Source organism: Rattus rattus, chromosome 2 (genome assembly GCF_011064425.1).
Source record: "Rattus rattus isolate New Zealand chromosome 2, Rrattus_CSIRO_v1, whole genome shotgun sequence".
Classification (NCBI taxonomy): domain Eukaryota; kingdom Metazoa; phylum Chordata; class Mammalia; order Rodentia; family Muridae; genus Rattus; species Rattus rattus.
In genome coordinates, this window is record NC_046155.1 from 100,097,888 (window position 1) to 100,379,127 (window position 281,240).

At 46.1% G+C, this 281,240-nt stretch overlaps 13 protein-coding genes and 1 pseudogene across 34 annotated transcripts in view; 5 read left to right on the forward strand and 9 right to left on the reverse strand.

Annotated features, from left to right (window-relative positions):
* Positions 1–15,010: 15,010 nt before the first annotated feature.
* Phox2a (paired like homeobox 2A) lies at positions 15,011–19,379 on the forward strand. Its single transcript, XM_032893090.1, has 3 exons — positions 15,011–15,423; positions 17,490–17,677; positions 18,377–19,379. The coding sequence occupies exons 1-3, from the start codon at positions 15,207–15,209 to the stop codon at positions 18,815–18,817; spliced, it is 846 nt and encodes a 281-aa protein (XP_032748981.1). The 5' UTR covers positions 15,011–15,206; the 3' UTR covers positions 18,818–19,379.
* Positions 19,284–33,699, reverse strand: Inppl1 (inositol polyphosphate phosphatase like 1). Its single transcript, XM_032893091.1, has 29 exons — positions 33,532–33,699; positions 32,427–32,813; positions 29,868–29,931; positions 29,629–29,779; positions 29,007–29,127; positions 28,656–28,796; positions 28,416–28,509; positions 28,223–28,312; positions 28,007–28,105; positions 27,753–27,903; positions 27,555–27,661; positions 27,170–27,272; positions 26,874–27,070; positions 26,251–26,368; positions 25,743–25,839; positions 25,290–25,428; positions 25,085–25,184; positions 24,914–25,002; positions 24,556–24,637; positions 24,346–24,435; positions 23,833–23,946; positions 23,644–23,732; positions 23,175–23,262; positions 22,927–23,082; positions 22,602–22,680; positions 22,386–22,526; positions 20,651–21,317; positions 20,268–20,401; positions 19,284–20,157 (listed from the first exon to the last, which is right to left on the reverse strand). Exons 2-29 carry the CDS (start codon positions 32,606–32,608, stop codon positions 20,067–20,069), a joined length of 3,774 nt encoding a protein of 1,257 aa, XP_032748982.1. The 5' UTR covers positions 32,609–32,813; positions 33,532–33,699; the 3' UTR covers positions 19,284–20,066.
* Positions 33,700–36,301: 2,602 nt separating this feature from the next.
* Positions 36,302–42,009, reverse strand: Folr2 (folate receptor beta). 2 transcript variants are annotated; one of them, XM_032893093.1, is made up of 5 exons: positions 41,896–42,009; positions 40,423–40,575; positions 37,120–37,308; positions 36,897–37,032; positions 36,302–36,768 (listed from the first exon to the last, which is right to left on the reverse strand). In XM_032893093.1, exons 2-5 carry the CDS (start codon positions 40,567–40,569, stop codon positions 36,482–36,484), a joined length of 759 nt encoding a protein of 252 aa, XP_032748984.1. In that variant the 5' UTR covers positions 40,570–40,575; positions 41,896–42,009; the 3' UTR covers positions 36,302–36,481. The 2 variants fall into 2 exon arrangements, with proteins under 2 accessions (XP_032748984.1, XP_032748985.1); XM_032893094.1 differs by lacking the exon at positions 41,896–42,009 and having other exon boundaries at positions 37,120–37,303; positions 40,423–40,496.
* Positions 39,153–39,494, reverse strand: LOC116891770 (40S ribosomal protein S27). The gene has a single exon (XM_032893095.1). It carries the CDS (start codon positions 39,464–39,466, stop codon positions 39,212–39,214), a length of 255 nt encoding a protein of 84 aa, XP_032748986.1. The 5' UTR covers positions 39,467–39,494; the 3' UTR covers positions 39,153–39,211.
* A 13,664-nt stretch (positions 42,010–55,673) lies between the features above and the next one.
* On the reverse strand, positions 55,674–66,690 carry LOC116893970 (folate receptor alpha). The gene is made up of 7 exons (XM_032895688.1): positions 66,595–66,690; positions 65,177–65,302; positions 64,427–64,574; positions 60,529–60,698; positions 56,493–56,681; positions 56,216–56,351; positions 55,674–56,068 (listed from the first exon to the last, which is right to left on the reverse strand). The coding sequence occupies exons 4-7, from the start codon at positions 60,688–60,690 to the stop codon at positions 55,788–55,790; spliced, it is 768 nt and encodes a 255-aa protein (XP_032751579.1). The 5' UTR covers positions 60,691–60,698; positions 64,427–64,574; positions 65,177–65,302; positions 66,595–66,690; the 3' UTR covers positions 55,674–55,787.
* Positions 66,691–68,799: 2,109 nt separating this feature from the next.
* Anapc15 (anaphase promoting complex subunit 15) lies at positions 68,800–96,162 on the forward strand. Of its 12 annotated transcripts, none has more exons than XM_032893109.1 (6): positions 68,800–68,818; positions 93,912–93,996; positions 94,120–94,249; positions 95,153–95,212; positions 95,510–95,647; positions 95,806–96,162. In XM_032893109.1, exons 2-6 carry the CDS (start codon positions 93,974–93,976, stop codon positions 95,851–95,853), a joined length of 399 nt encoding a protein of 132 aa, XP_032749000.1. In that variant the 5' UTR covers positions 68,800–68,818; positions 93,912–93,973; the 3' UTR covers positions 95,854–96,162. The 12 variants fall into 12 exon arrangements, with proteins under 12 accessions (XP_032749000.1, XP_032749004.1, XP_032748995.1 ...); XM_032893113.1 differs by lacking the exon at positions 68,800–68,818 and adding an exon at positions 92,537–92,638 and having other exon boundaries at positions 93,912–93,966; XM_032893104.1 differs by lacking the exon at positions 68,800–68,818 and adding an exon at positions 92,538–92,638.
* Positions 96,163–96,573: 411 nt separating this feature from the next.
* LOC116891776 (transmembrane O-methyltransferase homolog) lies at positions 96,574–98,981 on the reverse strand. The gene is made up of 3 exons (XM_032893117.1): positions 98,708–98,981; positions 97,697–97,893; positions 96,574–97,216 (listed from the first exon to the last, which is right to left on the reverse strand). Exons 1-3 carry the CDS (start codon positions 98,964–98,966, stop codon positions 96,896–96,898), a joined length of 777 nt encoding a protein of 258 aa, XP_032749008.1. The 5' UTR covers positions 98,967–98,981; the 3' UTR covers positions 96,574–96,895.
* Positions 98,982–102,371: 3,390 nt separating this feature from the next.
* Lamtor1 (late endosomal/lysosomal adaptor, MAPK and MTOR activator 1) lies at positions 102,372–108,074 on the forward strand. The gene is made up of 5 exons (XM_032893103.1): positions 102,372–102,498; positions 105,993–106,138; positions 106,359–106,436; positions 106,747–106,873; positions 107,350–108,074. Exons 1-5 carry the CDS (start codon positions 102,457–102,459, stop codon positions 107,440–107,442), a joined length of 486 nt encoding a protein of 161 aa, XP_032748994.1. The 5' UTR covers positions 102,372–102,456; the 3' UTR covers positions 107,443–108,074.
* An 826-nt stretch (positions 108,075–108,900) lies between these two features.
* On the reverse strand, positions 108,901–127,963 carry LOC116891771 (leucine-rich repeat-containing protein 51). Of its 7 annotated transcripts, none has more exons than XM_032893098.1 (6): positions 127,878–127,958; positions 117,377–117,439; positions 116,535–116,672; positions 111,622–111,827; positions 109,399–109,547; positions 108,901–109,125 (listed from the first exon to the last, which is right to left on the reverse strand). In XM_032893098.1, the coding sequence occupies exons 3-6, from the start codon at positions 116,614–116,616 to the stop codon at positions 108,984–108,986; spliced, it is 579 nt and encodes a 192-aa protein (XP_032748989.1). In that variant the 5' UTR covers positions 116,617–116,672; positions 117,377–117,439; positions 127,878–127,958; the 3' UTR covers positions 108,901–108,983. The 7 variants fall into 7 exon arrangements, with proteins under 7 accessions (XP_032748989.1, XP_032748987.1, XP_032748988.1 ...); XM_032893096.1 differs by having other exon boundaries at positions 127,818–127,950; XM_032893097.1 differs by having other exon boundaries at positions 117,377–117,459; positions 127,878–127,893.
* A 28,724-nt stretch (positions 127,964–156,687) lies between these two features.
* Positions 156,688–201,379, forward strand: Numa1 (nuclear mitotic apparatus protein 1). The gene is made up of 26 exons (XM_032893119.1): positions 156,688–156,876; positions 162,604–162,677; positions 170,237–170,322; positions 176,727–176,806; positions 177,806–177,888; positions 178,773–178,853; positions 179,392–179,479; positions 180,842–180,959; positions 181,319–181,476; positions 181,746–181,863; positions 181,950–182,067; positions 182,363–182,503; positions 183,822–183,944; positions 184,041–187,394; positions 188,257–188,298; positions 194,163–194,231; positions 195,716–195,835; positions 195,924–196,142; positions 196,248–196,405; positions 197,445–197,691; positions 198,507–198,735; positions 199,322–199,458; positions 199,617–199,793; positions 199,996–200,112; positions 200,206–200,409; positions 200,676–201,379. The coding sequence occupies exons 2-26, from the start codon at positions 162,636–162,638 to the stop codon at positions 200,685–200,687; spliced, it is 6,321 nt and encodes a 2,106-aa protein (XP_032749010.1). The 5' UTR covers positions 156,688–156,876; positions 162,604–162,635; the 3' UTR covers positions 200,688–201,379.
* Positions 201,380–202,014: 635 nt separating this feature from the next.
* On the reverse strand, positions 202,015–204,036 carry Il18bp (interleukin 18 binding protein). Its single transcript, XM_032893118.1, has 5 exons — positions 203,888–204,036; positions 203,583–203,659; positions 203,142–203,336; positions 202,679–202,802; positions 202,015–202,590 (listed from the first exon to the last, which is right to left on the reverse strand). The coding sequence occupies exons 2-5, from the start codon at positions 203,611–203,613 to the stop codon at positions 202,341–202,343; spliced, it is 600 nt and encodes a 199-aa protein (XP_032749009.1). The 5' UTR covers positions 203,614–203,659; positions 203,888–204,036; the 3' UTR covers positions 202,015–202,340.
* A 2,363-nt stretch (positions 204,037–206,399) lies between these two features.
* On the reverse strand, positions 206,400–262,254 carry Rnf121 (ring finger protein 121). The gene is made up of 9 exons (XM_032893121.1): positions 262,156–262,254; positions 240,805–240,842; positions 237,996–238,137; positions 222,757–222,911; positions 219,101–219,208; positions 215,123–215,243; positions 209,498–209,631; positions 208,836–208,937; positions 206,400–206,758 (listed from the first exon to the last, which is right to left on the reverse strand). The coding sequence occupies exons 1-9, from the start codon at positions 262,216–262,218 to the stop codon at positions 206,638–206,640; spliced, it is 984 nt and encodes a 327-aa protein (XP_032749012.1). The 5' UTR covers positions 262,219–262,254; the 3' UTR covers positions 206,400–206,637.
* A 285-nt stretch (positions 262,255–262,539) lies between these two features.
* Positions 262,540–281,240, forward strand: part of LOC116891781 (short transient receptor potential channel 2) — a 19,841-nt gene continuing 1,140 nt past the window's right edge. Inside the window, exons 1-10 of one of the 4 annotated variants that reach the window (XM_032893123.1) lie at positions 262,540–263,025; positions 267,776–267,950; positions 269,802–269,943; positions 272,672–272,827; positions 274,644–274,822; positions 276,754–276,839; positions 277,059–277,231; positions 278,860–278,935; positions 280,030–280,160; positions 280,691–281,240. The exon at positions 280,691–281,240 is cut by the window's right edge and continues 1,140 nt beyond it. In XM_032893123.1, coding sequence (XP_032749014.1) covers positions 267,906–267,950; positions 269,802–269,943; positions 272,672–272,827; positions 274,644–274,822; positions 276,754–276,839; positions 277,059–277,231; positions 278,860–278,935; positions 280,030–280,160; positions 280,691–280,926 — 1,224 coding nt within the window. In that variant the 5' untranslated portion in view covers positions 262,540–263,025; positions 267,776–267,905 and the 3' untranslated portion in view covers positions 280,927–281,240. Of the gene's footprint in view, positions 263,026–267,775; positions 267,951–269,801; positions 269,944–272,671; positions 272,828–274,643; positions 274,823–276,753; positions 276,840–277,058; positions 277,232–278,859; positions 278,936–280,029; positions 280,161–280,690 lie in introns of those variants that run through there. The other 3 variants (XM_032893124.1, XM_032893125.1, XM_032893126.1) reach the window with 3 other exon arrangements.
* Positions 265,848–266,632, reverse strand: LOC116891782 (annotated as a pseudogene).

Consider the following 281,240-nt stretch of genomic DNA (forward strand, 5'->3'; position numbering starts at 1 on the left):
AGTGCAGGCGTTCAAACGAAAACTTCTACATGACTTAGAACATCAGGTCTTAGAAACAATCCACAAGCTTATTAACTGACCAAAGTACAGAGTGTAGCATATCTGTGTCATGAGTACTATGCACACATAGTGGACACATGCTACAACTCATGCTGGGTGAAAGAAAGCGGACACAGAAGAGGGCATATTCCAGGATTCCATTTGTATAAAACACCCAGAAGAGACACAGAGGGTGGGTTAGTGGTTGCCAGGTGCCAGCAAATGGGAAGAATGAGAAGCAGTAGCTAACGGATGTAGGAACTTCTGGATCTATGTAGAAATATTGTCCTGCCACACGGTGAACGCAGGAAATAATTTTAAGTAATGGTGGTGCTTTGAACAAAAACAGCCCCATGGGGAGTGACTTTTAGGGGGTGTGGCCTTGTAGAAGGAAGTGTGTCATGGAGGGGCTGGGCTTTGAGGTCTCAGATGCTTAAGCCAGACCTAGTGTTTTAGTCTCATCCAGATGCAGCACTCTCAACTACCTCTCCATCGCCATGAGTGCCTGGACACTGCCAAGCTTCCCCTCCATGGCTGTGATGGACTAAACCTCTCAAGCTGTAAGCCAGTTGCAATTAAATGTTTTCCATTGTAAGAGTTAACATGGTCATGGGGTCTCTTCACAGCAATAGAAACCAGGGGCCAGGGGCCTGGCCTTTCAACTCAGAGAGCACTGCCGCCTCTGCTGCCCAGGTGCTACGATTAAAGGTTTGTGCCACCACCAATGGCCAGTGGGATACATTTTAGAGTGGCCTAAACGGCAAGTGCTTGTGTTTGTATGTATATGTATGTGAACCATAATTGTTGAAAGATGTAGTTTTCATGACCTTAGACTAGGCCAGCGATGTCTTAGATATGAATATCAAAAGCATGGAGGCAGGTTCTCCCACCAGCCACACGATCCTGCTGAGTCTTCTCCTCCTCTTCTGTCTCCCTCTTTCTCTCTCTGATCGTGACTAGAGCTAAGCATGTGTTTCTGGAACTTTGGACCACCTTGCTCCTTTCCTAAAGTCCCCCTCCCTCGCACAGGCTGCCCAGTCACCCGTGGCTGACTCCATGCCAGCTTGACTCCATTGCTGTAGCATTTATGTCTCTTCCCCATTCTCCTCCTACAGGCAGCCCTGAGATTTACACTTTGCCTACCCTGGGGCTTATCTTTTAAATGCTAATAAAATTGTCTCAAGCTTTGGAGTAAAATGAAAGGAGGAGGAAGAGGAGAAGGAAGAGGAGGAAGAGGAGGGGAAGGGGGAGAATGGAGGGGCTGGAGAGATGGCTCAGTGGTTAAGAGCACTGACTGCTCTTCCAGAGGTCCTGAGTTCAAATCCCACCAACCACATGGTGGCTCACAACCATCTGTAATGGGATCTGATGCCCTCTTCTGGTGTGTCTGAGGACACTAGAGTGTATTCATATACATAAAATAAATTAATCTTTAAAAAAGAAGGAGGAGGAGGGAGAGGAGGAAGAGGAGATGTCAAGGATATGTGGTGTAGCTCGTTGGTAGAGTGATTTTGCACAAAGCCTGGGTTTGATATAAATGGGCACAGGGGTGCTTTCCTGTGATCACAGCACTGAGGCGGAGGGAAGAGGATCAGAAGTTCAAGGTCATCCTCTAAACAGTGGTCCTCAGCCTTCCTGACACCGCAACCCTTTCATACAGTCCCTTATGTTGTGGTGACCCCAACCACAAACTTATTTTGTTACTACTTCATAACTATAATTTTGCTGCTGTTAGTAAATGTCTGACATGCAGAATATCTGATTTGTCAGCCCTGTGAAAGGATTATTCGACCACCACAAAGGACTCCCCAAAGTCTTGACCCACAGTTTGAGAACTGATACTCTTCAACACAGTGAGGCCAAACAGCCTGTGCTACAAGAAAATATAAACACACACACACACACACACACACACACACACACACACACACACACACTTTTTTTTTAAGGAAAGAAATTAGATTTCATCAAAATTTAAAAATTTGGACCACAGAGAATAGTCACCAATTAAGAGTGGGGGGGGGGCTGGAGAGATGGTTCAGTGGTTAATAGCACTGGCTGTTCTTCCAGAGGTCCTGAGTTCAAATCCCAGCAACCACATACATGGTGGCTCACAACCATCTGCAATGGGATCTGATGCCCTCTTCTGGTGTGTCTGAAGACAGTGACAATGTACTCATATACACAAAATAAATAAATCTTAAAAAAAAAAATAAAAGAAGGGTTGGGGATTTAGCTCAGTGGTAGGCGCCCTGGGTTGGTCCTCAGCTCCGAAAAAAAAGAAAAAAAAAAAAAAAAAAAAAAAAAAAGGGGGGGGGCGCTGGAGAGATGGCTCAGTGGTTAAGAGCACTGACTGCTCTTCCAGAGGTCCTGAGTTCAAATCCCAGCAACCACATGGTGGCTCACAACCATCTGTAATGGGATCTGATGCCCTTTTTGGTTGTGTCTGAAGACAGCGACACTGTACTCATTTAAAGTAAATAAATCTTTAAAAAATAAAAAATAAATAAAGTGGTGGCTGCTCTTCAGTTCAATTCCTAGCAACATCAGGTGGCTCATAAACACCTGTAAACACCAGTTCCAGGGGATCTGACGCCCTCTTCTGGACTCTTTAAATACCTGAACACACATGTCATAAATCTATACACACACATACAAATACACATACTCATTTGTAAAGAATTCTCTCCAAGACAGTAGGAGTGTAGTTCAGTTGGCAGAGTGCCTGCCTTGTCTAGGCAGCATAAGACCATTTCTCAAAATATTAAATAAAAGACAGCCTTATGAAGAAAGTGAGCCTGTATAACAAAGACACGCGCTCCACTATGTTCATCGCAGCCTTATTTATAATAACCAGAAGCTGGAAAGAACCCAGATGCCCTTCAACAGAGGAATGGATACAGAAAATGTGGTACATCTATACAATGGAATACTACTCAGCTATCAAAAACAGTGTCTTCATCAAATTCATAGATAAATGGATGGAACTGGAAAATATCATCCTGAGTGAGGTAACCCAATCACAGAAAAACACACATGGTATGCACTCATTGATAAGTGGCTATTAGCCCAAATGCTCGAATTACCCTAGATGCACAGAACACATGAAACTCAAGAAGGATGACCAAAATGCAAATGCTTCACTCCTTCTTTAAAAGGGGAACAAAAATATCCATAGGAGATAGGGAGGCAAAGTTTAGAGCAGAGACTGAAGGAACAGCCATTCAGAGCCTGCCCCACATGTGGCCCATATATGTACAACCACCAAAACTAGATAAGATGGATGAAGCTAAGAAGTGTAGGCTGACAGGAACCGGATATAGCTCTCCTGAGAGACACAGCCAGAACATGTCAAATACAGAGGCAAATGCTAGCAGCAAACCACTGAACTGAGAACGGGACCCCCATTGAAGGAATCAGAGAAAGGACTGAAAGAGCTTGAAGGGGCTGGAGATCCCATATGAACAACAATGCCAACCAATCAGAGTTTCCAGGGACTAAGCCACTACCCAAAGATGATATATGGACTGACCCTAGGCTCCAACTGCATAGGTAGCAGAGGATGGCCTTGTTGGGACACCAGTGGTTCTGCCAAGGTTGGACCCCCAGTGTAGGGGATTGTTAGGGGGAAGTGGTAATGGGGGGTGGATGGGGTGGGAAACACTCTTATAGAATGGGAGGGGAGGGGTTAGGGGGCTGATGGACAGGAAACCAGGAAAGGAAATGACATTTGAAATGTAAATAAAAATACCCAATTTTTTTAAATGGGAAAATTAATTAATTAATTAATTAATTAATTAAAAAGAAAGTGAATCAGGCTTAGAGGCACCTATCTCTAATTCCAGCATTCGAATAGCAGGGCAGAAGGATCTTTTTGAGTTTGAGGCCAGCCTGGTCTACCTAGTGAATTCCAGGACAGCCAGAGCTACATAGTGAGACCCTGTCTCAAAAACAAAAACAAAAACAAAAAAAAAGTGATAATCAGCCATTGAAAGAAATATCTAAAATAGCATATTTACTGAAAGAAATTATGACTCAACAATAAAAGCACAACCAGACTTTTAAAACGAACAAACAAAGGGTCTGAATACACTTTATCTGAAGAAGATAAGTGACAATAAACGCAGGAAATGTGTTTAAGGTTTAGCCTAAGGGAACTGCAATTTGAAACCACAGCGAGAAGACAGACATAGTGTTCCATGCCTGTAAGTCCAGCATTCGGAAGGCGGAAGCAGGTGGATCAGAAGCTGAAAACTGGAGAGAGGAAGGCTCAGCAGTTAAGAGCACTGGCTGCTCTTCCAGGGGTCCTGAGTTCAATCCCCAGCACTCATCATTGTCTGTAACTATATAGTCCCATGAGACCCAGTGCCCTCTTCTGGTGTGTCTACATGCAGACAAAACACCCATATGCATAAAATACATAAACAAATAAGTCTCTTATAAAAAAAGATTTCTTTAGCAGTGTCCTTGACTACACAGTGAGTTCAAGGCCAGCCTGGAATACTTGAGAACCTGTCTTAGTCATCAACAGCAAATCACAGTGAGATGTTGTAATGGCTAATCTTGCTTGTCAATTTGATTGGAATGAAAAGGACCTAGGAGATTTCTAAAGCTCACCTCTGTGTATGTCAGCCCAGAGAGAGGAAAAATGATAGAAAGGGAGGGAGGGTTAGGGAGGGAGGGAAGGAGGGAGAGAAGGAGGGAGGGAGGGAGGGAAAAAGGGAGGGAAGGAGAGAGGAAGGTAGGGTTGAGGAGGGAGGGAGGATTAGGGAGAGAGAGAAGGAGGGTTAGGGAGAAAGAGGGAGGGAAGATTAGGGAGAGAGGGGGGAGGGTTAGAGATGGAGAGAGGGAGGGTTACGGAGCATTAGGGAGGGGAGGGGAAGATACTACGATGCTGGAATTTGGTGTGTTTGATGAAGTTTGCCAACTGGATGGAGTGAGTCAATGATTTGACAGACTAACTGTATCAAGCTGCAATCTTTTTTGAAATAAAATATTTTTAATAATTCTTTGGGAATTTTATGCAATGTGTTTTGATCATATTCACCCTTAGTCCCTTCCAGACCCACCCTCCCATTTTATCTTCTCTTTTTCCCTTTTAGTTAATAATCCACGGACTCCAGTATGTGCCGTCCACATGTGGGGTCATCCATTGGAGTGTGACTGGTCTCTCAGCAGCCATACCCTCCCTCGGAAGCCATCGAGTGCTCCTCAGTTAGGGATGGGGACTCAGACCTCCCATCTCATTTCATGCTACCACATTTACTGGCTTGATCTTGTGCAGATCTAGTTCAGGCAATCATGGCCACTGTGAGTTCATGAGTGTCCCCGCCCTGTGGTACCGGAAGACAAGCTTTGTTCTAGTCCATCCCAATCTTACAGTCCTGCTTCCTTTGCACCCCAGACAGTCCCTGAGCCTTGGGAGGATGAAGCCACGATAGTTTTACTGAATCAATTAAAATATTAAAAAGGTTAAAAAAAATCAAGGAGCAGGGAGTTGACAGAGTGCCTGCCGCCTGCGATTATTGCTAGAACGGACACATGGAGTCTCGCTCTCCAGTTACTGTAGCTACATCCATAGAGTCGGTCTCACTCCACTTGCTCGAGGAAATCACTATATATCCCTGCCTGGCCTGAATTTGCTATGTAGACCTGACTGGCCTTGAACTCAAAGAGATCTGCCCACTGCTGCTAGAGTTAAGAGCATGTGTCACAGGCTGGAGAGGGGCTAAGTGTTAAAGAGCACTCGTTAAAGGACCTGGGTTCAATTCCCAGAAGCCACACGGCAACTCACAACCATCCATAACCCCAGTTCCAGAGGATCCAATGCCCTCTGCTGACCTCCTTGGGCACCAAACACACGGATGGTCCACATACTTACACATAAAATAATAAAATAAATCTTTGAAAAAGCGTGTGTCATCATGCCTGCAAAGTTCTGACTCTGTCATCCACAGGTTCCTTAGCTTACTCGGTGCACGGACGGCTAACACAAGATCAGCCGTCAGCTCCACTTCTGAGGCAAGTCCAGAAAGCAAGTTCCCGGTTCCTGAGACAAGAATGTTCCCTAACTTAGAAGTGGCCTCAAATGCCAGCAAAGAGTAACTGTTGGGGCTGGAAAGGTGGCTCGGTGGCTAAGAGCACGTGCGGAGGACCAGGGTTTGGTTCACAGCACCAGCATGGCAGCCCACAACTGACTATTGCTATTGGGCCCGGGGACAAATGCCCTCTTCTGGCCTCTTTTGGCTCCTGCATACACATGGTGCACAGAAACACAGGCAAATGCACACACATATTAAAGAAGTCTTTCTTTTTTAAAAGAGGAATAATAAATGTCAACTCTTCCATTCCCTTGGGCCAGAGCTCTCAGGTACTGAGAGGTCACCTTCCCTCATTCCTCCAGATTGTCTCGGACATCTCCATTTCACCTGCCAGGCTGTCTTCAGTTCCTAACCCACGCTTCACTCTAGCATGGGGCAAGGGATTTGAGTCTAGCTAATCTATAAAACACGTGACTCTGTGACTCGTGTGACTCTGGATCATTCTCCTGAAGCAACCTCAGATTTCAGCCCAGGAGAGAGTTCCTTACCAAAACCACACATGGTCCTGTTGTTTTCCCTGCCCCCCCTTCTTTTTCCCCTCCCCACTGTGTCTTGCTACACACCCCAAGATGGCCTTAAGCCCATGTTGTAGTCACTGTTCTATTGCCGTGAAGACACATCGTGGCCATGGCAGCTCTTATAAAGGCATCTAACGGTCTGGCTCACAGTTCAGAGGTTGGTCTATTACCGTCACAGCAGGGAGCATGGCGGCATGAAGAGAGACATGGTGCTGGGGAAGTAGCTGAGAGGTCTCCATCCTGGTCTGTAGGCAGAACAGACTCTGGACCTGGCATGAGCATCTGAAACCCCAAAGCCCACCCCAGTGACATGCTTCCTCCAACAAGCCACACCTCCTAATCCTTCTAATCCTTTCAAACAGTTCCACTCCCTGGTGACTAAACATTCAAATATATGAGCCTATGGGGCCCATACACTACAGCACATGAACCTTCTGCTTCCCTCAACCTCACAGTGCCAGTTTGCTTCTCCTTCTCTTCAAGGACTCTTCTTAGGTTTCCACAAAGTACACTCAAATATTTTGCCATTTTCTACTTTAATCCTTGAAGTTGCCCAAATGACAGCCCACAGTACTGTCCTAGCTGCTGCTTTGTCTCCTGACAGGGATGGCTCATTTCCTAGCTCTGATGGAGGGACCTCACTGCATCCCATCCACAACATCAACGGAGTCAGTTCCATGTTTCGGGTTCTGCCATTTGCTTCCCTGTACGACACAGCAACTCTTTATTTGAATTTGTTGGTTTGGAAGTGACAGAAATCCAACTTGAACTAGATTAAGCATAGATAAGAATGTGTAAGGTAATAAAAGCCAATAAATGGCTAGACAACTAATTGGAAGAGTAAAAATGTCTGAGGAAGGGCCAGTGAGACTGCTTTAGTGAGTAAGGGTGCTTACAGCCACCAGGCCTGATGACTGAATTTGATCCACAGGACTTGAATTGTAGAAGAATATCTTCTGAACTACACATACACACATGTACACACACACGTACACACACATACACACAAGTATACACATATATACATGTACACATAGCACACACGTGTACATATATACATACATATATACATATACATGCATGTACACACACACACACACACACACACATATATACCCACAGATACACATAAATGTATGTGGCTGAGCGTGGTGTCATTCGTACACCTTTAATCCCAGTAGTCAGGAGGCAGAGTCAGTTGATCTTTGTTTGAGGTCAGGCTGGACTGTATATGAACTCTGAGGGTTCCAGAGCTATATAATGAGAACCCATCTCAAAATAAATAAATAATATTTTATTTTTTAAATTCATATAACAATAAATGGTAAGAGAGAACTTTCTTGATCTACCTTTGCCAAGACCCACACTCGGACCAATTCTGAGGACAGAATTATATAAGCACAATGGCTAACCATGTGGGGAGAGGGGACTGTTCCTAATTTCCAAGAGGAAGAGTTGTGCTGGGATGGCTGCTTTCTCGTTGTCCACTGTGGAAGAGCTTAGATAGGTCTCTTTCTTCAAACTACAGCCCAGGGAAGTTCATCAGTCTGTGGTGTGCTGCGGGTCCTGGAAACCTGAGGAGGTGCGTCTGGTCAGAGGGAGGGGATCGCTGGGGCATGACTTTGAAGGCTTCACCGGGTCCGGTCTTCACTGTTTACAGCCTACCTTAAGGTAAACAGCTATCTCTTCTACACTACTGCCTTGATGTTCTGCCTCAACACGAGCCCAGACTCACTGCAGTCAAGGTCTCTGGGCTGAAATTTCTGAATTCATGAATTAAATTCTTTTGCCCTTAAGTGTCTGTCTGGTCACAGACAACAATAAAGAAAAAGAAAAAAGTCTTTGTGGTAGTTCACACCTTAAATCCTGGCACTTGGAGGCAGAAACAGGAGGATCTCTGTGAGTTTGAGGCTAGCCTGGTCTACAGAGCAAGTTCCAGGACAGCCAGGGCTACACGATGAGACAGAAGGAGGAAGAGGAGGAGGAGGAACACAACGGAATAAAAACCTTTGTGGTTTTTTTTTTTTTTTCTACAACCCCTTTCTAAAAATCTCTAGAGCTTATCTGTCATAGTCTAGACTGGTGTCTTAGTGTTCTATTGCTCTGAAGAGACACCATGACCACATCAACTCTTACAAAAGAAACAATGTAACTGGGGCTGGCTTACAGTTTAAGAGGTTTAATCCATTATTATCATGCTGAAGACGTAGCTGAGAGTTCTACAACCAGATCTTCAGGCAGCAGGAAGAGAGAGACTCTGGGCTTGGAATGAACGTTTGAAACCTCAAAACCCACCCCCAGTGACACACTTCCTCCAACAAGGCCACTCCTCCTAGTCCTTTCAAATAGTGACACTCCCTGGTAACCAAGTATTTGGATCTATGACCCTGTTTGGGAGGGTGGGGAGGGTGTATTCTCATTCAAGCCACAACTGGGATGTTGCCCATCCAAATTCTAACTAGGCCTGAGCATGCTTAGCCTCTGAGATCAGGCATGTTCATGGTGGTATGGCATAGACTAGACAGAGATACCTGACTCCACTGAGCTTCTAATTATACTTGGATACTGAAGATACTGAGATCATTGCCTCAAAATAGAGAAGATGCATTGCAGTAGCAGAAAGGATCCCTGTGGAGGTGATACTCAGCCCAGGAGATCTTGCCTGAGAGGATTGAGAGTGAAGATCAGTCTCCTCTCTGAAAATGGGGCAGCTGGCCAGGCTGTAGTGGCACACGCCTTTAATCCCAGCACGCAGGAGGCAGAGGCAAGTGGATCTCTGTGAGTTTAAGACCAGCCTGTAATACAGAGCTAGTTCCAGGACAGCCAAGGCTGTACAAAAATAACCCTGCATAAACAAATAAACAAACAAACAATGGGGTGACCAAGACAGTACCTCCTGGGAATCCCCCCCATGCTGGGCAGAGGCCTCCCCAGGAGTTTTTCTCCTGACTCTCCTGCTGGCTAGCGTCAGTGGATATATTAGTGTAGAAGAGAGTACATGGTGGAGTTCACAGTGTGCACTCTGCAAGGCTCCTCCCAACATCCTGTTCTCTCTGGATCCTCCCACCCTGCCACAGTCCCATTATCTTCTTTTGAATTCCTCCCACAGACTTCTCCCCTAAGCTTAGTCTCTTCACCTGCAGGGGTCACACTGGGTAATTCTTCAGGACCCTGATAATGTTGTGCTAGAAGCTAATTTAATTAATGTTTACACATCCAACACTATTTGTGATGGCAATTATTGGTTGTCAACTTGACTACATCAGGAATTGACCAAAACTCAAGCAGCTGGATACACCTTGAGGGATTTTTCTTCAACTGTTTGAGGTGGGAAGACCCAGCTTTAATCTGACTCACACTTTCTGGTGGCAGCCTACAGAAAGGACACAAAAGAAGGAAGCCTTTTCATTCAGGAAGAACATCTCTGAACAAAAAGGTTCGTGTGTGTATGAAGCTATGAAGAAAAGCAAGATAAAAGGGGGTATGTTGAACCACTGGCACCCAGGACACTGTGGGTCAGAGTGAGGACTTGAGTTTGATCATGGAAAGCCATGGAAGGGCCTAAGAGAGTACTGATTCTATCACATTGTAACTCCTTGGCCCCTCAGATACAAATATGTGTCCAAGTGAGAGTGCACAAAGCAAACCAGAGGAAAACTTGTCAAGCAGTTGAACCATCAGGTCTCAATCGTTACAATCTAAAAAGTAAGGAGAAATATAGAAAACAAGTGTTTGTGAGGATGGGGAGAAACTGGAGCCCTCAGGAACTGATGGTTTGGATGTTGTGTTAGTCAGAGTTTCTATTCCTGCACAAACATCATGGCCAAGAAGCAAGTTGGGGGGAAAGGGTTTATTCAGCTCACACTCCCACATCACCAAAGGAAGTCAGGGTTGGAACTCAAGCAGGTCAGGAAGCAGGAGCTGATGCAGAGGCCATGGAGAGATATTACTTACTGACTTGCTTCCCCTGGCTTGTTCAGCTTGCTCTCTTATAGAACTCAAGACCACCAGCCCAGGAATGGTACCACCCACAAGGGGCCCTCCCCTCTTGATCAGTAGTTGAAAAAATGACTTACAGTTGGGTCTCATAGAGGCATTTCCTCAACTGAGGCTCCTTTCTCTGTGATAACTCTTGTGTCATGTTGATACACAAAACCAGCCAGTACAGGTGTAAATGGCACAGCAATTCTTAAAAAGTGGTAACACTGTAGGAGCTGCAGAGAGGCTCAGTGGTTATGAGCACTTATCGCTCTTACAAGGAATCCAGTTTGGTTCTCAGACCCACATGGTAGTTAACTCCAGTTCTAGGGGATCTGATGCCCTCTTCTGGTATCCAAGGGCACCAACCATCTACGTGTTGCACAAACATCCAGGAAAAATACTCATACCCATAAAAAAAATAAATAAATAAACCTATAAAAAAAATTAAGTAAGGCCAGGCCAAGCAACACAACACCTTTAATCCAAGCACTCAGAAGCAGAGGCAGGCAGATGTCTGTGTCTTCGAGGCCAGCCTGGTCTGCAGGGAAAGTTCTAGGACAGCCAGGGATACACAGAGAAACCTTGTCTCAGGAAAAAGAAAAGAGGGCTGGAGAGATGGCTTAGCAGTTAAAGAGCACTGACTGCTCTTCCAGAGGTACTGAGTTCAATCCCCAGCAACCACATGGTGGCTCACAACCATCTGTAATGGGATCTGATGTCCCCTCCTGATGTGTCTGAAGACAGCTACAGTGTACTCATATACATAATAAGATAAATAATTTTTTTTAAAAAAAGAAAAAATTTTAAGTAAAAACCCTGTGAAATTGCCATGTGAAAATACCAAGTGTAATTCTACCTCTGGGTATACACCACAAAACAGCTGGGCATGGTGGTTCACAACTGTAATCCCAGCACATAGGCTGAGGCAGGGGGATTGCTGTGAATTTCAGGCAAGCCTGTGTTCAAGTATCCCACCATTTGAGAGACACAAAAACAGGGATAAAAGAGAGTACTGGTACTAAAGAGTGCAGATTACTCTTGTAGAGAACCTGTTCCCAGCACAGATAATCTGGCAGTTCATAGCATGAAACTCCATCACAGAAGGATCCAGTGCTCCCTTCTGGACTCCACAGACACCTGTACTCATATATGCACCTTCCCACACAGACATGTATGTAATGTGCATAAACTCACACAGACAGACACATAAAGTAATACATATTTTAAGTAGATAGATAGATAGATAAATAGATAGATAGATAGATGATAGATGATAGATAGATAGATGATAGAGAGATAGATAGATAGATAGATAGATAGATAGATAGATAGATAGATAGACAGACAGATAGATAGATGATAGCAGAGCCTCTAATCCTAGCACTTGGGAAGCAGAGGCAGGGAGCCTGAGTTCAAGGCCAGCCAGCACAACACAGTGAGACTCTGATTTAAATGGGGAAAAATGTGATCTGGAGAGAAGGCTTGGTGGTTAAGAGAACATGTTGTGGCTCAGCGGTTAAGAGCACCCGACTGCTCTTCCAGAGGTCATGAGTTCAATTCCCAGCAACCACATGGTGACTCACAACCATCTGTAATGGGATCTGATGCCCTCTTCTGGTGTATCTGAAGACAGCTACAGTGTACTTATATATAATGATAAATAAATAAATCTTTAAAAAAAAAAAAAAGTTGTTCTTACAAAGAACCTGAGCTTTGCTCCTAGCACCCACATGGTAGTTCACAGCCCACTCCAGCAAATCTAATGTCGTCTTCTGTCCTCCTTCTGTCCTGCGCACCAGGCACAGATGCAATTACACATAAAAGCACACATCTATGTGTCCACATTCACAGCATCTAAAACATGAATCTATGCATCCACAAATGGATAAATGAAAAAAATGAGGACATTACATACAATAGAATACCGGTCAGGGGGTTGGGGATTTAGCTCAGTGGTAGAGCGCTTGCCTAGCAACCACAATGCCCTGGGTTCAGTCCCCAGCTCCAGAAAAAAAAAAAAAAAATACCAGTCAGCCTTAAAGGAAACAAATTCTGACATATGCCACACATAGGCAACCTTGAGAACATTATGCTCAGTGAAATAAGCCAGTCACAATCAGGTAAATAATGTATGGCTCCATTTGATATATTTAGAGTATTCAAAATTACAGAGACGGTGGGCGCTTAGCTCAGGGGCAAAGTGCTAGCCTAGCACACATAAAACCCTGGATTAGCCCCCCCAGAACCTCTATAGAACTGAGTGTGGGTGTGTGCACCTGGTACAGAGCAAGGGTCAGGAGAATCAGGCACTCAAGGTCATTCTTAGCTACACAGGGAGGTCAAGGCCACCTGGGATACATTCGACCCTGTGTCAAAAAAATTGCATAGATAGATAGATAGATAGACAGACAGACAGACAGATAAATATCAGAAGGGTGGCTGGCAGAAGGTGGGGGAGATGGTTAGAGACTTATTGCCTCATATGTGGAGTTTGGATTATACAGGATGGAGAATTACAGAAATAAATAAGACAGTAATGCTGTGTTGTCCAACACGACGAATGAACTAGCAACACTGAACCATACGATTAAAACAGTTATGGTAGTAAGATTTGTGTTTATGCATATCACAACAAACAAGGGCAAATGGCTTGAAATCGCGTACACACACACACACACACACACACACACACACACACACACACACCCCTTCAGTACTCCTGATATAGAATACTTACAGAAACCGAGGCGCATGTCAAGCAAAGAGTGATTAGCCTGGAAAGGGTGGCCTGAGGCTTGTGGTCTCCACTGTGCTGGCAGACATGAGGGAAGAGGAACTCCAGGACTGTTTCTCCTAATCTCAGAGGATTTTGTTTGGTGACAAGGATATGGCCCTCTTCAGACATCCCAACAGCAGGACTTAGTGTAGAAACCTGGGGACTTGGGACTGGGGACTAGGGAGAAGAGTCTCCATTCTTCAGGAGAGTTAAAGAGGCAGCCGGGGGTTTGTACTCCTCCTCCAGGTAAAGATGTTAAATGTGTCCCATTCACCCCACAGCCTGGAGAGCTGGCGGGAACCATGAACGGTCAATAACCTGGCTTTCCAGAAGAAATGGGCTCAAAAGGGAAGAGGAGAGACTCTGAAGGAGAGAAAGGGGGTCCTTACCATATTCCTAAGGCTTAGCATTCAACACACATACACACACACACACACACACACACACACAGACACAAACAGACACACGCACAGATGGGGACACACGCACAGGGGTCCAGAGGTCACAAGCTATTGGGGAGGACAACAGAGCCGAGAAACCAGGAAGGAGGGAGTGGCCTGGACCCAGCAGGTGCAGGCTCCTGTGGCCCTCAAGACAAGAGACTTCTCAGGGCGAGACTTCTACCCTGCAGCCTCCTCCTCTTATGCCCCAGCCCCCTCTTACACACAGACCCCCAACAGCCTCTCCACCACAACGTGTCTTGGCTGCCTTCTGCGTTCTGGTTACAAATCCCAGCTCTCGGGAGGTCCTTTCTCTCCACTCATCAGCCTCTGTTCCGCTGGTCTGTTTCTGGCCTTGTTACCCTAAGACCATCCTGTGTGTGGCCTCACTATGATTGTCTCTGCTGTGTTTCAGCCTTCTCCGCAGCTCCATCACAGTCCTGGTTGCAGTCCCCGTCCATGTTCATCCGTGTCCCTCTGTCTTCATGCCTGTCTTTCTCCATCCTGCTGCCCTCTTCTCTCTGCGAGTCTCCATCTCCACCCCTGCCTTTCTCTTCTACGGGCTTCATGCTTGTCTTCGTTTGTATATCCCTCTTCCCTGACTTCTATCTTGAAGTCTGTCCCCTTTTCTCTAGTCTCTCCATGCCCACGTCCCCTCCCTGTCCCTGTCCCAGTCTCCTGCCTCTTTCTCATCCTTGTCTCCATCCCCCTCACTCCAGGGCAGCCTCAGCTGTCCTCGCAGGGATAGGACCTAGCTGGGGGGCGGGGCTGAAGGGCCAGATCGGAATAATTCGGTTATCTGGGAGAATTGAATTAACTTCTTCACACCAGCACCGCGGGGCCTGCCTCCCTAGCTTCCACGGGGCCGCAGGTGGGAGGCCCAAGAACGAGGTCGGGACCCTCCTGCTGGGCCTGTTGTGTAGGGATCGAAGGTCTAGGCCGGATTGGGACAGGATAAGGGACTCTCGGGATGGGGTCCCAAGATGCCCCGCCTGCACCTCGGGAGCCCTAACAGGGAGGCCCTTTGGGGTTGGGGGCCGGGGTGGCCAGGGGCGGGGTCTGGGCCGCTCAGGCCCCGCCCCGCGGAGCTCGCCCCGCCTCGCCCCCTCCGCGGGGTCCTGCGCGTTAAAAGGCGCGCGGGCTGGCTGTACTGCACTTGCGTTGCACCGGGGCAGAGTGCGGGCCGCGACGGGGCGGGCGGACTCTCGGGCACTCAGAGCGGGTCTCAGGTCTTCTGCGCCTGGAGCTCGAATCTCCGTCCCGAACTCCACCCAGCCCGGGACCCCGACCCGGACCCTGACCCCGATCAGACCCGGCCCGGCCCGGCCCCCGCCCCCGCCCCCTCGGGCCGATGGACTACTCCTACCTCAATTCGTACGATTCGTGCGTGGCGGCCATGGAGGCGTCCGCCTACGGTGACTTCGGCGCCTGCAGCCAGCCTGGAGGCTTCCAATACAGTCCCCTGCGGCCTGCCTTTCCCGCCGCGGGGCCACCGTGCCCCGCGCTCGGCTCCTCCAACTGTGCGCTTGGCGCCCTACGCGACCACCAACCCGCACCCTACTCGGCAGGTGAGCGCAGTCCCGTCCCAACCCTACCTCCAAACCCCACGGAACCCCAAGTTTCTTTCCTACTATGCAAGCGATTGTGACTGAACCCACAAGCCACCCCTACCCATGCATCTGACTAGACCCATCCAATGTACTTTGAGAGCCCCCGGTAATAGGACTTTCTTCTTGGCAGGGATGAGCCGCACCCTCTTGTTCCTCCAGTTCTTTTTTCAATGCCAAACCCCTATCCTGTGCCTTTCGTATCAAAGAAACAGGTCCAGTCCTGGGCCTCTCACTAGGCCTTCTCCTCCCCACGTACAAAGGTGGCCACCAAACCTCTCATCCCCAGAATCCTGGGAATGGGCTTCAGCACAGTCCAGTCAACTCTCATTCTTACCACCTGTGTCCTGGATGATGCCACCCTCAGTAAAGATCCCTGCTGCCACTGAGCTGCCCAGATGGGAACCTTTCTAGATCCTTAACATCACCTTTCTGGCCTCACCTTACCCTGTCTTAGACCTATTCTGCCTGGGCCCAAACCTTACTGCACCCCAAAAACGGTTCCCATAGCCACAGAAAAGGAGCCTGTATCATTTGGACCACTTTTATTTCCACATTCCCTCCATCCCGGATTACAGCCCTGCAAAACCCAGGAGCAGATCCTCTCTCCTCATTTGACCCAAGCAAGTCCCGGTCCAAACCTTCAACATCACCTAGCCTTTAAGGCATCCCTATGCCCTCTGTTACTGTCCCAGCATGCCCCACCCGGCTTCCTCCTTTCTTAGTTCTTGCCCTCCCCCCAGAAGCTCACTGGAACCCGGGAACCTGAAAGGAGGACTGGGGTTTGCTGGGGAGATAAATACCTTAATTTAGGGAAATAAGAACCATTAAGATGAGGCCATAGGCCGAAACGGGGTTGGGAAGACTGGTGGTGCTGGACCAGGCTAGGGTGGCGGTTCCATAAATGGGAACAGGAAATTAGGGAGATAGACTCTTGAGAAAAGGGTCTGTGAGACTGTGGGTGGGATAAGGTATGGAGAGATGGGAGCACATGGAGACCCTGAGAGAAATGGGTATACAGTGTTGGAAGGCAGAGATAAGAACCAGACGGTGGGAACACAAATTGCGGAAGACGGACACCAAAAGAGCTTGAAAGCAAATAATTGAAAGGGAAATAAAGGTGGAGTGCTGCAGGAAGAATTTGGGAAGATGGGACAAAGACGGTGACTGGGGGACTCCAAGAAAAAACGTGGAGATTTAAGCCAGACTCAGATACAGGGATTCGGAGATGCTGTCCGCATGGGGTGTAGGAAGATGGTGAGGGAGGGGCTGGGGTAGGACTTAGGGGAGATGGGACACAGAGGTGACTGAGTGGGAGAAAGAGGACAAAGAAAAGAAAAAAACTTGAGTAAGAAGGAATAAGAGCGGTCTTACATGGGCACAAAGAACGGTGGATGCAGAAAGGGAAAGTTGAAGAGAGAATCGATTCAGGTGGAGGAAGGGAAGCAGAAATACCTGGAGAAGAATACTACCAGGGTGAAGAGGCAGGACTGAGGAAATAAAGCTTGGGAAAGAGAGAGGTGGGCTGAGGAGATGGGGTGAGGAGAAAGGGAACGCCATCAGCACACAGAGTCTAAAGTAGACCTGCCTGGAGAATCGCAATGCCAGAGCCGAGGCCCGAGGCTGGCTAGTGGGAGACTGATGCTGATGAGATCTGGCAGACATACCCTGCTCCTGTGATCAGAGAACAGGACCTAGAGTTCCCCAGGAAGGGTGCCTGAGGAAAAGACCACCGTGAGGGTAGGAAGCCTGGAGAGGCCAATGGAGTGAGTGGTAGGGGTTCAAAGAAGGTGGGGAAAATATGGACGAACCCTTAATTGGAGCTTCTGATTTGTTTCTGGAAACTCTTAAGCCCCTTGATGATTCAGGCTTAGGAACACTTGACAGGAAGCTATTGAGGACCAAATCGAGGGGAGGGAGGGGTTATATGCGATTTTCTCTAGGGCGGGACACAGGGGTGTAAGGACTGAGATCAGCTCTCACGCTCTCCACTTTCATTACCCCTGCCCTCCCGCACGCTCCCGCAGTTCCCTACAAGTTCTTCCCGGAGCCGTCCGGCCTGCATGAGAAGCGCAAGCAGCGGCGCATCCGCACCACGTTCACGAGTGCTCAGCTCAAGGAGTTGGAGCGCGTCTTCGCCGAGACCCACTACCCGGACATTTACACTCGCGAGGAACTGGCGCTCAAGATCGACCTCACTGAGGCTCGCGTGCAGGTGCGTGGATACACGTGCTGTGCACGCGCTTGCTAGAGGAGGGTGCTGGAGCCTGCAAGCCAAGACAGTTCGGGTGTGGCAAAGCAGCCAGGGGAGGCAGCGGGGCTGGGACCTGGGTTCTCAGAAGACCCGAGCAGGGTAACTTCAATTTACCTCCGACTCCAGAGTTCTTACATTTCCCCTCGCTAAGTCGGAGGTTTATGAAGGTAGGAAGCAAGGCGGCTGGGTTGACCAGGCCATTCAGGACTTCCAGAGGATGCACCTGAGTCAGAGTCAGGAAAGTTTAAGTTTGGGGCAGCTGCAGGTCGGACGAGAGAGACCTGGGTATACAAATCCGGCTGGCCCGTTTTGACAGGATCCCCCTAGCACCCGACCCAGGTCCTAGGATGCCCCAGGTGGAATGCCCCCAGCTTCCTAAATAGGGCTAGGGTGATAAAACGGATTAGTGACCCCCTTCAAGAGACCAAAACGCAGGGGAGCCACGGGATCTACGGGTGAGCAGATCCTAAGGACAAAACCAAGGGCCTGTTGGATGGGTCACAAAAGACGGGAAGAATGGACGTAGCGCCGAGTGGAAAGGTGGAGGGTGGAAGTCTGTAGATCTCTGACTAGTAATAATCCGAGACCGGTCCCAACGGCCTGGAGCTTAAGTGTCCCGTGCGACCGTCCTCTGGGCTAAACTGGTCCCTGTGCCCACAGGTCTGGTTCCAGAACCGCCGGGCTAAGTTCCGCAAACAGGAGCGCGCAGCCAGCGCCAAAGGCGCGGCGGGAGCGACGGGCGCCAAAAAGGGCGAGGCGCGTTGCTCGTCCGAGGACGACGACTCCAAGGAGTCCACGTGCAGCCCCACGCCCGACAGCACCGCGTCGCTGCCGCCGCCGCCGCCCGCACCCAGCCTGGCCAGCCCGCGCCTGAGCCCCAGCCCTCTGCCCGCCGCGCTGGGTTCCGGGCCCGGGCCCCAGCCACTCAAGGGCGCGTTGTGGGCAGGGGTGGCGGGCGGTGGGGGTGGCGGGCCCGGCGCGGGCGCAGCAGAGCTGCTTAAGGCCTGGCAGCCGGCGGAACCCGGACCAGGTCCCTTCTCCGGAGTTCTGTCCTCCTTTCACCGGAAGCCCGGTCCCGCCCTGAAGACAAACCTCTTCTAGCCGCGGGCGTCTGTAGGCAACCAGCCTGCCCCGAGAGACACCCCCACCCTACTGGACCTGACATTATCCCTCCCTATCCCGGCAGCCTGCCTGGAAGCTCCCCGTCGCCCCCACTACCCAGTGTCTGATCCCTAGACCAGGTCCCCCTTCGTTGTAAAACAAGCCAGGGCCACTCTCGTCTGGAGTACTAATCACCAGGACCCCCCTCCAGGGCAGTCGGAAGCCCTTTCTTGCTAGGCTTCCTTAGGAGCAGGGATCAAATTGCACCTGTCCCTAACTCAGAGCCCAGTCATAGAGGCTCTAAGAAGCCGAGCCAACAGCTCCTACGACTTTTCAGCTAGCTGGGCCAAGCAACCTGAAGAGTCCCACCGCTAATCCCACCCTAACGAGTCACCTCCCTTCCCTAGCCAGTATGTCGCAGAGGTTAGACACTAGAGGGGAAGAGCTGTCGGGGAACGGAACAAAGTGGTTTCCTTTTCCTTTATTTTTTTTTCTTTGAAAAACGTGTAATTTATTAAGGTGATTTTGCTCAATCCAAATAAAACTTAATTTATTGAAGACATCAAGCCGACAACCTTTCTGAGTGCCCAAGATGGGATAAACTGCAAAAGCACTGTCCTCTGGTGCGGTGGCAACCCGAGAGGCTGCCCCCCCCCGTCCCCCATCCGCCGGCCGCCACGCATTCCCTGGGCAAGAGCGCTTCTTCGAACCAGAGGAACAGCCAGAACTAGGCAAACTGGCATTTTAAGGCCGAGGTCCTGCCCCACCCCAATAAAATTAACGTGCCCTCCCTTCCCAAAACCCACACAGAAAAACTTAAATAAATCCAGCCCGGTCCTGGGCTCTTCCTTCATTTCCGGACGGACAGACGGACGTTCCCAGAGTAGGAGCTGCGAGGAACTCTTCCCCTGGAGTTCAGACCCGAGGGAGGGAGGTGGAAACATCAGTGGAAGTGAGGACCCAGATGTGCCCAACCATACCCCACGCACAACCGAGGCAGGGAGGTGTCTGCACTGGAGTAACCACCGTGCTTCACAATTACCACAGGCTACTATACCCCTGACCCTGGGCCTAAAAGCTAGGTGGGGAGCACGATGTTCTAACTAGAACGCCCCAAACAATTGGGCAGTAGGGAACTCTGATCCCCAATAAATAGACAGAGATGCACTGCCACACCCCTCAGAACTTTCACCCCTGGTTGCATGTGCCCTTCCAGCTCTGCTTTGGCAGCTCGGCGGCATCTCTGCTATCACTTGCTGAGCTGCAGCGTGTCCAGAAGAAGGCGCTTGTGAGCAGGATCCTGCACCCCAGCTTCCTCTAGGTCTTCCTCAGTGATGTCACTGCAGGAATAAGAGAGGCTGGGAGATGAGCTAGGAGGTCCTACAGGGCCCGAAACCCCACCCTTGAGGCCAGAAAACCCCGCCCTACCCACCTCCAGCCCCGCCCCCACCTGAGAAACTCCAGGTCGTCCCAGCCATTGTGCACCAGGCCCTCCTCATAGCGCTCCAAGCCGATGGCCCGCAGCCAGGCACCCATGCCCGCCTCTCCCAGCCCGCTGGCCCGCCCGCCCTGCGGGCACGGAGCCTAAGGGAATAGGGCATGTTAGGGGGGAAAACTAAAAAGGATGGCTCTTCACAAAAACACATGCAAACAGCCACATTCTACCCATGCTCTGAGGGAAATGAGAAAGGAATGGAGCTGATTCATGTATCCCCAAAAGGCCCATTGTCCCGCTACAAGCAAAGGGGGCTGTAGACACCAGTGAGTTCTGAGTGGAAGAATGAAGAAACACACATCAGGTACACATAGCCAGCTAGCTCTGGTCTAACACACCTCCTCTGCCAAGTCTTCTTGGATGCTCTCCCGGATGCGGGGTGGAGGGAAGCTGAGGGGCCGTCCGTAGTCCGAGGGCCCTCGGGGAAGCTGCAATTCCAAGGGGTTGGGGAGGAGTGCTGAGCGTCCAGGCCCAGGCGCATAATCTACCTCACTGAGTGTCTTGGCCATCTGCAGTACTGAGCAAGACCGGTCATCCGCACTTGCAACCTCTTCCAAAAAAGTACTGGCAGGTGAGGTGCCCGGCGGTAGTGGTGGTCTTGGATGGGCCTTGGGAGGTGGTGGGCCACGGGCCTCACCCACACTTCGGCCCCTGACCACTGGCATTGATAAAGGATCCAGGTTAGGGGGCAGGAAGATGGCTGAGTCTGGCAGTGGTGGAGGTGGGAAGTCTGGAGGAGGCAGTGTGCCCCCAGAGTCCTCATCCGACGAGCTTCCCTCCCCCACACGAGGGGTCCGGTGGCGCCCAAGCTGAGGAGCAGGCACTGTGATGGCCACTTTGTTCTTGGTGGTAGGTGGGATAGGGGCCCTGGCAAATGAGGTTGGCTCCAGGGGCAGCAGCTGATGTGGGACCCCTTCAAGGACGTAGTAGGCAGGGTTATTGAAGCTGTTCTTGGGTGGAGGGGCTGCTACTCCTTCCTGCTCAGGTGTCCCCTCTGACTTCAACCTGGTTGGGGAGCAGGGAAACCAAGGTAAAGGATCCAAGGGAAAGGCAGTGGGTGCAGGGGAGGGAGCTGGGGGAGAAGAGACAAGGGTCCTGCCCTGGTCCTAGACTTGCACGTGACCTTGCTGTCTCCAAGCCCTTGAGGGGAGGAAGTGTTGAAGGTCAAACCCTACCTCCTGTTCCCACTTGCACACATTCTCTGCTCTTTAATGATTTCATAATGGAAACCTGACCTCAAACCGGTGAAGCAAAGCGGTGACAGCAGGCTGAGAAGTGTGACTAGAGATGAGAAAAGCCTCCAGGGGAGAGTCCTCAGCAGAGCTGTACTCAGGCTCCCGTTAGACAGGCCCTCCCCATTTAGCTCAGACTAACCTCAAACTCTCATTCCTCTTACCTGAGTCTTGCCTTAGTCTTAGTGTTGGGAAAGTGGTGTTTGTCAGGATACTCAGCCCCAGGACACTGCTTTATGGGAGAAAGTTTCCTGGCCCGTTACTTTTTGGGAAACATAAGAAACAAACTTTTAAATTTCTCTCTTGCCCACACTCTTGGAACCTTTGCAAATTCCTATGTATACAATGCATAATTGTGGGCATCTACAAAGAAGAACCTACAGCACGGGTCCAGGACATCCGGGGCTATTACAGACAAACGCTGTCTTGGAAAGAAAAAGGAGAATCTAGCAAGAAGCAGCTCTCAAATTTTGGGCCACGAATCCGTTTCCACCAGGGCCTTTTGTTAGGTACAGGCTCCTAAGAGGGACCCTGAGAAATCCCAGGGTGAGCCAGGGACACCTTCAAATAACCTCAAGCTCTGTCCATTTTTGTTTGTGTTTTTTGTTTGTTGTTTTGGTTGTAGCTAAGTGACTGTGAGCATCTACTCCTCCTGCCCCATCTCTGGGATTTACAGGCCTTGGCACCTTGCCCTAGTCCTATCCACATCCATTTTTTTTAAAAGGCAGAGTTGAGAGAAAAGACTAATTGGCTTCCCTTTGACTCAGAAGTCAGAGCACTCGGCCCTGACAGGGAGGCATAGTAATGGAAACCCAGGGGGATAACAGGTCTCTACTTTTACCTGGGGTTCAAGGACTCCTCCCTAGGAACTGCCCGTGGTGGGGCTGGGGGCCTGCCAGTCGGTGGTGGCTTTTCAGGCTCTTCAAACAACTTGGACAGTGGACAGGAGGCCTCTGTGGAAGTTGGCTTGCGGCTCCCAGATCTGCAAGAAAGACGATGTGAGGCAAATCAGGGGCTCCCAAATGTCCCCTTCTGTGAGAACACAAGCCTAGCTCACCTGTGCTCCTGGCTGCCCCGCAACACTGAAGGAGCCTTGCTTTTGGCTCCTGTGTCATCCTTATCAATGCTAATCCATTCTGGGGAAACAGAGAGAAGGGAAACAGAGGACTTGGGGTTGTGAAGCCTGGCAATCTTAATGGGTACTGGGAATATCTAGTCCCTTCCTAGCTACTCCTCAGGGGATACCCACTCAGTCAAGGTTGCAGAACTTTCCAGTACCACAGGAGTCCAACACACGGCCACCCCGGGTCTGCTCCTCCTATACCTCCCCCACACCACCACATCACACACCCCACCCACACGATGCCCAATGGAACCCCTACCATAGAGCCGCTCACGGGTGCCCAGGCGTTCTGTGGGCACCCGCACCTTCATGGAGCCACGAATGTTGCCTGTCTCCTCTCCACGGTGGGACAAGAAGGTCAGGAACTGCTGGGCCGTGCTGCCAATCATGGATTTGAGTGCAACCACACACTCCCCTAAGAAGTAGATGCAACAGGCCAGCAAACTGTCAGACCTTTCTGGGGAGCTACCTGGTTTCTCGTTCCCCCGGGCACTTCCTGTCCCTCACCATATGATTCGTAGCCATCCATGGACTTGACTGTGAGCAGGAGATGCTGATCCTGCAGGTACTCGATGTCAGCCAGAATTGGCTTGAGCTGAGGAACAGAGAGGCCCGGTGAGGAACCATTCCCTAGATGTCCCATGGCAGTCCCAGCCCCACTCATTCCTTGCCCTAACACAGCTCTGCATGGCCTTTCAAAGCATTTAACATCACTACGATTAATTTTCTGTGCCCTCAGTGGGCAATACTAGACATTTACCAAAGGCTCTGAAAGCATTTATTAAACAAATGAATAAACAAACTAAAACCTGGCTCCACAGCTCCCAAAGATACAATTTTCTCTATCCTTGTGTGCAGAAGCAAACACAGGCATCCCCTCCAGCCTCCCATCCTCCCAGGGAGCCCCTGGGTGTGCTCTGTCTCTTGTTCTTTGTAATGCCTTCATCTACAGTGTGGGCCCAGGCTCTAGCCTCACCGTGGGCAGCTGGCGCGAGGACCACTGCACCTTGAGGAAATTGATGTTGTCACTGCTCTGAGCGTCATTCTCGAAGCTCTTCTTGTACTCTGGGGTGAAGCGGGAGGACACGGCTAAGGCTGACTGCTCTGGGCAGCCTTTGATATCCCATTCTCTTGTGGCCCACAGCCAGCAACGGCCCCCACTGACCTTCCAAGCAGGTAGAATAGAACTCAATGAAGAACTTGGTGCGGCTGGCCGTCTTCACGATGGCCTCGATGCTCTCAAACTCAATGTAGGCCTGGTCTGAGGTCTTAGAGAGACCTAAGGATTGTAGGCAAAAGAGTCAGGATGCTGACACTTAGGGCAGAAAAAATGAGGGGGTCCTAGCAGATCCTAAGACCTACAAATCCAAACAGAAAGACATGCCAAGCATGGCAGGGTCGTGTCAGAGGACATGGGGACCCGAGTGTCTCTAGGCTTGTCTCTGCCAACACCATGCCTCATCTGCGGGCACACTCAAGGCACATGTGTGACAGATACAAACACACCAGTGTGTCATTCCTCCAGTGATGACCGAGACTCAAACAATCTCACATTATCGACAGGTTCAAAAACACCCCTGTGTTCTTAGGAGCACACACATACACCTATGTGTGGTCGGTCAAACCCCTCATGCCACTGGCTATGCCCTCCCACACATCTCTATATCAGAATAGGTACCTTTCTTGGAGATGAACTGGGAAGTCACTCCAACCTCAAATGTCCCAAACACAGGAGAATGGTCACTGGTAACAATGTCATCAGTACAACCTATTTAGGGGGACACAAATAAGAAGAGATCTCTGCTCTCTGTCCCTACTTCCCAAAGAAAGGCTGAGGCAGAACAGTCACCACCCAGTGTCTCCCATCATCCTGTTACAAGACACTGACCATAGGAATTGCAGATGATGTGGGTTTCAGGATAGGATTTCCATAGAATCCGGTCACACCATGAAGGCACATTGGTCCGGACCTGTGGCAGAAACAGCAATGTGGTCAGCCCTGTCAGCTGGGGATCTTGACATGGGTCCCACCCAGAACTGACAAAACTGTACTCTTCTCTTCTGTTACTGGACCCAGCACCTGTCTCTTCCTTGGACTCCCAAAACACCCAACAACATCACCTTCAAAGGCTTCGAGGAAGCCGTATGAGCTTGAGTAGTGAATACAGAAATAAGATCCTTGATGTTCCACTGTTAACTTCCTAAAACCTGAGGGAGGGTTCCCTGAGTCTGTGTTTTTCACTCACCCCAGTTGGCTTCTGCTTGTGCCAAGCATATGTGTCTCGGGAACCCCGCTCGTAGCGGTAGGTGGGTGGGAAAGATATCTCCTCCTCACCTAGAAAGCAGAGGGTATGTGAAGTCCACAGCTCCAAAGACCCAGGCATCCTCCATGCCCCAGGACCACAGGGAACACTCACTAAATCGAAGGAAGACCTTATGCTTCTCCCGCTCCAGGTTGAGCTGGTCCACCCTGAGCAGGGGCTCAAACTCTCTCCTACTAATGTAGTTCAGGATCTCCTGGAGTGCAGAGACAAACGCCAGAGGCTTGTCTTTTGAGAAAGGCCATACAAACCTCCCTCCCAATGCCCTCCTTTATAACCATCCACCAGACCCTGCTGGCACCTGGATATCCATGTCTAAGCGGTAGTTAAGGTCCCCAAACCAGAAGAGATGAGTGAACCGCAAAGAGATGTCAAAGGCACTGAGCTGCCGATCACCCAACGAGAGGAGACGCAGGATGTCCAGATAATTCTGGTTCCGCCTACAGTGGAGGAGCCAGGGCAGATCTCCAGAGTCAGGAAGGAGGGACAGCACAAAGGTAAGGCTTTGGGGTCAAGGATAGGGCAGGGATGAGGGGCCCTACAGGGGCCCACCTGCCCTGCTCACCCAGGGTATTGGCGATGGAAGAAGCAGGTAGGCACAAGGCCATGGTCAGGCATAGGCAAGAGGAGTCCTGAGACAATGGGGGGCTCTGGGGATAGGGATGTAGGAAGTCAAGCCCTAAGCTATGGGGAAAGGAATGGGTCCCAGGAGGATGGAGGGTAGGTAAGGAGACAGGAAAATGGTGCCTCTCACCGAGTAGTCTTCTCATTCCCTGAGGTGAGATGGCAATTCACGAAGCCAAACGAAGTGCCATTGAACATGAAGGAAACACCCACAGCTCCCTTGTTCCCTGCCAGGGCAAAAAAGAGCAAGGCTAAAGAGGGGTCACCTAAAAAGGGATTCTGGCTGTCCTCTATCCCTCAAAGCGGCAGTCAGCATCCTTCCTTCCTCCAGAACACACACGCACTCACACACACATGCACGCGCGCGCACACACACACACACACACACACACACACACAAATACAGACACAGACACACAGACACACACAGACACATGAACACACACACACACACACACACACACCCCTTCCCCAATGATCTTCCTCAGGACTGGAAGAGATTTAGAATGAGAACATACAAAGTTCAAAGTACCCTGTATATGAGAAAACTGAACCACACACGATAGGGGGACCCCGGAGAGAAGGCAGGGGCATGAATAGAAGCGCTTCACCCTCAGGGGCCCACCTGCCCTGCTCACCCAGGGTATTGGCGATACCAGTCTTCACACTGGACGTACTAACATGGCTGATGCGGTTCTCATGTTCTGGCTTGACCAGCACGGCCACCTTGATGTTCCACAGTGACTGCATAGCAATCTATGGAAAGAGTGTGGGGGTCATCCCAGGCCAAGGTCCCTGCCTACATTTCCCCATGCCTAGCAACTACACTGTCTTGTCAGTCATGGGCTAGGAAGGCTTGCTACCCCTTTCTAGAGTAAACAAGAAAAGCATCCTTTCCTGTGACATGAATAACTCATGAAATCCAAGTTCAGTCTCCCAAAGGAATCATCAGGGCTTAGAGGAAAGGCCATGAGAACAATACATCCCAGGGGCAGTCATGAAGTCAAGCAGAAAACATAAGGTCTGTGACAACAAGGGATCAGACGGGCTGGAGAGATGGCTTAGAGGTCAAGAGCGCTGGCTGTAATTCCAGAGGTCCTAAGTTCAATTCCCAGCAACCACATGGTGACTCACACCCATCTATGATGAGATCTGGTGCCCTCTTCTGGCCTTCAGACATACATCTAGGCAGAACACTATACACCTAATAAATAAATCTTTAAAAAAAAGGGGGGGGGGACAGGCAAGATAACTCCCTCACCGGACGGTAATCCAGATCTGTAAGCTCCTTGAGGCCCCCACGCAGCAGATCCAGCCACTCTCTGTCACCCACTGAGTTCTCCTGAGTCCCAAAGACATAGATATCGTGGGGTATAGTCACTGTGACCTCATCCAGGGCTTTCCCCAGTCCCTTTGATGTGAACCAAGATGTCACGTTTTTTGGTGGTGGTACACTTCCTGAAGGTGGAGGGGAGGCAGCAGGAATCAGAGGTGTGGGTCATGCCCCTATCCCAGGGCTAGCCTCCTCTCCCACCATAACTCCAGCCTGGGCCTGACCCATGTTCCAGGTGCCTATGAAGACGGAGATCATGTCAGGTTCATCCTGCTTGGAATGCTTGTTCTTCATGAGCTGCAGAAGCTGGCAGAAGGCTTCTCGCTTCTAGTGGGGGGGGGGCACACAGTAGCCAGTCAGGGCCAGCAGGCATCCAGCAATCCCACCCTTCCATAGGGATACCCTGCTTTGTGGCAGGCATCATGAAAGAAGGGTAGGGTCTTCCCTGAGGTTCCCCACTGCACACATAGTATGAAAGCACTAATAAGTGCTTCCTACCCTCAATACACTCCTTGTCAAGATTAACAGGTCTGCACCTCATATTCCACTAGGAAATATCCTAAGGAGACTCCAGTAGCCCCCGACACCCCAGCACAGGCAGCAACTCACCCGGGCACTGACAAAGATGAAGTCCTTGCGCTGGGTCCGATCTTTCTCCTTTTCAAACACAACACCCAGCTTGTTCTGCACACGCTGGGATTTAATGAGCTGCCGGACTAGGGGAAGGAAAGAGGAGTCACCCAAACCTGTGCCATGGGACTGAGGGACTTGGCCTGCCCACTTCCTCCCACTCTGGCCCTGGCTCACTCCGGTCGTGTGTGAAGGTCGTCCAGTCCTCCTGGGAGTCACGCTGTCTCCTCAGCAGCACCAGCCTCCCGCCCTCCACATCCACGCTCAGTGTGAACTTCTGGGACTTCCCGATCTTGGTCAGGTCACCCAGTGTCACATCCAGCTTCACCTATAAAGCCAGGAGGGGAAAGGCTGCTGACAAGACCTTAGACGGGCAGAACCCTTTTACCTCCGGCCACCTTTTGCCCCGGGAGGCCCCACCTGTCATGTACCTCAAAGGCTTGCACAGGGATGGTCTTGGCCTTTCGTATGGAGGGCTGCAATGGAGCTGGAGGTGCTGTGGAGCTCATGTCCTGCAGTGCCTTTAGGGCCTAGATAGAGTAGGGAAAAGGTGAGGTAAAGGGACTGGCTGAGGGAATGTGACAGGGAGGGGCACCTGGGATGTTGGGATAAGTGACTGCAGGGCATATAAGGGCAGGTTCGTCCACCTTCTTCTGGATGCCTGACAGGAAGTCCTTTAGCACAGATAGCTTCAGCACAAGGCTCTCCAGCTCTTGCTCTCCAGTCTGTGGTAAGCTCTGCTGGAGAAAAATAAGAGTGGTACACAAGGTTCCTAAGCAGAATCCCCACACACAGCTCCAAGGTATGTCCCACCTCCTGAAGGCCTCCCTACAGTCCTACCTGCTGCTGCAAAAGGCGGGTCACCATGGGTGAGCTCTGCTGGTCAAACACCTTCGACAGGATCTCTAGGCCTGACAGGACCTTGTCCACCTCGCTAGGGGAGACAGTGGGTTCAGATGGCACTGCCACCTTCAGCATATAGGAACAGGGTACGGTGGAGGAAGTCAGGACACAGTGGATGGCTTCCTGTTCAAGGTCTGAAACCTGAACGTGGCCCATGGGCTCAGCCGTCCCTAGTACCTGTGTAGCCTACGGCATGAGGTGACAAGGGTTCGGGTGAGATGGGGCAAGTTGCTGGCTCCGCCTCGGACAGCCTCCAGGTCCAGCCCGTAGCTGCCCTTCAGATACTCATGTGACACAGTGCTGAGTCCATTAGGAGTGCTTCCAGGAGAGATGAAGAATCAGGGGAGGCCCTGTTGATTCTACTCTATCCAGTACATTAAGTACTGGAGATAAGTAGAGTAGAATATGCCAGAGTATCTCTCCCCGGGCCCGATTCAGGATGGGGTCCCTGGGAGGGGGGCTTAGATGACTGATTCTCAGAGAAGGAACTTCCTGCCCAGCAGAAAGAGGAGGCTCGGAGGGTCTCACCTCTCAGCTGCTGGAGTTGTGGGAGTCTCAGGGGCTGGCAGGGGGCTGCTAGGCCCCGCAGGGACAGAAATGCTGGTAGAGCCAGAGCGCGGGGGTAGTGGGGGCTTCTCGTCCTCCACATCTGTGGAGAGGGAACAGTGGGACAGCAGTTTGAACTCAGTGTTATATGACGGGTATATGCCACAGCCATCAGAGACTTCCCAGCAAAAGGTACAGAGTGGGGCATCATGCTTAGGAGAAAATGGAACTTCAGGGCAGGTAGGCCTGGGAAAAGGGGATGGGAAGAAAAACAAAGTCGAGGGACTGGCAAGGAAGGGATTTTCTTCCCCTCTTTGTTACATGCTGATGTTATGTGTATGTGTTATGCATGTGTGAATACTTTAGCATGGCTGTGTCTAGGCTGGAGACTGATAACTTGCTTCCTCCACCATACTTTTCCTGACTTATATATTGAGGGGTTCCCTGCTCCAGGCCACCACACCTACCCAGCTTTTAGGTGGGTTCTGAGGATCTGAACTCCACTGGTCCTGGTGCTCGATGCAAGTAGGTGCCCTACCCACTGATCCATCTTCCCAGCCCAACCAAGGAAGGGATTTTTTTCATGCTGTAAAATGAGCAGTACCTGAGGCATCTCGGTCATCCGGTGGATCTGGCTCTCTCTCCCCCTCTATAGGCAGCAGCAGAGCACAGACAAGACCCTGGTTGGGCTGGGCATACAGGCCTATAAGCTCACCCAGGGTCTGGAAGCGGCGCACAGGAACGCCCTGTGAGGTCTGAACCAACAAGGATTGGAGAGTCAGCCAGCAGGTCGCCAAGCCTGAGGCTAGACCAAAATTAGAGGTAACAGGTCTGAGCTCCTACCTGCACAGCCAGGAAATCCTCTCCATCTGGCAGAATGCGGTAGGTGTGCACGTGCTTTTGATACCTAGTGGCAAAGAAGGGACCAGAACCTGTCACCCTCTAGGCTGGAGTCTGAATACCAACACTTTCTTCTTCCTTAGTCCTGCTGCCAGGTTTGGCCACAGGCCTCTCATCTTGGAGTCTCTAAAGCCACTTGTCCAGGCTGCACAGGGTTAATGGTGGGGCCAGTCAACTTCCACCCTCTTCGTATTGCCAACAGGAACAGAAATAACCAGATCCCCTTCCCAGTCCCAGACCTACAGAGACTCTACACCCACCCACAACAGGGCTTCAGAAGCAACAGGCAGCTCTTTTGTGGCCTCTACAGCTGTCTAAACAGCCCCTCTGGGCTGTGGTACCAGTCTGGGCCCCCCGCCAGAGTAAAAGTCCTCAGAAGCCTGCTCAGCCTCTATTTGCATGCATGGTCAATGTGCTAACACACGCATGAGACTCTGTCTGTGTTTATGCTGGTGTCTCGCTCCACTGGAGTTGGGTGTGTCAGGGGCATTTTTACAGGGGACCATAGGGGGCTTTGCTTTCTCTCCTCAAGCATCAGGAAACTGGAATGACCCAAAGGGGATCCCTATGGGAGACTCAGCCTCTCGGAACCCCAAGCCAAGAGGGGTGCTGACAGATGGCAGCAGCAGCTGAGCAGGTGACAGCTGAGCCAGCCACATACTAAGTGGGGGATGGAAGGCTCCCTTGGCCTCCATACCTCAAATAGGCATTGTGGTCTCTGTCTATGCTGGGCAGAAGTGGGCGTTGGCCCCAGAGAGGACCAAACACCACAAGGTCTTTTTCTCCCTAAAGCTAGCCCTATCTTACTCAGGGTACATTACTTTGTGGTATTTGGGTCTGTATTTATGACAACAAGAACATCCCAGTAACCAAACCCTGTGTTATGCTTATATTCACACTGGATAGTATATACAATAATATTTCCATTCTCCAGATGAGAAAACTGGGGGTCAGAAAGGAAAAAAATGATTTGTCCAAGGTCACAGAACAATTAAAAGGTAGGGCTGGCTGGTATCTAATACCAGAGGAGAAGCCAGCTTGTCTGTCAGGGCAGGGGTGTGTCTTAAATGTTCTTTGTGTACATGTAATGTGTAGATAGGTAAGCATGTGTTTGGGAAACCTAAAAAACCACCTACTTCTGATCCCTTCTGCCAGGCTCCTAAGAGCTGAAATCTGCCTCCCTATAAATACAGAAAGACACACACACACACACACACACACACACACACACACACACACACACACACACACCCCACGCTCCTGACAATGGAACCAGGATCTCTTCACTGGGACAATAGTTCCTTACCCGGAGGAGGCCTCAGCTGTCCCCCTCCCACGCAGACAGCTGATCCAGCACCTGCCCCTGTCCCCTCCCTAATTAAGGGATCTGTTTAGAGGTAGCTAGGAGGCAGGAGTCTTGGAATTTTCATGGACATAAGATGTCTGGCTTTAGTCTCTCCACACTAGGTGGGTCTTGGACTTGTTGCAGAAGCTGAGGTTTACAGGATCCCTCCCTCAGCAGGTCAACTGTCTAGGCCAGAGTTCTCAATGTCTACCCTCCTAGCCTTTGGAACCCCCAATTCCTTTGTCGTCTTAGGTACCGTCAAATCTGTAGCAGTAGCTTTGGCTTCTATCCACCAAATGCCCACAGCCCTATCCCAAGAGTGACAATCAAAATTGTTCCCTGTAGGCTGGGCCAGTGCATGCCCGAAGGTGTCAGAAGAAAGGAGGAGGAAAGACGGGACAGAGGAAATGGGTCATTTGAGAGTGTTTTCACTAAATCTAAACACAGAAGCCCCTGATGCTTCCCACGCCCCCCCCCCACACTGTTGAACTGTGGGGCAGGGGGCAGAGGTCAGAAAGAACACTACAAAACAGAAAGTACCCCACTACCACACACAGCTGCCAGGTACAGCCACGGGATCAGGCCCACTCAGAAATCGGCCAAGTCTACCTTGAGGCTCAGCCTTGGCCAGATAAGCAGAGCTCAATCCAGAGCCAAGAGAGACTTGCTCATTGATTCATGAAGGTTCTGTCCCACATAGCTTCTCCCTGTTGCCTCCCCCAAGTCTTCCTCTCAACACACACAGTTCCACTCCACCCTACAATCATAGCCGCAGAATTGCCCCGGCATCCAAACACTGGTCCCTTTGCTCCCTACTGCCTACCACTCAGTGCTTTAAAACGAACTGCATTCACATGGAGCATGTATCCTTTTCTCCCTGTGCATCTGGGACACTGGGGGAGTCTACGCTGGTATGCCACCGTCTGCCTTAATGTCTTCCTATACACCCACCCTGGGCTTCAGAACTCTGGCCTCAGGCCTCAGAAAGTGCTCCAGACACAGCAGGAAGTGCTCCCCTGTATCCTTCCTCCACCCAGCGATAAAGTCAAGGTCTCCACTCACGGTGGAGACGGCTGCAGCCCCACAGCTACAGTCAACCCACTACTAGGATTACCACCACAACCAAGGAACACTCTGAGTGTGCCTGCCCTACTCACAGGACGCAGAGTGCGAAGGCCCCCGCCACGCTCTCGCTGTCTCGCACCAGGAAGCTGCCATCGCGGCCCGCCCGAGCTAGCAGCTCCTCCGCAGCCGCGCGGCTCAGGTCACGGTGATACCAGGCAGGGGCCTGGCTGCCTAGCGCGCCCCCGGGACTCGGTGTCCCACACACTGAGGCCATGGCCCGCGTAGGGCTCAGCGCCGCCGATGCCTGCCGCTCCGCGCCATCCGCCCGGGGAAGCTTGGAGTGGAGGCTGGGCCTGGGCCCGGGTTCCGGGCCTGAGGATCCACCAGCCTGAGAGAGCCCAGTATCCGGGGTCCACGCTTGGCCGCGCCGGCCGCCTCGATCTCCGCGCAGCCGCCGCCGCCAGCAGCGCCGGCCTCAACTTGAAGAGAAAGAAAAGTTTGTTCAGAGGCGGCGGGGGAGGGGCGGGAACGGAGCAAGGAGCTGGCCGGTCCCCTCCCCCTCGACTCGGCCCAGAGCCCGGGCCGCCCCTGCCCCCAGCCTCTCGCCAAGGACGAAACTCCCACAGCCCTCCAGGACCCGAACCTCCCATGTTCCACATTATCTTGTCCCCCACCTCAATTAGATCCAGTTCCCCAGTACCCGCTACGGGACAACTTGTGAGTCCGAGTTCTCCCTGGTGAATTCAACCCTTCCAAACGATTCTCAAGGAGATGACCCCTAATCCCTATGCAAGTCTGATTCTACTACACATCTCTGCTACTCGGCACCCCCACAGACTTGCGGGATCGCAGTTCGCAAAAGAAGGCTCCAGGATAGACATCCACAACTACTACCCCCATCATCCAAGAGAACAAGTTCTCCCAACTCCCGTAAGGTCAGAGCCCTTTCAGACCTGAACCCCCAAAACCGATCCCTGACACATCCCACAAGATCCCTTCCAAAAAGATCGGATACCCCACCCCACACATACGCGCGCGCACGAGGTCCAGTATCTTCAAGCCTTTCACGCACCGATCCCCGCAGGCCCTCCAGCCTGGCAGAACCCTTCCCCCATCTCCTCCAAGTTGCCTGGCACCACACCCACACCCGCAGGCCCAGGTTTTGCAGTCCCAGACTAGGAGGACCCCCTAGACTACCTAGAAAAAAAGTTCCCTCAAGTCCCAGCGCCTCAGCGGCCGAGTGCAGGCCCCACCTCTGGGGCGACTCTGGTGACTCCTAGCCCGGGGAAGCCTCCCTGGACTCCCCGCGGCCACTTAAGATGGCCATCCGCCGCCACCGCGCACCCCGCGCCTTCCGCCCCGCCTGCGCCCCGCCCCCCGGAGCCGGGGTTGCCCTGCGCCCCGCCTCGTCTGCCCGCGTCCGGGTCTCCGCCGCACGCCCGCAGAGTGACCTCGGGCCAATCTTGGCTCTTCGGTTCGCCTGAGCTTCTCGCTTTCGATAACTGGGGTAACGTTACGAGGGCGGGCTCCTTGGGGCTCTGCCTGTAAAGCTCCAGGCCTGGCACGCAGCGTGCGCTCCGGGACGGCGGCTATTTTTATTATTAATTAAGGAGTAACGAAGGTGACAGCTGTGTAAACTGTAAAGCGCGACTGGGGACTGAACTGGTATTATTAGCACCGCCCCCGCTCTGGCTACTCCCTCCAATTCAACAAACTTGCGCCTTCGGTGGGCCAGGTGCGAGCAGGGAGCTCCCGACACCCAGGCTGCTAGGACCTCCCATCCACCTACCCCTGGGGCGGAAAAAGGGACCCGGCGGGAGAAGACGGGGCGGATCCCAAGCCAGCTCTGGCCCGCCCCATTTCCCCCCTAAAAAAAGACCTGGATGGTGTTGGCGTCTCCAAGGATTTCTCTTCCTGCCCCGCCCCTCTGCCCCCTGGCTCCTTAAAGGCGCAGGCCTCTAGCCGCTTTCTTACAACAAGCAACTACTAGAGTCTTGTTAGGAGCATCCCTTTAACCTGGGAGAGAACTTTCGCTTTGGTAAATTGAACCTGTTGACCGAGCCTGGGGTCAGCCCTGAGGAGTTTTCTTCCAACGTTTGAAGGATAAGCCAATTTGCATTGACTTAACCCAGCTAGAACAAAGCCTGGACGTGATGAGTCTACGGGACCTTCCAGACCTGATAAATACAAAAACAGAGATCCTCGACCCGCCTACCTGTTTCTCCAGGTCCTGCCAGGGCTTAAATAAAATAACAATCTGTACCCAGCTCCTCCCGCGGGGAATAGAGGACACAGGAAACCCAGAAATCACCCCAGATCCCGGGAGTGCGCAATGGGGGTCTTACTTGTCCATGCCTGTATTTGGGACCCTCAGGAGGCAGAAGCAAGTGAAACTACCTAGTTGTAAGCCAGCTTTCTTGGTCTTGTTCTAGAATTTCAGACCGTCCAAGGCTACTACATAAGAGATCTGGAGGGGTTGGGGATTTGGCTCAGGGGTAGAGCGCTTGCCTAGCAAGCGCAAGGCCCTGGGTTCAGTACCCAGCTCCGAAAAAAAAAAGAATATTTAAAAAAAAAGAGAGAGAGAGAGAGAGATCTGGAGAGAGAGAGAGAGAGGTGGGGGAGGGAGGGAGAGAGGGAGGGAGAGACGAGGAGAAAAGCTGTCACAACCCTCCAAAATCAATATATTTAGAGTTTCCTGAGAGAACAGAGATGCTAAAGAATGTACCACTGGGGTGAGATGGCTTACCGGTCGTGCTTTTGCCAAGTCTGAAGCCTGAGTGGAACCCCAGGGACCCACATAGTGAAAGAAGAGAGCTCCTGCATGTTGTCCTCTGACTTCCACACCTGTGCCAAGTCATCCTTGCAGCCCACACACACCCATGCACACACTCAGAATAAACACAAATGCAGTTTAACCAAAGGACAGAGAGAGGATGCTTCTGCCTCTGGGAAGCCTCTAATGGTTTGTAACTTTGGGTCTCATCAGCAGAATACAGCACTGGCTTGAATATAAGCTTTGGTTTCTTCTGTATCCTCCAGATTGTCTTCCTAATGGACTATCTTCCTCATCCAATAAACCCAAGCCCAGCAATCTATATCATGGTAGGCAGTGTGAAGTTTTACATCTTTCTCCAGAACCTTGCTGGACTCCCATTTCCAGATTTCCTTTTGTAAGCTGAGAACAGAGCTAAGCAGACACGTGATGGGGAACAGGGGATTTTTAACAATTAAGTAAGTAATTAATTAATTTTATGTAGGGGTTGGGGATTTAGCTCAGCGGTAGAGCGCTTGCCTAGCAAGCGCAAGGCCCTGGGTTCGGTCCCCAGCTCCGAAAAAAAAGAAAAAAAAAAAAGGAATTTTATGTATATGAGGACACTGTAGCTGTCTTCATGCACACCAGAAGAGGGCATTGGATCCCATTACAGATGGTTGTGAGCCACCATGTGGTTTCTGGGAATTGAGCTCAGGACCTCTGGAAGAGCAGTCAGTGCTCTTAATCTCTGGACCATCCCTCCAGCCCCCGGGGATGTGTCTTTATTTTCTTTGGAGACAGTGTCTCTTATATCCCATCTTGGACTCAAACTCTCCAAGTAGCCAAGGCTGACACTGAATTCTTCTCCTGCCTCCTCCTTCCAAGGGCTGGGATTACAAGCCTGTGCCATCTCCTAGGGCTTCTTGAATACTGGACAAGCACTCTTCCAACTGGGTTACATTCTCAGCCCATGATGTGGTAATGTTTGAGGATGACATAAATAAGAAATCCTGGATTTTCCTGTGATTTAAGGCCCCAGAAACAACTAGATTCCTACAGATTACTGAAGCGCAGACACGGTTCATCCACCTTCTAGGAGGAGGGAACTTACAATGAACATTTATATAGTGACGGTGGGGGTGGGGATTCAAACACTATTTGCTCTGATCGGAAAGTATCTGTCCCCACCCACTCACAAGCTCACAGTGATGATAATTCATTAGGCTGAGATGTGTCATAGATTTATTGAAAATGACTGTTGTAGAAACCCCAAGCCCCAACCTGGATCAGGAACTGGATGGCAGAGGAGAGGGGTGGAAGCAGGCTCAAGACTTCCTTATTCTTTGAAGAGTTGAACCAACCGAGACCAAGGGTAGCTGGAGGAGAAGACTGGCCTCAGTCAGGGAGCCATAATGACAGCACTGGGGCCAGGCTGGGCACAAGAAGTACCGCTGCATGGGACACAGTCCCAGATGTCATAAAGGAAGCATAGAATTTCACCACTTCCTCATTGGGATTGCCCTGGGTTGAGTCAAACCACATCTGGATGCACTGGCCACTCCCTCTGCTATAGTTGCTGACCTTGTAGGAGTGACTCCAGAGACCCTCACAAAGGCTGGCTGGTGTCGGGAAATAGTACTGAAATGTGCGGCAGGGTGCTGTGTCTGGGCACTTGTTAATGCCTGCAGGCAGAATCACAGTGGGCGCAGACATTTAGGCCTAGGGTCAAAACTCACTCTGGTCACCCCAGAACTCTTTAATCTCCCCTTTTCCAAACCCTACCTCCATCTCGATACCCTGAGGTCCTTACCTGAGGTCCAGTCCCAGCCTTTATGCCAGTCTCTCTTGCAGGTAAAGGAGGTACGGCAGGCTTTCCACCACTCCTGACAGTCCTCTTTGCATAAGGGCACATCCAGGAAGCGCTCTTTGCGCCAGCTCTGGTCTGCCTAGGTAAGGGGATGTTGGCAGCTATAGCTATAAAGACACTGAGCCCAAGGGTGGCCTTCTGAAGGGTGTGAGGGAAGCACCTATACCTGCTGAATCCAAGGCCCAAGATTGGGGGAACACTCATACAGGCAGGCGTCTTGGATGAAGTGACGCTTACAGGCGGGCGTCATCTCGCCACAGTGATCCCAATTGAAATTGTACAGACGGGAGTTGTCCTTGTGTAGCTCCTGGCTGGTGTTGACTGAGCAGCAGGCATTTCTCTTCCATGGACTACACTAGTTGGGAAAGACACAGGGCTGAGTCCCTCTACCCTACTCTGTCCCTCGTGTCACCTTCCAGCCTTGCTTCACCTGGTCCTCACTTCCTTGTGCCAGACAAGCTGTTCCATGAACACTTACCACAAAGGCCTCTCTATCCTAGACCCCCGGCGGGTACCATCTCTAGAGAGAAATAATTACCACAGTATAAGAAAGAAGCTAGAGGAGCCTTGTCTTGGGGATAATAGCTCATTTATGAAGCATCTCACCCTTTATAAAAACTCTCTTCAGCTGTTTGGCAACACGCCTGTAATCCCAGCATTCAGGAGACTGAGGATGGAGGGGAATCATGAATCCAAGACCAGCCCAGACAACATGGATGAGACTCTATCTCAAAAACAAATAAAACATACCCCATCGTGGTGGCACATGCTTACAAAACCAGCACTGGGAAAAAAGTAGAGGCAAGAGAATGAGGAGTTCAAGTCACCCTCAGTTGAATCCTGAATTCAGCTTGGGCTATGTAAGACCCTATCTCAAAAAAACAAAGAAACAAAGAAACAAACTTCTAAAACTCCAAAATGGGGCTGGAGAGATGGTTCAGCAGTTAAGACTGCCCTTCCAGAGGTCCCAAGTTCAATTCCCAGCAATCACACGGTGGTTCACAACTATCTGTAATAGGATCCGATGCCCTTTTCTGGTGTGTCTGAAGACAGTGACAATATACTCATATACATAAATTGAATAAATAAATCTTTAAAAAAAAAAAAAAAACCTTCCAAAAGAAGCCAGGCGTGACTTGGACCACACCTTCAATCCCAGCAGTTGAAAGGCAGAAGCAGCTGGCTCTCTGTGAGTTCGACACCAGCCTGATAGCCTAGTCTACGTGACGTTCCAGTCTTTTTTCATTTGTTCATTCTTTTATTTCATTTTATTTTATTTTTTATCTTAGAGACAGGATTTCTCTGTGTAGCCCTGGTTATCTGTCCTGGACCTCTCTATAGACCAGGCTGTCCTCAGACTCAGAGATCCACCTGCCTCTGCCTTCGGAGTGCTAGGATCAAACGGGTACACTACTACTGGCTTCATTGTTCACAAACAAAACAACAACAAAAACAGGCCAACAAGAAAGGTCAGTGAGTGAAGAATGACACTGGCCACCAAGCTTGGTGACCTGAGTTCAATCCCCAGGACCCGCATGGTAGAAAGAACTGACTTCTGATAGTTTTCCTCTGACCTCCACACATGTGCTATATGGCACATCTGCGTGCTCACATGATAAAGCACATGTGTGTCACACATATACTGATAGATAAATACATGAAGGTCAAAGGTCATATTCTGTGCTCTTATTTTTATTTTTTTACTATTTTTAAAAAGATGTATTCGTGTCTGCCTACATGTATGTACATATAAACCAGAAGAAGGCGTCAACTCTTCTAGACCTGGAATTATAGGTAGTTATGAGCTGCCGTGTGCATACTGGGAACTGAACTCAGGTCTTCTGCAACAGCAGTAAGTGCTTGTAAGTGCTAAGCCACCTCTCCAGCCCTATGTTCAATACTATATATATATATATATATATGTATGTATCAGTCCTTCTGGGATAGATACAGCAGTCAATAATAAAATGAACTGTTACACAATAAAGTGAAAAATTACAAATAGGTTTTGTTTTGGTTTTTTGCTTGCTTGTCTCTGAGGCAGGGACTCACTCTGTACCCCTGGATGGCCTGGAACTCAGTGTGTACACTGGGCTGGCTTTGAACACAGAGATCTTGCTTCTGCCTCCTGAATGCTGGGTTTAAAGGTATGTGCCACCTCACCTGGCCAGGTTTTTGGTTTTTTTTTTTTTTTTTTTATTTATATATCCAAAATGTGTTTATTGGGAACGTTCCCACTCATCTTGAATCAGGGGCTTTCAGTGCTGCTTCCTCCTGAAGGAGCATCCTTCTGTCAGCCTTGCTTTTCCACCTGTAGGCTGACAGAGTACAGTGGAGCAGCCAACACACAAGACTACCGTTTGTGCATGGCTAAAGACCGTGGTGATTTTATAGCATCCTGGGCATTTCACATCCATAAAGTAGGAATTGGGGCTCTGCACCAGGCGCTTTTTCTTGTGTTTCCTCTTCTCCTCTTCTGGAGAGGGATGAAGGAGATCCTTTGCGAGAGGCATGTTCTCGTAGGGAGGTCGTCACCGCCGGAAAGCGGTTTTGTTTTTAACCTTTGATTTTTTTTTTTTTAAAGATAAGACACTGTCGCTGTCTTCAGACACACCAGAAGAGGGCATCAGATTCCATTACAGACGGTTGTGAGCCACCATGTGGTTGCTGGGAATTGAACTCAGAACCTCTGGAAGAGCAGTCAGTGATCTTAACTGCTGAGCCATCTCTCCAGTCCAACCTTTGATTTTTTTTCCCAGAACATAAAAAAGGATCTAAACATATTTGTCACAAAAAGGCTACATTGAGTTTCTGTCTGCTGGCATAAATGCTTATAGACCCTGTGAACTGCAGTTCTCACTCCGGTTATTCTCGAAGAAGGCCTTCTCACTTCTGCATTTGGTACTCTGAGGAACTGAGGTACACTGAGAGGTACTCTGGTCTTTTTGTTGGTCTTTTACCCTCCATTTTCTAGAGGAGCTGTCTATAATCCTACCTGAGCCCTACCATAAAACCTAGTCATATTGAAGGCTGGAGAGATGGCTCAGTGGTTAAGATCACTGGCTGCTCCCGGGTTCGATTCGCGGCATCCACAAGGCAGCTCACAACCGTCTGTAACTCCAGTTCCACAAGATCAACACATATGCAGGCAAAACACCAATGCTCGGGGGGTGGGGGGGAAGCTGGTTATGTCTAACCTCTGAGAGTGTGAGTCCCTGTGTTTCCTTATTTGAGTGATCTAGAGATTACCATCACATGGCTTCACGTGGCCTTTAATTAGAGGCCTCTAATGATCAACTGCGTCATTGCCACCACTGTGTCCTCTTCTGGAGAAAGCCCTTAGAAAATCACCTCACTTCCACCAAGCCATCTCCGGCAACAAGAGCTCAGGGTGTGGGGGCGTCTGGCTGCTCACCACACCCACCCTGCCTTCTATCACCTTCCCATCAGAACCACACTGCAGCAGAACCTGGTCATGCAGCTTGTCCTCCGGGCCTGGCTTTGTCTTATGGTGCTTGGCATCCATGCAAACGTTGAGCAGGTCTGTTCTGTCCCGGGCACTGCATGTTGTGATCATGTAGACCAAAAGCAGGAGTGGTGTCTGTTTCCAGGCCATGTCTCTCTGTCAGGGCAGAGGAAGCTACAGTTGGAGAGACCTAGCTCCAAGGGGGGGGGTGCTTCATTTATTCCCTGACTCAGACTCTCTGTCCCTTTAGTGAAAGACAAGATCAGGGCTGGAAAATGGCTCAGTGGTTAAGAGCACTGTCTGCTCTTCCAGAGGTCCTGAGTTCAATTCCCAGCAACCACATAGTAGCTCATCAACCATCTGTAATAGGATTAGATGCCCTCTTCTGAAGACAGCAAAAGTATACTCATAAAGCAATAAATATGACAAAAAAAAAAAAAAAAAAGGAAAGAAAGACAGACAAGATCAATCCCTGCTCCTTCGGCATCCTGAGGCTCCCTGAAGCTGAACTAGAGGTCAGCAAGAAGGCTCGCTAGCCCCATGGCATGGGAGGTTTATAAAAGGAGCAGAGTTTCCCAAGGTAGAGGAGATGGGATGTCTGTGCTCGCATCTTCTTCCTGGACTTTATGACTTGTAGTTAAATAGTTCAGGTCCCTGCTTGCCACCTTGAAAAGGGCCAGGGACACACAGATCCTTCATCCTGTCACAGCAGGTTCTCAGCACTCCACTCTGTATCAGCTGGGTCACCATGTCAGCCGAGAAATCCTGTTAGCCCTGAGGGAGGTGGTGACCCAGCCCTGCCGAGTTCTCCAGATTGGCAGGAGGATCAAGTGACATAGCCCACAGGATAGTGTGGTTAGAGGGCACACAAGAAAGAGTAGTGCTTTGTAAAGCTTTGCTTCCTCAATCTTTTCCTTCCCTGTTCTCCAAAAACCATTCTGCCCTGCACCCCATCCTGACACGGGCATCTGCAGCAAAAGCACCAGACCCAACCTAAACCTCTCAAAAGGAAACACAAAACAAAATCAGCTGCCACGGGTGATACATGCTACAATCCCAGTACATGGAGGAGCGGGGAGGGAGAAGGGTAGTGGGTTTGTGATACATAGTGAGAATTTGTCATCCCCCTGCCCCAAACAAGTAATGGCCTAAAGAACTAAAGGAAAGTATAAAAATCTCTTGGAACTGGCAAAATGGATTAGCATGTTAAGACACTTGCCACCATATCCAATGACCTGAGTTCAATCCCTAGAACCCATGTGTAGCAGTAAAGAGCTGAATCTACACACACACACACACACACACACACACACACACAATCAATCAATCAATCAATCAATCAATTATTCATTCAATACTATAATGTGGGAAGTTTTTAAAGGTTTGGGTTTTGACTGAGCAATCTGTTCCTTCTTAGCACAAACCCGCCAAGTCCCCCATGTCCTTGTCATCCTCTCCTCACTTGGAGGATCTTACCTGAATGTCCTTAGCTTCTAGCAGTGCACATAGGGGTATCAGAGTTGGCCTCTCCCTAGATCAGACCCTGTGCAGTCTTCACAGTCTTTATCCACAGCCTGGCATAGAGGCTCTGTAAGCACAGCATAAAATATCCCCACTCAGCACTTGTGTTCTTCCTTCTCTGGTTGCTCCCACCCTATCCTGGGCATGAGTCATTCAGTCTAGTCTTTGCTGTTTTCATTCATCTCTTCACTTTAAATAAATTTTATTTTTACTTATATGCATGTGCCACGTGTATATGGGTGTCCGTGATGGTCAGACCAAACTCTGTGGAAAAGTAGGAAGGGTTCATAACTGCTGAAACATCATCCCCCAGCCCCTTTCCTCTTGTTGAGTTGCTCACTCCAGGACTACACTCCACAACCACTAGCATCTGACAACCGCCGTCCCAAGGGAAATCTGAAGTGCTCTCAGGGTGGTTCCTGGGACAAGGCTAACTTGACAGAGGTAGACCCTGGCTGAGAAGAAGCCAGGCTGTAAGGTCACGCCAATAGGGCCCTGTGGGAGATCCACCCCTTTAAAAGCTCTCAGGAGTCACTAGACCTTACCAAATTGTAGTTGGCTCCCCAGAACACTTTTGAGAAATATATAGGTAAAAGCCTGGTGCATCCTGCATAGCTTAAACGACCTCTGTCAACTTAACGTTGAGAGTGGACATAGATAGACATTGACAGATTGTCTCTGGGATACAGAAAAACTTAAATTGTCTTTAATGTGATAATAACATTATTATTATTATTATTATTATTATTATTATTATTATTATTATTATTGGGTTTTTTATGACATGCTTTCTTTATATAACTCTGGCTGTCCTGGAACTCACTCTGTAGACCAGGCTGGCCTTGAACTCAGGGATCCACCTGTCTCTGCCTCCCGAGTGCTGGGACTTTAGGTGTGCGCCATCACTACGCGATGAGTATTTTATCTAAATGTACGTGTCTTTGTTAGGGTTTCTTTTTTTTTCTTAAGATTTATTTTTATTTTATGTGTGTGAATACACTATCACTGTCTTCAGACACCAGAAGAGGGCATCGGATCTCATTACAGATGGTTGTGAGCCACCATCTGGTTGCTGGGACTTGAACTCAGGACCTCTGGAAGAGCAGTCAGTGCTCTTAACCACTGAGCCATCTCTCCAGTCCTTTGTTAGGGTTTCTATTGCTGTGAAGAGGCACCATGACGATGGCAACTCTTATAAGGAAATATGGGCTGGCTTACAGTTTAGAGGCACAGTCCGTTATCATCATGGTGGGAAACATGGCAGTCTGAAGGCAGACATGGTGCTGGAAAAGGAGCTGAGAGTTCTGTATGCCTTTAAAAAAAAAGATTTATGGGCTGGAGAGATGGCTCAGTGGTCAAGAGCACTGACTGCTCTTCCTAAGGATGTGAGTTCAATTCCCAGCAACCACATGGTGGCTCACAACCATCTGTAATGGGATCTGATGCCCTCTTCTGGTCTGTCAAAAGACAGTGACTGTGTGCTCACATACATGGAATAAATAAATAACTTTTTAAAAAAAGATTTATTTTTATATATAAAATATGTACATTATTCCCTGCTTCAGTCTCCTGAGGGGCTGTGATTATAGGTGTGCACCTCCAGGTCTAGCTCAGTTCTGTGGGATGAAAAACTTAGGGTGATTGGGCTCCAAAGTGACTTGAATGACACTCAGAATGACTATAGTTGTGAAGAGTTATGATGGGGCTAGAAGATTGGTTTGTGCTTAAGATAGCTTGGGTTACAGAGAGAGCTCAAGGTCAACATGGGAAACTTAGTGAAACTCTTGACTCAAAACGAACACTAAAAAGAGGGCTAGGGATACAGTTCAGTAGTACAGCCACAGATTCAATCCTCCATGCCGTGTGTGTGTGTGTGTGTGTGTGTGTGTGTGTGTGTGTGTGTGTGTGTGTGCGTGTGTGACTGGTTGTGTATGGATATGTGTAGATGAAAGTACATGTGTGGGCTTTTGGCTTGAAGGAGGCTACAATGCAACTCTCTTCGGTCATCCGGAATCCCAGTTCATCTGACCCCAGCCGCCTCCACCATGCCGCCCAAGTTCAACTCCAACGAGACCACTGCCCAGCAGATGAGACACCAGTCTTTGGCCAGAGAACTTTCTGGAACTATCAAGGAGATCCTGGGTACTGCACAGTCTGTTGGCTGCCATGTGGATAGCAATGACATCATAGATGACATCAACAGTAGTGCAGTGGAGTGCCCAGCTAGTTAAGCAACAACAACAACAACAACAAAAAATATGTCAATAAAAGACTGCTTTAAAAAAGAAGAAAGTACATGTGCACATGGAGACCAGATGACAACCTCAAGTTCCTCAGGTGCTGTCAATGTCTTCTATTTAAGACAGGGCCTCTCCTGAAGCTCACCTAGTGTGCTGGGCTGTCTCTACCTGCCCAATGCTGGGATCATATGCATGTTCTTCGATAATCAATTTTCTCCCGCATATCTGAGATGGAATTGGAATTCAATTCTTCTTAATTTTTTACAAAAATGTCACCTAGTGAGCTCCCTTGGCTACAGTCCCCACTACTGATGCAGACAAGCAAACAATGGGTCTAGATCCATAATAGGCTCTGGCTGCTTCTCCATCCCTCCAACTACTGGCGATCATGTTCTGGTTTTTGTTTTCTTCAAATTTCACTATTTTAGGCACCTTATGCAATGCAGCATCTTCGTGTGTGACCAGCCTGTTTCACATAGAAAACTCGAGCGAGGCATAGTGGCTCACTTTGTAATCTTAGCACTTTGAAGCTGAGGCAGGGAGATTTCCATAAGTTCAAGGCTGGCCTGGACAATAGACTGAGTTCCAAAGACCAGCCTGGACTTCTGTGACGCTTTCTCAAAGGCCAAGAAACAAACTTCAAAAGATTCATCCAGGGCCGGCGACGGCTCAGTAGTGATTAAGGATCTAAGGCCTCTGGTCACATGCACACACTCACTCACACACACACACACCTACAAACATCTGATTTCATCCAGGTTGTAAAAATGTGTCAGCTGGAAGCCTGAGTTGTTTCTGTCCCCTCACGTCCTCTCATTCCCCAATATCCAATTCTCCAAGCTGAGGGATATTATTCAATAATGACAGCCATGCTCTACGACAAAGATACACTGAAGAAAGAGTCAGTGGGCAGTTCTGTCATTGTGCAAACATCACTGAATGCACTCTGGGTCAGTCGCTCCAGGTGACATCTGGATGCAGTCAAGAAATGCAAACACAAGATCTGGGAGGCTTTCTGTTTGGTGTGTGTGTGTGTGTGTGTGTGTGTGTGTGTGTGTGTGTGTGTGTGTGTGTGTGTTTCTGCATGCATGTGCATGTGTGTGTGTTTCTGCATGCATGTGCATGTGTGCATGTCTGTGTGTCTGTGCATGTGTGTGTCTCTGTGTGTGTGTATGTCTGCATGCATGTGCATGTGTGCATGTCTGTGTGTCTGTATGTAAGATCACATCTACTATAAATATCAAAAGTATAGCATAGCAAGCCAGGCATGGTAGTAGGTGTCTGTAATCCTATATATAGGATAGAGAGTAAGACCCTGTTTTAAAATAAACAATGAAAACCATGAAAGTGCTGGAGAGATGTTCACCAGGTAAAAGAGCTTGTCACTCAAGCTTGATGACCTCAGTTTGGTGTCCAGAAGCAGAGTAGAAGGAGAAAACTCCTAACAGTTCTCTCCTCTCCTCCACATACACATGTGTGCTTACATAACAAATGAAACTAAGGAAACATGTAATTCATTTTCATGTATATTCATTGTTAGACTGTGGGTGTATATCTCACCTTGGTGTAGTGTTATATTCAGTAAGCAGGACAATCATGATGCTGAGTCCAACCTCGGTCATGTAATAAAATCTTCTCAGAGTACCTCTGCTCTCCCAGAGGATCCTGCAGGCTTCCCAGCTCCAGGGGAAGGCCTTTGAAAGCACTAGACTTGTATGTATGCCTGTGTGTGTGTGTGTGTGTGTGTGTGTGTGTGTGTGTGTGTGTGTGTGTGGTGTGTGTGTGTGTCTCCTCCTGGAACCCACTGTATAGAGCATGCTAGTCTTGAGACATTACTTTTGATCCCACTTCAACCCAGTGCCATGATTACAGGTCATGAACCACATGAATTTTTCCCTCTATTTTAATAATATAATCAAATGATTTGGGGTATTAAACCTTAACTTTCTTCCCCAGGATAAATCCCACTTGTCATTAGAGTGAAATACTTTGGACATATTGTAGAATTTAGTTTTCTAGTATTCTATTGAAAAGATTGGCAACCTTATCAATGGGGGATACTGATCCTCAGTTTCCCTTCTTTCTGGTGTCTTTGTCCAGTTCTGTATTGGGATAATACGAGGACACGTTGCTTATCTACTTATTTAGAAGAGTTTCTGAAATGCTGTGTGTTTGTGTGTATGTCATTATTGGTTCTTTTCTAGTACTGAGATTTGAACCCAGGACCTCACATTTGCAAGGCAAACACTAAAATGTTGGCTTTTATTACTCTTTGGATATTTGGTAGACCTCTAAGGCCTCCCTGTCCGGGGAGTTTTTTGTGGAAAGTTACAAGAGAATTAATCTGTTCCTCTGCTGTAAGCCTACTTCAAGATTTTCACTACACCTTTAGTAGCTGGTGTCTTCATAAGAATTTGAACCTGGCTAGGCAGTGTGGCACATGCCTTTAATCCTAGAGCTTGGGAGGCAGAAGCAGGCAGATCTCTGAGTTCAAGGCCAGCCTAGTCGACAAAGTGAGTTACAGGCAGCCAGAGCTGCTCAAAGAAACTCTGTCTCAAAAAAACAAAACACAACCAAAAAAGAGGAAGAAGAAGAAGGAGGAGGAGGAGGAGGAGGAGGAGGAGGAGCAGCAGCAGCAGGAGGAGGAGGAGGAAGAGGAAGAGGAGGAGGAGGAAGAGGAGGAAGAGGAGGAGGAGGAGGAGGGGAGAGGGGAAGGAGGAAGAAGAGGAAAAGGTAGAGGAAGAGGAGGAGGAACAAGAAGAGAAGGAGGAAGAAGAAAAAAGGAGGAGGGGAAGAGGTAGAGGAAGAAGAGGAGGAGGAAGAGGGAGAGGAAAAAGGACCATCTGTATCTGGTGATAGAGTGCATGACCAGCATGCATGAGGTCCTAGGTTCAATAGTCAATAGCAGAAAAATAAATAATCCAGTAAGGACGAGCAAGATTCAGTAGGCTCATAATCATCTGTAACTCCAGTTTCAGGGGATCCAACACCTTCTTCTGCCCTCCTCAGGCACCAGGCATTCACAAACACAATGCTGGCAAAAGAAAATAAGAATAAATAAAACTTAAAAAAAGAGACAAGGGGGTTGGGGATTTAGCTTAGTGGTAGAGCACTTGCCTAGCAAGCGCAAGGCCCTGGGTTCGGTCCCCAGCTCCCAAAAAAAGAAAAGAAAAAAAAAAAAAGAGAGAGAGAGAGACAAATAGTAAGAAAGGTTTAATTGAGTGCAACATCTGGGCTCTTGCAGAGAAAGTTTCTACTGAGTACTTTTCCTCTTATTTCTTTTATATACCCCTCCCTTTTTTTTTTTTTCCTTTTTTTTTTTATTTTTAAATTTATTTTTTTAAGATTTTATTTTATTGTACACTGTAGCTGCCTTCAGACACACCAGAAGAGGGCATCAGATCTCATTACAGATGGTTGTGAGCCACCATGTGGGTGCTGGGAATTGAACTCAGGACCTCAGGAAGAGCAGTCGGTGCTCTTAACCACTGAGCCATCTCTCCAGCCCCCCTTTTTTTTTCCTGTTGAAAACTGGCTCTTAAGATAATTTAATTAGGCAAAAGCAGTTTGCACTGCCTTTGTAGTTCTTCCTGACAGTGCTGACTGGCCTGAGGATTCAGAGTCTTCCTGGGGCTTCCCTAGACATGCGGGTTACTGAATGTCTGTGGACTTCTAGATCCCAGGGTTGCACCAAATGTTCCTGTAGTCATCTCATTCCCTTAGGCCTTTTGTTTGGCCCCGTGTTTATCTTATCCTCACTCCGGCCTTTGACAGCTGGAGGGTCAATTTATGGTTGTACATGCACTGATGGTTTGTACAGACACTGAACTGTTCACCATGTGAGCCACCAGTCAGGTCAAATAAAGACTAGCCTTGTGAATGATGGCTAATTTTATTTTACTTTTTGTCTTTTATTTATTTTGTGACAGGAGCTGATTATTTTCCCCAAGCTGGTGTCTAATTCCTAAGTCCAACCAATCAAGTAGATAGGACTTCGTGCACAGGCTATGGCACCTAGAATGAACAGGACTTTTAAAGGGGACAACAGGTGGGCCGAGGAGTACGAACTATCCGTCCGTAGGCAGGGGAGCCTCCAAATCTATTCTGCCCCCTCTAGTGGCTGCCCAGATGTTATCACAGCAATGGTACTAAGACTCGATTTTTGAAAGTGTCTACTGTGGAGTTGAGTTTCCTAAACACAAACAAACAAGAAACAAGTAAAACTGCCACATAGTACACTGTTCTTACTGAGACTTGGCCATTTTTCTTCCTTTTTTATTTAAGAATTGAAATTTTCTAGGTAAATGTGTATGTGCCTGAGTGTGCTTGCATTCGTTCGTGTGTGTGTGTGTGTGTGTGTGTGTGTGTGTGTGTGTGTGTGTGTGTGTGTGTGTACCACGTTTTCCGGGTACCAATTTCTGCCTCAGTTGATTTCTAGAGCTATGATAAAGACCATGACCAAAAGCAACTTGGTGAGGAAAGGGTTTATTTCATTTTACAATGCCCATTTGTCATCATGAAGTGAAGTCAGGTGAAGAACTAAAGTCAAGAACTCAGTCTGGGACGATGGAGGGTCCTGCTTCCTGGCCTGCCCTGCTAGGTCTGCTCACTCTGCTTCCTTACACAGCCCAGGACTACCAACCCAGGGGTGAGCCAACCCAGGGGTGAGCCAACCCAGGGGTGAGCCAACCCAGGGGTGAGCCTCGCGCCCTCAGAGGCAAGGAAAGGGCATTACAGAGGTTTCTGAGCCACCGTATGAGTTCTGGGAGCCAAACCAGGTCCTCTGGAAAAGCAGCCTGTGTTCTTCACCACTGTTGGAGAGAGCCAGAGATAAGCCATCTATTGCCCAGTCCCTAATCTTTTCTTGAGACAGGGTCTCTCTGTGTAGTCCCAGTTGGTCCAGAACTCTCTGTGTAGTCCAGGCTGTCCTCTGCTCCACCATACCTGGCTCCCCCCAGCCGTATTTTTCCTTCCACTCTTGAAAACTGGTTAATTTCATGAGTTCTGGAAAATCTGACACTGCCACTTGCCAGGGTTCTTGCTGCTTTGAGGGAGGAATGGATTCTCAGGTGTCCTTCCTCCGTCCTTCGAGGAGTGCTAGCTCAGATTACTTCTATTTTAAGAAGTATAAAGCTTTAAACGATATTGGTAGCCCAGAGTGTAGTCTATTCTTAACGTGAAGAAATAAAATTAGTTTTGTTTCATGTGTGTATTTCCCCCTGACTACAGTGTTTACGTCCTTACGCAACTTAAAAATGAACTTTCACTTCTCAAAAAAAAAAAAATCTGTTATTTTTTAGGTGGTTTTTTTTTTTTTTTTTTTGTGACTCACGTCAAGTTCTCAGATCACGCTTTACCATAACACAATGGTAGGGCTCCCACTTCTACAGAAGCTACAACTGTGGTGTGTTCGTTTTGCTTGGGATTGAACTCAGGGACTTGGGTATGTTAAACGAGAGTTCTACCACTCAATTATGTACACCTGGGTGTAGTGGCGCACACCTTTAATCCCAGCACTCAGGAGGCAGAGATAGCTGGATCTCTGTGAGTTTGAAACTAGTCTGGTCTACAGAGTGAGTCCCAGGACAGCCAGGGATACAGAGAACACCCATCTCAAAACAAACAAACAAAAAACAGGGGTGCTCATCCCTACTAGATATATTGTTATATAAAATGAAAAAATGTGTGTGATTCTAGGTCTTCCTAGACAGGTAAGAGCACCTCCATGCTCACATGCAAGGGTTTCCATGATCACTATTAATTCTATTGCCAAGTTAAATAACATTTTTTTTTAGATTAAAAAAATCATTGGGTTTATGTAGTTGCATAGTTCTATATAGATGATATTTGCTTGCATATATGTCTGTGTGTTGTGTGCATGCAATGGTCACAGAAGCCAGAGGGAGCATTGGATCTCTGGAACTGGAGTTACAGACAGTTGTTGGCTACATGTGGGTGCTGAGAATAGAAGCCAGGTGTGGTGGTACACGACTGTAATTCCAGCACTCAGAAGGCAAACACAAGATTGGAACTTTGAAGCCAATCTTAGAATGTAATATAATGGGAGCTGGAGAGATGGCTCAGTGGTTAAGAGCACTGGCTGCTCTTCTAGAGGTCCTGAGTTCAATGCCCAGTATGGCGGCTCACAACCATCTGTAATGGGATCCTCTGCCCTTTTCTTGTGTGTCTGAAGACAGTATACTCATATACACTAAATAAATAAGTTTTTAAAATCTCTAAGCTTCCGGGGACCGTGCTTAGAGGCACTCGGGATGCTCCAGTGTTTGACAACCGTCGCAGGCTTCCTACAATACAGCCTCTAACAAAACAAGGCTGTCTTGAACCCCTGGCAACAGGACTGTTTACCTTTATACCAAGAAGGGTGGGACAGCACCTAAATCATCATGGGGCTGCCCAGGCAGACAGCGAGGGGTTCGTGCTGTGAGACCCAAAGTCCCTGTGAGACTGTCTAAGACAAAGAAGCGTGACAGCAGGGCCTATGGTGGCTCCATGTGCGCCTACGGTGTCTGTGACAGGATCAAGCCGGCTTTCCTTATTGAAGAGCAGAAAATCGTTGTGAAAGTGTTGAAGGCATAAGCACAGAGTCAGACAGCAAAATAAATATGCAACTTTTTTTTCTTTTTTCTTTTCTTTTTTTTTTTTTTTTCCGGAGCTGGGGACTGAACCCAGGGCCTTGCGCTTCCTAAGCAAGCGCTCTACCACTGACAACTTTTTTTTTTTTTTTTTTGTTTTTTTTTTATTTATATGAGTACTGTCACTGTCTTCAGACACACCAGAAGATGGCATCAGATCCCATTACAGATGGTTGTGAACCACCATGTGGTTGCTGGGAATTGAACTCAGGACCTCTGGAAGAACAGTCAGTGCTCTTAACCACTGAGCCATCTCTCCAGCCCCCACAACTTTTTTAAGTAATAAAAAAATCAAGATTTGGTCTACAGAAAAAGCAAAAGAATGTAATAAGTTGGTTAAATTGGATGAGAACACTAAGCCTTTTGTCTTTTTCCTTGTTTTGTTTTTCAAGACAGGGTTCCTTTGTGTAGCACTGGCTATCCTAGAACTCATTCTGTAGACCAGGCTAGCCTCAAACTCTCAGAGATCCACCTGCCTCTGCCTCCAGAGAGCTGGGATTAAAGGCATGAGCCACCACTTCCTCTTTTTGCTCTGGTATTGGAAATTATCAATAGGTGGCTTCTCTTCTCTCCTCCAGTCTGTCTAAAGATTCCTCCCACAGTTCGCTGACAGGAAACAGACTCATGCAACTGACATCACTGCCTTAAAGTAACACTTGGATGAATCAAACTCTTTGAAGCCTGAGTCTTGGGTTTTCAGAAACCTTCCAGCCTCTAGGCAGACGACACGGAGAGAGATGCTTAGGTGCTTACCCAAGAAATAATTTTAAAGCAATGAGTCAACTTAATGAGAGAGATGAGATTGTGGTTATCATCTTGTTATTTTGGGTAATGTACTTCATATATATATATTTTTGATTAGTCATATGATAGTCTTTTTTCCCCTGACTCTGGTCTATAACCCTCAATTTAGCAGGCTACACTTGTGCCAGCTGGAATAAACATTCTCTTTTAAAAAGTCCTTGGTCAGTGGGCAACTCCCCTAAACCTCTCAACTGGATTTGCCTACAGCCAATTCTGAGAACACAGTTCCTCCCCGGCCAATTGCTACCCTCCCCCACTTATCTTGCCCCTCCCACCAAGGCCTTGTTCTTATTTTTTTTTTTTTTTTTTTTTTTTTGAGACAGGATATATTGTTCTGGCTGACCTGGAACTTGCTATAGGAACCAAGCAGGCTGGCCTCGAACTCAGAGACTACACTATCTTCATTTTTTCAATGCTATCCACTACGCTTGTTACAAGACTATGGTGGTTACCAGGGGATAGTCACTTGCCTAGGGTCAGGGAGCTAGCCCTGGGATCCCACTGAAGAGTCCTTGGGGTAACTTGGGGCTGGAGAGATGACTGGATGGTTACAAATATCCCTGCTCTTCCAGAGGACTGGAGTGTGATACCTAGCCCCTGACCCCTTGGTGGGTCCAAAACCGGCTGTGACTCCAGTCCCAGGCACCTGACCTCTCTTCTGGCCTCCTGCACTTACACAGTGCACATAAATTCACGCATGGTCATACACACACACATCCATAAAGAACGAATTAGTCCAAGTGCAGGGGTGCAAGCTTTAGATGCCAGCTCCTACAAGTCAGAGGCAGACAGATTTCTGTGAATTTGGCCTGCATACAAGGACTTCTCTCAAATAAATAAAAAATAATTTAAAAAAGAAGAAAAGAATCGTGTTGAAAGCTTGGACTTCTGTTAGTTTTACTGAGGCAGGATCGGACCGTGACGGCTCTGACCTCATCCCTGAACTCATCCACTGATAGATCGATAACACAGATAGTGAGCTGGATACGGTGGCTCATACCTAGAACCTCAGTACTTGGGAGGCTGAGGGAGCCAGCCTGTGCTCCATGTGGGTTTTAGGACGGCTTGAACTACAGAATGAGAGTCTGTCTCAGAAACAAACAAACAAACAACAACAACAACAACAAAAAAACACAAAAAAACCTGCAAAACAAATTACCCAATGTCTCTTTTAGGAGGTAGTGGGAAGGAGGATCGTGAGACTTGAGTTAGTTGGGAGCAGGTCACTGGGGCACACCCTGAAGGAACACATGCAATCACTAGCTCTATACTTCCTGGCCACCATAGTTCATGGTGACCCACATCTTCTGGGACATGTTTCTACTGCCCTGATGGTCTGCTTCAGCACAGGCCCAGACACAGTGGAGCTGACCGAAGCTGAGCCAGCGTGTATCACTTTCCCGTAAGCTGTTTTCTCAGTTATTTTGTCACAGACAAAAAGGCTAACACACGCTTCCAGAAGTATGAACTGGTTATAAGATAGGAAGGTCTTTGTAGTGGCCATAGGTTGTTTGACAGGCCTAGTGATTTTGTTCCTTCTGGAACATGATAGGGTTATGATACTTTCTAGACTTCCTGGATTTTAGACTCGTATCTCAAGGATATGATAAAGTGAGATAAAATCATACCCCTTACCCCTGTAGAACACCTTGTCTGGGGTCTGAATTAAGCAGCAGAAGGCCCCTAACAGTGCACAGCAAACACGGTAGCTTAATCAAGAAATAAGCTGATGCACTTCTCTGGCCCCAGGGACTGAGGCCAGAGAAGTTGCCATGGAGAAAGTGGGCGGGGGGTGGGGGGGGTGGAGAGAAAGGGCACAGAGAGAGGAGAGACCAAAATGTCTGGATTATATAGGGAGGAGCCTCTAGGGAAAGGGCAGCTAACCCTTGGGCTGGAAAGTTCAAGGTTGGGGGCAGCGTATGGTATGGCCAGTAGGGACTGAGGGATGTTGGGAGAATCTGGAGGCCAGGTCTGCTTTGATAGGTAAAATAGGGTCCCTTGTCCCTGGGACTGAAACCAAACATACATGTTAGTTGTACTAAACTTGATTATTAGAAATATTATTGTTCCAGATGGAAAAATGCCTCTATTAGAGCACTTGTTACTCTTCCAGAGGACCCAAGTCAGCACCTATAGCATGTGGCACATGACTGTCTCTAACGTCAGCCCAGGAGATCCAAATCCAAGGATCTTCTTTTTTTTTTTTTTTTTTTTTGGTTCTTTTTTTTTTTCAGAGCTGGGGACCGAACCCAGGGCCTTGCGCTTCCTAGGCAAGCGCTCTACCACTGAGCTAAATCCCCAACCCCTCCAAGGATCTTCTTTTCTGGTCCCCACCTCCAAGAATACTCACAAGCCCATGCACCTGCGTGTGCACAAACACACATTCCCCCCCCCCAAGACAGGGTTTCTTTCTGTGTAGCCTTAGCTGTCTTGGCACTCACTCCGTAGTCCAGGCTAGCTTTGAACACACAAAGATCTACCTACTTCTGCCTCCGGAGTGCTGGAATTAAAGGCGTGTGTCACCACTGCCCGGCTTTACACACATTTAAAGTAAGAAATGTTACTGTGAGACTAGCGAAATGGCTCAGGCATTCTTGCTATGCAAGCGCCGGGCCTTGGTTTAGTTTTCCAGCACCCACGTGAGAATCCGGAGAGGTGACCCTCTGCAAGCCTTCCGCTGGGAATGGAGAAAGGTGGATCCAGCCTGGGAGTTCACTGAGACTTCCAGTTTGCCCAAGTTGGTGAACTCCATCATGGAGAGACTGTAATAAAAAATCTGGAGAAGTATCTTCTCAGTCAGTGTTCTACTGCTGTGAAGAGACACCATGACCAAGACAACTCTTACAAAAAAGCACTTAATGGAGGGCTTACCTACAGTTTCAGAGGTTTAGGACATTATCATCATGGCAAGGAACAAGGTGGGGTAGGCATGGCTGGGACCAGAGCTGAAAGCTACACCCTGATCCGCAGACCAGAGAAAAAGAACTCAGCTTAGCATTGGCTTTCGGAACCTTAAAGCCCACCTCCAGGAGCACACACTTCCTTCAAGGCCATACCGCCTAATCTTTCTAATCTCATGAAAGAGTTACACTTCCTAGTGATTTAGCATTCAAAGATATGAAGGCCACCATCAGAAGGCTGGAGAGGTGGCTCAGCGGTTGAGAGCACTGGTTGCTCTACCAAAGGACCCATGTCCATTTCTCAGCACCCACACAGCAGCTCCCAGAGGATCTGCTAACTCTTCTGACTTCCGTATGAACACCCTGGTAGGGACACAGACACACACACACATGGTACACACCCTATACATACATAATACACTCCAATTTTAAAATGTAGAAGGCTGGTGTGGTATTTGTAATCTTAATACAAGATAGACAGGGGGATCAGGAGCTCAAGAGGAGTTAAAGGCTAACCTGGGCTACATGAGACCTTGTCTCAAAATGAAACTTAAGACAGTGTAGAAGATATGACTCTCCTTAGCCTCCTTACCTTCTTCCCAGCCATTCATGTAGAACATGCCGGGATCAGTTCTTGGCCTTTTGGCTAAGAGCAAGTAAAGAACATGCAGGACACTCCCATTCTTATCTCTTCTATTAGAGAGCTGAGGACATACACCACAGAGTGGGTAGCCCTGTTGGTAGTGGACACCTTTTATCCCAGCACTCAGGAGGCAGAGGCAGGTGGATTTCTGTGCATTAAACCAGCTTAGTATACAGAGCAAGTTCTAGGACAGCCAGGGCTATTACACAGAGAAATCCTCCTCCGCACCACCCCCCCAAAAAAGAAAGGAAGGATGGATGAATAGATAAGATAGACAGATACATATCCCCGGCTTGGCTATAAGTTAGAGCTCAAATGAAAAATAAAGTCAAGATCCATGATTGTGACTCAGCTGAGAAAAATCAAGTGAATCTGAGTAGCTCACAGTATGCGTCAGAGCTGGGAAGTGACAACGTTTAAACAACTTCAATCAGTGGAAGTAGGAAGCAAAATAAATATATTCTCATTCACACCCAAATAACTCACAGAGGCACATGTGGAATGTCTGGTTTATTAAACAGGCTGTCAGAGCCCCACCACAAAGGAGGCTGGGAGCTGGGAGGCTAAGCCGGGCAGGGTGGTGCTCCAGACAAGGAGTAACAGGAACTCAGCTGAGCACCCAGAGCAGCACTAAGGACAGGCTGCACACCAGCGGCCAGGCCTCGCGAAGCCCAGCTCCACTCATGACCTCGGCATAGAACCTCGCCACTTCCTGGTTGGGGTTGCCTTGGGCTGGGTCGAACCACATCTGGATGCAGCGGCCGCTCCCTCGGCTGTAGTTGCTGAGCTTGTAGGAGTGACTCCAGATTTTCTCACACAGAACAGCAGGTGTAGGGAAGTAGAAAGTGAAGGGATGGCAGGAGGCTCCCACAGGGCACTCATTATGCCCTATATAAATGATGGAAGATCGTGAGTCACTGTGCCTAACACTATCTCTGGTTATGCCCACCTCAAAGTCCCAGATCTTCACACAACAGCTGCATGACCCCCGCCCCTGCACCTTTAAATGCCTGTCCCACTCCACCCACTCCTTACCCGAGGTCCAGTTCCATCCCTTGTGCCAGTTGCTCTTGCAGGTAAAAGAGCTCTTGCAATCCTCCCACCACAGCACACAGTCTTCTTTGCACAGGGGAACATCAAGGATCCGCTCTTTGCGCCAGCTCTGGTCCACCTGAGAGAGAGTGTACAAGGTCTTGAACTCAGGGACCTCAGACCTCAATACAGTCTGAGTAGACCTGGAGCTGCCTGTAGACATAGCCTGTAGAGATTTGGAGAGCACAGCTACTCCGTGGGCATTGGGGGACACTCGTACCTGCTGGATCCAGGGTCCCAAGTTCGGGGAACACTCATAGAGGCAGGTGTCTTGGATAAAGTGACGTTTGCACTGCGGGGTCATAGTTCCACAGTGATTCCAGTTGAATCGGTACAGGTAGGAAATGTCCTTATGTGCTTCCTGGCTTGTGTTGGTGGAGCAGCAGGCATTCGTCTTCCAGGGGCTACACTGTGCAGTGGGAATCACAGGACCAAGTGTTCACGGCCGGCACAGACACACAATATCCCACATGCAGCCTTGCACCTTGTGCACCACCTAGCCAGTCATTGGCAATACTGCTGAGCCCGTGCTGGCTGTGGGAGCCCAGAAGGTGCAATTCTTACAAAACTCATCAACTCATGAGCCTTGGAGAGAAGGCTCAGCAGGTAAGAGCACTGGTTGCTCTTGCAGAAGACCAGTATTTGGTGGCAAGCACCCACATGGAGACTCACAATTGTTTTCTATGAGTGCTCTGCGGCATATACACTGTATCAGCTCTTCCTATAGATGGTTGTGAGCCACCATGTGGTTGCTGGGAATTGAAACTCAGGTCCTCTGGAAGAGTAGCCAATGCTCTTAACTGCTGAGCCATCTCTCCAGCCCCTGTAATTCTTTTTTTTTTTTTTTTTCAGAGCTGGGGACCGAACCCAGGGCCTTGCGCTTGCTAGGCAAGTGCTCTACCGCTGAGCTAAATCCCCAACCGCCCCTGTAATTCTTTATTCGAGGGATCTGATGCCCTTTCTGACCTTCAAAGGCCACAAGGCACACAGGTAATGCACATACATACGTACATGCAAGCAAACACTCAAACACATAAAATAAAGTAATTCTAAATTATTTTTATTAATTGATGCCTTTAATCCCAGCACTTGACAGACAGAAGCAGATGCATCTGAGTTCAAGGTCATCCTGGTCTACAGTGTTACTTCTAAGAGAGACAGCCATACAGAAAAACCCTGTCTCAAAAAAAAAAAAAAAAAACCCAAATCACTAATTCACACATATTGTTTCTTTTGTGTTTTGTTTGTTTGTATGGTTGGTTGTTTTTCTTTTGTTTGTTTTTTTGTTTTTTGTTTTTTGAGACAGAGTCTCTGGCTATCCTAAACTCACTATGTAGGCCAGAGTGACCTCAAACTCCAAGAGAGCCAACTGCCTCTGCCTTCCAAATGCTGGGAGTAAAGGCATGGGCCACTCACTATGGTTTGGTAATTTTTTCTTATGCACATGTGCCTGCGTGCGTGCGTGCATGTGTGTGCGTGTGTGTGTGTGTGTGTGAGTGTTCACACACATTTGTATTCAAGTGTGGGGGGTCAGAGGACAGCCTCAGGAAGTCTGCTCACTTTGAGGCAGGGTCTCTCACTGGCCTGGGGACCACAAATGAAGCTATACTAAAGGCTGTTAAAAATGCAGACGCATTGGTCTTTGTCTCTTCGGTGCTGGGGTCATAAGTTCACAAATACCCCTGGCATTTATTTCTACATGAGTTCTAGGGATTAAACTCGGGTCCTCATGTTTTCAAGGCAAGAGTCGTCTCCCCAGTCCAATTTTTCTGAGACAAAGCCTCAAAGAGTCTAAGTAGCTTCAGACTCTATATGGCCTTGAACTCCTGACTCTCTTCTGCTTCTCAAGTGGTGATATTACAGATATGTGCCACCACATCCAGGTTTATTTTTCCTTAACTAATTAAAAATTTAAAAAGGGGGCTGGAGAGATGGCTCAGTGGCTAAGAGCATTGACTGTTCTTCCAGAGGTCCTGAGTTCAAATCCCAGCAACCACATCACAACCATCTGTAATGAGATCTGATGCCGTCTTCTTGTGTGTCTGAAGACAGATATCTATCTTTTTAAAAAAATTTTTTTAAAAGCCAGGTTCTTACTAGGTAACCCTAGCTGGCCTGGAACTCACTATATAGACCAGGTTAACCTAGCATTCACAGAAATAGGCTTAACACCACCACACCTGGCAACGCACCCAGTTCTTTAATTCTCGTCTTTATGAGCCCCAACCCACCCCAAGCCAGGCACTTTTCTGGGAAATAAGGGATAAAATGATAAATGCAACACACCAGTTGCTTTGGAAAAATAAATAAATAACATCAAGAGAAAGGCATGTGGACTTGCAGTGCCACCAGATGGTTGGATTAAACTTCACTGAAAAGGACAGGGCACACCCAATATGAGCACTTACTCAGCCTCTCTAGGTAGTCCTAAAACTTGCTATGTGTATCACACTGGCCTCTAATTCACAGAGATCTGTCTCCCTCTAGTCCTCAGAGCGCTAGGATAAAGAGCATATGGCACCATGCCCGGTTTAAAAAACAAAAATAAAATCAAAAAACCCCTAAGAATCTAGAGAGACAGAGTTTCACTGCATAGCCCTGACTGTGCGGGACCTCGCTCTGTAGACCAGGCTGGTCTCAAATTCAGAAATCCACCTGCCTCTGCCTTGGGGTGCTAGGATTAAACACATGCATCACCACTGCTTAGTTAAAGTATTACAAAAAAATAAATAGAGCCTGGGGAGATGGCTCAGAGGTTGAGAGCGCTTGCTCTCGCAGAGGACTGAGATTCCGTTCCCAGCTCACATGTGCAGGCTCACAACCATCTGCAACTCCGGTCATGGAGAGAACCCAACACCCTCTTCTGGTCTCCACATGCACTGCACATCCTTGATTCACAAATGTGCATGCAAAATACCATAAAAAATAAATACATAAAAGCAAAAACAAATAAATAATAAAAAAAAAACAACCCGGCAGCAAAAAAGAATTGTGATGGTTCTCGGCTAATAGAGTCAACACGGCCATTTATACATTGAAGTACATGATACAAATTGCTTTCCTTTTGCTTTTTAAATTTTTTTTTTGTGGGTGTGGTATGTCCACCTTTAATCCCAGCACTCAGGATACTGAGGCAGACAGATCTCTGTGAGAGTCAGGCTAGGCAGAATTACATAGTAGAATCCTGTCCCAAAAAGTAAATAAATAAAAATACCCATCCCGTCTCTGATCTCTCTATCCCTTCCTTGATAGGGTTTCATGTATTCCAGGCTGGCACTGACCTGACTATGCAGCTAAAGCTAACCTTGAACTTCTGATCCTCCTACCTCCACCTCCCAGGGCTGAGATTACAGCCACGTGCCAACACATCCAGTTTCATATGGTGCTGGGATCCAACAAAGACGTGTGGCTATGCAGGTACTGTCAACTGGGCTGCATCCCAGCCCTATTTGTTTATTTACTTATTAGCTTTATTGTTTTATGTGCATGCTTGTTTTGTGTCACCTGCACACCTGGTGCCTGCCGAGGTCAGAAGAGGGCACTGCATCCCCTGAAAGGGAGTCATGGATGGCTGCTAGACCCCACCTGGATGCCGGGGCTCACACCTTGGCATTCTGCAAGCTCCGACCAGTGCTTTTAACCACTGAGCCAACTCTCCAGCCCTCATCCTTGGCTTTTTTGAGACACACTCCCCCCACTTTGTTGTCTACACCAATTGTACCCCTCCAATAGCTGACCTCCTGCTGGCTTACTTTAAAATGGTCGAGTCACGCTGATTTTATTAAACGTTTAGGGAGTTTTGGGATAATAAAAGGGCTATGGCAAACAACTGTCATAGCACAGATGTTTGCTAGATGCCTGACTCCAAATGCTTGTCAGCCGGTCTCAGACATGAGAGTCTCCTTCTCAAGACTTCAAAGGCTGTCAGGAAAGAGCAGCGTACAGCCCCTTCCCCGAGGCTCCCATAGTCGACCTTCTCAATCAGTTTAAACCTAAAAACCACAATGGTCTGACTGACCCAATTCCTCCCTGAACCTACTTCCTTATTTATGAAACGCCCCAAACCCAGCTCCCAAGAAGATGAGCTGCTAGTGTTACACTAGCAGTTGGCAGCCAATATGTCAAAGTCACCCACGCTAGAGAGAACAGAAGGTCTCTCCCCTCGGGCAGGTTTGACAACCTCCGCCATGAGCTGGGACTAGATACTTCTTCCTCCTGACCCGCTAGCCCTCAGTTATATGTCACCCTTGTCCTACCTGGTCATGTAACTTGTCCTCTGGGCCTGGTTTTTCTTTGTGGTGCTTGGCATCCATGCAGACATTGAGAAGTTCGGTCCTGGCCCGAGCAGCTCTGGACTGGGCACATTCGGCCATCCACATCAGCAGGAGCAACCACTGCACAGTCATCAGGTGAGCCATGTCAGACCCTGAAGGCAGAAGTAAGGTAAGTGGAACCTCCAAGTGTGAGCTCAGCTCAGTGGGTGGAGCCTGCACTCCTGGACCTTGGGTCACCTCCTTCTGTCCGTCTTCCCAGGCTCTGAGGATCAGACGCCCTAGAGACAGTCACTGGTCAGAGAGCCTGTTAGACTTCAGCGGTCCTGAGACTCAGACAAGGCAATCCAAAAATAAGAGACGGGTCATTTGCAGAAACAGAGTTTACCCACGCCCACAGTCAAAACCTCTGGAGGCAGATGTTTCAGTGTGAGGTCTTTAAAAGATTTTCATAAAAGCTGATACAGGTTTAGGTGTGTGTGTTAAAAGTCTAAATATTTAGAGAGGAAACCGATTAGGTAATGAGAAAGGAGGGAGGCAAAAGGACAAAAGTCATGAAGGATTTAAAGTTCATTTCCCCCATGTTTCAACTCCAGTGACCATCAAAGCGGTAGGATGGGGTTGGGGATTTAGTCAGTGGTACTGCAAAGCGCAAGGCCCCATTCCCCAGTCGAAAAAAAAAAAAAAAAAGAAAAGAAAAAAAAAAAAAAAAGACTTTTATCCATACAAGTCACTGACCTTTGGACATGAAAGCATTTGTCACACTGGGCCATTCTGGAAAGTGTTTCCTGCATGTATGTCTACACATCACGTGCATACAGTATACACAGAGACCAGAAGAGAGCAACAGCTACCCTAGGACTAGAGTTAGAGATGGCTGTGAGCCACCATGTTTGTGCTAGCAATCTAATGTGGGTAGTCAATGCTCTCAACCCATGAACTGTCTCTCCTGTCCTCAATTTGTGGAGAAATTACTGTGCTAAAAAGATCTATAAGACAAAATGCTTCTAACCTGTAAGCCCAATTTGAGTAAGGACAGGTAACTTCTTGGAATGCTGGGGGCTACTGTTCATAACAAGTCACAAGTTTTTACTTTTGTAGACAAGCTTGGTTGCCCACACTGCACAGGATGTGATCTCGCATAGGTGGGAGACACATAGGCAGGAAGTACGTCAGGATGTATGCTTGTCCCTGATTGGACAGAGATAGGGAGTAATAGCCTGGGATTGCCTTTGTAAGTGCCTTTCTAATATAATACAGTGCCATGCCCTGGGAATCCTGTGTATGGATCTGGCCAGTGTCCATTGTCCTGGCCAGTATTTAATAAAGCTTGCTTCAAACTTGGCTAAAAAAAAAAAAAAGTGGTAATGTTCTTATTCTTTGTTAATCCCACTGGACAAGAATAAGAACATTACCACAAATTCCATTTTAAACTACTTAAATTCTTTCAATCATAGTGTTGTTGACTATGTAAATTGCACTGCTATATAAATACTATATATAATATATAAATTGCATTGCTCTATATGGCTTTAAAAATGATAAGAGGTGATACGATTTTCATGTGACAGCAATCGATCTATCTTACAAGAAAAGATAAATAAAAACTAGATGAGTTAGTCATCTGAGATTGTCAGTGAGTCTTTACCACCTGAACGATGTCTCTAGCCCCTCTCTAATACTTAACTCAGTAAATTCTGTTTTATTTTGGTTTGAAGTTTTAGTTAAGGTCTCACTATGTAGCCCTGGCTAGTCTGGAACTTGCTATGTAGACCAGGCTGGCCTTGTAGACCAGGCTGGCTTTGAACTCCCAAGAGATCTATCTTACACTACCATGACTAACAAATCAGATTTTGATACCAACTGACTTTGTATAATATTTTTAAAAATAAAGTATTAGTTTGGTGGTCCATGCTTTTGATCCCAGCACTAGGGAAGCAGAGACAGGCAGGTCTCTGAGTTAAAAGACAGCCAGGGCCAACACAGTGAGACCCCGTCTCAGAACAAAACAAAGCAGGCAACAAAAACCTTAAGAAGCTACAGATAAACTGAAGAAAAAAAACTGCACTGAAGAGATTCCCCTGACCTACAGAGCAGCCACACCCAGGCCTCCTCTTCTCTCCCCCTCCTTCTCACCTTGTCCTCCTTGTTCTGTTTTGGTTTTGTTTTTCAAAACAGGATCTCACTGTTTATTATTTTATGTGTATGCTTGTTGACTAGCTGGCCTCAGACTCAAAGAGATCCACTTGCCTCGGCCTCCTAAGAGCTAGAATCAAGATCACTGGCTGCCGCCGCCACGCCCACCCGGGGCCTTTTCTAGGTCAACAGTTCATCAGGCCCAGAGACTCTTAGGAGACGCAGGAGCCTCCTACCCCAGAGCTAGCATTCTCTTGCAGTCATGCTTTTCGCTGATTACTGTACCTGTCCTCTCCCCCTCAAATACTCCAAATTGCCAAAATGTCTCACCTCCCTGCAAGTCCATGTTTCATTCAGGAGTTGATAAACCTGTCTCAAATGTACTTCTCATCAGGGCCAAAAGAAACTCAGGGCACATGGCCATCTGTGGTGCCTATTAGCATACCAGAGTGCCTGCCGGCCTCCAGGTTCCCTCAGTAGTTCCTGTGGCTTCTCTCCGATCTGCTTGCCCGCCTCCTCTCTAAATTTCTCTGACTCATAATGCTTCCCCCTCCTCATTCCCTCGTACTCTGGTATTTCAGCTATGTTCTCTTTTGTCCTCTCTGGGTCCCTTCTCTCATCCCTGTTCACCACCTCCCCCTTTCTTCTCTCATGGCCCAGATCAGTCTGCTACCCGTTTTTCATCTACTACTTTCCCTCTCTGGACTCTTGTCTCTGGCTGTGCTCTCCCGTATGCCTACAATAAAAACTGTCTCCTCCACCATACCTTGAAGTGGTCGCGTCTTCAGTCTGGACTTCCCAGCTCACACACCTACCCTTGTCTCTGCATTACCGTATTTCCCTTAAAACTTCTGTCCAGCTGGCTGCGGCAGAGCACACCGTTAACCCCAGCAAAAGCAGACAGAACAAATTGGTTTACAGAGCTAGTTCCAGGACAGCCCAAGGTTACAGAGAAAAATCTATTTCAGAATAAAATGAAGACAAAAACCAACAACCCCAAAAAGACCTTGGTATCCTGGGACTGGAGATATAGCTCTGTTGGTAGTGAATTCTCAGAACTTAGGAGCAGGAAGATTAGAAATTCAAGGTCATTTTCAATTTCATACCAAATGTGATGAAATGGGATGGTTTCATAAACCATAAACATAAAACCAGCAATAATAAGCTGGGCAGTGGTGGTGCAGCTTTGATCCCAGAGAGCAGCTGGGTCCCCGTGAGTTCAAAGCCAGCCTGGTCTACATATCGAGTTCTAGGACAGCACAGAGAAACTCTGCCTTTAAAAACAAACAAACAAAACAATAACAAAAACCTTGGGGTCCTGATGGGCTTCTCAGACTGCTTAGCCATAGCAAGGCATAGCAAGGCATAGAGTGAATCTGGGACCGAATGCCCACCCAGCTCTGTTCTCTGCTCCACAGTACATTACTCTGCGTTGTTCCATTGTCCTTAACTCTCTGTAGAAACGAGTATTGCACCTAAGCGCTTGTACTTGCTAGGTAAGGACTCTACTGCTAGGCTATCACAAACCTTCCTTTCAGGTTTTATTTTGGGATATGCTAAGTCACCCAAGCTGATCCCGACCTCACTCTGTGACCAATTTCCCTGCCTCATCCTCAAGAGCAGACAAGATTGCAGCTTTGCACCACCAGACCCAACCAAACTTCTATTTATCCCAAGGCCTATGCATTCATTCTCTCGCTTCAATCATTCACTCAGGACCCAGCCAAGCTTCTCTTCATCTACTTACTCTGATCTCCAACTCCAGGCCCAGGAAATCAGTCCCGTTGAAGCACCAGGTGACTCTTCAACTCCCGCTGGGTAAAATGTGACCCACCTACTTGGAGCACAGGTTAAAGCCCAGGAAGTCTGGCCCAGCCCAGGCCTCTCTCCACTCCCTGCTTGACCATGCGGAAAACAGACACAAATATCTTCAGGTCATTTCCCCCGGAGGATTAAACGTAGAACAAAACCGTTTTCAAATAAAGGGCAATTTTATCTATATGCATCTACCTGCACCTTGGGGCACGCTTGCTCCAAGTCTCTCAGCAGGGACTACCCACCCAAATCTGACCTTTACCCCCAGCCCCTCCCCCTACAGAATGCTCCAAATCACTCAACTGTTCTGAGTCCTTGCTGAGTCCCCTCCCCCACCTGGGTCTTTACCAGTCAGTGGTCTCTTTTAAAACTTTTTTTTTTCTGTTTTAACTCCCTTTAGCCAGTATTCTCTGTCCCCGTGAGCCGCAATCCTGCAAAGTCTTCACCATGTTCCTAGTCACACTTTTTGATTCTGGTCCACATGGGACACCACCCCGCCATTATTACCATACCCGCAGAGACACCTCGGGGCCCCAGACTGGGAGAGCTGAGAGGTCAGCATGAGGCTGAAGAACAGACATCGCCCACACTACCTTACAGTTGAACCTTGAGCTGGCTGTGTTCTGATCTGGGCTTCATCATTCCAACTCAGCAAGTTCCTTAACATACGCTGGGGGGTTACCTTGGGGTACTTGGTCCCTGACGAGAAGTGTCTGGCAGCACACATGGAAAAGGTAGCAGCTCTCAGAGTGCCTGGGGTTTCTTCGTCTCCACTCCAGACTTCCTTTGCTTTCTTTATCCCAGGAGCCTGCTGAGGTTTAGTGGCCAAGGAGACAGAGCTGTGGGTAGTGGGAATGGAGCCCAGGAATGGAGCCTGAGACTGGGAGAGGCCACCCAGCTGCTAATTATTGCATGTGTGCAGCACCAGGCCTCTGGAGGGATGGGATTAGTAGTACAGGCTCAGTTCTTGGGGTGTGTATGGCAAAGGCTTGTCTAACACATGTTCAATCCCCAGCGTTGCAAGTAAACAAACAACAAACGGCTGGGTGGTGCCACGTGCCTAGCACGTGTGGAGCCTTGGTTTCAACCCCCAGCATGGCAAATAAATAAACAAACAGCCAGGCTGTGGTGGTGCCCGCCTTTAATCCCAGCGCTTGGGAAGCAGAGACAGGCAGATCTTTGTAAGTTTGAGACCAGCCTGATCGATAGACAGAGTTCTGGGACAGTCAAGGTTGTACTGAGAGATCCTGTCTCAAACAAACAAACAAACAACCCCAAGTTGTGTCCTGAGATGCTAAGATTCTTTAAGACAATCATCACATTCACTTCCATCATCCATGTCCTGTTATACGAGTGAGGAGAATGTGTCCCAGAGGACCACACCAGAGCCAATGGCAGTCCCATCACTAGAACACACAGGCTTCCAACTTCCAGGCCTGCTGTAAAGAATCAGAGGACCCCAAGTCCCCAACTTCTCCCAGCTACTAGTTCCCCCAACCTCACCAGCCAGGCTGTCACCCACTTCCAGTCACCAAACCACTGATGGTCTAAACCTATGGCCGGAGCCTCAGTGGTGTGAAAGCCCAGACTTTATCTTCCCTTGTCCCCTCCATTACCTCCTACTCCTATGATAGGGAAGGAGGGGATTGAGGGGGTGGGGAGGAGCTCAAGGATTTGAGCTAATTTTAACACGTCCCACCTTCCACTGCAGCCAAAACAGAACCCCCCACATCCATCCCAGGATGGTACTACTGTTGGAAAAGAGTGGGGAGTAGATTTGAGCAGGAGAAAATGGGGAGTTGTTGATCAGGTGCCTGTGTGGGTGTGGCCCCCAGAGGAAGGCTCCAACTTGGACATAGATGTGGGAGCTGTCTCAATCGAAATTTAGATGGGATAATAGAGACCAGTACATTGGTGACTGCCAGGAGAAAGAGAAAGGGAGGATGGGAAGGAAGACAAGGAGGAATGAGAGGAGGAAGGATGTGAGATAATTTTGCCTCTGGAGGAAAATTAGCTAAAGAGCAAGGCCTACAAAGAGAGACAGGCTCCCAGGAAGTGCCTATTCTGTCTTGTTGCCCTTCTCCATGGCCTCTAGTGTACCTGAATCCGGTGACACACCAGAAGTGTCTGCTGGAGATCACAGGTTGGGAACCCCTAGAGCCTTCAGCTTCAGTTCTTGTTTATGCTTCCAGATCAGCGTGCTGATTGGGGAAGAGTGGGCCAGGTATCTATCAATGCCTGAAGCTGAGGGCCCTGCTAAGCTGTCTCTGCCTGGGGCTGATTATTAACTGGCCTTTATGGTTCTCCTATTTCAAGAGTGAGGTTTGCCCCCTGGGTGATGCTCCTGAGCTCCACGGTTTCTGAATAAGTAATCTTTCCAGTGAGGATCTGAGTTGAAGATTGAGCTGGGGCCTAGAGTGAACCCCTGCCTTTCGGTAAGCCTCAGGGTACTGCCTGAGTGAGGAAAAAAGAAAGAAAAAGGAGGCCATGACTGCTCCAAGGTATGGTGGAGGAGAAAGTTTATTGTAGATGCAGGGAAGGGCCTAGCCAGAAGCGTCTGGAAGTGTCCAGAGTGAACATGACCCCGAGCTGGGCCAGGTGAGAAGGGGGAGGGGAGAGAGGAGAGCCAGGAGAATAAAAGTGCAAAAGGGTAAAAAGACCAGCGTAGCCAAAATGATTGGATTATATAGAGAAGAACCACTGGAAGAAGGGGGGCTGAGGCCGTGGGCTGGAAAAAGTTTAGGTTAGGGAGCCAGGTATGCCAGCCAGCAGGACCCTGAAACAAGGAGAGACTGGGGAATGCTAGGAGAACTAGGCAGCCTGCATAGGCACCTCTGCATCAGCGGTTTGACCGCATTTGAGACCTAACACGGCCCTGAATGTTGAAGTGTTGTACTCATCTGGTGCTAGGATCATTTGACCACTAGGGAGGGACCCAATAGCATAGTTACCTTGGAGCCAGTCCAGAAAGTGTCTCCCTGAGCTAGCAACTTATTATCAGCAAGACTGACCATCAGCGTCTCCTCTGGCCCAGCCTGCTAGTGTCTTGTGACCAGGCAGTAAAAAACAGGAAGGTGACAACCCCCCGCCTCCATCCAGCAGTGGGATTAAGGGCCAGGAAGCAAGAGAAGACCACCCGATTGCAGGAGAAGAGAATCCTGAGCTTTTCTGAATATCGGCCCCCACGTGCACTTTCACACTGCCCAGTCTCAGAGCTATGAACACTGGAGTTTGTCTACAAGTCTGGTGTCCTTTGTTTGCTAGAGATGTCTGTCAGGCATCCTGGTCAGCATCCTAAGGCTTACAGACTCCACGATATTACTCTTGCCTGGTTGTTTTGTTTTGGCTTTTTGAGATAGGGTTTCTGTGTGTAGCCCTGGCTGTCTGGAACTCACTTTGTAGACCAGGCTGGCCTCGAACTCAGAGATCTACCTGCTTCTGCCTCCTGAGTGCTGGGATTAAAGTCTGCATTTCTTATAACTTCCAGCTCAGCCGGCTAGAATTCTGCTTGTGCTTCTTTACAAGCAAGTGCCACGTAATCGCTCTAAGCCTGGCCGACTCTTGATTATATCTGTCCCCACGAGACCTGTGCAAGGGATTCCCTCCAGTCACTTCCTGTCAATTAAGCCGAGACTACCGTTTGTGTCCCATCGCTGACAGGATGAACCTGGATTCCTTAACTCCCCAGCACCTCTTCTCTGTGATAAAATGGCATTGTTTCTTGCCTGCTTCAGATGTGCACATTTTTGAGAGGTGGGGAGCAAGGATAAAGAATGATATCTCTTCTCAGAGACTAGAGCGGGTGGCTTCCTTGGACTGTTGGTGAAGTTGTTTCAGTGGGCTACTGTAGGTTGAGGTCTGTCTTTGTTAACTCTCTGTTGTTGTGATAAAACAAGGCAACTTAGAGACAGAAGGATTTGTTTGGGGCTTACAGCTGCAGAGGGATGAGAAGTCCTTGCCATTGCCCTGGGGGAGTGTGGAAGCAGACAGACATGGACGCTGAAGGTAGAAGTTGAGAGCTGAGAGCTCACGCCTTAAACTGCAAACAGGAAGAGGGAGAGAGGGAAGGGAGAGATCAAGCTCTAAATGGTGTGAGTAAGTGACAACTCTTAAAGCCCCGCCCCAAGTGGCACATTTCCTCTATCAAGGCCACACCCCCTAAGCCTCTCCAAACAGCCACCAACTTGAGATCATGAAGTGAAATTTCTGGTTTCTTTGGAAACTCAACTGGGGCACGTGATCTTTTTCTGGAAGCTGTCTTCTTAGAGGGCACATGATGTTTTTCTGGAAGCCGTCTGGTTGAGAGGATGTTTTGCTAAAACAGGTACGTGAGAGAATGTTTTGCTGAAGCAGACGCTTGAGAGGAAATGGGATATTTGGAAGGAGTATAAATAGAACCCCTCAGACAGTGAAGGGATGCTCTTGCATTGCTACACCTTGCAATGTTTTGTTGGTCTTCACTTGGTAGAGAGAAAAGTGCCAAAAACTTCTGCTGGTATTCTGGCTGATTCTTGCTGTTTCCACTGACTCTTTGCATATTTGGCTGAGCCTTTCGGGTTCTGCTGGATCAAGTCGCTGCTACTGATTCATGTTTGGTGTTTTCTGTTTGAACAAGACTGCTAATATCCTGACAACAAAGACTGAATTTGCCCCAAAGAACTACTACTAAACAGGTCCACAACCTCCTTGTCCTAGTAACCATCTTTCTCCCCTACCTTTGGTCAATGAGCTATAAGGGAGGTTAAAATGTTAAAAGAACCTGGATTAAAGTAGGTTTTAGAAAAAACTAAGCCTACAGGATCAAGTATTCAAAAAGCTTAGACTATGGGAAATATTTCATTCAAACTACCTCAAGGTCAAGATGGCCTGCAGGGACAAATGAAGACCATTTAGGCACAGAAAGGGAACAGCTAGAAGGGACTCCAAGATTGGGATGTGTGAGCAGAGCTTATTTTGGAGATAGAAAAGGAAATCACTTAACATGGAGCCTAAATGGTGGTAGGCAATTTCTAACACCACTGACAGTTTGTGTTTTAGAAGGTACTACAGGACTGCATTAAGAGTCCTCAAGATGGGTTGGGGATTTGGCTCAGTGGTAGAGCGCTTGCCTAGGAAGCGCAAGGTCCTGGGTTCGGTCCCCAGCCCCGGGAAAAAAAAAAGAAAAGAGTCCTCAAGAGAAGCTGGGCATAGTGGCACATGCTTGTTGAAAGAAAAGAAAAACTAAGGAAAGGTCAAGACCAGTCTTGGGTTTCTGCACCAGATGGATGTAAAAAGGAAATAAAAAGGAAAGACATGACTGTTCTTATGGTGGAGGAGGTTTATTGCATAAGCCAGGCACTGGTGGTGCGCACCTTTAGTGCCAGCACTGGGGAGGCAAAGGCAGGTGGATCTCTGAGTTCTGGGACAGCCTGGTTTACAGAATGATTTAAGGCCAGCCAGAGAGACCCTGTATGGAAACACACACACACACGCACACACACACACACAAAGAAGAAGAAGAGGAAGAGGAAGAGGAAGAAGAAGGGGATAGAAGGAAAGGAGAGAGAGAGAGAGAGAGAGAGAGAGAGAGAGAGAGAGAGAGAGAGAGAGAGAGAACACATAGCTAGAGGCAAGGACATCTGAAAGAGTCCAGAGTGGACTTGACCCTGAGTCATGTGATGGGGTAGGAAGGTTGGGAGCTAGACCAAGAGACCAGGAGGGTAAAGGCTGGATTAGATTGGATTGTATATTGTATAAGGAAGAGCCTCTGGGAGAAGGACAGTCCAGCCCCTGAAATGGAGAGTTGGAGCAGTGGTAGAGAGAGGACGAAGAATGCTAACCACATCTGTACATAACAGGTAGAGACTGAGGGATGCTGGGAGAATCTCGCAACCAGGTCTGCTTTGATATGTTAAATAAGCACCCCAGCTATTTGTCCTAGGGGTTTGAACATCTGTAAATTCCAGCAGTTGGGAGTCAAAGGCAGTAGGATTCTCCACAGGTTCAAGAGCAGCCACAGCAAGACCCTGTCTGGGAAGGAAAAAGGCAATATATTAGAAATCATGTCTGTAATTTCAGTTCCTAGAGAGTTTGAGACTAAGAGTCGTAAGTTCTGCATAGGCGGCAGGAAGAGTTCAGTGTTAGGAAGTGGGTTCCAGAAGAGGATTGTCAGGTGAGACGTATGCATACACTTTTGGTAGTTACAGCTTTAGGATGGTTATCCGTATAGCTCAAACATCAAAATATTTACCTTTCCTCATGCTCGTCAACACAACTACTGCAGAAACCCTTGATTTACTATAAATCTGACAGGAAGGAAAGGAAAAGGCATCCCAGTGCCCCACCCCTCTCTTTTTCATGGTCCCATATATCCAGTTTTGTACACCATGCTCAGAATATGCAATGCTGGGGAGTAAACCCAAGGCTGAGGCCATGCTCGTCAAACAAGCATTCATCACTTGAGCCACATCCCCTGCACTCCGTGTAATTTTCTTTTTTCTTTTTTTTTTCCTAAAGCCGAGGACTGAAACAAGGCCTTGTTTCCTGAGCCAAAATCCCCAAAGACTCAGTCAGTATAGTTTTCATTTGCTGTGTGTTTTATTATTTATAGTAACATTGTTTTGAGAGGTCCAGAGACCTTGGGAATAAACATTTCAACTCCCTGGGAAGCATACTCCGAAGGAGCCACCGACAATGGGCCTTTAGTCGTTGATGGCCCTGAAGTAGGGAGGATCGGTCTGGAGCTGAGTCAGCTCCTAGGACAGGGAGCTGGAGGAGATAACAAGGCCGGACCTGAGCTGGTTTCTGAAACTCTGCAAGGTCTCACCGAATATAATGAAACTAACATAGCAGCCAATCAAAATTGTACTGATGGCTTTGCCCTTACCAATCCTATTAGAAGTTACCTAGTTCTCCTGGAAAATTCCCCCAGCCCTGCATAAAAAGGAGACCTGTGAACCCCTTTGTTTATCTCCACGCTGATGAATGCTAGCCCGTGTGTGCTGGTGATTTCTGCAGAATAAACACTCTTTGCCTTTGCTTCCTATTTGGATCTTGGGTCCTTCCTTCAGCAGTTATTGGACCCTAACGGTTTCTACGGTAAGGATGGTGTACATGTTGGTAGACTGAGACCCACCCATATTCCAGAACCGACCTGCCTTCAGTTACTCAGCCCCAGCAGCCTCATCGTCACGATGTGGTCATGGTGCACAGGCGCATTCTCCGTATCCCTTATAAAACCTGTGCCTTCATAGCCTGCCTCTTTTTCATTCTGCTCAGAGGCAGCCTTCTGTGATACAATGCACCCCCCAATAGATCTCTTATATGAGGTCTCTTGTATGCTGTAACTTTTGTGGCATTCCTTAGCCCTCTGATCACTACCCAATCCTTACAGTATAATACCTGGGATCTCAGCACCCAAGAAGTAGAAACGAGATGATCAGAAGTTCAAGGTCATTGTTGACTACGTAACAAGTTCTAAGCCAACCTGGGTGTGCTAGCTTGTTTTATGTCAACTTGACACAAGCTATAGTCAACTGAGAGGAGGGACCCTCATGCCTCAATATGACTGAGCTGTGGGCAAGCCTGTAGGACATTTTCTTAATTAGTGACTGATGGGGAAAGGCCTAGCCCATTGTGGGTGCTGCATCTCAGGCTGGTGGTCTCAGGTTCTATAAGAAACCAGGCTGAGCAAGCTACTGAGGGGCAAGCCAGTACTCAGCACCCATTCATGGCCTCTGCATCAGCTCCTGCCTCCAGGTTCCTGACTTGTTTGAGTTTCTGTCCTGACTTCAGGAATGAACAAAGATATGGAAGCCAAATAAACCCTTTCCTCCCCAAGCTCCTTAGGTCATGATGTTCTGTCGAAACAATGATAACCCTAACTAAGACACTGGGCTACAGGAGACCCTGTCTCAGATAGATAGATAGATAGATAGATAGATAGATAGATAGATAGATAGATAGATAGATCTTTCTCTTTTAATAGTCTTTTTATTGCATTCTTTCCCTCCCGCAAGTCCTTCCAGGTCCTCCCCTCCTCCCACCTTTTAAGTTTTTCTTGAAGAACAAAAACCCAACACAACAACAAAACTTCTCCAAACCAAGAAAACAAAATAAAACCACACCCAAAAGAAAAACAGCCGATCAAACAACAATCCCCAAACCACCAAACAATAACCAAATAAAAGCACACACGAAAACCCATGAGTCCATTACATGTTGGTCAGCTACTCCTGAGCATGAGGCCTGTTGTGCTGGAGTGATGTGCCCAGTGTCACGGTATTGGAGAAAGCTGATTCTCCCTTTCCCAGCAAGTATAAATGACAGTTCAGTAGTTAACCTTTATTGTAGTGGTTAGGTACTGATTGATTCATTCATTCATTCATTTATTCATTTTTTTAAAAAAATATAACAAACTAAAGTATAATAAGATAAAACAAAACCTATCAATTAGGAGTTGGACACGACAAACCAACAGAAGTAAAAGTGCCCAAAGGAAGGCACAAGAATCAGACCCATTTATTCATTCACTCAGGAGTCCCATAGATACTAAACCGGAAGCTGGTATGCAGAGGACCTGGTGCAGGCCCTGTGCTTGCTGGTAGATATATCTTTCTGTCTAAATCTAATGCAGTCTAACTAGACATACAGTTATCCTGGGGTACACAGCCCGTTGATTTCAGTCTTTGTTGATGCATATCTGAGGGAACAAGGTTCTTCTGTGACTCTGGTGTCACTGAAAAGGACAGGCAGAAGATTGTCATGTTGTAGATGCTCACTTCCCTTGGGCTTCTCTTTCTTCATTGTCAATTGGAAGTTGGCAGGGATACCCCTAAGTAACATTGTGTACCTGGTCCATTCTATTGGGGAACACATGGAGTCTGGATTTTCTCTTGCCTGGGAAGGTTAACTGATCTTTTCTTGGGATCAGGTTTCCCTAGTACTGTCTTCTCATTTGTAATAACTGTGTGGTAAGGTAAGAACTATAGACAGGTTAACAGCAGCTCTCACCTGCACATTTTACTATCTGATGGGCTTCCTGTTGGATACTTTTTGTTGTTCCTGTTGTTTGTTTGGGTGGTCTCACCATGTGTCTTAGTTAGGGTTTTACTGCTGTGAATAGACACCATGACCAAGGCAACTCTTATAAGGACAAAAATTTAATTAGGGCTGGCTTAGAGGTTCAGAGGTTTAGTCCGATATCGTCAAGGCAGGAACATGGCAACATCCAGGCAGGCATAGTGCAGGAGAAGCTGAGAGTTCTACTTCTTCATCTGAAGGCTGCTAGCAGAATACTGACTTCCAGGCAGCTAGGATGAGGGTCTGAGAGCCCACAACCACAGTGACACACCTAATCCAACAGGGCCACACCTTTTAACAGTGCCACCCCAAGGCCGAGCATATACAAACCATCACACCATGTAACTCTGCCAGTTTGGAAATCACTATGTAGACCAGGCTGGCCTTGGACTCACAGAGAAAGAACTGCCTGCTTCTGCCTCGTGAGTGAGGGAATTATAGGCATGTGCCACGATGCCTGGGGGCCTGATGGACATTGTGAGTGAGGGAATTATAGGCATCTGCCACGATGCCTGGGGGCCTGATGGACATTAAAACATTAAAAACAATTTTTAAAAACATGTATTTGGTTAATATGAGTATGGGTATGTAGAAGAAGTGTGTGTGTGTGTGTGTGTACATACAATATGCCACAGCTAACAGAGGTCAGAGAACAACTTGTGGGAGGGAATCAGGGTCTTCCTTCCACCATGTGGGTCCTAGAGATCCAACTCAGGACATCAGGCTTAGTAGCAGCAAATTGCCTTCACCTGCCGTGACATCTTGCTGGTCCCTGATGAATATTTAGGAGTATATATTAATTTATTTATTGTATGTGCATGCGTATTTGTGCCTGAATATGTGTGTGTGCCACATGCATTCAGTGCTGGTAGAAGCCAGCAGAAAACTTCATATTCCCTGGACCTGGAGTTTCAGAGCCAACTGAGGTGGGTGCTGGGATGTTCAAGGTCCTGGTTTTGACCCCCTGCTTGTCAGTGACTTCCAGAGTGGAACTATCCAGCCTCCTTGGGCCTCTGTACCAGTGATGAAGAACTTTATGTTCTCAAGCCTGTCATTCCCAAATTATAAGACATAAGGTACATCCGGAGAGCTGGGCATGGTGGCTAATTCTTTTTTCATTATTGTTTGTTTGTTTGTTTGGTTGGTTGGTTGGTTGACCTTTTGAGGTTTTCTCTGTGTCTCTGGCTGTCCTGGAACTCACAGAGATCTACCTGCTTCTGCATCCTGATTGCTGGGATCAAAGGTGTGCAACACCACCTCCCTGCAATGCCACATTCTTTTAGTCTCAGTATTGGAGAAGCAGGAGGATTGCAATTGCAAGACCAGTCAAGGGATGGAGTAAGTTAAAGGCTTAGAATATACAGATATGTACATATATCAAGACCACATCTTCATGGTTGGTTAAGTTTTCTTGCTATTTTGTTGCTGTTTGCTTGTTTTTTTTTTCTTTTTTTCGTGTGTGTGTGTGTGTGTGCGTGTGTGCGTGTGTTTCTCACATGTAGATATATGATTGTTTGCTTGGGATAGATACACGTGTGTTGAGACCCAAGTTTGATATCAAGAATCATCTTCAATTGATCTTCCACTTTATTAATTAAGACATGGTCTGTGTTTTGGTTATTATTCTATTTCTCTCCCTGATCCTATAACCCTCCCACCACACACACACACACACACACACACACACACACACACACACACACAAAGGCATGTTTTTCCTCCCCCTCTTCATCTTCTTCTTCCTCCTCCTCCTCTTCGGCAGGGTTTCTCTGTGTAGCCCTGACTATGTTGGAACTCACTTTGTAGACCAGGTTCACTTCAAATGCAGAGATCCAATTACCTCTGCCTTCTGAATGCTGGAATTAAAGGCATGTGCCACCACCACCCGCCACTTTCTCCTTTGAATTTTTCTAGGAGTCCAACCCATGGACAAGTGCTGCCCACATGCAGATGGGCCTTTCTACCCAAAATCGAAAGTCCCTCTCCTACATGTCCACAGGCTTGTCTCCTAGGTGATTCTCCATCTTGTCAAGCTGACGATCAGTATTCACAGCCACAGTGGAAGTGCTAGAGGTTTCTCTGTAAGTCACTCTAGGCGAGGACTCGGAAGACCTGAGTGAGCATGAGTCAATTGGTGACGATCCCAGAGATGGACACTCTAGCCCCTAATTTTTCCAGACACAGGAGAAACTGTAAGGAAATCTATGAAATGAGACCAGATCTTCCCCTCTGCAAACAAAGCTGGTCCCCACCCAGGCTGGCTGATATAGGGCAGATTTTCAGGTTCCCCACATCTTCTCATTTTCCTCCCTGACCACGACAACTCTCATGACCCTAAAAAACCATATGCAAACCACACATGCCAGCCAGGGTTGGGGAATCTGCCTCTGTAGGAGCTTATTTAATATAATGGAAAATACTCCTGGACTATAGGACAGACTGGAGGGAAGGGGTGGTGCTCTGGTTTAGCCTATGTCACTCAGTTTCTCTCTCTCCAATGCCTGTGTCTGCACCATTCCTTGGCAAAGAGGAAGGACTCCAGAGGGGACAGGAGGTGTGGGTACAGGACTTGGGTTTCAGTCTGGGAGGATGAAGGCGTTTTGGAAACAGCTGCTGGTGACAGTTGAGCAACAATATGTATAAATCATTGCTTCTGAACAGCTTTTAAAATTAACATTTTTTGTTAGCTGTGCAGTGATGGCACATGCCTTTAATCCCAGCAAGCACTCAAGAGGTGGAGGCAGGGGAATCTCTGTGAGTTCCAGGCCAGCCTGGTCTACAGAGTGAGGAGACCATGGCTACACAGAGAAACCCTGTCTTGAAAAACAAAACAACAACAAAAAGGTTTTAATTAAAATTATTTTCTTAATGTGCATGGGATGCTGGAAGAGGACATTAACTTCTCTGGATCCAGAGTTGTAGATGGTTGTGAAATGCAAGGTAGGAGCTAAGAATTGAACTTGGGTCCTAGAGAAGAGCCCCCATTACTCTTAACCACTGAGACGTCCCTCCAGGCCCTAAACAGATTTAAGAAGTTTATTTATGGATGTGTGTGCATGCACATGTGTATGCATGTATGTATAGACACAGATATGTCGTTGCATGTATGTAGAGTGTAGGGGAAAAGTCTAAGCCTATTTCCAGGTGAAAAAGCTTACAAACCCCACCAATCCCTGAGCACAAAATCCCACCAATCTCAGAGTTTGCCCCAAGATCAGGTCACAAAATTCCACCAATCACCAATCCACCCTGAACCACCGCCCCCAAGGAGCCCTATGTAAAGCCTGCCTTCGGCTGAGTTCTTCGTCCATGAGCATTCTATGAAATCTGCTGTGTAGTGTGACCTTTTGGTATCGATTGGCTCCCGACTGCCAAGATACTTCCCTTCAGAGCTGCAACCCTCATGTGGGGCTCAGAGAACAGCTTTCAGGGGTCCATTTTTTCCTTCTGCCACGCGGGGTCCCAGGATCAGATTTAAGTCTGTCAGGCTTGAAGACTAGTTAGTGCCTGCTGGGCCACGTGACCAGCCTCAAAATGATGCATTTTCATATATAGTTTTTTACAGGAACACTATTTTTAAGGCGGCATATGAGACATGGAGGAGCGTACCTCCATGGATAACCTCCATGGAGGCTGATGCAGGAGGATCCCTACACATTTGAGGGCACCCTGGCCTACATAGCAAACTTCAGGTTAGCCAATGGTAGACAGCAAGATCCTGTCTCTACAAGGAGAAAAAGATGGAGGGAAAGGAGATCGAGACGAAATGCCAGAAGTGACTGAGTCAACACAGAGTGAACTTCCCTATCATGGGGTCGTGCCTCTGGAGCCCGCCCACGCCACAGCCATGGTCTCTCTCTGAGCAGTGCTACCGGGACAAAGCTCTGCACCTCTTCTGGGCCCTGGGTTCAGACTGAAGCTCAGCCGCTCAGAGCAGCTTCTGGAATCCTAAATGTGAAGCTCAGCCCCCGGCTTCCCCTCCCTCTTCCGCCCTGGCTCTAGCCACACCAAGCTGGCCACTGTTCTCTGGCACCCATGACCTGTATATATGCTGTCCTCTGCCCAGCTTCCCTTTCCTCCTGTCTTCCTGAAAATGTTAATACTTCTCCAAGGCCAAGCTTCTTCATAGGAAGTCTGACTTGTAGTCTCTTCAGTGTCTAACGGAGGTGGGGCACCCAATTCCCCTGTATGTCTGCTGTATCTTGAGGGACGTGTCTCCCCTTAGACCTGCCTTTGAGCTCTGACACATAAATAAGGCTAGGAAAGATTCCCCATTTCCTCTCCTCAGTTCCCACATGTTCTTGTCCCCACTCTAGACCTATTTTCTCACAGTGTAAGTGAAGACTGCCACCCACCTGCTGGGTAGGCCCTCAGGTCATATTCCGTGACGTGGTATGAAGACAGTGCTCGCCCCAGTGAGGCTTGATATATGGCCCTATACTACTTCATATTTGTTGGCATCCTGGGAAATGACATTTTGGGTTCATATCCTGCTTCCCTGTGCCCTTCCCCAGCTGACTTATCAACCCCCCTGACTTCCTCCCTGTCACGATCACTCCGTTTCTCTTCTGTAGGTTTTTTTTTTTTTTTTTTTTCTTTTTTTCGGAGCTGGGGACCGAACCCAGGGCCTTGCGCTTGCTAGGCAAGCGCTCTACCACTGAGCTAAATCCCCAACCCCCGTTTCTCTTCTGAACGCCACTCTAACTTCGCCTGGTCTTATGGTGCTTGGTGTTTAGTGCACTCATCCTGCTCCAAGCAATTCTGGTCTGCGAACCCCATGTGACTGTCTCTAAAAGCAGAAGCAGTGGCCGAGGCATCTGAGGGTCCTGTTCATTTGTTCTGCCCTGGGAGACACAGTCAGAGGTAGACAGTAACAGGACAGAGGCAATGGTCACTGGACTTTTAGAAACCCAGATCTTTTGCTTTCCACAGCCTGTGTACCCCACAGGGAATCTCAGGGATACTCAGAGGTCAGAGTCCTTCCAGGGGCCTAAAGAATGAGTCCACCATCTACATGCTACTCCCAATAGCATCTCAGGCCCAGGTTTTGGCACAACCTTGTTCTGTAAGGTTGGAATCTTGGAAGCATCCTTGGCTCCTCTAGACCCACAGAGGTTCTTAAAGGGACTAATGAGGCTGGCAGCTGGGTGTGGTAGCACTTAGGGGCCTGAGGCAGAGAGACTGCTATGAATTTGAGGTTAGCCTTTCTCACATAGTGAGTTCCAGGTCATCCAGGGCACAGGGAAATAAAACACAGGTTGGAGCCTGGTGGTGGAGGGGCATACCTTTAGTCTCTGCACTTGGGAAGCAGAAGCAGACAGATCTCTGAATTTGAGGTCAGCCTGTCCTATGGAGTGCATTCCAGGATAGCCAGGGCCACACAGAAAAACCCATAGGGAGGGCAGGACAGGAGGGGTGGGGGACAGGAAAGTTCAGAACACCAATAGACACCAGACCCGTCAAAAACAATCACAAACAAGAGATTGGAGTGATAGGCACACTAAAGCATGGTATACCAGGAAGCATCAAGGAGGTGTCTTGAGCAAGGCCTAAAGGGTTTTACTGGGTCTGAAGAACTGAGGCTTGTTGGGGTATATCATGGAGAGGTTAAATTCACATGCGGACGGACTGAAAATCAAGACTAGTGCTCTCGGGGTTGGGGATTTATCTCAGCGGTAGAGCGCTTGCCTAGCAAACGCAAGGTCCTGGGTTCGGTCCTCAGCTCCAAAAAAAAAAAAGACTAGTGCTCTCTTTTTTTCTTCTTTTTCTCTCACTTTCCCCTCCTTTGTCTCCATCTCCAACATCCTCAATAAACCACTTCCACATGGCGGGGTGGGGAGAAAGAAAGAAAATCAGGGTTAGCTGGTTCGAGGTGAGGATTTCAGCTCTTACCCTGGCAATCAGTGAGAGAGTCAGATCATGGAGAGTCAGATGAAGATGTAGAGCTGGAGATCTCGGCGATACTACAGCAGAAGGTTGGCTGTGTGCTCCCCCTGAACCTGTTCTTCAACCGGAGCTACCCAGTGGGCACACCGCTGGGGGCGGGGTTGGGGGTGGGAGGAGATAAACCAAAGTCTAGAACGGGATCCACAGCCCATGTGTTCCTTTGCCAGACCAGAAGGGGACACAGCAGAGTCTGGAATGAATGCTGTGTTCCTGGCCTCTCTGGGTACCTGGGAGTTGGTGTACCCCTAGGAGTCAGGAACAGGGTACCAGGTCTACCTTTTCCCTTGGGGCATCTGCGCACCAGGCAGAGAGGAGAGGCAGAGCCTAAGACGAGTGGAATCAGTCTGATGAAAGCAAAGTGTGGAGAGAACCCGAGGGGCTGATGGGGAGAAAGCCTTCCACGGGAGTCTCCAGGTGTTATGCTGCGGAACTCAGTGCCCACGGTCTTCAGTGGCGTGGCGTGGCGTGGTTGACTATTCCAGAGCAGCCACACAGACAGGTAGGGAGTGGCTCCACTTCTACCCGTCTCAGATCTCTGAGATTCCCTGGGTCTGAGTTCACTCAACCTTGTCAGTTCTGTCTGGTGACACTGTCACACATGCCCTACATTACTCTACAGCTGTCTGGGAATCTTATTGTGGTAAAATATAGACAATACAAACGTTTACATTTCGCCCTTTTTTATTTTCTTTCTTTATTTTTTTTAAAGATTTATTCATTTATTATATATAAGTACACTGTAGCTGTTTTCAGACACACCAGAAGAGGGCATCAGATCCCATTACAGATGGTTGTGAGCCACCATGTGGTTGCTGGGAATTGAACTCAGGACCTCTGGAAGAGTAGTCGGGTGCTCTTAACCGCTGAGCCATCTCTCCAGCCCTATTTTCTTTATTTTTAATGTATATGGGTATTTGGCCTGCAGGTATATCTGTGTACCATGTGAGTGCCTGGTGTCAGTGGAGACCAAAAGACAGAACCCTAGAAATAGAGCTACTTGTCTGTGAGCTACTATGTAGCTGCTGAGAATTGAATCTAGAACTCTAGAAGAGCGGCCAGTGATCTTAACCACAGAACAGTCTCTTCAGCCCTGACTTGTCTTGTCTCTGAGACACGGTCTTGCTACCTAGATTAGGCTGGTCTAAAGCTCAAACTATGTAGCCCTGACTAGCTACTCATTCAAGGCGATCCTACAGTCAGTAAGCTTATCTGCCAGCACACCTAGCCTTATTCTTGAATTTTTAAAAGCAGGATTTAGCAGCATTAAGTACATCCTCGTGTCGTGAACTGTTAGTCCAGTTATCTCCTGGAATTTTCATCATCACAAACTGAAACTTTGCCTTCCTTTAAAAACTAACGCGTACCACTTCTTTAACTCCAGCACTTGGGAGGCAGAGGCAGACACACCTTTGAGTTTGAGGCCAGCATGGTCTACAGAGTGAGTTCTAGAACAGCTAGGGATATACAAAGAAACCCTGTCTCAATAAAACAAACAGAAAGACTATTTCCTCACTGAACCCTCCCAAAGCCCTGGCTGCTTTCATTCTACTGTCTCTGAGTCCAACAACTCCTGGAAACTTATATCAATGAGTCACTTGTCAAAGGACAGTGCTGCCCTTTGGTAACCAGGTGCCACTACCTTCTGAACCATCTAGCTGGTCCATCTTTTGTTTTTTTTTTTTTTTTTTTTTTTTTTTTTTTTTTTTTTTTGAGCTGGGGACCGAACCCAGGGCCTTGCGCTTCCTAGGCAAGCGCCTGTACCACTGAGCTAAATCCCCAACCCCATCTTTGTTTTCTTTAGCTGACCAGGAGACAGTCTCAGCATTACAGACTACACCCAACACACCCTGAAGCCTTGTTTTGTTTTTTTTTTTTAAGATAATTTTTTTTTTTTTTTTCGGAGCTGGGGACCGAACCCAGGGCCTTGCGCTTCCTAGGCTAGCGCTCTACCACTGAGCTAAATCCCCAACCCCCATGATAATTTTTTAAGGTATTATTTATTTATTTTATGTAGATATCTTCAGACACACTGGAGGAGAGCATTAGATCCCATTGAAGACGGTTGTGAGCCACCATGTGGTTGCTGGGAATTGAACTCAGGACCTCTGGAAGAGCAGTCAGCTCTTTGCCACTGGGCCATCTCTCCAGCCCAAGCCTTGTTTTTTTTTTTTTTTTTCCAGTTTCCAGTTAGTTCTTGCTGAGGTCTCTGGACCTTCCTGCAGGTGTCCATGTAAGAGCACATGACAGTGGGATACAGGAGACACCACATGCTTGCTGTATGTGTGTTGATTTTTTTCTTTTGTTGTGTATTATTATTATTTTCTTTTTGGCGCCATGACAAACTACCACAAAGCTTATGGCTGAAAGTAATTTACAGTTCCATGGGGTAGAACTACAATATGGGTCTGTCTATGGGCTAAAACCAGTATGTGTTCAGATAGATCCCTGTTGCTTGATGGAGGTTCTCAGGGAAACTTTACTTCCGTGATTTTTTTCAACTTCTGGAGGCCACTTTCATTTGTTAGCTCATTGCCCCTCCTCCCATCTCCAAGTCAGCAATGGGGCATCTCCCTGACATCCTCTTTCCTGGTAACAGATTGGAAGGGTTCCCTGGCTTGCAAGACTCACCTGCTGGCATAATCTCAAACAGCGTCCTCATCTCAAGCTCTTTTATCTATTTTTTACATTTTATTTTATGTCTGTGAGTGTTTTCCTTGCACGTGTGTATGTCAGAAGACAGTACTGGATTGCCCGGTGTTTGAGTTAGAGAGTTATGAGCCTATGCAGATGTTGTAAGTGGACCCAGGATCCTTGGCAAGAAAACAAAATGGTCTTCTTAACTGCTGAGACATCTTTCCTGCTCCCTTTTATCTTCTTTACTTTTTATTTTCAGGACAGGATCTGCAAAGCTTGTTAACGTATAATTCCCTGTATAGCACAGGTTAGCCTTTCTTACCTCATCGTTCTGAGTGCTAAGCTTACTGGAGGATGTCACCACACTTGCCAAGGTCCTTTACCTTAATGTCTGTATAGAGTATCTTTTGTAATCTAAGACAGCACATTCGAAGGATCTAGGATTGGGACACAGACGTCTTAGGGTTAGTGTTTGTTCCACCTGCTATCCCGATGTGATGAAGGTATGTGTTTAAGTGTGTGTAAGTTTGCTTCCAGCACAGAAGGGCTCCCTTCTTGCTTTTGTCTGTTTTGGTGCTTGACTGTGGTAAGCAAATATATGCAAACCCACCATGAAAAGAGAAGCCAGTGAGAGCTCCCTTCCTGAGGCTGGCATTCTCTCAGGAATCGGAAGTGAATCTTAACAGATCCCTTCCAACTCATCCACCCACATTAAAATCTATATGTGGGGGTTGGGGATTTAGCTCAGTGGTAGAGCGCTGCCTAGGGAAGCGCAAGGCCCTGGGTTTGGTCCCCAGCTCCGAAAAAAAGAACCAAAAAAAAAAAAAAAATCTATATGTGATGGTTTGAGTGAGAATTGCCCCCCATAGGCTAGAATATTTGAACATTTGCTTCCCACTTGGTGGTATCATTAGAGGAGATGTTACACCCTGGCCGGAAAGATTATGTTCCCTGGGGTGGGTTTGAGAATTCATAGCCTTGCCCTGATTCCAGTTTGCTTTCTCTTCCCCATGCATGTAGTAGAAGATGAGATCTCTTCTCTGCACTCAGCTTTCTGTGCTGGCTGCTTCCTGCCATGCTACGTTAAATTATGGACTTTTATCCCTCTAGAACTCTAAGCCCCAAATAACCTTTCTCCTACAAATTGCTTGGGCGTGGCATTTATTACAGCAATAGAAACGTGGTTAAGGCACAGGCCAAACCCTGAGAGTCCTCAATGAGGTGTTCAAAAACCCTGATGTGGAAGGAATTCTGTTTTGAGCTATGGTGCATTCCTGGGCCAAACGTCGCTGTAGGACGTCCCAGCTCTCCACATCATCTCTCGTCATAACTGCTGTCCAGCCTTGGCATTCTCCTTACTCCCCACAACTCCATCCTACCCAGGATGGTTGTTTCTGCTCTCTTTCTCTCAGATTCCCAATTATCTTTATCTTTTGAGACTATCTCTCCTCTGATCAAAAGGCTTGTGTGTGTGTGTGTGTGTGTGTGTGTGTGTGTGTGTGTGTTGTTAGTACGCTCCTTTAATCCTAGCACCCAAGAGGCAGAGATAGGTGGATAGGTGGATCTCTGACTTTGAGGCCAACCTGCTTTACAGATTGAATTCCAGGACATCGAGAGCTACACAGAGAAACACTGCCTCAAACAACAAGAAGAAGAACAACAAAATGCCTTTCTCAGTGTCTCCTTATACTCCCACAAGATTATGTGCCATGTTTTGAAGACAGGTCATCATGTCTTGGATGATTCTCACATAGCACTCATTGCCATGGGTACAACACAGCAGGACCTCAGTCAATGCCATTCCCTGCATACCACATTCTTTAAGTTCTTGTCTTTTCTTGACTGGAATGTCCTCTCCTGATTTTTAACCTGTAGGTCTCCTTTCCTTCAAGGACCTTTCCACATCTCTTCCTGATATTCCCATTTTTCTCTTTCATAACTGATCTTCATTATAGCATTCATCTCATGAATTTATGACACGAACACATGAACCAATGGAACAGTCAATTCATTAGACCAAAGGAAAAAACCTGACACGATGACACATTTACTGAGTGACTACTTTGTAGGTTCTGGAGACATTGAGATGAACCATTCAGATATCTGCCCTTGGAGCCCAAATGATCTGCTTTATATCCACAACAAGACTGCAGACTGCCAGGGAATCGGGACTCAGATCAGATCTCTCTGTGGGTCTTTATCATGAAGCACAACATGGTGATAAAAATGGTTCAGTGGGTAAACAGTCTTTTTTTTTTTTTTCTTTTTTCTTTTTTTCGGAGCTGGGGACCGAACCCAGGGCCTTTTGCTTGCTAGGCAAGCGCTCTACACTGAGCTAAATCCCCAACCCGGGTAAACAGTCTTAACTGTCAGCCTAAAGACCTACATCCATTCCCCTGGACCTACACAGTGGGAGGAGAAAACCAACTCCCATAGGTTGTCCTCTAACCTCCGTCCAAGTGAGCATGCAGGAGTGCACACAAACACATATACACACTAAACAAATATTTAAAACAAATTTTAAAAATTTACCTATGTATTTTTTATGCGTGAGTATTTTGTCTGCGTGTAAGCCTGCATGCCAGAAGAGGACACCAGATCCCATTACACGTGGTTGTGAGCCACCACCTGTAGGTGCTGGGAATTGAACTCAGGACTTTAGGAAGAGTGACCAGTACTCTTAACTGCTGAGCCATCTCTCCGGCCTGACAAATGTAACTTTTAAGACATTAAAAGACAGTTTTGTGAAATGAATTCAAGAGTGACATTCTTTTCTTTGTTCTGTGACTGGGTCTCTTGCATCTCAGGCTGGTCTCAAACTCAGCACTTAGCCGAGGAGGATGACCTTGAATTTCTGATCCTCCTGCCTCTACCTTCTGGGTGCTGAGATTTGAAGCACGGTTATCACACTCACTTTCTGTCGCGCTCAGGATCAAGCTCAGGGTTTCATGTGTTCAGTAAGCACTCTGCCAATGGTGCTGTAAGCCCAGCCCAACAGTCTTAATGGTAGATTCAGCTCAAGTGAGCCAGCCACTTTGTTTCCCGACCCTCAGGTTTCTTCTCTTTGATGTTGAGATACAGTTTGTACCATGTAGCTTGGGTTGGCTCAGACGTCTCTATGTAGACGAGGGCGGCCTTATCCTCGAAGAAATCTGTCTCCCTAGTGCTGAGATTAGAGGCATGTGCCAACAGTTTAGGCCTCAGGTCTCTTGTTTTCTTTTTGGTTTTTCCAGACAGGGTTTCTCTGTGTGGTCTTGGCTATCTTGAAACTCCCTCTGCAGACCAGGCTTATCTCCAAATCACAGAGTTCCACTTGCCTCTGCCTCCCTCCCGAGTGCTGGGTTTAAAGGCTTATGCCACAACTGCCAGGCTTAGCCTTAGGTTTCTTATGAGCTTACTTGGAGCAGGATTCCCAGGGTTAGGATGAAGCCATGGGGAGACTGTGAGTGTGGAAGCCTCTATAAGCATGAAAGATGGCGACTGCCACAGTTTCCTCTGTCACCTGCTCTCAGACTAGCCTTGTTCCCAAGATAATGGGAGGAATGAGTAAGCAAGACTCACAGGCCCGGGCAGTCACATCACTTAGTCCTGGGCCTTCCTGGGTCCTGCAAACATCTCTGGGTAGAGTCACAAGCTTCATCCAGCCTGAGGGCTCTGGGTTTATTTTTGAGGAAATTGCCATCTTGACCCTGCTTTCCATTTTTCAGAGCTGGAAAGATGGTCAGGATGAGACATCATCTCTTTGCAGTCCTTAAAGAGACCAATAAGGATGGATGTAAGACCTCAATGCCCAGTGCCCTTTCTATCCTATTCCCATGAGCACCAGCAAAGCCCTGCCCCATCTGAATTCCCTAGCACTGTTGCCCTATCCCTGCCTATCTCAGTGAGCCCAAGTAGATTCTCACAACCCTGTAAGCATATAACCCACTTCAAACTCTGCTGTTGGTCATCCTTCTTTGTTCAATTTTTTTTTCCTCTGCTTGTTCACCAAAATGGAATCCTCAGGGTCCATTTAGATATTTCCTCCTCTGGGAGAGAGAAAAAAAGTATAAATTTACTTTGTCCAGAGTTCACTCATCTCTCCATTTTCTGTGTTCTCCTAATCTCCTCTGCATATATTGATTTCAACATTAACCATTTTCTTCTATTTCAGTCCCCACTAGGCTGAATTTTTTTTTTCTTTAGGGCAGGATTTCTTTTTAAACTGTCTATCTTTCTCTCCAGAGCCTAACAATGTGTCTGGCACTCAGCTGACATTCAACAAATGTCACTGGTGAATTAGTCACCATAAGTTGTTAAACCTGACTGGGGACTTTGGAAAGAAACTGTAAACTACCGGGGAATATCCATGTGTCCAGAGCTGGGATGGTCAGTGGGGAAGGCTGTCTGAGATAGAGGGAAGATAAAGAAGAGAGGAAGGACGCCTGAGGACAATGATCATAGCAGAGTAAGGGAAATAACCAGAAGAATGGCCTGGGGGCTGGAGAAGTGGCTCAGTGGTTAAGAGCACTGACTGCTCTTCCAGAGGTCCTGAGTTCAAATCCCAGCAACCACATGGTGGCTCACAACCATCTTCTGATGTGCCTGAAGACAGGGACAGTGTACTCATCATTACATAAGTAGATCTTTAAAAATCAGAATGGCTGGGGTTGGGGATTTGGCTCAGTGGTAGAGCACTTGCCTAGCAAGCGCAAGGCCCTGGGTTCAGTCCCCAGCTCCAAAAAAAAAAGAAAAAAAAATCAGAATGGCCTTGGAGGCACAGAGACTTTTCCCTCTAGAAGCTTACTGTCTACTGGGGCAACAAAACAGAAACATGATTTTGTACAAAATGGGGCCACAGTAGACTAAATCCTCCTTTATTTTTTTAAAGATTTATTTATTTATTCTATATAAGTACACTGTAGCTGTCTTCAGACACACCAGAAGAGGGCATCAGAGCTCATTATAGATGGTTGTGAGCCACCATGTGGTTGTTGGGATTTGATCTCAGGACCTCTGGAAGAGCAGTCTGTGCTCTTAACCACTGAGCCATCTCTCCAGCACTAAATCCTACTTTCAAACATTTTTCCAAACTTGTTTCCAGGTTACCACCCAGTTCACCTTTTTCATCTATTTGGTTTATGACTTATTATTGGTGGGAACTATTCTCCACCTTTTTTATCCACTCTTGATGACCTCGCCCCATTGTGTAGCTTAGATATCATAGCTGTCAGGCATGAAATATCCAGCCCGGCTCTCCCATTGATCCGCAGACCCACACGTTTCTGTGCTCCCTCAGAATCTCTAATATAAAGTGTATCTCAAACTGCACAAAGAGTGTCCCACTGAGTGTCCTCAGTCTCTTCAACCTCAAAACATGGCAACACCAGTCTTTCTGTTGTTTGGGTCAAAATTTTGTGGTTCCTTTCTACCTCGGATGCCCTATAACCTATACCGTATCTGTCAGCAAACATTGCTTTCTCTACTTTTGGTTTTTTTTTTTCTTTTAGAGAAGGTATCTCTGTGCAATCCTGGTTGTCTTGGAGCTTGCTATGTAGACCAGGCTAGCCAAACCCAGAGATCTGCCTGCCTCTGTCTCCCAAATGCTAGGATTAAACATGTGTGCTACTGTGCTAAGCTGATTTCTCTACTTCTAACTTATTCAAGATTCATCCATTTCTCATCCTCTATCTCTTTTTTTTTTTAAGTTATTTTATCTTATGTGTATGAGTGTTTTGCTTGCATGCCTGGTTCCCGTGGAAGTCAGATAAAGGTGTTGAGTCCCCTGGAACTGAGTTACAGTTGTGAGCAGTCATGTGGATGCTGGAAATTGAACCAGCTCCTCTTAAAGAGCAGCCAGTGTTCTTAACCATAGAGCCATTCCTCCAGCTTCTTTATTTTATTTTGAGACAGGATCTCACTTCGTATCCCTGGTTGTCTTTGAATTTGATATGTAAATCAGGCTAGCTTCGAAATCCTAGAGACCTGCCTGTCTCTGCTTCTTGAATGCTGGGTTTAAAGGCATGTGGCACTAGACTTGGCTTTATTTTAAATTATTAGTATTAATATTTTAAAGTATTAGTGTGAGTCTCTGTATGGATTTGTATATGTAAATACAGTGCCTAGCAAGGCCAGAAGAGGGCACTGAATGTCTTTGAGCTGGAGTTCCAAATGATTACCAGCCTCTTAATATGAATATAGATTCTGGGACCTGAAGGGATGGTTTATTCGGTCCTCTGTAAGTGCAGTTCATTTAGCAGTGCAACCCCCACTTACTGTATTGCCGGTGACCACATAAGGCACGGCTAGGCTGATGAGAACTCTCACAAAGTCGTTTTGATTAATGTAATGCCAAAGACGAGAGAGCCCATGCGATGGATTCCTATACGACCACTCTCCCAATCGCAGGACAGTTCAGCGAACGTGCTAGTACACACATGTAATCCCAGTCCTTAGAAAGATCAGGCGTTCAAGCTATCCTCAGTTCTAAGCCAGCCTGTAGGAGCTAAGGTTAACCAATATTAAAATTAGAATGTCACCAGTTTGATTTAGTAGATTCTCTTGATTGCTGGGCCATCTCCTCCGCCCCCAGACATCTGGGTTATTGTGATAGGCTCCTCCGGTGTCTCCCTGCCCATGCTGTTGTGCTCTCCAAGTTTTTGTTTTTTAAAGATTTTACTTATTTTATGTATGAGTACACTGCAGCTGTCTTCAGACACACCAGAAAGAGTGCATCAGATCCCATTACAGATGGTTGTGAGCCACCATGTGGTTGCTGGGAATTGAACTCAGGACCTGTAGAAGAGCAGTCAATGCTCTTAATCGCTGAGCCATTTCTCCAACTGTCAATGTTTTCCTAAAAGAGACAAAGTAACTGTTAAAATATGAAGCAGATTGTGTGGACCCTCTACTCATAACACCTCACTTGCTCCCTGTGCAATAGAAAAGCCAGCATCCATACTTGACCTATCTGCAAGGTGCCTCTATCTGGTCCCTATTCCTCTCTGTCTTCATTTATGTATTCATCGCACGGGACACTGAGCTGAGGCTCTTCTAGGGCTTTGGCATGAGGTTCTCATTCTCTACCTATCTACCCACCTACTTGTCTACATACCTGCCTATTTACCTACCTACTTGTCTATGTATCTATCTACTATCTATCGACTATCTATCCTCTATCTATCTACCCCTCTCTTTTTCTCCCTCCCTTCTTCCCTCCCCACTCCTCAACTATTCAAAAAGTTGCCATCCCATTGATCTGCTTGTCATCAACCCCCCCACACACACCTAAAATACCACCCCAATAAATTTTGTTTTTTCTGGAGCAGAGGACAAGCCTAGCAAGAGTGGTATCACTGAACTAAATCGCATCCTCCTACCCCCAGTATTTTATTCTCAGTATTTACTGCAATCTTAAAAGTGTTATCTGTATTACTTGTTCCCTTTATTGTTTCTCTCACTAGAATGGAAGCCACAATGAAGGGAGGGGTGGTCTATTTGTTGAATAGTGATGCACATATATTTGGTTTTGTGTGTTCTTTTTTTATTATTATTTTGGGACAGGGTCTCTTTATGTGGCCTGTAATTCACAGACATTCTCCTACCTCTGCCTTCCAAATGCTGAGATTAAAGTCACGTGTCTCCATGTCCAGCCCTCAATAAATATTTGTTAGAGGGATGAACAAAAAGAATGGACATTTCCAAGTGGTAAATTTTACCCTTTGGTGAAAATCTGTTTTTCTGTTCCCTTTGGAAACAGTCTTTTGTTTGTATGTTATGTTATGTATGTATGTATGTATGTATGTATGTATGTATGTATGTTTGTATGTTATGTATGTGTGTTATGTATGTATGCTTGTATGTATGTATATTTTGAAACAGGGTCTCCCTATGTAGCAGTCCTGGAACTCATTATGTAAACCTACCTGGCTTCAAACTAACAGAAATCTGCCTGCCTCTGCAGGGGGACATGTGCTACTTCACTTTCCACTCTTCCATACTTGAAAACCCCACAAAAACATGTTCTTATAATATTTCTGTGGTTTTTTTTAAAACCAATATTCTCACTACATCTAGTTAACTTTTTTTTCTGATTCACATTTACTTGGTGTGGAAGGCAGCAAACAACTGCTACAGTGTGTCTGTGCAGGTCAGAAGACAACTTGTGAGGGGCAGCTCTCTCCGACCATGTGGGTTCTAGGGATTGAACTTGGGTCCTTAGGCTTGTCAGCAAGTGCCTTTACCCACTGAACTATCTCACTGGCCCTATTTTTATTTTTAAAATTTATACTTGGTTTTGTGAGAGACAGGGTTTTATACATTTCCGGCTGGCATTGAATTTGCTATACAGCCTAGTCCAATCTTGAACTTCACATTCTCTTGTCTCGGGTTCCTGAGTGTTAGGATTTTAATAAGCAGAGCTTGCCAAAGTTTAAAACGTTTTAAGCTGGGGTTGGGGATTTAGCTCAGTGGTAGAGCGCTTGCCTAGCAAGCGCAAGGCCCTGGGTTCGGTCCCCAGCTCCGAAAAAAAGAAAAAAGAAAAAAAAACAAAAACAAAAAAACAAGAAACGTTTTAAGTTGAAGCTGAACTCTTGGGGCATAAAATTAAGACTTGATAGGAACCACATACTGAACCTCTGGAACAGCTCTGTCTCATCCACTCGTCACCATAGCCAAGGACAGGAGGAAAACTAGGCAGATCACCATGCTAGTTAAAGAAGAAACAGTGTAGACAAAGAATTTACAGGCCTGGGGCGATGCCTTATGGGTTAAAGTGCTTATTCTAAAAGAAGCTAGGACTGCAGTTTGGATCCTCAGAACCCACATGAATACTGGATGGTTAAGGCAACCAGCCAGTAAAGACAGAATTCCTGGAGAACCTGGGTCGTCAGATTAGCCTTAGCAGGGACTTCTCGTTTCAGATAAGAATAAGATGGAAGAGCCATTGAGGAAGATTACCAGTGAAAAGAGGAAAGCAACAACCAAAACCCAACCCGAGAGGGCTTGCCAAAGTTTATACATCTAGTTGAGACAAGAGTGAAACTTGTATGACAGCTAGTCCTGACAGGCTGGATACACCTCAGGAGGGCAGTTGAATTCCCCAGAAATAGAATGTGGGGGCTAATTGCTGACTGATTCCTCAAGGCTGTTATATGTATTCTGAGGGCAGTTAACAGGTTCACAGATTTATACCCAGCTTATATCAGAACCTGGAACAGACTTCACACAAATACTTTTTGTCCAACGCATACATAAAAAATGAGAAAAGCCAGGTGTGGTGTCACACACCTTTAATCCAGGCATTCAGGAGGCAGCGCCAGGCCAGCCTGGTCTACAGAGTGAGTTCCAGGACAGCCAAGGCTACACAGAGAAACACTGTCTCAACAAACAAACAAAAAAGAAAACAAACAAGCAACAACAACAACAAAACAAAAAACAAAGTAGTGGAAAGATGAAGCACTGGCTGCCCTTCCAAAGAACCCAGGTCCAATTCCCAGCACTGATAGATTGGCTCACAACCATCTTTAACTCCACTTGGATTCCAGGGATCCGATTCTTGCCTCTACAAGCACCAGGCACGAACTGGTGCAAACACACACACACACACACACACACACACACACACACACACACACACACACACGCTTCCAAACACTCATACACATAACATAAAATTTTAAATAGATAAAAAGAGGCCAGCATGGTGTTATACAGTTTTTATACCAGCACGAGGCAAGGTCGGAAGATCTCTGACTTCAAGGCCAACCTGGTCTAGTGAGTTTCAGGCCAGTCAGGAATACGCAGTGAGACCCTGTCTCAACAAAGAAAAGGGCTGGAGAGATGGCTCAGTGGTTAAGAGCACTGACTGCTCTTCCAGAGGTCCTGAGTTCAAATCCCAGCAACCACATGGTGGCTCACAACCATCTGTAATGGGATCTGATGCCTTCTTCTGGTGCGTCTGACAACAGCTATGGGGTATTCGTATAAATAAAGTAAATCTTAAAAAAAAAAAAGAAAAGCAAATATTGTGGATATGACGTAGCTCTGTGTCAGAGGCCTGTCTAGCGTGTTCAAGGTAGCCTCTCAAAAAGAAAAGAATGTATTCATACAGGAAACTGAGTCTGAGAGAACAGAAGGGAACAGATGTTCCTGGAACGCAGCACACACAGGATCCTCACAAGCGAACACTTCTGGAAACCATTATATTTCGAAGAGATTTAACACTCAGACACCGCCTAGTGACAAGCGGGCGGGACTAAACGGACGCTGGAGAGGGGCTAGCCTGCAGAAACCAGGCCCCTGAAACTCAAGGCGGGGCCGATAGGTAGACGGAGCAAATAAATGTCCTCCCCCAATCTGTACGCAACTAAGGTACGTCAACATCACTTCCGGTGTGGTAGTTGAAGCGGGAAACAAAAGGAGACGGAAGACGCATGCGTTAGTGAGTCCCGGATTCTGGTGGGTTCTTCCGCTCAGGTCTGCGGAAGCGCTTCCGGGTCGCCGCCGGCTGCCGGCTCTTGGCGCGGTAAGTGCGGAAATGAGACTACTGTCGTCTCCTTGCTTGTTCTTTCTTCCGGCTTTCAGAGAAACCTAGTTCCTTTGACTCGCCTCCCTAGCAGCTCATTTTCCCCTTTTTTACTCTTAACGACATCCTACTCATTGGCCGCTTCCTAGAGTCTAAGCCCCACCCATCACACATGTTCCGTCATGCATTGGTTTCACTTCCTGTCACCCAGCATTTCTTTCAGTTAATTGGCTTCAGCCAGGCCGCGCGCATTTTGCGATTAGCATCCCTATAAGGTCTAAATCCTGATGAAGACCCGCCCCTGCCTCCTTCCTGTTGGTCAATCTTGCAGTCATTATCATAATGAGCAAAGAATGGGCGGTGGTGGGTAGGATTTTAGGATACAAAATCTGTCAGTACTTTTGGGATGGGGGTGGACGCCTTTTTTCCTGTCACACGGACCTGGGAGGCTTTGGTTTAAGGAATAACAGCGTTTAGTTCTGCGTGGGTCAAATTAAGTTAGAACAAAAGCTAGAGTAGGGCCTGGTGTGGTAGCTGGTGTACGCCCTTAATCCCAGCATTCGGGAGCTGAGGCATGCTGATCTCTGTGAGTTTGGGACTAGCCTGGTCTATATTGTGACTTCCATGCCAGTCAGGGCTAAATAGTGAAACCCTATCTCATTTACTAAAAATAGGGGGAAACACCAAGGTAGACACCTAATTTATTTTTTCCTGTGCCCTTCCTACTTTACTGGGCCAGGATCCCTTCCTTATATATGTTTTAAATCCCCACCGAGTGTGTGGCCGAAGTAAAGCTCTAACATGTCACTGGGTTTGTGAGCAGATGGGTTTTAGTTGAGCTGCTCGGTTACCTTCCTGGTCAGCAGCTTCAGCCCACAGAGTTGATTTTTTTCTCTTACATGTTAGTTCATTATTCATTCTTCCACTAGTTTGTTTTTCTATTTACTCAACCCTCCTAGAATATCTTTTATCCTTGGTTGTGTGTACTGTAGTTTGGTTGGCGAGAGAGGTGGTTCGTGTCCGAAACATTTTGCACTGGTTGTATGTGAAAGAGCAAAAAATAAGTTTTATGGTGTGTGTGTGTTTGTGTGTTTAAAATGAATTTTACTAGGTCTCTACTATCGCTAATTTTGTACATGATCACAATGTCACATTCCATCTCTGGCTCCCAGTCTCTTCTCTCCTCAAGCAGCATACAGCTTTCATTATTTTATTATTTTTTGTCATAATAACTTTGAGGATGATATAATTTTAATTATCCCCATTCTTACAGATGAGGAAACTGAGGCCCAGAGAGGTTAAGTGTATTGGCCAAAGTCAAACAGCTAGTAAGTGATGGAGCCAGGACTCAAACTCAGGTCTGTCTGATTTCAAGAGGGAAGGGCAGCTTCTCTGCTACCTCCCGCTCCACCCCATCCCTATATCAAATTACAACTGCATCGGTACAAAACAAAACGTGTTCACGTGACCCTTTCCCTCAGCTTAGGAGCCATGTCCACCTTGTTCCCTTCACTCTTTCCTCGTGTGACTGAGACACTGTGGTTTAATCTGGATCGACCCTGTGTGGAGGAGACAGAGCTGCAGCAGCAGGAGCAGCAGCATCAGGCCTGGGTGAGTGAGGACCTAGCGAAGCATGGAGGTGCACCACCTAGGATATGACCTTGCCGTACACCTGCTTAGGAAAACATTTGTCACTGTGTTGGGAATACTCAAGCTGGGTTCTTGGGGATAAAGGTCTTACTTTGTGGTACCTTAACTTGCTGAAGGACCCTAGGACTTTGGGGCTAGATTAGATAGATGGCAAGCTCCTGGCAGCCTAAAGGCTTTTCTGTACATCACAGGACTTAATCATTTAAACTCTTTTTTTTCTTAAGATTTATTTATTTACTTATTTATTTATTATATATAAGTACACTGTAGCTGTCTTCAGACACACCAGAAGAGGGCATCAGATCTCATCACAGATGGTTGTGAGCCACCATGTGGTTGCTGGGATTTCAACTCAGGACCTCTGGAAGAGCAGTCAGTGCTTATTTATTTATTTATTTATTTATACACTCCAGATTTTATTTCCCTCCTGGTCCCTTCCCCCAGGGTTCTACATTTCATACCTCCTCCTCCCCCACAATCACCCCCCTTCTCCACAAAGATGTCCCCACCCCACCCACTCCACAGTCAGTGCTCTTTAACCACTGAGCCATCTCTACAGCCCATCATTTAAACTCTTAATGAGGACCCACACAATGCCATATTCTAGGCTGAGTGTCTCATTTCACCCTCACCAGAATTATATGAAAACACTGAGGCCAAAAGGCTTTACATATGCCCATCTATTTTATAAGGAACAGATGACAAGAGAAAGGGAGATTGAATCCTCCTGAGAACTGGGGTGGGGGGAGAAGCTTTGTTTCAGCATTGGGAGTCTGGTAAGAGGCAGAATGAGCCAGTCCAGTGCTCCTAACCTGCTCTGCCTGTGCCGTGGCCCTACTTTTCCCCACACTCCTTTGCCTACAGCTCCAAAGCATCGCAGAGAAAGACAACAACCTGGTACCCATCGGCAAGCCTGCCTCAGAGGTGAGTGGTCCTATGGTCCGGTGGGTGGGCCTTCGTGAAGACCAGTGGACAAGGCCTTACTTTAACGGCCTTGCTTTTGGCTCAGAACAATTGTGGTTTTCAATGTGGGCAGACAGTAAAAGTGAGAACTCGAGGGCTAGGCATTGTGCCTAGTTAGTACTAAGGTCCTTCAGGTCATGCAGCAGCTTGTCACACTCAAGGTGGGCAAGGGTTGGGAAGGAGGAGGCTCCACGTAGGCCAGCTCTTGACCTGGCCCAGGTAGCCCTGAGACCTACAGAGTCTTTTTTCCTCTCCCAGCACTATGATGACGAGGAAGAAGAGGATGATGAAGATGACGAGGACAGTGAAGAGGATTCAGAAGACGATGAGGACATGCAGGACATGGATGAGATGAATGACTATAATGAGTCACCTGATGATGGAGAGGTCAATGAGGTAGGCGGGGTGTAGGGAGTGAGTGCCTTTGTTCCTAGGCTCCTGCCCCGATCTAATTTATTGCCAAGCCACGCAGAAACCCTGGCTGTACCCAGGGGCAGGATCTGGGCTGAGGCTGCCTGAGGCCCCTCCCCACCCACACCCAGCCTCCTCTTCAGGTGGACATGGAAGGCAACGAACAGGATCAGGACCAGTGGATGATCTAGGTAGAGCAGCCAAGGTGGCCTCAGACTGACTCCAGACCACCTCAGCCTATATTGCATCCACAGCCTCAGCCCCTCAGCCTGCAGAACCAGCTTGTGGCCATAGTGCCTAAAGCTTCCCTTAGGCACTTTGTCAGCTGCTGCCAGGACAAGGTCTCCTTGGGCCCTTCCAGGCCACCAGTCTTCCCTTGAATCCCAAGAGCCTGAGCCCATCCCACCTTCCTGGCTGGTACCTCACTCACTCCTTGGTTGCCAGGTGTGGTCCCTTTCTATCCCTCTTTAATAAAGACACAGGACTGATTCTTTCCCCAATGTCTATTCCCTGTTTGTTGGTGGGATCCAGAGTCCAGCATCTTATCCTGGACATGGGGATAGGGTTATGTAAGGGCTCTCAAACAAACGTAATGGACCACGCTGGCCAGGATCAGAGCCCAGGTTTCTGTGATTGATAAATCTTATGACCTAGCTTGTACCCAGATGTTCCTACATGGCCTCACTGTCTGCAGCTGCCTCTGATCTCATCTAAATCTCATAGCTGAGAGGCTCTGCATCCTGCCAACCAGATGTCTTCTTTTGTTTTAATTTATTTTATGCTTAAAAGTGTTTTGTCATATGTATATCACATGGGTGCCTGTGCCATGTGAGTGCTGGGAATTGAGCCCAGGCCCTTTAGGTAGGGAGCAGCAGGCAGTGCTCTTAACTGTTGAGCCCCTTCAGCCAGCTGACTCAGTGTTGAGAGTAAACTAAATCTCAGAGGAAGGAAGGACTCACTTGGAGGGGACAATCAATAACTAAGTTGAGAGCTCAGGCCTCTTGTTTCCAGTTCCTGATTTTCTATGAGGGGACCTTGTGGGACCAAGAAAGCTGATAGAATTTGACACTTCAGATCAGTACAGAGGTTGGAGGGGGGACGAAGTTGAAAAGAAAGCCTCCCCAGCCTGAGCCCAGCATGTGTTGGATACTAAACAGAAAGGGAAAGGGGATATTTTGAGGTCTGCTCGAGTGGGGTTGGGCTTGTATTAGTAAAGATCCCAGGTCCTGGACCTCAGCCAGGTCCAGTATAGGTGAGTTGGGCTATGCCATCCTTGATGGCAGGGAAGTCGGGGAGGCTGGTGTGGTGGAGGCGGCAGCGATAGCGACCACAGCTCTTGGTATATTGTAGGAAGCGGGGTGCACCAGGAAAAAGCACATGATCAGCCAATACAGTGGCACCATGTGGGAGCAGAGCATGGGCCTCCAGTAGCTGCAGATCTCTTAAGTAATATCGAGGTCGATGTGCCAGGAGCACCAGATCTGCCCGATTCAGCTGGTGCTGAGCTCTTAGACGTGGGATCACTTCCTCTGAGCTGCCTGCAATGAGCTCCACCTGTGGGGAAAGCCATAGCTGGAGGTGAGGCTAAGAACTCCGTTCCCACTCGAGACCCCACCAGGATCTGGCTGGTTTATGTCAGGTACTAATCTAGGCCCTCACCAGAATCTCACATATCCTCTGACCTCAGAAACCCAGTAGTCAGTCTCAATATTGTGATTTCTATTATATACCCGTGAAGAAGCTGAGAATTAGCAGATATGTGCTTCACCTGAGGTCACACAACTAACCAAAGAGTAAGATTTGGACTCCGACTTGCTGAGCTATGGAGAGTTTCCACTTAGCTGCTGCTTTTGTAGTCCAGCAGGAAATAAGTACAAGTGACCTGGGACTGGGGGCAGGAGCAACTGCCCTCCAGGATGCCAGCTGCCTGAGTGGAGCTGGTTCCTTGAATGGGAGTTCCTCATAAAAGAGGCCTGGTCTGAGCATTCCTGGGATAGTTGAAGAGAGATCAGCGTTGGGGTGATAGGGGCTGACCATTTGCTCATCGAAGCCAGCTAGCCGGATGACTTTTTCAGCCACTGCTGCTGTCCGTGAGTCCCGCTCCACGGTGAGAAGTCGGCTCCCAGGGGGCAAGGCTCGGGCAATAAGCAGTGTAGAGTATCCGCAGTGGGTGCCCAGCTCCAGCACGCAAGCAGGGGCCTTCTCTTCCACTAGCCTCATCAGAATCTGACCTGTGGGGCAAGATGGCTGGTTGTAGAAGATATCCACAAACATGCTGTGCTTTCTAAATGTTTGATTTATTTATGAGGCTGACAGGCTGACTTTGCCCTTTCCCACACCTATCTCCATCCACCTGGCCAGTGTGAAGTCTTCTAGACTCAGTTTAGATGTTCGTTCCTTCAGGAGGGCTCAGGCAAAATATCCACTCTACCTTCCAGGTTCCTGAGACAGTTTCAGTTTCATACTCGAATGCACTCCCCTATTGCTGATTGTCTTTGTGATTTTGGAATTGGATAAAACTCTTAATACTTAGAAGTACTTGTGCTGTCTCACCAGACAGCTATCCTGAAATTGGTTGCGGAAGCCTCTTTCCTAGGTAAGAAAGTCTAGAGCAGATAATTACAAAGCTCTGAGGTCACGGGTTGGGGATTTGGCTCAGTGGTAGAGCGCTTGCCTAGTAAGCAGAAGGCCCTGGGTTCAGTCCCCAGCTCCGGGAAAAAAAAAAAAAAAGACACAAGAGCACAAAGCTCTGAGGTCCAGTTATTCCTCTGTTATGATCTCTTTGAGGCCAGCATTTGTGGCTGGTTTACCATCTGTGATATCCACCTTCCTCAACACCTGGCACAAAGGGGCGTCAATAAACATCTGCTGGATAACTGAATAACTTGGTCCAGACTCCTCATTTCTAAATGAGAGGGAAAAAAAGTCATAAGCACAATCATGAAGCTTCCTAATTTACCCAGTTAAGCAGTGGGTGATGCTAGGTCTTTCTTCACTATCTTGGGGTTATTTCTCAAACAGAAGGGTAGGGAAAGGCACACTGACCTTTAATAGGGCCCATGTGGCTCAGGTACTCGCAGCAGCTGCTCCAGTGGTCTAGAGTGGTGAGGATGTGACCAGGGTCTCCAGGCAGGGCGTGGGTGATCACATAGCTGAAGGCCCGCTCCTCAATTCGAAGTCCTGACAGGCAGTCTCGAAAGCTTCTCAGCAGGACTGTACGCACCAGCAGTCGGAAATGGTGCCGGTATCTCACCAGCAGTGTTACCACGAGTGGCAGGAATGCCAGTGCAATGGCAGGGGACATTGTCCCTACCTGGGTCCTAGGATAGAGGGAGGCTGGGGGGGGAAACCTAAATGTACCATTTGCCTGTCATTTGTGCAGACTTATTTATGCAAGTACCACGCTTATACAAAAATGGCTGAGAGGTTGTCCTTTGCCAAAGACACAGCAGAACTGGGGTTTGAATCCACCCTGTGCTCTTTTCCACCCTCCTGCTGCCCGTGTTTAACACTCAACCACAAACTATTTCTCTGGTCCTGGCTGCAGATCCATTACTGCATTGTCCTCTATCCCACCCACTTTTTGACTTTCCTCAAGACCTTTTCATCCGTTTGTTGGGGTGTCTTCCTTTACCATACTCCCATCTGCCTGGATTCCTCTGATTCTTTATAGTATAGCAAAAGAGAAAAGCTTTGCTGTCAGATCCATTCACTCTCTCACTGTGCTTTGTCTCAGTGAAAGGTAATCAAAACATGCCTGGGGCTGGAGAGATGGCTCGGTGGTTAAGAGCACTTGTTGCTCTTGTAGAGGAACAAACCTATTTTAGTTCACAACCATCTAGCTATGATCAGTTCCAGAAGATCCAACCCCTTCTCTGACCTCCAGGGGCTCACATAACTGAACATGAATATAAGCAAAACAGTCATAAAATCTTAACAGCAAACAACAAACAACACATTTGAGAGATGGCTTAGTGGTTAAGAGCCCTGGCTGCTCTTCCAAAGGTCCTGGGTTTGATTCTCAGCTCACAACTGCCTGTAACTCCAGGCCCAGGGGATCCAGTGCCCTCTTGTGGTCCCTGTGTGCACTGTATGAACATAGTACATAGAAGTACATTCAGTACATTTGGACAAAGCATCCATACATAGAAAATAGAGGGGTTGGGGATTTAGCTCAGCGGTAGAGCACTTGCCTAGCGAGCGCAAGGCCCTGAGTTCGGTCCCCAGCTCCAAAAAAAAACCCAAAAAACAACAACAAAAAAAAAGAAAATAGAAATAAAATCTTTTAAAAATTAAAGAAAAACTATCCATAGTATTTTGGTATACACTTGTAATCCCATCATGAGGAAGGTCAAGGTAGAGGATCCAAAGTTTGAAGCCAACCTGGACTATATTTGAGCTCCTATTTAAAAAATAAATCCACCCTCTATACCATGTTAGAGTGGAATATCTTTCTTTCTTATCTAAGGACCTTTTTCTGTTTGCTCTGCCCTGGAGGTGTGGGTCCTCCTTGGTCCTGTGTTTTGTCTCCAGTCCTGTATTTTTGTATTTGTATTCCCCTCCACAAAGAATTCTCTGTAGAACAAATATGCACACACCACGAATCTTCACCATTAAGCTTTCTTCTCCAGGACCACCTATAGGACACCCCCTGCCCACCCCCACACCCCACCCCAGATCTGACCCTGAGGGACTGTTTTTGTAAGACCCTTGGTTGGAAGAGGAGTGTATGTTAAAACCTAAAGTATATGAAGGAATGTGAAGCATTTGTGATGTGGGCATGAATTGGTGTGCTTGGGAACCCACAAGGCCCTGCTTACCTGAGCTGAATGCTCCTAAGAAAGGCCAGGGTACCGGAATGGGAAGTCCCTCAGAGGAATAACCCTAAAGATGGAGGCTGCACCTGATTTCAATTATTGATGCTGAGGCTGCTGTTACCTGAGACCTGCAGTTCAGGTTACCAAACCCAGGGACGAACTTCAGCTGCTTCCTCTTCCTCAGGCCTTAGAGAAACTTAGCAGAACTCTAGGGTCTTGAACTGAAGAATTAATAAATTCTACTAGGTGACTTTTCTAACCAACCCATTGGGATCAGGACATGGGACATGGACATGGTATAAACCAAAATAATTGAAATTTATTTGCTGAGTTCAAAACCCAAGTTTTCTGCAAGTAAGTGTTAGGGTATCAGTCATAGAAAAGAGTCAGACTCTGTCCTTGCCTCTCAGTTACTCACATTTGGTAAAAGAAATGAAGTAAAAACCACAACTATAGAATACACTGTGAGCACCAGACTAGGGATTCTATAGGTTGGACTTAGGGCTGTTTTCTGACCAGTTACCTATCTAAATTGAACACTAGAGTGGCACACTGTAGACAGTAAATATTTGGGGTTTGCCTTTTAAATTAATTTTGTTTACTTTATGTGTATTGGTGTTTGGTCCGAATGTATGTCTGTGCACTGTGTGTGTGTACTCATCTTCTGCCAGAGACCAGAAGAGGGCATTGTTTCTCCTGGGACTGGAGTTACTGATGCTTGTATGCCACCATCCTGGGAACTGAACTTGGGCCTTCTGGAGGAGCAGCAGTCAGTGCTCTCAATCACTGCGTTGTCTCTAGCCCCATCATTTGTTAATTTAATAAGTGACTGGCACCAGATTAAGTAAAGAGATGGAAGTGCTCAGAAAAGAATCAGAAAGGCAATCAGGAAGAAAGGTTTGTTTTGAGACTTTGAATAAAACTGTAATCCCTGATTTGGAGAGAGAAGTGTCTGCCATCTTCCTGCTCAGGCAGAATTCACCTTAACCAAGAAACTGCCAAATGCAGGAGTATTTGTATGGATGGCTAAAATGTGCCTGCCGCAAAGCTTGGCAATCTAAAAATTTTTATGACCCACATGGGGGAGACAACCAACTCCTACAAGTGGTTCTGTGACCTCTACACTCATATACATAACCAAAATAAAAGTACATATGCCTTTAATTCTGGGATGGTAGAGGTAAGTTAAGTGACTCTCTGAATTCGAGGTCTACAAAGCAAATTCCAGGTCAGCAAAGGATACATAGTGAGACCTGGGTCTTTTTTTTTTTTTAGACGATTTTTTTTATAAATATATTTTTTAAGATTTTACTTTATTGTATGAGTACACTGTAGCTGCCTTCAGACACACCAGAAGAAGGCATCAGATCTCATTACAGATGGTTGTGAGCCACCATGTGGTTGCTGGGATTTGAAGTCAGGACCTCAGGAAGAGCAGTCGGTGCTCTTAACCACTGAGCCATCTCTCCAGCCCCCGAGACCTGGGTCTTTTACACGCGCACATAAAGGACAAAGGAACTGGCAAATAGTGCTAAGTGAAGCACATCTTCCTCCACGACGCTACTCGCCTCTCGCATGGCACTGAAGGATTTATCTTCATAGCTCTGGGCCCACAAAGGTGGCCTTGACACCATGTGATCGCCCAACTCGCCTCACTGCACTGGCCATTAAGGCCAAGGGACGAAAGGATTCAGATCTGGAGACTAGGACAACAAAATCATGTGACTCGCCCCGCCTGCCTTCGGGTCACGTGCCCCGGTCCTGTCACGTAGGACGCACTTTTCCATTGGTTGGCAGTTGTCACGCGGCGAGGCGGGACCGGAAGGCAAGATTTGGCTGTGGCGCCAGAGCGGCTTTAGGACAGGCTAAGCGAGGGGGAGGAGAAGGGGGAGGCAGCCGCGGGTCATGTGACCGGAAAGGCTCCTGACGGACGCCGTCCCTCCTCGGCGCCGCCTGAGCGCCCGGCCCGACCCCGCCATGGGGTGCTGCTATAGCAGCGAAAACGAGGACTCGGACCAGGTGCGGCAGCGGCAGACAGGGTTTGGGACTGTGGGCTACGACTGCGGGACTTGGGGCCCAGAATAAAGCCCGCAGTGGTGGGGAGCTGGACTGCAGGCTCACTGAGTACGGAGGCCTGGAGGGGACAGATTACAGAGAGGACGGCCAGCCGGTCTCCTACCCTCTTAAAGATCCTAGTCCTACTTCAGCCTAGGGTTACGGCGGCCACCGCCTGACTCGGCCCCTCCCCTTCCACTTTCCAATACCCTCGAATTTCGCCGCTTGAATCCTCAGATTGGGTTCTTGGGAAACATTCGCTCTCACAGATTGCTGTGAGACACAGACTGCAGCTTGTATTAGTGGACTTTGCTAACCCATTGTAGAGATAGGTAATTTGAGGCTCTCAATCTCCAGAGATAAATCAGGAATTTATGTGTGTTATATCACTGGTATAGAAGATGTAATGCCACTGCTGGCTTGGTGTCAGAAGTTGACACCAAGTTGGTGTCATGTGAGTTGGCCAGTGAAGAATTTAATAGAGTGAAGACATCGAGACTTTTGGAGAGCAATAGAGTTTGCTTTGACTGATACAGAGAAAATAGGGGATGGGGAGCTCATTTGATTTCTGAGTTTGGCTTGCTGTTCCCTGTCTGGTGTCTGAGGGCTCCTCTAGCTAGAGAACCTCTCTGAAGAAGGTGACTGTAAATTTTACTCTTTTTGAGAAAGCACTAGCTTGGAGAGATTTCAGTGTCTTGTTTTTAGTTTTTGTTTTTTAATTTCCATCTTCCCCTTGGTGCATTCTCACTCCTCTCTGTACCACAATCCCTTCTCTGCCTGGCGGCTTTTAAGGAGGGGTAAGACTTCCAAGGCTGGATGTCAGCCCACTGGCCATTCCTTTTATAACTGCCTCAAAGCCTGAGTCCTGCTTTCTACACACAGTAGGCACTATGCCACAAAAAACAGTTGCACCCAGTGTAGTGGAGGATCCAGTCAGAGAAATAAGTGGCATCACTGTACTTAAGAAGTTGTTCTTTCCCCCAGTGAGCCTGCAGTTCAGGAGAGTGTGATTTATACATCAGGGTGAGCACTTCCTGAGCCTCATACATTATCTGACCTGAGTTTGACATGCCTTGTGGCATTAACTTTCACTTCTTCCTGTCATACTAAAGGCTAGAACAGCGAAAGTAGGAACCCACCACAACCCAACAGAAAAGAAGGTGCCAATGTTCCTGCCTGGTGGCAGAGAGCTGTGGCGGGAGAGCTGGACTTGCTTCTCTCCTAAAATCCCACCTTCCCTGACAGACTCTCATTTCTGGCTGGTTTTGTTTTGTTGTTTTTTAAAAGTCTATAACCAGACTGACTGGCTGCAGACCTGCTGTATAGTTGAGGAATGTCCTTGAATTTCTGGTTGTGTCCAGTTTTATGTAGAGATCAAACCCCAGTCTTTACGCTTGCATACCTGACCACTGAGGCCATATCCCCAGCCCCCTCTTTAAGTAAGCCCCCCTCTTTTTAGGACTGTCTGTCCCTGTATTATAATAAAACCATCCTGTTGACTTACACTTAGAGTCCCAATACTTAGGAGGCTGAAATGCTTCAAGTTTGTGGCCTTTCTGGCTACACAGTGAATTGAGGGCAAATTTTGGTATATATAGTGAGTCTGTGTCTCAAAGAAAAAGAAAAATGTACAAACAATAGGGTCTTCAGAGAGCTTTTACGCTTACTTCATTGTGACTCCTGCTAGTTACCTGTAATATGTTTAAAGATGAGAGAAAAGTTCAGAGGATCAAAGTGAATTAGCTAATGTTAGAGTACTCAAGCCAAGGTGTTCTCACAAGATACGTGCTTTATATACTGGGACAAGCTCTGAGGTAGTGGTGGGCAGATACCATGGGTTTGCTAAAGTAAATAATGAAATCTTGACTCAGATTGTATTGCCAAAGCAAACTTTGATGCGACAAACTTAACCTATGTATCACTTATTCTATGGTTGTCAGGTGATTTCATTAACTTTTTTTTGTGGGGGGGGGTGGGGATGACATGGCCCTATCCTGAAGGAAGTTTTGTCAGGCAGCAAGCCATGGTGTGGGGGGGGTCTCATTGTGACCAGCTTTCCTTAGAGACCCTTTAACCTTTGATAAACATTTTATCTGTAGCCTGTACCGAGGAAGGAGATTGTCCAGGAACCTAGAAGGGGGCAGAAGACCCTACATGTTTCCTTTCGTCTTGGTGAACTGGGTTAAATGGCCTGAGGACATTTTGGTAATGTAGTTCTGAGGAGGAAGAGCAAACTGGAAAGGCTGAGCCTGTCTGGGGTGGGGCAGGCAAGGCAGGAGGAAGTAACCCTCTGTAGAGAGAGTTGTGAGCCAGAGAGCTGGCTCTAGTAACGGGGAAACTGGAGGACTAGTGAGACTGGCCGGTGGCCACTGGAATTGATGGGTCAGCATTGGCCTGCATTCCTCTCCTTCTACATACTATATTCCTTTAGAAGTTGCCATGTCCTGAGCCTTCTATGGCCTGAATAGACATGAAGCAGGTCTGCTAATTTAGATTACACCTGACAGCCAGCAGGGATCTCCACTGATGGACTTAAGGCAGTGGGTTAGAACAAGGGTCTGAACCAGGACAAGGAAAGTGCAGTGATAGGCAGTGCAGTTTGGTTTAATTCTAAATTGGTTCTGGTGTTTGTGATTGTCTTTGGAGGTTAATAAGCAGGGCCGCTGAAGACTGAGGAGACTGTGTTGGGGAAAGTGTAGTTTGGCTGGGAGGAAGAGCTCCACTGTTCTCTCAGGTTAGCATACACCAGGAGTTAGAGGCAGGACACGGGCAAGTTCCAGGCCAGCTGGGTTATCTAGTTCCTGCCCAGCCTGGGGAACACTGGGGAACATAGGAAGACTGCCTTGTGTGCATGTGTGTATTGTATTCTTCTTGTGATGGCTTTACAAAGATCCCGGAGAGGAGAGAAGAGAGGACATTGGTGGCTGTATCTCGGCTGTGGGCCTGCAGTCTGCACTGAGATAATGTGAAGAATGGCAAGGTACATGGGCCTGCTTTCTCTTGCAGGCCAGGGACTTATCTGGCCTCGCTAGGGCCTTAGAATGTGGGTGGTCATCTTTGCTAGGAACTACTTTACCTAGGGAACCAGGAAGGCTGTTCTTGGGCTTCTGACTTGCGTTGATTTCTCCTCTAGACCCTTACTTTAATATTTTCTCAGCTCCTCTGACATTCAGTCAGTTCCAGTTCCTTTGTCCAGAAGGTGTTGACTGATTGCTGAGGCTCCAGGACTGCTGGCCAGTGCTGCTTTGCTCCTTTCTGAATGTTTGTTAGGTTCTCTAGGTTCATCCTAGATCTCCAGCTCTGGACCAGTCCGAGAGTGAATGTTTTCTGACTTTGCATCCACCTGGACACTTCGAATCATCTTCATAAAAGTCGTTTTAGTATTAAAGGTCAGAACCTTTAAAATGGAAGGAGAGTAGACTTAAGGCCCAGGCTGACTTTTCTCTACTACCCCTTAGGACCAGGAGGAGAGGAAGCTGTTGTTGGACCCCAGTAACACCCCTACCAAAGCCCTCAATGGAGCCGAGCCCAGCTACCATAGCCTGCCTTCAGCTCGCACAGATGAGCAGGCCCTGCTTTCCTCCATCCTTGCCAAGACAGCTAGGTGAGTGTCACAGGACCAGGCTGGGGCACAGGCAGCCAAGTTTGGAACATAGAGGATGGGACAAGGTCATTAGGGAGCAATGTCTCTGGGTTCTGCCCTGTTACAGTGGGCAGGCGGGAGTATTAGTGTCAGGTGGCCTTGGAATTGGCACCGAGTACTGATTCTCATCCGTGCCCCTCAGAAGCACCTGTCATAGCTTCTCTGTCTCTTCTCTTCAAAGCAACATCATTGATGTGTCTGCCGCAGACTCCCAGGGCATGGAGCAGCATGAGTACATGGACCGGGCAAGGCAGTACAGGTAAGCATGAGCCCAGCTTCCTAGACATTCCCAGCTTTGGAGTTTGGTCCCCAGTCCAGGCTGTTCATTTGGGTGCAGCCCAGAAAACTAACTGCAGATCACTTCAGTGCCTCAGGCATTCAAGTTGGCCCTGTTTGCCCAGTGTGTTTGATCAAGGGTGATTGGGTCAAAAGAGTACAGTCAGAGTGAGTTTGTGATGAACTGTACCCTGTCACCATGATCCCCTGGCCTGAGGGAGTGAGGCTTGCCTGTGCAGGGCAGGGCAAGCTTTGGCCTGATTGTCCTTTCCTGTCTCCTCCCTCTTGGCCAGTACCCGCTTGGCTGTGCTTAGCAGCAGTCTGACCCATTGGAAGAAGCTGCCACCGCTGCCATCTCTCACCAGCCAGCCCCACCAAGTGCTGGCCAGCGAGCCTATCCCTTTCTCTGACTTGCAGCAGGTGAGCACTCCTGGCTGGTCCCTAGCCCCTTCCCACATGGCTTCCCAGGAGGGAGGGAGCCTGGTATTGGTGCACCCAGCTTATTCCCACCTTGGTCTTGCTTTTCACAGTGTTCTTAGTTCCTTCCCACACCGTTTAGTCTCTCAGCATCTGCCCTTGCTTTTGTCCTTCTCTCTCACTTCCTTCCAGAGATAAAGCTCAGGGTACTATTCATGCAAGCCAAGTGCTCTACCAGTAAGCCGCAATCCTAACCTAACCTTTGGTTTTTGAGAGAAGGACTCAGTGTTACAGCCCAGGCTGGCACTGAATTATGGCCCCCTGATTTAGCCTCCTGACTGGCGGGACTATAGGCAAGCACCAGCATACCCAGCTCTTTTTGGCTTTCAGTCCACCATTCCTTCTTTCCTTTACTGCCACTCCATCTCACACTGTCTTTCCTCTCATGTGTGTTCTTCCCTCCCTGGCCTCTGTCTCAGGTCTCCAGGATAGCTGCTTATGCCTATAGTGCACTTTCTCAGATCCGCGTGGATGCGAAAGAAGAGCTGGTTGTACAGTTTGGGATCCCATGAAGGAAGGGGTCCTGGGACAGCTCTTCCCTCGTCTTCATCCTGTCTCCACCCCACCTCTTCTGGCCCCCAGCCTCACTGTGGCTTTCTACAGAACCCAACCTGCTACTAATCACGGAGAAGAATGTGGAGGACAAGAATAAGGCTAGAAGCCGGAGCAAGTGAGGACTGAGCAAGGGAAGGGAGAACCGATTGCCATCGGCCTTCATGCTCTGGTTAGGGTGAGGTTGGGGCCAAGAGGACTGGGCCTGGCAGATCTTCAAGTCATTGGGAAGATGGAGATACCACTGTAGGGGTGAACACCGGGAGACCTAGGAGATCCCCTCCCCACCCTTTCTCTTGGCCTCCGATTCACTCCTGTCCCGTTCCCTGACTTGGTGCTCATAGGCACCTCACTGGGAATTATGACCAGGGTCTAGACAAGCTTGAATCTGAATTGAGTTTGTATTTCTAGCACCCTGGATTTTTACATGTTTGCTCTTTTTGTTTTTTGTTTGTCACCCCTCGATAAAGAAAGTATATTCATTTGTGTTGCTGGTTCAACCCGCTCTGTCCTGCCCGCTATTTACTTGTGGCTGTTCAAGTCTGCAAGCATTGAAATGCCAAGGAATGCAGCATTAAAGAGGAATCAGGAGATAGACGTTCATGGTTCCCAGGTCTTAGATGATTAGTGTGGGATAACCCCAGTAGGATAAATATTATTCATTGTCCCTTCTCCATTGATGGTAACACTGTCAGAGCTGTACAGACTTGAATATGAAGCAGCTGTGACTGTTGGGGACCCTGCCCCAGGAGGCTTACACATTGCCCCTAGGGGTAGGAAGAGACCCTACTCTGCTGGTCTTCTTTTCAATAAATGATTATTTTCTTCCTGTTGAGACAGGGTCTCACTATGGAGCCCTGGTTGTCCTTGAACTCTACATAGACCAGGCTGGCCTCGAACTCACAGAGAACTTGCCTCTTTCTCCTGAGAGCTGGGTTTAGAGTTGTGTGCAACCACTGCCCCGCTAGGAAATGAAATCTTGGCCAGAATCACAGCCTGAGAGTAAAACTACCCTGCTCTGCTCGAAATAGATCACAGCTGTTTGCCGTTCCTACTGGAGGCTGAAGGCAGCTCCACAGACCTTGGCACTCTATGAAGATTTCTGTGAGACACGGGGCTTATTCCTGAAATACCAGCACTCAGGAGGCTGAAGCAACAGGATTGCGACAAGATCAAGGACAGCCTGGGCCACAGAGTTAGAACTCTTGGGGAAAAAAGATTTTAGAAATTGCTAATCTACTCTATTCCCATGATATCCCATGAATACTAAGGGGCCCAGAGAGGACAGGAAAGTTTCCTGCATGGTAGAACCTGGCTCCTGGGTCGTAACCAGCAAGCAGGCTTTGGCCTTCACTCTGAAGTTTTACTAGTAGCTGCTGGGTGTGGAGAGCATCTTAACCAAGCACAGGTGATGTATAATCTGTTCAACAGCTCAAATCATTTATTGTCAAACCAAGCTGATCATCCTCAGGGCATTAGGTGTGCTCGGGTCCTGCGAATCTCAGAGTACATCCTGCTTGATCCGGACCTTCTTGGGCTTGATATTCATGCGTTTCCATACTTCTGCTGTGCTGCGGTCGGCCTTGGTGACTCCACTGAAGTCAAACGTGGTGATACGGGGCAGGTTGCACAGCACATACTGCCTGTGGGGAAGACTTGGGCTTAGGGCCGGCCCCTACAAAAGAACTCCCTCCCCGCCCCCTACCGGTTGCTGCTGTCTCTTTCGACAGCACGGAATGGAGGGGAGCTTGATGTCTTGGGAGGACTAGTTTCATTCTGAGAGCAAGGGGTGTACTCAGAGGCCTAGTACATCCTTCTGTGGTCCGTATGTGGCAGAAGAATGGTCTTGAATTTCTTGTCTCCTCTCCCCTTGTTCCTTAAGGAAACTCATCTGGACCCCAGATCCAGGTCCTTACCTGTACCCCTTTTCTTCCTCTATGGGGTTCCCATGGAGGGTCAGGCTCCGGAGTCGAGGGAGGACAGCTAGCTTATTCACCTCCCCTAGGCGATGTATGCTGTTGCCATGAAGGTAGAGGACACTTAGGTTGAAGAATGTTGTTAGGACCTGTTAAGGTGGAAATCAAAGTCAGGCTGGACAAAGACGATGTCTGCTCAGGGTGGACTTTCTCTGGCAGAGAAAGAAAAGTTTGGAGAACAACCCGACCTCCTTCTCCAGCCCTCATAGCCATTCTATATGACTTGTATGCTTCCTATACTTCTAAAAATGCTGTTTTTCAGTAGGCCACGGGTGCCACAGGTGGATACATGCGTTCGAGGACAGCCAGGGGTACAAAGAGAAACCCTGTCTTAAGAAAACAAAAACCAGGGGGTTGGGGATTTAGCTCAGTGGTAGAGAAGGCCCTGGGTTCAGTCCCCAGCTCCTAAAAAAAGAAAGAAAAAAAAAAGAAAACAAAAACCAAGACACACACACACACATATATATATATATATGTGTGTGTGTGTGTGTGTGTGTGTGTGTGTATATGTGTATATATATGTGTGTGTATATATATATATGATTATTTTGTCTACCTGTATGTGTATATATCACATGTATGTTTAGTGCTTGCAGAGGCCATTGGACTTCCCTCCAAGCCTCCATCCCCCTTGAAACTGGAGTTAGATATAATTGTGAGCCACCGTGTGGGTGATGGGAACCGAGAGAGCAGCGAGTGCCCTGACCTGCAGCCACCTTTATAGCCCTTTGTGTATGGGTGTTTGCCTCCTTGTACGTCTGTGCCCAGCATAGGAACCTGGTGCTTCTGAGTCAGAAGGACATCGGGTCCTCCGGAAATGGAGTTACAATGGATGGTAGTGAACGACTGTGCATGTGCTGGGAGCTGAACCTGGATCCTCTGCAAGAGCAAAAAATGCTCTTAACAGCTGAGCCATCTCCCTCCCTCCTTCCTCCCTCCTCCCTCCTCCCTCTTCCCCTCTCCTCACATATCACACACACACACATGAGTAAATTAACCTTTTAAGTCCTTTTCAGGGAAAAACCCCTAAAGCAGACCTAGCACCTGTGTAACTATACATTTGACTGCTCGGGTGACAGCTCTCCTTCCTGAGTCTTATTGCCCCTTAAGGCCTTTCCAGCTGAGATGATCTAGGATACCATCTGCAAAGGAGTATCAGCTTGGCACATATGTTTGAAGATCCTACTTGAATTCATCTCATTTTCTATCATAGGGGAAGTCTCCAAGTCATGCCCCAAGCCTTTCTTCTGCCAATAGGGATCTTGGGCAAAGATCTTTCCTTTTTCTAGAGTTTTCTTTGCTTCCTTTCCTAACTTCTTTCCTTTCTCCTCCTCTCTCATGTAGTCTAGGGTAGCCTCAAGCTCACTATGTAGCTGAGAATGACCTTAAGCTCATCCTCCTTCCACCACCTTCCCAAGTGCTAGAATTAGAAGCCAGTACCAACATACTTGGCCAAACTAGGTTTTTAAAACAGATTTTACGGGGGCTGGAGAGATGGCTCAGAGGTTAAGAGCACTGACTGTTCTTCCAGAGGCCCTGAGTTCAAATCCCAGCAACCACATGGTGGCTCACAACCATCTGTAATGAGATCCGATGCCCTCTTCTGGTGTGTAAGTGTATATTCAGGCAGAACTCTATACATAATAAATAAATAAATAAATCTTTAAAAAAATAAATAAATAAAACAGATTTTACAGAAAGCAACTGATGGCTTTCACAGTAGGGCCCAGCACAAGACACAGTTCAGAGCCTAATGGTGAGTGCTATAGCTTTGCTTCAGCCACTGAAAATTGGTTCTCTTACATTTTCATTTAATCCTTATAAAACAACCATGATTGTGGCATCTTATTCCCATTCATAGGAAAGCCAAAGTTTTAGGAAACTAGCTTAGGAGGCAGCCTGGTCTATATAGTGAATTCCAGGGCAGCCAGAGGTACATACTGAGACCCTGTCTCCAAAAAAAACAAGTTATATATCTTGCTGACAGTGAGAAAATGGGGAAACTCAAGTTTGTGCTTACATCTGTGTGTCTCTACAACTGTGCCCTTTGAACTGCACCCCACTGCCTGTGCTTCCTTGAGAAGGGAGTTGAAAGGCTGTGAGCTGGACACAGTGGCTTCAAGCTCCCCCTTGATGTTTGTCCATCCAGGGCTAGGAACTCACAGGGTCAATGGTAGTCAGGTCATTGAAGGAGAGGTCAATCCAGGCCAGATTCTCTGGGTGCTGTAGAAGCTGTGAAACCACCTGGTTGAAGTCTTTCAGGTCATTGAGGACATTGTTGTTGAGCCACAGGGACTGGGTCAGTGACTTTCCTGACTTTGAATACTTCACTGGTCGTAGACCTGTCCTTGGCTCCTCGCTTATCAGATCTACAATGACAAAATAAGGCTTGAGTTTATTTTTTTTGGCTATTTTATTTGCATGAGTATTTTGCCTGTGTGCATACATGGCATGTGCGTGCCTGGTGTCTGCAGAAGTCAGAAGAGGGTGTGAGATTCTCTAGAATGGGGTTAGGGGTGGTTGTGAGCTACTGTGTCAGTACTAGGGGTTGAACTTGAGTACTCTAGGTACAACAAGTGCTCATAACCTCCAAGCCATTTTTCCAGCCCAAGGTATGTGACCATCTTTGCTTTTCTGCCTTTGGGGGTGATGAGGGAGAGCTGAAAAAATGAACACACAAGTGCTACTTGGAGGGCTTGGCAGGGCCTCGGCACTGGAGTCTGAGACCATCCCTTTCTCCAGCTCTGTAGATCAGAGTAAGCTTAGAGTAGGCCAAAGAATTTTAGGCTAGATGGTCTTCATGTGTCTCTTGCATTATTGGGGTTTGTATGTACTACCCCTGTGAGTGGAGTAGATCCTATTCCGTTTTATATAAGAACCTGAGTTGTTGGGGTGAGCCAAGGTAATGTCACAAAATATACTATTGTATTATATTATAGTATAGTCTATAGAATTCATGTCAGCGGAACATATCCATTGTCTTCATTAATGACAAACTGTGGAAGGAAATAGATACACAATAGTAAGAGAATGTGCAGGCTCTGGATGAGCAGTGGGCAGGGATGTAGCAGATGTGTCTCAGGAATTCCTGTGGGCAGGATGGAAATAAACTGGCAGTAAGTGTTCATGTGGTAGTCCACAGTTGTTTTGGTAAGGAAGAGGTCTTGGTGCACTAAGCACAGGGAAGGTGAGTCTAAGCTGAACATGGTAGATTAGGAGATGTTAACCAGGCAAAGGAGGGGAGAAAGGGTGAAAACATGAGTAAAGTTACTTTACTCAGGAAGAGTGGGATGGAGACACGTCCACTATGCACAAGAGCACAGGTAGGGAAAAAGCAGACAGGAGCCAGTCCTTAGTCGCAAATGCTAGGCTAAGATCTAGGGCTCTGTCCTGTAGGAAATAGGAAGCCATTGGAGTGTTGAAGACAGACAACTAGCCTTTCTCTTGAGAGGTGACTTAGAAGCATCTATGTAGACTGGATTTAGGAGGTACATAAAATTTAAAGATCGTGCTGTCTACTTTAGTTAGCATGAGACAACATGAACATAGCAATTGCTGGCTGACTGAATGTGAAGGTAGAAGGCTATATTAGAGTGGTGCCTAGCTTTTCGTTCAGGCCCTTTAGCTGATGAAGAAGTTTAGGAGAAATTGGACTGGAAAAGTGATGAGTTCAGGCTTGGGTTTGGTGTGTTAGAAGCTCCTGTTGAATGAAAAGGCAAGAGATGCTAGCTAGGCAAGTAGGCAAGAATGAAGGTCTAAAGCTGAGAAGATAGCCTTGCAAACTATTAGTACAGGTTATAGATTGTTAGGTAGACGAGCAGTTCCTCAGAGAGGAAGAGGACGCCATTTAAAGTTAGTGAATAATCTGAAGAACAGGAAGATGCAAGAGAGAATGGTTTTATTTATTTTTAATTAAAATGCCATGTATATGGGTATTTTGCCTGCATATATGTTTGCCATGCCTATTAAGGCCAGAAGAGCCATCCCTGAGGACTTCCAGGTGGTTGTGAGCCATGTGAGTGCTGAGGATCAAAGCCAGGTACTTTGAGAGCAGCCAGTGCTTACTTAGTGCTAGGCCATCCTTCCAACTCCTGAGAGAGTAGTTTAAAGGTGTTTGGAGAGGGGCAGTGTGGAGAGTAAGTTCTAGGAAAGACAAGGACTTAACACTAATTCTGGCAGCTCAAAAGAAGCTGGTAACTGAAGCTTGAGGACAGAAGCTGGACTGGAGTGAAAATGAACGGGCAGTGCAAGCAGGTAGTCTGCACACTCATGTTGGAAAGTGAGTGTGCAGCGAAAACACACCTCTCCCCTGCTGTGTTCTTCAAATGAGGTTCATAATGAGGGTGGGTGGGCTCTGCCCAAGTTGGCGTTTGTGGGAGACCCAGAACCAGACTACAGTGTAATTCACGTGGTTCCATTTTCTCCACTGCCTTTAAGCCTTTAGCAAAGTCTTAAGTGGCCTGTAGGGACAAAGCACTTTTGCAAAATCTAGCCAGCCTGCCTTTACACACTTCACCTGCCTGCCTTTACACACTTCACCTGCCTACCTTTACACACTTCACCTGCCTGCCTTTACACACTTCACCTGGCTTACAGCTGCAGGTCAGACAGCATCCACCAGGTGGCTCACTGCCTTAGCTTGGAATGAACAGGGCCTGAGGTTGAGGCCTGAGTAGGGTGAGTAAGGATAATGGAGCAGTGTACCTCTCTCTGTCTGTCTATGAGTAGGCTCCAAATTATGTCTCCTCTTCACACCTTCAAAACACTTTCAAATGGTTTGACTTAGATGAATAAAAATGTCAGAGTAACTCCACATACATCAGCACATGTTCTGATACTGCAGAAGGGTAGGGGGATGTCTCACACAAAGACAGGTCCTAAGCTGTGAGGGAGCTACTGGATGGAGTTGTCTATAATATGAGGCAGCCTGAGCTCCTCTTACCTTGGGTAAAAGGGGTATTTAAAACTGTTATGTTTATCTGTCCCCTCAGCTTACACCAAGGTAGCACACTTCTTGAGCATGTGTTAAAAGGTTCCTAATTCAGAGTAGGTCTGGAAGTCAGACCCCAAATATCAACAGTTAACAGAACTGGAGCTGGGGGAGGGGCACTGAGTGCAGGAACCTCAGAGAAGCCTTGATCCTCCTGCTAGTTTCTGAAGTGTTGCCTTGTAACTTCCCACATGTCCAGAAGTCTCTTTGAAGAACTTTCGGTGTCATCTGTCCATCTCCATGATGGAAAGGATTGGCAGGCATATATGAAAAGCCCCCTTAGTACTTAGTTTGTGAATGGATTAGCAAGTACTGGTTGTACATGGGATAAGCCAATGTTTGGTACCATGCCCAAAGCTTCTGCCTAAATTAGATGTCTCTGATCTGTGATCCATCTTGATTCATTTAGCAAATAGTGTCCCAACTCTGTCCTTTACCATATCAAACCTAAGAAAGGGCTTGGGTTTGATATATATGTCCCTCCACCCCTGCTTAAGAGACTTAGCAAGGAGTCCAAGTGCCTGGTGTATGTGTTTGCACATATATGTATATAACTGCATAATATCAGGAGCTCAGTAAGTTCTGAACCACTGGTGGAGTGTGTGACATCTGCAGATTTATTTTGTCAAGTACAGGTAGGTACCTTGGGTAGAGCTGACTAATGTCTTCCTCATTGTCCACAGAAAGCATAGTCAGACCTTCCCATTGAAAGCTGACACTTCCTGTGCTATAGTACGAGTGTTACCCTCCTCCCCAAGCACCTTTGCTTTCTTGAACAAAGCTATTACTGCAACTAAAACCTTTGTGAACTGTGCACGCCATCACAAGTAATGGAGAACACAGGAAGGATCACAGTAGGTGATTATTTGCTGGGGATACAGACATGAGTTGCCAGTGTGGTGAATACTAACTGAAGTAGTGCCCTGCACCAGAGCCTAGGCTGGTAACAGCTAATGGGTGTGAGGTCGGTAATTAAAGGCAGGGGTGGGTGGCAAAACTGTCTGCTCCTTGAGCATATGGCACTATGAGAGCTTCAGTGTGCACCGTAGAAGGGGTTAGCTGCCCATTTCAGAAGACACTGATTAGTAAACGAGATTGCATGTGGGCAGAGCTGGCAGCGCAGTGTTGGTGGTGATGGAATACATTTGGCATGTATGGAATGGAAGTAACCTGTTAACAATTTTAACTGGAGGGTTGGGGATTTGGCTCAGTGGTAGAGCGCTTGCCTAGCAAGCGCAAGGCCCTGGGTTCGGTCCCCAGCTCCGAAAAAAAGAAAAAAAAGAAAAAAAAAAAAAAAAGAAATACATTCCGGGAAAATATTCGTACACATAATCTGAAAGAAATTTTAAAAAAAGAAAGATTTCACGAATCTGGAAGGGAAAGCGCAGCAGTTAAAGAGCACTGGCTGCTCTTCAGAGGACCTGGCTGAAGCCCGCCCCGGCGTGGAGGCACACAGCTGTCTGACCTGGCACACAAGGGGTGCAGGTAAACACCCGTACACACAAAGTTAAAATAGCATATTTTTAATCTCAAGGCTGAGGACGAAGCTCAGATGTAAACATTTGTCCTATGTGTCAGAGGCCTTGCATTCACTCCTTAATGCAGTAACACAACAACAAAAAAATTTTACTCCACCCTCTCCTCTAGGCTTTTTGCTTGTTTTGTTTTTCGAGACAGGGTTTCTCTGTGTGTAGCTTTGGCTGTCCTGGAACTCACTCCATAGACCTTGAATCCACAGAGACCCTCCTGCCTCTGCCTCCCAAGTGCAGGGATTAAAAGCCTGAGCCACCATAGCCCAGCTGTGTAGACTCTTTAAAAAGAAGACTTGAGGGCTGGAGAGATGGCTCAGTGGTTTAGAGCACTGACTGCTCTTCCAGAGGTCCTAAGTTCAATTCCCGGCAACCACATGGTGGCTCACAACCATCTGTAAAGAGATCCGATGCCCTCTTCTGGTGTGTCTGAAGACAGCTGCAGATACTTATATATAATAAATGAATAAATCTTTGAAAAAAAAAAAGAAGACTTGAGGATTTTTCTCCATGGTACCATACAACCTGGTGTCACGTTGTGTGCTCTGCGGGCTGACCTTGAATCATTTGGACGCTCTTGAAGGAGTAGTCAAGAGGAGGCTCCTGCACCGAAGTGTTCATATAGTCCCGTTTGCTCATAGTTCAGGCCATCATTCATCAGGTGGAAGTATGGGCCCTGGGAGTCTGGGTTCAGCCTGGGAGGACAGAGAAGAATCAATGTTCCAGATGTGGAGTGTCTACCCCTCCATATTGCTTTCCACTCTAGTTCTCTAGGCCCGCCTATCCTGCATTTCCATGTTAAGGCACTGGTGCTTTCATGTATAGTATACCTCTTACTCCTCAGAGCAACTTCCCGACACTTCGAACTCCTCTGATACAGCACCCACATCTTAGGAGAGGTTTTGTTTTGTTTTATTGACACAGAGTCTAATGTAGCCCAGGCTAACCTCAAATTAATGATCTACCTTCCTCAGCTTCCTGAGTGTTGGAATTATGGATATGTACCATCACACATGGCTACAGTACCCATTTCTATTTTCCAGATGAAGAAATTGAGACCCAAAGGGTAAAGACTTGCCCAGAGTTAAGCCGAGTCAGTTGTGGACAGCAGTCATAGTCTCCAGAATCCTACTCTGAGAACCCTCCTGCCACTCCACAATAGTTACCATAGAGACTGCCTGCTGCCTCGTCTCTGTTGACATCACCTGCAGCACTGTATTACCTGACAAGCCCTTGAAGACCTTCACTGGACCTGGCTGCTGCTGAGAGCCCTTCACTTTCTGACACAACCAGATATCAGCTGTCTTCTCTGTGCAGCTTGTCTATCAGCCCTTTCCATTTGAGAACCCTACTTCCACTCACATGTATAAACAGAAAACCAGAGTCTACCCTCACTCACCTGTCACTGATACCTGAAACGCCATCATAAGGGATTCGTTCCTTTGGGTTCAGGGATTGTTCCCTGTTAAAATGGAAACATCCCTCAGAGAGAGGTGAACACAAAGTTATCAGTCATTTGTAATGTGTGATGTGTCTTATCCAATCCTTTCCATTATGTTAGGGAAAGTAAAGCTGAGAACAGGTTTTTCCTGGAGACTAGGAAGAGCTGTGGAACACTGCTCACCTGGGAGGAAGAGAGCTGAAAAACTCTACCAAGGGCTATGGGGTGGTGGTGTTGTGTGTGTGAATCATATAAACAAAAGGCAAACAAAGACTAGAGCCCCTTTTCACTCTATCCAATGTCGCCACTTCTCTGTCTTACTTTCTCACTTCCCAAAAGGATGGGGTTTACAGCAGTAAACACTCAGAGAGCAAGGTGCTTTGTAAAGCAGTGCTGTCCGAAGGAGAGAATGCAAGTCACAAGTGCAAGCCTCACACATGATTCTTTAGACACATAGTTTCAAGATTTTAGGGGCTATGTGGGCTAATGAGAAGGTTCAGGAGGTAAAGGCACGTGCTGCATAAGCCTCAACCTGAATTTGATCCCTGAAATATGATAGGAGAAAATCAACTCCTTAAAATTGTCTCATGACCTCCACAGACTAGTCTACACACTCGAAGAAGTAAATAGATGGATAATTTTAGGAGCTATAATTTCAATAAAATGAAATAGAATCAATCCTAATATACTAACAGCATATTCAAAATATTTAACATGTAACCAATACTAGGAATTACTGAGCTATTTTAGAGCCTATTCCAAGATGAATTAGCCACCTGTTGAGTCAGGTGCTTAATTGTCACATATGACTAATGGTCACCAGTCTGGACAATACTGATAGAGAAAATTAAGAATGGAAGACGAAAGCCAGGCACACACTTTTAATCCCAGCACTCAGAAGATACAGGCAGGCTGATCCTGTTCAAGTTCGAGGCCAGCCTGATCTACAAAGCAAGTTCCAGGACAGCCATGAGTTACACAGAAAGACCCTGTTTCTCAAAACCACCACCACCATCGCCACCACCCACAAAGGGGTGGGGGTGCCAGAAACTAGGTTAAAAGAGTAAATGTATCAGGGACCTCAGGACTTAGTTATGACCTACCTGGCAGCCAAAGCACAAAGGGAAACCTTGGGATATATAATACTCACTAATCACAGGAGTCAAAAGAAAAAATTAATCTATATGCAGAGACAATAAAATTGGCAAGCACTATTCAAATAAATTTTGTTAAAAGTCAAAGCCAAGAGGCACATCTGTAGTCCTAGCCCTTGGGACACTAAAGATGGAAGATTGTCAGTTTTAGGCCAGCTTGAGCAACACAGCAAGACACCATGTCAAAAACAACAAAAATCAAAGGACATAGTTGAGAATGCAAAAACCGCTGGGAATGCTAAGTGGCTGGTGAACACAGGAGGCTGAGGTAGGAGGACCATAAAGTCAAGGTCGGCCTGGGTAATATATATAATGAAATCCTATCTCAACAACTATAAAACTCAGGAAGGAAAGGACCTGGTTTCAGTTTAGCCTTAATGAATGCAGTGCAAGTAAATTCCTTTCTTGGTAATTTCATATATGTGTCTTAGGGTTTTACTGCTGTAGGGGGGCACACCTTCAGTCTCAGCACTTGGGGAAGCAGAGGCAGGTGGATCTACATGAATTCAAGGCCAGCCTGGTCTACAAAGAGAATTCCTAGACAACCAGGACTACACAGAAAACAGCTGTCTTGAAAAATCAAGAAAAAAAATAGCAGTCTCACTGAGCATAGTGACACATACCTGTTACTCAGGATTTAAGAAGGAGGGACAGGGCCATCAGGAGTCAAGGTCACCCTAGCTGCATAGTGAGTTTGAGGGCAGACTGGGCTACATGAGACACCTCAACAACAACCTTTTGGGAAATGTCAGCCTGAGTCACACAGCATCTGAATTCTGTCACGTATTTGATGGTCCCCATGGACATGGATTGTTCATTAGAAATATCTGAATCTTTTAGATACCAAGTCTACAGGAAACTGTGGTAACTTGATGGAGAACAGAACTTGAGTTGAAGCCTGAGACTAGTGGCCAAATCTGAGTTCAAGAATAGGCTAGTCTACATAGTGAGTTCTAGGACTTCATAGAAAGACCCTATCTTAAAACAAACAAACAAAACCCAACAACAATAACAAAAAGAAGGAGTTATTGAGCTTTATTTGAGAGTTTAATTTTCCATTACTGGGGCTGGAGAGATGGCTCAGCAGTTAAGAGCAGTAACTACTCTTCCAGAGGTCCTGAGTTCAATTCCCAGCAACCACATGGTGGCTCACAACCATCTGTAATGGGATCTAATATCCTCTTCTGTTGTGTCAGACACCCGCTATAAAGTACTCATATCATATACATAAGATAAGTAAATAAAAACAATTTCCATTACTGAAGAAACTTAGAAAAGTCATGATCAAGAAGGAAGATCTTAGCTGAGCATAGTACTCTCCCTCCCACTTGGGAGGAAGGCTAAGACAAGAGCTCAAGTTCAGGTCCAACCTGGGTTACATAGTGAGATTCTTTCTAAAAACAGTAAGTGGTTGTGGTGGCTTACATTTGTAATCCAAGTACTTGGGAGGTGGAAGCAGAAAGATCAGGAGTTCAAAGTCACTTTCAGTTACAGAGCAAGTTTGAAGTGACTACTATCCTATACAAAGTTGTATCTCAAAATAAAAACAGAAAAAAGAGGAGATCTGGAACTTACAGCTGCAGAGATGAAGACCCCCGGGGCAACACAAAGTCAAGCTTGAAGGAACACATGGGCAATATGGTGAGGGTCCTAGCTGCCCTGACTGGCGTGTTTTCTCACCCATGCCAGAGTAACTTAGTCTCCTTTTGGTTTTTTGGTTTAGGAAAATCTATAGGCATTCAATAACTCATCATCATCTCATCACCACCACTACCACCACCATCATTATTTGAATTCTGTGGTGTTAGGGATTGAATGTACACCTGTTGCACATACTGGGCAGGTAAGCTCTGGTATTGAGTCACATCTGCACCCTCCACAGTCTTCTTTTGTAAAACTAGAGGAACCTAACTCAGGCAGAAGCCCAACCTAGATTAGTGCCCACATTCATTCATTCATTCATTCATTCATTTATTTATTTAAAAATGTATGTGGCTGTTTTGTCTATATGCATATTTGTGCACCATTTATGTCTGCTCCCTATAGAGGCCAGAGGTCAGAACCCCTGGGGCTGGAGTTATAGACTGCTGTGACCCATCATGTTGGTGATGGGAATTGAACCTGGGTTCTCTGAAAGAATACCCAGTGCTCCTGACTGCTGAGCCATCTTTCTAGCCCCTATTTTTTGTTTCGCTTTATGTTTGTTTTTTTTGGAGATAAGATCCCGTGTGTCTCAGCTGACCTCAAACCCCTGGTGTAGCTAATGTTAACCTTGGACCTGTAAGCCTCTTGCTTCCACTTCCCACGCGCTGAGAGTATGGGAGTGGGCCAGGACATCCTATTTTCCTGCAATGGGTTTGGTGCCTTTGGGGATTGAATCCTTATCGTCAGACTAAGCCCTAGATTGGAGCCTGAGTTCTGAACCACTGAACACGTATTTTAAAAAACCAAATAAGTTTTTACTGTTCTTTGGTGACTAGAACTTTAGTGCAGAAATGATTTTGTGTAGCACCAACTTCCAATTAATTCTTTTGAAGAAGATGCAAATAGAGCACTAAGATGGTGGGTGGCTCTGCTTGTTATGGCTAGCATTGCGTCTCTGTTCATGTCATCAGAAGCCCTTGGCAAGTGAGAAACTGCCCTATACTCTGATTTCTATTTGGGCAGTTGACACTGAGTTATTCTAACAATGGCTAACAATTGGCTCCCAGCTTCAGCTGTTTCACTCCACACCTCATTCCCAGTAAGATAGCAATTCAATTCTGCAAGTGTTGGTAGAGTGCCTGCTGCCCTGTGCCTGACCAAAAGAAATAAAGACGAAGGACAAATCCTAGAGCCCTGGCAGAAGCAGAGAGGCTTGCTGGGCTCCTATTGATTGCGGCAGAGCAATTAAAATTGTAGCCAGTTCCAATTTACAGTTGCCTATTTAGTGAACATTCTGTTTCAGCACTCAGCCCCAAGGGACCTGGGCCTGGACCACCACCTCCACTTCCCCCTTCCCTTTCTTTACTTTGCCTCCCAAGCATTGAGATTAAAAGATTGAACCACCACGCCCTGCTGTTTTTTGTTTGTTTTGTTTTAAAGACAGAGTCCCTATATGACCATTTTTTTGTCATATATTTGTTTTAAAGACCAGTCCCTGGTCTGAAACTTGTTAATGTAGACCAGGTTGCTTTGAACTCATGGAGATTCTCCTCCTGCAACCCACGTGCAGTGATTATTGTTCTTTCTTGTGTGTTTATAAATGTGGGTATGTGTGTCCAGACTCATGTGTACATGTATGTGGAGACCCTTGGGTGTCCTTCCTCAGTTGCCATCCACTTCTCCCACTTTGTTGTTGTTGTTGTTGTTTTGAGAAAGGGTCTCTTAATGGCCTAGAACTTGCCAGGCAGGCTAAGCTGCTAGCCAGGTCTCTGACTGCCTCTGACTCCCCAGTGCTGGGGTTACAAGTGTGTACCACCATGTCTTGTGAACTCAGTTCCTTATGCTTGCAGGGCAAGTACTTTACCAACCAAACTGTCTCTTTAGTTCCTAAAGTACTCTTTTGGATTTAAAACGTAGGGTTGGGGATTTAGCTCAGTGGTAGAGCGCTTGCCTAGCAAGCGCAAGGCCCTGGGTTCGGTCCCCAACTCCGGAAAAAAAAAAAAAAACAAAAAAAAAAACGTAGTTTTACATTTACTTTATGAGTGTTTTGCCTTTATGTATAAATGTGCCTGGTGTTTGGTGCCTATGGAGAACTGTCAGATGCTGTGGAAATGGAGTCATAAATGGATTGAGCTCCCACATGGGTACTGAGAACTGACTCTGGTGACTCTGGGTCCTGTGGAAGAGCAGACAGTGCTCAGTGCTTTAACTGCTGGGGTCTCTCCAGCCCCATGTGCCTTCTTATATATAGCCTTGAAAATGTATGTCTATATCTGTGTGTGTGTATTTAATATATATAACACACATACATGTATATGTGTGTGTGTGTGTGTGTGTGTGTGTGTGTGTGTGTGTGTGTGTTATGTATATGCCTGCATGAAGGTACCCATAGATGCCAGAAGGCAGGATACCCTGGAGTTACAGGTTGTTGTGAGTCACCCAGTGCAGTTGCTAGGAACTAAACTCAGGCCCTCTTCAGAAGTAGTACATACACTTAAACACTGAGTCATCTCTATAGCTACACCACTTCCATTTTGAAACAGGTTCTCATATAGCTTTGGCTGACCTGGAACCCACTAGGTGGCCAAGGATGACTTGAATTCCTGATTTTCTCTGCTTCTACTGCCCAAGTGTGAAGATTACAGACACGTGTCATCACACTTAGATTTGTTAAATTATAAAAAAAAAACTTTTCCAGAGAAAACAGATGAGTTTTAATTTATCGATTTAGGTATTAAATCTGGCAAGAATCAATGATTCCTATTCATAGTCTCTCCTATAATTTTATACACTGATGGTGAGCTCAGCATTTGAACCAGCCATTGAAATGCTGAGAAAATGAAGAAAATAGGAGATTTAAGGTTTTGTTTTGTTTGAGGCGCAGAGAACTGAACTCAGGAGTCTTTAGCTGCTAGGAAAGTGCTCTAACAGTGAGCTCTGTCTCCAGCCTGGCTGACAGAAGCTTTGTTGGAAGGCTTGCTCTCTGCTCCCTGCCTCTGCCATGAGAACTCGCCCGAGGGCTGGAGGGCGGGCTGGTGGGAGAGGGCATTGAAAATGAGGCAATGACATGAGCTGAGGCCAGCTTCAACTAGTCCACACCAGCTAACTCCCATGTCAAGACTGGGAGGTCACCTAAGCCCCAAGTGAACTGAACCAAAATAAAAACCATCCAGGTACCTCAGAGCCACCAAAGGAAGAATAAAGACTTAATGTTTGAAGCCACGGTGGCTTTGGATGGTTCCACAGGCAGCGACAGCTAACTGACCCCTTCCTCAGTGGCACTTTGGACACAGCTTTACTATCATCTGTTGTGATAGTAAATACTTGTGAAATGCAGATGAATCCTACCTGAAGACCTATTGTATGGTGTAGAGAAGACGTTCAATACACGGAAGTAGCAGCCATACTGTGAGTACTTTACTCTCTCTGTGTTAGGTGCATGCCAGAACAAGTACTCTAGGGATTGAGTTACACCTTCAGTCCTCCATACTAATTTATTATTTATTTAGTTTCTGTTTTCTTCCTGTAAACTTGAGGACAGGGACAGAAAGTTAGACTTGTGTTTCTATCAAAACTCCACACAGAACTTGACAAAGACGGTACTGGTTTGATGGATAAATGGATTAATGAAGGGATGAATGATGGCTTCAGTGTGTCACGAAGAACCCCAGACTCTCAGCCTCAATGCCCCCTTCCTCAGCCCTGCTGCTGCACTGGAGTTAGGTGCTTTCCCAGCAGCTCTTCTGAGTGAGGACTCTCCATGTGATATTCGTCTCACCAGGCTGACTCGCTGATCTGACCAGTGATAGGTTTAAGGGTACCCTTGTTTTGAATTGGAAGTTTTCTTTTCAAAACTTAATTTCTTAAAATGTACATGTTGCTGGCAGTGGGGCATCCACCTTTAATCCCAGCACTTGGGAGGCAGTGGCAGGCAGGTCTCTGAGTTTGATGCCAGTCTGATCTACAGAGGGAGTTCCAGGAAAGCCAGGGCTACACAGACAAACCCTGTCCCAGAAAAACAAAACAAAAAATCTATAGCTGTTAATATGATAGCTGACATCAAGTAAAACAACATGATGTATAAGCAGAGCTGGGGAGATGGCTCAGTGGTTAAGAGCACTGACTGCTCTTCCAGAGGTCCTGAGTTCCATTCCCAGCAATCACATGGTGACTCACAACCATCTGTAATGGAATCCAATGCCCTCTTCTGGTGTGTCTGAAGACAGCTACAGTGTACTCAGATAAAATAAATAAATGATATTTTTAAAAAAGCAGATGCAGGAACAAAGTCTTAATTTCCATGAAGAGTTTGGTACTTCCTAGAATACAGGTAAAAGACACTAGATCTTTATAAATAAACCCTGGATATTTCTTTGTAAATCAATAATTTTTTTGTCTTTTCAAATTCCTGTATATTCATCTTACCTTTTTAAATAGTGCTAAGTGGTACATAGTATACATGACATTTTTAACTTTATTGTACATTTAGCAATATGATGACAAAAATTTTCCAGTTTGGAGAATTACTAAGAATTTGAATCTGTTTTACTGCTAGCTAGTTTCTGTCCTTTCTCAAGCATGTTTTGACATGATGGTACTGGAGGCATGTAAGCAGCAATGGTCAGATGAGGAGAGCTGATAGGAGACTGACAGCCTAGCTCAAAGACTGCAGAAGGAGGGGGAAAAAAATCAAAGGATGCCATGAAAAATGGGCTACACAGCCAACGTTGTCTGGAAGGTTCCATCCCCAGGAGTCCAGGGATAACTTGGCTCCTGCCTGTGGACTCCCTTTCTTATCTTCACTAATTCTGGAATCCATCAAATCTAACAACATATAGTCAGGTCCCCCCACTCTCATGGGCCTGCAGCTCTGAAAGTTTCCCTATCCAGACTGATCTGCTTGGAATGCAGTAGTTTCTTTCAACTTTCCCTTTGTTATTCATACTTTGGAAGCTAGCTCCAGTTTGAACTTTTTCTGAGAAATGTTTCCTCATCCCCAAATCTGGATCTGGAATCTTTCTACTTGGCTCTCATCATACACTATCCTTATTGTCATGGCAGCCTTGAAAATACTCTATCTGTTCACTGTCTACCTGACCAGAAACTCCAGCAGGTCAGGAACTGTGTTTGCCTCATGGTTGGATGTCATATAGACTCACCGCCTGACTGCTACAACTGAATAAATGATAGAGAAGGAGATGTGAGCGGGCTGAGCTGGTCATTTCTGAAGAAGTGACTGAGAGACCTGAAGGATAAGTATAGGCAAAAAGTACGGTAACAGGAGGAAAAGATGAGCATCCCAGGGGCTTGGGGTGTAGCTGAGAGTCAGACGACTTAACATGTATGGCTCGCTTTCATCACCCACTCTCCACAAAAAAAATCAAGCATTACACGCTGTGGGCAAAGGCCATGCCTCCATGGTCTAGTTCTAGTGTGTGCTCAGAAATTTGGAAGTGATATAAACTAGAATGGGAAAAAAGGAATGTGTATAGTTAGAGTACAGGCTGGAGAGGTGGGCAGAGGCCACCCTGACATGCTTCTTTATTCTAAAAGCAGCAGGAAGACACAGGGTATATATTGAATTTCGGGTAAGGAGAGTGAACAAGAGCAGATTTTCATTTTAAAGAGTTATTTTGGTTGAAGTATGTGAAGGATCTGCATGGGAATGCAGGATAGGATGGTAGCTAGGACTGTATGCAAATTATTTACAATTAGGAGTCAGAGACAGGATGATCACAAATTTGAAGACAGCCTGGATACAAAGGAAGACCATGTCTTTAAAAGAAAAACAAAACAAAACAGTGGGAGATGGGGAGATGGCTCAGCCAAGACCACTTGGTGCCCTTGCGGAGGGCCTGAGTTCAGTTCCTAGCACCCACATTGGTGAGTTTGAGGCCAGCCTGCTCTACAGAGGGAGCTCCAGGACAGCCAGGACTACACGCAGAGAAACCCCATCGAAGAAAATGAGGAGGAGGAGGGGGAGGAGGAAGAAAAGGAGGAGGAGTCGTCGTTAGCATTTAGTTAGGCGTGGTGGTGCACATCTTTAATCCCATTACTTGTTGAGGGAAAGGCAGGTGGATCTCTGTGAGTTTTTTTTTTTTTTTTTTTAAAGACATTTAGGGGCCTAATGTGAAGTGAGGTCACCACCTTTGGAGGTGAGGGAATGAGGGAAGGTAGATTTGATCAAAACATGTGCATGTATAAAATTTGAAATAAGAAAAAGAGACATTTAGGTATTAAATGGACTACATTTGTTCGAAATGAAAGAGTTATTAAGGATGATGCCTGGGGACTTGACTTGTATACATTGTGGGACTACTGGGTGAGACCCAGGCTTGGAAGAGAGGATTGGCGTGCATACAGAAATACTGAACTTGACATGTCTCAAATATATCCTGAAGGAGATGTCAAGGACATGATTAGTTATATAGATTTGGAACTTCAGAGATGAAGGCTTAGCTGGAGACTGGCAGGTGGCAAATGAAGGTGTGGCTGTCGAGGAGCTCTAAGAGGTGGGTATAGTGAATAGAGAGGTTGGAAACAGAAGACAGCCCAGAAGCATTTTAAAATATGTGTACCAAGGGCCAGTGAATCTCGGTAGCTTCAGACCTCAGGTGTCCTGTCAGCTGTTTCTTGCTTTGTTTAAATGTGTTTGATTCCCATTTTTTCACTCTTTAGTTTCCTTTCTTCATTAATACTTTCAAGGATGGATTTGAAACTGATTCATGTTGAAGTGTAAAGAACTCAGGATGGTCATACAGGTTCGTTTTTCCTCGGGCAGTTTAATGTAATCCTTGGAAAAGCACGAGCTATAGATGCAGCCAGGTCAAGCTAAACAGAAAACGTTTGACCTTAAAGAACTAGAATCTACTAGCATTGTCAATAGTGGCCTTGGGCAAGTCACTTATCTCTGGGTTTCAGTTTTTTGATCTGTGAAATGGAGATAAATATCACTGATTCATAGAGTTGTTTTAATACAAAAAGAGAGGCTTTAAAAAAAAAAACTTGGTAAGTTACTAAATGTACTAAACTCTTTTTGAGGAACTATAAACTATAGCTTCCAGAAACTGATCATGCAGAGGTCTAGGAAGAAAAAGCTAATATACAGACAACACTCATACATGTGTGGATATGAGGAATCTGGTGATTCCCTGAAACGGTCTTCTTGCTTGGAAGAGTAAGAAAAGGGGGACCTTTTAGCCCCGTGTCATTTTCTATATCTCCAGAAATCAAGGACCGCGAATTACCCTGATGTGTCATGTGAAGCAATTCCTGGTTCTTCCGAGGAAAACCAACATCATGCCCGAGGGCGTTTCTGATTTCCCCCGCATCTGGGATTGGGACTTGAGGCACCAGTACTGGGAAAGCGCCATTCTTGAGCTCCTAAGCACCGCCAAAATATGCATGGGTATAATCTCCGTAGTCTCACAGTTTATCTCGAGTGTTGTGTTCACTCATGAAGAGGATGAGGGTTTGGGGAGAATCTCAGGTCCCGGTTTGGCAAAGTTCTTATTCTTTTTGTGGAGTTCCTGCCCTTTCAGAGAGCTCTAGTGTAGACTAATTTTCCCGTTCTCCCGCCCAACTCACCCGCAGTCGCTTACCCTCAGGCTTCAGCGTCTCACTACCTGAAAAGTTACTCAGCGTAACCCCATAGCAACTACCTTAGTCACCACTCCCTAGACGGCTCAGTTGAACGTGCTCGTAGTGCAGTCCGGAACTTGTAGTTCATCAGGGCTGGACGCCGAAGCCGCGGGGTTTGCTGGGATTTGTGGTTCAAGGCAAGTCCGGGATCCGGAAGTAGTATTCCCCCCTCCCCCTTTTTTCCCTTTACAGTGGCCCTTGTACTTCCTTTTCCCGGGTCCGCCTGAGTGCCCGGCGAACAACAGCCGAGTGGGGCCAATGAGAGGGCGGCGAGAGGGGGCGGGATCATAGTTTAAACTAATCGTATCTTCACTGTGCGAGAGACAACTTGAGGTGAGGTGTGGTCCGGCGGGCTCGTGGCGGAGCAGCGCGCGCGGCCAGCTAACCGGCACGGGCCCTTGGCTAGCGTGCGGCCTGAGTGCTCTCGGGATGGCTAGGCCTAGAGTGGCTGCTGTTTGATCACGCCGGTGCGAGAGGAAGGTCTCCTTCGTAACCGAGGGTGAAAGGAGAATCTACCGGGGGCCAGGTTTGTGGGAGTAGGCGATTTTCGAGGGGGTGGGTCTGTTTGGGGGCTTGTTAATGGGATTGTGGCTGAGGATCGCGGGGCGTCGCGGGAGCTGTGAAATATTCAAAGGATTGTCCCTGAGGGTCCTGTTACGCCAGGTGCTCGTTTATTGTTAATGATAGCAGCAGGGCATCTTCTTAGCTTCCAGTGTTTCTGACGTTTTGCTAGTATAGAGGATCATCTTTTTAATTTTCCTAACAACCTTGCTCATGTTTTATAGGTGGGGACCCAGAGGTTTATGTTTACCTTAGTAAGGGTTGCATTGCAGTTGGTTCGAGTTTTGCTGTATTTGGGGGGTGTTGAACGCTGAACATAAATGATGGGAAGGGACTGTGTTGGGATGCACTTTGTAGGTAAACAGTGATCTTACCTGCCTTATCTACTTCATGGGTGTGAGAAGCAAATCAGGTAACAGTGTTTTTGCAAACACCTTCAAGAATACACATCTAAGGTATTGTCGTTGTTGTTTTTGTGTTTTTCAACACAAGGTTTCTCTTTTTAGTTTTGGATGTCCTGGAACTCACTTTGTAGACCAGACTGGTCTTGAACTCAGAGATCCGATTGCCTCTGCCTACCAAGTGCTGGGATCAAAGGCGTGCAGAGCCTTGCTTAGCTGAGAAACCTCTTTTGCTTATTTCTGCGGTCCCACTTATCTATTATTAGGGTCTTTTCCCTTATTTGTCTGCCGTTCTAGGTAGTGACTATATATTTGTCCTGATGACTGATTTGAGTATGTCATGGCCATTACTTTTTTTTTTATATAAATATTTTTTTAAAGATTTATTTATTTATTATATATAAGTACACTGTAGCTGTCTTCAGATACACCAGAAGAGGGCATCGGATCTCTTTACAGATGGTTGTAAGCCACCATGTGGTTGCTGGGAATTGAACTCAGGACCTCTGGAAGAGTAGTCGGGTGCTCTTAACCGCTGAGCCATCTCTCCAGCCCATGGCTATTACTTTATGTCTTGGAATGTTGTATTTTCTTGGGCTTAAGGGAATAGAAGCACAGCTTACTCAACTTTTTGGTTTTTGTTTTTCCTTTTTTGGTTTGTTTTGTTTTGGCACCTGTTTACAAGCCCCAAAGGACCACCAAGGAGCGGATACTGATGCAGTCACACCAGGGTCTCTTATTCAAGCTCGAGTTCAGGCAGACCCATTTCTTCTGGTACAATTAGTTTGCAGTCTGCTGTCCTCCACCACCCCTTATGACACTGAGACATAGGTAGGTTCCTGGCCCAGATCACATCCTCTGTAGCATATGTGGCTAGTTGGAGAGTGTGAGGTCTCATGGGTTTAGGGAGCAGGAAGGGCCTAATTTCTAGGGCTACCTGCTAGGCTGTTTGATCTGCTTTGTTGTTGCCCTTTGAGATGGCGTCTTTTTTGTTTTGATGCTCTGGACAGTGGATGATAACCAACTGTTTAGGCCCCCATATGACCCTTAGTAGGGAGAGGATTTCCTCTGTATTTTTGATAGTCTTTTCTTCTGTCATCAGAAGGCCTCTCTCCTTATAAATAGCCTCATGGACATGAGTGGTAACAAAGGCATACAGGCTATCTGTGTAAATATTAAGTTTCTTGTCTTTTCCCAGCTCCAACGCCTTGGTTAGAGCTATTAGTTCAGCTTTCTGGGCCGATGTTCCAGTTGGGAGTGGCTCTGCCCATATGATCTCAGTGTTTGAGACCACTAATGTTGCAGTACACCTCTGTCCCTCTTGAATGAAGCTACTACCATTGGTGAACCATGTTATCTCTGCATCCATCAAAGGGCTGTCTTGAAGATCTGGTCTGGTCCCCTGGATGTGGAACAGAATGTCCGAGCAGTCATACAGTGGTCCATCAAGGTTTGGCTTGGTTGGGACCTGAACTAGGGGGGTGGGGTGTTTAAGAGGAGAGACTGGTAATGAGTCATTCTGGTGTTGGTGGGCCATCCACCCGGGGTCAGGGGAGAGCTGTTTAAATATCCTTCGATAGCATGAGGCATGGTGATGGTCAGGCTCTGGCCAAATGACAGTTTGTCAGCATCCTTGACCAGGAGGGCCATTATGGCAATGATGTGTAAGCAAGGGGGCAGCCTCTGACCACCAGGTCTAATTTCTTTTTTTTTTTTTTTTCTTTTCTTTTTTTTGGAGCTGGGGACGGAACCCAGGGCCTTGCACTCGCTAAACAAGCTCTCTACCACTGAGCTAAATCCCCAACCCCCAGGTCTAATTTCTTTGAGGCCCCTGGTTGATGCCAGGGCCCAAGAGTGTGAGTCAGTGCCCCTTTTTACTATCCCAGATCTTTCATCCAGGAAGAAATGAAAGGGCTTATCACATCAGGCAACCTCAAGGCTGGTGCAGAAGTTAAGGCCTTCTTTAAGGCGTTGAAGGCTTTCTGATGTTTCTCTGTTCACACAAAGCTCTCAGGGGCCCTTTGGCCTCATATAGTGGCTTAGCTATTTCTGCAAAACCTGCTAACCATATGCTGCAGAGTCCAGCGGACCCCAATAATTCCTTTACATACTGGAGAGTCTTGGGTTCCCTTCGGGCATTCTTGTTTTGTCTCTACTGCCACCAGGCGGTCACCCACGTCCTGCAAAAGAGTCATGTTTGGGTGCTGGGTTCTGTACTCAGGTCTTCATGGTGGCCTCATCAAAGGTGGTAGGCAAGTCTTTTGGCAGCTGGGTCCAAGTCACCTGTCCACTAATCCCAGGCTCTGGATCGTGCCATTCATAGGCAAAGAGGCCTTGGCTTTTTGGTGCCAAGGGGGTTGTTTCAGGCCAATTGACATGGTCTCAGGATCCCCACATTTAATAGTCTCCTGATATGGGGGAGGGGTTATACCTTCCCTGACAATCGGGCATGGGGTACTGTCGGACCTGTACAGGCCCCACCCTCAGCTTGAGCTCAGTCCAAATTGGGGTCTGATGATTAACCATCCCGACTCCTTTTGTCTCTGCCCAAGCATTGGGGAAGCAATCTAGCCAAGTGGCAATTTCATCCTCTGAAGTGGGGAGGAGCTCAAACAACCAATACTCTTCAGCCAGAGTGGTGGTCAAGACATGAATAGGCTTCCCTCTGAATCTAATAGCTTGGCTTGCTCTTGGGAGAGATGTAGTTGTGCCCTCATTTTTGTCAACAAATCTCTCCCCAAGAGGGGATAGGGGCATTCATGTACAAGGAGTGAGTGGGTTATCCTGCCCTCTCCCCAGCCTGCTGTTCTTCAGGTAGTTGATGAGTATCGTATACTTGCTGTTGCCCCTTGGACCCAGGATTTCTTTGAACAGACTTTACCTTTAGGCGTCAGCAAGACAGAGTGTTGAGCTCCACTATCTACAAGGAAGCTGGTGGGTTTTCCCTCCACTTTTAGGCTTACCCTGGGCTCGGGAGAGGGGTCTGAACCCTGTTCTCCCTATTTTCCCCGTTTTCATCTTCCAAGTCCATGGTTTGAATAGGCGTTTTTTTTCCTTGGGGCATTCCCCGGCCCGGTGGCCCTCTTCTTCACAATAAGCACATTGGGTCTTACCTCCTTCTCCGGAAGCCACTGTTTCTGGTTCCTATGGTCTTCTGGTTTGGCTGTGGCACCAACAGGATCTTTGCCAGGTTGAGAGTCTGTTGCCTCTGCCCTCTCACCTGCTTTCCTCCCTCCGTTTCTCTGCCTTCATCTACTCCTCTGTGCCCTCCCTTCCATTAAACACACTGTCACTAGGTCTCTCAGACCCTCTGGAGCTCTCTCTTGATACATGGTGCTGCCTGATTAATAAAGGCTGGAGCTGCCACTGCTTTTGCTTCTGGTGATTCTGGGTCAATGGGGGTGTATTGTTGGAATGCCTCCATGACCCTCCCTAAGAAAGCCGAGGGGCTCTCATTGTCTTCCTGACTAATGTCATATACCTTTCCAGGTAAGTGGACTGTCACACGGCCTTGAGACTTGCCAGCAGAGCCTGGGGGTACACCAAGAGTCTCCCCTTACCTTCGACAGTGTTAAAGTCCCAATCTAGGTGGGTTAAGGGAAAGTCAGCATCACTAGTTGTTTGGTTATTGGTGGGTTCCCCTGTGGGGGCAGGAATCAATTTCCTGGCCTCTGTCTGGATTCTGTCCCTCTTCTGAATCTGCAAAAGCTGTTGGCAATCAGCCAAGTGGGCTGGTGGGGGAAGAGGACTGTCTCCAAGAGATCAATTAAATCTCAAGGGTTATCTGAAAAGGGGAGTTCTGAGTTTTCCAGTGGTGAAGGGCAATAGCGATGAGATTGGTTTCTTTGATCATCGACTGGCTCTGCTGCATGCAAGGGCAAGACAACAGACTCAGGCTTAGGAGGCAGCCCCTGGTGGCTTCATTCCACTCTTGCTGCCTGCAGTGGTTGCTGTTCCCTCTAAGGGGTAGAAGAAGATGGGGGGTGGAAAGAATATTCTCCTTCATTCCTTCTTGGAGGACCAGGTGGAGGGATGGTGCAGAAGGAGAAGTAGTCCGGTGTCTCTTCCCTCATATCCTTGGGCTTTTTGCTAGCCAAGCAAAAACTTCTGCCCATTGTTTGGGCAGAAAAAGTTTAAGCCAAGTTAAGGCCAGTCCTCTAGGAAGTCTTGCCAGACCACCACATAAGGTATTTGGTCTGAGTGGCTGAGTTTGGGTTTAAAAATGACTTTCTTGAGCCCTTGGACCATTCCTAGGTCAAAGGATCCCTCCTGGGGCCAGCCAGTGTTGATGGCTGGCCATTCTGACTTGCAAAAATGTGGTTAGTTTATCTTTCCTAATGATGACAGAAAGATTCTGCCCCCTAGTTTTAACATCCTTAAAATGGCTAAGAAACAATTCTAGTGGAATGGAAAGCAGTTGTCCCATGTTAGCATTTGTCAAAGTCACCCTGTAATGAGAAACTCAAGGGTAGATAACCCTGACAAGACAACGACCAAAACAAGAAAAATTCTTCTCCTGTCTGTCAGGAGAGAATGAGAAATAACCAGAAGGTGGCACTCACTGCTCCCTGAGCCCAGCATCCCAGATTGAGACCCCAAGGTCTCCTGATTGGGGTCTGGAATGTCAGTCTTCCAGCCCCATTTGGTTTCGACCTCCCAGTGCATCAGCTTTAGCTACCTCTGAGAATTACAGATTCAAAGCCAATTCTCAAGTCCCAGAACCAAAGTAACCACAGCGTTGTGCAGAGACCCAGGACAAACAATGACATAGACCTGATACTGTGCAGACACCTGGACCCAAAGCTACCCCAGTGCCGCTGGGAACTAAAGTTACCACGGTGCTGTGCAGACTAGGACAGAATTACTGTAGCGCTACACAAACATGAACACATTCAGAAATAACCAGTATCAAGACCCCTCTGGTCAGTAGTCCTGGAAGTTGTGGAGGCTTTCCCGGCCAATACACCAAAATGTTATATCTGTTCTTAAGACCCCCAAACCACCAAGGAGCCGATTCTGATGCAGTCACACAAGGGTCTCTTTTATTCAAGCTTAAACTGGGGCTCACTCACCTCTGACCCTGACTAGCAGGATGGGTGGGTGAAACAGCCTCGAGTCCTCAGCAGGATAAGGTTTTATAGAAAATGGTGAGTAAGTGAGGGGGTTTACAGCCTGGCAAGCATCTAACTGAATGACTATTGTAAGCTGACAGGTGGGTGCTGAGACAATCAGACTAATCTTGATTGGCTGTTGCTAAGACGTAGTATCTAGGGAATAACTCTAGGGTATGGGCCAAGGACAAGCCATGGGGTCCTTCCTGGTACTTGGATGCATCTTTTAAGATGAGGCCAGTCCCAAGATGGAGTAGGTTGGCCTCTCCATGCTAGGCAGTCTAGCTCATTTTTTGGTGATGGTATTTGTTTTAATTTCAGCATAACATCCTTCTTTTTGGTGGGGATGAAACTGCCTCCTGAAAACATAATTTACTTAACTCGCTTTACTCCATATTTATATCTTTTTTTTCTTTTTTCTTTTTTTGTGCCTTAGTCTTTTGTTTCCAAAGTTCTGGGTTTGTCAAGTCTTACTGCTCTCACAACTGTTATGGGCAAGAAACTTTGCTGGTAAGGAAGGGAGTAGTGAGACTTTCTGCCCTGTGGATATCTTAACTGTGTCTGTGCAAGATGAGTATTCAGAGCAAGTGAAGCTTTCAGGCACAGGAATGGGTACATGTGTTCTGTGTCTGTGTGGTATTTTTCTCCTTTAGAGAAGAAGCTCAAAGGATTCTTATTGGTCCAAGTTCTAGCACATGATGACTAATTGTAAGGTCTGAATCTTAGTCTAAAGCCAGTCTGACTCTTCTCAGCTTGAGATTTTACCTGATGGTTCACTAAGAAACATTAATATCTCTTTGGAAGTTTATTTTTACTTCTGAAATAAGGAAGTGGGATGAATGCCTTGAACTAAGAATTGTAGAAGGGCTGGAGAGATGGCTCAGTGGTTAAGAGCACCCGACTACTCTTCCAGAGGTCCTGAGTTCAATTCCCAGCAACCACATGGTTGCTCACAACCATCTGTAAAGAGATCCGATGCCCTCTTCTGGTGTGTCTGAAGATAGCTACAGTGTACTTATATATAACAAATGAATAAATCTTTAAAAAAAAAAGAATTGTAGAATTGTTGGGATGCAGATACAGCCCTATCTTGGATGCCTAAACAGAGCTGAGCAAGGGCTGTTTTGATATCTGTATAATAGGTAAGAACAGATGGCCAGAAGGTTCTGAGGTCATTGATTTTACATATTATACACTAAGCTTTTCAAGAAGTGTTCAGATTCAAAATGAGCGTGTGCAAGAATGAAACCATTACCAAAAGCAAATAGTCCATCTCGGACGGTGTTGAACTGCCTTCTGCACCTTTATTTTTCTTTTTGCAGTGCTAGGGAGCAGATGCACTTTTAGGCTCTTTCTACCCATCTCTCCAGTTATGTCTGTGATAACTTTAAAGCGAGTTAATGTGCAGTTTTTATCATTCAGTTATCTGCACTTTGTTAGGATAGTGTCCTGACATTCCATAACTGATTCTTTCAAAATAGCTTACTCAAGTATTTTATAGTTTGGTTGTGAGTTCATATGTAAAGGCGCATCATCTATTGGCACCTTAAAAAAGGTGTTATTCTTAGCACTTGTGTGTAGATATGTATCTGTGAAGATGTATGGCATTCATGTGGGATGCTTGCAGAGGCCAGGAGAGAGCTGGATCACCTGAGGCTGCAGTTACAGTTCATTGTGAGGTGCCCAGTGTGGGTGCTGGGGACTGAACTCTATCCTATGGAGGAGCAGCAAGTGCTTTTAACTGCTGACCTATGTTTTCATATTCTTCTTCCCTTTATTAAAATAAAAGGAACAGTCTTCTTCCTTGACCCAGGTTTGTGTTGAACTGGAAATCTTAGTGCTTCAGCCTCCCCAGTGCAGGGATTAGAAGTATATAATTTACAGGAGTCTTATATGTGGCCTGGTTTGGATTAACTCTCCCAGGAGCTTGTTTGCTTGCTTGCTTGTTTTCGTGGTGCTACAAGTTGAACCCAGGATATGTGAGACAAGTGTTTTACCACTGAGCAATAAGTCTAGCCCTCTTAAATGTATAGAGGCTGGAGAGACGTCTCAGCAGTTAAGAGCAAGCACTGGCTGTTCTTCCAAAGGACCCTGGTTCAATTCTGAGAACCCACATGGCAGCTCACAACGGTCTGTAATTCCGGTTCCAGGGGATCTGACACCCTCACTCAGACATATATACATCCAGGCAGAACATTGTACATGTGATAAATATAAATAAAATTTAAAAATCATCCTTATTTATCTCTAATTTATGTACAGTAAACTTCATTTCAGTTAAAGAGCTTTGAGAGAGATAGACAGCTAGGAAAACCTGTCACGTACAAGACATTACACACTCAGAAATGTCTTCATGTTTCTTTATAGTAGATCTTTCCTTTTAAACTGGTCTTGGGAAACCACCCATCTTCTCTTTGCCTCTACAGATTGTTTTTCTAGAGCTTTAAATATGTGGCTTCTTCTGTAATATTTTGACTTTTCTTTCTTTTTAAAGACTGAATGCTCTGTAGCCCCGGCTGGCCTGGAGCATGTTTTATAGGCCAGTCTGACTCTGATATCTAATTTAAAAACATTTTTCAGAAATGTATCACAGGGGGTTGGGGATTTAGCTCAGTGGTAGAGCACTGGATTCAGTCCCCAGCTCCGGGAAAAAAAAAAAAAAAGAAATGTATTGTGTGGGTGCCCGTGCTGCAGTTGAGTATGGGGTCAGATGGCACCTTCCGAGTGTTTTCTCCCTCTATCCTTGTTGGTTTCGGGGAGCTGAGCTCAGGTGTTAGACTGGGCTTCTTCCCCAGCTGATTCGCCACTGATAGACATGTAGGGTCTGCATATTTTGGTTGTTATGGCTAAGATTTCTTTGATCATTCACGTACAAATATTTGAATAGACATTTCTTCTTGGAGTAGTATGGCATATATATGTGTGTGTGTGCGTTAAACTTTTAAAAAAATTATCACGTTTTTCAAGGTGGTTATTTCAGTGATAGTGTAGTGTATGAAAACTAAATATCCAGTGTATGATTTGCTAAATATCTTTTGTTTTTGTTTTGTTTTTTCCAGACAGGGTTTCTCTGTGTAGCCTTGGCTGTCCTGAAACTCAGAGATACTCCTGTCTCTGCCTCCCAAGTGCTGGAATTAAAGATATGTACCACCACAGCCTGGCTGCCTGCTAAATATTCTTGCCAGTATTTGGTATTAGAATCTTAGGTTTCTGCTATCTTTCTTTAAAAAAAAACCTGCCATTTATTTATTTATACTTATTTATCTATCCATTCACTCATTCATTTATTTATTGTGTGTTACTGTACGTGTGGAGGTCAGAGGACAACTAAGGGACATTGGTTCTTCCCTTCTACCTTGTGAATTCTGAGGAATAGAACTTGAGTCCTCAGACTTGGCTACAAGTGCCATTACTCCTGAGCTGTCTTACCAGCCCTGTTTTTGCCATTCTTATGTAAGTATAGTCTATTCACTGTGGTTTTGATCCATGTTTTCCTACACATTGTTCTGTTTTTGTGCTTTGTGTTTTTTCTTCTGTTGGATTAATCAATGTTGCTTTCATCCTAGGATCAAAGTGTTTGTAATTTAAATTTACTTGTAAATTTCCAGACCATAAGTATTGTGTAAATTTGACCAGTAACTATAAATACACTCTTGTACCCCTCTGTAATTTTGAATGGGTAGAAGGAATTTTCTTCCTACTTTGTTAGATCTGCAAGAGAAGTTTCCTTATCTTCCCATGGACAGATTCTTTTCCTCCTGTCTTTCTGCCAGTAGTAAAGTTTGAGTCTCAACCTCTGCACAGTGATCTCACTGACTTTTGTGGGCACAGGATATGCAGCTGGCCTGGAGTGACGGCACACACACCTTTAACTCCAGCAAGTGCTCGAAGTTCGAGGCCAGCCTGGTCTACACAGAGAGAGCCAGGCCAGTCAAGGTTATAAAAAGTAAACTAGACCTATGAGGGTGCCATATATTTCTTTTTTAAAAGTTATTTTATGGGGTTGGGGATTTAGCTCAGTGGTTAGCTGAGGCCCTGGGTTCGGTCCTCAGCTCTGGAAAAAAAAAAAAGTTATTTTATCTGATGCTGTATCTCAGTGTTTTGTCTGCATGTATGTCTGTATATCTCATGTGTGCCTGGTGCCCAAGGAGTCCAGAAGAAGGCACTGGATCCCCTTGAACTGGAGTTATAGCAGTTTTAGGCTCCTGCGTGGTGCTGGAATTAAACCCAGATCCTCTGGAAGATCAGCCAATGCTTAACCATTGAGCCATCTCTTCAGCTCATTTAAATTTTTTTTTTTTTTTTTTTTAGAGCTGAGGACCGAACTCAGGGCCTTGCGCTTGCTAGGCAAGCGCTCTACTACTGAGCTAAATCCCCAACGCTCATTTAAATTTTAACTTAAAAAATTTAAAAGGGTCAGGGGCTGGGAGAGGTGGCTCAGTGGCCAAAAGCTCTTACTGATCTTCTAGAGAATGAGGGGTGAGCTCCAGGCACTCATATTATGGCTCACAACCATCTATAACTCCATTTCCAGGGGAATCTGATAGTGTCTGTGGGCATTGCATGTACATGCATGTACATACATCCACATACATCCATAAATACACCCATGAACATAAAATGAAAATAAAAATAAAGACAAAGTGAAAAATTATATGGAAATTTTGCCTACACACACACACACACACACACACACACACACACACACACACACACACCACTATTTTTGTGCTTGGTGTCCAAAGAGGTGAGAAGATGGCGTCAGATCCTCTGGAACCGTCATTAGAGAGAATTGTGAGCCACAGTGTAGGTGTAGGTGTTGGGCATCAAGCCTGGGCCCTCTGAAGGAGTACTCTTAACTGCCGAGCCATCTCTTTAGACCCTGTCTGACATTTCTGACACTACTAGATTGTTAAGCTGTGCACCAATGCAACTTCGAGTTGGTTCCTAGCTCTAGGGTTTCCTTTTCTTTCTTAGCTTGCTTTTGTAGTAGTGGGTGTTGAATCTAGGGTCTCTACACTGAACTGCAGACCTCCCCCAGACCCCTTTTTGAGTCAGGGTCTTTTTAGCCCTCCACACCAGGTTTTCTTTCTTTTGAGTTCAATTTATTTATCTACATGTCAGTTTGGTGCAGTCAGCAAAACAGAAACCATACTGACAGTTTTTTTTTTTTTTTTTTTTTTTGGTTCTTTTTTGGAGCTGGGGACCGAACCCAGGGCCTTGCGCTTCCTAGGCAAGCGCTCTACCACTGAGCTAAATCCCCAACCCCAGTTATTTTAAGAGTGAACTCAATAAAGGAAATAGTTTTGAGCCTTTGTTGGAAGGCTTAACAAGCCAAAGGAATCTTAAGGAAAGTAGTTTTGGTATATTAACTGTATAAAGTGGCTTCCTCATCCAGAATAGGAAACAAACAGAGGGAAGTTATCAGACTTGAGAAGTCTGGAGGGAGATGGAACAGCTGTACCCAGATTCTCTGGAGAGTGTATGTTGCTTGGTTGCCAGTGGTTTCTTAGGAGGTCCCTAGGGAAACCAGTCTTAGTTCAAGCCTGCCCAGCTGACAGAGGGCAATGAGGTACACTTTAAGGTTCGTTCTAAAAGTTTAAAAAGAAACTGAGACCAATGCAACCAACTGCTATCATCAAGAAGAACTAAGCAACAGTGAGGAAGAAGTGTGATGAGAGACAGAGACAGACAGAGACACAGAGACACAGAGACACAGAGAGAGCAAGACAGAGACAGACAGACACACAAATACAGAGAGACAGAGACACAATCAGACACAGACACACAGAGAGATACACAGACAGACACAGAGACACACACAAAGAAACAGAGACAGCAGAGAGACACATACATACACACAAAGAAACACACACATATACAGAGAGAGAGAGAGAGAAACAGAGAGACAGAGCAGAGAGACAGAAAAGATACACACACACACACACACACACAGACACTCACTGTATTTAGTTCGGGTTGTCTGCGTGAACATGGGGGTGTTACTTGAGCAAGGGCAGTTTGTTCGTAGCTACATCACTGAAGAATGACCCTTCTCCCCAACAGCTGTCACTGCCTATAGCTCCTCAGGGAGAGGTGCAGCATCATGAACCCCCATTCATGATGGAATGGATGTTGGTGGGTCCCCTGTTTTCAACATCTATAGTGTGCAGAGAATCCTTCCCATGTTAAACAACAATCAGACGCCCTATAACTGCCATTCTTTAGCTTTGTTTTTGTTTTCTCTCTAGTCTTGCAGGATATAGTCTCTGTGTCCAACCTTGTGTGCTTCCCTGTTTTATTTCTGTCCTTTTTAAATGTCTGCGTGTTATTGTGTATCACATTCGCACACTGCTTATGGAGGCCAGAAGTCGGCACTGGATCTCCTGGGACTGGAGCTGTAGGGGTTTAGTCATAGTATGGGCGCTGGGAATTGAACCAGGATCCTCTGGAAGAACAGTCAGTGCTCTTAACTGCCGAGCCCTCTCTCCAGCCCCAACACCTTGTACTTCTGAGACTCTCTGCTATGGTTCTTCTTCTTTTGACTGTGCACTGAGTCGTGTTCTAGAGACTGCCTATATGTCTTAGATAGCTCCGTCCTATCCAGAGTTCAAGTGACAGCCTTTCCACCATGGGCAGTATTTTTCTTATAGGCAGCTCTTTTCACATGAACCTAAACAGAATCTTTCATTTTATATTTCATTTATTTGATTGGTTCTTTTATTCTAAATTACACATATATTTACTCTTAATTCTGTTAAATGTGCTTGTTCTTTTGGTAACAGCAAACTTTTTTCTTTTTAAAAGATGTTTTGAAAGAGGGTTTTACAGGGTAGCCCAGCCTGGCCTGGATGTAAAAATCCTGCTTCAGCCTATCTCCAGGGTGCTGAGATTACATGTATGTGCCACCATACCTGATTTAATATCCCTCTCATCATATATAAAAGCATGCTACTGCCTGTCTTTTATAGTTTTAGGAAATTAAAGATAAGGTTTCATGCAGCCCAGGCTGACCCGGTACTTACTCTGTAGCTGAAGATGACCTTGAATTCATTTGATTTTCCTGCCTTCACCTTTCTAAGTGCTGGGACTAGGCATTTGCCACCATGTCTGTTTTATCCTTTACTGTTTACTTTTTATTATTCTAAGCTTGTTGTTTCTCTATGTAGCCTTGTCTAACCTGGAACTTGCTGTGAAGATAAGGTGGCCTCAACTCACAGAGCTCTTGCTGCCCCCCCTAAAGTGCTGAATCAAAGTCATGTGCCAACATTATTCCCTTACAGTTTAATTCTGTAGTTAGACAAGCAGGCTTCATAGATCTTCATTCTGAGTTTTTTTTTTTTAATAAAAAATTAGGGCTAGGGGTTGGGGATTTAGCTCAGTGGTAGAGCGCTTGCCTAGGGGAAGCGCAAGGCCCTGGGTTCGGTCCCCAGCTCCGGAAAAAAAAAAAAAAAAAAAAAATTAGGGCTAGAGAAATGGCTTAGTGGTTAGGAGCACTGACTGCTCTTCCAGAGGTCCTGAGTTCAATTCCCTGCAACTACATGGTGGCTCACAACCATCCATAAAGGGATGTGATGCCCTCTTCTGGTGTGTCTGAAGACAGCTACAGAGTACTTATATAATAAATAAATGAATATTAAAAAAAAGAAAGGCAAATTATGTGTATAGCTGGTTTGCCTGCATGAATGTCTATGTGTAGTACCCTTGGTCAGAAGGGCATGGACTTTTACAAATGGCTGTGAGCTGTCACATGGGTACTGGGAGCTGCTGGGTCCTCTGGAAGAGCATCCAGTGCTCTTAACTGATGAGCCCTCTTTCTAGCCCCTCATTCTGACTCTTTAGTAAAAGTCGAAGCATGGTAGGTTTGAGAAGCATGCTTCCTTGTACAAAGTACTGTAGATCTTACCATGATTAATGGAGGTTTTCAGGAAATATTTTTTTCACCCTTTCCTCTGATAAACTGGGGGAGGAGCTACTTGGAAAGGGCAGTGTCTTGGCTGTCATTGATTGGGAAGAGAAAACTAAGGTTATGGATAGCCTGTTAGGGCGCCAGTCCCTCTTAATAAGGGACCTCTTGGCAGAAGTAGAATGATCTAATGTTGTAGAAGGAAAGGGGCATTAGTGCACAGCGTGCTCCTGCATTGAGACGCCTCTTGGCAGCTGTGTCTTTCTGTCCTATTTAAGAGCCAGTTTCTTTGAAGTCAGCTCAGGAAATGCCAGTGACTCAGCCTTGCAGATTTCTTCTGCCTTATTACAGCTGAGGACTGGTTAGTCTGGTAAGGAGTAAGACAGCATATATTCCAGCACACTTACCTGACCACTTGAATGTCTTCCAATGCCATGCCAGAGATATTTGCTTTTCAGACTATTACATTTTTGGTGCCCTGTGGCAGGGTGGACACAGTATGTCCTTAACATGTCTTTTGCACCCATGGCTGTAATCCTTTTACTTGGGGAGGCTAAAACAGGAGGATCATGAGTTTGAGGCCAGCCTGGATTATACAGCAAGTTCTAGGCTGCAGGCTCTATGGTAAGACACTATCACAGAAAGCAAAGCAAAACAAAACATGAGATTGAATTTAGAGCCTAGAATACGTCATGCCTTCCTTTAGTCCCAACATTTTGGAGGCAGAGGCAGGTGCATCTCTGAGTTTGAGGCCAACCTGATCTAACTACATAGCAAAACAAGATCCTATTTTTTTTTTTTTAATCAACATGGAAGAATTATATATTTGGTGGTTTATTAAGGAAGTTGAATCTAAAACACACAGAAACAAAGTACAATTCTGCAAGGCAGTGTATAATTTAAACTTGGTTGTGTTGTCTGATCTGTAAACTCTATAGGAATTGTGAGATCCCTTTAGTAGCTCTTGGAATAACTAGGACAAAACTTTGACAGGAAGATGGGTTGTGAAAGAGGGTCAGAATGACAGGCACATGGTTATTTAGATAAGCTATGATTTGGGCTTCCCATCACAGTATTTAGGTTTTATATCCTGAAATATGAATGATGGTTCTGTGGTATACACACTTTTCTACTATGAAGTCTGATGGTAGAGTATTTGCTTAAGCTTCATAGAGATCTAGAAACTGTTGCCAGCATCAAGCACGTGCTTGACTTTGGAGAACTTTACTCATTTGCAAGACAGAAAAAACTACTAAAAATGATTTAAAAGGTTAACGTGATGGTCACAGAAAGGTGTGTGTGTGTGTGTGTGTGTGTGTGTGTGTGTGTGTGTGAGAGAGAGAGAGAGAGAGAGAGAGAGAGAGAGAGAGAGAGGGAGGAGGGGAGGGAGGGAGAAGAAGAAGAAGAGGAGGAGGAAGAGGAAGAGGAAGAAGAAGAAGAAGAAGAAGAAGAAGAAGAAGAAGAAGAAGAAGAAGAAAGAGGAGGAGGAGGAAGAGGAGGAGCAATAGAGTTTCTTTCTTTTTTTTTTTTCTGGAGCTGGGGACCGAACCCAGGGGCAAGCGCTCTACCACTGAGCTAAATCCCCAACCGTAGAGTTTCTTTTTACCCCTATAATTATGGTGACTTTTCTACTGGCAGCTGCAAATGGATTATTAAGCACAAAGTTGCTGTTTAAAGAGAAGCAGCCCCTGGGTCTTCTCCCCTGAAACACAATTGCAGGGCATGCTGGGGCTGGGAGAAGTCGCTCCTTAGGCCGACTATTGTTTAAAGAAGGTGGAGCAACTTTCATCAAAACAGATAGTGTGGATTTTGTGACTTCGAAGCTTGGGGAGACTTTCTTTTCTGTTGTTATTAACTCTGAGCCCTCTTAGAAAGGAGTTCTTTGATTGGTGCAGTAGGACTCATTCAGAGAAAAGGCCCTGTGGACCCACAATTAGAAGTTAAATGCCCAAGAGCAGGGCTAGTTGCTGGAGAAACAGTGTGGCCCAATCAGTTGCTTTTCTGTCCTTTTAACCTACAGATAACCCCAAGAAACAAGGCTGCTTAGTGAGCTCAGGAGGCTGGGCTGGAAGAGTGCAGTCCAAGTCTCCTATCTCTGCTCTTTGCCTCAGTGCCCTTTCCTTTAGTCATGATTGTGAAAATGAATGCACTCTGCTTGCAAGGCCCCCTGAAGTTGCAAGCTTTTGGCATTAAAATTGTTTTCTACCTATTCATGCTTGGTGTATGACTTACAATTAGACAAACATTTGACTGGCTTCACTGGTCGCCTAATGAAGGAATTTCCTAAATTGGGGCCAATTATCTGTCGTCCATCCAGCAAGCTTTTATTTAACAGCTACCTTGTTCAGGTGTTAAGGGGGTGAAACAGTATTTTTTGTCGTTTATGATCTTAATTTGGGTGAAACGTATATTGTTAGTTTTCCTGTAGGGGAGTGAACTAGAGTATGTAGAGGAACAAGCAGTAAGTGGCCACGAGGAAGAAAGAACAACTGTTCCTTATTGTGGGAGAGACTAGGAGAGCTGAAGGGAGAGGCATTTTAGTCAAATGATAAAGGATACATAGGATCTCAAGGTTTGTAGAGGACAGGGCATTTCAGTAGATTCCCAGACAATGATACAGAACCTAGGAAATATGTGCTATGCTGAGGGAAAGGCCCTTGAGTTAGCTGGAGATGAGATTGGACAGGAAACTAGAAGTCTGGACCTTAGAGAACTGGAATAACACTTTTTTCTAGATTTTATTTATTTATTTATTTATTTTTTAATTCTTTTTTTCGGAGCTGGGGACTGAACCCAGGGCCTTGCGCTTCCTAGGCAAGCACTCTACCACTGAGCCAAATCCCCAACCCCTAGATTTTATTTTTTATGTATGAATGTAGACCTGAACATATATACGGACTAACAAAGGTCAGGAGAGAATGTCGGAGCCCAGGAACTGAGTTACAGATGATTGTGAGCTGTAGTTGTGGGTGCTGGGAATCAAATTCAGGTCTTCTGGAGGGACAAATGCTTTAAATCACTGAGCCATCTCTTCAGCTCCAAATATGCTAAGGAATTTTGATTTTATTCTGTATCTAATTAGATGTTGAACTCTGTCTCACTGTGTGTGTGTGTGTGTGTGTGTGTGTGTGTGTGTGTGTGTGTGTGTTGTGTGTGTGTGTGTTGACCCAATTCACATAGGCTTTGAGGTTTTTTTTAAAGACAGGGTTTCTCTGTGTAGTTCTGTATCCCTGGCTGTCCTGGATCTCACTCTTTAGACCAGGCTGGCCTCAAACTCAGAGCTTTAGCATACTTGAGCTTTAATTGCTATCTGAACTCTGGTATTTAATTTCTCTGACCAACTTTCTCTTTGGTAAACTGAAAATAATACCTCCTTACAGAACTGCGGTGAGGAACACTTGAAATACTTTATAAATGGCAGACATGATCAGTAAATGGTACAGAGCCATACACAAGTACTGATTGATTGTTCTGGTGAGGGCAGTACATCCCAAGTGGTATGTGATATGGACTGAAAATGACAGGAAGTTAATGACCTTTATTCTCGTAACCACACATACTGTCTTTATTGGTAATACCCATGTGGTCACTAGCTTTCTGGCAAACACTCCTAAATGGGAACAAATTTATTTTTTTAAAAAGATTTATTCATTTATTATATATAAGTACGCTGTCTTCAGACACACCAGAAGAGGGCATTGGATCTCTTTTTTTTTTTAAATTTTTTTTATTTTTTTATTTTTTAAAGATTTATTTATTTATTATATCTTCAGACACACCAGAAAAGGGCATTGGATCCCACTACAGATGGTTGTGAGCCACCATGTGGTTGCTGGGATTTGAACTCAGGACCTCTGGAAGAGTAGTCGGGTGCTCTTAACCACTGAGCCATCTCTCCAGCCTGGGAACAAATTTATAAAAGAAATTTTTAGACATTAGAAATTTCTCCACAAGTTCCTGCATCCCTCTTTGAGACAGTCTCTCTATGTAGCGTAGGCTGGCCTGGAACTCATGTAACTAACTCATGGATATCTGCCTGCTTCTGTCTCCTGAGTACTGGGATTAAAGGCATGTGCTACCATGTCTAGTTCCCCCCTCCACCCTCCCTCCTTCCTTCCTTACCTCCCTACCTCTCTCCCTCCCTCCCCCCTTCCTTTTTATTGGTATAAATTTATACGTAATAATGGTTTTCATCCTGACATTTTCATAGATGTACATGACTATTTTGATCATGTTTACTTGGTATTGCCCTTCTCAACACTCCAACAATCCTGAAGCTAGCTAGCTCCTACTTTATTGTTGGTTTTTGTTTGTTTGTTTTGATGACCCAGTGATTTTCCTTCGGATAGCTTTCAGGAACATGGGTACCTTACCAGTGGCTATCCTACCTAAGAAAATGTCTCCCTTCACCATTATTATCCTATAGCCTATAGATCCTCAGGGAGGGGTGGGGTTTCCTGACAAGAAGTTGTCAGGCCCAATCTTGCACTGCTCTGTAATCACAGTTGCTATGCGTTCTAAAGTACAGTGCCATGTCATGCCCCAAAGACAGCATTCTAGCACACTCCGCCCTCTGACTTTGTTTCTGTTACCTTTTCTACAGTGTCCCTTGAACCTTCGAGGTTATATACATGTCCATTTATGACTTCATTTGACAGTTAGTTGTTCTCAGCACTTGGATCAGTCATGAATGTCTGCAGTTACATGTATCCACTGCAGAAATAAATGATGTTTCCTCTCTTAATGCAGGTACTTACTGCAGCTGTGTGAGACAGGCTTTGGAAGGTGAATACATTTCAATTGTGAACTAATATACTAGCCTTTTACTTTTAAATAAGTGAGGGTGATCATCTTATCTTAGACCTTCTAATTATTGTCACCCTTTCAAATGGGACTCAGACCTATGGCTTTAGAACCAAACATGGTTTTCACTAGTTCTTAGTTACTTGTAGCTAGGAGACCGCTACAGACCGAACTCGAAACCTGCCTGAATTAGTTATAAACTTTGAGGTATGACAGACTTGGATTTGAATGTTAATCATACATATGAATCTCAGGATAATTGGATTGTTGTTCGACATTTTAAAACCTCCTCAGTAAGGGTGGCAGTATTAATATCTGTTTGATAGAGTTAGTACTGTTTTCAGTGAAAGGGAGTTGTTACTACTCTGGCATATGCATACCTTTTTTTGTTTTTGATATCCTTGCACTAGTCTAGAAATTTAAAGTATTTCTAGAATTTTGCTTTCCTCATTCTTATAATTCTCTGCAGATGTCTCAAAAGTAATTCTCCAAGTTGTCTCTCTTTATTGTCAAGTCTTTCAGATATGTGTCACTTCCTGCTTGGGCTGACAGTGATTTTTTTTTTTATACTCCATTCTATAAAAACTGTAAGAACCAAGCGGAGCTCCAAATATCTTTATATAAACCTTCTATTTTTATCTGTATCCCAGGGCTCTATATAAAGCTTTCATTTAAAAGGATTTGCTTTTTGTTTACTTTTCTTGATTTATTGATTTATTTATTTTTGAGCAGAAGGTTGGCCTTGAATACGATCTTGATCTTACTTGTTTCAGCCTGGCGTGTGCTGGGATCACAGTGTGCTACCATGTCTGACAAGTGGACTCGCCTTTACAGTATAGCTTGATACATAAACCTAAAAAAATGAAAAAAAAAATACATCTTCTTAGAGAAAGTTTATACCGCAGTCACTTAAAAGGTTATTTCACTGGGCTGGAGAGATGACTCAGCAGTTAAGAGCACTGACTGCTCTTCCAGAGGTCCTGAGTTCAATTCCAGCAACCACATGGTGGCTCACACTGTCTGTAATGGGGTTCCATATCCACTTTTGGTCTGTCTGAAACAGCTACAGTATAGTCATATATGCATAAATAAATAAATAAATAATAAATAATAAATAAATAAATAAATAATTTTATTTTATGTGAGTGTTTTGCCTGAATGCATGCCTGGTACCTCAGAGGCCAGGAGAGTTGGATTCTCTGGAGTTAAAGGCAGCTGTGAAACACCATGTGATACTGGGAACCAAACTGGGACTTCTGGAAAAGCAGCAAGTGCTCTTAACCACTGAGTCATCTCTCTAGCACACACACACAGGCACAGACACACACAGACACACAGACACACACACACACACACAGCTGCTGACTGGTCAAAATGTCATGGTATTTGTATATAATCTTGAACATCCTTCTAAATACTTTAAATCATCTCTAGATGATTTGCAACACTCATGAACACTATAATTATAATATTATTTAGGGAATAATGGTAAGTACTAAATGTACATATTCAAAATAGTTTGACATTAAAGAAATGAAAACTGTTGGGCTTAAGGAATCTTAGCAAGCACCTACAGTGTGCTAGATTCTGTTTTGAGTTGCAAGAGGTCAGTGATGAGTTGTGGTGATGTGTGGTGGAAGCAAGAGAAATTAGTCAGGCACAAACACATGTAGGTAGAGACCATGACTACTGTGAAAGGAAGGAATATGCTGCCGCAAGAATGCAGAGTAGTCCTTGGTATAATTTCTACATTAGAGACCTAGGTGAAGAAGTCACATTTGAGCTGGGATAGGGAGGGTAAGTTGAGGTTACTCGGGGAACTTTCCATGCTCAAAAGAACATGGTTAAACTTTCCTCTGAAGAGCCTCAGCTCCTCGCAGCAGAGAGCATTTATCTCCACACCAAGTGCTGCAGTAGACATTTCACCTGCTTGTTAAGTCAGAGCACAGGAAAGAACAGTTATTTGCATTTGCATTTTACAGATGGGGAAATGAGAGCCCAGCCGGCCAACTCACGTCCATGGCTGCCCAGCTAGGAAGTTCTAGGACTACAATTTGTAGAGCTTATGTTTGTTGATGCTTTCCCCTGTTTTTTGCTTACTCTGTAGCCCAAACAGGCCTAAAACTCTATGTGTAGCCTAGGCTGGCCTTAAACTTAAGCAGTGGTCCTTTTGTAGTGTCCCTAGTACTAAAATTACATCATGCACCACCACACTCGGGATTATGCTCTGTTTCTTTCCATTTCAGTCTATACTTCATATAGTTAGAATAGCCGTTTCCCTCCACCTAGAATACTGTTTCTTTAGTTGTTTTGGTAAAACCATCCTCATTCTGTTAATACTTTTACATATACAGCTTTGAAGTTACTTCTGGTTGATGCTTTCCCTGTCAGTCCATCCTGATAGGGAGAGCTGATCTCCCACTGGTGCCCTAAATCAGTATCTTCTGTTTTCCCATTCTGAAGTCTTAATAGGTACAAGAGTCTCAGAGGACTCTTGTTTCCCATCCTTCTACAACTCTATATGATAAGAACACTGGGGAAATGTCTGTCTTAGTTATGATGGTGTACAGCTGTAATTCTAGCACTAGGGAGACTGAGGCACGGAAATTAGGAATTCAGGTCAGCTTAGGATCATAGTGAGCGTCTATATTCTTTTGCACAGACTAGTCTCTACGTATACATCTGCTGTCTGTTTCTGTCTCTTGCTTACTATTGTGCCAGCCACCTTTTCATTTGTTCTTTTGTTCGTTCGTTTGTTCATTCATTCATTCTGATTCATTCATTCATTCATACATTCTAACTGGTTTTTCCTTCCTCCCCTCCTCCCAGCCTCACCCCCCCCTCCATCAATCCTTCTTTCCTTCTCTTCAGAAAAGGGCATCAACACAGCCAGTTTATTTAGCATCTTTGAAGGTGGGTAAAGTGACATCTGCACTGCCATCTTCATGTTTCACGAAGGAGAAACAATATAAACAGTGAAGTGGAGGTGCTTTGTATCCACATAGAGGCCTATACTGACCAGAAGGACTCAGGCTGTTCCTGAGATGTGACAGCACTGGTTAGACAACTTGAATTTAAGTGCTGGCTCTGTAACCTTGCCTGGTATTCTTGAAGGGCAAGGGATTTTCCTCCTGCGCCTTGGGTTCCTAGTGTATTGAATTGGGATATCACAGGCTCATTTCTCAGGGGTTTTGTTTGTTTGTTGTTTGTTGTTTTTGTTTTTGCAAGGGATTAATCGAGGTGTGAGAATAGCTTTACTTAAATTTTTGAAATATGTTCAAATTTTAAGATTTTTTCATGCCTGAATTAGGTCCATTCCTAAAAATTACTTTAAAAACCCCAGGTTCTTATTATATGCCAAGATAAATTGGTGCTACCTGTTTCCAAGGACCACTTTTTATCAGTATGGATGGAGCCTGCCTATGCCTCCCTTTAGGCATGGGATCCAGAATAATGACAAATACAGTGCTTGCTTCTGGGAGAGTTCTTTGGAAAGGAACCTTGAACTAGTGATACTTTGTAGGGATTCTTTTTTTTTTTTTTTTTTCCTTTCTTTTTTTTGGAGCTGGGGACCGAACCCAGGGCCTTGCACTTGCTAGGCAAGCGCTCTACCGCTGAGCTAAATCCCCAATCCCTTTGTAGGGATTCTTACAAAAACGAGTTCTGTGGCCAGAATGGTGGTGAGTGGTATGGTGTCCTTTAAATAGAATCATGGGAATTTGGGGGATTTGAAGAACAGTTTAGATAGGCTCTAACCAAATCCTCTTTGTTACAGAGATCCAAACTAGGGACAATGATTTCCCCAGAGCCATTTTGGTAGGAGGTGATCTGTCCAGAACTTATCTCTAAGTGCTTTCAACATTAAATATAACATGTTTTCTGCTATTGTAGATTGGAGGAAGATTCTGGAAGTTATAGTCAAATTTCTGTTGATTTGGTTTCTTTTGCCCCTTTCCCATAATTCTGTGTTTATAAGCAAATACCGAGGACGATATATTGCCTATAGGGACACACAGCCATTTTACTCTCCGTGGCACTGAAGCAGGGCAAACAGGTTCTTAGTTTTGTAGAACGGCCATCTTGAGGGAGAACTGAGTGGGGACTCTTGGACTTAACTAATCGGCCCTCTCTGGGTGTTGCTTTTGCCCTCTGCTTTTCTCCCCAGGAAGCTTTAAGCTTTCCAACAGTGACTCATTAGCCAGCCACTGCCCTCTGGAGAGTGAGCTGGAGGTCAGGTGTCTGAAAACAGTGCACCTCTCCAGCCAGATGCTGCTGGGCTTTTCTTTTCAGTTCCCCTTTCTTACCCGAGCGTGATCAACATCTCCCTAGTGGGATGCTTTTCTTCAATGCTTGTTGCTTCTGATAAGCTTTCCTATTTTCTTGTTTGTTCTGATAAGTTCTCCTATTTTCTTGTTTGTTCTGATAAGTTTTCCTATTTTTTGTTTGTTTGTTTTTGAGACAACCTCACTATGTATCTCTGTGTGGTCTGGAACTCTCCATATAGACCGAGATGGCCTGAACTCACAAAAGATGCACCTGCCTCTGCCTCCTGTATGCTAGGATTAAGGGTTTATGGCACCATATCTCGCTGTGACTACTTTAAAAAATAATATTTTATGTGTATGGGTTATTTTGCCTACATATATGTGTATCATGTATGTGCCTGGTGCCTATAGAGACCAGAAGAGGGAATTAAATTTTCTAGAACTAGAGTAATACAGTTCTGAGCTACCATGTGGGTGCTGGGAACTCAACCTAGGTCCTCCAGAAAAGCAGCCAGTGCTCTTAACCACCAAGCCATCTCTCTAGTCCTTCAGTTCTTATTTTTTAAAGCTATGTGGTTGTTTTGACTTAAAAAGATGGTTCTGAGAAGATAGATGTACAGGTTCCTCTGTGCTGTGCTAGTTTCTTTGTCCTATTATTCAGTGACTGTCTTCTCTAAAGCAGTAGAGAATAGTGTTGGGACGGTAGGCTACTTAAAAGACGAGCTTGAGTAGGCAAGCCACCCAACTCCTGAACCTCATTTTTTTTTTTTTTCTTTTTTAAAGACAGGGTTTCTCTGTATGGAACTTACTCTGTAGGGCAAGCTGACCTTGAACTCACAGAGATCCACCTGTCTCTGCCTCCTGAGTTCTGAGATTAAAGACATGTGCTACCACCGCCTGGCTAGAATTCCTGAACTTTAAAACAACCACATGCAGTGTCTTCTGGTCTTCACTCTGCCCCTTGATATCCTGGTGTAGTAAATGCTGCTGTCACTGTAATTAGTAGTGCTAAGGCACGATGCTAAACACTTGTCGTGCTTTGTTGTTTTAATCTGCGTATTAACTCAGTGAGGTGAACACTATGGTTATTTATCTCTGTTTTAGAGAAAATGAATCTGAGAATTTTAGAGAGATTAAATAACTTGTCTAAGGTCACCTGGCTAGTAAATGTTAGCACCAACAATTTGGATCTAGAGCTCATTTGTGTCTGACCCTAGAGCCATTCCTCTACACAAGACGTTCCATCTAGAATACAGACCTGCCTGGCAGGGTGGAGAGTTTGGGTAAGGGCAAAAGTATAATAGGAAGTAGAACTGGAGCCAGGTTATAGAGGCCTGGAATAGTATTTATTTATAGAATCACCCCAGGTCTGGTCTTCCTCAGGGGAATTAACTCCCTTTTTTCATTGCTAAGGATTGCACCAAAAGCCTCCCTCATACATGCTAGGTAGTGTTCACCCACTGAGTGTATCATAGCCTTTCCCCTGTCATTTCTTTAAACTGTAACACAAGGATAATATATATTAAAACTTATAGCAGTGACATTTTCAAACAAGAATAATAAAATGAATACCAAGTACTGTAGCCTCTTGGCTACAATGGGAGATGAAGTAACCAGACCCTTTTGAACAACTGTATGCTTCTAACTTAGTATCACTCTCTGCAACTTCTGTTGAAACTTCAGCTGCATTGTGAATTCTACCAGCCCACCCCCACCCCCACTCCCACCCCCACCCCCACCCCCACGGTTTTGCTGGAGTAATGAGTGGCTTGTAGAACCACCGGGTAGGAGCCAAGTGATCTTTCTTGGCTGAGAAGAAAGAGAAATTTCCTGGCTAGCCCATAAGTTAGCTGGCTTAGAACTGTACTGACTTGGCAGGGAAATTCAGAGGAGATTTCAAGCCATCTATGGCTGTTCATCTGGAACCTGTTACCTTGTGTTTACAGCAGGGGAAGATGGAAAGATACAGTATCAATTCTGTCTTCCTTGTGAAGTTTCAGGGCTGACAGTAACTAATGGGAATGCAGAGGTTGAATGGGGATTTTTTTCACCCCATACAATTTTAGGTTGTGCCAGTCTTTAATTATTTTTTGCCATTCCTTTTCATAAAATGTGAAAGCATTTGTATTTGTGGTAGTCCTTTGAATATGAGCCTTCCTTTCTGCTAATAGCAGTTGCTAAGTGCAGACTACAGAGGGATGGTGAGAGCAGGCTGAGGCCTGGGAGAAGCAATGCGTCTGCAGTGTTGGGGTTGGATCTCACTAACACCTCATTCCCTCTACTCAGCACACACGTTGTCTTAGTCAGGGTTTCTATTTCTGCACAAACATCATGACCAAGAAGCAAGTTGGGGAGGAAAGGGTTTATTCAGCTTACACTTCCACGTTGCTGTTTGTCAGCAAAGGAAGTCAGGACTGGAATTTAAGCAGGTAAGGAAGCAGGAGCTGATGCAGAGGCCATGGAGGGATGTTACTTACTGCTTGCTTAGCTTGCTCTCTTATAGAACTCAAGACCCCCCAGCCACCACCCACAATGGGCTGGGTCCTCCTCCCTTGATCACTAATTGAGAAAATGCCTTACACTTGGATCTCATGAAGGCATTTCTACAGCTGAGGCTCCTTTTTCTGTGTTAATACTCCAGCTTGACACACAAAACTAGCCAGTACACACATTCTTTTAGTAGCCAGAGGTTGTGTTTGGAAAGCTTCCATACAAATGTAGTTCAGTGGAACAGATTTAATGAGCCTTGGTAAGCTAGGGACTATGGCTGATCATAGAGAGGGAACTGGGGTATGTCCTTAAGGAGTTGTCATTCTAGATGAACTTTCATGCAAATATATATAAAGTCATTTCTTGATGATTGTACATGGTTATTATAAGTTTTAAACACTTTAAAAAACGTGTGTGTGTGTGTGTGTGTGTGTGTGTGAGAGAGAGAGAGAGAGAGAGAGAGAGAGAGAGAGAGAGAGAGAGAACAGCTGTTGGGAGTGAGTTCTCTTCTACCATGTGGCTCCCAGGTCTTCAACCCAGGTCAGGCACACCTGCTGAGCCATCTTCTCTTTTTGTACATGGTTATTAAAAATAAATCCAACAAAAAAAAATACAGTGTAGGAAGTCCCCAAGTGATTGTCCTCAATAATCTACTATTGTTAATGGTTTAATATCGGAGGGATTGAGATTTGAAGTGTTCCCTGTAAAGTAAAATCTGAGAGAGGAACTGGTGGGGATAAGGCAGTAGGTACTATCCCCTGTTCCAGGAGGAACACCTCCAACTTCTTTAGCAGTGTTGAACCATCTTCTGCTGGAACACTGGTGACAGAAACCAACCTTTGTGAAACATCCACTAGCACCTTCTGTGCTGGAAGCCAGTGTGTTGGGCACCTGGCAAATGCTACTGAGTTAATACTCGCTCTGCTTTCACCCAGGAATTTGAGGAATACTTGCCAGTGTCACGTAGTTAGTTGCGAGTGATTTATAATGTGTGTGTATAAGATAGTCACTCTGTGGCTTGGTTTCCTCATGTGTAAAGTTGAGTGGTAGGACTGGAGAGATGGCTCAGTGGTTAAGAGTGCTGACTGCTCTTCCAGAGGTCCTGAGTTCAATTCCTAGCAACCACATGGGGGTTCACAACCATCTGTAATGGGATCCTATGCCCTCTTCTGGTGTGTCTGTTATTTTTTTTTTCCCCCCCCCGGAGCTGAGGAACGAACCCAGGACCTTGCGCTTGCTAGGCAAGCGCTCTACCACTGAGCTAAATCCCCAACCCCACTTCTGGTGTGTCTGAAGACAGCTAGAGTATATTCGCATAAATAATAAATTTTTAAAAAAGCCAACTTAAAGTTGAGTGGTAATTTACCGTAAAGAGGTGTTGAAGCCTAATGAAATGATGCACAGTAGGTCCGTAGCGTGGTTTGAAGTAGGTTAGTAGGTTCTTTAAGCATTGGCTACTGTCTGTTATATCCTGTTACTTCTTCAGACCCTCATCTCCTCGTCACATTTGATTCACGTATGCTTTCTTCTCTGACAGTTCCTCCTAGTTTTGTTTGAGATAGGGTGCTACTTTGCCTTGGCTGGCCTGGAACTCTAGTAGTAGACCAGACTGGCCTTCTGCCCCAGCCTACTGACTTCTAGGACCATAAGCACACAGCACCATGATGGGTTTGAGTCTCCAGCTTTTTGTCAGCTTTTTTCTCCTCAATGCTTAGCCTTCCTTTTTTAACTGTTCTCTTTTACTCTACCTTCTGTGCCCTCAGCACCTTTCCTACCTATGGGGTAGCCTCATAACTCACGTTGCTGCTAGAGAGCCATTTATCAGGTTAATCTGGTTCATACCACAACTCTCTGTTAAAACCATCCTAAACCCTTTATTTGATTCCTTGACGTTCAAGATTTTCTGATTCTGACCGCAGTTCACCCTTGGCACCTATTCTCTCCCTGCCACCACACCTTGCTGCTTTCTTCTCCCTTTCCTCAGAAGCATTTGATTTTGTGCTTGGAGATCCCGATTAAAATATCACTTCACTTTCCTAATCCTTCCCTCATCTAAACTGTTTAGTTTCTTCTTTTATATGAGTTAATATGTGCCATCTTGGAATAAAAACTTGAAGTCCATTTCTGATCTGTGAGAATATAACACTAACTCAGATGTTGGGTATAATTCTTAACAATGTTTAATAGCAACATGTTGCGCATAGTTCATTAAATGTTTCTAGGTGTAAAGTGAGGGGTTTCCTTTTAACTATCCCAGCAGGTGTCCAGTAGGGTGGCTGTCCTGTGGGTGGCAACGCTGTCTTGGTCTTGTCTGAGTCTGACATTATTTCTTTTAGTCATGTAGTTGCAGCAGACTCAGGATGATTAGTCCCAGTGCCTGAGTCTGTTGAAGGCTCCAGCCAGTGCCTGCCATATTCAGAACTGCCTTGGCCCCTCGGCCCCTCCCCACAAATGCCCGGAGGAACAGCGGATTAGGTTCTAGCAGCACAGCTGGGATTTTGGCGGCCATTCCAGTCAACAATAGCGCAGCTATCCGAACAGGACTGCGAGGCCTGCGCTCCGCGGCTAGAAACTGCCTAGGCTGTTTGTTTAGAAGGCTGAGTGGGAGGAGCAGGCACACAGCATGACATCTTGGCCTTACTACGCAGAAGGTACGGGCTGAAGAGATTTCCCGCAGAGAACGGGCTAGGGTGGCCTGGTCCTAGGGCAGACAGCGAGATTGAAGACGGCCTGCGCTTTGTGTGGTGGAGAGCTGGCGGGCGGCGGTGTGTGTGCCTGCAGACACGCCCCCCCCTCGCAGGCGCCGCAGGAAGCTGCCCCTGTAAAAGGCCTGCATTGTGCGGCTCCCCTGCGCTCGGCTCCCAGGCTTCCTCTGCGCCGGGCGCGTTTCCCGCCAGGGGCTGCCCGTAGGTTCGGCGGCTCTGGGCCTGCCGGATAGGGCTGGTCTCTGGTGGACAGGCCATCACTGCTGCTGCCTTAAGCCCTGCTGGAAAGCAGCGAAGGGGGAGTGTCCTGGCCATCTCAGGTTGGTGTGGCCGACCGCGGCGGGTGCGCTTTTGTGTGTTTACACCACAGCCTCCAGCCCTTGCTGCGTGCGCGCTCCCTTCAGCTATGGAGCCTGCCAGCTTGAGCTCCAGCCCCCCGCCCCCACACGTCCTGCTCAGTTTTTAGGGCATGGGCAGGCTTCGCCTGGGTCCTCCTGGTAGGCGTTCCCCCTCCCCCAGAGCTCTTGGCTTCGCGCTGTTGCTCCAGACCGCGCGGAAGCTCGCTGTGCCTTTAAAGAAAGCAGACTCCTGGCTGTGACGCACTTCTGGCTGTCAGCCAGGAAGATTGCTTCTGCCTGGCGGACTGAGAAGAAACCCAACAACTTTTCTTTTGTGTGGGGTTACTTTCCACTGACCGCCCCCTTACTCCTGTCCTTTCAAGATTTAAATGCTAATGGCGGATTAAAACCTGTAGATACGTTTGGCTTTAGGAGTCCGGTAAGGCCCCCCAGCACTAAGACTTTTTCTCCCTCTTTCTCCTTTTTTTTTTTTTTTTTGTTCAAAAAATGGACGAGAGGGTGGGGTGGTTCATCCCTCTCACCTCCCTTTGCTGCGCCATCCTTAAAGGGGAGGGAGAGGAAAGGGAGAGCAAGTAAACGCTGAGAAACAGGCGCTGGCCGCAGAGCTTGCCAACATCCGGGAGTTGGCGCCTTTCTTTCCCTTCGTAGATGTCAGCGTGTTTTTGTTTGGAAGGAGTAATGTGTGCGCCTTTCCTAGAGCTGTAGATACGGCCTAGTAGAGGGCTTCCCTGTTTCCTAGTGTGGTCCTAGATGTTTCTGCGGTGTTGGACAATGAAAACATGTCCTTTTTGTCAACTGCCAGGGATCTTAGAGTGTGAATGTAGTGGTTGAGGGTAGGTGTTGATGAACTGCCCCAGAGGGCTGCGTATGTGCGCTTGCGCGGGCACTTTTTTATCTGCCTGTAGGCCGCAGTCTAGTTCATGATTGCAAGCTTTCTGCTAGCATCTTTCAGATCTTGGCTTTACAGAAAATGGGGGAAAGGAATAGGTATCAGTATTGTTATCTCCGGATTAACCCCGGTAATGTGAACATAGAGACTAACCTCAACAGAAGCAGATTGTCCTTTAGTTAGAACAGTGAAAGGCAGCAGCCTCGCTCTGGAGTGGAGACTGCAGAGATATGAAGGGCTTGGGGTTTATAGGGCAGAGCCGGGAACTTTTGAAGGCTGGAGATTACATCTGCAGATCTGTACAGCCTCAAAGCTGTGACTACTCAAGGGGGTTAGTGTTTGGACTGTCTTGTTAGGAGTTTCCCAGTTCCTAGATGTCATGTGCCTATCGTCGTTACTTTTGGCAGTTTCTCAGTCCTCCTGAGGTTTTTGGGTCATCAACTAACAATTTACCTTCTCCCCTTTTTTGAGACAAGGGTCTTGATCATGAGACCTTACCTGCCCTAGAACTCAGAGCCATCTTCCTGCCTCAGCCTTTCAAAGTGCCCTAGAGGTATGAGTCACCAAGGACAACTAGTACTCATCCTTCGAAGAAACAACAGAATGTGGGTTTTCCTGAAGTCTCTTCATTCTTTTCCAGACTCTCAGGACTTTGAGTCAAAAATCTAGGTTACAGAGAGAGTGGTGTGTGTGAAGAGGGAGAGGCCTGAGGGACTAAGTGTCTTAGAGCAAGCAGAGAATTCATCCGTTAATTTCACTTGCTTCTGAGTTCAGAAATGCTGAGAAACAATTGACTTGTCCACATAGCCTACTCAGGGCTTTTCCCAACAACAGAGAAAAGACAATACTTTTCTTGGCTTTTTTTCTCTCTCTCTTCTTTTGGTATGAATGGTGGTGGTGCATGCCTTCAATCCCAGCACTTGGGAGGCAGAGGCAGGCAGATCTCTGAGTTTGAGGCCAGCCTGGTCTACAGAGTGAGTGAGTTTTAGGATAATCGGGTCTATACAGAGAAACCTGTTTTGAAAAAAAACCATAAAGGAAAACCATTCCAAAACAACTCAGTCCCATTTTAAGCCAGAGGATACACCAGCAAGACAATTCCTTTTGTTGTTTGGGATTTTATTTTTGTTTGTGTAGTTTTTTTTTTTTTTTTTTTTTTTGAGAAATGATATCACTGTGTCACTCTGACTGGCCTGGAACTTGGTGTGTGGACCAAGCTGGCCTCAAACTCAACAAAGATGTACCGGCCTCTGCTTTCTGAGGGCATGGACCACTACACCTGGTTTTATTGTTGTTAAGACTGGGTACAAGCAATCCTCCTGTCTCCACCTCCAGTGTATAGTGAATAAACATTTTATCAAGGTAGCACACCAGGTAAGATCCAAGACACAGATTGTTCGCCTGCGTTTCTTGATATATGCCTCCCAGAGGAACTCCCAACGTCAGTGTTCAGTCCACCAGAGCAGAAGTTGCTCAGGTGAAGGAGAGGGTATCTATTTTAGGGAGTGGTGCAAGAGCCTGGAATTTTCACAGCCGGAGCAGGTTAAGTGATGTTAGGTTTTTCCTGAGCTCCGGTGTACAGATGCGGCAGCCATTTTCTTACCTGTGAGTCCCTATATCTTTGGAATCTTTGAGTTGGGGCTGGAGTGAATTTGAGGACTGACACCTTGAGGTGGAAGCCTGTATGGCCCTAAAACTCTGGGAGTAGGAGCAGTAAAAGAATGAGGGTTTGGTGCTGGCAGGGGCTCCTAAGTTGAGAGTTCAAACAGGTTAGTAGCTAAGACCAAAGTTCACTTTGGTGTTATCTTGAGGTGAGGTGGTGGTGTTCAGGCGGTTAGCTGTTAAGAGGGAGCTGGAGCCCAGACTAAGCAGTGGAATATGGGAGGAAGGAGCTCAGCTGCCTCACAGACCCTCTGGCGTATCACCTACAACTACAATTGTTTTCAGAAGAGACCCCAGAGCTAAGCAACCTGACCCTGTCTCTGGCCTGGCTCTCGCATCTAGCAGGTGGTTTACATTGCCTCAGCCCTCATAGGAAACCATGGCTGGTCTTAACCCCTTCAGATCCACAGTGTGTGCACTGATGGCAGCGGATTCTTGATGTCACTCTCCTTGTCCTAACATCTTTTGTGGAAACATAGAGGCCGGCCTGCCTGCCTGCCTGCCTGCCTGCCTGCCTGCCTGCCTGCCTGCCTTCCTTCCTTCCTTCCTTCCTTCCTTCCTTCCTTCCTTCCTTCCTTTCCTCCTTCCTTCCTTCCTTCCTTCCTTCGTTTTTGAGACAAAAATTCCTCTGTGTAACCCTTAGCTGTCCTGGAATTTAGTCTGTAGACCAGACTGGCCTCTAACTTACGGAGATCCCCCTGCCTCTGCCCCCTGACTGCTGGGATTAAAGGCATGCACCACTACCACCCGGCTTATAGAGGATATTCTCTAAGTGTGGAAATTGGTCATGATATAGGGAACTATGTTATGGCAGCTTGGAAAGTGTAAAGAGGACAGAGGGGACAATAAATATGCAAGGTCACTGCTTTTCTCTGTCTTCCTTGGAATGGGGAAAAGAGAGGGTACTTTATCACCTTTGGATTGTGGGTACATTTCATTTTCAAAGAGTCAAGTATGTGAGAACTCTGAGGTTTAGGGTCCTGGCATACCATCTGGATTTTGTTGTTCTTGTTTTTCAGTGAGTGTGTACATGCCTGGTCAGAGTGAGTTGGGGTGGGTCTCAGATCTTTGTGTGAAATGGCTCACAGAAGGCTACAATTGCAGGGAATCTGTTTTTCCATCACCATCACCCAGTCTTCTGGGTGGGGCCTGCCTCAAATTTCAGGGGGAGGGTGGAGAGGATGGTGCTCTGGCTGAGAGCCCTTGGCTGCTATGCTGAAGTCCTCTTAAAGCGACAGTCCCAGTGCTGTGCACTGTCTGCCATTGGTTTCAATCAGTTACAGAAGCCAGCATTACCTGTGGCCATGCCTTCCTAAAGACACTCTGGTGTCTTGAGGAAGTGCTCTTTGTGACCCTTGATGACAAGATCTTTCAGAAGTTTCTAGTGTTGAGTATTGGATTCCTAATTTCTGTACCTGAGGATCTCAGAGAAACTCATTTGACCTTAATGCAAGATTTTTTGAGCAGTGAACTATTTTTAGGTAGGTTTTTCTGGAGAGGACACCAGGGGTTTTGTAAATTTTGCCTGAGATGAAAGAAAGAGGTTGCTTAGGCCTCAGGTGATTTTTTTTTTAGCAGCATAGCTGTAGAATCTTTGAGTAGGGAAGATTTATTTCCTGTTGTGGGTGAAATTCTGAGTAGTGGGGATTACCGAGGAGGTCTAAGCTACATTTGGCTTGTTACTGAAGACTGCAGAGACTTTCCCCCTCCAGTTCTGGGAACTGGACCCAGGACCTTACACAGTTAGGTAAGCATTTCACACAGCTGTAAAAACTCCGACCTGAACGCCCCAGTCTGAGCTGTTGAGTATTGCCAACTTCATCCTACAGGCTAAGTGTGGTCTCTCAAGCTATAGGCTGGCCAGCTACACACACAAAAAGCTTAATTTCAGTGCACTGGTTAAGATCATCGTGGACTGGTCCCAAGGGCTGGGCAGTCAGTCCATGCCCACAGACAGGCACAAGGAAATCATCCAGTACTGAGGAACACATATCTGCCCTTCTGAGTAAACCTTACCTGTGCCCAAAGACCACAGAAATTGGCTCATTTCTCAGTCTGTGTCACTGATAAGACAGCTGATAGTTATCACATTGGGGTTTGCAGGGTCAGGAAGTAGTTAGTTATAATTAGTATTTACTTAGAGCTAACATTTAATTATTTTCTTTTATTAGTGACTTAGGTGTGTTTAATTTTATTCCCTTCTAAAAAAAAACCCTCAAAGGCAATGATGTCACTGTCTTCTGTTTCCCATGTAGCTTCCAGAACAGGAAAAACAAGTAGACTAGGAAAAGACTTTCTTGGTTGTTTGATGAGTAGAGCACACTTGGATAGGAGGTTCCAAGGCATGATGGGAAGTATATTACCAGAGTATGGATCTCTTCTTCATTACTTGACTTAGTGCCTTATTGTCACAAAATGGTCTTTTTTATTCCCAGTACTTTGTGTTCGGAAAGTACTTAGCAGCTGTTGGTTCTGCTGACCTTCCTTTTTTTTTTTTTTCCTTTTTTTCTTTTTTTCGGAGCTGGGGACCAAACCCAGGGCCTTGCGGTTGCTAGGCAAGCGCTCTACCACTGAGCTAAATCCCCAACCCCTGACCTTACTTTTTATAGATGTAATATTTGTAGGACTGTACATGTGAAAAGCCTTTCCATTCTTGCTCATATTTCTAGAGTAGTGGCTTAGAGAACAGTTGTGCAGGAGGCAACAGTTGTGTTCATGGAGGTTGTGGGAGTCATGGGGGTTGATAAGAAGTATTGGGAAATACTTACCCAAGTCTGTGATCCCATGGGTCTGATCTGTTGGCAGGCAAATGGCAGGTTCCCAGGGGCAAAGGGAATTGGGGGTAAGAATACTGAGACAAGTGCCTGATCTTATATTAAATGTTCCCTGGGGATGGGGGTGCTTGGGCTCAGCGGGTAAAGTTCTTACTGCCCAAGTATGTGAGCCTGAGTTCAGATCTCCAGCACCCGCTGGTGCTGGTGCTGGTGCTATGGTCTGTCTAATCCCAGTTGTGGGAAGGCAGAGGCAGGAAGATCTCCAGGTTCATGGACTTGATTGTAAAGCAGAACCAGAAATCGACCTTTTTATTTAAGAACAGAAATAATTTATGTGTTGATTACCTGCTATGTGCCAGGTACTGTGCGTTACTATGGTAAGGTAAGGTTTGTATGGATCCACTTTGCAGATTAAGTGGTCGAAAAGAGGTTATGTTAATTGTCTAAAGTCACATGATCATGGTCTCATGGTATCAGTATTCAGACCCTGGTTGGTTTTCAGAACCATGACTGTTCCTTGTTGAAGGCTACCGTGTCCCAAAGAGCAGAACACAGACCAAGTTTGAATATTGTGTTTTCCATAACTGGGTGATGATGAGCATTTAGCTAAGTACAAGATTCTTTGCAGTAAACCCTGACAATCTAAGCTTTAGAGTAATTTATGCATGTACTTTGCAGTCTCAAAATTTCTGTGCTGTGGTAGTGGATTGAGTGCTAGTGATTTGTTGATGTATTCAGAGCTGGTAAATAGAACTGCTTTTCTTGTATTTATTGACCAGAGATCTCGATATATTAACCATGCTTTTTCTCTTGGGTCTAGGTGGATTGGAGTGACTGGCTGGAATCACAAAGATGACACTCCATGCCACCCGCGCATCTACTCTCCTCTCTTGGGTAAGTAGCTAGCTTGCTTTGCTTTGCTTTGCTTTTCCTTCCTTCCTTCCTTCCTTCCTTCCTTCCTTCCTTCCTTCCTTCCTTCCTTCCTTCCTTCCTTTCTTTCTTTCTTTCTTTCTTTCTTTCTTTCTTTCTTTCTTTAAAAGATATGCAGCAGAAAAGCATTCTATAAGCCAGAGCTCTGTAAAGTCTTCTCATTTGCAGACCAGGTAACTTTTCATAAAGATACTGCTGCATATCATATAGCTCAATGCAGGCTTCTCAGAGATATTCCTTTTGGTCATGGAACAGGACATTGGGACATTGTGCGTGCGAACCCAGTCTCATCTGTTCTGTGTGCTTTTTTTTTGTGTGTGTGACATGGTCTCATCTCACTATGTAGCTAGTCTTACCTGGCCTGGAGCTAAGCTCTTCCTGCCTCTGCCTCTGCCTCTGCCTCTGCCTCAAGTGCTGGTATCAAAGGTGCGCACTACCACACCAGGGCACTCCACACCAGGCTGCATACTTTTCTGACTAAAGGAGTGACTGTGACAGGAACTTTGGTCTTCAAAGACCTAACCTTTGGACAACAATGTCTTCCTCATTGTCTTTATTATGTTTCTGTCTGCCCCCATTGCTCTGTTTCATCCTTCTCCCCTTTTTTAAAATGAAGGTGGATATTTTATGTGTTCCCTTATTGTTGCTTCACTGAGTAAAAATAGTGGCAGCCAAATGTAGTGTATTGTAAAATGAAGCCAGTATTGTCCTCACCTGACACTGTATAATACATGCTTTCCTGAGTTCCCAGTGGGAAGGTAATTAAGTCTTTCCCTAAATCCAGAAGTGGATGTAAATGATTTACAATATTACATGAGACTTAGAGCATTGTTATCCAGCAATACAGAATTTTTGTAACTACTTTTTATAATAGATATTCTCAAATCTTTTGAATATTCTCACTTAATTGCCTAGTCTCCAGTTATATAGGAAGGGTGTACACTGTGTTTATTATCTGCAGCTATTAGGAAGGGAGACTTTTCCAGTAGCAGTATTAAGTTTTCTATCAGTATTGCTAAAAGTTACTTAAAATCTCCTACCTACTATTAATTTAAGACAACACTGGAGCAAGTTGCTTTGCACAGGTTTATTTAGGACACCATGTTCAGTCCTCCGTGTAATTCATGTATTTTTCAGCATGTTTCATTACTCAGTTCGCTTAGTTCTGAAAGGTTGCTCCATTTTCTTGATCTGCCATTTTCATAGCAGGGTTTGTTGATGATCTCAGGTTTTTCTGCAATTGCTTCTTTGACTTTTCCCGATAGAGGAGAGTAGAGTTCACTGGCCGCCTTCACACCACCTAAAGTGACTCTAGACTAGATAGAAGACTAGCTTTAAAAAAAAGGTTGATTTATTATTAGGAATAGAAAGAGGAGAGATGGCTCAGCAGTTAAAAGCATTTGCTGCTGCTCTTGCAGAGGACCTCGGTTTGGTTCTCACCAGTCAGATGGTGACAGATGGTGACTCACAACTTTCTGTAACTCCAGTTCTAGGGGATCTGATGTCTTTTGTCTCAGGTATTGCATGCATCTCGTGCACCTATGTACAAGAGGCAAAACACTCGTGAATTAATTTTATGATAGCAGCTTGAAATAGGGTTTTGTTATGTGAGGAAAAAATGGTATAAAATATACAGGTAATAGAGCTGGAGAGATGGCTCCTAGATAAAGCATAAACATGAGGCCGAGTTCAAGTCCTCAGAACCTTTGTAAAGTCAAGCCTGTTAGCCTGTGTCCTTAATCCCAGTGCACCTGAGGCAAGGTGTGAGGTAGGGACGAGAATTCCCAAAGCTCAAAAGCCAGCCAGCTTGGTCTACGTAGCTGTGAACAGGGATAACAATAGACACCCAGTCTCAACCAAGTTGGTGAGGATAGATATCAGAAGTTGTCCTCTGACTTAACACATATACCATGTACTATTCATGTGTGCACATGCACACACACACCATATACATACACACATATATGCAATCACACACAAAACACATGCATGTACTTGATAATTAAAGCTGTCATTTAAAGAATTACCCAGAGTACCAGTTACAGTAATCACTGCATTACAGAGGGCCAGAGTTCAGTCCTACTACAATATCAGGCAGCGTATAAATTTGCCTATAAATATATAAATCACTGAAAATAAATAAAACCTTTCACCAACAACATTTTAATAATTCACTTTCAGCGTTTTTATGACTTTTTTCTTCTTGAAACAGTGTTGGCAATGAGAACCAGGCCTAGTGGTTTGCCTAGAAACCCAGGTCTAGGGTCTCTGGTGCCCTCTGACCTCAGAGGACACTTGATAAACATAAAGTCATGGAGGTACACATTCGTGCACATAATAAATAAATCTTAAAAGTGAAATAATTACCTCCTGGGAAAGACTAGAAGAGAAAAACCTTGTCAGTGCTGAGACTGTAGTTAAGTATTAAGCAAATGTGAAACTCCCCTCCAAAAGCTAATTTTGTCAAGGTTCTGTAGAGGTGTAGCTTCCTGCTAGGTATTTGTCTGCATTCACTAGGCCTGTTTACCGTCACCAGCACTGTTTTCAGAAAAATAAAGGTAATCGTAAAAATGTTGAAAGTCAATGTACTGAGTGTTGTTGGTGAAAGGGTATATATCTTTTCTTCTAAAATTTTGGTGATTTATATTTTGTTTTACCTAAAGTGTAGTTTGGACTCCTTTGTAAATAGTAGGTGGGGTAAGTTGTTGCAGACCAGCAATGCTTGAGTTACCCAGTGAGCTGTGTCCTCACTGATGTTCGTGCTCTGCCTAGGGATGGAAGACCTCAACTTCTTTTTTTGTTTTGTTTTTTAAGACAGGGTTCTCTGTGTAGCCCTGGCTGTCCTAGAACTCGCTCTGTAGACCAGGTTGGCCTCAGACTCACTCGAGGTCTGCCTGCCTCTGTCTCACAAGTGCTGGGATTAAAGGTGTGTGTCACCAGTGCTGCTTGTCTGAGCCTCAACTGCTTTCCCTTTGAATGGCTTTCTATCCTACAGCAAATAACCCCAGAATAAAATGTTCTCATTTTTATAAAGGAAGCTATTTCTAGAATATTAAAAAGCAACATTTTTACATTGAAATCTGTTTTGTGAGTTTAAATTTCTTTACATGAAGCTGTTCATCAAGGTAAACCTGTCTGAGTTTGCTCCTCTCAGCAGGAGACTTAGCTGTAGGAAAAAGGCCTGATTTTTTTTTTTTTTTAACTTTTTATTGATTCTTGGTGAGTTTCCCATCAAGCACCCCAGTCTCACTCATCTCTCTGTCCCCTCATATCCTTCTTTCCTCCTTGCAACCTCCCTCTGAATAAAAACACACAAAACAAAACAAAAATAACAAAAACAAAGCATAAAGCCCACCTTATCGTGGAAGCTGTACTGTGTCATGGGGTTCCTACAGTTCAGCCCTTTCCCACACATCTTCATTTGCAAATGTTCCATTGGTCGGATTCAAGACCTCTAGCTTCTGTGACACCACTGATACTGGATCCTCTTCGGGACTCCTGTAGTTGCCCTGTGTCATGGAGATCCTGCGGCTTTGGAGCAGCAGGTCTGGCCCTTTAAGACACCCTACTCATTTACTGATGATACAGATTTTACCGTGGGCCATCTCAGAGCCCTGGATCTGGGCCTGAACAGTAGCAGAGCTGGTCAGCCCAATGGCTTTCTCTTCTCCACACTACCAGAGTGAGCTCTCCAGCACTTCACTTGCTTGGCCACCCAGTGCTACCATCAGCAGGAGGTAGGGACAACTCTCTTGCTATCATGCCCAGAGGCCACCTCCCGGGCACCCATGCTTTCAGAGCTAGCTTTATTGTGCTGCCCAGGTGAGGTGCAAGGCCCAGTCTCTTGATTGCTACAGCCATTAAAGGAGCAGAGCTAGCTCTCCTGCTCTCATGACCTCAGGGCCAGCTCTCCCAGCTACTGCAGGTGCTAACGGGGAAAGGAGGAGGAGGGCGTCACTCCTGCACTCGTGCCACCTCATGCCAGAAGAGTGCAGGTCAGCTCTCCCGAGGTTTTCACCTCAGGGCTGGCTCACCTGCACCCCTTAACCAGGGCCAGCCTTACTGTGCTGTGCAGGCAAGGACCAGGGCTAGCACTCTTACTCTCATGACCCTAGGGCCAGCTCTCCCAACTGCCACAGGTAGCAAAGGGTACGTACATCACCTCACACCAGATGAGTGAGTGAGGGGCCAGCTCTTTCATGCTCTTGTCCTTGGGTTGGCTCACCTGATGAGCCCTGACCAGAGTCATCTTTTCTGTGCTGTCCAGGTGAGGTTCAAGGCTAGCTCTCCCAAGCTCCTGACCCTGTTGGTAGCTATCCTGACTGCCAGAGGTGGCAAGGGGCAGGGGGCATCACCTCTGCACTTGTGCCAACCCATGGCAGACAAGTGTGGATGTCAGCTCTCCCACACACATGCCCTCAGGACCGGCTCACCAGGCCCATCAGGCTCAGCTCCACTGTGCTGTCTGCTGGAGGCGCAGGACTCACTCTCTCAATAGTACTGCCAGTGCTTAGAGATGGGGCCAGCTCTCCATAGCACCAGTTTCTGCTAGCCTGAATGGACCTTAGGGATTCATAAACCTTATTCATCAAACATGCTCCTTATCTAAAAACGTCTTCTTAGAAGCTTGTTGAATGTAGTTAGCAGAGACAAAAGTCATGGTTGGGGAGAGCAAACCCCAGGAGGGAGCTGGGAGACAGGTGGGGAGACAGTCAGGGCCGGAACAAGGAAACGGGAGGGATTCAGAGGATGTGTTGCTGTGTTGACAAGTTTTTCAACCCTGTGTCCTGGGTGGACTGTGTCAGAGATGCTCAGGGTCAGTGGTGGATGTCCCTCCTCCACACGATGGGACTCCCAAAAAGGTGTAGAGAGGCTGCCTGGTACCAGCACAGTTTTGTGCTAGACTCCATGAGCAAGCAGGGAGAGCAGGCGGCTCTACTGACTCAGAAGAGGTCAGTGGTTATAGTAGGTGAAGGGGAAACAGTTGAAGAGGTGCACTTTGAAATTTGGGGTTGAATATGGTGGGTGGCAGGAGCCCGTGGAAGTGATCTGACCTGGGAGGGTCAGAAATCAGCAGTTTGATTCAGCCTGGAAAGGCAAGATCTGCTGGAGGATTAAGTGTCCCTCCCAGGTTTCAGGCACCAAATGTAAGTGATGGCACAGAGAAACTACGAAACCAGACTACTCTGTGGGCAGAAAGAAAGATTTATTGGGGACCAATTGCCAAGGTCATTAGAATTTCTATTGCTGTGAAGAGACACCATGAATACAGCAAATCTTATAAAGGAAAACATTTCATTGGTGCTGGGTTGCAGTTGAGAGATTTAGTCCGTTGTTATCACAGAGCATGGTGACACGCAGGCAGACATGGTTTTAGAGAAGAAGCTGAGATTCTACATCTTGATCCACAGGCAGCAGCAAAAGAAGTAGTGAAACACACTTCCTCCAATAAGGCCACACCTTCTCCAGAAAGGCCACACCTCTTAATAGTGCAACTCCCTATGGTCCTGTGGGGGCCATGTTAATTCAAACCATCACAGCCATCTATCTGTAGGGTTGGGATCAGAGAGGAGAGCAAATGGCAGATGAGCAAGCAGGTTTTCTATGGCAGTCATCAGGGTGAGGTCTGAACTGATAAGGCTTTCCAGAAGTAGGCACCCTCACCAGAGGTTGCAGCTTTCTCCCAGACTTTTGGAGAATTAATGGTGATTTCTTGCCCACAGAAACATCTTAAAAGATCTGATTTTCTAGTAAGCAGGAACCATTCTTTAGGCTTGCTTACACAATAATAATCTTTCTGTTTAGGCACTGCTCTTAGGGAGAAAGAGATGGCAGAGACGGGTGGTCTGGGGCTTCTGGACCTGACGTGAGCTGCCTGATGTGGGTGGTGCTGGGAGTCACTCAGGTCCTCCAGAGTCACCTTTGAGCCATCTTTTCCAGACCCCTATTTTAATTTTTTAAAATTTAATTCCTTTTTATATGTATAGTTTTTGTTTTTTGCCCGTATGCATGTGTCTGCACCACAGGTTTGCCTGGTGCCTGAGGAGGTCAGAATAGGATGTCGGGTTATCTAGGACTGGAGTTTACAGATGTGGTGAGCTGCCATGTGGGTGCTGGAGTTGAACGCAGGTCCTCTGCAAGAGGAGCCAGCACTCTTAATTGCTCAGGCATCCCCTTCAGCAGCCTTCATGACCTTAAGATGTGTGTATGAGAGCTAGGATCTGCTGCGTAACCCATGCTATCCTGAATGCCAGTGATCCTTCTTTCTCAGCTTCCCAGAAGCTGAGATTATAGGCATGTACTACTACTGTACTAACTTTTTTTTTTTTTAAAGATTTTTATTTATTTTACGTATGTGAGTACACTGTAGAGTGAGTACACTGTAGCTGTCTTCAGACACACCAGAAGAAGGTTTCAAATCCCATTACAGATGGTTGTGAACCACCATGTGGTTGCTGGGATTTGAACTCAGGACCTCTGGAAGAGCAGTCGGAGCTCTTAACCACTGAGCCATCTCTCCAGCCTCTTAACCTACTGCTTCAAACATTTTTTAGACATTTATTTTGTATGTGCATGAGTGCCTGTGTGTATAGAGTCAGAAGACAGCTTACAGTAGTTGGGTTTTTTTCTGTTGTGTTGGACCTGGAGATTGAACTCAGATTGTCAGGCTTGGCAGCAAGCTCCTTTACCTACTGAGTCCTCTGACTGGATCTCACTAGTGTTCTTTAAAGACCACATTTATAAATAGTAGATCCTAGTTGGTTTCACATAACCACTTTCTGAAATTGTTCGAAATAGCCTAATTTCTAAGTGATCCTTCTCTTCTTCCCCTCTTTGTGCTAGGGATGTAGTTAATTAGCAGGGGTAGAGGTAAATATGAGCCCGGGTGCCCGGGTGGAATTAACTTTTATGGACTTTGCTATAGAAGCTGTAAATGCTGTTGAATATCTTGTGTACTTTAAATATTTGTGTGTGACCCGTGATGAATTTTGTAGTGTTAAAAAGAACAGGCAGTTGGATCATAATGAGAACTTTTCCTTCTGCGTTCTTCTTTTTAAAAACAACTTATCTTGTTCTTTCATTGTTTCTTCTTCTCTCCATACTAAAGTGTGTGTTTGCAAACAATTATTAGTTTTACACTTGTTTATTAGTTTCATGAGTACACACATGCACAAATGGAGGTCAGTACAAAGCAGAGAGAGATGCCTGGTCTCCTCCTTGTGGGTGCAGTTACCTGCCAAGTCTTGTTGCTAGTTGTAGGTCTTCCCATGCACTGAGTGTGCTCCAGGACCTCAGGGAAGCTCTCCTAGCGGACTCTTACTGGTGAAAACCTGATACTCGGTTTGTCTGGCGGATGAGTGGGTATAGATTAAGAATCTTGGAGGTCTGGTATAGAGTGCACTTGCAACCCCAGCACTGGGGAAGCTAGAGTATTAGTTGATGCCAGCATCTGGGGCATGCTGTAAACTGTGCCCTCCTGGCATTTTAAGTCATCTCACCAGACTCTTTCGTTTGGGTCGTAGGTGAACAGTCTGCATGTTGCTGACCCAGTGGAGACAGTGCTGCAGCTCCAGGACTGCAGCATCTTCATCAAGATTATTAACAGCATGTGAGTATGTGTTCTCCAAATCTCAGCCAGTGGCGGGGACTGCATCTACATGTTTGGTGGGCTCTGACCAGAAAACCAGGTGGGGTTGGGAGATTAGAAGGGTAAGTGGGCTCAAAGATGACCACCTTGAGCACCTCGACCTTACCTTTGTAGGCTCTGAGGTTTTAGTCTTGTCCTAGCCTTACTCTGGCACAGAAGGCTCTTCAAGGCTTCTCGTGCTGCAAGGCACAATTGCAAGAGACTCCCCCAAGGATTTCCAATCTCCCTCTCTCAAAAGTAGTCTGTAAGCCTCTTCCACTTCTGCCGTCCTATCTCAGTATTGTTAGAAGGGGGTGTGTGTGTGTGTGTGTGTGTGTGTGTGTGTGTGTGTGTGTGTCTGTCTGTCTGTCTGTCTGTCTGTCTGTCTGCCTGTGTGTGTGTGTGAATATGGATGCTTGTGTGCCACAGCATTGATGAGGAGGTCAGAGGATAACTTTTAGGAGTTGGTTCTCTCCTCCACTCAGGGTTCTAGGGATTAAACTCGGGCTATCAGGCTTGTGTGTCTTCTGCTCTTTACCTACTGAGTCTTCTCACTGGCCCAGCCAGATGTGTTTAAGTGGCTAAGGCTGAGCAGCTCAGTACACATAATCCTACCTGAGTGGTTTTATGTTATGAAATTTGGTGTTAGGAGTAGGAATATCTTACAGGGTTTTAAGCACCTTCTGGTTCTGACCACTACCTGTTTTCCTTTGAAGGAAAGCACCTGTAGCCCAAATACTTCCGCTTTCTTACCCAGCTACTGGACACTTCAGCAATACATTGAATTCCTTTTTCTCCTTGGTGCTGACTTATGTCAGGTCACTGCCACCCTCCACACCGCCTACTCTTCTTCCTCCTATTCCTCCTTCTCCCCCTTCTCCTCCTCCTTTCTTCCTTCCCCCTTTTCCTCCCCTTCTCTTCTCCCTTATTTCTCCCCCTCCCCTTCCTCTTCCTCCTCCTTTCTTCCTTCCTGCTTTTCCTCCCTCCTTTGTTTTTTTCCAGAGAGGGTTTTCCTGTGTCTGCTGGCTGGCCCAGAACTTGCTCTGTAGACCAGTTTGCCCTCAAACGCAGATTTCATCCGACTGTGCTTCCGGAGTGCTGGTTAAAGACATGCACCACCCAATTTTTTTTTTTTTAAAGACAACTTCATCTGCCTGTAGTGCTTCAGTGATTCTCCATTTCTAGCAGATGGAAATCCAAAATGGTGGAGGCTTGGTTTGTTTGTATTTTGGGTTTGTTTTTTGTTCTTTCTCTCTGCTTTCTCCTCCCTTCACCACCCTGAGACAGGGTCTCATGTAGCTCTAGCCTCAGCTGACTATGTATCAAAAAATGATCTTGAATTCGTCTCCCAGGTGCTAGGATTATAGACATTTGCTATCATGCCTGACTAAAGTCTTTACCCTAATGGTAAAGATTATTTATTAAGCTAGGTATGGTGACATGTTCTGTCATCCCAGCTGCTTGAGAAGCTGAAGCAGGAGAATTGCTGGTGAGTATGAATAACAAACAGAAGAGAGAAACTTTTAAACAGGGCATGGTGGCACACCTGTAGTCCCAGTGCTCTGAGGCAGAGGCAGGTGGATCTCTGAGATGGCGGCCAGCCTGGTGGCATAGCTCCAAGAGAGGTAGCGGTGGGGACCCTGTCTCCTCCCATCCCCAGGTGTTGTCAGCAGCCTAGCTAATTCTTTCTCCCTCGATTTGTTTCCTCCATTTGGAATTCTTTTCTCGTCCCATTATTTGGATCCTGGAGAAAGCACTGAGTGCTGGTTTTGTTCATTGTCTCGGCGTTGCTTTAGTTTATAGCCTTTCTTGTGGCCACACAACGGCATGTAGAGGCTCTTTGCTTTTGCAAGGGTGCCTCACACAGGCAAGGTTACACACCACCTATAAAGTAGCAGTTTGCAGCTTCTTGAAAACTGTTAGATTCAGAGGGCAGGAGAGGAGTTCAGTAAGAGTATTTGTTGAACAGATCCCAGCACTCATGTAACCCAGGTGCCCTGCAAATGCCTTTAACTTCAATTTTGTGGACTGCAAGGCTGCTCCTATCCTCTATTTGCACACAGGTACATGCTCTTGCATAAATTTGTTCATATACTTACACACGTATATATAATCACATAAAATAAGTCTTTAAAAATTTTATTTTTGGACTAGAGAGATGGCTCAGAGGTTAAGAGCTCTGGTTGCTTTTCCAGAGCTCTGGTTGCTTTTCAATTTCTAGCACACACAGGACAGCTCGCAGCTATCTGTAACTCAATTCCAGGGGATCTGGTACCCTTACACAGACATGCATGCGGGCAAAACATCAATGCACTTAAGAATAAATGAATCTTTAAGTACGTACATCCATCTGTCCATCTGTCCATCTGTCTGTCTGTCTGTCTATCTATCTATCTATCTATCTATCTAATGTATGTATATTTTATATATATATATACATATAAATATGTATACTAAAAATACTATTTTCAAGCAATAATAAAGTGGTTGAAATTTGTCATCAGTGGTGAATAAGTCTATTAGTCTGGCAATACCTACCCTACTATTTAATTTTACCATCACTAAAAGACAGGCAACCAGATAAATAAATGCCCTTTGTGTTGTAATATACATTAGGGTGAGTGTGTGCTATTTTGAATTCAGAATAGATACAGAATGTTTTGCTTTTGAAAAACTGAATTTCTGGGTTAGAGACTTCTCAGCGATTGAGAGCTTTGGCTGGTTGATCTTCCAAAGAAACTGGGCTCAGTTCTCAGCACTCACATGGCGGCTCACATTCCTATAACTCCAATTCCAGGGGATTTGATGGTTTTTTTTCTGTCTCAGCTGGCACGAGTCACTCAGGGTGCATAGGCATACATGCAGGGAAAACACCCATACACACACAAAAAAGCTTATTTTGAAAAAGGAAAGATAAATTTCCTCGACTTGTTTGCAAAAGCAATAGGTGGTCCACGTTGTATAACTTCTCCTGGGAAGACGCACAGAAATGGCCAAGTACCTCATAGAGTGCTGGCAGCAGGCCACAAAGTCGTCTGTCCCAGTCTGCTGTGGTGAGCCCATGAGTTTACCAGTTCCTTACGGGAGCACAAGTGACTCAGGCAGTTACACCTCCCAAGGGTTCATGCTGGGATGGGTGACAGACAACGTTGCCAAAGTGGATCTTTGGAGGTCTGTGCACAGTTTGCCAGTCTTCAGGAAGGAATGTTTGTGAGGAAGTTCCTACTCCACTGTCCAGAAGCAAGGATGTGGATTTATCCTTGCTTAAGCCACTCTAGGTTTATTCCTGGAGGAAATTTCTTCAAAGAGAAATTCAGTACCCATTTTCTATTATAGAGTGCTGCCCAGTTAGCCTTAGACTACCAGACACTGAGATCTCATGTTAGGCTTGACCTCCATGTCAGATACAAGAAGACACAGCAGTTCCTTTGGGAAACAGGATGCTGTGACTGCTGCCTTTCTGATGGTCCTACTGGTGCTGCTGTAAATCAGGAGGTTTGTTCTTCAGACAGGGAGTGCAGATTGGCAGGCCCCTGGGCGCTTCTGTTTGTTTGTTCATTAATGGGAAAATGCACTGGCATCGGCTCCCGAGGATTTTCTTCTTTGTTTTTTTATTTGTTCAGTCTAAAGGGACAAGGTGGTTCTCTCTCTGATAGCTTTGAGACTTGAGCGGCAAAATTTACTGTAAAAGCCTGATTATTATTATTTCTTCTTTCCTTCTCCCTTTACTTTTTTTTTTTTTTTTTTTTTTTTGAGACAGGGTCTCACTATGTAGCCTTTTTTGGCCTGGAACTAACTATGTAGACCACATGGAGATCCATCCACCTGCCTCCGCCCCCCAAGTGCTGGGAGAAAAGCTGTACACTCAACTTGACTTTTTCCCTCCCTTAAGGGCATGGTATTTGTCTTACTATGTTGACCTCTCCTCTCTGTCCTTCAAGTGCTGAGTCACCGTGGATGTCCTGAATGCACACTAGATGCCTTCCTTTCTATCAGCAGCCAGAGTGGGCAGGCGGTTCTAAGTGGTACCGCTGCATGGTTATGTGAGCTCTGTAGAATGCTTGAGAGGGTGATGGAAGTTAGATAGCTGTCATTCTAGACAGCTTCCTGATAGTTTAGAGATGTGAGCAGTCTGGGATGGGCTCTAGGAAAGTGGTTCTCACTCTGTGGGTTGTGACCACTTTGGGGGTGGTGAACCACCCTTTCATAGGACTCATATGAGATATCTTATATATTATATAATCATATTATAATTCATAATAGTAGCAAAGTTATAGTTATGTAGTCTCAATGAAAATAGTTTTCGGATGGAGGTCACCACAATATGAGGAACTATATTACAGGGACATAGCATCAGGATAGTTGAACCATGGCTCCAGGACAGTTCCGTATTGATTTACTTATGCCAGGGGCAGTATTAAGAGTTTTATGGTCTTAGTTATGGTTTACTGCTATGAACAGATACCACGATCAAGGCAAGTCAGCTGCAGCATGAGGTACAACCTTGGCTACTTCTAGACACAGCTTCTTTGTGCTCTCATTAAACACTTCCCAGAAGATTTCACCTCAGTGATGCTGGTCTCTTTTTAATCACCACTTATTTCTTAGCCCCAGCTAACTAGCATCAGTGTCCCAGTAGTCATTTCTGTTCGTGACTCTAAAGCCAGAGCCACATGGTGAAGCTTCTGAGTTCTGCTCCTTGCTGGGGCTAGAACATGGCCCCCTTGTTCTATGACATTATCACCAGCTTTGTGTTTTCCAACGCCTTCACTGCCTAAGCTTGGCTGTCCTGGAACTTGCTCCGTAGACTGACTTTGAGCTCAGAGGTCTGCAGGCCTGACTCCTAAGCACTGGGATTAAACGTGTGCTCCACCAAGCCTGTGCTTAAGTTTTCTTTACCTAGAACTTGCTCTGTTCTAGGCTGGCCTTGAACTCAGAGATCTGCTTGACTTTGCCTCCTGGGATTAAACCTTGTATTATGCCTGGACCTAAACTTAGCTGAGTGGGGTCTTGCCCCAGTGTCACCACTCCCTTAATGTAATATCCTTGAACACAGGCTTCAGCTCCATTTCACTTCCTGGTGCCCCTTTAATCTTGAACCATACATTTTCCATTGTCCTTTCTCAGCTCACTCCTTTTCATTAGAATGCTCTTCATAAGCACAGTAGTAACCACCCAACAGAAGTTACACCAGGCTGTTACTCTTTAGACAAAAAGCAGCCAGCCACATTCTTCACCAAAATACCACAAAAACAGTTTCTATGCCATATACTGAGATTCTTCTCTACTGAAACCTCTTGGGCCAGGTCTTGCACCCTTCAAATCACTCTCAGCAACAAAGTCTTCCATAGTCCTACTAGGATCGCCCATTAAGCCCCACTTAAAGGATTCCACTGCTTTCCAAATCCAAAGCCCCATAACGGCCACATTCTTCTAAACAAAAGCATGGTCAGGCCTATCACAGCAATACTCCAGTTCCTGGTACCAACTTTTGTCTTAGTTAGAGTTTTATTGCAGTGAACGGACACCATGACCAATGCAAGTTTTGTAAAGGACAACATTTAATTGGGGCTGGCTTACAGGTTGAGAGGCTCAGTCCATTATCATCAAGGCAGGAGCATGGCAGTGCCAGGCAGATGTGAGGCTGGAGAAGCTAAGTTAACATTTCTTGTTCTGAAGGCAGCTAGGAGAAAATTCGCTTCCAGGCAACTAGAAAGTTGGTCTTAAAGTTCATGCCCACAGTGACACACCTACTCCAACAATGGCACACATCCTAGTAGTGCCACTCCCTGGGCCAAACATGTACAAACCATCACACTCTCTCCCTTGTTTCTTCTCGCTTCTATGCGTTGGTTGTTGGATAATTTGAGGAAGAATGATTGTTCCTTAGTACCACCTCTTAGAGTCTTCAGCCATTTCTGTCTGTGCCTACAGTAGAGTGTGAGAACTTTGTACTGTCATTTCAGAGTCTTGGCTTCACCCATTTTGTTTCCGATTTTGGCCCTGTTGTCTCTTTCCATGGTCCTCTCCCACTTTACTTTTAGCCATGTTTCCCGTGTTTTCTGACATGTTAGAGTTGAGCCACTCTAGGCCGTTTAACATAGCTTCGCATTTATTTGTGCCATTTCCTCCCAGCTTTCTCACTAAACTTTGTTGTATTGCAATGGCTTGTCAGAGTGCCATATTTTATAGAAGAATCTTGTGCTCGAAGGCTGCGTTTCTTACCCACCATACATTTTCGTCAGAGTAAAGTAGTGTTTTTCAGACTTCTCCACTGCCTCCAGGCCTAGAACAGACTGAGCCTGAAGGGGAGGGAGGCTGTAGGGAAACAGGAGGCAAAAATGGCGGGTACTCTTGTCCTAATGGTTGCTTTTTGTTTGTTTTAGCCATGACACTAAAGAGGGGCAACAAATCCTACAGCAGCCACTGCCGGAAAGACTAGACTTTGTTTGCAGTTTTCTACAGAGTGAGTATATTAACTAGCTGGTCAGCTCCAGCTCTGGGACCTGGGAACTCAGTCATGGGTGTCTGGCTTCAGGAAGGTTTAGAGTCCCCAGCTGTAGCAGAAAGACAGCTGTGTCAGCCTCCCTGAATCTTGAGGTGCCTCCACCACCAGCTTATTTTTAAGGAAAATGTCTCTTCAGTCCTAGAGTCCAAGTCAGGTCCAGATAGATCAGACAATTGATAACACTGTGATCCTCCTATTTTGAAGAGAAAGGGAAGAAAGGCTTCATGTTAGCTTTGTAAGAAAATTCCTTTCCCTTGCAAGAAAAATAGTATTCTTAGGTAATTGCTTACATAGGAGGTAAAGATGCAGAGGCCATTTTTTTTTTTTTTTTAAACACATAGGTTCTCTGTGTATTGTGCAAATCATAATTGCTCATCTGGTTAGCAGAAGGATTAAATAAGAATGCTTGTGGAACTTGGGGCACAGTGCATGTCAGCTCCCACTCCCTGGTCATTTTTGTATCACAGAATTGTCATCTTTAATGAACAGCTTGCCTGCCATTTCTACCTCAAGAGATTATAGAGCAGGTGACATTTTTTTTCTACTGTGAAATGGCTCTGGCAGCATAAGGGCGGGCACAGTGTCCTCAGTTTCTCTTACTGGACTCACTTGTAGACCTTCTCTTCAGACTTAGTTGAGACAGGGCTCTAGAATGATCTCAGATCTCTGGCTCCTTCCTTCGGGCTCTGGGAGAGAGTTGATGAGCTGACAGGTACGTGTAGATAACTCTCGACCAGAGTTATCATTGCTGATGCTCTAGTGGCTTTCTTCTAATACTCAAGTGGAACACTTGAGCTGTCCCACAGTAGAGCTGACTTCAGGTGCAAATATAGGGCAGGTGACGAGAGCTAGGAGTAAGGGGCCCTCTGCCTGGTAGTCTCCTTGGAGACTGTGCTTCTGTTTCTGAAGCTGAGAAGTTTTGAGAGTTTATTGTTTGCTATATGACTGTCATTGCAGAAAATCGGAAGCATCCTTCATCTACACAATGCCTGGTATCTGTGCAGAAAGTGATGGAGGGCTCCGAGATGGAACTGGCCAAGGTACCTGTGGGGTTCCAGACTTGGGTGGCAGAGACCTAGAGGAGTGCTGAGTGCTTTCTTTCTGGGACTCTTCAAATGTGGAGGCAAGGCCAGCCAGTTGGTTGATCCAGAGGCCATTTTTGTCTAAGGATTCTGTAAGCCTGTGATCTTTGACAAACGACTCGACTTGACCACACTGCTACCCACGATGGAGGGTTGGTCCTCACTCAGTGGTCATCGTGTTTTTCTTTCAAGCTTAGTTGACTTCATTTCCTCTGCTGGGTCCTGGTCTGTAGAGATAGTCCTTAGTTTTATGCTCATGATTCCTTAAGTTGAGGAATTCGACTGTGTAGAAATTGTGACACCTGTCTTTCTGCACTGCGAGCATCAGTTGAATTGAATTTATTTGTTTTATTATTATTGTTATCGTCATCTCAGAAACAAGGTTTCTCTGTGTAGCTCTGGTTGTCCTAGATCTCATTTTATAGACCAGGCTGACTTCAAACTCAGATCCACTGCCTTTGCCTCCCAAGTGCTGGGATTAAGTTGTGAGTCACCACTGCCTTGTGAGCCCTTGGATTTATTTTGGAAAAAATATTGTCTCCTTTTTTAAAAGACTTCTTTTATGTGCATTGGTGTTTTGCCTGCGGGTGTGTCTATGTGAGGGTGAGGATGCAGATCCGGAAGTGGGGGAGTTGTCATGCGGTTGCAGGAACTGAACCTGGTTCTCTAGGAGAGTAGCCAGTGCTCTCACCACTGCACCATCTCTCTGCCTGCGGTTATGAAGGGTGGTGGCTTGGCCTGCGAATGGGAACTTGTGAAAGAGACTGACTCAGAGCAGCTCTGAGTTGGGAGCATTAGAAAGAGACCTGTCACTCAGCACTGTGCCTTCGTTTGCCTTCTAGATGGTAATGCTGTTTTTATATCACTCCACCATGAGCTCCAGAAACCCCCGGGACTGGGAGCAGTTTGAATATGGGGTTCAGGTAGGCGTCTGTGCCTTCATCTCACTTGCCAGCCCAGCCTGGGCTTCCCTCACCCAAATGTTTCTCTTTAAAAATTATTATTCTTTAAAAATTATTATTCTCTAAAAAGGTAATATTTGTAATATTGTTTAAAAAGCAAAAGGAGAAAATGTTTAATTGCAAAGAAGGAAATGACATTGCTGGTACTGTCATTCCCAGACTGTTCAGTACACATGCTTTGAATTGTCCTGTATTTGGAGACAGTGTAGGATTTGCAGCCTTTGGGTGTGTGTCCCTATGTGCCTTCTTGCCACGCCACTTGGTTTTTCCTTTGCCAGGGGTTATTTGCAAGAAGTCAGCAAAGTTATCCGTAAAAGCTTTCCGGGAGGGAAGAACACGTAGAGCCAGCGTGTTTTGGGCAGGCCGTGCAGCTTCAGCTTTATGGGTTAAAAAGGACCCAGCAGGCCCAGGGGTTAGCACTGCTGGGATAGGTCCCGAGCCCTCCCGTCAATGTCGTCCCTGCTCCACAGTGATGGCCTTTTCTCTCTCTGTGGCATAGGCTGAGTTGGCTGTCATCCTGAAGTTTATGCTGGATCACGAGGATTCACCTAACCTTACTGAGGACTTAGAGAATTTCTTAGAGAAAGGTGAGTAGGGCCACTTGGGAAGATCCACTATGTCTGAGCAGAGGACTGCTAGGATCCTCTGACCTCAGCGTGGCACAGTCACGTGTGATGCAGGGTGACTTCTGAGCCGTGTGCTCACCTTAGACCATCTGGAGTGACTCCACGCTGCCTGAGAGTAGCTCTCAGTGCTTGTGACTGATCCTGATCTCATCTGCATTCAGTGACCTTGACTCCTACTTCTCATATTGCTCTGTGTGCCTTTTTACTTGTCTTTATTTTGCTCTATTTTATCTTCTATGTATGGGTGTTTTGACTGCATGTATGTCGGAACACCAGGTCTGTGCCTGGTGCCCCAGAGGCCAGAAGTGGGCATTGGTTCCCCTGGAACTGGAGTAACAACTTACAATTGTAAGCCCTTATGTGGATGATGGGAATTGAACTTGGGTCTGCTTGAACTGCTAAGCTGTCTCTCCATGCTCTTGTTTTGTCTTTTAAACTGTAGGCTTAGAAGTTGACGTTAAACATCTTTTGGAAACCTTGAAAAAGGTTTCCCTTCGTGCACCTCGTGTTCTAGGTGGGAGTCAGGTACATAAACCCAGTAAGCCTAAGTCCCGGGAATAAGTGAAGACATGCCAAGTGTCTCACAGGGTGAGAGTTCGCCATGTGTCATGAGCAGGTCAGCTGCTGCTACTGGGACTCTGAGGCCATAGTTATGGGCAAGCTCTCTTTTAGCTGTTGAATTTGGGATTCTACTTGTTCAGGTTCATGAGATGAGGATGTTAAGAATGGGAGTCTAGAATGCAAGGACGTTCTCTGGGTCAGATGCAGATTTGCAGGTCAGCTTGTCAGTCATTGAATATTCAGGCACTGGGGGCGGAGCAAAGAGGGCCCATCAAATCTCTGGGGAGGGAGAGAAGAGGGGTGGTTAGAGGTGGTAAAGTCCTAAGAAAGCGGTCATGGGAACCAAGAGAAGAGATTATTTTATACCTTAGTGATATGAGAGCTGGGGGTGGAAAAGTTCCACAGAAGATGGTGGCACCAACACAGGCTCTTAGGGTCTTTGGCAGACTTGGTACTGGGCTCTCCTGGTGCCTCTGCAGCATTGACAATAGGACCTGTTCCAGTTTCTCAGTATGAGGGGAACTGCCTCACTCTACCGTGCTCTTAGAATACTTTCCTCTGAGGAAGTGGAAACCCTGTATCTGGATTTTAGTTAACGACCTTGGTCTCATGGGTCAGGCTCTGCCTGGGAACTGCCTCTTCAGTTTGCATGTGTCCTTGCAGTCACACTTACTAAGGTAGTGTGTCTGTTATGAGAAGGTGAAGAGCTGCTCACCCCCTGACTAACCATTCTTGGTTTGTCTGTCTGCTTCTTACCTGTAGTTCCTTCCACCTACCCCAGCACCCTCTCTGAAGAGCTTTCTCCACCCAGCCACCAGGCCAAGAGGAAGATTCGCTTCCTAGAAATACAGAGGATTGCTTCATCTTCCAGTGAGAACAAGTATGTCCTGGGCCTAGGTTGGTGGCTTCACATCCTTCTAGTTGGTCCTTGTATTCTGGAGGCTAAGCTGTTAGGCAGACTTGGGATCTGTCATAAGTTAGCTCTCTCTCAAGAGCAGAGCAGTTCCCCGTTTATGGAAATCCCTTCCTCTTTGGAAAATACATGTTTGCATTCCTAAGCCAGGGAATTGAGCATGGAGGAGGGAGAAGAAAAGGTTCTCTGGGTCATGTACTGAGACATGAGGTAGCATGGCATGTAGGCCCAGGCATATTGGCCTCCTAAGCCAGTGTTCGTTACGGCCACTGGTGCTACCCCGTTCCTACCTGCCCTGGCGTCTTTACCATCTCCTCCTTCCTTAGCTTCCTCTCAGGGTCTCCATCCTCCCCTGTGGGCGACATCCTGCAGACCCCACAGTTCCAGATGAGGCGACTGAAGAAGCAGCTGGCAGATGAGAGGAACAACAGGGATGAGCTGGAGCTGGAGCTGTCTGAGAGCCTCAAGCTCCTCACTGAGAAGGGTAGGTACCGTCGAGTGCGTGGGCACTGGTAAAGGGGAGCGTTTGGGATTTACGTCGGGGAAGCCCTGTGACAGCTTGGCTTGCTATGGTGTCCCTTCTGTTGACAGAGGAGTGTCAAGCCCATTGCTGTCACAAATGTCAGTCTGACCTTGTAGACCCTGGGTTTAGTTTCTGTCCCATGCCCTTTTGCCGTGGCACGGATGCTGTGCCTCCTCTGCTCTCTTCTGTCCCTGGACCTTTGCTGACTGTGTCCTCCCTGTCCTGGGCAGACGCTCAGATCGCCATGATGCAGCAGCGCATCGACCACCTGGCTCTGCTGAATGAGAAGCAGGCAGCCAGCCCCCAGGAGCCCAGCGAGCTTGAGGAGCTCCGTGGCAAGAATGAAAGGTAGGACGCCCTGCCCTCCTTCCCACATCCAGTCCCTGCTGGCGAGGTGGGGAATCACACCATTCTCACGGTTCCTTTCCTGGCAGCCTCACTGTGCGTCTGCACGAGACTTTGAAGCAGTGTCAGAATCTGAAGACCGAGAAGAACCAGATGGATCGAAAGATTAGCCAGCTTTCTGAGGAGAACGGGGACCTTTCCTTTAAGGTGAGTGGGGCTGGCTATGCGTAGAAACCCCTCAGGGCTGAGGTGGTCTGGAAGTTTCCCCAAGAAGGTTGAGAAGACGGTCTAGAACCTGGCTTGAGGCTTTAGTCACTTTCCTTATTACTAGTTCCTGGAAGGGTGCTCAGGCAGCTCTAAGTGATGATGTGTGTTTCTGAATAGAGGTGTAATTGGCTGTGATTGGATTGAAGGTGGGGAAGAATTATTGGAGGCCCCAAGGTCTGGGTTTCAAGGACTTGCTGGAGGGAAGTGCCAACTTCTCACCCTGCTTATTTCTCAGGTGCGAGAGTTTGCAAACCACTTGCAACAACTGCAGGGTGCATTCAACGACCTGATAGAGGAGCACAGCAAGGCTTCTCAGGAGTGGGCAGAGAAGCAGGCCCATCTGGAAAGTGAGCTCAGCACAGCCCTCCAGGATAAGGTAACCCTCTCTCGGGAGCTGGCCACATTATCCACGTGGAGTTCATCACACTGCTGGGTCTGGAGCTGCCTTCTGAGAGTCTGCTAGTGTGTGGTGACAGGCTGAGTGCAGTGTACCTGAGGCCTCTGTGATGTGCAAAGTGTGGGTCTTGGAAAAGTTAATGAGTCTCAGAGGGGACTGATGCTTTGTTAACTATTGTGTGATTGAAGGGTAACTCGTAAGCTCTTAGTGAATTAGTTGTGATATCAGGTTGGGTTTCTTTGCTGAAATACTTGATATCAGAAGGATATCAGGGATAGGTGTTTTATTCTGCAGTATTTGCATAGACATTGTAAGTTGCTCATCCCTTTGTCTAACATCTAAATCACTCTGAACTTTTGTTTTCTTAAAGTAGCCTCCCTCTGTAGCCCAAGCTGGCTTTGGACCCTGTCCTCTAGTCTTTGTCTCCTGTGTGCCAGAGTTACAAGATTCTGCCACAATGATTTGTTAAAATTTTAAAACTTGTTGGTATCATGTTTAGAGCTCAGAAAGTTTGGAGTTTGGGATTGTTGGATTCCAGATTTCAGACTAGGGATGTCCAATCTGCATTACTGTTGTTACTAAGCCCAGCTCTGCCACTTCCTAACCTGGGAGCTTTTGGGTATAGCACTTAGAGTCTGGGATCATGAGTGTTTTCTGTGAAGGAGACAGTAGAGACTCCCCGTCAGCCCCTGGGTGGGTCAGGAGGTCAGAGCATACCCATCATGTTGCTTTGCGCCCACAATTGAGGGGGGGCCAGCGCCGGGCTGGGACAGATGAAGCTAGGCTGGCGTAGATGCCCGGGATTGTTTTGGGCATTTGGTTAGTGTCTGACTCAAGGCTCGTCTGAGGAAGGCTACGTGGTAAGTAAGTAGGCTTTGCACATTTTGACTTAAATTTACCCGTGTAATTGGGAGTAGAAAGTCAGGTTCTTGGGGTTGGGGATTTAGCTCAGTGGTAGAGCGCTTGCCTAGGAAGCACAAGGCCCTGGGTTCAGTCCCCAGCTCTGAAAAAAAGAACCAAAAAAAATAAAAAAAAGAAAGTCAGGTTCTCAGGAAGTCAGACCTGTGGTTCTGTTGATAGGCAGGGTCTGGGAGCACAGGTTGGTTTTTAAAATCTTCATTTTCATGTCTCGGTCTCTTGAGTTTTGGGGAGCCATTACTCCCAGCTCAGTCCTATGGTTTCTGAGGATTTTCTTCTGAGCCAGGGCAAAGGGAAATCTTGGGTACAAGATGATCGCGTCTCTGGTAATTGGATGGCTGTTGTACTCTGTTCACATGGGTCTCTTGCTTACTCCCAGAAATGTCTGGAAGAGAAGAGTGAGATCCTTCAGGAGAAGATTTCCCAGCTGGAGGATCGAGCAGCTCAGCTGCAGGGGAGCCCAGCCCTGGAGAAGGGTGAGGTGCTGGGTGACGCCTTGCAGGTAGGAATAGACAGAAACAGTAAGGCAATTTGCTAGGGTTGATTCTTGGTGTTCTTTGATAGGGTTGATCCCCATTTTGTCTCTTTATCCCAACAGCTGGACACCCTGAAACAAGAGGCAGCCAAACTTGCCACAGACAACACACAGCTCCAAGCCCGCGTAGAGACTCTGGAGTGTGAACGTGGCAAACAGGAAGCCCAGCTGCTTGCTGAGCGGAGCCACTTTGAAGAAGAGAAGCAGCAGCTGGCCAGCTTGGTTGCTGACCTGCAGAGCTCCGTCTCTAACCTCAGCCAGGCCAAAGAGGAGCTGGAGCAAGCCTCCCAGGCTCAGGGGGCTCAGCTCACTGCCCAGCTGGCCTCTCTGACAGCACTGAATGCCACCCTGCAGCAGCAAGATCAAGAGCTGACCAGCCTGAAAGAACAGGCCAAAAAGGAACAGGCTCAGATGTTACAGACCTTGCAAGAGCAAGAACAGGCTGCCCAGGGCCTCCGCCAGCAGGTGGAGCAGCTGGGCAGCAGCCTGAAGCTGAAGGAGCAGCAGTTGGAAGAGGCAGCCAAGGAGCAGGAGGCAGCCAGGCAGGACCACGCCCAGCAACTGGCCACCATTGTTGAGGCTCGAGAGGCCTCTGTAAGGGAGCGGGATGCTGCTCGCCAGCAGCTAGAAACATTGGAGAAGGAGAAGGATGCCAAGCTGGAGAGCCTGCAGCAGCAACTCCAGGCTTCTAATGAAGCCAGGGACACTGCGCAGACCTCGGTCACACAGGCCCAGCGGGAAAAGGCAGAGCTGAGCCAAAAGATAGGAGAACTCCATGCCTGCATTGAAGCTGCCCACCAGGAACAGCGTCAGGCCCAAGCTCACGTGACAGAGCTCGAGGCTCAGCTGAAGGCTCAGCAGCAAAAGGCAACTGAGAGAGAAAAGGTGGTGCAGGAGAAGGTCCAGCTCCAGGAGCAGCTCCAGGCCCTCGAGGAGACTTTGAAGACTGCCAGAGGTAGCCTTGAAGAAGAGAAATGCAGGGCTGCCGATGCCCTGAAGGAGCAGCAGCGCCACGCCACTGAGATGGAGGCGGAGACTCGACACCTGAGGGAGCAGCGGGAGCAGGAGCAGAAGGAGTTAGAGCAGGAGAAGGCTGAGCGGAAGGGGCTGGAGGCCCGGCTACAGCAGCTTGAAGAGGCTCATCAGGCCGAGACCGAAGCCTTGCGACGTGAGCTGGCAGGGGCCACAGCTGCTCAGCACAGAGCTGAGAGTGAGCGTGAGCAGCTCCTCAGGGAGGTTGAGAGCTGGCAGAAGCGGCTTGAAGCCAGACAGCAAGAGGAGGCAAGGTATGGTGCCATGTTCCAGGAACAGCTGATGGCCTTGAAAGGGGAGCATGGAAAGATTGGCCAAGAAGAACAGAAGGAGGCAGGAGAGATCCACGGTGAAGGCCAGACAGGCCAGCAGCAGAGTCAGCTAGCTCAGCTTCATGCCTGTTTGGCCAAAGCCCTTCAGCAGGTCCAGGAGAAAGAAGCGAGAGCACAGAAGCTGCTAGATGATCTCTCAGCTCTGCGGGAGAAGATGGCTGCCACTAACAAGGAGGTGGCCTGCCTGAAAGCCTTGGTGCTCAAGGCAGGTGAGCAGCAGGCAGCAGCCTCACATGAGCTCAAAGAGCCCCCGAGGGCTGGGAACCAAGAGTCTGACTGGGAGGAAGAGCAAGCAAGGCCGTTGGGTAGTACACAGGCAGCACTGAAGGCTGTGCAGCGTGAAGCTGAGCAAATGGGCGGAGAGCTGGAGAGGCTGCGGGCAGCACTGATGCAGAGCCAGGGGCAGCAGCAAGAGGTGCGTGGGCAGCAGGAGAGGGAGGTAGCACAGCTGACCCAGGAGCGGGGCCAGGCCCAAGCTGACCTGGCTCAGGAGAAGGCAGCCAAGGCGGAACTTGAGATGCGGCTGCAGAACACCCTCAATGAGCAGCGTGTGGAGTTTGCTGCCTTACAAGAAGCACTGACCCGTGCCATGACAGAAAAGGAAGGGAAAGACCAAGAGCTTGCCAAACTTCGTGAGCAAGAGGCAGCTCAGAGATCAGAGCTGAAGGCGCTTCAGCAGACCTTGGAACAGCTGAAGAAGAAAGAGAAAGAGCACCCCGCAGGGGGTGCCAGGGGGGGAGATGCTTCAGGAGATGGCCCAGGATCCCAGCTGCACACACCTGGGAAGGCAGAGGCCCCAGGCCCTGAGGTGGAGGCTCTTCGGGCAGAGATCAGTAAGCGAGAGCGGCAGTGGCAGCAGCAGCAGCAGCAGGTTGAAGGCCTGACTCACAGCCTGGAGTCTGAGCGTGCTCGGCGGGCTGAGCTAGACAAAGCCCTGGAGACACTGCAGGGCCAGTTAGAGGAGAAGGCTCGAGAGCTAGGGCACAGTCAGGCTGCCTCCGCCTCCGCTCAAAGAGAGTTGCAAGCCCTCCGTGCCAAAGCCCAGGACCACAGCAAAGCCGAGGAAGAGTGGAAGGCCCAGGTAGCCCGTGGCCAGCAGGAAGCTGAGAGAAAGAGCAGTCTTATCAGCAGCTTGGAAGAGGAGGTATCCATCCTGAATCGCCAAGTCCTAGAGAAGGAGGGAGAGAGCAAGGAGTTGAAGCGCCTGGTTGTAGCTGAGTCAGAGAAGAGCCAGAAGCTGGAAGAGCGTCTGCGCCTGCTTCAGGTGGAAACAGCCAGCAGCAGTGCCAGGGCAGCAGAACGCAGCTCAGCTCTACGGGAGGAGGTGCAGAGCCTCCGAGAAGAGGTAGAGAAGCAGCGTGTAGTTTCTGAGAACTTGAGGCAGGAGCTGGCCTCACAAGCGGAGCGAGCTGAGGAATCGGGTCAAGAATTGAAGGCCTGGCAGGAGAAGTTTTTCCAGAAGGAGCAAGCGCTCTCTGCCCTGCAGCTGGAGCACACCAGCACACAGGCCCTGGTGAGCGAGCTGCTGCCTGCCAAGCACCTTTGTCAGCAGCTGCAAGCTGAGCAGGCAGCTGCCGAGAAGCGCTTCCGGGAGGAGATAGAGCAGAGCAAGCAGGCGGCTGGCGGGCTGCAGGCAGAGCTAATGCGGGCTCAACGGGAGCTTGGAGAGCTAGGATCTTTGCGGCAGAAGATTGTTGAGCAGGAGCGAGCAGCCCAGCAGCTGCGGGCAGAAAAGGCCAGCTATGCAGAGCAGCTGAGCATGCTGAAGAAGGCCCATGGCCTGCTGGCCGAGGAGAACCGGGGGCTGGGAGAACGGGCCAACCTGGGCCGGCAGTTTCTAGAAGTAGAGCTCGATCAAGCTAGGGAGAAGTATGTCCAGGAGCTGGCTGCTGTGCGCACTGATGCCGAGACCCACCTGGCTGAAATGCGGCAAGAAGCTCAGAGCACTAGCCGGGAGCTGGAGGTGATGACCGCCAAGTACGAAAGTGCCAAGGTGAAGGTCCTAGAGGAGAGGCAGAGGTTCCAAGAAGAGAGGCAGAAACTCACTGCCCAGGTAAGGTGTCCATGCTGTGTCCTCTGCATTCTGTAGCCCTCCCCTTGCCTCCACCCCAGATGGATACCGCAGTGGCCTACCTGCCTTCACTCATTGAGTAGCAGAGAAAGATAAGTAAGAGATGCTAATGACAGCGAGTGGTGGTGCATGCCTGTAGTCCCAGCACGTAGGAGGCTGAGTCAGGAGGAGGATCATGAGTTTGAGGCCGCATGTGGGTTGCATAGTTAGATCCTGTTTGAACTTCCACAGTCACCCCCCACCCTCCAACAGACGATGTCTATGGCCCCCTTTTCTTTGAGAGTCGAATCTAAAGAGTCAGGTTGACTACCTTTTTGTTTCTTTGGTGTTTTAAAACAGGATCTAATGTAACTCAGGCTAACCTTGAACTCACCATATAAGTAAAGATGGCCTTGCACTCTTTTTTTTTTTTTTTTTTTTAAAGATTTATTTATTTCATATATGTGGGTACACTGTCATTGTCTTCAGACATAGAAGAGGGCATTGGATCCCATTACAGATGGTTGTGAGCCACCATGTGGTTGCTGGGATTTGAACTCAGGACCTCTGGAAGAGCAGTCAGTGCTCTTAACCACTGAGCCATCTCTCCAGCCCTGCCTTGCACTCTTGATCTTCCTGCCTTCACCTCCCAAGTGTTGTGATCACAGGCCCCTGTGTCCTGTTACCTGATTCCAGCTGGCCTGCCCCCGTGTCCCCCACTCCCTTTATGGGGGAGGTCTCAGAGCCCGAGCGAGGTCAGTCTGGCGGTGGCTGCATCTCACTGTCTCCATTGCTTCAGAGCCCGAGCGAGGTCAGTCTGGCGGTGGCTGCATCTCACTGTCTCCATTGCTTCTCCCCTGCACAGGTGGAGCAACTAGAGGTATTTCACAGAGAGCAGACTAAGCAGGTAATGCCTGGGGTTCTGGATAAATGCTGGCTGCTTAAGCGGTGACCAGTGTCGGTGCATGACCCCGGCTGCAGCTTGCTCCGCCGGCTCCTCTTGTGAACTGTTTGTGAAAGGCAGGCCCAGGCTGCCCAGGAGTACAGTGTTAATCGGCCCTCTCTGGGGCCTCGTCCCGTCCATCCCAGGTCGGCCTCTCCCTCTGCCCTTCCTTTCACCTATCAGAAACAAGGGGTGGTATCGCTTCATCTCTCCTACACTATCCTGGCGACAAATTCAGTCCTTGTGGCACAAACCTCCAGTCCTGTTTTGAGTTAAGGAGACTTATGCAAGAGGAAGAGCAGGTTTATGTGGCTTTGTTTAGGTTATTTCCCTTCTTCCCTCCAAGTTATCCAGGGTGTGAAGATGACAAATGAGGCAGCCCTCGGAGGATAGGGAACCTGACCTGCTCAGAATGCTCAGCCAGTACACCCTGGAGCCTTACCCCAGAACCTCGCTCCCAGAGCTTTCTGGAACAGAAGTAGAAAGGGTCTTCCCCAGACGGGCCCTGTGGTCTCTCTGCCTTCATTCCTCTCAGGCCTCTCTGTCCTCCTACTTAATAGGTTACAGAGCTGATATTTAGTGAGAGCACTTTCTTAACCTCCTCCCTCCCTCCCTCCCTCCCTCCCCCTCCCTCCCCCCCCCTCCCTCCCCCCCCCCCTCTCTCAGATTTATTTATTATGTAAACAGTGATCTGCCTGCATATATGCCTGCAGGCCAGAAGAGAACACTAGATCTCATTACGGATGGTTGTGAGCCACCATGTGGTTAAACGCAGGACCTCTGGAAGAGCAGTCAGTGCCCTTAAGCTCTGAGCCATCTCTGCAGGCCCAGAACACCCTCTCCTTTCTAGCCACTACAGACATTCTAAAAACAAAGTGGGATAATCAAATTGGAAAGCAAGCAGTTAGCAATGGAGCCTTTTGCCTCTTCCTTTGCTGCCTGTTCATGCCTAAGCTCCCATAATGCCTGGAGGAAACATGGCTGCTTGTGGCTGTTAGGATCCCTATGCTCTTTGGTAGTTGGGGGAGGGGCTTGGGAGTATGTGCTGCCCTGCTCTTATCTCCAGCATTCTTTTCTCCCAGTGCTAACTGCAGTGGCCATGCTGCTAGCATCCCTAACCCCTTGGAGAGTGGAAAGAGGTCTGGGGGCTTTGCTTTGGCTATTTTGGGGGAGGAGGGAGAAATGAATGTACTTTGACAATGTCTGTTAGCACCAGAGTGGGAGTCTTGTTTCTATTTTTTTTTTTTTAAATTCTTTGTGTATGTGTAGGTATATACACATTCTATGCATGCCTGCTGCCTGCAGGGACCAGAAGGGGATGTTAGGTCCCCTGGAACTGGAGTGATAGTTCATTTTGAGCTGGCATGTGGGAGCTGAGAACCAAACCTGGGTCTTCTACAAGAACTTGTAGAACTTTTTTTTTTTTTTTTTTCCGGAGCTGGGGAAACTTGTAGCACTTATAACCACTTACTCATCTCTCCAACCCCATAGATGTTCTGTTCTTGCCTCAATTTTTCCAGGTTGGGCGTGGGAGCAGAGGACACAGTCAGATGTGAAGAGATGCCCACTCTGAAGGGTCAGGCATTTAATTTGGTGGCAGAGACTTCAGCTGGAATGAGTTTGGTCAGGTGACCTTGGTAGCATCTGTTTGGGACCACCTCAGGCCCTGATAACCTGTGGGCAGCAGGGAGTTACCTGTGTAGAGGAAGGGCCTGAGGATAATAATGGTTAGTCTAGACCTCCTGTGTTTAGTCAGAGGAACAGAACTGACTGGATCTGCATTTATCAGGAGGAGAAGCAGTACAGTAGCTTACATGCTATGGCCTGGCTGTTTAAACAGGAACTGTCTTTTGATGGAAGAAAAAGTAATCTGGTGGTGGTTCAGTCCATAAAGCTGATGCTTCTGCTGGTCTGTCTTGGAGTCCCAGAGCAGCAGAGGAGTGCCTGCTTCGGCAGTAGGATAAACTTGCCAGCAAGATTGAGGGCAGGAAGGAAAAAAAGCAAAGCTTCCTCTGTGTCTTTTTATATGGACGGCCACCAGAAGGTGTGGCCCAGATTTAGAGTGGTTCATCCTGCCTCAGACGATCCAGTCAAGAAAACCTAACCTTCTGGAGAGCCCTACCCCAACCATCTAGGCATTGTAACTGGGTCTTCAAAAGGCCATTCCATCATTCTATCAGAATGGCTGCTTCAGGATAGTGGAGATTATGACGAATGGGTTCCGTGAACATGGGCCACTGTTGAACTTCTTCTCTAGCTGCTAAATGAGTTTGTTAGTCAGAAGCAGTACTGTGTGGAATATCATGATGGTGGATACGCTAGTCTGTAAATCCATGATGGCAGTTTCGGCAGAAGCATTTTGTGCAGGAAAGGCAAATCCATAACCAGAATAATTATCTACTTCAGTAGGACAGAGTTTGGTGTCGATCCTGCTGTGGCAGCTCTGGCACTCAGCAGCATCTGTAGTCAAGTCAGCAGCCTTGGCGATGGAGGTCTGTATTGTTGAGCCCATGTACAACCTCCATCTCTGCACTGTGGCCACTTCGTTCATGGACCTTGTAGGCAGTGACAGCAATGGCCGGGGAAGAGAGGCTGATGGTCCATAGCATGGGTCATTCTGTCTATTTGATTATTGAACTCCACATCTGAAGTCATCTTTGATTAGCATTTACATAGGACATAGCTATCTTCATACCCTTTTAGGTCTGTTCTCATGCTTCCTAGATAGCGGTTTTCTTGCTCTTTCCAAGTCTCTTAGCCATCCAGCCAGTCAGTCTGCTACAGCCCATGAATCTTGAACGATTGCACATCTGGCCATTTCTCCTTCTAAGCAAAGTGGATGCCCATATGTACTGCCTGAAGTTCTGCGCAACATGAAGATTTCTCTTTCCCTGCTGTTTTTCAGGGTTGTCTCAGAAAAGGGTTGTGATGCTGCAGCCGCCTATTTGTGGATGCGGCCAGCATAATGTAGAGAAGCAGCAGTAAACCAGGCCCTAGGCTTCTCTCTTTCAGTCAGTCAATCATAGGGCACACCCTGTAATGCTTCCTACGCAGGCTTGCGAGCAGAGGGCACTGTAAGGGTAATGGAGACAGTAGGCACTCTCAAAGGGAGGATACTTGTCTGCAGAGAATGGTAGAACCTCGCTCCAAAACCCCAAAGGCGACTCCTCAGTGATCCCCTGTCTCCCACTGACAGACACCTTGAGTACTGTTGGGTCTGCTGGATCATGTGGTTCACGTGGTAGACAGAACAGCCTGCACGGAAGCCTGGACCATCTGAAGAGCCTTCTCCTGTTCCAGGCCCCACACAGAGCTAGCAGCTTTCCAAGTGACTTGGAATATGGGCCAGAGTAACACACTCAAGTGAGGAATGTGCTGCCTCCAGGGTCTAGATAGGCCCACTGAATGTGTTTGCTTCTTTCTTGGTGGTGGGAGGGGCCAGGTGTAATAACCTCCTTCCCCTTAGAAGGAGTATCTCTGCGTGCCCCACCACTGGACTCCCAAGAATTTCACTGACCCAGAAGGCCCTTTAATTTTGATTGGATTTATTCCTTATCCTCGGATGCCCGTGTGTTACCAACAAGTCCAAAGTAGTTGCTACTTCCTGCTCACTTGGTCCAGTCAGCCTAATGTTGTCAATATAGAGAACCAGTATAATGTTTTGTGGAAGAGATGGGTGATTAAGATCCCTTCACACTAAGTTATGGCACAGGGCTGGGTGATAGACCCTTGAGGTAAAACTCTAAAGGTATAGTGCTGCGCTTGTCAATGGAAAGCAATTTGTTTCTGGTGGTATTTATGGACAGCTGTTGAGAAACAGGCATTTGCTGGATTGATAGCTACACACGGTACCAGGAGGTGCGTTAATCTGCTCGAGTGAGGACGCCACAGCTGGTACAGCAGCTGCATTTGGAGTCACTACTTAAATTTGCAGTAGTCAAACTGTCGTTCTCCACGATCCGTCTGTCTTCTGTACTGGCCAGATAAGAGTTAAAGGGAGGTGTGGTAGGGACCGTCACCTCTGCATCTTCCCCTGGGAGGGGCAACGCTAAATGGCTTCCACTTGACCTTCCAACTATCGTAGCCCTCACTCCACAGGGGAGGGAAGCTGTGCAAATTTTGCCAACTTCTAAGGATATCTGGGGTTGGGGATTTAGCTCAGTGGTACTGCCTAGGAAGCGCAAGGCCCTGGGTTCGATCCCACCCGAAAAAAAAAAAAAAAAAAAAAAAAAAAAAAAAAAAGTTAAGGATATCTGACCCAGTTGTACATTCTGGAACTGGAGCAACCACAGGATGAGTTTGGGGACATACTGGACCCACTGTGAGTTGGACTTCAGCCCAAACTCCATCAATCACCTGCCCTTCATAAGCCCCCATTTTAACTGGAGGGCCACAGTGCTTCTTGGGGTCTCCTGAAATCAGCATTAATTCAGAACCAGTATCCACTAGACCCAGGAAGTAGGCTTATTTCTTTTTTCTGGTGTACAATTACCCTTGTAAAAGGCTGTAGGTCCTGATGGGGAAGGACTGGACTTTTACATGTTTTATCAAGGTTCTTCCAGGGGATCTGGTCATCCTTTCACTCCAGGTGTTCTGTGTTTGCAAACAGGTTCAAGTCTGGTTCACGGGCCAAGATAACCCATTGCCACAATCCAGTTTAGCCTTTCTTTCATTTGTCTCAGAAGTTTTCTGCTATGCAGACTAAAGAAAAAAATGTAGTAGGCTTCCTATATTTTCCATGCCTGGGAACACCATGACTGATTATCCAGTACCAAAGTTCTGCACAAATCACGACATCATAAACGTCCTGTTGTTGCTGCTGCTTGCCTGTTAGGACAACTATGGTCACTCTGCCTTTGTCAGTTCAGTGCCCACCTGGCCCCTCCTACCCCTGGGCCCAGTTAAACCTACAGCATTGAATTCATCCAACTGGGCGGCAGCAGCTCCGCCCTCAGCCCCAGCACATAAAAGGGAGATGACAAAGTATGCTGGCGCTCTCTCACCATCCCTGTCCCACAGGATTAGTGAGGACGCGTCTTCTGGGGCCTTTCACTGTGGAGGGCGTAGTTTGATAGAGCATATCCACTCAAACATTACAGCTTCCCTGAGCTGGAAAGTACTCAGCAGCATAAAGTCAAGGGAGATAAGGCATCTACAGGTCCTTTTCAATAGGTCACCTTTTGACAAATGCTTCCTTGAACTTTTGACACCTTTTCTTAAAAAACTGTGCATGCTTCATAGTAAATCCAGAATCTCTCCTCCATGGGCCTGAATCAGTGAACTCAGTTTGATCTGTTGTAATCCATAACCCCACACCCTCACATCCCACCCCACACAGGTGCCCCACACAGAATACTTGAATGAATTAGCAAAGTTATTTAGCTCCTTGGTTTTAGGTTTGGTTATAAACTATTGGAGGGCCCTGAGAAACAGCGGTGTTCGTTGTCTTGCCAGACCAAACTACAGGATCACATTCCTTAATAAATGCCCTTAATTTAACTGTTGACACCTTCTAGGACTGGAATTTTGGTTTGATTCTCCCAAGGCACACTTAGAAATCTTTAGACTGGTTGTGCATATCCAGAACAAGAAAGTGAGGCAAGCAGGCAAAGAGCAAAAACTTCCTTGTATGTCCTTTTATGTGAGCTGCCACCAGGTGTGGCCCAGACTTAAGGTGCGTTTTCCCGCCTCAAATGATCCAATTGAGAAAAATCCCTCATAGCTGTGCCCAGTTGCTTGGGTTTTAGCTGTTTGCAGATGCGGTCTATTTGAAAACCAAGAAAGCCATTCCACCCTCATCTTCTTGTTTGTTCTTTTCTGCTCCTCAGGTGGAGGAACTGAATAAGAAGCTGACAGAGAGTGAACAAGCCAGCAGGGTGCAGCAGCAGAAGCTGAAGGTGGGGCAGCCGTGGGACAGGCCTGTCCTCTGCCTCAGAGCGCCAGGGTGGAGGGAGAGCTTCTCTAAGCCCTTGGGCAGTACCAGGCCAGAGCAGGTGCTCCCTGGGGGCCTGGTTGCCCAGGAACCCGTCCTGGGCCTCAGAAACCTTGGCTTTTGTCTTCAGGGATCTCTCACAGAAAGGTTTTCTATTACAGCTAACTACGCTTTTCAGTTAAAAATATCAAGGCATAGGTCTGGTTGAGTGGTAGAGCGCTGCTTGGTGCACAGAAGACCTAGGCTCAGCTCCAGCACCTCAGAACAGGTTACTTTGTTTGTTCTTGATTTACCCTAGCCACTTTCCCAGGCAGTAGGGCAATTGCTAATGACTGCAAGACAGAATAGGACAAGTTCCTCCATCCCAGAAAGTTCTGTGGGAAAGCCCTGCTGTAAGTAGTTGGGGTTCAAGAGCTGAGAGTTTCAACAATTCTCAATCTTAGAATGCATGTCCCTGCCCTCCTTGGGATGGGAGACCCCATCCCATTATGCCACCCAGAGTCCTGGGATTACTTGGCATTTGCCATAATGACCAGTGCAGTTAACACTTAATGCTCCTAATTCTGTTACCTTCTTCGTTCCAGTGTTTGCTTTTAGCAGCTCTAAGCTTCCCATCCCTTAGTTAAGGGCAAAGAATCGGGCACCAGTTCCACTGGGACTTGTGTAGCACATAGTGGATCCCAGGTAGAGGAACTCCGGGTTTCAGTTTCCTTCTCAGCGTCCTTGTCCATGGTCTGTGGTGAACAGTAAGCAGGTTTGTCATGTCCCTTTTTAGGGTTGTTATGAGCTAGCAGATGGAGGAGTTTTGTAGTCCCACCCAGTACCTGTGGTAAACCAAGCTGACACTGCAGATACAGGGACCAGCTGCTGCTCCTCATGAGGAGTTAGGGTTCCCTTAGGAGGCAGTGGTGGCGTCGTAAAGGAGTCAACCCCCAGTTTTGGAGTAGGTGGATGAAGTTCAAGGTTTACTGTACTGTCAGTTTGCCTAAATCCCTGGTCTCTTCTCTTCTGTAAAACAAGGATAAAAGTTGTTTCTTGGAGAAGTGGTTTGGAGAAGTGAGTTCCTGTCATTGGCATGCACATGCACATGCACATGCAGCTGTCTCAGCTCTAGACCAGGGCACTCTCAGAAGATCCCTTTCTGTTCCCTTGAGAGAGAATGTCCTTGTACAGGGGTGAGATTCCTGGTGCTCGGCCTCAGATGGCAGGCAGGACTGTGAGAAGCCTTAGAGCCAGCAGACGGGCAGCACACTGTCTGCCGGACGGTCTCGGAGGGAGAATGGAATTGGTTGTAGGCTGCGGTTGGGAGTGTGTGCATTGGACTGAGGCGTCCCTAGGTGTCCTGAGAATCTATTCAGAAGACTGGGAAGGACCTGTGGAGACTGAGCAGCAGAAGCAGGCCAGTGGGTTTGGGTAATCAGAGTTCCCTTGTTTTGATTGATTTCTCAGGCTTTCCAGGCCCAGGGAGGTGAAAGCCAGCAGGAGGTCCAGCGCCTCCAGACACAGCTGAGTGAGCTGCAAGCCCAGCTGAGCCAGAAGGAGCAGGCAGCTGAGCACTACAAGCTACAGGTGCGGGGCCACGAGCCGGCCTGCTCTGCCCTTCTTCCTGACCATTTCTAGGCTCTGCCACTCACACACACCCTGTCTGTCCACACAGATGGAGAAAGCCAAGACCCATTACGATGCCAAGAAGCAGCAGAACCAAGAGCTGCGGGAACAGCTTCAAGACCTGGAGCAGCTGCAGAAGGACAACAAGGAGCTGCGGTCTGAGACTGAACGTCTGGGCCGTGAGCTGCAGCAGGCAGGGCTGAAGACCAAGGAAGCCGAACAGGCTTGCCGGCACCTCACAGCCCAGGTGCGCAGCCTGGAGGCCCAGGTGAGTATCTGTTTCAACAGCAGCCCCTCGCCCTGTGCTGTTGTACTACGTGCCTCCTCTCCAAGGCCACCCCTACTCTAGGCTTCTCTTTATTTTACTTCTAAGGTTGCCCACGCAGACCAGCAGCTTCGAGACCTGGGCAAATTCCAGGTGGCAACTGATGCCTTAAAGAGCCGTGAGCCTCAAGTGAAACCCCAGCTGGACCTAAGCATTGACAGCCTGGATCTGAGCTTGGAGGAGGGAACCCCGTGCAGTGTCGCTAGGTCAGGAGACATGCCTCTGTCCTGGGCCTGTTCATTGAGTGTGCGCTGTTCTAGCCTGTGGGTCTTCTGTGATGACAGATGCCTGCGTAGGGCACAGGAGAAGTGGAAAGGAGGTGGAACAGTTAGGAAAGCCTTGGAAGCAAGCTCTGCTGAGTTTTGATAAACTCTACAAGAGTGTGCAGAGGCGGGTGAAGAGCAGCCTGTAGTGTGAGGCCAAGTAGGCCTGGCAGCCGAAGGCTGATGGACTTCAGAAGTGCTCACACTGAGGACTGCAGGCTGGATGTGCATCCTAGTTTCCTGACAGTATTGAAGGCAAGGTTCGCAGTACAGTTACTGTTTCTATCAAACGCGTGTTCTGCACTGTGGGCCAGTGTTCTGAGTTCTTGGAGCAGTTACAACTTCATTTTCCCCCTAGCCACCATGTTGGGCTCTATTCATTATATCTCCTTAAACAGAACTGGGCTTTAGAGGGATCCACAGTGATAGAGCCAGGTTTGAACCTGGCAGCCTGCCCTGAGTTCTTGTCACTACTGTGCAGTGTCCCTCGTGGCAGTCTGTCTCTAGGTGAGATGAGCTGAGGGGAGGGAGTGCACATGGGGAGTGTGCAGCTCTAGGGTTCTCAGAATGTTGACTGCAATTGTGTGTGGGAAAAGAGGTCAAATTACACCCACGCTCATGACCTGGCAACCTGTGAAGATGTCCCTGCTTAGTTAAAATAGGAGATCCAGGAGGAAGGACAGGCAGAGGGGTTTGGAGTCGGCCTGCTAATTGTGGAGCAGCTGTGGCGTCTGAGGGACCTCTGGCTCCATAGCTGTCTGACCTGAAGAGCAGGGTTTGGGCTATGGTAGAGAGAGATCTGAGAGCTGCTAGTATGAAGGGGTTAGGGGCAACCAAGAGTGGACTGAAAAGGTCCCAGTCAAGGCCCCTTTTTAGTATCTCTGAAGGACCAGTGGGAGTTGCTTTAGGTAGTTTGGGGCAAGGAGATAGACAGTGTCTTCTAGCTCACGATCTGCATCTCAGCAAGTTGCTTTTTCTACAGCAAGCTGCCTCGTACCCAGCCAGATGGTACCAGTGTCCCAGGAGAGCCAGCCTCACCCATCTCCCAGCGCTTGCCCCCGAAAGTGGAATCCCTGGAGAGTCTCTATTTCACCCCCATTCCTGCTCGGGGTCAGGCCCCCTTGGAGACCAGCCTGGACTCTCTGGGGGATGCCTTCCCTGACTCCGGCCGTAAGACCCGCTCTGCTCGCCGACGCACCACACAGATCATCAACATTACCATGACCAAGGTTAGGCTACTGGGCATAGGGGCTGTCCAGGAGTCCTAAGTCAGGAACACTCAGGAATGACTGACATCTTTTAAAAAGGGCATGGATTTGTTTAGGATCTCTTTTCTTTTTAGATTTTATATACATAATTGCTCAGTTTCATGCACATTAGAAGACAGAATCAGATACTGTCTGATTACAGATGGTTATGAGCCACCATGTGGTTGCTGGGAATTGAACTCAGGACCCCTGGAAGAGTAGCCAGTCTCTTAACCACTGAGCCATCTCTCCAGCCCCTAGTCTCTCCTGCTGCCGGGAAGACGGAGCAGGATATAATTAATAGCAGCTAATTCTGAGCCTCTGGCACCCCATGCAGCCAGGATGTAGCTTGTGTGGCTCACAATACTCTGCTACTTCTAGACTTAGATATTCTCTCTCCCTTCTCCAGTGGGACAGGTGGAAAGGTACTTTATGCCCTCTGCTCCTGAGAATTTGGGGATAGTGTAGATGATGTTCAGACCCTGGGAACCTTGTCCTGGGACAACAGGACAACAATTGTGGTCTACGTCCAACAAGATGGCTTAGGGGATAGGGGTTCCGGTCTTAGCCTAGCTACTTCCTAGCTGTGTGACTAAGGGTGATCACCTTGCTCTTATCTCTGAAATAAGCCTCCTTTAAATGTGGTAGGTAGAAGAGTCTTGGCAACCTCAGCATCCTTCAGGATGCTCTGGCTGTGTGGTCTGTTTATACTTTCAGTGTAAAGACCGTTTTGAAGCAGAGGGCATCGCAGAGGGTGATGCTGCTTTAGAGTGTTACTGCACTGTTTGTTCTTCCAGAAACTAGAACTGGAGGAGCCGGACAGCGCCAACTCGTCCTTCTACAGTACTCAGTCAGCCCCTGCTTCCCAGGCCAACTTGCGAGCCACTTCCTCCACTCAGTCTCTGGCCCGCTTGGGCTCTCCTGATGACAGCAACTCCGCGCTACTCAGCCTGCCTGGCTACCGGCCTACCACCCGAAGCTCTGCTCGGCGCTCCCAGACCAGGACATCCAGTGGGGCCCCCCACGGTGAGGAGACAAATTTACTAAATTCCAAAGGCTCCAGGCAGGCCTCCTTGCTGCCTCCCGATGCCAGAGCTGCTGCCCCTCACTCAGCCTCTGCCATCTCTGGGCCTTGCCTATCCTAGGACTACAAGGGGAGTCTGAAGCAGGGGTGCTCACCAGTTAAGATTCCCACACAGTTCCCAGTGCGAGCTGACACTTGTGGGAGTCAGTCCTCTGGGCTGCCTTCTGGGAAACTGGACTTGGGAAAGTTGGCCTGCCCAGCAGTCTCCTGGACTTAGCATCTAGGGACCCTCCCTGGTTATCAGTTCCTGACCCTCAGCTTCTCTTGGTGTGGGGCACCAGGCCTTGGCAGGTGAATAAGATGCTACAGCCTCTGGTTATGAACTCTGATCTCCCCCAGAGAGCACCTCCATGAGACAAATGGCTTGGTGTGCCACTTTGGCTCTGTAACATCATTACAGAACAGAACCTGTGGATCCACCCTGAAGCCCCCCAGGAAGGTGGGAGGGAACAGTGGCAACAAAAGTCTGGCCAGATTAGTAGGCAGGGTGCCAGCAGCCGTGCTCGCCCTAACTTGAGCCCTCTACAGGAAGGAATAGCTTCTACATGGGGACTTGCCAGGACGAGCCCGAGCAGGTGGATGACTGGAACCGCATCGCGGAATTGCAGCAGCGCAACAGAGTATGCCCTCCGCACCTGAAGACCTGCTACCCTCTGGAGTCCAGGGTGAGGTGTGGGGTCAGGTATGACTGCTTGGGACTGTTAGCTATTCATCCAGGTGTAGATGGCATGAACAACAGGAAGGAAGGCATGTTAAGGATCCAGCTTTAGTTCTTGCTCTATACAGTTGGGGCCCACTGACCATTGCTGCTTGTCCCATGCAGCCTGCCCTGAGCCTGGCCACCATCACTGACGAGGAGATGAAAACTGGAGACCCCCGGGAAACCTTGCGCAGAGCCAGCATGCAGCCAGCTCAGATCGCTGAGGGCGCTGGCATCACTACCAGGCAGCAGCGTAAACGGGTTTCCTCAGAGACCCACCAGGGCCCCGGTACTCCTGAGGTAGGTGATGTGTGCATCTGTATTGTTCTCTTTAGCACTGCACCCAGGTATGAACCAGCTCACCAAATCTTAGTAGTGAATCGGAGGGAAGTCTCTCTTCCCAAGGGCAGATGTACAGACTGCTGGAAGGGCCTCTGTCAGAGATGGGGAAGGCTCGTCTTTTCGCCATTATCTGCCCAGTTGTCCTCTGCCTGCCTCATAGTCCAAGAAAGCTACGAGCTGCTTTCCACGCCCCATGACTCCCAGGGACCGGCATGAAGGACGGAAGCAGAGCAGCACTGCTGATGCCCAGAAGAAAGCAGCTCCGGTTCTCAAGCAGGTTAGTGCAGCACCGAAGGGTCAGGAGGAAGGCCAAGTGAAGCCTTGCTGGCAGCCCCAAAGTAGCAGGCTGACAGACCTTCTTCCCCTATAGTCGGACCGGCGTCAGTCAATGGCTTTCAGCATCCTTAACACACCCAAGAAGCTGGGAAATAGCCTTCTACGGCGAGGAACTTCAAAGAAGACCCCAGCAAAGGTCTCCCCCAATCCTCGCAGTGGAACCCGCCGCTCTCCACGCATCGCCACCACCACAGCTGGTGCTGCTACTGCTGCCACCACTCCTCGGGCCAAGGGCAAGGTAACTCAGTACAAGTAGACTGCTCTCTATAGGCAAGGCAAGGCCAAACCACTGGAGGAGGGTTGGGGCGAAAGGTACCCTCTGCCTTGGTTAGCCATTCATAACTGAGGACCCCACATTTCTTAGGTGTGTGGCTGGCAACTTAAAGGTAGGTGTTTATGGAACCCTACAGAGGGAGCAGTCCCAGCCACAGGGTTTTCTGAACTAGTCAATAGAGGTCGGCAACACAGACTTAATCTGGCCAAGTGACTGTCTTTCTTTTTCAGGCAAAGCATTAAAGAGTCGATACCAGTGCATGGCCCCACCTGCGTTGTCAGCACTGACCTTGCCTGGTCCTTTTCCTTCTACTGTCCCTCAGTGCCTTCTCTCAGCTCCCAGGCCAATGGCGGCCAGCCCTCCCAGAGACTTCGATGTTTGCCTGCACCCTGGCCTGGTACCTGGACTTTCACTGGTGCCTTCTAGGCATCTCTCAGAGCTGGCCCAGGAGGCTTGGAGCTTGGACAGTGTGCGGTCTTCTCCCTATATTGCCTCCTGATTTTTTTTTTCCTTGTTTTGGAAAAAAGTCTACTTTTCCATCATAACTAGATTTGAGGCTGGATTCTTGAGCCCAGTCTTCCTTAGTCTCTGGACCTAGAAGGGACCATTGGAGAAGCAGGTTCTACTTTCCTGCTGTTCTGGTGGCTGGGCCTAGCAGGGGTCTTTGCTCTTGAAGCCCAGGATTGGGCATGACCTGGTAGGAGCCTCTGCTCTACCTGCTTCCATATTCAGCTGCCTGGAGGATGCTTTTCCCAGGACAGATAGGTCCTGGGTCTCAGGGGTGGGAGGGGGGCAGCCTTCAATGGCAGCTCATACTTCAGCTCCCCAGACTTGCACTGGGGGGATATGGAACGATGGGAAGGTTTTTAAGGGCCGGGAATGGATCTTTTCTAAATGTTATTACTTGTAAATAAAGTCTATTTTTCTCCCTTGAGTGCTAAGCTCTTTGGGTCAGTATGAGGAAAAAGAGGGAAATTACAGCTCTTTGGAGCCTGTGTTTGGTCCTTCTACCTGGCCCTATTTCCACTCACCTATTGGTCCTTCCACCCACCTATTTCTGGCCCCTGTCTCTAACTAGTATTATGGGCTGTTTTCTATTTCAGAGGTTCAGGTTATTTTCAATTTCTATTTGGCAGTGTCCCGTGCTCCCTCCTGAGTCAGGCAGAGTTCCTGCAGACAGTACCAGAGCCTAAAAACATCAGACCTTGAGATGCTCCAGCTTTATGAGGACTGGACTCGTTGTGGGACTGCTGAGACAGACTGGCAGATACAATTGTGATCTGAAGCAGCCACTGTCCCACCCCTTCCTTGGGAACAGTACACTTGTAAAGACGGACGTCAATGCAGATAGTGGTCAGAGCTGGGTGTGAATGTTGCTAATCTCAACTACACTTGAGGGTTAACCTGTTGGATCGGGTGGTAGGCATCTCAAATTCATGTTGAGTGGAGCAGAGCTCTCACTTGGCTAAGGCATCATCAGGTCTCAGAGGTTCCAGAATACCAGTGGGATGAGTAAGACATTAGAAAGTGTTAACAGGATGGATGGACACAAGGACAAACAGGAAGAACTCCAAGGACTTAATAACTATTGTAATCTAGGTAGAAATGAAGCTTGAGTTTGAGGTTCAGCCGCTGCAAAGAGGCAATCACATCCTGTGGTGTAGACTTCCTTCACCCTCCAGGTAGATGAGAGCCAGGCTCCGGTCAAGGTCATGCTGTGGTTGGCTTCATGGGGCCCCTGGGCCTGCTGATCTGGGTCCTGGGCTGTGGCTGGAGAGGGTTTCTTCAGAAGGGGATGGGACTGTCTTCAACCCATCCTAGAAAAGTAAATGCACACACAGTCAGAGCTAAGAAGAGCTCTTGCCCCTCCTGTCACCGTAGTCCCAAGTTCCTTGCTAACAGTCACCGCTTACAGGTTGCATTGGAAAAGCCAATCCTTTCTTCCCCAGGTAGTGGAGTTCCTCCCATCCCTGGATGCCTTCTTTCAGGTTCCTTACCCAGAGCTGGGCCAGAATGACGTGATACTGGGCCACCTGTCCGGGATCCACAAACAGACAGGAGAAGTTGGTACTTAGTAGGGAGGGGCTCAGTTCCTCCAGCACCAAGGCCCTGTGTAGCCAGGTGCTTTCGTTCCTCTGCTCCCGGCTAGAGCAGCAGAAGGAAATCATGAGAGGGTTGCAGGGGCTGGGGGGGAGGAGGGCTTTCTTCCGCTAGCCTAACTGATGGCCCTTACCTTGTGTGGCCCTCCCTCAGCCGGCCTGGGAGGTGCTCAATGAAGGAACCATTGCCCAGCCAGTAGAGGATGCTGAAGTAGGGGAAGCGGCTGCAGGCAGTGCAGGACAAGGTCAGCGTTCCATCTGGGAACACATTTGACTGTGAGTTATTCTATAAAGCAGGCCCTGCCCTGCCCAGCTCCACTCAGTCATGAGTCAGAAACAGAATACCGGAGTCCCACCTACACAGGACAGTGTTCAGGGGGCTATGCTCTGGAGCACCTTGCATCCAAGGCCCTGCAAGGTTCTCTACTATAGGAACCATGTGGGGAGCTGGGCAGTGAATGGTGAACACAGCCAACTTGGCCTGGCTGGTGATTCTCGGCAGGTTAGAGGTACACTCCCAAGTCACCCCAACCCTGTGTTCACAGCCTGCCTCTGACACCTGTACCCTCTTGGGCTCCCATGACACTTGTTCCTTACTCAGTGGCACTTCTTTCTCTGGCCAGATCACATCCAATGTTGGGTACCGCTTAGTTGGGACTGCTGGAGACCAGGAAGAGCACGGGTCCTTTGAGCTTCTGGTTAAGACAGTGGCAGTTGTCAGAGGTGCAGATGTGGCTCTGGCCAGAATGACAACATGGACATATAGAAGCAGGACCCACCAAGGACTGGGGTCTGAGGAACAAATAGTTACAGATGTAAATAAAAATAAAGCTCAACGTCCTAGCGTCTTAGTCGAGGACAGGATGCTACATGGGTTGGGACAGACCCCCACCCAGATACTCCAAGGTTCTTGCCAGGAATCCGAGTGGATGGAGACCCTTCAGCCCCACCCTTCGCCTCTGCTGAATGCAGTACAGAGGAGCCCTGACATGGAGCCAGCGCCCTGGAAATGTGGATCCACAAAGCCCAATGTCCCACCTGCTGCACAGCCACAGTGTCTCATGGTCATGATGAATGTGGAAGCAGGCAAGCCTGGTACCTAACTGTGACTTCCTCTGGAAAAAATAAGTAGAAGTCAGCTAGCCCTACATTTCAGGTTCTTTCCCTCTGGCAATGTTACTGACCCCATTTGAGCTTTTAGAGGGCAGGCCTCAGCCACTAGCTGGGCTATGGGCACTTAAGGCTGCTCTCTCACCAGCTCCAAACAGCACTTACACATAACATTCCCCCGGCCCAGTCCTACCCATTAAGAGAGAGAGAAAGCACTTGAGCCAGGTCCTTACCTGGGAAGTAACACTCCGTTCGCCAGCCGGCCCTTGTTCTGGGAAGGCAGGCAGCAGTCAGCTTCTAGGAAAGCTCCCGACTATTTTCACTTTCACTTTCTCTCTGAACTAGGAATCCCAGTCCCTACCAGGTTGTACTGTGAACCAATGCTCACAGACAATTCCCAGGACCACTCCAACTCACTGGGTCTTCTGTCCAACTCACCCCCACTAAGGTCAGCTAAGGGATGGGGCATCAGTCTCTCACAGGGCACTGTCTTGCCCCTACCACCCTTCACAGCCAACTTTCTACAGGGCCAAGCCTTTACTTTCTCTAGAACAAACTCCAAAGAGTCAATATTTATTGCTACTGGGGGCCCCAAACTGAATCACTGACCTTTTTACATTCAATGCCTCACTAGCTCAATAACAGCCTAGCTTCTCTCAGGCTTCCCCACCCCCACCCCTCACCCCAAGGTCAGGTCTGTCACTTTACAGCCTCCACACACAGCCAGTCACAGTGCAGCTTCACTTACAGTAAGTTCAGCTCTTCCTACCCTGCTCTTAGGCCTGAATGGCTTCTGAGAGCTCCAAGGCTCAGTGTGGCTGCCTGCACCCTAACAAATCTCACCACAGGAGAGCAACTTCCCTGCCTGGCTGGTGTAAACTCCCAGCCAAGCTGAGAGCTGGCCCTAAGTAGCCAGGAAGGCACTTACGCAACACTGGCTCTGTAGCTCAGAGGCTGGGCCTGAGGCCGTGTTCCTTGAATGTCCTGCCAGAACCTCTGAGGGCAGAAAGACCAGTGCATGCACTCATGGCAAAGTGTGGTGGGCTAAGGTTTGTGATCAGAGGGTAGAGCTGGTGACGAGTGGGACGAATCAGGTTGGAAGGACCTGTGGGAATAGCTTCATACCTGGTTTAGATGGAGGAGGCTAAAAACTGTCTTTCATGTGCCACATTCACATTCTTCTCTTCTGAGCAACTCCACCTACCCTCTCCCCTCTCCCACCAAGGCTGCAGCATTCAGGGGCAAACTCCCTCCAAATCCAGGATCTCCAGGAGATAGGTCCAGAAGTTGTACACCCCCACACACCCAGGGGGGATTTCTCAGTCCACTGGGGTATGGGTAGGAGTTCAGGAAGAGGAAGTAAGCTGTACCTTAGAACAACCAAGACTGGAGGTAAAACATGGAAGCAGCCTTCACCTTAGGGAGAGGGGAGGGCAAATACTAAAGGAAGAGTAGCTGTCCCTGGGCCTTTGGCTTAGCTCCCATTCCTCTGGGGATGGAAGGAAGAGGAAGCTACAGCTGAGTTTGAGAACAGGCTGAGTGGGGGTAGCAGGGTACTAGTCTGAGACCGAGGGTGACGTGCCACTCAGTCTGAAAGGGGACCAGTGAGGCCTCAGGGACCCTAATGCCATAGAACAGGCACCACACAGGAGGGGGTGGCTGGGACACAGGAGGCCACGATTCCCCAGGGGACATGGGAAGAGGTGGCAGACAGAAAAGCCAATGGATGTCCAGCTGTCCAGCCCAGCTCATGGAGCTTTATTCAGATGTGATGACAAGAGCCGGTTGGCTCTCGTTGCCTTCAAATGGGCCAGGCCAAATTCCCCTAGAAGCCCAGTGCTGCTGACCCATGATGCCCACACACTTTCTTCAAACTTCCAGGACTACAGTTAGGCCTGGTCAGAAGCCCCTTTTCAGAGCCCATGTTTATTCAGGCCTTATTCTTCCTATGCACTCAGCATTCTTAACATCAAGCCCGGGAAAAGCCCACAAGTGACCAAGCCTACATAGGGATGTTCCTGGGCTGGGAATCCCCACTTAGCTTCAAGGGCACACTGATGACTGGCAGAACAGATCCATTAGTCTGTGTGCTATGTGCATAAACACTCCCTTAGGCTTTCAGGAAGTGATGTGCAGAGTGGCCTTGGGCACATGCCAACACTTCCAGACTGAAGGGTGTACTTGCACAAGAAGCTGTAACGGTCACTGCTGCCAGAGAAGCTTTCACAGCCCAGTGATATCTACACTGCTTTTATACCCTGCCTGGTGACACCCTGCTCAGGGGCAGGTTATCCATGCTGCTCATACGTCTAGTTCTCCCAAAACATGTCAGTGAATTTTGAGGTCATAGGGCTTCCCTGGTTGGAAAAGTCATTGATTTTGCCACACCTAGCCTTTAGTTTCCAGACAAAAAGGCAACAGAGTCATACACAATACCTATCTTATGTTCAGAGATGAAGAGACCCTTTACCACTCAGTGCTAATCTGGCACCGGTCTGAGCTCTTCTACACCGAGTGCAAACCAGGCTTGAGCCTTGCAGAGGGAAAGGAAGGGAAGGGGAAGGGGAAGGGGAAGGGGAAGGGGAAGGGGAAAGAAAAGGGCAGGCTGAAGCACTCGGCCTCCTGAAAACCCTCCAGTGCTCACCCAGAAGTGAGTAGACTCCATCCAACCAATACCTCCAACAGCTTTGCCTACCCTGTTCAAGCAAGGTTAAGGCCTTGGGGTGGGGGACAATTCCTATGCTCCACAATAAAAAAATTTAAATATATTCATCAAAATAATTTTCTTTTAAAAAGCCCCCCACTGCTGACAGCCCCACTGGCTGGTTCTCCATCATGTCCCCTCCAACCCAGACACAGCTGGGGAGGTCCTGAATGGCCCAAGTGCCTTTGAGTCTTTTCCACCCAAGTCTTTGTGGGCAGCAAGGAGAGTGCCCTGAGGTCCATGGTGGGTGGGGTGGTTCTGCAATGATGTGGTCTCTGATTACTCCAGGCCCAGGATGTAGCTGATGCCTTGCACCAGGCCAATGATAACAGGCTGCCAGGCTACCAAGTACCGAAGCCAGTCTAGCAGCTGTCCATACATGACATGAGGCCGCTCCCAGCTGTCAGAACGTTAAGGATCACACTCAATAGACAACAGCTCTTAGGTTTATCCAGTGTGGTAGGAAGGCCTCCCTTGAGTCTGCCCAGAGTTTTAAGCTATTCCATAGCCCAGTAAAAGTAAAGCTACCCAGATTCTCTTCAGCTCTTTAGGTTGGAAAATCAGAGGAAGGAGAGCAGAGGGGACTGGAGACAGACAGGAGAAGTGAGAGGTAAGACAGATGCATCACACTCTCAGAAATGACAACAGCCTAAGTCTGACAGACACGACACCCTAGAGACAAACCCGTGACAGAAGATCTGGGAATAGCTTACAGGACCCCCCCCCCACCTTTTTTTTTTCCTGTCTTTTCCAGACAGGGTTTCTTTGTATAGTCAAGGTTATCCTGGAACTCACTCTGGGGACCAGCCTGGCTCAAACTCAGAGATCTACCTGCTTCTGTCTTCCCAAGCCCTGGGATTGAAGGTGTGCAATCCCCACCCCAGCTAACCAGTAGTCTCCTAGTAAGTACTTTGCCACTGATCTAGTTATATTCCTGGCCCCCAGAAGGATCTTGCAATGTACAAAATTTAAAGTTTTCTCCATCAAGGAAAAGATTATGGCTACTGACAAGTTGTGGACCAATTTCCTTCCAGAAATTGGCAGAAAGCTTATTAGGAAGTAAACTATTCTAAAGAGGTAAAACATCCCATCCAGCAGGGAAACTTCTTAAGCCCAGAAAGTAAACAATTCAAAAGTTTCAGGAAGTCCCTGAAACCAACCAAATACACCAGGCCACTCTTTCCTCAAAAGTATATAAGCAGTGAAAATTGCTGATGAGTTTCCTTGCAGATTCTGAGTTAAGTTGAACTGTCTGGAGACTCTAAGGCCAGCTGAACTTCCTAGAGGAGCTCAGGCCAAGTCTGCGGCCTGCAGGGAGTTCCAGGTTTGTGACTTTCAGCAGCCACTGTCTATGGTACCTTTGGTGGTGCAGCTATCTTTGAGTCATTTCTGCCCCTACAAATAACCCCTCATCAATAAGTAACACCAATAAAACTCACTGGCTCACTAAGTTGGACTTGGGTGGTCTGGTTCCCTATCTGTAGTGAGTAAATGTTTCTTAATATCTTCCCAGGAATAATGTCACAGAACAGGATAGAGTCAGAGAGAAACAGGTTATTCATAAGGAGCCCCCCTGACAGAGACTTGAAGCAGGCCCTACTGAGGCCAAAAGGTCTTTTATGGAGTTTCCTTTCCATTTCACATCTAAATGAAGGAAAGGGAAGGATCTGAAGAGAGAGTGCCTGCAACGACTGCTGGAGCAAAGTCCATGGAGAAGCTGTTGAAATGGGTGGAGCACTCCTCTAAAGGCATCAAAAATATCAACATGGCCTGAGTCTCTAAGAGCTAAGGGCAGCCACAAACTCCAGTAAGGCCAGATGACCGTAAGTGCTCTGGGACCAGCCCTACAAGAACCACGTAGGAAACCTGAAATAGGAAAGGCCAGAGTCTCGTGTTCAGAGATGATGACAGTGTACTACTAACATAATGTCCCCAGAACTGAATAAAGTCCTGCTGGTGTACACAGAGAGGGAACTGGAAACCACAGGACAGAGGGGGTGACTGGGACAGGAGCTGAAGTAGAGCTGCATCCTTGGACACCACAGGAAGTGAATGTGAGGCCAGAGAAATGGCTGGGTAGGAAGGACAGTGCCAAGTAAAAGAGGTCCTTCACTAGAAGTGAATGGAGAATGGTGTCTGCCAGCTCCCCAGCTCCTCAGGCCCTGCCTGCACAGGGGAAGGTGGTCTCCAGTTGCACAGCATGGGGAAGGCATCACTCACGTGAAATAACTGTGGACACTGCTCAGCCTCGAAGTTGCTAGCAAATCAAGTGAGATGACATGGGTCAAGAACTTGAGAGAGGAAGCAAGCACATGACAAGCGGCAGTAGCTGCTTCCACTAGCAGTTTAGGATGGGAAGCTCAGTCTCTGGACTGCCTCGTGTCAGCCTACTTCCCCAGAACAGACACCAACCCGAATGCTGGAAGCAGTAGTACGTCCTTCCCACCACCCACTCTCAACAAGAACACAAAGGATACGGATTGCTGAACATCCTCTTCAGGTCCACCTTCTCCTTGCAGTAGGGACACGTCTGCTTCTTTCCCACGATGCACCAGCCTCGGATGCAGAATTCATGGAATCTGAGCACCATTGGTCAAGGGAAGTGAATGAAAGCCAGACTGGCACTTTAGCCTCATTCTGGATCTTCAGGGGCCAGAGCATCAGCTCAAGATCAAGGTTCAGATTGTGCCATTACGTCCTACAGCTATGGAATCTGGGGCAGGTTCCTTTTCTCTGAAAGTTTCCTCACAGAGGGTGAGGGCAGTGATCCTTATTCACATGGTTGGTCCAGTTCCCAGTGTGGCATGGAATGGGAGCTTAGTAAATACAAGACCAAATGCATGATGCTCCTCTCAGAGGGATCTGACTCACTAGCCTTTCCTCAGAGGCTCTCCTTCTCCTGTGACACGGACCAGCTTGAGCGGCCTCACTAGCTGTAGCTGTGGGTTTGTAGGCCCTGGCGGTCCATTACTACCTTTTACTGAAGAGGAGAGTGCGAGCCTGGAAAGGGCGAGGAAGGCCGCAGTCTGCTGTGGCTCACCTACCCTCTTACTCTGGACAACAACCATAGTAACCACCACCCTCTTCCCACCAAGACTGGAGTGTGAGCTCAGGAGAGACGCAGCACAAGGCAGGATACACGTGATTGCAGGAAAGCCTGTACGTGTTCTCGATGATGCCCTCTTCATTAACATCCACAAAGATCTGCTGCCCACACACAGCGCACACGCTGTCTGAGAGGTGCTTGGTAGGCATGCCCGACTCACTGTAGAACTAGAGGATGAGAGCGGAGGGAAGGCCAGAAAAGCTGTGAGAACCTGTCTGCCTGGGAAGATAAGGACGGGTCACAGTGCATGTGCAGTCAGGAAGCAGAGTTGGACGCTGGAACTCAGCTCATTTTCCCTAGTCTAGGACCCTACCCCAGGAGACAGTACCACCCACAGTTAAGGTGAATCTTCCGCCTCAGTTAACACACACACACACACACACACACACACACACACACACACACACACACACACACACACACACACACACACACACACACACACACACACACACACACACACACACACACACACACACACACCCACACACACTCTCACTCACACCCACACACAGACCCACCTACAGCAACACACAAAGCACACACACACACACACACCCACACACACACATCACACACGGGGGGTGGGGGTGGGGGTGGAGAGAAGATGATTCTAGCTCCTGTCGAGTTAACAATATTTACCATCACAGTCTCCTAAGGTCTTTCTGAATCCACAGATGCCTTCCCTCCAGCCGTCTTCACCCAGAAGACGGACTCTGGGGAAGCTCTCTAAGGAAGGAGTTCTTAAGTCAACTGTGCAGACACCTGCTGAGGGACGTCTACAACACCAGTGCTCCTAGTCTAAGTTTCCAGAAGGGCGCAAACAGAAGCCAGGTTAGAACATGCTAAAGAGCTAGTGACAGTCATAAATAAAGAGCCAGGTGGTGGCTCCCAGCACTGGGGAGACAGAAGCAGGCAGATTTCTGTGAGTTCAAGGCTAGCCTGGTCTACAGAGCAAGTTCCAGGACAGCCAGGGCTGTTACATACACACATATACAAAACTTGTTCCCAAAAACCAAGTACATAAGTGAGTGAGTGACAGTACCCATGTGAACGGGAGTCTACCTGTGAGGAGAAGAAACAGGCCAGCAGCCAGAAGGGAACGGAACTAAGCAAAGGACTTTTATTTAAATAAAAACATAATTCTGACAGTAATGGTGCATACCTAATCTTACTTGGGAGGCAGAGACAAGAGGGTCACAGGGACTCAAGGTATATAAATGGAGTTCCAGGCCAGGCAAGGCTACATAGTGAGAACCTGTTTCAAAAACACCAAAATGAATACATTATAATGCTTCAAAAGTACATAGAAAGTGCTGGCAGAGACAAGGGGAAGTCCCCTGCACAATGGCACACAGGCCAGGCTGTGTGGCACGTGAACCCCAGCACTCAGGAGGCAGGTCCAAGTGGGTCTCTCTGAGTTCAAGACCACCTAGGCGTGCGCATGCAGGCAAAACACTAACACCACACAAAATAAAGTTTAAAAAACCAACAACAGAAAAAGTTTAGGATCTGAAAACAGCCCAGCCCTAGTTCCTCCACTATTTCAGCAGTGAAGACAACAAACATTCCTGTTGTGGGTGTTGCCAGGAAACCTGAGGAACTGGAAGATAAGTCCAGGTGAGGGGCTTTCTCAGAGTGTCAGGTGTCATGTGTCAGAGAGCTTTCCCAGGAGCTTCCCTCAGAGGACAAAAGTACCACAAAACATTTCACAATCCTTCTACCCCAGCATGACTTCTAGCATGAGTAGTAACTGCAGTGACTGGCTGTCACAAGCATATGGCTTCATAATGGCCCTATGGAAAACACAGTCTCCATCCATGGTCCCCTGACACAATTTAAGTTACTTAAGTTCAGAGTATAGATATCTTCACAGAAGTGAAAGAAAATTCTGAGGTAATGTAGTCCAGTGGAGAGGAACTGAAAATGCTTGTTAATTCGATTATAAAACCTTAGTTTATTTCTGGGAACCCTGCAATTAATTAGCCATAAGGCTCTCAGATCAAAGCATTATTCACAGGAGATAAATTAGGTCATGTCTCTGGCTCTGAGGTCTAATTGGAGACATACTTATAAAATCAACTAGAATTCTTTTACAGACAGAAGCTGTGACCTTAGAATGTATAGAACATTAAAAACTGAGGCTGAACATGTGTACAATACAACACAATATTGCTCAGCCTTTAAAAGGAAGAAGACTGGGGCTGGAGTGCTGGTTCGACAGTTTATAACACTGGCTGCTCTTCTAGAGACTGAGGCTTGATTTCCAGTACTTCTATGCGGGGTCACAGCCTTCCGACTATAGTTTCTGGGAGTCCAACTCACTCTCCTAGTTTAAGGTCACTAGGCAAGCATGTGGTGCACAGTCATACATGCAGGCAAAACACCCATACACATGAAAACAATAAAAAAAAAATAGTAACTATTTTTAAAGGAAAGTAATTCTAGCACATGAGAGAACTTGGGAGATTTTACTCCAATTGAACACAAAGCCTCCCGGGCGTCCTCTCATGAGGTGCTGTGAAGTTGAATTTAGAGACAGAATAAGAATGGTGACTGCCAGGAAAGGGCTGAGGGAATCTTGTGTGTTTTACCACTGCCAACCCGCTAAAAAACCACTAAGATTTTACTAGAAGTAGGTAACTGTGCTTGTAAAGAGGTGTCTGCCTGTCCTGTAGAACTTTACAAGATAATTTACTTCAACAAGTAAGAGCATGAGCTGGTTGATGAATGCAAGAAGGCTGGGCTATCCAGATTTCCTTGAAGCATTGATCAGAGTCATATATATGATTCATGCATATGGATATTATATACGATTATATATTATATATAATATTTATTTATTGATTGATCAAAAAGCAAACAGGCTAGAGAGATGCTCAGCAGTTAAGAGTTCTTGTTGCTCTTGCAGGGACCTGGGTTCAGTTGCCAGCACTGACAGGTAGCTCACAATTACTCATAACTCTAGTTTCAGGGATCTGACAGTCCTCTGACCTCTGCAGACATCAGGCGTGCAAGTGGTGCACATACATATAGACAAAACATTTACACACATTAAAACAAAAACATCCAGAGGCTGGAGAGATGGCTCAGAGGTTAAGAGCGCTGGCTGCTCTTCAGAGGACCGGAGTTCAATTCCCAGCAACCACATGGTGGCTCACAACTATCTGTAATGGGATCTGGTGCCCTCTTCTGACACATAGGTGTATATGCAATGCAGATAGACCACTAAATAAATAAATATTTTTAAAAAATACTAAAAATGTGCTCCAATTAAAAAAAAACAAAACATGTTTCCTTGGGTCTCTCAGTTTGGTTGTTCTATTCCTGTATTTTAAGCTTGAAGCATCTCTTTCCCATCTGCACTTAATCCTCTTGCAATGCCTCCTGTCTTTGGGTAAGGTGGATTGGAAAAGGCAATATCATGCCCACAGTTCTTTCTGTTTTGGAGACCAAGCTCTATCACGTCGAACATATCTCCCAAACACCTCCCTTCTTCCTCTCCTGCCATCGCACTCTCATCTAAAGTGCCTTTATGTCTCCCAGGTTCCCAGAGCTGTCTCTTCAAAGGGTCTATTCTAATCTGGACCCCTCTTTTAAACCCCATTTTTACTCTCACCTGTTAACTACTTTTCTAGACATTAGCATGAGTTCTTCACAAGCATCTACCCTTTCATGCCATGGAGACAGCTGAAACTGCATGAGCACAGAGATCTGAGTTTCACCTTGAGTACCCACATTACCAGAAGCTGCATACAGCAGTGTATGTCTGTGACCTGAATGCAGGACAGGAGTGGGGCACAGACAGCTGGACGCCTGGATCTCAGTGGCCAGTGATACCGGGTGACTTGATGAGATCCTGGTTTGCTGGCAGATAATTTTGCAAAAATTAAAGTGGAGGACAGTCAAGATGGCTCATAGGTAAAGAAAGCGCTTGCTATGAAAGCCTGATAATCTGAATTCGATCCCAGGAACAGGCGTAAGGGCACAGGAGAGAACCAACTCCACAAACTTGTTCTCTGGTCTACACAAGTACACGACACATGCACACCTACACCCACACATCAGACACACAGGTGATAATAAGTAAGAATAAATATAATGACTTGGGATATGAAAGCAGATGGCTCTCTGAGGTGAAGGCCAGCCTAGAGAGGCTAATGAGAGATGCTGAGAAAGACATTCAGAGTCATCCTCTGGCTTCCAAAGGCATGTACTTACATGTGTACACATACACATAGATGTACATATACAAAATGAGAAGGAAGAAAACTACAGTATCAAGTTTCAGGACAGCCAGAGCTATATAATAGAAAGATCCTGTCTCAAAAAACAATGGCAATAGTAATAAAAAGAATAAATAGAATGTAAAATGATAAGGAAGGACACCTCAGGTTGACCTCTAGTCTTTGCAGACACACACACACACACACACACACAAAAGCAGGTATATTTACTACACACAAAACCAGATGTGATACACACTCATAATCCTGACATTGGGGTGGTAGAGAAAGATCCCTGCTGGCAAGCCAGTCTAGCCAAATCGGCAAGCCCAGGCCAAGGATAGATACTACTCAAAAACAAGGGGGATGGTTCCTGAGGAACAACATTCAGGGTTGTCTTCTGGCTTTGAAAGACATGTGCTTACATGAGTGTGTGTGTGTGTGTGTGTGTGCGTGTGAGCACACATACAAAAACCCTGCCCACACTCAGTCTGGCCGACAGAACTCTTATGGTGCTATTTCCTCTGTTCAGTGCATGCGTCACCACTTACTCCTGTCAAAGTCAGCTTAAAAGTCATTGTTTTGAGGAAGCCATCTTGGAGCTCAATGAGGTCAAATGTGTCAGTACCACATGTATGCATGGCATCGTACACCTTTCCTTCATGATACTTAATACATTTTATGTTTGTGTATTACTTTAATATTTACCTTTCTCATTAGTGAGTAGAGTTATTTGGGGCAAGGGCCTACTTTACTTTTATATTCAGATTTTATGTGTAGGACTCACTGAGTTTAATTAGTGATATCTGTATAAATAATGGGTCACTGACCCTTGGAAAAGTTCCCAGTGGCTACACCACTGAGCAAAATAACTACCTCTTCACTAGCAGAATGAACTACCAATAGTTCCTCAGGGTACATGTTTTATTTTCAGGTACCTTGCCCAGCATACAGTACAGGGTCCAGGCACATACGAAGCATTGAAAAAGCATTTGTTAGGGTTGGGGATTTAGCTCAGTGGTAAAGCGCTTGCCTAGCAAGCGCAAAGGCCCTGGGTTGGTCCTCAGCTCGAAAAAAAAAAAAAAAAAAAAAAAAGCATTTGTTAAGTGAATGTAACTTAACAAATTTGACTGGGTAAATCATTTCTTTCCTATGTTGACTCAAAGTTTTATGTGGCTTAGCTCATCTTAGTGCCTTGCGTCAAGGATCTGATGCTAGTCTGAACAATTTGGAGGTTAACGAGGAGGAGTGTTAAGAGCACAGATAACAGGGTATGGTGGTATGAACATGTAATCCTAGTGCTCAAGAGTCTGAGGCAGGAGAATTCTGCGTCCAAGGATCCAGTCAGGGCTACATACACAGTAAGACCTTATCTCAAAATGAAACAAAATAAAATAAAATAAAAATAAAAACAAAGCAGAGATGAGCTTACCCCTATGGTTGATGCCATATAGTCTGCACACATTTCTGCAAAGTCCCGCTCAAGAACTCCATAGTAGAGGCCATAGAAGAGAAGAGAGATACCAAAATCCATTGCATCTTCTGGTTTAATCCTGCAGGGGAAGCAGCATGGCAGTAAGGCCTGCCCTGAGATACAACTGCTTTGCATTACTGCTTAAGGACACTCAAAGTAAAGCCTAAACCCAGTTGGATTGCTCGAAAGCGAAGGCAAGTGTCAGTAAACTATGCACAGATCCAACAACTCTTGAGCGGCAAACTGACGTGGCTGAACATCCATGGGCAGGCAGGACAGTTATGACCTGGGTAGATCCAAGGCAGACTAAAATGACCCTCTATCTGCTGCTAGCGGACTCTCTTTTAGGAATGCGTGAACTGGCAGCAATTGCACAAAGTATCCCACCTATGTGAAATGTGCCCTTGGGCCTCCAGGGAAGCAGCACATGACAGGGTAGGCATTTTCTCTCTTTACCTGTAAATACTGCACGTAACAGCTTAGGTTTTCTCTACGCTCCCATGTAACCTACTATATTTACATTTGGCCTTCTAAAAAAAGAGTTAATCAAATACAGTTTTGGGGGATGTATAAAATTAGTAAGTATTTACATATTTGTTACTATAGAATAGCTCTGTAAGTACATACATGGTATAATGTCATCAAAGTTAAATTTTGGGTCAAGCCTATTTACTAAGAAAATATGGATTCTAGTAACAGTTTTAAAACTCCAAGGACCAATATTGTACAGTTTAGAGTCTATACTGTCAAAAACTATGTTTGCTAACATATTTTTACAAAGAACTAACTCTATGTATTGACTTATAGTTCTAAGATATAATTCTCACAGAAAGGATCTGCTTATCGGCCTTGCAGTATTAACTTCCTGATTTAGTTATCGCTCATTTACCCCAACCAACCTAATCAGCAGCCTAAGAGTCCAGTGCTCACAGTCAGGAGCACTGACTGTTCCTCAGAACACTAGGGCTCAGTTTCAGAGCTAGAAACACCAGCTCTAAGGAATTCAAGGCTCTGCTCTGGCCTCTCTAGGCTGTTGCATGTACACATGCATGCAAAACATTCATAAACATAGAATTAAAATACTCAAGATGGTGAACTTTTTTCTTTCTTATTGCGGGTATTTGATCGTACTGTATAACCTGAGATTGTGTTATTTATTAAAAAAATCTGTTGCTAGTTGTGGTGTGGCTCATCCCTGAGAATACACTTAGTCCCTCTGACTGCACAGACAAGCCCTTATACACGCCTTTAATCACACACAAAGAGGGTAAAGTTAGTTTGTAGAAACACCCATGTTTCAAAGTGATGTCTAATTAAGTGGCAGACAAAGTCCTCAGAGAAAGATTTGAAAGAATTGGATATACCCAACTCTCACGAGAAGAGAGAAAGGGAAGCTACTTAAGGGGCAGTTAAGAAAAAGGAAGGTGGGGGTTGGGGATTTAGCTCAGTGTTAGAGCGCTTGCCTAGCAAGCACAAGGCCCTGAGTTCGGTCTCCAGCTCCGAAAAAAAGAAAAAAGAAAAAAAAAAAAAGAAAGAAAGAAAAGAAAAGAAAAAGGAAGGTGGCAGTTTGACTGAACAGTTATAGTAAAAAAGTTTACAGAGAGAAACAAGCTAACCACAGGCGAAGACAGAACAAGCCAGAGAATGGAAAGGAGCCAAAAGATTAGAACAGATTGCCAGAGTTAGTTTAAGGCCAAGCAGAGAAATTCAGGAGAGTCTGAGAGAGAAGCAAAACTGAATCAGTTAGCCTGAGATCAGAAAGACCTAGGAAAGGGTAAGGTTATTCAGCAGTAAATTTCAGAGGCTGAAAACATTCTTGGCCAAGAGAAGATTGTACAAAGGCTTGAAGCTTCCAGGGTTAGATCTAGGTTAGCAGACTGAGACAGGAAGCCTCCAGATGATGATGACTTCAGGAGAATAAAAATACATTTACATAGCTCTGTTGAAGACATGCTTTAGAGTCTAAAGGGATGAATCCTAAGCCTTTCTGGAGCCTGTTTATTCTTCTATCCTATTTTCCTCCTGGAAGAAAAAAATTCTAGGAGTGTGCACTCACTCTATAACACATTACTTAGGTTTATTTGTACTGAGAGGCTAGTGACTGTGGTAGTTTGAATGAGAATGGCCTCCAAAGGCTCCTATATTTGAATGCTTGGTCCCCAGCTGGTAAAACTGTTTGGGAAGGATTAGGAGGTGTGGCTTTGTTAGAAGAGGTGTGTCACTGGGGGTGGGCTCTGAGATTTTAAAAGCCCAAGCTAGTTGTCTGTCTCCTCCCTCTCCCTCTCTTCTTCTTCCTCTCCCTCTCTCGCTTGCTCTCGCTCTTGCTCTCTGCCCTGCTGTCTACAGACCAGGAATATAAAGCTCTCAGCTACTGGTCTAGCACCATACCTGTCATAATAATTAATGGAGTAAATGGACTACCCTCTACAACTGTAAACAGCTCCCAACTAAACGCTTCATAAGAGTTGCCTTGGTCATGGTGCCTTTTCACAGCACTAGAACAGTAACTAAGTCTTCCCAGTTATAATTAAGACTTGATCTTTAGTCCCTGCCCCACACATGGGACTCCTCTTTTTCTTCACTTTGCCCATCTAGGCCTTCTACCACTAAAGCTGAATCCCCAAACCGTTCTTAACTTTTAAGTTTGAGCCAGGGTGAATATTTCTGCTAAGAAATATGAGTAACTGGGATTATAGGCACACATCACCAGGTCTGGCTCGGGACTGTTCTTGACCTACAGCCCACAGTGAATATTAATTACTTCATCTAGGTAACCATACTTCACCCTGTCCTGGCCTACTGGATCACTGCACCTCCAGTCTCTAACCTTGCTCAGGACTGCTCGACATCAGCTTATCTGTGGTAGGATGGCCTGAAACCTAGTGCAAACCTAGAAGGCCTATGACAATAGGAAGCAACAAGCAACACGCCCTCATTGCTAGGGCTGTGCCCTTATGAACAAAAGACATGCTGACCACAACAGTACTAAATGACAGGACCCACATGACCAACAATGGAGCAGGACTACTTCTAGATACCATTCTAGAACTACTTCCCTGAAGTCTGGCAAGCATGGAAGGGTAGCCACACTACAGGTGGTTCTACCTGTGGACTGAGATACTCATGGGGCAGAATGTGTTCCTGGAGGGGTGGGGCTTCTAGGCCAAGGTGTTGCCCCCATTCATCAGTGAGGACTCAGTCTCTCACCCCTGGGTTGTCAGACTACATGAAGGTCCCTGTAGTGCTCTGTGTTGTGCTTTCTCTCTTGTATCCTTCTAGGTGGACCTGTGTATATCCTTGCCATCGTGGCTGGTTAAGCTCCCAGGGGTGAGCTGTCTAGCCTAAGAATCTGCAAACCTTTTCTGTTAAGGACCATATAAATATTTTAGATTTTATGGCCCAATTAGTCTCTGTCACTACTATTCAACTCTGTTGTTGCTTGAGTGCAAAATCAGTTTCAGACAATTAACAAATTACGTGAATGACTATGTTCTAAGTGTGGGTGGTACAAGCCTATGATCGCAGCATGGAGAAGGCTGAGCAGGAGGAACCCAAATCTGAGGTCAGTCTGGACTACAAATGAAAAAAACCTGTTTCATTATACCACATGACAGGCTGATTTGAACGGAAGGGTAAAGTTTACTAATCCCTGGTCTAGTCAGGCAGAGTAGTGTACAAAGATGAAAACTATTCTTAGGGGATACAATTATGGGAAACTGGTTTTTACAGTTACTCTTGTTAAACTCTTCCACTGAATACCAATTGCTGGAAAATACAATGTTTTGGGACTCTTGCCTTTCTTGATATTCAGACACTTTCTGCCAGCAAAATGGCACAGAGGGCGCTACCCAGTGCCACGTTCTCTTTCTTAGTACCCAGACTTCTAGCCATTCCTCCCCAAATACATAAAAAAAATGTAAAAGCAAAGGTACTCACTTGAATAATAAGTTAAGACCAAAGAGGGTAAACATGACAGCCATGTAGCCAACAATGCCAGTGGCATAGCTGATCTTATAGATTAGCAGGAACCATTTATAAACCAACCTGGAAGGAAGGAAATAAAGAGTTAGTACAGCTGGCACAGAACGGTGGCCTCAAGGCCACTCACTCACCAGAAACCCTTCTTCTCACTTCCATGGGACATCAAGTTCAATGTTCAGGATTTGTTGGGCAACTCAGTTACTATCAAAGCTGTTTACACCCTCAATTGTAGAAACACCCCTAAATCATCATATCCCAAGAATGATTTGTAGCTTTGTGGACCTACCCCCAACCCCCACTCCCCCCAAAAAAACCCTCTAAAAATAAGGCACAGCTGACCTAAGCCAGTTCTGCCCTCGTAAATTTAAGTTGGGTAAGGAAGTAAAAAAACCAAAAACCTTCAGAACACAGCATGAAAAGGCTGTTGTCAGCACAGACATGAGCGGATGAAGTAGAAATAGAACTGGCTACAGACTTTGTGCCTGGGTCTGGTTTCTCTGACTACAACTTTGCTCCTGTCCATATGGAAATAATACAGGAATGACATCTCGTTAATCTGCTTCTGAAATGACATATTTCTTTATAGAAGAAATGAGAAAGGCACTCAAACAATACCCCTGAATTAATGTGTATGCTTTGTGTTGGTGGGGCAGAGTAGGGCTTTTTACAACGTTGAGGGTAAGCCATGTACCCACGGCTCAGTGATGAGCAATGTGGAATCTGAATGGTGAACTCCAGCTGGAGTCAGGAAGGAGAGATGAATCTGTGTAAGAACCAGACCTCTATAAATGCTGCAAGTGGACCCTGACACCAGGAGTCACTGAGCTGGATGGCATTATATCAAACTGATATAACCTACAGTCACCTGAGAAGAGGGAACCTCGATTGAGAAAATGCTTCCATAAGATCAGCTGTAGGCAAGCCTATAGGGCGTTGGCATTTTCTTAATTAGTGATTGATGGGGGAAGAGACCAGTCTACTGTCTCTATAGATCCGTGCCTGGGCTGGGAGTTGTAGATTCTATAAGGAAGCAGGCTGAGCAAGCCATGGGAACAGGGCAGTACTCAGTCCTCCTCCACTGCCTCTGTATCAGCTTCTGTCTCCAGGTCCCTGCCCTGCTTGAGCTCCTGTCCTGACTTCTTTGATGGAAGTATAAGCCAAATAAACCCTTTCCTCCACAAGTTGCTTTGGTCATGGTGTTTTATTACAGCAACAGTAACCCTAATTCAATCATTAACCATCCTGAGGTGGTAACAAATGAGCAGTTTAGTACTTTGCTTGGATAACTAGGTCAAGCTTTCTTTCTTCCTGAGCGCTGACTCACTGCATCTCTCCTAGACCCAAGGATGGACACTTGGCTAACCAGACTGCTCAGGCTAGGGAAAGGCCTCAGCCATATTGTAGGATTGCAAGCAAAACCACACATGGCTATGCTATGTAGTGTTTACAATGATCATAAGGGAAAAAGACAGTAGAAAAGACATGGGATTTTAATTATTGGATTCCTAATGGTCTTCTAATATTAATCTTGGATTAGTAAGCTTTTAGTGAATAAACTCAGATAAGTGAAATCATATTTCCCAAGTAAGTTCACTTCTTTGCACAAATGGGAAAAGCAAGCTTTCTTTCTCACTGTGCTGTGGTGTAGTGTGGTGTGGTGAGGTGAGGTGTATAAAGTCTATTTCTTATAATATATTCATTAAAGTTACATGAGTAAATGTAGCATTTATAAAACTAAGAAGTACCCACCATCAATGTTATTTACATAAGACAATCTTTCACATTACTAATAATATTTCAATCGTTTTTAGCTAGATGTTAATAGTGTTTGCCACTGGTAACTTCATGTAAGTGTGGCGCATACGTAGAGGTCAGAGGGCAACTTTGGAGTGGGTGCTCTCCTACCTTTATTTGTGTTCTGGGGATCAAACAGGTCAGCAGGCTTAAGCAAGAAGCATCTTTACTGGCTGAATTATCTCATTATATGTAACCCAAGCTGTCCTTGAACTGGTTCACTGCAGCCCAAGTCTGACCTCAAACTCACTAACATGTCTCCTTGAGACTCATGCCTATAGCACCATGCCCAGCACTTTGTCAGTCACATGTGAGAGTGTGTTTTTTATTTGGAAAATCACTTTATGTGAAGTTGAGCATTTATCACACATTTAGGGATGAAAGTTCCAGGCATGGAAAGGTGAGGTCTAAGTGCTCACAACCATGCCCAGTGTACAACCTCATGTGCACTGGACATTAGCTCCTGTGCCACTCTCCTGGCCGGGAAAGGTGCCAGGGAGAGGCTTCGGATCCCCATCGCCACTCTCAGTGACACTCGCAGGTGAGAAAGACAGGTGCAGTAAACAGGGCACACAAGCACACAACGCAGTCTGCAAGCCGGGGGACCCAGTCAGGATGACCAGCTCACCTCACAGGCTTAAGCCCATGGGCACCTCTCACGGCACCAAATGCACTCCAACGGGTGCTTTCTCCACCCTCTCTTCCAGTAAACGGAGCACTCCTTGAGGGCAGGGACCATGCTATCCCCAGCGCTCAGCAAAGGGCCTGGCACATAGCAGGTGCTTGTCAAATGAATGAATGAATGAATGAATGAATGAGAAAAATATCTTTTTCTGTCAGGTATGGATCTTAAAAGACCTCACAAGCTAGTTGGGAGGACTGAACGAACAAGAAATACATTCGGGTAAAACAAAGAACTATAGAGATAGTAGCTCTCTTACATAGAAAGGAAGTATTATCATCACAAAACTGCAAATTTACTGATTTCATTCATTCAGCACAAAGCCAGTGTAATCTAATATGTGCCAGACCCCGTGGCAAGGCCTGGATATACAGTGACCAGCACAGGGGTGTGGGTCCTGATCTCATAGCTTAGTTGGGAAGACAAATACTCAAAATAACATTTTGTTGTAAACTGTGATGGCAAACTGCAGGGTCTTAATAGAAAATACAATGGGAAATCCAATTCAGAGCTCGGAGAAGGGTTACTGAAAAGGATATTGAAATGAGACTGCAGTGATCACAAAGGCTTATTTGTGTTCTCTCTCTCTCTCTCTCTCTGTGCGTGTGTGTGTGTGTGTGTGTGTGTGTGTGTGTGTGTGTGTGTGTGTGTCTGAAACACCAACAGGTCTTGACGTATAGCATCAAGTGAAGAACAGGGAAATATCTGAACCTGTGGATCTAGGGGAGAGGCTCTCCCAATCAGCTTGTTTTAGAGAGGCCCTGCACCAACTCACTTTGGCAGACAAAAAAAAAAACCAAACAAACAAAAAAAACCTTTGCTTTCATTAGAAATTCATCTTTCTCCCAGCTCATTTGCTTCAAGAAATCCAGGCCTGGGGGCTGGAGAGAAGGCTCAGAGATTAAGAGCGTCTACTGGCTTTGTTGGAGACCCAAATTTAGTTTATACATCACAGGTCACAAGTCTGTAACTTCCAGGTCATCTAGTGCCCTCTTCTGGCCTCTGTGGGCGCTACATGCATGCAAGCAGTACACTTACCATACTCACAGACAAAACACTCAAAACACATCAAATTTTTAAAATTAAATCTTAAAAAAGGAAGAAAGCAGGTTCTTCTCCTTTCCTGAATTCTCACCTTGGGGTTGTCTGTACCAGAGGCTTCCGTGTGGCTCGGAAGGTGACAAAGGCTGTGACAGCAGAGAAGAAGATCCAGATCACCAAGAACCTCCACCAATGCAGCTTCACTGTGAAATAGAGGGGAACAACCCACATCTGAAAAAGGGTCACCATCTGAAACACAAACACAGGCACTTCAGCTCTAGCCAGCTCCCTCGGCAGCTCCTGTCCCGAAGGTCGCATGCTTAGCCCAATGCTGCTGTGGTTTTGAAACAGATCTCAACTATGTGGCCCTACCCGGCTTGGAACACACATGGATTTGTCTGCCTATGCCTTCTAGGTGCTGAGATTAAAGACATGTGCCACCACACCCAGTCACATTTCAACTTTTTGTAAGCATAACTCAACTAGGGTGACCAAAATTACAAAGCTGACACCAGGCTTGACTCTCCCACTGTATCCTTCATTAAACTATGTCCTAGATACAGTCTTTCCTTTTCATTGAGTTCTTGCGATCTCTTACCCGACTTTTCCAACCTCTTTGTTAGTTTCCCACACCTATAAGGAAAAACAGAAGACACCTAGATAGAACCGACTGGCCCAATCCCCTATACTTTCAAGTCAAGCTGTTCCCTTTGGGCTACAGTTTTCCTGCCTCCCTTTCTGCCTTCCAGCACATGTGAAACCTTTGGTCTCCCGGCCGATCAGAATTAGTTGTAATTCCTAGTGCCCCAAAGCGTTTTCCTTCCACCGTCACCTCAGTGCTCATCTACCTGAGACGGGCTCTGAATTACTCTTGGGTAGTGACTAGCAATATTCAACTATTTACTGCGCACAGCACAGTGCCGGGTACTGGTACACAAAAGGTATCGGCAAATTTGGACAAATAAATTAAAAGCAAAGGAAGACTAGACTGAAGTAAAATTCCCTAGCGGAGAGGCCCATCGTCAGGGCCTGTCTTAAAACAGTGAAAGCGGCCTGAGGTAAGTGTAGCTCAGCAGTAGAGTGCTGCTGAGCACTGAGACCCTAGCTTTGGTCCCCAGTACTCAGCCCAGCCCCACTGCTTCTCTTCCCCTTCCTGCAGAGCATTACCTTGTGTTTGTTACATAAAGAGCACCAAAGCACAACAGTTCTCACAGCCCAGCAGGGTGGCATGCCTTTAAACCTAGCACTCAGGAGGCAGAGGCAGGCAAATTCCTGAGAGTTTTGAGTTTGAGGTCAGCCTGTGCTACATAGTAAGATCCTGTTTCAATAAATAGAAAAACAAACAAATGACTTCTATTTTGTACATTAAAAAGAAATAAATGATATTAATTTAAATTCAATATGCACAAAATATTAAAGTTAGCTCTAGGTAGTGAACCTAGGGTCCTGTACACGAAACACAGTATATACTACCTGTGAGACACGTTCCCAACCACAAAATACTAAAAATTTTAATACAGCATTTTCTTTTTCTTGGCTTTGAAGTTAGATGTGTATTGACAGCACACTCCAAGCTTTCATGAGCCACAAGACTGTTGTTGCTATAGTGGGCAGTAAAGCCTGGATGGAGCTTGAGCTGACTAGTCTATAGCTACTCCTCACATGCAGTATATAGATATAGATATACATATAGATATAGATATAGACACACACACACACATACACACACACATTCAGTTCATATACAGAGTGATGGGTTTCACGATAACTGTTTTGAGTCGGGGTCTCATTTAGCCAGGCTGATCTTGAACTCCCTAATCCCCTTGTCTCCATCTCCCTAGTGCTGGGATTGTTCTACCTGCTGTATGGAATGCTGGGAATGGAACCCTGGATGTTGTACATGCTAGGAACTGTTCCTGCCCATCTTGATACATTTTCATACATATTGAAGCCTTTGTTCTTAATACCTTAATGTGTGTGTATGTGTGTGGGATGTGTATGTGTGTGGGATTGCATGCTGGGATATAAGCATGGAGAAAGCCAGAGACTGACACCCAGTATCTTCCCCTATCTTCTCTTCTGCCTTATTCTCTGATCAGAGTCTCAATGAACCTGAAGCTCACTTTTTTGCCTAGTCAGTGGTCCTCAGAGATCCATTTATCTCCATACCCAACTTTAGGGTTTCAGAAACAATCTGGCACCCCTGGCTTCCATTTGGAGACTGGGGATCCAAACTCAGGTCCTTGTGCTTGCCAGACAAACATGTAATCACTGAACCACCTTCCCAAGTCCCTGCCTTAGTGTCTCAGTATTATTTTATAGATTAACACGGAGAGAAGGCAAGGGATGCAGATCAGGTGTAAAGTGCTTGCCTAGTATGTGTGAGCGCCCATGTTCAAGGCCGTGTATAGAGAATAAAGTGGTGAGCAAGACCCATCATTCGAGTTTGTTTGGTGGGCCCAAAGGTGCTAGTGAGTGAAGCACACAGCCTGAGTCTCAATTCTACTGCACTGGAACCCACAACTGACCCTGTAGTGAAGCACTCTGACACAGTCCAGCCTCAGATTAAAAGTACAGACACAACAGAATGTACCAACAAATGGCTACCTAAACTAGGATGCAGGTGCTGGCCTGAGAGACAGTAAGAAGGGACACTGTACCAAACAACCGCAAACCAAGCTAGGGCTTGAACACCTACACCCACACTGACACTGGGAAGAAGCACCTTTGGTCTTCACAGTTCCTGCATGTATTTGTTTGCTTGTTTTTCAAGACAGGGTTTCTCTGTGTATGTGGCCTTGGCTGTTCTGAAACTCACTCTACAGACTACTCCAGTCTCAAACTCACAGGGATCCACCTGCCTCTGCTTCCTGAGTGCTGAGACTAAAGGCATCACCTGGCTAGAAACTTTAAAAGTATGGAGGAAGTAAAAACAAAACCAAAAACAAAACCAAAAAATGAAAAATCTTTCTGGAAAAACCAGGTAGAAAATGGGTTCCCAATAAGAGTGAATTTGGGAGCAGCAAAAGTCTAAAGGGCACACAGGAGAAATAGTGCCTGTTGTTGCACAGTAGTAAAGTGAGTGGGGGCAGGGGAAACTATTAGTCGCTGAACCTGGGTTTTGCTCCGAATTTCACAAAGAATATGCACTACACAATGATGTGTCATAAAACACATGGTTTTCACATATAATGTAGGACAAGGTACCACCAGAACAAATCAACACGAACACGTCAAAGGCTGAAAAAAAATCTCAGTGCTGAAGAACTTGTACTTTGTAGAATTCTGCCAAACAAAGGAACTAAATAGGTTGTGGGCAACGCTAATTAGAGAGAATTAAGAAATGAGTTATTAACAATTAAATATTAACAATTCAGTCAAGATACCATGATCTCTAAATGCCTAAAAGCACAAAATACTTGCTTACTAAATTATGGACAGCAAATAGCTTAGGGCAGAGCAAAGATGCAGCCAATCACCATGGAAATACAAAGAACACAACTGAGAATGAACAGCCATTTCTAGGGTTGTAGATGGGATGTCCATCAATCAATACGCTTAACATGAAGCAAAGAAACCTCCAGACTGCCCCAGCATAGGATATTAAGAGTGACTTAAGAGAGGCACATGAAAAATGTGTTCTGGGCTTTCAGTTGTCAAGACCACTGCCCAAGAGCCATGGCGACCTCAGGCTGCCTAACTAAAAGCTCACTCAAGAGTTCTCTGCTCTGGCACTGGGGCCTTGGCATTGGGTCTAAGCATTGGGTCTAAGAACACTGGCAAAGTAGCATGACCATACGAGTTACCAGGGTTATAAAACATCTGGAAATAGAATCCTGTAAAAGCAGCTGAAAACACTGGATGTTAAGCATGGGAAAGGACCCAGAAAAGGCTGACCATTAGAAAGTCTTCTATAGGGCCAATAAGCAGATGCATCCAGTCATATCTATGACTTGGCAAGACTGTATTTTGTTAGAATAGTCTATAGTGTAGAGAAGTGGTTAGCACCCTTAGCAAATGTCCATCTTTATTTCCAGAGGCAACCATCACTTCACTATCATATACTATTGATCTTTAAAAAAATCTTGTGGGGTTGGGGATTTAGCTCAGTGGTAGAGTGCTTGCCTAGCCCAGCTCCGAAAAAAATTAAAAAAATAAAAAAATCTTGTGTCCTTTGTACATCTGGGTCCAACTCTTGTCTTTTAGAGGGGTGCTGAATTTACTAGCACTGTCCTAAGACTGGTATCTTACTTAGAACTATGGCTTCTTTCCCAAGCTGTCCCCTCTCCAAATAGTCAAGCGGCAAAAACACTTACTGAACAACATGCTAATTTAGTTAGCATGGGAATGCAACATGAATAATAGAGCCTCTATTGAAGAAAAACAAAAACTTAACTAATTCAAAGTAAGTTCTAGTGGGTGGGTGGGTGAGCATCCTCATAGAAGCAGGTGGGAGGGGGGATGGGATGGGGGTTTGTGGAGGGGAAACCAGGAAGGAGAATAACATTTGAAATGTAAATAAAAAAAAAAAAAACAATAAAAAAAGCTCTAGAATGGCATAAGCCCTGATGGTCAACAAAGTACACAAGAGAGCACTTCACTCACAGTGGGGCGAACCAATAAAAGCTTCCCAAGGGAGGCATTATATGATCTTTGTCTAATGGTATCTTTCAGGCCCATGCTCTCTCATGTACGGCATGTTGGTCTTTGAGGAAAAGGTAGAAGAGCCTATGGTGGAAGACAGCTTGCAAGTGGGCCAATGTGTACGACAGCTGAAGGCTGTTTCATTGCATTTCCTTCTCATAGAAATGGGATCCAAGTAGTCCTCTTAATGCCTAGGTCTTTAGGGGAAAAACCCTACATTACTCTACAGAGTCCCAGGTAGAAAAGCCTGCTGCTGCTCATCGCCCCAGAAGCAGCAGCTGTTTAGGGGGTGGGGCCTGAAAACAAACTATATTTGGTAACAGACAGAAGTGATGAAAGCTCCTTGGAGATCTTTAAAAATAGCATAGATACTTTTCCAGGCATACACTTCTCCTTTCCCCTAACATCCCTGAGGGAGCTAAGGAGTAAGCAATGTTAGAATCTGAAGAGATGATGCAAACTGAGCCACAGAGAAGCCAGAAAGCCAGTCTGACCTGGAGGAGGCTTCCTGTCCAGATCTGCTGTGTCCCTGGCAGCCTCCCTACCATCAGTGTGTGGAGGAACCCTGAAAGGCAGGGGAGGTTAGATGGTGAAATGACCAACAAAAGGAGGCTTTTAAAGGACATGAGATCCAAGGACACAGGCAGCCATTAAGGAGATCTGAAGTAGAAGCCACTGTGGCAGGTGGGAGATAGCAATTTCCTAAGGCTTTTGAGAAAAAAGTAATTAAGAATCAGGTTTTGAGCCTGGAAAGATGGCTTAAAGGTTAAGAGCACTTGCTACTTTTTCAGATGACCTAGGCTTACTTCCCAGCATCCACCTGGCAGCTCACAACTGCCTGTAACTCCAATTCCAGGGCATCTGGTGCCCTCTTGTGGCCTCCATGGGCATGTGGTACACATACATGCAAGTAAAACACTAAAACACAAAATAATCAATAATTAAAAAAGAGTATTTGTATGTGTGTGGGCGCACAGCCCCCCCCCGCCCAACACACACACACACACACACACACACACACACACACACACACACACACACAGAGTAGATGGAGAGATGGTTTAGCTGTTAAGAGCACTGGCTGCTTTTCTAGAGTATCCACTATTGGGTCATCAGGCCTCAGCTCTCACAGAGCCACCTCATCGGCCCACTTCCTTGTTGTTACTTGTCAGGAACAATCATTAGAGCCACAGCTTTGTACATGATAGGCACTCTTCCACTGAGCCATACCCCTTCCTCACAGCACGTCTGCTTTGTAGTGTTCAACCCTGCTTGTCACCAGGGAAGTACTTACTGCATGCCTAGGCAAGAAAAAGCCTTTCTGGGTAATGATTATCAAATGTAAACTACAAGTAACTTAAGTATTTGTATTGTTGCTGGAAATGAAAAATGACAGTATTTAGAAACAGGAAACAGTGACATCCTATTCCAAGTAGTGAATTTGATCTAACACCTCTTTGACCATGAAAAACAAGACCTAAGCTCCTAAACTACAGACAGCAAGTGATCCCAAGAGGTCAGTGGCCTCCCTGCTTGCCATCATCTCAGACTGGAGGCATCCCTGCTACTTGAGTGCAGAGCAGAGCTTCTTCTCATCAGGGTCTCCTGTGCTTCCCAGGGGTCTTCCCTGTGTCCCGCACTGCAAAGCCTGGAGACAATCCTGGACATCTTCTGAAAGGAGACGATCCTGGACATCTTCTGAAAGGAGACGATCCTGGACATCTTCTGAAAGGAGATGATCCTGGACATCTTCTGAAAGGAGACGATCCTGGGCATCTTCTGAAAGGAGACGATCCTGGGCATCTTCTGAAAGGAGACGATCCTGGGCATCTTCTGAAAGGAGACGATCCTGGGCATCTTCTGAAAGGAGACGATCCTGGGCATCTTCTGAAAGGAGACGATCCTGGGCATCTTCTGAAAGGAGACGATCCTGGACATCTTCTGAAAGGCGCTGTATGAGTGGGTAGAGGCTCGGATACCTGATACGACTCTATCCTTGGTTAACAACTTGACTACATCTGGAATTAACTAAAACCCCAAAATGTCTGGGCAAACCAGTGAAGGATTGTTGCTTAATTAAATCATTTGAACTCGGATAATCCGCTCTAATCTGGATCTTTGACTCGTGAAGACTCACCTGTAATCTAAACACTTGAGGTGGGAAAACTCACCTCTAATCTGGGCATGCCTGCTGCTGGAAGCCTATATATAGGACATGGAAGAAGGAAGTTGTTGCTCTTTGCCTGCTTGCTCCTGCCCTCCACAGCAAGTCCATTCCTTCACTGGCATTAGAGCTGACTTCTGCTGGATTCCAGTGAGTACTGAAGACCAGCTGAGACACCCAGCCTCATGGACTGAACTCAATTACTGGACTTTTTTTCATAGGCAGCCATTGTTAGGTTAGCTGGACTACAGCCTGTAAGCTATTCTAATAAATCCCCTTTATATAGAGAGAGATTCATTCTATAAATTGTTACTCTAAAGAACCCTGACTAAAACACCTGACATTTTGAGGTACACAGCACTGCCAGCTCTCCTCAGCACACAAAGAATAACTGGCCTAAAATGCCAATAGTCCCTGATGGAAATTCTCATTTAGGAGAACAAGACTAGTTTTTCTACTTGGGGGGGGCACATAGGCTAGACTGCCTATGTGACACTTCACCTGCATTAGTGAAGAACAAAATTGTATTCAGTTGGAGAGAAACATAAGCCTTATCTCTCAACTCCACCATGTTCTGGCATAACATAAACACTACTTTTTAAAGCTCCCATGGCAACCTTAAAACTACATACTTCTGCTACTCAACAACAGCCCCGGTGTGTTTCCTTAATACAGCATTCTCCAGGGAGTCACTTCAATTCTCTTTCATGCCAAAGACACTGTACTTTATGTAATATACATACTTTCGCTTGCATTTGTCATGTTTCTTACCCTTTTCAGTTAATACTCAACCACTGAAACAACGAGTCAACACAGAAGGAATCAACTAAAATTACTTATTCAACTATGTGTTCTTTTCTTATTCTCCCAGCTCCCTCTGATACAAGGTTTCCAATATCCTGAAACTTGAGTTTTGTCCTTCTTGCTTTTTTTTTTTTTTTCTTTTTTTTATTTTTCGGAGCTGGGGACTGAACCCAGGGCCTTGCGCTTCCTAGGCAAGCGCTCTACCACTGAGCTAAATCCCCAACCCCAGCCTTCTTGCCTTTTTTAAATATATAAATATTACGTGTGTATAAATGTGTATATATGTATATACATATACATATGCACACAAACACAAAACACACATGCACACCCCAGAGGACAATTTTTGATGTCATTACTCAAGCAGCATCCACTGCTTTGGGTTTTTCTGTTGTTGTTTTTCAAGGCAAGTTTCAAGTTTCACTGTACAGCCCTGGCTCACTCTGTAGACCAGGCTGGCCTTAAACTCTGAGATTTACCTGCCTCCGCCTCCTGAGAGCTGGAACTAAAAGTGTACACCACCACCCAGCCTATCCACGTAAAAAAACTCCCTAGATATTAATTTTGTTAGTTGATGTACTTTGTATTAGGAATTGGTGCTTGATTAAATCACGAGCTGGTTTTTAAGACCCACTATTAGCAGCACTAATCTTGCTTCTACCAATAACTTAAGATTGACAGGTTAGGGGTTGGGATTTAGCTCAGTGGTAGAGTGCTTGCCTAGGAAGCACAAGGCCCTGGGTTTGGTCCCCAGCTCCGAAAAAAGAACCAAAAAAAAAAAAAAAAAAAAAAAAAAGATTGACAGGTTAGAACTCAGCACAGCACTAGAGCATGAGCTGACTTTATCTAAACCATAAAAAAGTAAAGATTTTAACTCTTCCCCACTGGGAAGAAGTTTTCTTCCTGGATAAAATTATAAAGATATATAGATTATATTTAATATAAAGACATAAAATATCTAATGTTAGAATGCAAATATAGATTGGCATATAGCATATAGACCAGTACTCTATCAATAATTTTATATGGCCTTTTTTTCTTTGGTTCTTTTTTTCGGAGCTGGGGACCGAACCCAGGGCTTTGCGCTTCCTAGGCAAGCGCTCTACCACTGAGCTAAATCCCCAACCCCTATATGGCCTTTTAAAACATGAAGCTGCCCACTGATGATGTGTTCTGTGTTTATTGAGGATTCTTGGCTCTCACCAGCACTAAGTGTAACTGGCCTTGATGGCCAGTTTGGTTTAAACTTGATCAGACTACTTTATTCATTATTAATGCTTTAGTGGAAAGGTTTGATGAAAATATTGTTCATACTGATCAGAATTAAATTTGTATGCAGCAGGTTTTTGTTTTGAGACAGGGTTTCTCTGTGTAACTTTGGCTGTCCTGGAACTCGCTCTACAGACCAGGCTGGCCTGTCTCTGCCTCCCAAGTGCTGGGATTAAAGGTGTACATGCTACACTTGGGTTAGAATGGAGCTCTAAAATAACACTAAATCTTTCCTCTCCCCAAGCTATACTTAAAGAATCCTTCTGTAAAGTAAATAAAATTGGAGTGCAAAGAATTTTAAGAAATTTATTATTAGCTTGTATATAGAAGTTAAAAAGGACAACTTTTAGGAGTCAGTTTCTCCTTCAACAGTCGGTTCCAGGAATCAAACTCAGGTTTATCAGGCTTGTGTGGCAAGTGCATCATCTCACCAGCATACACTAGTTTTATTTGTTTGTTTGAAACGGGGTCCCAAATTGGCCTGGAACTTACCAGCCAGTGAGTCTTAGGGATCCATATATCTCTGCCTCTCTAGTCCCTGGATTACAAGTACAAGCTATCATACCCAGCTTTGTGTGTGTGGGAATGTGTAGAATACACACACACACACTCTAGATCTTTATATCTATGGTCATTTTTTAAATTGTTATTAAAGACAGGATCTTGTTCTGTATTTCAGGCCTCAAATCCACTGGGGCAGTGAGGGGGTGTGCCACCGCTCCTAGCTGCTTAGCTTGTAGACAGGAGTTCCGCAGCCATGTAATGGAAAAAGAATTCCGTTCAAGAAAGATGCTGAGACAACTAGATCTCTATCACATGGAAGAATGAACTAGACCACTAATCTCAGATCATTTACAAAATTTCAAAATGTGCTAAAAAAATAAAGGAGGCAAAATGTGGTAGCATACACCTGCAATCCCAGCACTTGAGAGGTAGAGGCAGGCAGATTTCTGGGGCTGGCTGGCCAGCTGGTCTAAAAAGACCAGGTCTCAAAAAGTAAGGTAGAGTACAACTGAGGAAGACCCCTGACATCTGGCTCAATACATAGGTACATGCACACACACAGGTACACACACACACAGACACACACACACAATATACAAATATCTTCCTGGTGGTCTGTGGGCAATGGAGTCTTAGGTATTTCACTAAAAGTACAAACAACAAAAGAAAAAAATTAGACCTCATCAAAATGGTAAATGTGTGCATATCAGAGGACAGTACTGAGGTGACAGGATAACCCAGAAGATGCAGCCCACATATACTGATGGACAGGAATTCAGATGCAGTTATTCATATAGGTCATCAACACAGAGACAACTTACAATGTGGAAAGAACCTGACTATCTCCAAACACCGAGGCATGGTAAGACACACATGAATCCCAACACTAGGGGGAGGGGGGGGGAGGAGGAGGAGGAGGAGGAAGGAGGAGGAAGGAGGAGGAGGAGGAGGATGTTCAATGAATAGCGGTTTGAGACCAGGCTGCTTTACCTCATGCTGTCTCAAAAAACCCAAAACATAAACATTAGTAATTATATAAAATATTCAAACAACCAGTAAGCATCATTGGGTTCATTTAATGAGAGAAATGCCATCGAAGCCACCGTGAAATAGCATGTCACACTCATGACATAGAGAGATATGATGTACTAGGGAGACTGCAGAGAGACTGGAGCGTAGCCTGCTGTGACTGAAATAAAAAGTGGTGCTGCTGCTGTAAAAACAACTGAGAGGGTCCTTAACATTTAAAACGGGGTTGCTAGATGGCTCAGCGGCTCTACTTCATCATAACCTACAACTTAAAATGATGCATAAACAAAACCTTTTACATGTTAGCAAGCACTATCCACAACAGTCAAATGATGAAAACAACCCCAAATGTTCATCAACCAGAATACAAGAACCAAGTGCAGTGTGTGCATCCACACAATGGAATATTATCCATTTACCACGAGAACGTAGCACTGAAGCAACATGGCTGGAAAAGGCTGGACACAGAAAGCCTTGTATTAAACAGGGACACTGATGAAATATACAGACTGGGCAGATCAACAGAAAGCAGAGGAGGGAGGAGGGAGGGTACGGGTAGAGAGTAGCTGCCTAGTGGCTACATGGTTTCCTTCTGAGATAATAAAATGGTCCTGGCATCAGATAGTGACATAGACTGCATAGCACTATGACAGTTCAAAAAGCCACTAAACTATGTATTTAAAAATGTTAAGGGGTTGGGGATTTAGCTCAGTGGTAGAGCACTTGCCTAGCATGCAAGGCCCTGGGTTCGGTCCCCAGCTCGGAAAAAAAAAAAAAAAAAAAAAAATGTTAAGTGTTCCAGGAGCAGCAGGTACGCCTTTAATCCTAGCACTCCAAAGGCAGAGGCAGGAGAATCTCTGAGTCTGAGGTGAGCCTGGTCTATATAGTCAGTTCTAAATTAGTTAGGACTATATAGTGAGACCCCCATCTCAAAAAGAAAAAGAAAAAGAAGGAAGGAAGGAAGGAAAAAAGTTATAGGGAATTTAGCTCAATAAAACTCTTCCTCTTTTACATAAAGCAGGTGCTGGTGACAGAGGCTGGTTTTCGTCCCTGAGCCCTGGAGAGTGGGGCCAGTGGCAGTTACTAACATTAGTTTTAGAGTCTACACTGTCATGTAAGTTTATAAAATTCTCACAACCCATGAAATGAACATGATAGCTCACCTTAGAAATAAGAACTGAGGTTCAGTGGAAAGTCAGAGTGGTCAGTCCACCAACTGGAATCACACCACTGCTATACAGTCACCAAGTAAACAATACAGGTGTCACTACATGCAGGCCTCTTGGGAATTCTCCCAAAGTTGACACTTCAGTTGCAATCAAATATTTGTGCATACAAGAAAAGTTTTGGGTGTGACATGGGGGTGCAACCCTTTAATCTCAATATTTGGGAGGCAAAGGCAGGTGGATCTCTGTGAGTTCAGGGCCACTCTAATCTACAGGGTAAGTTCCAGACCAGCCAGAACTACACAGGGAGACCCTGTCTCAATAAACAAAAAAAACAAAACAAAACAAAACAAACAAACAAACAAAGTTTTAAATACACACACGAGGCAAAATTGTTCAGATTTCTTTCCTTTTTCCTTCTCTCTCTCTCTCTCTCTCTCTCTCTCTCTCTCTCTCTCTCTCTCTCTCTCTCTCTCTCTCTCTCAGGTTTCTCTGTGTAACAGTCTTGACTGTCTCGAACTCACAGAGTGCTCGAACTGCCTCCTGAGTGCTGAGAGCAAAGGTGTTGTGAACACTGCCTGGTTCCTTTTCTCTTTTTAAAGTCTTTCTTTCTTTTCTTTTCTTTTTTTGAGAACTGGGAACCGAACCCAGGGCCTTGTGCTTGCTAGGCAAGCGCTCTACCACTGAGCTAAATGCCCAACCCAAGTCTTTCATTTTTCATTATTTTGTTGTTTTTTGCTTTTAAGACAGGTTTCTGTATGTAGCTCTGACTGTCTTGAAACTCACTATGTAGAATGGCCCTAAACTCACAGAAACCCACCTGCCTCTGCTGGGATGAGAGGCGTGCACCATCACATCCAGCCTTTATTATTATTACTTTAAGATTTGTTTTTTATTTTTATGTACATGTCTGTGGGGATATTTTACGTGTGTGTGTGTGTGTGTGTGTGTGTGTGTGTGTGTCCTGGGAGACTAGATGAAAGTGGCAGATCCTCTAGTATTAAAAGTAGTTGTGAGCGGCCTGACACAGGTGTTGGGAATTAAAATTAGTGACTCAGTAGCTATGAAAACTTCCTGTTCTTTATGAGGACCCAAGTTCAAATCCCAGCACCTATGTGGCAGCTTACATCTGTAACACCAATCCCAGGGGATCCAATGCCCTTGCCAGGAGAAAAGCTATGGCATGTGGTACAAAGACACACATGTAAGCAAAATACCCACACACACAAAATAAAATGGAAACAGAAATACAAAAGGGCTGTTACTCGGCCCTTTTTCTAGTTCTAATGGTTTTGTTGTTGTTGTTGTTGTTGTTTGTTTTTGTTTTTTTGTAGGCTCAATGAAACTGGTAATTTCTTTTCTATAGAATACACAAAGTAACTACAAGTGTCTCATCTCAGAAGCTGGGGTGAAGCATGAGCAGCGTCCAACCAGTCAAGCTATGGACTCTTCAGAAACCCTTGGTATCATGTGAGCACCCCATATACTATGACCTGAAGGCACAGATCTCTACTAGTCATATATGCCAACACCTGAAGTAGCTATAGGTCAGCTCAAGGACAAAGGTCAGCTTCTTTTCCACTATGCTCCAGAGGCCATATAGAGCAAGCTGAAAAAATATGATATAGAAAACAAATAACATGAGTTTAATTCAATCTCTGCCTTCCTGTATTCTCTGCGGCCTCAACTCTCTATGCATTCATCTAATATCGTTGCTCCAGAGATTAAATGAGATAGCATGGCAGGTGGCTACAGACCCCTAAGGATCTCTGCACTACCACAGGAAGCCTAAACATATACTAGAGGGGGAAAAAAGCACTTAGGGATTATGATTGAGAGTCACACAGTAAAATTATCTAATGGTCTTATCATTTGAGCAAAGTATTCAGATATTCTATTTCAGTTACCTGTTAGTGACTGAAGAAAACACTACTCAGCAAATGAACTGAGTTTATACATGTAAAGTGTTAGCCACTAAGAACTCAGTGAGTGCTGTAAAGTATGGTGGTGCCTACTTGTAATCCCAGCACTGGGGAGACTGGGGCAGGCATGTCAAGTTCATAGTCAACCTGGACCAGTCTGACTGGTTTACACTGTCCCTCGTGTTCTCTACACAACGTGTGACCTTCTGTGTCACTTTCCTGTCCATCATTGAAAGTGGAGTACTAAATTCTCCAACTACTAACAAAACTGCCTGTTGCTCCCTGCACTCCTGTCAGTTTTGCTTCCTATTTCTTGGGCCCTTTTGTCACGTACACTTTCCAACTGCAGTTTCTTTTTATATGTACTCACTAATACATACAAGCACATACATGTCATCTTTATTTAAGCCTATGTTAGTTGACATTAGTATAACAATCCCACCTTCCTTTTTTTTGTTTTAAAAAAATTTTGTTTTCAGCTGAGTGGTGGTAGCACATGCCTTGTAATTCCAGCACTCGGGAAGGAGAGGCAGAGGGATCTCTGAGTTCAAGGCCACCCTGATCTACAGAGCAAGACCTAGGATGAACCAAGGATACACCTAGAAACACCATCTCAAAAAACAAAACACAGTTTTTAATTGCACGTATATGTGGGGTTGAGGGACGGGAATGTGCATGTGCGTAGGTGCTTGAAGGGGCCAGCGGAAGGGGTGCGGTGGAGCTGGAGTTACAGGCAGTGTAAGCCACCCAAGGGGATGCTAGGAAGCAAAGCCTGGGCTTCTGCAAGAGGACCTCTTTCCTTGTGTGAGGAGCAACGCCTCATTAAGTATTTAGAATGGGCTGGTCTGGATCTATCCCCTCCACCCTCCTTTTGGCTCTCATTTGAATGGAATATTTTTTCCCATCCCTTTGCTGTCAATTTTGTGTGCCTTGCTATCTAAAATGAGACTTATACACCCAGCATGCTGATAAGTTGAGGGATTTTTTTTTTTACTCCAATCTGCCAATCTCCACCTTTAACTGGGTGAACTTAACCTATCTAGAACTAAGTTTTATTAGTAATAAGAAAGAACCTACTTACGCCACTTAGCTATTTATTTTCTGTATGTCTTATATATTTTTCTTTACTTCCTCCATTGCCTTTTTGATTGCTTGCTTGATTGGCTTTTGGTATACAGATTAATGAAATCTATTCCTCATAAGACTAGTGTTTGCTTTCTCTGTTGAGTGAACTTCACCCTTCCAAATGAATGGTTTCTGATATTTTCTTCATGAATCCGTCTCACAATGTTTAAAAGGAAGTTATCTACTTTTTCTGGCCACAAAAGTAGTCTGATACTGGGGAGTAGTGGTACGTGCCTTTAATCCCAGCACTCAGAAGGCAGAAGCAGGAAGGCAAACCTCTGTAAATTCAAGGTCAGCCTGGTCTGCATAATGAGTTCCAGGACAGCCAAAGATGAGACCCTGTCTCAAAGCAATCAAACAAAGAAAAAGTGGTCCCTGTTTCTCCTTGCCCCTTAGAGATGCATGTATGTACACCCCACAAACTACTCACCATCCCGTATGAAAAATTATTGCTACTATATCTATCAGCCTATCTGTCCCCTAGGTCAGGCTGAACCCTGGGACACTTACAAAGGTCTCTTAATAACTAAAAAGTGAGCTGTGCCCGGTGCAGTGGTACGCGCCAATAATCCTAGTACTTGGGAGGAAAAGGCAGGATGATCATGAGTTCAAAGTCATCCTCATCTACATGATGAGTTCGAGGCCTTACTGAGTTAAATGAGATTTTTGTCTTAAAGAACATTTTTGAAAGTGAGAAGTGGCTTACATTATAAGAACGGGGGTGCCTCTGTTTCCACTGTACCAGGAGCAGCTGGGCCACCACCAAGGTAGCAATGAGGATGAGGACCATTTCAGCATGCATGGCTTCGTGGCCACGATGTTTGGCATGCATTCGTGCATGTTCGACCCTGAAAGCCAAACAAATAGGGTGAGTTAATGACAGAATAAGTGGGGGTAAAGGAGCAGTGTTTCTTAGGGTATCTTGTTGCCATAGCTCAGAACATGGCCCTGTTTTTTTCATTTGTTACCTGTTTGTTTATTTTTGAGAAAGGTTCTCTCTACAAAGCCCTGGCTGTCCTAGAAGTTACTCTGCAGACCAATCTGGCCTCAAACTCAGATATCTGCCCCGCTCTGTCCTCCTGAGTGTTGGAATTAAAGATGTGCACCACCATGCACAGCAGTCCTGGGTTTTTAACTGAAGGGTACCATGAAAAGTAGGAGTTAAGGCCCATGGCTCAGAAAATGGACATGGGCTAGAGTAGAGCCTCTCCAGGCCGTAGCTATAAAGTACGGCTATTAGGATTAGAGATGAATGATGTGCTGTTTGGCCCTTGTAGCAGAAACTTTAGAAACCTTTCTTGACTCAGGAAGAAAATGCCAGGAGAAGCCTGTGTCAGTGCTATTTCAATCCTATTTCAGCCTGTCACTAGGAGGAGAGAGCAGAGGTTATAGCTATAAAGCCTTAGACTTTTACTATTTATCACACCACTAGAGGGGTAACATTGTAAGTTTGCTGATTCTCCAGTCTTGTTTTATCATCATGCCTTTTTGCCAGGGTTACTAAGGGCTAAAAACTCTGAACTGCTTCAAATCTGCATTAATACAGCTGTGTCTTCATCTTCAGTATCAAGTAAACAGTTCCTCAAGGGCTCAAGAAGGTCAATCATCAGACAGCCAAACCAGTCTATCTGGAAGCATCTTAATAATCTAAAGAGAATTTTCTGGCCTGGGATGTTTAAGAAAGATACCTGAGCTGGGTCTAGCACACGTCTTTAATCCCAACACTCTGGAGGCAGAGACAGCGGCATCTCTATGAGTTTGAGGCTAGCCTGTCTAAAACATATATGAGACCTTATCTAAACACACATATATTTTACAATGAAATGAAAATGCACCTACCTATAGCTTTAATACAGTGCAGCTAATCCTAAATTCTATGAAAACAAAGGACATAGCATCTTAATCCCAATGTCAAACCTTCAAATATTTATGATCACATTAAAGGAAACAAACAAACAAACAAAAAACTTTCCTGTTTCTATAACCATTTTCCTGTGCCCTTTCAGCTCAACAGTCCTACCTACCTTCCTACCTTCCTTCTTTCCTTCTTTTTCTTTTGCTCTCGCTCTTTGTTCTCCTTCCTTTTTTCTTTCTTTCCTTCCTTTCTTTTTAGGCCAGGCTAGCCTCAAACTCATGGAGACCTTTGCCTCCAGATTCCTGGGATTAAGGATGTGCACCACCATTCCCATCTGGTCCTAAAATGGTGTGAACAGGGCTGGAGAGATGCTCAGTGGTTAAGATCACCGACTGTTCTTTCAGAGGTCCTGAATTAATTCCCAGCATCCACATGGTAGCTTAAAACCAACTGAAATGGGATCCGATGCCCTCTTCTGGTATGTTTGGTCATCTATAGTATACTCATATACATAAAATAAATAAATATTTTTTAAATGTTGTGAACACCATTAATCTTGGCTGCGTTCTTCTACACATGACCCAATTAACAATCTTTAGAATAAATAGTGCTTAAAACATTTGTGTCTTCAATATAGCAGAAGACAATCACAATGTCACCTTAGCAAAGAGGCATGCATCACAGTAAGACATGTTATCTAAAATCACTCTAGATTTATCATTTGAATTGGTATTCCTGCCAGTCTATACGTCCATAATTGATTATCTTAATCTCAATTAAAGGGTTTTCCTACTAATTTGACTGATTTCAGCTTGATTGTTAACCTCTTTTTGAAGTCTGAAGTAAGCACCCTGAATACTCTTTACTGTGAGAAATCATGAAAATAAGATATTTGTTAATGCCTTCTGATCACAAAGCAAGACAGCAACAGGGCTGAAATCAGAAGATACAGCTTGCCTTTTCCAAGCCAGAACTGTCCATCTTGTATCACAGCTAATGATGATAATTATCGTCTTCTAAGCAGGTAACACTGGAAGCTTACAGCCCAAGGCACGGTTCCAAGAACCTTATAGACATTAACCCTCATACCTCTGAGTGTCCACGGCTTTAAGGTACGGATACTGTTATGATTCTCAGTTTACAAATGAGGTGAACTCTCAGGCCAGGTGTTACTGACCTATATTCCAGCTACTTCTGAGGCTAGGGCAGAAGGATAGCAAATCCTAGGCCTGTCTAGGCTATACAGTAAGTTCAAAGTTGGCTTGGGCAATGATTAGATTCTGTTTCAAAATTTAAAAAAAAAGGGCACTGGGATTTCAGCTGAGTGGTAGACTACTTGTTTAACATATTTAAGGTTTGGCTCCAATCCTTGTTATAGGAAAAAAGGGGGTAGTAATAAACGAAGCAGTGGGAAACTAAGTAAATTACCCCATATCACATGACTAGTAAATGGCAAAACTGGTTTCACCACAGGAGATTTCTTAGTCCAAGTACTTACTCTAGGACTGAGTGAGTTGCTCAGAAGTGACCCAGATACTCGGAAAGATTCCCAAAGACCTGTCCAACTGGTCTTAAGACAATGCATCCATACACAGAGAAGAAGAAGAGTAGTTATGCAATTAGCTGGGTTAACCCATGCAACCCAAACTGCCACACTTACCTCCACTGCTCCTCTGGGGAGAGGTCTGACATATCAACCTGTAGAAAGACACCACCAGGAAAATCTGTCATTGACTTATAACTGTCCCCACTCAAAACAAGGGGCTCAAAAACACTCATCAGTATTCTTAAGGACTCAAAAGAGGAAGCTCCATGTCTATAACTCTAGGAAGCCTTTCTCACCACTACTTCACACCAGTGTCTCCCTTCTTTAGCTGCTACTCTAGTTCAGCTTTTACGACTGAATGAATGTTACATGGCTGAGCTATGCAATCAAAAGTGGGACTCCTGGGGCTGGGGATTTAGCTCAGTGGTAGAGCGCTTACCTAGGAAGCGCAAGGCCCTGGGTTCGGTCCCCAGCTTAAAAAAAAAGAACCAAAAAAAAAAAAAAAAAAAAAAAAAAGTGGGACTCCTAACTCCCAAGATGCTCACAGGATGGTGATGAGCATTATTATTATATGGTAAGGGTAAGCTATGGAAGAAGGAACAAATGGGTTTAACCCAATCTGGGTTGTTATAAACCAGGAAAGGTTTCTTGGAATGGTTGTGAAATATTATCCAGAAATGAGAGCAGTGTTCTTGGAAAAGGAAATCCCATGACAGCAAGGAGAATAAAACTGTACAGTGTACAAAGAGTTAAGTATGTCTAGGACAAATATGAGCCAGAATTAGTAAAAGATGAAGGCAGATAAAGTTCTGTCACATACTGCCACATGAATGGTCACACAGGAGCAAGCAGAACATTAGACTAGGCCAAGATGGTCTTTGGCTCCTGCCCTGCTACTCACCTTAGAAGTGCACGGCCTGCTAAACTCAAAGCTTTGGCTCTACCTAGGGTCTCTCAAACTTGGCACTGATATTTGGGGATGCTGTTTACTTTCTGGGAGGGGCATGTCCTGCATATGATCAGTAGCACCCAAAAAGAACATCTACAGACACAGTAAAATTTAGGGAACAAAAGATGCCCCTGTTGATAACCTCTGTTCTTGAAAATCACTACTACATCCTTAACACTAGAGTGTATCTTCTACTTCTTTGAAGCCATATATCATGCCAAAATTCCAGTACTTAGGTCAAACAACATAGTTTTACAGCAAATTGGGCAGGAAATGTTCCCTGACAACAAAGGAGACAGGGGATTAGAAACACACCTTTAATCCCAGCTGTCAGGAGGCAGAAATGAGCACATTTCTGAGTTAGAGGCCAGCCTGGTCTACAGAGTGGGTTCTAGGACAGCCAGGGCTACATAGAGAAACCCTCAGGGCAGAGCACAGGAATAGTCAAATAAATAAATCAAAAAATATTCCTTTATTCCCAACATGGAGGATGGGAGGTAGGCACAAAGCCCCATATCTAGCCGAGGAACTATTGGCATTTGATAGGTGTGGAGTCAGTTTTTAATGGTATGACACTGGTATACTGACCACACTCAGGGGTGGGCCTCACCTACAGAACGGTCAACACAAACTGGGCTCATGGACTTTTTAAAGAGAGAAGAATGAACTCGAAGATGAAAGGTTAGACAAACGGGGGAAGGGAATGAATAGGATCAAAGTACATTGGATGAAATTCTCAAAGAATTAACAAAAACATCACTAAAAATATTCCTTTTATACTTAAGATGCTCAAGGCTCAGCTTCTCACCAATCCAATAATTTCAGAAAAGCACTTTAAGGGGCTGGGAAAATAAATGTATCAGTAGATAAAGCATTTATCACATAGCATGAAGAGTATAATAGATCAGATCCTCAGCACCCAGATAAAATGCCATCTGCATCTGCCCATCTGTAATCCCCCTGCCAGGAAGACTGAGGCAGGGAATCCCTCCAACAAGTAGGCTAGCTAGATTAGCAGAATGTGCGAGCTCTGGTTCAGGTGAGAGACCCTGCCCCAATACACATAAGGTAGAGAGCAATTGAGGAAGACACACACCAGAGTCAGCCTCGAGCCTCTGCATGAGGGAAGCAAAGGGGAGGGAAGAAAAGGGAAGAGAGGTGGAGGGGATGATAGGAGAGGGAAGAGAGGGAGGGAGGGGTATTTTAAACAAGACATTTGAGGAGCTGGAGAGATGGCTCAGTGGTTAAGAACACTGTCTGCTCTTCCAGAGGTCCTGAGTTCAACTGCAGCAACCACTTGGTAGCTTACAACCATCTATGCTGGGATCTGATGCCTCTTCTGGCATGCAGCTATACATGCAAATATAGAGTACCCATACATAAAATAAATCTTCTAAAAATAAATAAAATATGTGAGGTAAAACACAGAACTTTATTATACTAAGTCAAGTGTTCTACATCAGCAGGCATTGTCTGTGTACGTGTACTGAAAGTGTTTAACACTGAATAAACAGAACTTTCTGGCTTTGCATCCCAGCTGAATCAATCTGGGTAATGAAATCAACCATTTTCCTTCCTTCTCCTGCCCCACATGCTGCCTCGGCATTTTTTCAGGTGCCCTGACTCAGGCTTTCATGTTTCAGGAATAGTGGTCAGATAGTACTGCAAGAGGGAACAAATGGATGGGAAAATCTAGAAAAGCTCATTTGGAAGGTTCAGAAACACACAAGTAAGGGTGTCGTTTCTAAAGGAACAACCAAGGCCCGAGTTGCACACTACTTATTGAAAAGTCTTTTCCAACTATGACCTCCAAGCTCATCTTAAAGCCCCAGTACATGAGCCTCACTGCTGTGCCTGGGCCTTTCCATGCTTTCCTTCTCCTTGCAACGCCCTTTCTTTCTTTTCCTATCCAAATCCAAGCTATCCTTTGAAAAGCTGGCTCTAATTTCACGTTAGTTAATTTCTCTAGCATGGATTTTTCTCCTTTTTACTTAAATATGGACCAAGGAATTACACAAATCATCTAAATGTTTGTTAGAGTGTTTGCCCTGCATTCACAGGTCCTAGGTTCAATCCCCATGGAGGGCGGGAAAGAAAATCACAACTCAGGCACCACTAAATCACAATCTAACATTTTCAAATTTTTATTTTATGTGCATTGGTATTTTGCCTGCATGTATGTATGTCTGTGTGAGGGTCTCAAGTTATCTGGAGCTGGACTACAGAGATGCCATATGGGTGCCAGGAACTTATCCTGGGCCTTCTAGAAGGGCAGCCAGTGCTCTTTACTGCTGAGCCATCTCTCCAGCCCCCAGAATCGCTTAACAAGACCTCCAGGTGTTGTTATGTAAAATTTGAGGAATTCTGTTCTAGAACATTCATTTACAGTATCATGGTTAGACACGATTTCCAACTATCTAACTGCTGAAAGTCAAGACCAGGCCAGCACAAGCAAGGAATCCGTGGCTCTCAATTTAAGAAGGGACTCAGTCTCAGGTACTGATATAACCTCGGCTTCTGTTTGTGAGTTAGCATTTTGAATGCCTCATCCAAGTTCTAGATTAGCCTAGTTTACCTCTCCCATATACTGGGAAAATGCCTCGGAGTCAGTACACACTTTAGACTGCTTTCGTGGCCTTTAAAGAGTACAAGAACTAAGTAGTCAGTGAATACTTAAGAACTTAAGAAAAGCCTCTCCTGTAATGTAAGTATGCTAAAAAACCAGTACACCCCCTGGACATGAAACAAGAGAGTATACAAACACTTGAAAATGCCAAGTAAGGGGGCTGGAGAGATGGCTCAGCGATTAAGAGCACTGACTGCTGGTGCATTCAAAGTTGGAGAAGCAAGGAATGCTTCCAAGCCCCAGGGAAACAGTCAGAAGAGCAAGCCCAAAGGCTGAGACTAGAATTGGGGCTTAAACCCAATTAGCAGTTCACAAAGTAGTATAACTGCTAAGAATAACATAGGATCTGTCTTTAATATTTGTGTCGGAAACCAAAAGATTACTTAAATTACGTTCACACCACTCTTCTGGTGCAGGAGAAAACCAAGGAAAGCTGTGACTATAGCTATAATTGACCTGAGCCACCTGGAAAGGTAGCTTCACTTGATGCCTCATTAAGGGAGCTTATTCACCTGGACCCAAGCACTAACCAAATCTGAAGGTAACTTGTTAGAACTCAGGCAGATAATTAGGCAGCCCCTCGGGTTAAGGGTAATAACTGACGGTCCCATAAACAACACCTAAAACATACAATAAAAATACACATACAATGTTTTATTGTTAGCCAGCCTCCCCACTCCTAGGGTCTCACAAAGCTCCAAATATTGCCAACCTACTGAAATTGAGATTTAAAAGAAGTTAAACCAAAAATGCTAGTTGAGGCAAGAGGAAATTTTGCAAAGATAGAAAATGATCAAACCCTTACTCAGGTGTGTAAGATTTAAGTACTCACCCCTATGTGTCCACAACCAAACAACCTGTCCGCCACAAAGAGCATCACTCTTCGATCTCTGTCTTTACATAAGCTTTGTCCTTTAAGGCCCTCTCTTCCACCAAATCAAATTCTCTCTACAAAGCACTGAACAACTCCTCCTGGGTTATTAGAAAGCTCTTTAGAGCATCTTCCACACTTTTACTATGTGTATCTAAGTACTATAATACCAACACCCTGAAAGCTTATTATGAAACAGAAATTTCAGAGTCCACATAAATCCCCTTTATCAGAATCTGCACTCTAATAAGATACTGAAATAATTTATATGCACACAAGTTTGAGAAGTATTGCTACCATATGTAGTATTCATATTCACAATTTGCATTTAGAGACATAAACATCTCTATATGATTTTTTTCTTTGAAAACAAAACAAAATAATTTTACTACTACAATCTAATTCACACAATGAGAAAATAACCCGTTTTTAAAGCACAGTAGCACTTTATGTAGTAGTAGTGTGTGGGTCTTTAGTGTATTCACAGAAGTGCGCAATCACCCCCCAAAAACCCCTCATGACTGTAGTCACTTTCCATCCTCCACGTAGTCTGTGGCAACTACTTACTTACTTTTTACCTCTATAAAGATTTGCTTAACAGAGGCAGTTCATATAATACTGAAATAACATGGTCTTCCATGGTTGGCTTTGTTCATGTAGTGCAACTGTTTTCAAGGTTCATTCATTTTGTAGCATGCATGGTGGTAGTTCCCTCCTTTTGACTGCCAACAACATTCCAGGGTATGGATATATCATCCTTCTCCATTCACTAGCTGGCAGACACTGGGGTCACTGACTTCTGAGCTATTTATAAAGAATGTTATTATATGAACATTTACCCCTAATGTCATGCAAAAGTATCTTTTCATTACTCTTGAAAACATAGCTAGGATATAACTGCAGGGTCACATGACAACTCTTTCATTTTTTGAGAACTGCCAACCTGTTTCTCATAGCAACTGCATATTACAGTCCTGATCTGATTTCTCCACATCTTTTGCAACGTTTGTAATTTTTTTTTTAAATGTCTACATTTCTACAGAGAACAGAGCACATGCCACAGGGCAGGAGTGGAAGCCAGGGACAACCTGCAGAGGTTGGTTCACTCCCTCCACCATGTAGGTTCCAGGGATGTTGTCCTCTGACATCAATGCCACCACCTCCATACACACACATACATAAATACATTTATTTATTTGGAAGAGGCAAATGTCAAGCATGGTGTGAGTACAGAGGTCAGAGAACAACTTATGAAAATTGGTTCTCTCTTTTCACATAGGTCCTGAGACTCACATTAAGGTCATCAGGCTTGGCAACAAGTGCCCCTCCCTTCTGAACCATCTCATGGACACGTGAATTAATTTTTGTGTATGCTGTGCAGCAGGGGTCCAACTTAATTCCTCCACAAAATTGAATTTAAAAATATGGCTGGTATAGGCTCAGTAAAGTGCTTGCTATGCAAGTTTGAAGACCTGGGTATAGCAGCCTACACTGTAACCCCAACACATGGGAAGGTTGGTGTCTTAGTTAGAGTTTTTATTGTCATAATAAAACACCATGATCAAAAGCAACGTGGAGAGGTTTATTATCTTAGAGCTTAGAGTCCATGCAGGAAGAGGTGGAACCACCCACACTGAGTGGGCCCTCCACACTAATTATTAATCAAGAAAATATATCACAGGCTTACCCACAGGCCAATCTGGTGGGGGCATTTTATTGATTCATTTGAAATGGCTCTAGCTTGTCAAAATGACTCCAGCTTGTATCGAGCTGACATAAAACTAGCTAGCACAGATGGGATATGTGGACTGAACATGACAGGACAGAACACACACACACACACACACACACACACACACACACACATCAATGCAATGGTATAAGGATGTATAATCCAAGCCATCTTATAGATACCATTTGCTTTGAATTCCTAAAGAAACAAAAACATTTTTGTGAAGTCCTATGTGTTCTGTTTTCTTTAAGTATGAAGTAAATGAGCCTGGGCCTGAGATCTCCTCACAGTTATAGAATAAGTGTTCTCCCTCAGCCTCCAAAGTTGCTATGCTGTTGCTTCTAAAATTCTTTTCTCTACCGAGCTCTCTGAACATTCAGGATAAGTTTTAGATTCACACTAAATTTCACATTGCTTAAAGCTTCCCTCAAAGTCAACATTGGGCAACAGTGAGTATTCTGTGTTTAAACAAGAACAAGTGTATGGTTGTACACACTTTTCTTAAGATTTATTTATTTTATGAATTAGTAGTGCTCTATCTGCATGTATACCTGTGTGCTAGAAGAGGTCATCAGATCCCATTACAGATGGTTGTGAGCCACCATGCCCTTGATAGGAACTGAACTCAGGACTCTGGAAGAGCAGCAGTGCTCTTAACCACTAAGCCATCTCTCCAGCCCTGTTCATATATTTAATTCCAGCACTTTAGAGGTTGGGGCATGACGAATTATAAATTCAAGGCGAAGTCAGCCTGGGCTTCAGAGTGAGAGTTGTTTAAAAAGAAAGGTGGTGGCTGTAGGGAATCCTTGACATGTCAATAACCTATAAATGTCAATGGCAAAATATGATGCTTGGAATTCTGACAGCAATATTTTCTTTCATTCACTCACTCCTCAATTACAACAAACATGAATCACTCACCCTTATTAAATTTACTTTTTAATGTAGAAGACAAATAAATAGCCATGCTGTATTTATTTATGTGTGGGCATTCTGCCTGTCACATAAATCTGTGCATCATGTATGTGCCTGGTGCCCTGGGGACCCCTGCGACTGGAGTTATAGACGATTGTGAGCCGCCATGTGGGTGCTAGGACTCAAACCCAGATCCTCTGGAAAAGTAACCAGAGCTCTTAACCCCAAGCCCCATGAAATTATTTATTTAAGTATTATGAGCAAAAATAACACAGGCTAAGAGAAGAAAGAGTGAAGGAGACAATTTTGTTGTTCCATATAGGCAGCCCACTGTCCCAAAAAACATCCCAGAATGTGTAGATCCAACAGAGCAAACTGAACAATGACAAAGTCCATGTGGTGTGTCCTGTTTGGACATTTCACTCCGAGAAGTGGCCGTAGAACAACAGCTTTCCTTTTCTCAATAAAGAGACAAACAGCGGTAGGCTCCAACCTGGCACAGCTATTCACTGCTATGACAATAAGTAGGGCATGTTTCCATGTACCTCAGTTTCTCCATCTATAACGTGAGGGCTGACTTAGATGATGTTCAAGCTCTTTTACGCTAAAATATTGTAATCACACCAGATCACCTTATTCTATATTTCTGGAATCAGCTACAATACTTTGCTCATCAAAACTGCCAGTTTCCTTAGTTACCACAGAAGTAAAAACAAAATGCCTTTTAGTCTGGTGAATATGCCAAAGCTAAATGCTACCAAATTGACTTAGTAACAATTTACTACAAGATATGTACATATCAGGACTATCTTACCAACAAGATCATGACCTCTGCCTACCACCTACCACAGACACAAGATACATACACCTATTTTTTAAAAAGAAAAAAATAATCTTTCAAGTCTCAGCTTCAGAGACTTGAGAGACTTATGAAATACATGGCACTTTATATTCTAGTCGGACTATTTCCTCATCTCAGGCAAATGGCTTCTACTTCAGCCAAATGGAGTCAGATTCCATTCTAACATATCCTTCTCACACACCATAGTGATTGCTCAAATTTTCTCCCCTTTGCTATTTGGCTCACTCCTTTCTACCCTATTATCACTTCCTTTTTGAGAGCCTAAAATTTTATTCATGCATATAAATCAACTCAAAATCTTAAATTATGTTTAGCTCCAGATTGGAAATGTAACAATTAACGCTTCTCATGAACAGGATGGGGTCCTGGTTGCCCTTTCTACCAAAGCAGCTGTGTTGGTTTAAATATAGGGTCATTTGTTAAAACACTTGGTCCAGAGTTTGTAGAACTGTTTGGGAAGTATTAGAAGGAGGTATGTCACTGCGGTCAGGTTTGAATGTTTCAAGATTCCATCATTCTCACTACGTAATCCTGCAGATTCACATGCGAACTCTCACCTCTGCCTGCATCGGGCCGTGTCTTTGTTTTACGAACCTGGACTCTAACCCTTAGAAACTGTAAACCCGATTAAACACTTTCTTCTGTAAGCTGCAGTGGCCATGGTGTTTTGTCACAGCATAGAAAAGTAACTAATACGGGAGCATGTAGCATCAAGATGCTATTTCTGAGGCAAAAGGCTGGCAACTTGATTTTGGACTTTTTAGTCTCTATACCTGAGAGAAATAATTCTTGTTGTTTACAAACTACTCAATCAAACGTATTTTGTTATAGCAGTTTGAACATGCCATGGGTCAACTAACAAATTCTAACATCTTTCACCTGGAATACGTGATAGCCTCTTTTTTTAAAGATTTACCTTATGTATATGAGTGCTATGTTTTCATGCACACCAGAAGAGAGAATCAGGTTCCACTACAGATGGTTGTGAACCACCATGTGGTTGCTGGGAATTGAACTCAGGACCTCTTGAAGAGCAGTCAGTGCTCTTAACCACTGAGCCATCTCTCCAGCCCCCTGTGATAGCCTCTTACCTCTTTGACTGATTCCTACAATCCAGTCTCCTCAAAGAAACCAAACTCATTTTAAAAATGCAAATAGTTCACCTCGCTCCCATTTTCACAATCACCCAAAAATCTTCTCATTGTCCTCCTAATAAAATTCAACATGTTTAAAGCACATACAAAGGTTCACATGTCTAATCCTGCCAGACTCCCTGATCTCAAACAGCACCATTCTTCCCTTGATAACCATGACCTACTCACATGGGATTTCTTTTTTTTTTTTTTTTTTTTTTTGGTTCTTTTTTTCGGAGCTGGGGACCGAACCCAAGGCCTTGCGCTTCCTAGGCAAGCGCTCTACCACTGAGCTAAATCCCCAACCCCACATGGGATTTCTTTTATGATTATATTACTGTATCTGGTGCGGGGTGAAAGACAGCATATTTTATAATTTTACACCAACATATTCCTACCAGTTTCTATTTATTCTCCTTTCACTTGAAATATATCTACTTCTATCTTGAAACTGCTACCTTGTAACTACTCTAGCCTTGACTCAGTATCACTTCTTCTGAGGCTCTCCATAAGCCCAAATTTAAAGCAGCCCTTTCCCTCTAGTGACCTTTACATGTTACTCTACTTTTCTCAAAGCACTATCACCATCCGGAATCATCCTGTTACTAGCTCATTATCTAGTTTCCCCTGGCTATTTGTTCATTGCTAAATTACTAGAACCTAAAAAAAAAAAAAAAAAAAAAAGCCTGATTTAAAGAGATAGAGATGGTCTCTGGAACAGTCCCTGATTTACATTTTTACTTTATGATGATACAAAAGCACATGCATTCAAACTTCAAATTTCAATCATTTCTTGAGCTAACAATACATAATATAATACTCTCTTTTAAAATTATTTTTATGGGGCTGGAGAGATAGCTCAGAGGTTAAAAGCATTGGCTGCTCTTCCAAAGGTCCTGAGTTCGAATCCCAGCAACTACATGCTGGCTACAATCATTTGTAATGGGATCTGATGCCCTCTTCCGGTGTGTCTGAAGATAGCTACAGTGTACTCATAAGCATAAAGAAATATTTTTAAAAATTTTTATTAAATTTGTATGTGTGTGTGTGCATACATGTGTCATGGCATGTGTGGATATAGCATGTGAGTTGGCTTGCTCCTTTCATTATGGGTCCCAGGAACTGAACTCAGGTCAGCAGTCTTGGCACCAAGCACCTTTGCCCACGGAGTCACCTTGCCAGCCCTTCTGTGGGGCATCTATGGCAGCAAGCCCAACTTCATCAATAACAAGAGCACAAGGGTAAACAACCTATACGCTACAGGATACTAGGGTGGCAACTGCAGATCAAGTATACTAAACGCATTTTTAGTCTCTATTTTCAACTTGTAATGGACTTACCAGGACAAAGCCAACAGAAAGTAACAGAGCGTCTGCTTATGAAGAAGAAAAGAACTACTAGACAACTTGAATTGCATGTTTATACTTATGCCAATCATCTCAGCACTCCAGCTGAGCTACATAGTAAGACCTGTCTCAAAATTGAAGAAGAGAGGCTGGGGTGGTGGCTCAAGGGGTAAAGTGCTTGCTGTGCAAGCATGAGAACCTAAGCTCAGATCTCTAGCATGCATATAAAATTAGGGTACAGCAATATGTATCTGTACTCAGTACCGGGGAGAGACAAGCAGATCCTAGACACACAGGGCAGCTTGCCTAACTGAAACGGCAGGCTCTACCTTCAGTGAAACCTTGTCTCAAAATAATGACGACAACCACCACCACGATAATAAACGTGGAGTTACATATACACGACCTTTAACATTTGCAAAACAACAAATGCTTAGTGAATGTGTTAGGCAAAGGATATGAAGGCCAAAACACAGAGACGGAAGCACAGCTATGCAGTATTTTCACACCTGATTCCTGTTTGTTCTTCCAAGCTTAAGCTTGGGTTTTTATCATCTTGCCCAGACTATCATAGGATCTTCCTAATTCTTCTCCTTCCCTAAACCTGATCCCTCCAAAAATAACTTCTGTACTACTTCCAGCTGCCAAGACATAGATCTGCAGATGCTACTCCCCTGCTCTAAATTCCCAGTGTTTTCTTAACATGATACTGAAGAGGCCGCTCCAATCCCACCCCTCATTTAACCTATCGCCACTTATACAGAACTTGTAGACGTTCTCAGAGTATCCCATGCTGTTTAATACATGAACGACTTTATGTCTCTTTCCATTCTGCTGCACCGCTCTTAACACATCTCACAGACTTTAAATACACATTGAATGAAAACGGTTTTCTTTTCCCTTGAAGCTGTTTTGTAGAGACAGCTCAGTGATTAAGTGCACGGGCTGCTCTTGCAGAGGACCCACACTGTTCACAGACCCATATGGCAGGTCACAGCTATCTGTAACTCCAGTTCCGGGAAATAAAATCTTTATTATTTATTTCACTTTCTATGTATGAATGTTTTATTTACATGTAAGTATGTGGTACACATGCCTGTATGCATTGCCCACAGAGGCCAGAAGTTATGGATGGTTAGGGCTACCATGTAAGGGCTGGGAATCAAACCTGGGTACTCTGCAAGAGGAACAAGTGCTCTAAACCCTGAGACATCTTTCCAATCCCTAAAAATAATTTTTAAAAATCTTGAAGAGGAAGAGGAGAAGGAACAGAAAGAAAAGGAAGAGGATGAAGAAGAGGAGGAGAAATAAGTCAGGCTTGATGGCATACATTTTTAATCCCAGCACTTAAGGCTCAGGAGCAGGCAGATTTCTGTGAGTTTGAGGCCAACCTGGTCTACATAATGAATTCTAGGACAGCCAGAGTTACACAGTGAGTCCGTCTTCAAACAAACGAACAAACAAAAAATAGCCATCCCTCCCTTTTAAGATTTATTTCCTTATGTATTTATATATATGAGTACTCTATCTGCATGTTCATCTACATGCCAGAACAGGGCATCGGATCCCATAGCATTATGGTTAACAGATGGTTGTGAGCTAATGTGTGGTTTCTGAGAACTGAACTCAGCTAATACTCCTAACTGCTGAGCCATCTCTCCAGCCCACCAGTCTAGGGGAAAAAAAAAAAAAAAAAACGGAAAGAAAAGAAAAAGGGAAGGAAATAAAAAGAACTAACTCAGAGACTAGAGAACAGCCCACCTGGTGAAGTAGCTGTTATGCAAGCATGAGGAAGACCTAGGTTTATATCCCCAGGACACACATAGAAGCTAGGCACGGTAGTATATTTGTAACACTCACACCTAAGAGTGAGGGTTAAGTAGATCCCCAGTGCTCTGCAGCCAGTCAGTCTAACCAGTTAGATAACTCAGAGTTCAGTGAAAGATCCTGTCTCAAACACATGGTGAAGACCAACAGAGAAAGACACCCAGTGTCGACACTTGACCCACACACATATGCACTCACATATGTAATTGTATGTACACATGTAGAATACATACACACATACACCACACACAGCTCAGGCATCTTCTCTAGTACATGTCTGTCTGTCTTTTCTTAAGCTATTAGGGATTGAACCCAAGGCATCACACATGCTAGACAATTTATTCTTTAATTACGTGGGGATCCCCATCAGAGTTCAACACTCCCTCTTTTGTTATCACAGCACCTAACACACACTTATACCATATGGTATCAACTTGTTACCAAATCTGTTTCTGTTTTACCCTACAATTAGCTGTGTTGTATCCTTCTTCATGTCCCCAACACAGTATCTAATACTAAATAGCTGAAGACTGAAAAAAAAATGAGTACTATATATAAATTCCTCAGCCTGGCATTCAAAGTCAACATGTTAGCCCCAACCTACATTATCACATGATGGGTTCCCCTCTCCCTACTTGACCATAACTCCTTTTGTTAAAAAAAAAAAAAAATTTATCTATTTTATATATATGACACTGTAGCTGTCTTCAGATACACCAGAAAAGGGCATTGGATCCCATTACAAATGGTTGTGAGCCACCATGTGGTTGCTGGGAATTGAACTCAGGACCTCTGGAAGGGCAGTCCATGCTCTTAACTGCTGAGCCATCTCTCCAGCCTGACCATAAATTCTTTTAAGCGCTCAGAGATAGCCTTGTTATGTAGTCATAATTTCTTCCCCCCCCCCACATAGAAAGGTTTAATGAGAGAAGAGCAGAAGAGGAGAGGAGTAAAGGCCAGGCATGGTGGAGGAAAGTGTGGGGCAGGGAGTGGGAGGAATGGGGAGAGAAGGGACAAAGGGGAAGGGGCAAGAGCAAGAGCTAGTCATAATTCCTGAAGTGCTCCCAAACAGTACCTGATATAATTAAAAATATATATCATATGATAAAATTTGAAAGAAATCAGAGCCACACTACCAGGTCCAAATCCCAGCTCTGCTTACTAGCTGTGTGGCCCTGAATAAATCACTTCTGTGCTGGTTTTGATGAGAATACTGTTTTGAAATAATTTTAATTAATTTTAAAAATTTGAATTAAGCTAATGCTTAACCTAGTGCCTGGTCCACATTAAACACTAGAATAGATATTATTGACAACATCAGAATAGGAGGAAAAATAAATGTTTTTGCAGAACACTAAATGATAGCCTCAGAAGACAGATGCAATCCTAAGGGAAATAGGGAATAAAATGTCATACAAAGCCTCAGTAATAGAGTAGATTGAGTTATTCCTAACACCACCAGTGATGTCAAAGAACCCAGTTGGCTTGCCCTTTCCAGGGTTCTCCCCAGCTGCCCAGGGCCTAAAGCCCCATGGCTATGACCCAGCATCCTCTTGGGAGAGCTGCACTTTAGAAGGCACTAATGAGTTTGTGTTTACCTACAGATTTTTCTCAGAGGAACACAGATAACAAATGACTTCAAGAAGGGAAAACATAAAGAAGCAAAGACAGAGACAAGAAAAGACACTAGTTGGTTCTTTGGTTAGCTTCCCAGGAATAGCTTTTAGTTGAAACAGCCTCAGATGTCCTGAGACTAGTTCTCCAGAGCATTCTCAGAAGTGCTTGTGTCCCCCAAAAGTCAAAGATGCAGAGAAGCAAAGGGAATAGGCTAGGCTGGAGAGATGGCTCAGCAGTTAAGAGCCCTGGATGCTGTTCTTAGAAGATCCAGGTTCAGTTCCCAGCACCTACATGGCAGCTTACAGCTGACTGCTACTCCAGTTCCAGGAGATTCTGACGCCTCTTCTGTCCTCTCAGGCACTGCTTACAAGTGGTGCACACACAAATGAGGCCAAATCACTCATACATGTAAATTAAAAAAGACAGGGAAAAGGCTGACCGTGGAAAGGCCACTTCCTAGGGATTTCAACGGTGGCTGATAGGAATGACTGAGGGTGTAAGTTCAATAAAGACCTGAATAATAACTACGTCAGCGCCTATGCAAGTGTAGGTGCTGGGAGGCCCTATCTCCTCAGAGTCCACTACCTAATAGGAAGTGAAGCAACACAGTAAGTGCTGATAGATGTCTGTACTGGGCACAATGGAGGCAACCAGTAAGTCCTCAGATTCTGTGTCTATAATTCACTGTCAAGGAATAATGTGACACTAAATAATGTACAAATGCTTCATAAGCAGCTTATATTAAGTACTGGCAATACACTGGCACTGGGATGCATGCCTGAAATCTCAGTTCTTGGGAGACTGGCCTGAGCTACACAATGAGTTCAAGGCAAGGCCTAGTTACACAAGGAAACACTATCTCAAGAAAAAAATGCCAAGTATGATAGCAAATGACTTTAATCCTGGCACTTGGGAGGCAGAAGCAGGTGGATCTGTATGAACTGAAGCTAGCCTGGTCTACATGAGTTCCAGGCCAGCCAAGGTGAAACCCTGTCTCAAAAAAAAAAACCAAAAAGAGAGGAGAGGTGAAGGAATACTGATAGTGGGGCCAACTGAATCGTTCCAAAGATAGGAAGCATATCCATGAACTTTGTAACACGGTCCTCTCTTCCTTAACAAACACCTCCCTGCAGTCTCATTTCTTCAATAAACACTGAGGTGTGCCAGCCACGCTCTGAGCAAGGCCCTGAGAAAGGTACAAAGATGATAGTTCCTCGGTTCAAGGGGTCGAAATAGTCATCTTTTCTCTTCTCTCTCCTACCCTCCTTGCTAAGCAGATGGCATCATAATTCCTTCTAGAAATGTATGAGCTATTCAATCAAAAAATGACTTACTTTTGGGGTTGGGGATTTAGCTCAGTGGTAGAGCGCTTGCCTAGCAAGCGCAAGGCCCTGGGTTCGGTCCCCAGCTCCGAAAAAAAGAAAAAAGAAAAAAAAAATGACTTACTTTTAAAAAAGTAAGCCATGCATGGTGGTTCATACCTATAATCCTAACAGACTAAAAGAGGAATATGAGGTCAGCAAGAACCTCTCTCAAAAAAAAATAACATAAAAATCCCCAAAAACAGGCTGGAGGGATGGCTCTGTAGTTAATGAGCACTGATTGCTCTTTCAGAGGTCCCGAGTTCAAATCCCAGCAACCACATGGTGGCTCACAACCATGTATAATGGGATCTGATGCCCTCTTCTGGTGAGTCTGAAGACAGCTACAGTGTACTCACATACATTAAATAAATAAATAATTTAAAAAAAAAAATCTCCAAAACAAAAGCAAGGGTGAGCTGGCAGTTGTTATAAACCCATGGACACACAAGAGGATGTCTGCCAGAGTAAGACTGATTATAAGGTCAAAGGTCATAGAATAGACCTATGCATAAGCCTTTTTGTTTACTCCTTCATTACCGTCTTTTCTTCTCATCCCAACACTGTCGGTGCACATTATGGAGAATAATTACATCTTCACTCATTCAGACACTCATTCACTAAGCATGTAGTAAGTGCCTGACAGAACATGTAGGAAACACAAAGTAAAACAGTGGGATTCAGGACTTTCAACCTCAGAGCTGCAAGAGATCACAAAGGTCAGAGTCCAAATCCATCTTTTCACAGATAAAGGTACAGAAAGGTTAAAATCAAAGCTCACTTAGACATTTATAGAATCATACTCTATGCCAGATACCAGAGATAAAAGAGTAAGCAGGGCTTTAAGGAGAAAGCCATTGGTGGGAGACAAAGACATAAAGTACCACCACTGAAGAGTCCCTGGTGGAAATGAGCTCCACAGTGACACAGTGGGAACAGCAGTGCAGACAGGACAAGAAGAGACAGCATTCATACTGCCCAGAGGAGCTCAGCTCAGAGGACAGATGATGCAGTGGCCTTGGATTTGAAGACCAACTCTGTCATTTACCTGTGTGCTTGATGCTAGGTTAGTCTCTTAAACTATGTATGGCTCAGCTGTCAAAGCTCTAGGATGGAGATAGTAACAGTACACCTATCCTGTAAAGCTGAGGTATTGGGAAATGTGTTAAGGCCTTGGCCCAGAGTAAGTGCTCTGTAGTATTTTGCCTTCAGCACTTTCCCTTGGGACTCTTTTCTGCCATGCCCTTCCTTCAGAATCCTTCCCAACACAGCTTTCTACCCATCTGTTATCAGTCGCTGTTTATGAATAAAACAAGTCTTCTCTTTTTACTCTGAAATCTGGGTCTGCTGCTTCCTCCCCTAGCGGTCTCTTCTCCTACTAGACTCGAATGCTACCATTCATTTTATATGCAGAAGAAACTCCAAAGACAGGCAGACATCCAAGATTAAACCTCAGTCACATATGCCTCAATCCTTCCAATCTGGCTTGGACCAAGAATCCCCAGAGAAAGAAATCCCTGGAAACAAGGCACATTTATCAAATGTCTACAGGGAGAGATCCACAGGAGGAAAACATAAAAAACAAAACAGCAACTTGCTCTTGCTTTGAAAAAGCAAGAGAACAGATTTATCTCAGCCTGGGTTTGGGGTTTTACTAAAGTAGCTGGGAAGAACAGCTATGACATAGCTACTTCTCCTTAACTACACCTACTTCATGACCACAGCCGCTGTGACATGGCCTTCCACTTAGGCTTTGACCCTGCCCTGCTCTGTGAACTCCTATGGACATCATTATACTTTATCCATCGTCATGAGGCACAGAACAGTGACTAGCACACAGAAATCTGATGCAGAAGCTGAGCGTGGTGACACACATCTGTGATCACAGCATGCAGAGGCAGAGGACTGGTCAAAGTTCAAGACTAGTTTAGTTTACATGTCAAGTTCAACGCAGCCAGGGCTTCACACCAAGATCCTGTCTCAAAAAACAAACAAAAAAGATTTGATGAATAAAATTATAAACTAAAGAATAGATCTAGGAATATGATGAAAATTGGGGAAAGTTGCATATGGTAATACATGCCTGTAATCTCAGCACTCGAGAAGGTGAGGCAGGAGGATTCAAGGCCAGTGTGGGATACATAGAAAGGCCCTGTCTCAACACAAAAATAAACAAAAGTCATAAAAGTCCCAGAAGCCAGGAAACTCTTGGCTAGAACCCTAAAGGATAGGCTAAGACTTAGAAAAGAAAGGTTTTCAACATACAGGAGGACCAGAAGTTCGAGATTACTCTCAGGCATGTAGTGAGTTTGGGGCCAGCCTGGTCTACCCGAGACTCTGTTTCAAGACAGATAAGCAAACAGAGAGATAGAAATTAGGGTCCAGGGGTTGGGGATTTAGCTCAGTGGTAGAGCGCTTGCCTAGCAAGCGCAAGGCCCTGAGTTCGGTCCCCAGCTCCGAAAAAAAAGAAACATGAAAAAAAAAAAAAAAAAAGAAATTAGGGTCCAGAACATGTATTCACTTGTGGCAATGATAACTCTTTATAACCAAGAGTTTGACATGATCAAGTTATCAGTAAAGTAAATTAATAAAAAAAAAAAACACTCTTGATTAACATTCATTATGATCCTCTAGGCAAAAAATCAAAAAACAAAAGAAACAAAAACACTGCTTCAAGAATTTGTTTGTTTTTTTTTAATTTAAAAGGGGTAGTTTGTCAGGCATGTGCATGCTTGTAATCTCAGCTGCTTGGAAAACTGAGACAAGAGGATCCTGAGTTAAGACCAACCCGGGAAACTTATCAAGACCTTATCTCAAAAGAAAATTTAAAAACAGGGCTGGGGTTAGGGAGCTAGCTCAGTGGTTAGGAGCACATATTGCTCTTGCAGAGGACCAGCACCCACGTCAGGTAGTTTACAACCATCCATAACCCCAGCTCCAAGGGATCTGACCCCACTTCTGGACTCCACAGACACCACCACACTTGCATGCACACACATGAATTAAAGCCAATCCTTTTAGAGAAAAGACAAAGCAGCATCTAAACGCACATGGCTACTGCAAGTTAATACATGAGATAATCAAGGTAAATACTTTAAACAGCAGCTGTCTTAAAGGTTCCATCAGCAGTGCTGTTTCCACGGGTAGTTCTACCCTAAGTCCATCTTCCTATCCTGCTCTCCAAGGCAGAAGTTATTAGCCAGACCAAAGGGTGGAACGGGTATTCCAGACTACATATGTACTGATGACATCTGATTTTGGAAAAAATAATCATAATATTCTGAAGAATAAATCACAGTGCATGCCTTCTTCCAAAGTAGAAAAGTGCATCACTCCCATCTTAGCCAGGCTTTCCAAACTGGACTCCAGAATAAGGGGCGTCAGTCAGGCGGAAAGTGCAATATGAAAGCCACACTGATCTACATGCAAATCACAGCTGTATTTGTGGGTTAAATCTTTCAGCTATTTCCATTTCTATCATGACTTCCCCTAACCAACTTTAGGTTTGTTTCTTGTGCCTCACTGCACTTGTCTCTCTCTCTCTCTCTCTCTCTCTCTCTCTCTCTCTCTCTCTCTCTCTCTCACACACACACACACACACACACACACACACACACACACACACACACTCATTCCAACACTTATACACTAGCTTTGAAATAGGCTATTTGCATATGTACCCAGTGGACTGTAAATTGATAAAGATTCTGTTTTACTCACCTTTGAATCCCTAAGGCATGACATATAGTCACTTCCCATAGTTACATATTAATGATATAGGTCACCTCATCAATCACTAGGGAAAGCTTGAGCACAACAGCAGAGGCTACAGCAGTAGAAGGCACATAAACTGAGATCTGTCAGGCCAGACCTCGCTCTAGAGCTTCTTGATAACTTCCTGCTTCTCAAGTTACTTTCCTAAACTCACAAGGAAAAGAACAGAAACAGTTCACACAGAATTTCCTCACAACAAGGATATATTCTTTCTTGGAAAATAACATAAGCAACAGGGGTTCTGGATGGATGCTAGTGGCTTCATGTAAAGTTGACCTGTATACCTAACACTGAAATATGGATCATACTACTAAGAGTACTTAAATCCTTAAAACACTAAGAAGCAAAAGGTCAAAAATTAGCCAGGCATTAGTGGCAGACACATATAATTCCAGCACTCACAAGAGAAAAAGGGAGAGAAAAAGTCAGAGTTCAGTGACAGCAGGCCAAAAGTCAGATATATGAAAGTCGGGGTTGGTCTGGTGCTGCTACGTATTCAAATACTAAATTCTGTACCCCAAGATCTGGCTGCCTCAAGATGAGCAAATTCCCATGTACACCAGCCTTTGCTATGTAAACCTTGCTCCCCAATTTAAACCTATTGGCTAAATAAAACTAGGGATGGCCAATTACTGGGAAGAATAGAATGGGGCAAGGTTTGAGTTACCAGGCAGGGGTCACAGGTAGGGATGAAGAGGAGAAAGGAGAGGGAGAAGGGCTTAGAGGAAGAAAGGAAAAGAGGAGGTCTCCATTAGACATGATGGACCAGGAACATGTATCCAAAATTGCCAGAGCAGAAATAACCCAGAAAGACTCAAACAGAAAGTATTTGGGGAGCACAGTTGGGGATGTAGCCAGTCCAGCCATTAGAAAATTAGACTAGGGTAATTTACCTAGTAATTGCGCTAAAGCTAAATGAATAAATCATAGTCTGAGTCTCATTCATTTAAAAGCTAGACAGGGATAGAAATATTCAATTAAGTTATATATGAAACCATCTCAGTGAACAGCCATAACTAACGAACCATAAATTTTAATTTCAGCACCCTTATTTATTATTCAAAATACCTCAATGAAGAGCTGCCAACTGTAAACACAGAAACTTAAAGCTAAAAGGGGCCTTGAAAGGTTATTTCTACAACCACTTCACCTTTCCAACCAAGCAGCATTCAAACACCTTTAGTCTCTAGCAATTAGCAAGTAAGAAACTAGGCCACCTGCTACCTGTTAGTCTTGGTGTTCTCAGTTTATTCCAACCAGAAAGGGAAAACAAAAACAAATTATAGTTCATTACCATACCAAGTAATTGTCATTATTTCCTAAACTTATTCCCTGCCTCAGACTCTTCACCAATCTAAACCACAGCAAAGACATAGGAAGACAATCACTGACAATCACTACTCACTCCCCTAGTCCCCTAGTATTATCTCTGTCCATATGCTAGCACACAGAAGATCCCAAGGCAACTCTAAACTACCACTGACCGCTTGGCCTCAGATTGTCCCCTATCTTTCTTACCTTCACACTTCCTTTCAGAGCCCTGTACTTTTCATTTTTTTCAAGCTCAATGTCTCCTTCAAGGACTACTAGTAATTCAATATTCTGATTGTTAAATGCCTATTAGATAAAGAGTTCACACCTTTTCAAGTTCACCTTGAAGGGACCGGCGGGGGGCGGGAGGAGGATGAAAGAGAATGAGAATGAATATGAAGTAGAAAACCATTCAACAACTGGAAAAGTTTCCCTGGCTCTCTTCTCAGAACCACCATAACACACATAATGCAATGCCTCTTCCATCCCATTACTACACTGTAGACTTTACAAGGGGAAGTCTCTTGGGTGCCAAGCACTTAACCCAGGATTTGTCCTAAAAGTGAAAATGTTGATTCAGTGCGCAAAATGGCCTGTTTCTGTTACACGATTGTTCATTCATACACAATTATTCATTCATTCGTTGACCAAAACTTTACTAAACATGCGATACGTACAAACCTTCGAATATAAGAATAAGATGGTCCCTACCTAAAATAATTAAAAGCTGTTAATATGTGTCCCCAACCTCCACGTCAAGCTCAGAGTCCTTTCCCACGGTGAAAGCTTCGGCCTGGCCTTACTGAAGTCCACGCCCCTCCAATTAATGCTACCTCTTAGCCCTAGAGCCCTACCTTGGACCTCCGTGTAATAACCTCAAAATCTTTAACGTTTCTCCCTGGCCTCTGCCCTGCCCTTCATTACCACCCTTAAGGCTACTGCCAATCTACTTCACCATGAATGCCTTGGGGTCCCTGAGTCAGAAGCCCTCAGAGTCCCCTCACGGAAAACCCGCCTCCCCTGACAGCTCCCTCTTTCAAGATCTTTCCCGTTTCTCCTAGGACCTCCGGCTCCCATCCCTCACTTCCTCTCCCACCATTTTCAAGCTGTCTTTCCTTTCTTGTCTCTCAATTCCTCTTACCTCATCTATCTCCCTTTCCGCAACAGCACCTCCTCCAACCTCCACCTCCACCACTGCCGCCATCTTCACGGCCGGCCCCCACCCCGGTCCCCCGCGAGCCAGCTGCTTCCGCCGCTCAAGTGCTTGTAGCCAATCGGAGGCGCGGCCTGGGCGGAGCGTCAAGACAGGCGGATGCCTGTGAGGAACCTAGAGACCATCTACCTGCTCTTTCGGAATTAAGAAGGGGCGACTCGTGCACTGCCAAGCTTCAGCAGGAGTTCGCTCTCGGAAAACGAAAAGTTGCTTTTGTACTATTTCAGTGTAATTATTTCACCAGTCCTCACTGTGGAAAAGAAAAGGGAGAGTCCCTGAATGCGCAAATTTCGCGACGCTCCCTCACTTAGGACACGAGCAGAGACGCGTGTGCACTAAGAACTACATTTCCCATGCTGCACCGAGTCCGACCCGGAAATTTAAATCCCACTTGCTAAGGGAGGACTGTAAAGCATGAAAATATATATTAAAAACTCCTGAACGTGGGGTTTTGTTGTTTTGTTTTTAGATGTAGGATCTGCTGTACTTCCTCAGTAGAAGTCATCTTTCAGAAATAGCGGCTTCTTTAGGACTCAAAATCCGTTTTGGGCTACAGTGGGAAGGCTAGAGAGGGGAGGTCAGGGGACGGAATTGGCGGGAGAATAAGATCTGAGCACCGAAACTGAAGCTACCACGACATGAAGTTTATGGACGCGGGTGAGAAGGGTTGGGATTTGTCCTCTGGAGAGGAGTAGCTGAAAGGGAAGAGGGTGGCCAACAAGAAAATGAACAGAGCACCCGGTTTCGGGGTTTTAAGCCTCAGAGAGACTGAGAGCTGAAGAACCAAATGGGACCTCAGTGAGTAGCAGATAATTGCTATCTGTGTTTCTTCCTTTTACGTTAGAGATACAAGTAAGAATGAACAAAAAAAAAAAAAAAACCAAAAAAAAAAAAAAAACAAAACAACAACCCTATTCTCGGGGCTGGAGAGATGGCTCAGTGGTTAAGAGCACTGACGGCTCTTATAATGGTCCTGAGTTCAAATCCCAGCAACAACATGGTGGCTCACAACCATCTGTAATGAGATCTGATGTCTTCTTCTGGTGAGTCTAAACAGTTACAGTGTACTTATATATAATAAATACATCTTTAAAAAAAAAAAAAAAAAAGCCAACTGTTCTCCAGGAGCTCACAGTCGTGTCAAGAGATAACAAAGTAGTTGTTACTGAGGAGGTACCTGTTACTTTGAACTGATTATGGGGTGTGCGTGTTTGTGTGTATGTGTGTGTGTGTGTGTGTGTGTGTGTGTGTGTGTGTGTGTGTAGAAAACAGATGAATAGATTAGAAAGCCATTGTGGCTAGAAATGCATTAGGATTCATGGATTTACATGAGTAGGATATTGAAGAAAAAGTCAGATCTGATGGTATATGTTATGCTTGAGGACGAGGCAAAATTACTTAATCAAGACAACCCTGGCATGATTATAACACCTGAGAGCCAACATTTGGGAGGTTGAGGCAGAGGGATCTGAAGTTAAGGGTTGGACTTCATAGTTAGACCCTTCTCTCAAAAAACAATTTCTTGGGGGCCAGCAGGATGGCTCATTGTTGGAACTGGAGATAGGGCTCCAAGAGTAAGAGCACCTTTTCAGGAGACCCAGGGTGAGTTCCCAGTTACCCATTTGTAACTCCATTTCTAGGAGATCTGACACCTTCCTCTGGCTTCCTCCAGCACTAGGCACACATGTAGTGCATATAGGTACATGTAGGCAAAATACTCTTACACATAAAATATAAGTCCTCTGGGGAGAAGAAAAGATGGCTTAGTGGGAAAAGGCAGTTGCTACCAAGCCTAGTGACCCACATTCCACCTCCAGGACCTGTATGGTAGACGGAGAAAATTTGACTCCTACAAGTTCTCTTCTGACCCTTGCACATCCACCCACACACAAAATAAATAAATGTAAAAAATAAATTTAACAAAAAATATTGGCTAGCTTGGGTTCCATAGCAGATACAAGGTCAGCCAAGACTATGTAGCAAGATTGTGTCTTTAAAAAAAAAGAAGAATCTTGAGAGATGCTTACCTAAAGACATTCAGATATTGTTAAAACACTTGTTATTAAAGAATAATTGAACCAGAATAATGAATACATGAGCGTTCATTTACTTTCTTGTATTTTTGCATTTCTTTAAATTTTTAGCCTAGGCCAAGCATGTTGGTACATTCCTTTAATCCCTGCATTCAGCAGGTAGAGAAAGCGGATTGTGAGTTTAGATACCAGCCTGGTTTACAAAGTAAGTTTTAGGACAGCCAGGGCTGCTCTACAGGAAACCCCTGCCTTGAAAAGCCAAAATCTAATGAATCAAATTTTAGTCTGGAGAGCTGATTAAGTGAGTAAAGAATGTTTCGTGTGTGCAGAACCTGAGTTCAAATCCCCAGCACCCACATAAAAATGCCAGGAGGCTGGTTGTGGTGATGAAAGCATTTAATCCGTACATCCAGGAAGCAGAGACCAGCCCGATCTGCATAGCAAGTTCTACGTTAGCCAAGACAGTATTAGAAAAAAGTCTGTAACCTCAAGACTGGGAAGTGGATAGAGGAGGGTCCCGGGGATTTACTGGCAGGCCCTCCTAGCCGATCTCTGAGCTAGGTTAAATGAGAGTCAAGAGCACCCGTCTCAAAAAGTAAAGGGGAGAGGTGATAGAGGACACCTGACAGCACGGGCCTTATGAGTGCATACGTCTGTGCACTCATAGAACATTTATGAGCTGTGTGTGGCGGCTCACACTTTTTTTTTTAAAAGATTTATTTACTTTATTTATCTGAGTACACTGTCGCTGTCTTCAGACACCAGAAGAGGGCATCGGAACTCATTACAGATGGTTGTGAGCCACCATGTAGTTGCTGGGATTTGAACTCAGGACCTCTGGAAGAGCAGTCAGTGCTCCTAACCACTGGTGGCTCACACTTCTAATCACAAAACTTGGGAAGTGGAAGCAGAGTTGCCATGAATTCAAAATGGGCCTGAGCCACATCGTAAGTTCTATACTCACCTGGGCTACAAAGTGAGACTATGTCTCAGAAAAAAAACAAAAACAAAAAATGCAAACCAAAAAAATCGAGCAAAGACCATACCCAGATGAAAATTTATGCCTGTTTATTTATGGATAGGTTCTGGCCATGTTGCCCAAGCTGGCCCTGTACGAATGAATTTTTTTTTTTTTTTTAATTCTCCTGTGGTAACTGTTATCTCTGAGGCTCACTGTCTCCCTCTGCTAGCCTAGGGCTTGCCCTAGAAGCTTCTAGCATCTGTACAATCTTATCTGGGCCTAGACTATTTTCAGCCCCTGATATTTAGTGCTGAATAAGCTCATTCTTTCTCATTCTTTCTGAACTCTGGCTGGCTGGTTCAACTCAGCTGTTCCAGCTCAAACTCCTCCCAGGCTGACTGATTCAATATGACTCCTTTCCACTTCTCACTGAATTGCCCTGCTTGGCCTCAAACTAACTAGCAATCGTTCTAATCTTCTGGCTTATCATTCCCTGACTTGTTCTCTCTTCAACCTGTCTCTGTAAAACTCCCTCAATAAAACTGTCTTTTCCCTCTCTCCCTTTGCACTGTTCTTTTTTTTTAAATTTTTTTTTTTTATTTATGTACAGAAAACTTAGTGTACGTTTAACCCAGTTTAGTGGCGAGTTCTCTAGCCTTTGCCTTTTCCAGCTTGGCAATGCAAGCCACAGACTTAGGATCCAGGACGTTGCCTTCCCAGTGGTGGCGGATAGCCTCATATCTATTGTGGTAATTTCCCTAATAGCTTCCACCAGCTTAGCCAGAGCACCCTTGTCTTCAGAGTTAACCTGTGTGAAGGCAGCAGTGGCGCACGTCTTCCTGTGGACCAAGTGCCTCAGTCTGACCTTTCCCTTGATGATGCAGTAGGGCACCCCCATCTTTCAACACAGGGCAGGCAGGAAAACCACCAGCTCAATGGGGTCTACATCGTGGGTGATCACCTTCTTGTTCTCCACCAAGGTGGTGACTGTATTGACCCCTACTCGGAGGACAGGTGGTCTCTTAGGTGGGACGTCCCCTTTGCCAGCAGCTTTCTTTCAGCACAGGCCAGCAGCCTTTGCTTCTCCTGCTTTGTCTCTGGCCTGTACTTGTGGGCAAGCTTACACAGATGAGTAAATGTTTGCCCGTCCAGGGCCTGGGTGAACTGGTTAATGGCAGGAGGTACTTTGAGCTGCTTATAGAGAGAGGATGGCTCTTTGCCACTGCAGCCTGATGTATGGGGCCATTTGACGAAGCGTGTTAGATCTCTTTTGGGCTGGAGGTCCTGCCCAATGCCAAAGTTCTTAGGCCTTTTCTCAAACAAAGGATTGACCACCTTTTTGGACTCGTGTTTCTTGATGACAGTGGGGCATGGCCACCTTCTTCTCCTTGGCCTTCTTTCCTTTGGGCATCTTGCTCGGCTGGAGGAGAGAGCACTATTCCATCTTAAGTAGCTACTCTTTCCTCTCTTTTCTCATGGGAATTGGACACATCCTATTCTGTCAAATCTTTCTCTGATTTGTCATTTGTCTGCTTTGAAATTAGACATCACTTTCAAACATGGGTGCTTCCTTCTACAAATTAACTTTACCTTCACTGTTTATATTAAAGCTAACAGCTGGGGTTGGGGATTTAGCTCAGTGGTAGAGCGCTTGCCTAGCAGGCGCAAGGCCCTGGGTTCGGTCCCCAGCTCTGGAAAAAAAAAAAAAAAAGCTAACAGCTGAGCCACACCACAACTAGAAACTGTTTTCTTTTCCAGTAAATAACACAATCTCGGGGTTCACAATGTGATCAAATATCCTGCAACATGCCCCAAACTCTACCAACCCTTCATCCATAGCTGGGTAATGGATGCATCTGGCTCCTGTGAGCTTTTTTTTTTTTTTTTTTTTTTTTTTTGATGTACATTTGTTGTTTGGCCTACATGTATGTCTGGGTGAGGGTGTCAGATCCTCTGGAACTGAAGTTACAGACAGCCGTGAGTTGCCATGTGGTTACTGGGATTTGAACACTTGGGTCCTCTGTAAGAGTAGCCAGTGCTCTTAACCTCTGAGCCATTTAAAGACAAAATAAGTTATAAAAACAAAAAACAAAAAACCAATCTTGTTCCATCTTACAAGCCCAATCCTAAGGCCATAGAGATGGATGGTTTACGGCACCATCATGTTCTTGGGAGCTGACTTAAATATAAAATCAACATTACTGTAATAATTGTTTGTTTGTTTGTTTTAGTTTGCTGCTTTGTTTCCCTGAGGCTTTCTCAATTATGGGACAGGGGAGTGTCTCTAAGTGATCCAGATCTGCTCGCTACAGACCCTGATGGCAACTACTGTAAATAAATAATTCTTGTTATCAGAGTGGCTCACGCCTTTAATCCCAGCCTTTGGGAGGCAGAGGCAGGTGGATCTCTGTGAGTTCAAGGCCAGCCTATTCTACAGAGTGAGTTCCAGGACAGCCACGCCTGTACAGAGAAACCCTGTCTTGAAAACAGTAAGCTTATTTTACTTTTGTTCATTTTCTTTCTTTGCTTTCTTTCTCCCTTTTTTTCTTTTCAGGAGTAATGTAAGGACTCTTCTTCTCCCAAAAGCTACCAAGAGCAAAACATAGACAGTGTCACCGTGGTTACAGAAGACATCCTGGGAGGAAGCATATCTGCCTTGCACATAAGGAAGCTGGTGGCCTCCGATGGCTCCTGTGAAGATCAGCCATGTGGTGTCATTTTCCTCTCAGGTACGCTAGTCACCAGCCAACCGAGTGATCTTCTCTTGGTGATTACAAGGAATGGATTAATAGAGGAAACTTGCTGTGCTTCGTAGGCAGCTGACAAAGCCCTGGGCCTATCTACACCACAGTCCCTAGATAGCAGCTTGGTCATTCTGCTGCTGAAATAAAGCAAGGGCTGTCAAGGCCATACTTGACCTATGAGGATACAGTGACCGCCATCAAACATGCTGTCTTTCTGATTGTCTACAAGTTCTATCTTTGATAGATCCCAGGCCCAGTGCCGGTCTCATGGGGATTGTTAGGGACTTCCCACTCGTCATTTGCTTCATCCACTTATCCCCCTCTCTTTCCTTCCATTTCACTGATCCTTTTTGATGGGTGCCATTGACATTTGGGTGGCTCAGTCTATTTTAAAGCAGTACCATTGCCATGGTAGAATATTTAGCATCCCTAATGGCAATATTACTGCGTAGGGATTATGACAGTCAAAAGTATCCCCACACAGGGCTCGTGAGATGGTGCAGTGGTTAGAGCACCTGCTGCCCTACAGAAGGTGTAGTTTCAATTCCTAGCACCCATATGGTGGCTTGCAACCATACTTAACCCCAATTTCAGGGAATCCAACAGCCAAATAAGTGGTGAACATACATGTATCCTGGCAAAACAGTCATACACATAAAATAAAAGTAAGTTATTTTGTTAAATCCCTGCACGTTTCAGAGAGCGTCCTTAGATGGTGCTTAGGAGCCACTACGTTAATCCACAGACTTAACTAAAACGTGTTTTCGCCCTCCTTACCTGCAGGTCAGCTTGAGCTCTCCTCATCGTCCTTCTCCTCCTCTTTTTCTTCGTTTCTTTGAGACTCACGATATATCCCTGACAGGCGCCTCTCTGTACACCAGGATGGCCTCTAACTCAAAAAAGATGTACCTGCCTTTGCTCCTGAGTATAGTTTGCTTTTGTAGGTTTTTGTTTGTTTGAGAGAAGGTCTTGCCCTGTAGCCCAGGCTGACCTTTAACTCAACCGTGTATCCTAGGTTGACCTCCAACTCTCAAATCATCCTGCTTCAGCCTCCTGGGTGCCGGAATTCTAGGTGCGTTCCGCCATACCCACCTTCCCTCCTTCAAGTGTTTTGTCATAGAATCTTCCAGAATTCTGTGGAGACTGTTCTAGAAGCTGAAGAGAGGAATGAAAGCATATCTGTAGCCTCCCTCCCCAACACATATTTATTTACTTTTATTTTACGTGAAAAACATTCACACACATGTGACACTAACAGTTAAAAGAAAGATTTTATTGCCGAAACAAACAAACCGAAAAAGAGTACAGACTTTTGCTGGGTGCAGTGGTGCACATCTGTAATTGTAATTCTTGGGAAGAGTTTATGTTTGAAGCTAGCCTGGGCTATATAAACAAAAAAAATCTTATTTCATAGAATTATTTTAGAGGTAAATAAATGTCTGTGTAAGGTCTTATGAATAAAGAACTATTAAACTATTGAGAGCTCTACTTTTAGAAACGGGATTGTGTTTTGCTCAGTTACCCTGAAGTTTTGGATCAGTTTTAAAGTTCCCTGAGCCCTGCCTCCCATGCTTCAGTTTATTTATCTAACTAAAGAGAAGTAGTGGTAACAGCCCAAGAGTCCTTAAGGAGGCTTGAATGAGGTAGTCTGGTCAGAGAGTTAGAGATGAGCCCGAGAGTCAGGCTGCCTGACACCCTGTGGATGCCCCTGGTACTTTCTGTCATGTGGAGGGGCCTCAGCAGGTCTGGAATTGTAGACATTTCTTATTCTTAGGTGTCCTACTTTCCCTCATGAGCTCAGAAACCCTCCTGATTTTCTCTTCCTCTCTGATGTAGGATCCCAAATATCCTGTGGAGAACTTGCTGAACCCAGACAGTCATAAGGGACCTTGGCTCAGCTGCCCTCGGGACAAGACTGGGCAACTGAAAGTGGAGTTTCAGCTGGAGAGAGCAGTGCCCATAAGCTACATCGATGTCGGTAAGTGTGTTTTCAGGCCCTTCGGGGCCTCTGAGGAGTGAGACCCTCCCCAGTCCTCCCCACACCCTCAACTCTCTCACTTCATTCTGGCTAGTAGCCTTCTGGAATTAGTCCTGCCTAGGTGTGAAGGGAAAACGTGGTCCTTGCCCTTGGGGAAGGTTCGGTGTTGAAGAACTCCAGAGTCCGTGTGTGCGGCACACTCCCTGCAGTCCCAGCACTGCGGAAGAGATGACCTTCTACCTGGAGGTCACTGATGTGCTGCATAGTTGTGAGTCAAGTTGACACACGCTAAAGTCATCTGAGAGGAGGGGGCCTCATTATGAAAACGCCTCCATGAGATTGGGCTGTCGGCAAGCCTGTAGAGCATTTTCTTAGTTAGTGTGGGAAGCCCTTTGTCGGTGGTTCCTGACAGGAAAGCAGGCGGCTGGGCAGTGGTGGTGCACGCCTTTAATCCCAGCACTTGGTAGGCAGAGGCAAGTGGATCTCTGCATTTGAGGCCAGCCTAGACTACAAAGTTAGTTTCAGGACAACTAGGGCTACACACAAAAACACTGTCTTGAAAAAAAAAAAGAAAAAGAAAGGAAAAATAAAAAAGAAAGAAAGCTAAGCAAGCCAGAATTCTGTACCTTCCGTGGCCTCTGCATCAGCTCCTGCCTCCAGGTTCCTGCCCTGTGTGAGTTCCTGTCCCCACTGCTTTCAGGGATGAACATTGATATGAAAGTAAAACTAAATAAACCCTTTCCTCCCCAACTTTGCTTTGGTAACAGTGGCCTATGTGGCAAGCCCCAGGCTAGTAAAAGACTGTCTTTAAAAGACAAGGTGAGGGTACTGGAGAGGTGGCTGAATGGTTAAGAGCACTGCCTGCTCTTCTAGAGGACATAGGTTCAATTCTCAGTACCTACATGGTGACTAACGGACATCTGTAAGTTCAGATCCAGGTGATCGGACTCCCTTTTCTGCTCTCTGAGGACAAGCACACAAGTGGTACACAGACATGCATGCAGCAAAACACCCATACACGTACAACAAAACAATTTAAAAAAAAGATGGACTGCACCTGAGGAACAACAGAGGTTGTCCTCCTCTTCCATATGTTGGCAGCATGCACGCATATACACATCCAATAAAGAGAACACAATGAATGGTACTTCTAGAATTATGCTGTGAACTCCCCTGCTTCAATGTGTACAGCCTGGGTAAAGCCTTAGGGCACTGACATAATGATAGATAGTATATATATCTATAAAATCTTAGAGGGGTATAAGGTATTATATATCATATATTACATATGATATATAATATATATATGTATTTATGTTTTATATAGTTGTATAGTTATATATAAATACAATGAATATAAATATTTCTATTTATATTTATAACACAAATAAATATGATTATATTATATGTATTATATTATATTATATATTATATATTTATATTACATTATATACATGTATATACATGTATATTATCATATATAATTATATATTATAATTATATATATAATACCTTATACACCTCTAGAGGTCAGTGTCGGGGGGATGAAAGTGAAATGTCCGTAGGAGTTTATAGATTACAAAAGTTGATGCCAGGTATGATGGTACATCACTTTAATTCAAGCACGTGAGAGACAAGCAGTCAGATCTCTTGTGAATTTGAGGAACAGCCTGGTCTACATAAGTGAACTCCAGGCCATCCAAGGCAACGTAGAAAGACTGTCTTAACAGAAAACAAACACGTTTAGAATTCTTCAGACCTAAGAATGGCTAGAGGCCACTGTCTTGGCTTTCTCAGGACAGAAAATGGTGGTTCCCTTCCAGGGAACAGTGCATCTAGGGCAGCTTTCAGGCCGAGATGGCTATGGTTGTGGGACTCTGGTGCCAGGGGGCTCTCCCAGCGATCTGTCTCCCGGCTAGGTGCATGGGTTCAGGCGAGGTGGAGAGAACTCGGGCAGGGAAGGGGCACAGTTTTCCCCACCCCCCGCTGCCAGTCATTTTCCTTTGCACTGCTGTTGCTTGGGTTGCTTCGGCCAGGCTGAGCCAGCAGGGGACTGACTTGCCAGCGACGGTTGCAGGGGAGCTTTTGGTGGCGTTTTTGGGACAGCAGATCTCTTCCCCAAGTGGCGGTGTTACAGCTCTTATGGCAGAAGATTTGATGGAATAATTCCTGCATACTTTTAATTCTGAATATAACACTTAAATACAGTTTTTTGGATAGGTCAGTGTCTGACAGCGGGTACTTCCTTTTGGTTTGGCCTGAGAGCTTGGGAAGACCTCATCTACATATTCGGGGGCGTGGTCCTGTTTCTACTACTGATCTGTGTTCCCGTTCTCACCTGTGTAGGAGGGGTTTGGGGCACTGCTGTACTTGACTGGACTGTCTCAAACCTCTCTGCAGGAGTTTGGGGGGGATGCAGCTACGTGAGGCCCTGATATCCTGAGAGGCTGGGAATGTACCTGCCGTCCCTCTTAGGGTCTCCCGGAGATTCGACCTATCTCGATCACGAATCAGGGTACCTTTCACTGCCCACCGCCCCACATCTCGTGACCCTTCACCATCATTTAATGGCCTGGGGTTTCATTCCATGGCAATTGGTGGCTCCTTGTGTGACTCCACATGCTGCCAGCACTCTGTAGCTTCCGACTGCTGTAGAGTGGAGTGTCCCCTTCCCACCCCACACTCTCATCTACAATCATCCTCATCGTCTTCCACTTTTTGTCCTCAGGTAACTGTGGCTGTGCTTTCCTACAGATTGACGTGGGTCGTTCTTCTTGGCCCCTGGACAGACCTTTTGTCACCCTGCTCCCTGCAACCATGCTCATGTCCCTCACTGACTCAAAGGAGGGGAAGAACCGCTCAGGGGTCCGGATGTTTAAAGATGGTAAAGAGGGCAAAAGCAGAAAGGCAGATGCAGTGTAGAGGAGGGCAGGTCTTAGTGCTGCTGGGCATAGATTCTGGGAGGGAGCCTGAGCAAGGGTTTAGCTCATCTGTTAGGGGAACAGGGTAAGCTAATGTTTGTGTGAGTTCTGCCTGGTGACAATGTCAGGGTATAAATGAGTACGACTTATATATCTACCTGTGACTCATTAGTGTCTGACTCATCGTGGTTCAGGGTTTTGGTTGTCTGTGCAGCCCAGGCTAGCCTCAGATACTTCCTGCCCTAGCCTCCCAGGCACTGGAATTTCAGCATGTACCACAGCACCCATACTGATATATATGTTTTTATTTGAATAATTTTGTTTAATTTCTAGCATGACAAAAAGGAAAAAAGTATAAAATAAATTTTGCTGGCTATATTTACATAATATATAGTTTCTCTTGAATTCTGCTTGTGCAAATCTATATTCACCTGGCACTGTAACAGATGCATAAGATATGATTCTGGACTCTCAGGAATACAGTCTGTTTATTTGTGTTTAAATTGGACATTTGTGTCTTGTACAGTAAGAGCGAGAATTTGGAAAGGTTTTTGAGGTATAGGGAATGATATACTGACTGGATTATGTTAGGAATCAAAAATGTGAAGTTTGGAGGGCTGGAGAGATTGCACAGAGGTTAAGAGCACTGTCTGCTCTTCCAGAGGTCCTGAGTTCAATTCCCAGCAACCACATGGTGATTCATAACCATTTTTTTTAAAGATTTATTTAATATATATAAGTACACTGTAGCTGTCTTCAGACACACCAGAAGAGGGCATCGGATCCCATTACAGATGGTAGTGAGCCACCATGTGGTTGCTGGGATTTGAACTCAGGACCTCTGGAAGAGCAGTCAGGGCTCTTAACCACTGAGCAATCTCTCCAGCCTGATTCATAACCATTTTTAATGAGCTCTGGTGCCCTCTTCTGGCACGCAGGCATACATGCAGGCAGAGCACTATGCATAGTGAATATTTTTTTTTAAATGTGAAGTTTGTGATATTGGTGTTTGGTACTGTGGCGGCTGCATGGAGAGGGTAGGAGTTTGCGGGAGGTTGTACCCTCATGTTCAGGAAGGTGGAGACTGGTATATATCTATGATGGAGGAGTGGTTAGAAGACAAGGAACTAGGCCTCACCTGTTTTCCAAACCTTTCCCTGAGCAACCCAGCCTGAAGGGACGTGTACTGGTGATCTCCATTCTTCCTCTTGTTGGGATTTACTACGTGTTGGCCTTGTCTTTCCTTTCTTCTGATTTGAACTTTCTCCCTTTCTGCCTTCTTCTCTGTTGCTCAAGCCACCCATACTTGAGTACACACACACACACACACACACACACACACACACACACCTACCTCCTTCTTCCCCTCCCCTTTTCCCTCTCTCCAGGGTCTTATGTAGCCTAAGCAGACCTCACACTTGCTTTGCAATCCAGGCTAGCTTTGAACTCCTGATCCTCTTGCCTCTATTCCCATGCTGAGATCACAGCCATGCACATCCATACCCAGCTTTCTCTCTCTCTCTCTCTCTCTCTCTCTCTCTCTCTCATTTGTAAATATTTATTTCTATCTTTTTATTTATGTAGATGTGGAGGGGTGGGTATATGTACTTGTACCTGTGGAGGCCAGAAGAGTGTGTGGGATCCCTGGGACTAGAATTACAGGTAAACCACGTGACATGGGTGCTAGGAACTGAACTCATCCTCTGTAAGAATAACAAGTACTCTTAACTACTGAGCCATCTCTCCAGCCCTTCCTTTTTCTATGATGTTTTTCTTCAGATGATTTTCTGACTCCAGCCTCAGGAGAATCATGGGATCGACTTCGATTAACCTGCTCCCAACCTTTCACACGTCATCAATCCTTTGGCCTGGCCTTCCTCCGAGTACGTTCCTCTCTGGACTCTCTGTCTGACCCTGTAAAGGATCCCTCATCCCCTGGGAGCTCTGGGCTTAACCAGGTATGTTCAATGGTGGGGAGAGGATTTACTTTTCTCTAACTTTTTAGTTCCTAGTTAGAACCTGATACTGACTGAAGAAAAGAAAACAGAGAGGAGAGTATAAGACTTCCTGTGTATGAGTCTGTTGGCATGACTGAGACATGGCATGGTTAAGTGGAAGGATTGTATTGTAGACATGAGAAAGAATACAGCCAGAGGCACCCAGAAGAATACAGGGCAGAAGGAAGTGGAGAGAGAGAGAGAAGAGCTGGGGAGAGCAAATAGAGAGAGCATGGTGAGAGAAACATGGGGGGCGGGGGGTGTAGTCGGAACAAAAATAGCAGTGTTATAAGGAAAATGAGCGGCTGAGGAGAGAAGCCTGTGAGCTCGAGGGGGGTTAGGGAAGGAGAAGAGAGGAGAAGGGCAGGATGCCGGCTAGCATGGACTGTGAAATACGTAACAGGTACTCCTGATACGAGGGAGCACAAGGGCCAGCGTGTACCTTAGTATGCTAATACGCACCACAGGCTGCCATTCGCCTTTTCTGCCAGTGGTAAGGGAAATAATCCCTTTTGGTAGAGGGGAACTGGCTTCACAGTTGCTGAGCAACGCTGGCTTTTATCTAAACACAGAATCCTCCTATATCCAGGTTGAGCCCATTTCTGGGTATTTGGACTGCCTTTCACAGTTTGGGGAATCAGAGTCTGCTTTGGACCTAAAATGCCCTTGTTTTGTGGAATGAATTCCTCTTTTTCTTTTACAGAGCAAAGATGTGAGTGAGTCGAATACAGTCTACACAAGCTGTTGGGCCATTTGTTCTTTAGCTATATTGAAATTGTTTTTGGATTTCAACTTAACATCATGTTATTTCTGGGTTTGCAAGGAGTTCTCACTTGGAAGCCCCAAGGCAGCCCCAGTGCCTTGCAAAGCCCTCTGTATCTTTAGATACACGCCTGGCTGAATCATTTCCTCTGAGCACTTGGGAGGCAGAGGCAGGTGGATCTCTCATGAGTTCTTGTTTTGAGACAGGGTTTCTTTATAGCCCTGGCTGTCTCTGTAGACCAGGCTGACCTTGAACTCAGATGTTAAAGGTGTGAGCCACCACTGCCTGGCACAGGAATAATTTTTTGGTTTTTGTTTTGGGGAGATTTGGGGACTTGGGGTTGTTTGTTTGTTTGTTTGTTTGTTTTTCAAAGCAGGGTTTCTCTGTGTATCAGCCTTGGCTGCCCTGGAACTCATGCTGATCAGGTTGGCCTCAAACTCACAGAAATCCACTTGCCTCTGCCTCCCAAGTCCTGGGATTAAAGGCATTCCACCACTGCCAGATGAAATAATGGTTTGTTTGGTTTTGGTTTTTTTTTTTTTTTTAAGATTTATTTATTTTATGTATGTGAGTACACCGTAGCTGTCTTCAGACACACCAGAGGAGGGCATCAGATCCCATTACAGATGGTCATGAGTCACCATGTGGTTGCTGGGAATTGAACTCGGGAAGGGCAGTCAGTGCTCTTAACCTCTGAACCATCTCTCCAGCCCCTGAAACAATGGTTTTTTTACACATCCAAGTTAAAGTATATTTTATTTTTTTGAGACAAGGCCTTGCTCTGTAGTTGGCCTTGAACTTTCAACAATATAAACCTATACAAGTGCATTTTATTTATGTGAAGTATGACATAGATATAGATTTTAAAAGTTTACCAGAAACAAACTCAAAAGTTTGCATATTCCATCAGTCCCTGTAGGCTGGTTTTACCCAATAGTGTGGATTCTTGTAGTCCCACAGCCTGTCTGATCATGATAAATCCCTAAGCATCCAAAATCTTAGCAAGCATAGTAGACTGCTCACGGTGGATACAGCATAGTAGACTGCTCACTGTGGATACAATCCTGTTTGTTCCTAGGCAGCAGTGTCCCCTCCTGGTGAATCTGGGTATTCTCCATTCTCTCCTCAGAACTCTTCTGATAAGCTGGAGTCTGATCCTAGCCCCTGGCTGACTAATCCTTCTATCCGGAGGACATTCTTCCCAGATCCCCAGACGTACGTACCTGCTGTAGATATTTCTCCTGTAAGAAAAAAACATATACCTCATGGGCAAAAAAAAAAAAAAAAAAAAAAAAAAAAAAAAAAAAAAGCCTGTGGTCCCCTGGTTAATCACTTAAGATCTAAACATGTCACAATAGCAAACTCTGTTTCTTGGTTCAAGTAATTAGAATAATGTCTGTATTCTGAGTGAAACCAAATACTGTTTCTCTGCAGGAGCACCAAGGAAATTTCAGCGCTCAAGGGTATGTTGAAGCAGCTGCAGCCAGGGCCTCTGGGGCGGGCAGCCCGCATGGTGCTTTCTGCTGCCCATAAGGCACCTCCAGCCAGTGTCGTAAGCCCAAACAACAGCCATGGAGAACCAGGTTCCAGTCATCCCGAGCGTGCAGGTGAGCCCCATGATCTACCCTTACTGTGCCTGGCATTAACTTTCTTCCCTGATTCTACCGCAGTGTACTAGAATAGCTCACCGGCCTCAAGTGAAAGGGCAAAAATGGTCAGGGAAAAGAGAAATTAAGGGTCAGTAGTCAAGGTCATTCTCAGCTACATAGAGAGCTGCAATCCAGCTCGAGTAACACAAGACCCCGTCTCAAAAGAAATGTCTGTGGTCGCCTAGGTCTTTCCTGGAGAGGGCGCTATTCCAGCTCGTTCCAGGAGGTTGGAGAGTCAGCATCTCAGAGTGGCGGCTATTTCATTGGTGACAAACACAAGGGAAGGACAAGGCCAGGCAGAAGTCACAGCTTTTTTACCCCCTTGAGATAAGCTCTCACCACTTAGTTCTTGGCTGGCTTAGAACGCACAGGATACCTGCCTCTACCTCCCAAGTGCTGGGTTAAAGGTGTGTGCCACCACATCCTAGCTTTTTGCAACCTACTCACAGATACTGTGCCATTTGCTAGAAATCACTGAGGGGCTCTCAGTACAAACAGGCAGTAGATAATGGGAGTTGTTTCAGAGGCTGGAAGAGTAAAAGTCTATAATTTTTTAAAAGGAGACTGAAAAGAAACCAAGCATTTGGGGGTATCTACTATTGATAAGGTACTGTGATCATGTAAGCACTTTGAAATACATTCGGTGCTGTACTGAGTGTTTCTGAAATTCTGAATAAAGAATGGCGACTATTGGTTTTTGTTACTACTCATTTGACAGGTATATAGTGAATATCTCTGTGCTAGCCTCATATGGTGCTAGAGATATCCATAATAAATAAAATAAAAGTGCTTATGTCTTAATAAAGAATTGCTATCTGTGTCACACAAGGTAATGTAAAGCTAAACTATGATAAATACTTTGAAGGAGGGGAGGGAAGTGGGTGGGTGGGGAGCACTCTCATACAGGCAAAGGGGAGGTGGGGAGGGCGGATGTGGGATGGGCTGGCAGAGGGGTAACCGGGAAGTAGAATATCGTGGGATGGGTTGGTGGAGGGGGTAATCAGGAAATGGGATATCATTTGAGATATAAACAAATGGAATGATTAATAAAAACAATGCTTTGAAGGAAAAGACCATAGAATGACAAGATTTCAATCAGAGAATCCAGGGAAAGGCCTTGAAGGGATGAGTATGAAATGAGATTAAACAAGAAAAAACAAATTGGGCTGGAGAGATGGCTAGGTGGTTAAGAGCACTGACTGCTCTTCCAGAGGTCCTGAGTTCAAATCCCAGCACCCACATGGTGGCTCACAACCATCTGTAATGAGATCCGATGCCCTCTTCTGGTGTGTCTGAAGACAGCTACAATGTACCAGTCTACTCATATACAATAAATAAATCTTTTTTAAAAAAGAAAAAGGAAAAAAGTTAAGATAGAATATCTCAAAAGAAAAGTTAAAGTATGGCGGCCTCTTGTAAGTAGCTAGACTGTTTGATTTTGTTTTTCAAGAAAATGTCTCACTATTCATCCCCAATTGCCCTTGAGCCTGCCACCCTCCAGCCTCAGCTTCCTGAGTGTGGGGCTTACAGGCGTGTGACACCATACTGGGGTTATGGGGAAGTATTAACAAGATTTTCTAACACAGAGCCCAGAGCAGAAGAACCAAACAGGAAGAACAATGCAAGCAGAGGGAAGAGGAGGAAAGTCCAGGAGCAAAGGAGGTAGGCAGCAGTCACCCTCAGCCCGCTATCTCCTAAACCCTTCCTCATTCATCAGACTTGAAGATAGGCAGAAACTGGCCCTGACCTGAACCAGAATCAGAAACTATGCACACTGCACATGATCAAAATGTATATCTTATGTCTCAGGCCTATACTCCTAGCATTCAGGAAGCCTGTACATTTGACTGCTTCTAGGACTGCTAGACTACTGGGATAGATCGCAAGTTTCAGAACAGCCTGAAATCAGTGGTTGCTGGTATCTATGGGGACAGACAGATGAATGTGGAGTGACTAACATGCATTTGGAGTTTCTTTGGGGGTTGATTTAAAAAAGTCCTAGAGGGCTGGAGAGATTGCTCAGTGGTTAAGAGCACTGACTGCTCTTCCTGAGGTCCTGAGTTCAATTCCCAGCAACCACATGGTGGCTCACAACCATCTGTAATGAGATCCGATGCCCTCTCCTGGTGTGTCTGAAGACAGTGCCTACATACATGAAATAAATAAATCTAAAAATAAAAAAAGTCCTAGAAATACTCGGCTTGGAAGTATCTTTAGTCCATATTTCCAAAGGCTACCTTTATGGTATGTATATAATATCTCAATTCTAAAATTAAAAACTGCCAGGCATTGGGGTTGGGGGATTTAGCTCAGTGGTAGAGCGCTTGCCAGCAAAGCAAGGCCCTGGGTTGGTCCCCAGCTCTGAAAAAAAAAAAAAAAAAAACTAAAATGAACCAAAAAAACAAAAAAAAAAACTGCCAGGCATGATGTCATATGCCTTTAATCCCAGGAGCTAGAAGGCAGGGAGTCAGAACTTGAGTTGTGGGAAAGCCTGATCTACCTAGCAAGTTCTAGGTCATACAGGGCTACATAGTGGGACCCTATCTCAAAATTAATTTTTAAAAACTGAGGCCAAAGATAGAAACTTTGTTGTCAACTGCTCAAAGGTTAACTGCCTTCCTCCACGTCTGTCATATTGAGTGGAAAAACAGGAACTCTGAGCTCCTGTCTCCACCCCCTATATGCTTGTTCTGGATTCTATTCCTTCAGCCTTTGTAGTCTCTCCCGGGTGGCTGACCTTACTGTTCCTTCCACAGACCGTTGTCCAACTCAAGCTCTCAGCCAAATAGGAGGGCAACAGGAAGGACAAGGCAAAGACAGCACCGACCTCAGGCCAAAAGTGATGGCGGTGGTGTGCAGGCTACTGGACAGTGTCCCATTTGTACAGGTGAGCTGCATCGATCACCATGGGGGTGGGTGTCCTTCTAGACAGTTAGTGAGGTCCAATAGGAGACCCTGTCTCAAATAATCAGTTGGAGAAACAAGATATGCAGTATCATCCTCTGGCTCCCATAAGTGCATGCATATGGTACACACATACCAGTCAGTTTTGTTATACACACACACACACACACACACACACACACACACACACACACACACACAGAGAGAGAGAGAGAGAGAGAGAGAGAGAGAGAGAGAGAGAGAGAGTGTGTTTTGATTTGCCCAAGCCTGGTGGCAATGTTCTTTATGCTCATAGCTGACCTTTCCCAGTAGACTCAATGTTCTGTAAGGACAACCATATCCCTCTGCACCTAGTAAATGTCTGATGAATGTCTGACAGACATATGATAGTGTCTCTTGGGTTTGAAATACTCAGCCATGGGAGATTTTCCGAACATGCAGTGGCACTGTGGCAGCAGACACTGCCTTCAGCCTGAGAGCAGGCCCAGGTTAATTGTCCCCTTTCCTCCTCAGGTTCCTTCAGTATTGAGGCTCTTCCCCGGCATGCTGCCACTTGTGGAGAGAGCTCCCCACCCCAGCCAGCTTCTCCTACCTCCTTGTCTTCCTCAGAGTCTGTGCTGTGGGTGTCCTCCCCAGAGAGCTCGCCGCCACCATCTTCCTGGGTCCAATGCCCTATTTGTGAATTACAGTTCTCGGCAAGAGAAATAGAAGAACATGCCAGCGTGTGTGGGGAAGTTTTTCCAGCCTGAGCAGTGACATTCTGCTGACCCTTTCTTGATGTTGGAGCCTGGGGAATGGATCTCTTGTGGCTAAGAAGCATTGGTCCCCTCCCTTCAGTGATTATCTCAGGACTCTGCCTGCCTGAGGACACTTTGGACCCAGCTTGCTCCCCATTCCCGTTGCCAAGGCTGTGTCACTATGGTACCCAATTCTCATAAGGATATTTTCCCCTTAGAACATATTTGGTAGAATTGATGATCTCTCCAAGGCCTTAGAACACTATCTAGAATGTGATTTCCAATGCCCGTTTCCCTGAAAGGAAAACTGAGGCTCAACCAGGGAA

Bases quoted from the DNA above. Each gene is read 5' to 3' on its own strand.
- Phox2a (XM_032893090.1), top strand. From the start codon at position 15,207: ATGGACTACTCCTACCTCAATTCGTACGATTCGTGCGTGGCGGCCATG. The intron at 15,424-17,489 runs GTGAGCGCAGTC...ACGCTCCCGCAG, and splicing joins ACCCGCACCCTACTCGGCAG to TTCCCTACAAGTTCTTCCCG. The intron at 17,678-18,376 runs GTGCGTGGATAC...CTGTGCCCACAG, and splicing joins TCACTGAGGCTCGCGTGCAG to GTCTGGTTCCAGAACCGCCG.
- Inppl1 (XM_032893091.1), bottom strand. From the start codon at position 32,608: ATGGCCTCAGTGTGTGGGACACCGAGTCCCGGGGGCGCGCTAGGCAGC. The intron at 29,932-32,426 runs GTGAGTAGGGCA...CTTTGCCACTAG, and splicing joins GCCTTCGCACTCTGCGTCCT to GTATCAAAAGCACGTGCACA. The intron at 27,273-27,554 runs GTGAGTTGCTGC...CCCCCCCACTAG, and splicing joins TCATCTTTGTCAGTGCCCGG to AAGCGAGAAGCCTTCTGCCA.
- LOC116891770 (XM_032893095.1), bottom strand. From the start codon at position 39,466: ATGCCTCTCGCAAAGGATCTCCTTCATCCCTCTCCAGAAGAGGAGAAG.
- Folr2 (XM_032893093.1), bottom strand. From the start codon at position 40,569: ATGGCCTGGAAACAGACACCACTCCTGCTTTTGGTCTACATGATCACA. The intron at 37,033-37,119 runs GTATAGGTGCTT...CCCCTTACCTAG, and splicing joins TTGGGCCTTGGATTCAGCAG to GCAGACCAGAGCTGGCGCAA. The intron at 36,769-36,896 runs GTAAGGACCTCA...TTCTGCCTGCAG, and splicing joins AGGCTGGGACTGGACCTCAG to GCATTAACAAGTGCCCAGAC.
- LOC116893970 (XM_032895688.1), bottom strand. From the start codon at position 60,690: ATGGCTCACCTGATGACTGTGCAGTGGTTGCTCCTGCTGATGTGGATG. The intron at 56,682-60,528 runs GTAGGACAAGGG...CCCACTGCACAG, and splicing joins AGGACAAGTTACATGACCAG to TGTAGCCCCTGGAAGACGAA. The intron at 56,069-56,215 runs GTAAGGAGTGGG...TCATTTATATAG, and splicing joins GGGATGGAACTGGACCTCGG to GGCATAATGAGTGCCCTGTG.
- Anapc15 (XM_032893109.1), top strand. From the start codon at position 93,974: ATGGAGCCAGGACTCAAACTCAG. The intron at 93,997-94,119 runs GTCTGTCTGATT...CCTTTCCCTCAG, and splicing joins GAGCCAGGACTCAAACTCAG to CTTAGGAGCCATGTCCACCT. The intron at 95,648-95,805 runs GTAGGCGGGGTG...CCTCCTCTTCAG, and splicing joins ATGATGGAGAGGTCAATGAG to GTGGACATGGAAGGCAACGA.
- LOC116891776 (XM_032893117.1), bottom strand. From the start codon at position 98,966: ATGTCCCCTGCCATTGCACTGGCATTCCTGCCACTCGTGGTAACACTG. The intron at 97,894-98,707 runs GTCAGTGTGCCT...CTTGCCCCACAG, and splicing joins CCACATGGGCCCTATTAAAG to GTCAGATTCTGATGAGGCTA. The intron at 97,217-97,696 runs GTCAGCCCCTAT...CTTTCCCCACAG, and splicing joins CTGGCTTCGATGAGCAAATG to GTGGAGCTCATTGCAGGCAG.
- Lamtor1 (XM_032893103.1), top strand. From the start codon at position 102,457: ATGGGGTGCTGCTATAGCAGCGAAAACGAGGACTCGGACCAG. The intron at 102,499-105,992 runs GTGCGGCAGCGG...ACTACCCCTTAG, and splicing joins AAAACGAGGACTCGGACCAG to GACCAGGAGGAGAGGAAGCT. The intron at 106,139-106,358 runs GTGAGTGTCACA...TTCTCTTCAAAG, and splicing joins ATCCTTGCCAAGACAGCTAG to CAACATCATTGATGTGTCTG.
- LOC116891771 (XM_032893101.1), bottom strand. From the start codon at position 116,616: ATGAGCAAACGGGACTATATGAACACTTCGGTGCAGGAGCCTCCTCTT. The intron at 111,828-116,534 runs GTCAGCCCGCAG...TTGTCATTGTAG, and splicing joins GAGCGTCCAAATGATTCAAG to ATCTGATAAGCGAGGAGCCA. The intron at 109,126-109,398 runs GTAAGGACCTGG...TCTTCCCCACAG, and splicing joins GAGGAAGAAAAGGGGTACAG to GCAGTATGTGCTGTGCAACC.
- Numa1 (XM_032893119.1), top strand. From the start codon at position 162,636: ATGACACTCCATGCCACCCGCGCATCTACTCTCCTCTCTTGG. The intron at 162,678-170,236 runs GTAAGTAGCTAG...TTTGGGTCGTAG, and splicing joins CATCTACTCTCCTCTCTTGG to GTGAACAGTCTGCATGTTGC. The intron at 170,323-176,726 runs GTGAGTATGTGT...TGTTTGTTTTAG, and splicing joins ATCAAGATTATTAACAGCAT to CCATGACACTAAAGAGGGGC.
- Il18bp (XM_032893118.1), bottom strand. From the start codon at position 203,613: ATGACCATGAGACACTGTGGCTGTGCAGCAG. The intron at 203,337-203,582 runs GTGGGACATTGG...TTTGTTCCTCAG, and splicing joins ACACTGTGGCTGTGCAGCAG to ACCCCAGTCCTTGGTGGGTC. The intron at 202,591-202,678 runs GTAAGGGCCATC...CTGCTGCTCTAG, and splicing joins CTGAGGGAGGGCCACACAAG to CCGGGAGCAGAGGAACGAAA.
- Rnf121 (XM_032893121.1), bottom strand. From the start codon at position 262,218: ATGGCGGCAGTGGTGGAGGTGGAGGTTGGAGGAGGTGCTGTTGCGGAA. The intron at 215,244-219,100 runs GTGAGTACCTTT...CTTCCCCTGCAG, and splicing joins GGTCTTAACTTATTATTCAA to GATTAAACCAGAAGATGCAA. The intron at 208,938-209,497 runs GTATCCTGCCTT...AATGGTGCTCAG, and splicing joins AGGCTTTCCTGCAATCACGT to ATTCCATGAATTCTGCATCC.